Source organism: Vanellus vanellus, assembly GCF_965231255.1.
Source record: "Vanellus vanellus genome assembly, chromosome: 1".
Classification (NCBI taxonomy): domain Eukaryota; kingdom Metazoa; phylum Chordata; class Aves; order Charadriiformes; family Charadriidae; genus Vanellus; species Vanellus vanellus.
The window spans coordinates 169,760,014-170,048,371 of record NC_138905.1 but is presented as its reverse complement, the minus strand read 5'-3'; the positions used below and the strand labels follow the sequence as shown (position 1 = coordinate 170,048,371).

General features: G+C 36.9%; 1 protein-coding gene across 1 annotated transcript; it reads right to left on the bottom strand.

The window, feature by feature from the left end:
* Nucleotides 1-199,108: 199,108 nt before the first annotated feature.
* Nucleotides 199,109-201,631, bottom strand: SLITRK6 (SLIT and NTRK like family member 6; the record flags this gene model as incomplete). Its single annotated transcript, XM_082496470.1, has 1 exon — nt 199,109-201,631. The coding sequence occupies one exon, from the start codon at nt 201,629-201,631 to the stop codon at nt 199,109-199,111; it is 2,523 nt and encodes an 840-aa protein (XP_082352596.1).
* Between the last annotated feature and the right edge of the window lie 86,727 nt (nt 201,632-288,358).

Sequence of the window (288,358 nt, the reverse complement as noted above, 5' to 3'; positions counted from 1 at the left end):
GAAAGGTTGAATTTTGCAGGCAGTCAGTGCCATCTAAATAAGATTGCATAAGAGTAAGTGAAATGAGAAATACACAATGAAGATATTAGATGGCTTAATCACTAGTCCAGCAGTTTTGTCACCTGAGTACTATCAAGATAAAAAGCATGTGCCTCAGTGTCATTACTAACCTACAGGTTACTCCTCCCTCCATACATGTTCTTTGTGCTGTGTCTGCACCAAGAAAGCATAATTTCACTGGCATTATACCTACTTTTTAATGAAGTTCTGACTAATAACAATTACCTGTCTATAGAAGCATAAAAGCAATGCTTACAATTAGGTTTTCCTAGTATTTTTCATCATTAAAAATACTTGCCACCAAATACCATGGACAATAGAAGCTTAAGGGAGGAGTTTATCAGAAGGAAATCTATTAAAGAGCATTCATTACAAAATCACCACCTCTGTGAACGGCAAATTGTTGAAAGGCAAGTAAGTATTCAAGCAAAGAAAGTACCGCTGTATTTTTTACTCATTATTAAATTCTTTCCTTGATATCTGTCTTGGCCACTGTAGGAGGTAAGATAATAGACCTTCTTCCTAACCCAGTAGCATTGCTATTTTTATGTCTTGTCTTTATTTTAAGGGTAGTTTTTGCATATGTGCACACTTGCTTTTGCAGGAGGGAGGGATAGAGTCAGCATCTGTTGTGTTTATAGCAAGACTCTAAAGCTTTGTATCCCCTGGGGTAAAGAAGTACTTTTTTCTTTGCCACCTGTGAGTATAATGAGGCTTAGCTGTGTAAGATGCTATTTATTTTTTTTTTCTTCTCTTTTATTGCTTATATCAATCTTTTGGTTTAATTTCCATAAAATAAAGTTATCCAATAGTAGTCTGAAACAATGAAAAGCTAGGGGATTACAGATGTACAACTTGTGTAACCTTAATTTGGCTGCATTGTACCGTGATCATCTTTGTCTTTAGTTATACGATAACATATAATTTCTTTCCCACATTCTTTTTTGTCAAGTAATACAAAGACTAGTCTTCTAGTCAGTTGCAGATGTGCCATTTCTAGTGCCTTAGTACCTGAATAGCTATGTATATAAACATAATTTGGGTGATTTGCAGTATTGTAGGTGGTAGGCTAGCTGTCACAAGCTTCCCTCAGTGAACAGTGGAGAGACAGGCTCCTCCAGGATGCCTTGCTAGGTCAGACTCTGGCACGTATGCTAAAAGTAACCTAGGAGGACTTATTTGACTCACTCCATTTAGACATGTGACCAAGACACCTAAGTTAATTGCCATGACTTCGTTGGTTCCCTTTGTAGTCAGTGACTATACAGTAGTAAAGTCTTCTCACTAAAGTCCTTAAAATTACGTAAAATGTGTCTGAATTTGTATTTGCACTTGGGCACATACTGATAAATTAGCTAATGTAAATCCTTCTTCCCAGTCCTTACTTGACTGTATAGTAAAAACACAGCATATCATCCCCTATTGTTTTTCCCTGTACTGAAATTACAGGTCAAAATAATTCATGACGTTAATGATGGTAAAAATAACATGTCTGGTACGATGTCTTAGAAGTATGTGAAGATTTAGATGTGTGAATAAGAGACTGAGACTAACAGAAACAACCGCTTTGCACCTGGAAATGAGTATCATTGCTAGATCAACAGGTAAAGACAGGAAACCTAAATGCTAGTAAGAGTAGTCTTTCATTGAAATTGTGTGGGTTCCTTAATACTTACACGGTACATGCATTTATAAATACAGATATTTTGACTGGAGCCAACCAGTGACAGATACTTACTTTAGTGTCTGGAGAATGAAAACGTAAGAGTCAGACAGTCAGAATTCAGATTATAACATTTGCTTAAGTGCAGTGGAGATGAAGGAGCGGCTAGACCTTTTCATGCTCCTCATCAGGAAAGACAGACTTTGTTACAGGTATGACACGTTCCTATCCCCCTGCACATTTATTAGCATTTGCAGACACATTCGCAGCACAATGGTACAATAACATACAGAGTGATGATTCATGCTTCTCCCTTCATATTCCTGTGATTTTCCCCTGTCAGGTTCTCTGTTTAGCCACAGTAATCTCCTGCATGACAAGTTGGGTCGGATGGGGTGGTGACATTGTTCCACTAGCTTTAACTAACGTCCTTTCCAAATTGCTCAGTTGGTTCTTGATAGGAAACAGTTTCCAAATACACTTTATCTAGATGTACATTTTTTAATTACTCCTTAGATATTAGCTTTTACTTCAGGAAAATATAATAGTATGGAATTATGCTACATGATAATATGTAAAAAATAAATGAATTAAAATATCAGATATTTCAGAAGAAGGAGCTCAGTAGTATGAATGCATATGAGACCATTGGATTTTAGTCCACAGAATCACAGAATGGTTGATGTTGGAAGGGGCCTCTGAGATCATCTGGTTCAAACCCCCTTCTCAAACAGAGCCATCTAGAGCCAGTTGCCCAGGACCATGTCCAGACAGCTTTTGCTTATCTCCAAGGATGGAAACTTCACAGCCTTCTTGGGCAACTTGTTGCAGTGCTCAGTCACCTTCAGAGTAAAAAATGATTTCTTAATGTTCAGAGGGAGCAGCCCAGAACGAGGCACAGAACTTCAAGTATGGCCTCACCAGTGCTCAGTAGATAAGACGGATCACCTCCCTCAACCTGCTAGTGAGATTCCTTCTAATGCAGCACGGATATCATTAGCCTTCTTTGCCAGAAGGGTCCATTGTTGGCTCATGGTCAACTTGCCAGTCAACCCAGAGCATATCCTGATGCAACTTTTGTTAAATTTTAGTTGCTAAAAATGAATACATATCTTCTGAAACAGTTGTTTACAGAAATTTCTTCAGTGCTATTATACATTAACTTTCAAAATCCTTTTGAAACACAGGCAATTGCAAGACACAACTAACTTAGTAGAGGCACTATCATGATAAATACCATCGAGAAATTAAATATCCCCCTTAAACTTGCAAGTAAACTTTTATACAATGTTTTGGTGTTTTGTGTTTCTATATATGAGGTACTATGCAGACAAAAGCAAATTAATTTCAATACTTAATATCTGTAGATCTTACTATGTGGAATCTTTCATGCATTATTCTAAGACAGCAATGTTACAAGCAGTTGAAACACTTTGTCTACTGAAGGTGTGTCCCTCGCTGGAGGATGATCCTTTATATACTTTTAAAAGGATTGGTTTATATCTTAAATCTTGTCAGGTTTGGGGGGGCTTTGATCCTTTCATTGACTTTTTCTTTTTTCTTTCATTATTATTAGTCATTATTATTAGTGTTCAGAATGCATACGCTGAATTTGTTAACTAGTCCTGACTAGCAAACCTAGCTTTTACTGATCCTGGCTTCTGCACTTTGCTCAACGTGAGCATTTTTCTTTTGTGAATCTAGAGAATGGAATTCCAATCTAATTATCTAGACTCTCTTTACAGTGGAGAAACAAAGAGATTTCTATGGTGTGATTTACAATGTGTCTATGTTGGTGAAAACTTGTCAAGAACTGAAGCTTGGTCAGTCTACAGTTGTCAAAAAGTTAGAGAAAAGATTCTATGAAATGCAGTATTAAGAAATTGCTAAAATAATTCTAAATAACATACTGGAGAAGAGAAAAAAAAAATAATCACTTGTTTCATTAAAAGAGCCCACTGATGTGAAGTAACAGTTTCCCTACTGAAGCAGAATTGGTTTTTCCTGATCTTCTCTCGCACTCAGGTGCTGTATTTTCAGATACTCTGATTAGACTGCTGACATGGCACTTGAAAGCCTTCCTCCATCCCTTAGTTCTAGGCCTGTTGCTGTGCCCACCAGCTGTGCAGCAAAGAACATAGATTAAAACACAGAAGTCCTCATAATAGCAGAGAACAGGCTGTTCTTCCCTCCAGGAGCAGCTTGGCTGTACAGATGAATATATTTTTTCTAGAAGCGAAAGAATTATATTCTATGCCAGTCTGTCCTTTCCCTTGAACAGGAGCCAGTAACTATAGTCTTAAAAGCTTTGTGCAAGGATGATAACCATGTACCACAAGCTCCATACAGCAGTCAGTTAATGAGAATACTTTAGCGAAAGTGGGAGACGATGGGTCTGGACTAGGATGAGCTTGACTGCTTCGTTATTATTTACATGACTGCCCACACAGCTGATAAATAACACATATATGAATAAAACATGAATGAAATAGGTAGAATTCTGGCCTCCAACTCTCAATGCCTTTTCTGCATTGTGAGGTGAAATGAGAGCTCTCAGAGCAGATGGATTTTGTCACAATAGACAGGGATGGTAGGAGGATATTGAATTCGCATAGATATATAGCAACCTGATCAGGAGAGACAACTAGTACAGTCTTCTTGTCCCTGAGAGAAGGAATATGTATGTGGAACACATTTGCTCCCTGATCCACTTAGCGGAATTTAGTGTCAACTCAGTTGGGCTGAAAACCTGGAACCCTGTAAGGTCTCTCTCTTTAATGACAGTAATGACATTGTTTGCTTTGGGCCAATTATTTTTCTATGTTTGAACTGCAACTTTGCAATCAATTAGAAGAATGCAAGTTAGGTTTGGTATTTTTTTTTTTTTCTCTTCTGTTTTGTTATTTTTTTTTCAAACAATGATAGAAATATGTAGGGATTTCCATGTTACAGATTTTTTCTTCAAGCAAAACACCTGGGGCTATCTTCCAAAGAAAATGTTCTGCAAAATCACATTTTTGTGTGCTTGGTACTAGAGGCTTACACATTCTGATTGTGTTAACCACATTTTATCCCTGAGGTACGTTCATGTGCCAGCATAATTCTGCATATAAGCCCCTGGTATTTTTCAGCTCAGGGTTTCAGAGTTTTAGTCAGGAATTCACTTTCTCGTGCTCCTTTTTTATTTTTTCTTTATTTTCTTCCCTTCATTCCCAGACTTCATGACATAAACAAGTGGAATTTCCAAGTGTCATGTATTTCCCTGGGTTTTCTTCCATGAAAATGAATGGTTTATTTTAAAATTCTTGGGAAAAAAAACAAACTTTCCAATACCATTTGTTTTTTTTTAATATTTGATTTAGGAGAAGCTGTCTCTAGATGTGCAAATATTTTGAAAATGAACGTTCTTAATAAATTAATTATATATACATATATGAATGTAAAACAAAACAAAACATCCACACCTTATTTCGCCCCTCTACCTGCCATGGTGTCTCAGTATAGTTCTTGACATGGAAGTTATTTTGATGGTTTTTGCACTAGCCTGCTGCTGTGGATTCCTCATAGTCCTGTTCCAGTATGAGCCACTGGGGTCTCATTTAAAGCTGGACAGAACATTTACATGTTCAAACGAAATCTGTTGGAGATGTACCTATGCTTGAGGCAAGCATCTCAAGCCCCAAGGTAAACATTAATTTCAACACTATAATGTTGGCCTCCTTTTCTTGCTTCAAAATGCTCATGGAAGAAATTTTCAGAACATACATAGCCAGTGAAATAGCTGGAGATTTACCAGGTTAAAATTAAAGAGCACAGCTGTTTCAGAGTAACAATAAATGAAGCGAGTGGGAAAATAAGTGTACTTTCATTCATCACAAGTAATAATGACAACAGTTGTAACATTATGTTTAAATGAAGAAATTGCCTGGTGGATCCTTTGACAGGGTTACTTGTCAGTTTGTTAGGGACACGAATTTTCTCTGTACTTAGCCTCAGGTTTACTGCTCACTGGGCTAACATAAACAGGAGGCATTGCAAGGTGACCTTTTCAGTCTCTTGCAATTTACATCATTCTTGAGCAATTTAGTGAAGAAGCAGCATTAGCATTGGCCTCAGGAGAGATGAAGCAGTTCTACTTCTCCTCCCAGGTGAAGAGGATGTGGCTCTTTTTATGCCTAATAGCAGTATGATGGAATGAACTCAACAACAGCCTTATGTATGAGATACCGTTTCCTGCCACCTTATGCACCTTATGTTCCTGATAGGAGATCAGAAACCTTGAAAGGAATCTGGCTGTGGCTGTGAAGGGCTTGTAGGTTCCCCCTGAATGAGGATGTCTTAAGCTAACTCACCATTGATTAGCTTCCTAAAGATAGCTGCAGGACTCCCAGAAGGAGAAAAGAAAGACTTCAAATGCCCATACAGGAGGCTAATAGGAGTTCCAATCTTATTTGAGAAAAATCTGGCAATGAAAGTTAATGGAAATAATCCTTGGACAGATTTTATAGGAAAGTAAGCAGATAAGTTATGTGCCAGCTCAGTGTAAATAGAGGAGCATAATGGTGACATGAATTAATGATATGTAATGAAGTGCTAAGCACTGCCATTATCGCTTCTTCCCAGCATGTCTTAAACAGATGCAGCTGCTGCTGAAACAACTTGCAATAGGGATTTTTTGAAGAGTTTAGTAGAAATTGCACAGAATTTTACAATAAGCTGACAGTTTATAAATTCTATTTCAATTCCCCCGTTATACAATATACACACTTCATTTTACTGTTTGACAGTACTTGTTCACTGAACTAAATCACATAGGATAATTCACCCTCTGTGTTCTCGTTTCATAGCTCTGTATCAAGGGATAAATCACTGTGCTTTGAGGCCCTGTTGAATGAATAGGTAGTACCTGTCTGAAAACTATTTGCACACCAAAAATAAGCCCAGAGCTCCCAGAGATTCTAGATTGATATAGCCTCATTTATGTGCAAATGATGGGAGATGACAATATCCCACTGATAATACTGGTGTGATGCATCATTTAAAAAAAAAAAAAAAAGAAAAAAGGAAAAGATGAGGTATCAGAATGTTACACGGTGTGGTAGAAGAAAGGGTTCATTCCCTGAAATGAGCTACTGGATCTGACCTTACATGGAAAGAGAAACCAATCCTGTATTGCTACCCACAGCATGTAGGAATGGGCAGTTATTTTTTTTCCAATGAGTTGATGCTTAAGCAGAATTAATACACTTTTCACATGCTTAGAAGCAATTAAAAAAAAAAAAGAGTGAAAAATAGTCATTATTGTTAAGGGTAATGTAGGTCATTTTTAATAACTGGGTATCAATTATGTAGTTGAAATTGAGATAGTATCATTCTCTATAAACATTTCCAAACATCTGAACATTTTAATTAGCTAATGGTTAATGTGATTAGACCAAAATAGCATGGGAGAATGAAGATTTGGCATAATAGATCTGGAAATTAATAAATCAGAAAATTATACTTGTACAAAGACAAAAGGCTTGTACTTTGTATCAGGAAAAATTATTCAGAGTATATACTTACCCATTTCTGTAACTTGTTTTCTGATTTACACAATTATAACACCACAGCAGCTACAGGCCAACAAATCTGAATAAAGTTGCTGATCTTCCAAAACGATATTATATTTCTCTATATTTGAAGTTTTATGCTTCAATGCAATCCCATAAATTATTCATTCTTAATGACTTCTAACTTTATAGTCAAAGACACTGAAGATAACCAGGTAAAAAGTTCTCGGTTTCTAAAATATGTATTGTGGTTTATATTAAACTTCTTTGGTTCCACTTCACAGTAAAAATCTAAACTTTATAAGTATGAATTAAAAAAAAAACCAAACTATTTTTTTTGTTCAATTTAATAATACAATAATATGTTTCTGTTCTTGCTAAAAATTGTTTAAAAAATAATTTCGATGAAAACAAAAATAATTACTAAGTGAAAATTAATTGGGTTTTTTGGTTGATTTTTTTTTTTTTTTTTTTTGCACAGAGAGAAATAATGTTTCCCATAAACAAGTTATTATTTTGATGAAAATCTTTATTCACCTGTAAGGAAATACCCCCGTATATCAAGGAGGTGCTTGCAGGTTTTGGTAATCAGACCTCTTCAGACTAACAATTGATACCAAATGCTGGTATACTGAAATTTGTGTGCTGATGATACTAAGGTAGCCCATCAACTTTACGCAGAATAGTTTTAACTACAGTGTAAGTCTTCCTGTACTCTACCTCTGTTTTGGGTTTATATAACATTGAATTGTGGAAACAGTGTGATGAAATCTGCCTTATATGGACAAGGACAACTATTGTTTACTAGTTGCTGAATGTGAAAGGTTAAGATACCATGCCTTAGGATGTTTTTGAAAGCCTACTTCTTAATACACACAGGGCTTTCAACTTTTCTAAGTAATGTTGGAAATCTCAGGCAAAGATTTCGTGGAAAACTTTTTAGGCAGTATCACCTCCTTGCACAGGAAAAATCTATGCACAGAGGTCTTGAAAAAGTACTTTGTATTTCTGTAAGCAGAGTTCTTAGATTCAGTATCTAATGAAAAGCTCAGTCAGCAACACAGTTGTATTGTATCATACGCTTTTAGACACTTTAATATGTCAGGTTCACAGATGAAAGAACTATATAGATCCTCAGAATATAATCTTTTAAAACCTGTCTTTCTGTAATACATATATTTTGTCCCTGTTCATACATTTTTCATCTCAAACAAAATTGATTTTCAATAGGTGTGTGAACAGGGAAGTAGTCTGGTGGTTATGAATTCACATGTCCTTTTTCATCATCTGAGTAAAACAACCTTTCTGCTTTTCTGATAGTAAATGCAGGACGAATATGGACTACCTTACTCTACAGTTAGATACAGAGGTGGTATATGTTCCCCAGAACAACCACGTTGAGACTCCAGCTTGTGCACTATAACCACAATACCATCACGGGACTGCCAGCAACAAGAGCTTTCCCTCCCTCCCTTTCCATCCTTCACTTCATTCCTGGCATTCATGCCTGCTATAATGGTACTGCTTGCATCCTGTGTGCAGCACTAAAGTCTTGTAAAACGCAGGAAATGCTTATTTATTCATAATTACATTTCCCTTACAACAGACTATCCTAGATTAAATGACGAAGATGGGGAGAAGACAGCTGATGGCTCTCATTTTCTGTGCTGCACTGTTTAGTGTAGTCAGCTGGATGCTGTAGTTTAATAGATATTCTTTCAACATACCTATCACTGGAGTGTGTGAGTACATCCCAGAAATGTGATTGACATCTGTCACATATTGTACGTTTTCATACTTTGTAGTAAGGGAGAAGCAGGTGAGCAGAGTTCTTCGTTTTGTTCTGAGTCTTTGTTGATATTTGTCTGGAGTTTCTTTGTTCATGAGTGTTCAACGGTCACGTTGCTGTTACGTTATATCACAGGCTGCAAAGCCTTTAGAAATGTACTGTGTACTTGAAGGGGAAGGTAGTAGTATCTAGTTTATTCAAGAGTATTTTTCACAAGCTTAGGTCACTGTGTGAAAGGAACTGTCCTCTGCAAAGAAGCATTGCTCTGACAAGCATTGCCCTCGTGTCAGGGGGACTGACTGAGGTTCTGTGCTCCTAAAAGAGTGTAGCAAGAGAGAAAGTTCTCCAATCTGCTTTCCTCAGGCAGAATCCCATCTGCAGCATTACACCTCCATGCTTCACCAATGTGGCAAGCCTAAGCCTGCCATTCAAACCAGCTCTTCCTGCCAGTCCTTCCGATCACGGCACAGCCTCAGCACTTGCTCCTGGTTCAGAGCAATCCCCCATTCCTGATCCCTGCCTCATTATCCAGTAAGATTTCAACTATAGTTAGAGCAAGGAAAAAACTTCCCTCAATTATTTTCCTTCAGGAAATGGAATTTCATCAAAAAACAAGTGCTGGAGAGGCCTTGACAAGCTTTTGCTGTGAGACAGCCAGTCCTTTACTCAGTGCTGAAGTGTCTCTTCTGGTAGACTAGACATGACCCTGTCCCAAAAATATGTAACAGGTCTACAACAAGAAGGAAAAAAAACACAATACATCTTCTGTTTCTCATTCCATTTCAGGGTGATGTTTCATTTCACATGCTTTTTTTTCCTTTTTTTTCTTTTTTTACTTCAAACAAAGACCTTTAAAAATCACTTTTTCTAAGACTTCAAAATTCAGTTTACCTGGAATTCCTATTTTTAACCTGTTTGACTCCTTAACTCCTTTTTTTTTTTTAAGTTTGGAACCACATCTTTTTTTATCGGTTAGAAAAATACAGGAATAAAAAATTTACAAATAGTAAGATTGAGTGTTTTTCATCACTATGTACTTACAAATTTCTTGGGTTTGGTTCCAACTTCTATCAGAGAGAATCAAGAATTAAGCACTGAAGAACAGAAAAGTAAAGAACCACCTATACTTTCTGTGAATTTCTGACACTTTCCATATTCAGTAAAATTCAGAACTAGCCTGGGAATCTCCTGATTCAATTAAATTCTCAGAAAAAATGCAGTTTTAATGTAGAGAACAGGAATATCCGTATTCAGAAAATGTTTTGAGGGAGGAAACAGAAAGGCCAGTATGGATTATGGATTTAACTTTCCTTCTTTCTTTGTGAAATCTTTTCCTTTAACTGTAATTTCAGATAACTCTGGTGTAACTACAAAGATTGAGATCTGAGCTTGTCCTAACCACACCCTGTATGTTGAGAATGAGCAACAATGCCCAGGAATATGCAAATTAATTTTCTGTGAAAAATGAGTTACATAAAAATGCAAAAAGGAATTAAGACCCTGAATAATTAAGGTCTTTTCACTCTAGAGAATGGGGCAAATTGGTGTGTTTTTTTTTTTTTCATATTTTACCTGTAATATATTTTGACTTATTTTGAGAATCGCATACAAGAGGGGGAGAACACATTGAAGAGATATTAATCAGGTTCTATTTTAATATTGATAAATTCAATTAAATTTAAAATTTAACTAGGACTCAATAAAATGGAATTAGCTTGAGGAATTCTCACATGGACTCACCTATAAGTTTTTGTGCCTATTTGAGGTATAAAACTACTGTCCTGCCCAGTGTAGCATATTTGTATTAATTTGTACTGTGAAAGGTTTTGTAGATGACAGGAAGGGAAATGTATTCAACTGCATATGCATCAGCTAAACACATCAGATGACACGGTTTTACATTGTTGTATTTATTGTGAAATTGCACTATAGTTCTTTTTTACCCTTAAAGCTTATCTTGTATGCAGTTATACTGAGGCATACATGCATTTAAAAATCAATTCATTGAAAGATTGGCTGAATTAGGGTTTCAGCGACTCAGTATCTTGGTACTGGGTTTTTTGTATACGTAGATATGACAAATGTGACTTCTAGGTCTCCTTTCTTAAGTGTCTAATCCATTTATTTTTGTCTAAGACACAGCATCCCTAACTAGCATTTTGAGAGCTCACTTGATGCCAAATACTTTCGAAGGTGAAATGTCCAAGGAGAGAAAAATGTATTTCTTCTACACAAAGACTACCTGTTAAAAAATTCAAATCAAAGATAAACTGGTTTTGATATATGGAATTAGACTTAATGTGTAACTGTCACAAGGATTCTGTCAAAAAGTCCCATAAATATTATTCCTATGAACACATAAAAAATAAGTCTTTGACTAATATGTGAATACTCTAAATAATTTCCAGACTTTTCCAAACACCACAGGAAGCAAATTAACAGACTTTTGAGATATACTCCCTCTTAACAATGCTGGAGAAAAGGCTGAGGGGAGACCTTATTGCTCTCTACAACCACCAAGAGGAAACGGCCTCAAGTTACACCAGGGTAGGTTTATATTGGATATTAGGAAAAAGTTCTTAACAGAAAAGGTTGTTAAGCATTGGAACAGGCTGCCCAGAGAAGTGGTGGAATTGCCATCCCTGGAGGTATTTAAGACATTTGTAGATATGGTACTTAGGGACATGGTTTAGTGGTGGGTTTGGCAGGATTAAGTTAATGGTTGGACTTGATGTTCTTAAAGGTCCCTTCCAAACTAGACAATTCTATTATTCTATGATTCTGTGTCTTTTGGTTCTCCTTCCTGTATTTTAAGAGCATTAAGTGCTTTCTTATTAGAAGAAATTTACTGATTTCTATGCAAGTTATCAGCATGCAGAGAAGCCTTCCCACCTCATCTTTCATCTTTTGTTTATATCTGATGTGAAAACAGCCCTTTTCTTCAGTAGGTTTTTCTGATTCTACCTGCTAGTATAATTTTGACAGTTCCAGTCTTTAACTGGTGTATTCAGTATACGTTTTAAAACAAAACTCATAAGAGGCTTTTTTTTTTTTTTTTTTTTTGAGTGCAGTGACAATGTGAGCAGAGTTAAGCCAAGGCTCAGTATTTCTGAGCGTACCATTTTTGGTAAAAATGTTCTATATAATACCTTGCCTCTATCAGTGTCCAGTACCAGATGCTACCGGGTACAGGGGAACAGATTGAGCTATTAAGTCCCTCAGGGTTTTTCTGAGCTAGATCTTTTTATTTTCACCAATTATATTATTATTATTATTATTATTATTATTATTATTATTATTATTATTATTATTATTATTTTTATTTTTATTTTTATTTTTATTTTTATTTTTACTTTTATTTTTATTTTTATTTTTATTATTATTACATGAAATTGTTTACCACTTTCAGAAACGTACTACAACTGCTGCAGGTTATGACATGCAGCGTGACTTAATACCCGGATCTCCCCCTTTATTCCAGCACCTGAATTCATAACTCCTGTGCTATAGATGCAGCATTTTGCACTAGGGAATAGGAGAGAAAAGAGGTATTGTGAGATATCTAAAACTGCAATTTGTTTAGAGGCTCCCTTCTGTTCACTGTCATTAACTTTTAAAATCCTACAAGAAATAACCATTGAACAATTGACATCAAAGTCTCCAGGTGCAATAGCAACTTATCTTGCTATAGCAGCTCTTAGATTTTTTTCATCATTTTCACTGTGAGCAACACAGCAGGTATCTTTTTTCATTCTCTGAGACACACATGAATGCCTACCCACTGGCAGACAAAAGGAACTAAAATCATAACTAACACATTTGTGTTCATTTTAAAGAAAAACAAATGATTGGTCCCAGATTTTTTTATAGAAACCTGGAGAAATAAAAGCTCAAAATGGCAATTCAGAGGAAATGCTGGGGATGTTTTAGTACAGCAAGATGGGTAGTGTACCTTAATTGAATCTATCCAGAATAAGATCAGATCATGAGAAACAGAAAACTTTCTCTGGCTTTCCATGCATGTGTCAGAATTTTCTGGAGAACCTAAACCTGTGACTGCTACTGCCAGTCAGACAACATTTGGAAGTCACAAAAAATCTGGTTTTAATTATGCTTCCCAGTAATGACTATAAATGGCTTTACAATGCATTATTGAAAGGTTCAATCTAGGCACATTTTACACTGCTCATCTGTGAAACTGTTTTCTTGGATATTCTTTTTCCTCTCATGGTATAGGAATACCAATGTATTATTATTCAAGTCTTCACAACAACTATGACTATCCTACCGGACCCAAAATTACTTATGAGTTTCTCAGTCTGGTTGTTAGATTTCCATATTCTCATCCAACATGCAGTCGAAGCATAGCTTTGGACTACACTTTTTTTTTCCCTACCTGGGCTTCTGCAGATGCTTCCTCCAGTTCTGCAAATGTATTTCACCTATTTCCTGTTAGTGTTGACACTTCTTATTTGTCAGTTCATTCTGTCCGATAAAATAAATGTTTTAAGGGCTTAATTCTTCTTTGTCTTTAAATCCACGTTCCTTTCCAAAGCTTGTTCACATGCTTATAACCAAAGTGGATCATAAAATATGATTTGCAAGGGATTTAGGTCTGAATTCTGTTATTTTCACTCATCAAAAAAAGTGTGTTGTCAGGTACTAAGCTGCTCATTTAACACAATGAGTAGATGTAATATTTTTATTAGAAAATAAAGCTCACTAAAGTTATTACAGATCAGATTTTAAAATCTACTGGTCTTCCTTTGAAGCTTCCCCATTACCAAGTCATTCCTAATGTGTTGCCTATGACCAAGTTTTAGTAATTGTCAGTAGTGTACATACATTGCTAGTATATGCACAGCGTATATTATTTAGATTGTTTTGCCAATGTGCAACCCTCTGTCACTCTTAAGATGTTAATGTTATAAAGTATGGGCTTCCTGGCCCATAACAAGCAGTAATATCCTTCTGGTTGTATCCTGCTTCTTGTTGCATTACCACAGGGTTGCATTTCTAGTTTGGTTGTGAACAATTTATCTGTGTATTCTTGAGCCCGTGTCTTAGACTGAAATATTCATTTCTTGAGAAAAGAACTTGTAGCATTCTCACATACTTTATAAACAACATTCAACCAGTGGTTTGCATTCATGTCTCCCTAATTACTGTGTATGAAAAAAACACACTATATAAACTCAGTAGCTACAGAGGTCCTGGTGACAATTTTGCAATTGAAGCAGACCCAGGTAGCCTTCAGTGAGAAGCAGACAGAAGGACCAAGCTGGTATACAGGAAGGAAAAGAAATGTTTCTGGTTTTGCTGGCTGCTTTGTTTGCATATTTGATGTTTTCTAATGACAGATCACCTTGGTTTTAGGGCATGACTCCAGGTGCTTGCACAAGCAATATGTTATAATGAAAACATGTGATCCTGAACAGTGTGGCCAGAATTTTCACTGGAAGAAAGACCATGAGTGGTGGGTGGAGCTTGCTTTCGCACTTGGACCATCAAGATTACAACCAATATCTAGAAGCGTATTCCTACTAATTTTTAGAAATTTTTAATCCCAGACCGCAACAGATTTCCTATCATTAGTTTGAGACTGAAAATCTATTATTGCAGAGGTAGTTACTCGGATTTTCAAAGGAATTAAAAAGGCACTGTATTTTTCTTGGTATATTGAAACAAAAAAATATTAATAATGTAATTTCAGAATTTGGATTGATAAATTTTCCAAATTGCTATAGCATTTTAAATTGCCACAGTTACACTGTTGTCTGCCAGTCACTCAGTAGATAACAGCTTTCTTGGTGCTGCACATAAATAACATGGTATGACCGCAGGAATGAATGACTGTATTATCAAAGGGGAAAAAGGGATTGAGCATGACACTAAAGTAAAACTTTACTAAAGACTGGATACTAAGCAATTGTCATCACTTGCTTTGCATACAAGATAAATTTCCAGTAATTTTGATCTTTCTTGGAATTTCTGGTCTTCAAGTTCATTTATAGAGTAAGCCTCCCCATTTATCTCAAAAAGAAGAGGGAAAAAATATCCTTCAGCATAATTGTAGATAGTATTTCATTGACTAGATTTCTTAAATGAAAAATCCCTCTGTATCTATAGTTATGTTGAATGGACTAATAAGGGAGTAATTTGAAATTATGAGCTGAGGATTCTAGTTATCTGTGTAGATTTAAGGATCCTTCAATGGAAGTTCTAAGTCACATTGGCTTCATTTTTATTAAAGCAGCAAAGATACAGTACTTTTAAGGATTAAATATTCTTGTATAAATCGCAAAAGGTATAGCAATTAGGTTCATTTTTGCTGAACTGAATTAAGAAACCTTTCTGAACAGCATGAATTCCTCTCTCATCTTAAGTCTTCATTTAACAAAGCCACCTACAGATAAATTCACTGAACTATTCAGTAAAGTATTCAGGGTCAGAACATTAAAGTATAGGCCAGAATGATTTCATAACCTGAATAGATCATAATTTTTAAAATAATAATTTTAGAAAAATATTATTTCAGTTGCCTTTTTTAAGTATTGAAACTGTAGGAAAGGCCAAACTAAAATGTTGTCTTGCTTGTTTATGTCTATGTGAGACTTAAACCTGTTGTTATACTAGTGACTGGATAGATAGTTTTATGAATAGTTCTCTCAACATAGCTACAGAGATAGCCACATAACTGGTGAAACAGACTAAGTCAGTAAAAGTGGGAAATCCTGCTTCTTTAGTTATCATATCAGCTCATTGAGCTGTAGGGTTTGTGAGCAGAACTTAATAGCCTACAGAAATATTGGCTCTCATATATCCATGGCCAGATAACTGTGGGGAATTTTGTTGTTGTAATGTGGTGAACTGACAGAGGTTGGAGTGTGTGATAACTGTCCACCTTTATTGGTGTTGCGATGATGGTATTTAGACTTTGGTGTGGGGAATTATTGATGTTAAGTGAAGTTTGTGAAACAATGTGTACTATGAAGGATATTCCTGTCACCATGATGTGAAATGTTTTGGTTCCCAGAGATGCAAGCGAAGGCTGAATTTGACCTATTTGCACATAAGTTCTCATAGTAGAGTCTTATGTTGGCAAACAACCTTCTTAATTCTTTAGTCATATTATGGCTTTGGAGGTGGGTGACACACTAAATGGAAAATAAGGTACAGTACAGTCTATACAGGCACTGTCTGTGCCTGGTAATATACTTAGAGGTGTTTTCCAGTTGAAACAAAATTTTCAGGTAACTTAAGCTTCTAGATTTTTTCTTTCTTTCCTTCCCCCTGCAAAGTTGTACATTACTCATAATACATCTGTCTGTTTGTAACAAGGCAGTCAGTTTACTACAGAAAACTTGGAAGCAATGCTGTTGCCTTCTTCAGTACCTTTCTTGTTTCCTTTCCAGACTGAGGAATTGAGGTTCATTTTCATTATGATTTAATTCTTTCTTGTGGACCACTTTAGTCTACTGAGAATGTTGAGAGGAGTTCATTCTCTAAATGTTGTGGCATGTAATTGAATGAAATTGCAGGTGGTTCACACATACAGACTGTAAAGAACGAAACCAACCAACCAAAAAATAACAATAAAAATACACAGGCAGTTTCTCAAATTCCACTAAAACACAGTGAAAGAGTGGTGGAAACACTTCATCTGAATCAGTTTGCCTCAATGCCTGTATTCTGTTAACAAGTGGAAAGCTCAGACTGATATGTGCATTGTGTTACAGATTTGTCATGGCTTAGTTTCCTGTGATGTGTGTTCCTGTGTGTATGATTTAATTAATTTCAACCATGTTATCTAAAAGGTTGCTGACTGCAGGAAGAAAAATCATATTTCTCTTGTAAAACTGTGAATAGAATTGGAAATGCTTTTATCCTTTATTAAGTGATAGCATGCCTTGTAAGAGAATTAAAATTCTAGTGATTATACCTTACTAGGTTTATGTATACCTCTTTGATTGCAGAAGATCATTTTTAAAGAAGAAAAAAAGGCTGGTTCTCTGAACCCGGAAAAAAATGCAAACCAAATAAAAAAAAAAAAAAAACACACCCCTCCCAAACAAAAATTAATGTCTTGCACAATAGAAACTATGTGTGAGATAATTCAGTTTAGAGATTATATTATCTGTATTATATGTATCTTTCCAAGCATCATCATGTTCTCCAGTCAATGGGATTTTTTTAGGTGAAAGTTTCTTCCCATTGTGACATGAAAAAAGAACACTTAGTTGGTATCTGTACACTGAGAAATCCTCTAATAGAAGAAAGAACTAAAATTATGTCAAAGCTGTAGTCCTGTAGTGGACCTACACTTAGCCTCAAGAACATTCAGAAAGCAAGAGGAAAAGAACCACAGAATCACAGAAACATAGAATGGTAGGGGTTAGAAGGGACCTCTAGTCCAGTCCCCCTGCCAAAGAAGATTCACCTAGAGCAGGTTGGACAGGGATGCACCCAGGAGGGTTTTGAATATCTCCAGAGAAGGAGACTCCACAACCTCTCTGGGCAGCCTGTTCCAGTGCTCTGTCAGGAATTTCCTGTATTCCAATTTGTGCCCATTGCCCCTTGTCCTGTTGCAGGGCACCACTGAAATGAGTCTGTCCTCATCTTCTTGACGCCTGCCCTTTAGATATTTATAAGCATTGATGAGATCCCCTCTCAGTCTTTTGTTCTCCAGGCTTAACAGACACAGGTTTCTCGTTCTTTCCTCATAAGAAAACTGCTCCATTCCAGTGATCATCTTTGTAGCCCTCTGCTGGCCTCTCCAGTGGTTCATTGTCTTTCTTGAACTGGGGAGCCACATGTGGCCTCACCACGGCTGAGTAGAGGGGAAGGATGACCTCCCTTGACCTGCTGGACACACTTTTTTTAATGCACTCCAAGATAACATTGGCCTTCTTGGCCACATGGGCACATTGCTGGCTCATGGTCAACTTGTTTCACACCAGGACTCCCAGGTCCCTTTCCACAGAGCTGCTCTCTAGCAGGTCAGCCCCTAACCTGTATGGATGCACGGGGTTATTCCTCCCCTGATGCAGTACCCTACACTTGCCCTTGTTGAATTTCATAAGATTTCTTTCTGCCCAATTCTCCAGCCTGTCCAGATCATGCTAAATGGTGGCACAGCCTTTCAGCATGTCAGCCACCCCTCTCAGTTTTGTGTCATCTGCAAACTTGCTGATGGTACACTCTATCCCTTCATCCAGGTCATTGATGAATATATTGAACAGGACTGGACCCAGTACTGACCCCTGAGGGACACCACTCATTACTGACCTCCAACTAGACTCTGCACCACTAACCACAACCCTCTGAGTTTTATCTGTCAGCTACTGTTCAATCCATCCCACTGTCCATTCATCTAACCCACACTTCCTAAGCTTGCCTGTGAGGATGATGTGGGAGACAGTGTCAAAAGCCTTGCTGAAGTCAAGGTAGACAACATCCAATGCCCTCCTCTCATCCACCCATCCAGTCACACCATCATAGTAAGCTATCAGTTTAGCCAGACATGGCTTCTCCTTGGTGAATCCTTATTGACTACTCTGATAACCTTCTTTTCTTCCAGATGCTTGGAGATGACACCCAGAACGAGCGTTCTGTCATCTTTCCAGGGATGGAGGTGAGGCTGACTGGCCTGTAGTTTCCTGGGCCATCCTTTTTGCCCTTTTTGAAGACTGGAGTGACACTGGCTTTCCTCCAGTCCTCAGGCACCTCACCTGTTCTCCAGGACCTTTCAAAGATGATGAAGAGTGGCCCAGCAATGACTGCCCCCAGCTCCCTCAGCGCTCGTGGGTGCATCCCATCAGGACCCATGGACTTGTGGGTACCCAGTTTACTTAATTGATCTCTAGCTTGTTCTTCTTCAACCAAAGGAAAGTCTTCCTTCCTCCAGACTTTCTCTGATCACCGATCACCTCCTTATTTTACCATGTGCCTTGGCATACCTTCTAGGAGGACCTGCTCCACGATCTTGCCAGGCACAGAGGTGAGACTGACTGGTGTGTAGTTCCCCAGGTCTTCATTTTTATCCTTTTTAAAAATGGGGGTTATTTTTCCCTTTTTCCAGTCAGCAGGAAATTTACTGGACTGCCACAACTTCTCAGATATGATGGGTAGGCGCTTGGCAACTTCATCCACCGGTTCCCTCAGGACCTGTGGATGTAGCTGATCAGGTCCCACAGACTAGTGCACCTTCAGGTTCCTTAGATGGTCTCAAACCTGGTCTTCTAATACACTGGGCGGTTCCTCATTCTTCCAGTCCTGGCCTTTGCCGTCTGGGATTTGGGCTGTGTGGCTAGAGCATTTGCTAGTGAAGACCAAGGCAAAAAAAGTTGTTGAGCACCTCAGCCTTGTCCATGTCTCAAGTAACCTGGCCTCCCATTTCCTTCCGGAGAGGGCCCACGTTTTCCCTAGTCTTCCTTTTATCACCAACATACCTATAGAAGCTTTTCTTGTTTCCCTTGCCAGATTTAACTCTATCTAGGCTTTAGCTTGCCTAACCTGATCCCTGGCTGCTTGGACAATTTCTCTGTATTCCTCCCAGCTCCCTGTCCTTTCTTCTACCCTCTGTAAGCTTTCTTTTTCTGTTAGAGATTGCCCTCATTCATCCATGAGGCCTCCTGGTGTTTTTGCCTGAATTCCTCTTTGTTGGGGTGCATCAGTCCTGAGCTTGGAGAAGATCATCCTTGAATAGTAACCAGCTTTCTTGGGCCCCTTTTCCCTCCAGGGCTTTATCCCTCAGTACTCTACCAAGAAGATCCATGAAGAGGTCAAAGTCTGCTCTCCTGAAGTCCAGGGTAGAGAGCTTACTGTGCAACCTCCTCACCACCCTAAGAATCTTGAACTCCACCATCTCATGGTCAATGCAGCCAAGGCTGCCCTTGAGCTTCACATTCCCCACCAGTCCCTCCTTGTTGGTGAGAACAAGGTCTAGCATGACACATCTCCTTGTTAGCTCTTCTATCACTTGGAGAAGGAAGTTATCATGGATGCATTGCAAGAACCCCCTGGATTGTTTATGCCCTGTTGTGTTGTCCTTCCAACAGATATCAGGGTGGCTGAAGTCCCCTGTGAGGACCAGGGCTTGTGAATGTGAGGCTGCTCCAATCTGTCTATAGAGGCCCTCATCCACTTGGTCTTCCTAGTTGGGTGGGCTGTAGCAGACCCCCACTGTTATATTAGCTGTCCCCACCCTTCCTTTAGTCCCAACCCACAAACTCTCGGTCAGCTCCTCATCCATGCCCAGCCAGAGCTCCATGCACTCCAGCTGGCCATTGACATAGAGGGCAACACCCCCTCCTTGTCTCCCCTGCTGGTCTTTCCTGAACAGCCTGTGTTCTTCCATTCCAACGCTCCAGTCATAGAACCATCCCACCACGTCTCTGTGGTGCCAATAAGATCATGGCCCTGCAGGTGTGCACGTCTCTAACTCTTCTTGTTTATTCTGCATGGTATGTTCATTTGCATAGAGGGAGTTGGGTTCCCAATGTAGCTAACTTACTGGCTAGAGTGGCTGGTATTACTTTGTGTTGCACTCCAGGTGTTCTCTTGCTGACCGGTGACCCTTCTCCAGGTTCTGAGCATCAGTTACTGGTATTGGCACCATAGCGGTAGGAGTGGGATGGATTGAGCCCACTCAATTCCCCTTCCCTGGAAACTCAATTTTAAAGCCCTTTTCACAAGCTTGGTAAGTTTTTGACAAAAAAATGCTCTTCCCCTTTTCTGACAGGTGGACCCCATCAGTCCCCAGTAGACCAGGTTTCTCAAAGCGAGTCCCATGTTCTAAGAATCCAAACTCCTGGCAGTGGCACCAGTCCTGTTGCCATTTGTTGATTTGCCAGATTTGACTGGCCCTATCAAGCCCCTTCCCTTTGACTGGGAGGATTGATGAAGACACTACCTGTGCCCCAGAGTCCCTGGCTGCCACTCCCAGGGCTCTATAATGTTTCTTAATACTGTTTAGGCTGCTTCTGGCAGTATCACTAGTGCCCATGTAAAACAACAGCATTGGATAATAGTCAGAGGACTGTACTAGGCTTGGTGGTCTCTCTGTGACATGCCTGATATGAGCCCTCAGTAAGCAGCAAACCTTTCTAGTGTGTCAGGTTGGCAAATGGGTGCCTCTGTACCTCTCAGAAGAGAATCGCCTACACCTATCACCCATTGCCTTTTCTTAGTTGAGCTGGTGGTTATACAGGGAGGAGATCGGGTTGCCTTCCTCAGTTCCAGCACCTTTCCTGGTTCAGTGGGTCTTTCTTCTTCACTCTGCAGAGCTATGAAGTGTTTCTGAAAGGACACCTCAGGTTTCAGGGTAAGTCTCTTCCTCCTGTTGGTCCTTGCCATCACAAGCTTCCATTGTTCCGTGTTACTGCCCTCTCCTCCCTTCTGTGTGTGCCGGTGTGGGAGTTTCTGGCTTTTTGGCTGTGGGCTGTGGGTCAACTGCAGACTGTACTTGGAACCAGCTATCTATCTCCTTCTCAGCCTCCCTGACGCTACACAGGCTCCTCACCACTTCCTGCAGCTCAGCCACCTGCTGCAGGAGATCCTCCTCCTAAGCACACCTTTTGCAGGCAGGTGTGTTGCCTATTCCTGCCCCAGGAGAAAGGTCTAGGCACTTCCTGCAGTCTGATGTCTGTACTGCAGCCTCTCCTTTCAGCAGCTCTGTCTGGGTGGAAGCATTGACCACCGCTTGGATTTTCCCCCCAGTGAAACCAAGCCCTTGACTTTGCATTAAACCAGAGGAATCTGTAAGTATTCTAGGCCAAATCAGAATTTTCATCTGTCACCTTCTGTCACTATTGAAATTGTCATTACTGGAATTGTTACTATTGTCACTGCACCACTATTGAAATCACTACTGAAAAGACTTTCTTCCATAGCCAACATCTTTTGCTGCACACACACAAATACCCTCACTTTTTCTCTCACATTGTATTATAGTTGCATAATGCATCGAAAACTTGCTAGAACCTCTATTTAAGCAGAAGGTTTATCACCATGTTACTGAAACGGTGTGAGCTGTACTTTTATGTTGATATTTTATCTGCTAAGGCTCTGGTGAGCTTTCCTAACAAATGTTTCCAAGATCACCTAAGTGTTTTCAGAACCGTTGTGGACACCTATTGAAAAGTTTTGTAAATCTTGTCAATAGGCCAGGTAGTGACTAAATTATAGAAAGGAACATGGAGTATTTTGCAATGATCTTAAAAAATTCTGCATAACTTTAATGTGAGCCCTAGGCATTAGAAGGGGTTTAATGTAAAATGATGTCTCATGTCATAGAAGGAACTATATTGATCAATATGCACCTCAGATGCATCTTAAATTTAGCGGTATCATCTCACCTGGGAGATCAGGCTGCAAAATGCATGGAAAACAGACATCAGAATTAACAACGACAAAAAACTCTCACATACTGTCTCCCCAAGCACTGATGCTACAAATGATACAGATGGTACTCCTGTACTTCTGTCTGAAGCTGCAGTTCTATCATGTTTATGTGACATTTAGAGAAAGACTCTGTTAGCAATAGAGTGGGACACATACTGATGCTCCGATATGACAAACAAGGCTGGCAAACTGGTAACAATGGACGAGGAGACGGCTGAGGTACTCAACAATTTTTTTGCCTCAGTCTTCACTGGCCACCTCTCTTCCCACACCTCTCAAGTAGATGGACTGCAAGATGGGGACTAAGGGGTGCAAAGTGCCTCCTGCTGTAAGAGAGGATCATGTTTGTGAGCACCTGAGGAACCTGGACATACATAAGTCTATGGGACCTGATGAGATGCATCCCAAAGACCTGAGGGAATTGGCTGAGGTAATTGCCAAGCCACTCTCCATCATATTTGAAAAGTCATGGCAGCCAGGTGGAGTCTTTTGTGACTGGAAAAAGGGAAACATTGCACCCATTTTTAAAAAGGGCAGAAAGGAGGACCCTGGCAACTACTGACCTGTCAGCCTTACCTCTGTGCATGGGAAGATTGTGGAACAGATCCTCCTATAAGCTATGCTAAGGCACATGGAGGACCAGGAAGTGATTAGCAACAGCCAGCATGGCTTCACCAAGGACAAGTCCTGCCTGACCAACCTAGTGGCCTTCTAGGATGGAGTGACTACATCAGACAATGAGGGAGAAGCTACGGATATCATCTATCTGGACTTCCATAAGGCCTTTGACACATCCCCACAACATCCTTCTCTCTAAATTGCAGAGGTATGGATTTGATGGGTGGAGTGTTTGGTGGGTGAGGAATTGGTTGGATGGTCTCATTCAGAGGGTAGGGATCAAGGGATCAATGTCCAGATGGAGGTTGGTGACAAGCGGTGTGCCTCAGGACTCTGTATTGGGACAAGTACTGTTTGATATCTTCATCAATGACATAGTGGGATCAAGTGCACCCACAGCAAGTTTGCAGACGTCACCCAGTTGAGTGGTGTGGTTGACATGCCCAAGGGACCTGGACAAGCTTGAGAAGTGGGCCCACGTGAACCTCATGAAATTCAACAAGGCCAAGTGCAAGATAGTGGACGTGAGTCAGGGGAACCCCCGGTATCAATACAGGCCAGGGGATGAAGGGATTGAGAGCAGCCCTACCAAGGAGGACTTGGGGGTATTGGTGAATGAAAAGCTGGACATGATTTGGCAATATGCGCTTGCAGCCCAGAAGACCAAATGTTTCCTGGGCTACATCAGAAGAAACATGGCCATGAGGTCAAGGGAGATGATTCTGCCCCTCTACTCTGCTCTGGTGAGACCCCACCTGGAGTACTGCATCCAGCTCTGGATCACTGTACACAGGTGAGACATGGATCTGATGGATCAGGTCCAGAAGAGGGCCACAAAAATAATCAGAGGGATGAAACACCTCTCCTGTAATGACAGGCTGAGAGAGTTGGGGTTGTTGAACCTGGAGAAGAGAAGGCTCTGGGGCTACCTTCTTTTAGCCTTTCCGTACTTAAAGGGGGCTTATAGGAAAGATGGGGACAAACTTTTTAGCATGCCCTATTGCAATATGACACGGAGTAATGGTTTTAAAGAAAAAAAAAGGTAGATTCAGACTAGATCTAAGGAAGAATGTTTTTACAATGAGGGTGGTGAAACACTGGAACAGGTTGCCCAGATGCCCCATGCCTGGAAACATTCAAGGTCAGGTTGGACGGGGCTCCAAGCAACTTAATCTAGTTGAAGATATCCCTGCTCATTGCAGGGAGGTTAGAATAGATGATCTTTAAATGTCCCTTCCAAACCAAACTATTCTGTGATTCTATGATTCTATGATATATTGTCTTGCCTGCTTTATGCTATGTTTCCTAAATTCTGAAGAGAAAAATATCTTAGAGAATGGCATACTAGCTGATTTTTTTTTGTTTCTGTTGCTGTAACAATGGTCTAGATTTACCGAAGTTTTACAGATCCATAGATCCTCTTAGGACATCCTCAAACTGAAGATGCGTCAGATCATGATAAGTAAAGCTATTTGTGAAAAACAGATATAAAGAATCAGTTCCATTCCTTGAGTCACAGCACCATTCATATGAGATTATTTCTTATTTCTTGTAGACTTACAATTTTGAATTTCTATGCAGGATCTCTCTAGATTAATTATAGGACCTCAACTTCACCTAAGGCCACAAGTGAAAAATATCCTCCAGAGAACACAGGTATCTTAACAATTGGCCTTAATTAGGTGCTCTCAGCCCTTAGCCACTTACAAACTCCTTTGCTAGCAAAAACATGAAATATAAAGGACTTGTAAATTAAAAAAGGAAAAAGACTTACAGAGTTACAAAGTTGTGAATTAGCAATATCCATGGAAATATCTTCAAAATAGATCCTAGTGATGACAGATACTGTATATTATTATTTTGAAGCCAATGAGTAAAACTATACTTGGAACTTAATACTGCATAGTAATGACGTAAGGAGGTCACATCATTCTTCTGACATCTCTAGTGTGCTTCTGAAAATAGAACAAACAAATCATATTACATTGATGTAAAGTCAAAAGGGTTTGTTGTTTTCTTATTACATGTTTGGCTGGTAGATCATGAAATATTTAACAGAATGTCAGAATATTTCATATACGGAATTTTATAAAAAATCTCCATCTACCATATTTAGTTATCATTCCAGAGTGATCTCATAAATTTTTTTATGAAATACTTAAACGAGATTATCTCCAGCAATGTGCTTAATACACAAGTTCTTTGTAAGCATTCAGATCACTATACCAGATCAGAGGTAGTGTAAAGTAAAATCCCTGAAATGAGGAAAATGAGGATTCCATATCTTCAGCAGGTATTTTCATTGTACAAATCCTCCCCTCTTGGTCCAGATTACTTGCTAAAGTATGGGTAGACAAGAAGAGCTCAGGACATCTAGTAGACAAGTAAGCAACTTTATCATAAGGAGTCTCTGTAGCTCTCAGAGGTATTTTTACAGAGATATCCACTAACTAAGAGAAGAAATGTATCTTCATCTTGCTGTTAGTGTCTTTGCTGATGCCATTTCTTACAGAGACGTCAAAAAAAAAAAATTAAAGGTTAAAGGTCAAATTAGGATAAAATATTGGTTATACAGTTAAGTTCCCATGTATTTTCAAAAATATCTTCACATTTCTGAAGTGTTGCTGCAAATCCATTTCTTTCTTTTTTATTCAAAGCAGATATTATTATGAAGCCATTCTTAGCACCAGTTTTTGATCTTTTTTTCTGAAAGCATTTGTTGGTTTGTTTTTGGTTTTGTTTTTGTTTTCTATATTCTTACCATAAACACGCGCAAAATCTGAGAGGAGAGTCTGAATCTTTGAAAACTGTTTAAACTTGTCTGCAGGCTTTATCCATTTCTATAAGTGAATGTAACTTCATAAAGGGAACAGACACCTTTACTGGATGAAGAGGAACAAAAAGGGACAAGATTTCAGGCTCACAAGTCCTTTTTTAGGTGAGAAATCGAAGTAACCCACTTCTGATTAAGTACAGGTTGATGTACCAGAATGATTCTCAGGTATTTTATGGTTTTATGGTTTTTTGTTTTGTTTTGGTTTGGGTTTTTTTTGTGTTTTTTTGTTTGTTTGTTTGTTTGTTTGGGTTTTTGTTTGGTTGTTTGGTTGGTTGGTTGGTTGGTTGGTTGGTTTTGTTTTATGAGGGAAAAGCCTTGTCTGTGAAACAAAAAGATTTGTTTCACAGGTCTAAATGGTAAGTGATTAGCTTTTGTGGATTAAAAAAAGAAAGAAGTCTTTTGCAATCTGAAGTGGTTTGTATTTTTTAGCTCTGAAAAGAGTATGCAATAGGCATACTCAGTGTATTAGACATTCCCTGGGTAATAAAGTGTGAAAAAAAGAAAGAGAGAGACTTCTGCTCTCCTGATATCAATATTATTATGTGACTAACTGGATTACATGAGTGCAAGGGAGAAAGCGGCAGGGCTGCTAGTGAGAACTGGGAGAAATCATTAGTTCTTTGATGCATAATGTATACACCAACCTTAAAAAAAAAAATTCTATGATTGCATGGAGTGTGTAATGTAGATAATTCTCAAATGTTCATTTTGGTAGATCTGGGATTTCCTGCATTCTTCAGTAACAGAAGTTGCTCTTCCCATTGATGTCAACTTTAAGAGTAACTGTCTAGACCAGTGCTACAGTATGCATTTTCCAAATGGCAGCTGATTGTCAGTGGCAAAGTAGCAAATGATTGCATAATAAAATTTCAAAACAAAGATGTCAGTTAACTGCTCCTCTCTGAAAAATGTGACAATATTTATGTCCCTTGTAACACTGAAGAATTTTATTTTTTTTTCAAATAGAAATTTATTACTGAAAGTGAGAGACACTGCAGCTACTTTCAATCATCTAGGCCACTGTTAAATGATTTTCCAGCTCTTATCCTTCTGTTTTCAAAGGTCAGAATATGCTGCTTCTTTGTTATTCCAGTAGTGTTATGCGGTGTTGTATTACTTAAGTAGCATTATGGTTGATCACTCTGCTATATTGGACAGGCATTTCTTATGTTACACGTTAAACTGTGATTCTTTTCACAGAGGAGGCAAAACTGGGGCACTGTAGGCATAAATACTATGAACTGCTGCATTCCAGGGCACTTATGTTGATATATACTCCATCAATTGAATGGGTGTAATAACAGGAGTAGATAATATCTCTATCTTGGTATAATTAAAAGATTGGGATTTGGAAGTTTCATCATTGATAATGTTACCCTTTTATTGGTTGTAATGGAGTTACAGTAAAACAAATACTGGACATTTAATTTTCATGCTGGTTTGAACTTCAGTATTTCTTAATTGCGTTCTTTGCAAGATGTTTGGGATGTTAGTTCTAATACAGGGGAATCTGAAAAACTTGCTTTTATGTTCAGTCAGATAAATTCCTGAAAAAGTTTATTACTGTGAAGTCAGCAGAGATCTTCTGCACAGAAACATGTACATTTTTTTTAAAAGAGGGTCTTACCTGATTCAATTCCTAGTATGTATAACATAAAAGAATATGAAAATAAATATATTTAAGGTCTAAGTTTTATGTGTCACTTTTTACTACCAGTAAAGCTGGTGGATTTTCAGGCTAGAAAATAACAGCTGGGCTAAACATTGACATCAACTTTTTATGTTATGTGTTTGAATGTTCTGTTTGATTTTGAAGAGAACATCTACATAGACTGTTAGTGTCAATACCCACAGAAACTCTACAGTTCTTTAAAATGTTTGAGAATTGTAGCCAGTGTGAGACAGAGTGTTTGGGGTGGGTAATTTTTTAAACAAAAAAGAAAGAGTTCTGTAATTAGTTCTTCACATATTGAAGATAAAAGCTCTATTCCACTCTTAGATCATTGACATGCTGCCTGCGTTCAGTCTTGTAGACATGTCTATTCTTATTTCATATTTTTTTTTCATGCCTTTTTAAAGTCTTTCAATTATGGTTGGACTTTGTCACCCTTCAAGCTAAAGAATATTTTTCCTCATGAGTAATCCCATTTCATTCAAATGAAATATAGTGGAATCGTAGATGATATAATGGTATTGGAGACCCACTTATTGTTTCTATAATACTCTGTACTGAACTGCATTAACTAACAGAAAAGAAGTGAAAAAAATGTGAATGACTATGTGAAAAGACTTACTGAGCCCTTCCCTAAGGGCTCAGCAAACTGAACCCTCCCATAAATTACATTCTGCTCCTGTTACTTTCTGACTCTTGCCATTGCTACTCACTTCTATAGTACTTCAATTCTGTAATTTTCAGACTAATGATGTCTTTAAAAACGTGAGGAGTTTTCCATGGTATTCTGTTTCCACTGGGGTTCAAATTAAAATAATAAAAAAAATATTTTTATTTGTAGCCTAGGCTGATTTGGATCAAGCTCTTGAAAATAAAATTTTCTAATTTTATTTGTGATTTATGAGTTATGATCTATGATTCATGCCTTCATGATTTTATTTTGCAATAACTTATAAGCAAAAATCACTTCACTTGACAAATTAGGCTATTTTATAACATTTTAAATTTATTTAAAGCTGTTACCTTCAACAGCAGAGAACATACAGGAGATATACTTTTTGTTGTTGTTTTCAATAGCAAAAAGTATTGGGTTTTGAGAGGTACATGGCAACTTCTCTTATGGTTTTCTTGTCATCATGACACTTGAACAAAATTCTGGTTTATATTATGTGTTGATTTTCCTAGTGATTTTTTCTTAATTATGCATCCGGTTATTAGGATGAAATTCTGCCTCCCCTGTCCACCTGTGACAGTAGTTTCTCACCCTGAAGTTGTAACCAGAAAAAAATTAACATAATTGAAATTATTTACAGTTAGGTGTTACACAACATAAGTGTCACGATCAAGCTCCAAAAATGCATTTGCAATGTCACCAATTAAAATTTGTTTAACCTTTCTAAGAACACCTGCAAAACAGGACCTTCATTCTCAAATGTTTAGAAATAATGTTTATAAAGAACTCTTTCTGACCAGACTTCAGGAAAAGTACACTTTGCAACATGGAAAATTACAAACACAGTAGAGGGGGGAAAAGAGAGGGGAGAGAAGAGGGTTATTTGGTATTTTTCCAAAGCCATTGACCTTTCAACTACATTGCAAAACATAAAGACAAGAAGTACAATAAAAAAAAAAAATCACTCTTCAACAGTAAGTATAAACCTATCCTCATTTCCTGTTTGCAAAAACTTATTTTCTCTACCACTTTATACTACATTTTATTTCATATATGTCTGTTTTCCTTCCAATCCTCAAAGTGTTATAATCAACAATTGCAAGTGCCCTTCCAAAAAGGAGAGGAGGGTGAAAACCTACCACTGCCATCCAAAATGCCTATTTTTATTTCCTTTAAGTCAGTACTAAAACTGCTGCTGCTGTTGTTATTGACTCTATTTAATTTATTCATCTGCAGCTTCAAGCATCCTTTAGCTAGGAACCTGAAGACTACTTTTTATCAGTTCTTATGCTCTAAAAATTAAGAGCAATGATGTGCACTTGATATATCAGTCAAGCCTCCCCTTAATGTTTTCTTCCATTGTAAATACTGATATTTCAAAGCAGACTACTAGAAAAAATTCAATTTGTAACATAATGAAGAACTCAAAAGGTTGTTAACTTTCATGTCCAGCTCGGAATTCTCAATAACACTGTGTTGATGTTACCCCAATGAGCGTATTTTATGTTCTCCAGTATTAGGTCCGATTAAAATTGCCTTAATCATTAGTGAGATGAAAAGCTAAAAATAACTTCCTCTGTATTGATTACACTTTTCTCTTCTGATATCAAATTCTCTCAAAAAGGTAAGACAAATCTTACCTAACTTAGATATATTTAAGGCAGAGTACTTAACTATTGTAGCAACCATTCTAGTCCATTCAGAGATGGGCTTTTGGGTGGTTCATCTCTTTGATGTATTTCAGATATTTACTCTGAAATTATGTGGGAGAGATACCTATTTTCCTCATTAATGGGGGAGGAGGGATAGGTTAGCTAGTTTTATATGTAGATATCTATGTCATTACTGAAGCTTCATCTAGAGTCATTAGTGTGATGTTCAAGCTTCTTCAGAACATGTTGGGAACAATCTTGTTGTAGATGGGGAGCGTGGGATCCTGTGTACTTTTCTAAAAAATCATGTCTAATGTAGGACTCCAGCTAAAGAGATTTACTTTGTGCTTGGTAGCTTATCAGGTTCCCCAAGACTGTTGATTGAGTGCATTGAGCAGTAGGACTTATTACTCAATGTATGCTTTCCCTGTTTCTCAAGCATGGCTGCAGCTCTGGCTTGCAAAGAAGGTAAGTTAACCACCTGCTGACAATGCATGTTTTACAATGCACAGATCTGTCCTCTTGACTACAGGTCTTTAGGTGTCTATTTTTGCGTAGTTCTTTCTTTTCCTTAGGAATTATTTAATTTCACAAACAAATTTATTTTCCAGAATACCATAAATAAAATGTTGCTCTGCACCATGGAGGAAGTAATTTTTCTAAGGCATCTCTGAGTAGGCCACACAAGCCACTAATGAATTCAATGTACCATCCTTCAGTTTCACTTAACTCACAGTCATGGCACTTCTAATCTCTATTCCTAAATCTGCATTTACAAAATATACTGAGTTAATGTAAAGAAAGGTTTATTATAGTCCTGGCTGCAGTTAATGCAGTCAATTAACATTTTGCCAGTAGGAGGATAGGAGGGCTCTGCATTTATTAAACTATACATGAACTACTCTGCTTATTTGAAAAACAGAACAACAAAAAACTCTAGCATTTCAGTCAAGCATAGCGCCAGTTCTCAAGTTGTTTAACTTAAATCATGCACCCTCAGTAAATGTTGCTGTGTTGTGAGACTTCACAGATTTTTTTTAAATGCTTTGTGAAATGAAAAACAATCAGCCTTTGGGGAACTGGGTATTGCACAGATTCTGCTCTGACTTTTCTACTCAGATGTGGGGATGCCAAAGCTGCTCCTTAAGAGGTCCAGCTCTCACACTGAGTGTTAGTAATAACCTCTGAGTTCTTGTACAACATCACAATACATACCTCAAATGGAGAAATAACCCTTAGAAACGAGAGAAAAAAATAATTGCTATTTGAAACTTCAGTTTTATCATGGCCACCTATAAAACACAGAGCAACTTACTATTTTTGGAAAGTGGACAGAAATAGAAGGTACCTTGTAAACACCAGGTTATTTACAGTATCCATAAGAAGGAATTGTGATGTTAGGGTTGAATAATCACTGTAAATCTGTAGTGTGGGTATTTTCCCTACAGAACTGAGTCAGCTTCAGTGACCAGAGTACTTCTGGGGAAAAAGTGAAGATATTTTTGAGGGATCCACCTTATTTATCTTTATAAGCTGAAAATGCAAATGTCTACATTTGAGCCAGTCCTATTTTTCTTATACAAAATGAAAGATCTGTTCTGCCCTAGAATTTTTCAATGAGATTAATTTCTGATCCATTTCTGTGGCCGGGAAGGAATGCAGTAGCAGATACATACGAAATTCTGGTAAATGGATTTACCTTAGAGAATATTTTGTTATTTATATCACTATCTGTGAACACAGAAGTTTACTTTTCGATTCCACATCCATTTTTGTAATGAAAGCAACCTGCAAAATTTTAAGACTACACAAATACCATGAATTTAGGATGTGGAGAATTTAAAATGCAGGGAATATAAGATTTTAAGGAGCTTAAAGTATAAATTATATAACAATCAAACAATTTGCATTTATTATTCATTTTAGTATATTCTGCATTTATTTATTACTCATTTTAATATATTTAGTATTTATTGCTTCTTTCCATATAAACATGTCAAACACTCCAATAATGTAGAGTCTCAATTTATTAACCTTTTTTTTTTTTCCAAGTCACTGGAATCCTTCAAAATTCTTAAACTCAAGCTTACATTCTCCTTCTTTTATTTGATAGTTACAATCTAAATATCTGAATTATAAGGTATGGCATTTGAAGGCTATAGGAGACCATTAAGGTGTCTCAGTAGGAAACCAGTAGTCAAGATGTCTCAAAAGTTGCTTACCACAAGCAGACCAGCCACATCCTGTTTGCAACAGGGGCAAGGGGCATCTGAAATTTGCCGAACTAAGCTGCAAGATGTGCCAAAGTTGTCCACTGATGTAGTGTATGTGACCACCAAGGGGTACATCAGGAGCAACCGTCTTCCAAGATACCTGTTATGACACATGACCAACTGCCAAAGATTGGCCAAGCAAAAGTGGCCTCTATATTGATTGGTCAAGTATCGAGCAGACTTTGACTATAAATTAGTGCCATGTCCCTCCACAATTGGGACTCCAGAACCCCTGCCATTGTTGTGATGGGAGGATCGTGACTCAACAGGATGCTGCTGACACTAGAGGACTGTCGGGACGCCACAGGCCTTTGGTGGTCACTATACTCTTGCTGTGCTCTGTAATACTGCTTCTCTCTTCTGCCTTTCCTCTACTTCCTCCTTTATTCTATCGTTCGTTTCATTAACCACTGCTGGGAGATAACAACAAAGCTTTAGCAGATGGTATTTGACCTCGTTTGTGTTTTAATGTCATGCGTGGGATTTTTACAGGTCTTCCTAGATCCTTACGTCCCAGACTGGGATGTGACAAAGGCACAAATAATTTATATATTAAAGGTTAAAGGACTTACAATTTGTCTCTGTTTTACTTCTGTTTATCAGACTGATGCTTGCTCTGGCAGCTGAAGTCTTTACATTAATTTCAGTGGAGTGTGCCACTAAAAGCTCATAGTTTTATATGTGCCTTAATCATCAGTGCACTTTCTGTCACAATCAAGAATGGATGATGAAATAAAATGCCTTGTATAAGCTAAATCTGTTTTACTTTATATACACACATGTATACATATAGACAGGAGTTATTAAAGAGGTTTTATTTGAAAAAAAGACAGAATTTCAAAATTAGAATAAAGAGACCTGGACAGTAAATTTCCACATTTATTTGCATTTAAAGAATTCATACCAAAGCAAGTCACCTGAGAGAACAAATATGCCATTATTTAGGCATACTTTTTTCTATGTTGCTAACGTACATGTGTTAACAGAACTAAAAGTTGCTTAATTCTGAAAGTAACCGATGTAATATATAATAGAACACTATCCTCGGGGCAAAATAGAGAGTACCACTTCTATCCACCATGAAAGCTCTGATATTAATGGGATTTAAGTGCTTCCATAGGTCCCATGTCGAGGAGAAAGAGACAGAAAGCTGATGGGGACAACTATTATAACCAAATAAATCTAATTCCTCATTTTCCTCAGAGATACTTGGAAAGATTTCTATGACAACGTTAATGGATTAAGTACAAATAAAATCCCAAGCTTTTGCTGAATATTGTGAGTGTATTCTTACTAAATACATCAAATTGTAGTGGACTGTTTGATGATAAACATTCAAATATTGTAGGATTAAGACTGGTTAATTCTTAATCCTACTGTGATGTGGCAGCATACCAGTGATTGTGCTGAAAAGGTTGTGCATATTTACAATATTTATTATAAATAATTATTTAACCCTCTTTATTTCAAAGTATTTCAGGCACATAAATCTAACCATGCTGGCATAAATTAGATGAAGAAATAATATACCACATTTTGAGAAAAAGTTGTTAGAGCAAGAACGAACAGATTCTTATTCAGTTAAACCTTTGATATTTGATAAAACTCTATGGACTTCAGTGGTACATAAGCACAGACTGCAATTAAACACCCAATTTTGTTACTGAAATGGGATCTACAAAGCAAACAATATATAGTGCATACCCAATAAAGAAAGGGTAACATCAATGTAAGTGAGCATATTACAGAATCATTTAGATTAGAAGATGATTATGCCTTTGTAGGCAGAAGCTATAGGGGCAGTAACCACTGAACAAAACTGGTATTAGGTCTTAAAGAAAACTGTTCACTATGACAAGATTGTTTAAATTATGCCTGATTTATACATCTGAGACATGTTAACCTTGAATATACTCTGTGATAATATGAATCCCACCTTCTTCCTCAACATAGTTCATTAAAAACTTAATTTCAGATGAACTTTTCTTTTAATATCAAATAGATGTTTCCTACTGCTTTCCCTAATCTTTTTTTTTTTTTTTTTTTTTTTTGTTCTTGCTAACAAAAGTAAATAATGTATTGTCAAATTCATAGTTCTCCTTTATGGATTTTTGGCAAGACTGTACGTCTCCTTTCCTCAGAATTAGTAGAGTAATTGTTCATAACCATTATTCCTAGGGTGTAGCTTTCTTCAAGCCTTTTATTAACTTTCTTATTTTCTTTTCTTAACTCCCTGCGGGTTTTCATTCGTTGTTTCTGTTTTTTTAATTCTTTTTTTTTTTTTTTCAGATATATGTCACTGTATTTTCCACAGTTGTTTTATTCCTTACTGCAACGTCTTACCAACTGTTTCATTTCCCATGTAATATACATCTCTCTTTGATTTTCCTCTCATTCCTTTGTAAATTAGAAGAGAATTGATATTACATCATGACTAGCTATGGCAGTGTCCAAATCAAGTGGATGGTGCAGTAAAGGCTCAAACCGGTTACCACACTTTTCCTACTGTCATATCTTCTTCTTGACAAATCATCTTTCCCAACTCTCTACTCCCTGCTGCAGTCTTTCTTTATCCACCTACTTGTGGACATCATGATCATTTAACTGTGTGTCTGCGAGGCACACTTTACAAATGCTTGGGCAGGCTAAGAAGTACTTCTGCCTCTCCATTATTAACAAGTCAAATAATTTTCTTGTCCAGTAGTTTAGGCTCTTTGAGCATATGCTGCATGAGGTTTTTTAGATAATATTTCACTCTGAGTTAGCTTGTCTACCCGGAGATGCACAAGGAGGTTAGCTCATGATGTTGAAGGTGCAATTTGAAGTATTGAAACAAAATTAAATACTTAAGTAGGTACATTGATTTCAAAGTGAATGAAATGGAACCATTTTAATACTATTTTAATTCTAAATAAGCATCCATATAAAGATTCAGGTTAATTAATCCATTTCAAGAGATAAACTGTACTAATCTTGCCTTTGTAGTTAATCTCTCTTTACAAAGGTGGCAGTATAATGCTCAGAATCCACAGAGTAATTTTATTTCACTGGGCTTTAATTTGCTTGTAATTTATGGAGGAAACAATAATAAAGAAGCAGATGGCTACAGATTAATTAAGTGCTACGCCTGCTTTAATAACATCAGTCACTTATTGTTTTCTGTATGCTGCTTCTTGTATTTTTCCTTCAAAAGCTTTGTTCATTTGACTCTTGGTTGAGGACTTCTAAAGGTTTCTGAGGCACTCTTAGAACTCAGCTTGAGCAGCTCTACCACTTTATTTGAAACACAGAAGGAAATCTGCTTAGAAACACATGGAAAGAACTAAGGATATTCAATGTACTATAAAAGCTAAGTTAAAGAAGCATGTGGCTTAAAATAGCTGTGTTTATAAAAAGCTAGGTTTCACACTTTTAATGCTATCTGAATTCCTTCTACTTCATTGATATATTACAGTATAGGCAATAACAGAGATATTTTGGCAGGGTATCACTTAGGTTTTCAGGATAACATTCAGCTCCCTGAATACTTATTTTACTCACAGGTTTCATATCACTCAAGTTAGCCATCCAAAACTTAGTCAAAAGAAGAAGATAAGCATCTCCATTTATATACTTCTAATTATAATAGATCACCTCATAACAATTCCTAGTTTTCTCTACTGAATACAGAAGAGATCTAAAATAGATAGAACACCAAGAAAAGCCTTCATGAATCACTGAAAGCTATGATTTCAAGAGAAATTATCAGTTTGTTTATTCTAAAAGCAAATGTCTTCTGGACTTTGTCTGACCTTGAAAAGTGTGCAGGTATCTGCACATATTCTAAACATAAAAAGAAAACAAGTGTCACAGTCCTGTAGAATACTAAAATTCCATCCCGAATCTCTTTTGCTATTTACCTTCATTAATTATAGGCAAAATTATTTGTGAAAGCGGCATGAAAAACTGATGGAAACAAACCTGAAATAATTTCATCTATATTAGCTTTTTGGGAGGCAATCATGCAGTCATCTATTCCCAGAACCATGCCTGAGCTTGATTTGGGAAGGAGCTGCAGTAGAGCAAATGAGAGTCCAGGAGAGACACGAGGTCAGGGATTCATCATGTTTGGTTTTTATTTAGCAAGATAAACAAAGCTTTATATAGATATTAGATATAAATTGCAATGCATATAGATAATAAAATAAACCTATTATAGTTAAAAGTCCATTATTTTTAAGAAAAAAAAAGAAGGAGCAATGTAGAACTACTTCAGAGACTCCTAGAAGTATTTTACCACCTGGAGAAAATGATTTCATGATACACTTAGAAGAACTTAAACAAAATTCTCTGAAATTTTCAGCTAACTTAGTCAACAGCCTCTTGAAAGAATAATTTTCTGAATGCGTCAAGGTAAAAAAAAAAAAGAACAACACATCATTTTCCTTTGTTGGGGAAGACATATGAAAAGTGAAATTCAAAGATAACTTGTGGGATTCATGAGGTAGCAGAATTGTTGCCAGGAAAGTTAATATTGTGTGTCTAAAAAGTTTAAACTACATTTAGAAAAAAAAAAAAAAAAGAAAAGATACAGATAATAACTGAGAATAAACAACCCTTTGGGGTGAACTATCACAGAATAATATTTTTTCATTAAATTATGTTCTAAGGGAAATTTCTTAGTAACAAGTTCTTGTAAATCTGGAGGATATGTTATAGTCTAGCATAAACCTGTTCTAGTTTGGTAGAGATTACTTGTTATGGTTTAAGAGACCCATAACTATTCGTTGTCATTTAGATAATCATTCTATCACCCAGTGACCCCTCCCCACCTGGGAAAGGGCAATCGGGAAAAACACGGAAACCCGGGAGCTGAAGTATAAACAGATTTAATAGAATAAGATTAGATAATTAACATTAACAGCACTAAAGAACTGATATTGATCCCGACACCAATACAGAACATGCAAAGATTATACTCAGCCAATTCTATCAGTAGGAAGCTGTGCACTCCCAGCAGTGGACAGCAAATGTCGGACACTGCGAGTGCTACAGCTTCAGGAGGAAGGGAAGGCCTCAGGGCTCCGGCACCAGGGCACAAAGTTCTCAGGATGGCAGCCATCAAGGGGGAGAGAGAACTTCACAGCAAACATTCTAATTTATAATGAGTGTGACGTTGATGGTATGAAATAATCCTGTTGGCCAGCTTGGGCCAAGTGCCCGGGTGCCCGGGAGATGTGGGATGAAAGACCCACACACCATAGCTGGCTGTAAAGTAAATATTTTCACAAATTCAGACACTGGAGTCTTCTAAAAGTGCTGTTTTCCCAAGTATTAGAAGATAAATTAGTCCCGTGTCTCTCAAACCAGGACACTACTAACATCTGCCAAAGAAAGATACTAGACTTGGTCTGTAGCAGCTGTGACTCAACTTTTTTGCAAGATCAGTAATGCCTTGTTAAGGACAAACCAAAAAATTCCCAGTATATACATTTTTGCCATCTCTCATCTCTAATCTAATACGGAAATGATATTATTAAATGTCCATAATGCTGTTCATAACATTTTAAAGCCTGTGAAAATAGAAAGTATTAATCTATGAAACACCCTAGAGGAGAGGAAGGGTGGATTAATTTTGTGTTGTTCAAATCACTTGTTTATTTAGTTCAATGCAATGATATTGAAAAAGTGACACAATATGCATTTAGAATAAGAAAAAAAAAAGTTAAATTTCAAATACTGTCCAAGTGTTTAATATGAATAACTTTACAGGAATTCGAATTGTATCTTTGTATTGCTTACATCTAGCTGTACTTTATACATCTGGAGACTACTATGTTTAGAGAATCTTCTTCCAGCAATAACCATTCCTTTTCTCTTATATCTTAGTACCCTGTTTAATCAGGGCAAAACAGATATTTTGCAAAATTGTAAAAATATCTTTTTGCCATTGCCTAGAAACTTGAATGAGAAGACAATGAATTATGGCAGCACCTCATAGGTATTGATACACTGAGAACTCTGAAATCCACCTAATTATGACAAAGCAAGATTAGGTTTTGGATCAGCTTCAAAGATTTTGTGATGAAAGTATGTTGCCTTTATTATAGAGTAGTAATAAAAGAACTATAGCTTTTCTTTTTCTGTCATCAATATTATTGTACAGCTGAATGCTATTGAATTGGCTTAAAATCTCCACTGAGAAAGATTGTTTCTGTATATTATCATGAATGAGTAAATGGACTCAATACACCAGAATAGAATGTGGTGAAATATGCTGACACTGATGTTATTCTTCATTGTGGTGTTAATAAATCTAAACCAGGAGGTTTTACAAGACTCTAATATGAGATATTCAGTTTATTGGGCATCTTATTTGTTACCAAGATTGTTATTTTTCAAGGTATTTAAATAGATTTAGGGATTTCTCCCAAGTACTTAATGTGAATGGTAAATTCTTGGTTACTTCTGGATATTCTGGACCAAATTAATAATTTTTAATGCATTTGTTATCAACCAATCTGCAAACTTGCTGTGGATGCACTTGATCCCATTGTCTATGAAGTCGTTAATGAAGATATTCAATAGTACTTGTCCCAATACAGAGTCCTGAGGCACACCACTTGTCACCAATCTCCATCTGGACATTGATTCTTACCCCCCCAGCCTCCAACAAGGTCTAGGTTCTTAACATAGTGGCTGTTGGCACTTTCACACCTTTACTTTCACGCCACTGGTGATGCACCGTGACAAGTGCACCCTGGTTGGATGCAGACCAGCTCTTTCTTGCTCTTATCTTCACACCACCAGCAGTGCACCATGGCTGTTGCACATATGCACCCTAGTCAGGTGAAGACCAGCATGCACTGTCCTCCCCAGTGGCAGGAAAAGGGAGGTGGGACCCTTCGTCAACAGGCAGTGTCTCAGCCAAAGGTGTGCCTCAGCATGGGTGAGTCTCAGGCCCATGACCAATAGATGACCACAGTCCAGTTCCAACTAGGTTTTAAAACAGGGCGCTAGCTGGACACCCTCTCTTATGGGGAGTCCTGTGATATTCCAGGGAGGTTAAAAGAAGGTTACATCTCAAGGGACAGAAAGTGTTCATGCATAGGCAATGGGTGGGTATTCCATATCTCCAATTAATACCATGGAAGCTTGAACTCATCACTTACATATAGACCCTTTCATGCAGCTACTTAAGTTTAAATGACTAAATCTAAACTGGAATTCCACCCATGATTTCTATTCGTATTTAAATAACATCAATTTATTCTTATGAAATTCCTTCTTCATAATAAAATTACATTTCTGGCAGAGAACTTCAACTTTATGTAGTTTGCTGGCAGTAAATCCAATATCTGACCACGACTAGCTTTCAAATGCTTCAAACGTGGTATGGAAGAGGCAGAATAGTAATCCTTGTTTATTTCCTCTATCCCATTGAATATTATGTATTCTTCATACTATGCTTTTACGACCTCTCTTCCTTCTTTTTCGAAGGAAAGTAATTTAATTCCTTCTAGCTTTTTGGATGTGAAAATACTCCCTATTCCCATTAGTGAATGTCTTAATTGGTTCTCTATCATCTTTTTTAACCTCTCGGTAGGTTGTTTCACATAGCTTTCAAGGTCTGAACATTAATTTGGCTTGGGAGTTTTCATTTTCTCTTTTCCCATCTCAACTTTAAATCATTCTTCAGTCTTCTGCCAACAGATAAGCACTGAACATAATCTTCAATGAGTTATCTGCAGCTCCTCTTTCCTAAGTTGATACAGTAGAAATAGAACACATTAAGATACATGAGTACTGAAGTTTTTCCTTCATGATTGAAGTTTACTAGAGGAAATGCCAGAACTGTAGAAAGTTCCTCTGATCAACTGTAGATAATTTATTTATGTGCAAAATATTGTCACGGTTTCGGCTGGGATGGAGTTAACTTTCTTGCTATCAGCTGATGTAGTGCTACATTTTGGATTTGGGATGAGAAACAGTGTTGATGGCACACTGGTATATTTGATTGCTGCTAAGTATTCAAGGCCTTTTCTGCTCCTCACACCACCCTGTCTGCAAGTAGGCTGGGGATATACTAAAAGTTGGGAGGAGACACATCCGGGACAGCTGACCCCAACTGATCAAAGGGATATTCCATGCCATGTGACATCCTGCTCAGGATAGAAAGCCAGGGCAAGAAGAAGGAAGAGGGGACATTTGGAGTTATGGTGGTTATCTTCCCAAGTAACCGTTACATGTGATGGAGCCCTGCTTCCATGGAGATGGCTGAACACCTGCCTGCCAATGGGAACCGGTGAAAGAAGTCCTTGTTTTTCTTTGCTTGCATGTGCGGCTTTTGCTTTACTTATTAAACTGTCTTAACCTCAACCCACAACTTTTCTCACTTTTACTATTCTGATTCTCTTCCCCATCCCAACTGTGGAAGTGAGCAAGCAGCTGTGTGGTCCTAGTTGCCATCTGGGGTTGAACCACGACAAATACATACATATTATTTATGAGGGTTGCAATTAATTTTCAGACAGTTGCAACTGGCAACAAAGGTTAGCAATATTTCAGGGAAAATACAGCTTCTCCTGTAGTGCTTTGAGTTTAAACTTGATTCCTAGTCTACCTTTACTCCCTTGAAACATGAGCAGTATGTCACTAGTTACTTGTGGAACTGCACACTGTGGTGTATGTTAGAATTAGACAGTTAAAGCAGACTACCTAACAGCATGAACTAGTATAATTCTAAATACTAAAATGTTAAATACTAAAATTATTCTCCTTTCCCTTCAATCAAACAACATAATGGTGTAAAAGCTACAACAGCATAAGGAATAGCAAAATGCTGGAAGAGGAATAGCAAAATGCTGGAAGAGGGAGAAATAGTTATAGAAGATATATTCCTGCATATAATTTTTAAAATGTCCTGATAAGTAACTTGTAAGGAAAGGAACAGTTAATGGAAAGCAAAGCTTAAACTTGGCAAGTGGAACTGCCATCAATAACTGTACTGTTAAAATCACTTAATGAAATTAAGTATAACAGATATATATGTTCTATATAACAGAATAGATGAAGAGAAAAAGTAGGAGCAGAGATTTGTGATAATGAATAAAAGTTTAGGTTAAGAGCTTAGTTTGGAAAAAGTCTGGGACAAAAGACTTCTGGAAAGCTGGGGCACAGGAAAGAATCAATCATGAATGAGGAAAAGATAAAAAAGTAGAAGACAACAGCAGAGCAGATTGGAGCTGGATTTGCAGGAAAACCTGGAAAACTAGGAAAGCCAAATATTCAGAAGATAAGAAATTATGTTCATCTAATGCAGTTCAGCTGTCTGTAATGAAGACATCAACAGTTGAGCTACATGGACTACATTTCCCTTACAGATAAGGGAAAAGAAATCTCTTCCATTTAAGGGATTCTAGATGCCTGCATTAGAACTGGGCACCTAACTATTACAGTCAAGACTGACAGAAGTATCAGCTGAAGGAGGCAGGATAGGAAAAAAACACAACTAAAACCAACCAAACAAAAAACACCTGAAGCTACCTCCAAGGCTTTTTTTCTTAAACAGGAAGAACCTAGGTTAAGGGAAAACACTGCCTACTAAATTGTAGAAGGAAATCTAGAATTCAAAGTACTATTCCTCAGCCTCTGAAGTCTTTTCCCTGCGGACAAAAAAGATGTCCTTTTTTGTGTTTGTTGGTTCCCACCTCTTACCAGGTATAAATCTGAATCACCCCATAGCGATGGGGTGATCAGTAGAGCACACAGGAGAACTGGGCAGAAAGAGGGGGGAGAATTAGTTTCCATTTTTTTCAGTCTTAAGCAGTTTATATTCATTCACACACACAGGCAAAACACTCTAGTGCAATAACCTTATTACTGTTGTAGATTCAAGAATTCTATAGTTCAGAAATACCCAAGGAAAGATTTTCTGTGTAACCACAATTAATTAACTCCCTTATACTTAAACATTCGCAGCTAGTTTGTAATTATATTGCTGAAATTTATTGAAAATAGTAGTTGCCTGGCTTTTTTTTTTTTTTTTAAATAAAAATCTGTATAATGTGGTTTCAGTCATCTGGAAGCTATTTATGAATTTGAATCAGATTAAAAGAGAACGTGGTCTCTTATGTTTCGGGTTTTTTCGGGGGGTGAGGGGTGGGGTGGGGGACATTTTCATTTTGGTTTGTTTTTTTTCTCTCTTTTGGAAGAAACAACCAAAACTTAATTGAGGTAGAATTCAGAAGACTTCCAGAGGCTAAGTAGTGACATGAAGGAGTGGTGAACTAACAACAACTATGACAGTATGCTTTTTGCACAGTAGCTTAATGGATAAAGTTGACAGGCAAGTTGAGGAAAAAATGAGGAAAAACATGCACATACATACACACAAATATATATATTTGTAAAAGTGCTTTGTAAGCTGAAAACTGTTTGAATAATTTCTGAATTTATAGAGCTACTTGATTTGGCAAACTCACTTCAAACATTTACTTAAATGTTGTAAATATTTACCATGGGGAGATATGTTACTGTATAGTATAAACATTTTCATAGTTGAAAAAAACCTGTTCAATGTAAATTAAAAATCTGACTTTGTGTAAGGGAACCATATTTCATTAATATCATGCCCTTATTTGTAAAGTAAGTGACATGTAGTACTGTTACATGTCTTTGAGCTATGAGAAACAGTGGAACAGAGTGTGGTGTGCAAAAGCAGATGAGAGTATGGATTTTAATCTTAAAAGTGACAAAAGGAGCAAGACAGAATTAGAAATTTTCCTACTGGAGAAAATTATAGGCAGGGGTTTTTTTATTCCTTTGTCTTTGAAATTTCAAATAGAAATTGAGAGTTAAACTTTGATGACGAGGTGATCAAGCATATGGTTTTTGTTGTTTTACATTAAACAACATGAATTAAAGTATTGTAAAAAGTAAAGTGGAGGAAGCTTCATTTCAGGTAGTATGTGTTCACTGTGAGTCTTGGATTTTTATTGATGTGATTGACCTATGTTGAACTCTGCACTGGCATGCTTCAGTGGTATGTTTTGTGTACATTTCATAGTTAGACTAAATTTAGGTTGTGTATTTGTCCCCATGTTGCAAAGGAGAGACAACCTTAAAATACAAAGCAGATGAATTATCAGCTTAATTAGCAAGGTTGTCAATGTTTCATTTTCAGTGGAACTCACCAAAGAACAACTAATATGGATTCAATACTTTCCTCTGCTGTTTTGCCTTACTTGTAAAGTTATTTTAAAGGGCTTCACCAGCTAAAGTCCAGCAGTGCATGAAGAATAGAAAAAGCCACTAGTGTTTTATTTTTACTTTGAAATTCTTGAAAAAAGCCTAACACTGTCATAGTCCCACATAACAGCTGTTTCATATTGTAGACTTAAGTGCTAAAAATGATGTCTCATTGTTTTTTTCTTTTCTTTTTTAATGTCCAGTTCAAACAGCAGCATACTGGGTTGGGAAATGGTGGGTGCATTTCTTAAATTCATACTGGGAAAGGAATCTTATGTAACATTGGTTGCAATGTTTCAAGTAAAAAGTTAGAAGTCTGTGTTCGATTAATGCATATCTGATTTTATAGCGCAAAACTGGAAATCTCCATGTGGGTAAATCATGAAGGTTTAAATGTATTTAATGAAATTTAGTCCTGGGGAGAGGCCTGGTTGAAAACCTATCTTGACCCTTTTGGAATGAATACTTTAGATCTGTAGTAGATAAAGTCTGGGATTAATTGGTAGCTGTAGTCATGTAATGAACATGTAGGATATGTTTCATTTCCCATATGGACAAACATTTTAGGTGTTTTTGTGATCTGTGTGGCTAATTGTAATCAATTTCCTTTTCTAGATTGGAATGAGCTTTGGGCAATCTATTTGGAGAACATATTTGGAAAAAGGACTTTCAAAAGAGCAATTCTATAATAGCTGACATGATAGATGGTTAGAGTTCTGTTTTAGGTCTCCCTGAACCTTATCCTTAAAATGAGCTTCCCAAAGAAAAGAAAAAGGGTCTTTCTGAACTAAAAAAAGCCATATTTTATTAGAAAATGAACTAGGATATGTATATATTTTGAAACAGAGGACACTCAAAGTGATTAGTTAAGACAGAATAGAGATAAAAGGGACATATAAGGAAATATCTCCGTGTAGACTGTGATTTTCCAGACTGGAACTTGCATTCACATATAGTTTTTGTCAGCTCAGTAGCTCCCTAGGTTACTACATACTCTGCCATCACAAACATCAGTTGTGCTGTAAGCACCCTGACCTTCCCTAAAATCTGGAAACTGTTTTTTCCTGAGCTTGCTCATTCACTGCCAAAGGCAGATGCAATCTCATGTTCTCTCCAGTAGTCCCACCATGTTCAGTAATTGTGTTTTTAAGTGAAAATAGCAAATAAAATGAGAGCAAACAGATAAAACACATTATATTCATCACAGATGCTAAAACTTTACTTTTTACAAAAGACAATGTTGAATGGAGAGGTTTATATCATCACTCCAGGCAGCCCAAAGGAAAACAAGAAATGAAACCTAAGATAAAAATGTTAAGAGTTGACATTACAGAAAATTAGAGGACTTTAAGTTGCAAAGAACCTCTGGAGATCATGAACACAAGACTAAGTTCAGAAGTACATTGGGCTGAAGGCCCTGAAGGGCCTTGACCATTAATATTTTCCAAGGATGAAAATTTTACCACCACTCTGGGCCTAACCACTGACATTAAAAATTTTTCTTCTCCTTGTAGTTAATCAGAATTTTTGCTGCATCCATTGTTTCTTGCCCTTTTTTTGTGTGTGTACCTGTGAGAAAAGGCTGGCTCCATCTTTTAATATCCCTTCATGTTCTGGAAGGCAACAATAAATCCCCTCCCTGTGTGGTCTAAAGGCTAAACAAACCTGTCTCCCTCAACCTCTGCTTGTGTGTCTTGTGCTCCAGGCCCTCTAAGTGACACTCTTACAGACTCTTCTAGTCTGTTAGCACTGGCCTGGTCTGGGGGTCCAAAATCTGAGCATACATGACCACTGGAATCTCCCAGGGAGGATAATCACTATCCCCAGCCTGTTCTTGCTGAGGCCACTCTTTACATCTGGAGGCACAGTCCTACCATGTTCACCTTGTGGTTGAAACTCCTCCACCACCTCCAGGTCTTTTTCTGCAGACCTAGAAAGGCTTCCCCTGCAGTTAAAACTAAGCGCCTGTAGACATGTTGCTCCCTTGTGACCATATTACCTGGTCTACTTAGATTTAGCATTTATTCCCCCTCTTCGGGGTTAGCGTGAAATAAATTACTAGAATATGTTCACTAAATTTTACTAGGAAACCTGGGTGAACAGCTTGCACAAATGAAAAGGAACAACATCTGCCTCTAGCTCTGATATAAAAATATAAACACTTTTCTTAACAGAATAGAGCTGCCACCAAAGCACTGAAAATGAACTCCCTGTAAATTTATTTTGAGAAATTTCTTAAATACAGATGTGTAAGCACATATTTAATCATTCTCTACTTAGTGATTAATCACCCTGGGCACAGGGTCTGATTGACTCCTTTCTTTTCTGTCAATGCCTTAAATACGTTAAGAAGACAAAAATAATTTTTCAGTTTCCTAACCTCAGATGAAATCAATCTGTGACAGAACTTTTATCATTCTAAACGACGCTTGTATGGATAATTCAGAAAATTGTGCATTCAGGTGTATAATACATAGGAAGTTTCGGGGAACATTTACTGAAATTTTGCCTTTCAACCAAACAACAGATACAGTAGAATTATGATTGTTTTAACACATGTTGGGTGGTAGAAATTTTTATTTATATTTTATAAAAGAACAAGGTAAGATAAAAACATTTTTTGATCAAAATAATATTTATGAAGTGTGGGTAATGATGGCATGCTGAAACTACTAAGAAAATTCTCAGTTTCATTATGTAATAGCACCAAGAAAGTCAGTATATTGGCTGCATGAATGCTGTCAACTGGTCACTGAAGCTGAGAAATTCTATTATCAGCTTCTGTTGGAAAGGTTTTCCTGTGAAAGGTTATACTCCTAAAGCAGCAGATGAAGGTCCTCTTCAGAAAGGACACTTGTCCTCTAAAGGAGGTCAATCCTTTATTGACACACCATCTTTGGAAATGATTCAGCTGTTTTATACTAACTACCCCATGCTACAGAACTAGTGCTGTTGAAATTAATAAATTTACTTTCAGAGAAAGTGATAAGTGAAAGAACTGATGTACTCTAGCTTTTCTGCATGCTAGACTTCTATCACCTACCTACTACAAAGTCAGACACTAAAATCTTAATGACAGGTTTTTTTCTCCCCTTGATTAGCACCTTGATTTGCTCACTGACTTTTGACTATGAGCTATGAAGTCATTCCATATTTCTCAAATCAAATGTTCCTCAGCTTAACTCTGTATAGAAACAATACTGAAATTTGTCAATTTTCCTCCCCCCCCCCCCCCCCCATAAAATCGAGTTCCTAGGGAAAGGAAATCCATTAACAGACAGTCCAGAGTGTACAGCATTATTCTCCAACAGATAAATATAGAAATATCCTTGGGGAGAAAAAAAAAAAAAAAAAAGGTTTCACTATTCTCTTGTAAAGATTTTTTTAAAGAAAACCCATGAATGTGGCTCATTATTGTTAAAAATTTAAATTCCGGGGAGTGTGTGTTACAACAATTTTCCAATGTTTTAGTATTTTGTATTTTTACAGTATTTTTAGATTCTGTTATGGCTGGAAATATTGTTAAATAGCTATTAGGCTCAAAAAACTACATATTTTTTCCCATAAAAAAAAAAAAATAGTATGGGCATAAATGTATTCCTTTTAAAGTTTTCTTCATGAATTGCTCAAAAGACACTAAAATATACTTAATTCTCTTAGAAATTATGACATTTATTAGAAATATGCAGACATTTCAGTGTCTGATGCCTTTGTTTCTTTGTCTGCCTCCTGGCATGTCTTATGTGGAAATAGCTTTCCAAAAATCTAGATTATATCCCTATATCCACTGTAACATAAAACAGGAAAGCAAACACGGCTGTAAATTGATTAACACTGCAAAATATAAGAAGAGATCTATAGAACTCCTTGAGTACTGCTTTAAAGTGATATAAGACTGGATTTTGCAACCTTTTGAAGAGGAAACAAATCAAAAATATTCTAAAACAACAGGGGGCTAAAGTTATGTGGAGCTGGGTTTTTTTCTTTCTGTATAGCAGCATGAGCACAGTGTAAGAAAGGAGAACACCCCACCACAGCTACGCCAGCAAAGATATTTTGGTCAGAGGCTCAACACTGCTACATGAGCACAGGAGCGGTGAGGAGAACAACATGTGTGTCAGATATGACTGGCATGACAAAAGCACAGTGTTCTGCACACAGTTTGTAACCAGATTTTTCTTGTCATGTTGGAAATGAGTAATGTGAGCAAGATCGCTATTAATGTTCTTTGGCGTCCTTACAGGTGACAGATGTCTTCTATTCCAGTCCCGGGAAATATGCATTTATATATTTTTCACAAAAAGAGGGAAGAGAAGGGAAATGTGTATTAGGCCAAGCAATTGGAATGCTATTAAGTTAGTTTTCAGTTATTTTCTTATTGTTGCTAAATTGAATTCTAAATAAATTTAAGCAGAATAAAAAAAGAAATGCAAAGTTAAGAAACACTGTTTTCTCACATTTAACAACTAGCAAGGTTTCTTTTATAGCCCAATAAGTTCTAAGTTGTAACTTATTCTAAAAGATCTTCCATGATAAACAATTTTACAGATCAACAAACAAAACAGCCATCTATATTGCCGGTCCCAGTATGTTTTTTGATGATCTATGTATGGATGTAGATCTCGTTTAAAGACTCTTTATGCTCTCTATAAAAGGGTACATATTCATGCCCAAATTCCAGGACAGGGCGATTTGTAATGCCCTTTTCAGTTTTGTATTCATGGAATGCCTTTAATGAGCTTGCTGCATCCATTGAGGAAAGTGTGAATGAGGTCATCATGCTACATTTTTTTAATGTTTGTCTTGTAAGTTGAAAACAAAACACATATACATCTTCAGGAATCTTGAAAAGCATAGGTTAACTCAAGGGAAAAAATATTCTGCATGCGTAGAAGTTGAGAGATCTTTTAGTATATTGTTTAACAACAAGAAATAAGTTGAATACTAAAGAATTATTATTTTATCTGAAGCAGTCAACATTTATAAATTCATAATTCATAATTCAATCTAAATATATTTTTTAAAGCTTAGATTGAATCTACAGAATTTTTCATCCTCCTGATTTCTTTCATTATATGTTTCTATGAGCAACCTGCATCTGCAGTGGAACAAATCCTTGACCAGGTCTATGTGATTTTAACTAGTTCTATATAGAAGGGTAGTGTGTGGTTTTCTTTCTGCTAATATATAAAAATGTATGTGTATGGGCATGGGAGGGGAAGAAGTGACAGTGAAAATAATAACTTAGGCCATTTGAGAAGAAATAATTTATTATCTTTTTCCTTATTTTTAAAAAATATATTATTCACATCATTTTCAGTTCTTCTTCAGAGCTTAAACAATAACGTTTGTGTTCCTGTCTCTGAGAAAACAACAAAAAAAGGAAGCAGCTATTTTCTGATTTTAATTTAGTGTCTTTTGTTGCTGTATATTAGCATTGCTTAACAGTATTTACAAGCTTGTAGTAACTTTACAAGTGACAGAAAAGCTAGTACACTTGAGAAAAACATGTTATTATGTACAGGCTATTCACAATAGCAAGTTTTTTGAAATGCAAAATAAAACATAGAATTCATTCTTACAATGTGACAACAGTAATTTTAATGAAATGAAACTGGAGAAGAATTTGATTCCAAGAATTGGACAAGAACTGGTATTTGCTTTCAGTGGCAACATTCAAACTAGTCATATATTTCTTTAAATTGAAATCAGCATGTCCAAATCTTGTGGCCACAGCCTTTAGCCTGGCTTTAATGGACACAAGCTTCTGTTCTCATCAGGGCTAGCAGGACTAGCTAGCAAGCTAAGATTAGTAGTTTGCATCCATACTGAAGAACTCAAATGCCACCTGGCTCTCAGAGATGTTGAAAATGTAACAACTTCTTCTGGAGATTATTCTGTTCTCCAGTGTGTTTTTTTCCATGTTTTGCAAAGTTGTGTTTAATTGTTTTCCTCCTATTAGCTGCTGTATCCTGATTTAAGCATCTGTTTTGCTCTCTCAGTAGCGTAAGGGCACCAGGCAGCTGAAGAAACTTGCCTTCTACTACCAACACTTGGTAATTAAACTGTCAGAGCAGCAAGATTTCTGAAGCAGTTATAATGTCATAGGGATGTATTTCTTTCTAGTTACAGAATAACATGTTACAATATATGTAGGTATTTCCATATATATATACACACATTTATATTTATAAGTAGATATATGAGAAAGAGAAAAAGAGAGGGGTTATATATGTCTATAGTTTTCTATATATGTTTGCATACATATAACCATGCATATTGTATATCATATTATTTGTATATAAGCAATGTATTTTGTACAATTTTAATAACTACACTATCACATCTTTCAAATATAGGTATCAGTTGTCTTTTGTAAAACAGTATTACCACAGGGTGAAACTTAGTCATTCAGATAAAATAAGTCTGTCCAGCTTTAACTGATGAGATGATTCTGACATGTGCCAGGAAAAGAAAGAAAAAAACAGGTAATTATCACAAGGGTGCTATCTGTTAGCACTGTTGTTTTTTGTTTTTTGTTTTTTTTTCTGTACTGTTTTTCAGGCCAGAAGGTGATAGTAAACCAGATAACAAATCCTAATTGACTTTAAATACGGAGAAAGTCAGAGAGGTTGGCCTAGGTGGACATGACCAAGGAGGCAATTGGCAGCTTATGGCGACTATTTAAATTAGAAAGCAGTAAATAGTGACAACAATAGGCACTGAGGTGGGGGAAACACATCCAGGGATGTTCAACACCATACAAAAGGGGGGTAAAAGCCAAGCTGCCTGCCAGGACTAGGACATGCAGGTTGTTCCTCAGACAGTATAGTGCCCATCACAGCCAGGCAGGGGTTTAATTGCTGTGAGTGTATATCCTGTGCAAAATCTTGGATCCTCTGGGTTCTGTAGAACAGAACCTTAGAAAACATCCCTATCCATCTGCTATACCCATCCCATCTAATAAATATCTTTTATGCCACTGACTGGTGTGATTCTGTTTTTTCAGCTACCCCACCCTAAGTTCTCCCATGGCAATAATTCATAGACCTTATTAGCCTGTCTTCTTTTATGATAACTAAACTAGTTCTGATGCAGTTGAAATGCAATCATCCTCTTGTAAATCAGCTTGCTTTTTTATTCTCCGCAAAATAGCAAGCTGCAACATTCAGACACACACACACGTAAATGAATTCTACACTATGAAATGGAATCTAGGCCTTGTGTGTTTTTTTGAAAAGTTTTCCTTCTGCAAACTGGGAATGTTCACTCTTATTCATCTGAAAAACAATTTCTGTTATGATATATGGGGTAATCTTGTTAAAGAAGTTGTGATGTATTGTTATTGCAAGCAATAACATGACTCAAGTGAAAAACTTACGGAAAATATAAGGGTCAGACCTTGCAGTAATGTACACTTTATCTGGCATTTTCACCCATCATTCTACTGATATCAAAGTAATTAACATCAACATATGTGTTTGTCTATACTTTGCAGAATCAGAGCTTGAAAAAGTCACAGTGGTCATCCTTCCTTCTATGCAGACTGAAACACGATTGTAATGGGCATCTCCAAAACACTTTAATAGATGTTGATGCTGAGGACAGTTGTTATTCTTCAGAAATTATTACAAGACAGTACTTTGAAAGAAAAACAAATTACAGGTATAAATTGAGATTTGTGTTAGGAAAGGATGAATGATTCCCATTTCTGTTAAATCATATGTAATTTCTTCCAGTACCACAGAATTTAAATTTTCTTGTAGGAGAATGATCCTAGTGATAAAATAATTGTAGGGTTGGGGTATTTTTTTTCCTTTTTCCTTTCTCTTTTGCCTTTTCTTTTTTCTTTTTCTTTTTTCATTTTTCTTTTTTCTTCTAGGTTTAGAGATCCTTCATGCTTAAAGGGTCTTTTACAGGCTCAGAAAAATCTGTATCATAGAAAAAGATGCAAACACGCAAACAAACATACTTATTTTAAAATACAGAGGATGAAAAACATGAAATAATCTTAGAGTGTTTATAAACAAAACTCAAAAATATGTTCTTAAATTAGTATGGTTATCCTCCAGATTTCATGAAATGCAAACGCAAACCTAGACACTTAAATACATCGATTTTCAGTTGTAGAATTAACATATTTATTATGAAATATGTTAAAGTTTTAATCTAAAGAGGTTAAAAAAAAAATAATCCCAAACAATGGAGTTGTGCGAAAGTATGATGTAATGAAAAATACGTGGTATGCCACATGCATTTTTCAGATGAGTGCAGTCTCATTTGATGAGTAAAAGAGCAATAATGAAGGGCTTTGTCAAACCTTATGAGATGATGGAAATATTTTCAGTCACATAAGTAGGACTGTCTTTTATTTCCATTGCTGTATTCCATACAGTTGTTTCAGTAAGATGATGAGGAATATCAAGAGAAATGTAGTGTTTTCTAAAGATTATAAGCAGAAACTTTAATATTTAAACACAATTTTAGGAAATAAACATTAATTTAAGTGGGGTTTGAGAAAATAATTTAAGTAGGTTTTGGATGAAGTTACTATTTATGGGGCAGGTCTTCTTAGTACTGTTTGAAAACTGTACTCTTTTGCTTCTTGTTTCCTACAATGTTTCTGAACTTTCCAGTTACTCTGTTACACTATTCATGTGATGACAATATACTTGCCATTTTCTAGACAGAAGGATCTAATTTTTCCAGTGCTTACTGACGAGTACAATTTATTTTTGAATTCTTAGCCAGCAAGGTATCAAATGCATTTCTATGTTTATTAAATATGTCAACCTTAGGTACTGAAGTATTAGAATTAATGTTTACAAAGCCAAATATAATGCTCTTAAAGAGACTGTTTTCAACCTAGGATATGTTTATATGATCTACAAAGTCTTCCACTTCAAAGGCTAAATGAGTTCTTTGTAAATGGAATATTAAGGCAGGCAAATCATTTCATTATCTGGCTATTACATCAACACATCAGGATTCCTTCTGAATGCAGCCTGTTGATATTCCCCTGTCTTTTTTCCAGCTGGCAGTTTCTGGCACTCCACTGAATTTTACAGTTCATAGTAACCTCAACAGTAGAGTCCATTCATAATCTTACACTTTGAAAGTCTTTCATATAGTGTAGGCCTAAATGCCATACATACAAACAATTCTCTCAGACTAGGGTTCCAATAATATTTTTGGCTATTCATTAAGGGAATTTTAAAATGTCATATATTTTGCAATGCCTATCGTACGTTCAATTTTTTTGTTTCTTATTTACAGTATATAAATCCAACCGTACATTCTATTTAAAATTATTTTCTAAAAAGTAGCACTGTGCATAAATGTGTGGTGTAAAACCTTCTTGCCTGATCCCACATACATTTCTGAGCATGCCTAGTTTCTTACCATTTTTCTTTCTTTCCTTTGTTCACAAGACAAAATGTGTGTTCTGTTATCTTCCAAACTTCACAATGTGGTATTTGGCTTGTGGCTGTTCAAGTTCTATCTGAGCTAGGATATATGTTCTGCTTTGTGGTGACACTTGGCAAAACATGTAAAATTAAAGCCTGACCTGGCCATACCCCTCTTTTACTGACAGATTCCCAGAGGCAGGACATCTCTGAGCAGCAACTTCCTTTTAAGCCAGGTTTCTCATTTGCTCTGGGTGCCAAGGTTAAGTTCTTGAAGAAGATTCATCCAAACAACTCTCTTGAATGTCTTCCCTGAAGGGTGTCTGCTGTAGCATCAGTTTTTAAGAGGCAGGGTTGATGAACTCCGCGTTTTGAAAGGGAATTTTGTCATTATTTATAACAGAAACAAAGGAATGAGATGTCACAAGTGGTGATTTGGGGGGTTGGTTTGTGTATTTTTCCAATTATTAAAACAATCTTTTAGCAAATGGATCTTGCTTTCAATGAGTATTGTTCATAGTGCAATATCTGACAATAAGATCATGAGTTTTAAAAGAATAAAGAAATTACTGGAAAACATTCAATAGATTTTTGGGTTAGGTGTTTACTGGATAAGTACAGCTCTGAAGTATCTGTGGTTTTATTTGCTGTTCATTTTAATATTTTACCATTCAGAGTTAGAAATTTGAAGACTGACAAAAGCATTAAAAAGATAGAAGAGAGGAGGAATTTGTACCCTATAATAATGAGGTTAGAGTTTTAAAACACAAGACTTACTAAGAGAAAAAATACTTAGTGTGACTCTTAAATACAGATGTGTAAAACTCGAAAAGCACAGCATGAAAATAAGAGGAAATGGCTATGACCGCAGTCCCATAATCTTAGCTTTTAGTGAAATTGTTGTGTTGTTAGCTTCTGCTTTTTATGCCAGCCTGTGAATTGCTCCCTGAAAAATATTTTTGCCAAGATTCATTCCTCTCTTCCTTAGCATTCTGCTATATGATTTAGAAAATGTTTTCTAGGAAGGGAAATCTTTAAAATCGTAGTTATTATCTTCAGAAAAGAGCAGCTCTTAAATCTTTTGAATAACCCACTGTATGGAACTAAGAAAATGTTTTGCTTCAAACTCCCTAATTTCTAGAGATTCACAGAATCACAGAATGGTTGAGTTTGGAAGGGACCTGCTCAAGCAGGACCACCTAGAGCCAGTTGCACAGGACCATGTCCAGACAGATTTTGAGTATCTCCTACTTCATGGAGACTTCACAAGCTCCCTGGACAACCTGTTCCAGTGCTCAGTCACCCTTCCAGTAAAAAAGTTTCCTGATGCTCAGATGGACCCTCCTGTGTTTCAGTTTGTGCCCATTGCCTCTAGTCCTGTCACTGGGCGCCAATGGAAAGAGCCTGGCTCTATCCTCTTTACGCCCTCCCTCCAGATATTTGTATACAGCGATAAGATCCCTTGAGATTTCTCTTCTCCAGGCTAAACAATCCCAGCCTTTTCTAATAAGAGAGATGCTCCATTCCCTTAATCATCTTGGTGGGTCTTCATTAAACTCTCTCCAATATGTCCCTGTCTCTTTTATACTGAGGAGACCAGAACTGGATGCAGGACTTGTGGTGTGTCCTCACCAGTGCTGAGTAAAGGGGAAGGATCACCTCCCTCAAAATGCTGGCAATACTTTATCTAATGAAGCAAAGGGTACCATTAGTTTTTTTTTTTTTTTTTTGCAGCAGCAAGGGTACATTGACGGCTGATGTTCAACTTGGTGTTTAACAGGACCCCCAGGTCCTTTTCTGCAAATCTACTTTCCAGATGGATGGCCCCCAGCATATGTTAGTGCATGGGGTTGTTCCTCCCCAGGTGCAGGATTCCACACTTCCCCTTGTTGAACTTCATGAGGTTCCTGTAAGCCCATTTCTTCAGCCTGTCTAGGTCCCTCTGGACAGCAGCATTCTGGCATATCAGCTGCTCCTCCCAGTTTGGTGTCATCTGCAAACTTACTGAGGGTACACTCTGCCCCATCATCCAGATGATGAGCCCTCTGGGACCAGCCATTCAGCCAATTTTCAATCCACCTCACTTTCTGCTCATTCAGCCCATACCTCAACAGCTTGTCTGTGAAGATCTTGCAGGAGATAGTGTCAAAGACCATACTGAAGTCCAGGCAGACAATATCCATAGTTCTCCCCTCATGTACCAGGCCAGTCATTTAATCATAGAAGTTTGTCAAGTTTTTCAAGCATGCCTTCTCCTTGGTGAAGCCATGCAGACTACTCTGGATGATTTCCTTGTCATTCATGGGCCTGGAAATGGTTTCCAGAATGAGCTGCTCCTTCACCCCTTCATGATCTGCATAAGCTGTTTCTCTTCTTCTATCCCTGTTCTGTCAAACAGGGCTGAGAGGTCTTCCCTGTTATGCTAATACAAAATGACAATAAGAAAAATTTAAAAAGTCAGTTATGAGTCATTCACATAACTCCAGAAAGGCATACTATGTTGGGAAAGAGACAGCATGCAATGTAAAATGGTGTAGACGTACCTGAGGTTAAGTCCCAAGCTAACATAGGAACCTTGGGACTTGTAGTTGTATCAATTTGGTACTTCATGTGAATTAATTATCCCTAGTATATCTGATACAGTTGTGTGCTGTTCTGCTTCTGGAATTACAGAGGGGTTTTATGGTGATATAGTATAATGTATAGACATACCAATTGATTTGATGTTGCACTGGGCTGAGAGCATCTTCTAATGCAGACTAGCCATGCCCACATTAGGCAGAACTTGTCCCTACATCTTCTATGAACTTTTCATGGTGCCCCTTCAGTATAAGATCTCATAATTTTGTATTCTTTTTGTGGCTTCTTTTTATTATACATTTGCTTATGTATTTTGTGTTTATATGGCAAAGGCATATGTGTTGGATGACAAAGGTAATAAGAAAAGCTTTTATAAATAAATAGGTGACAAAAGGAAGACTAGGGAAAATGTGGACCCATTGCTCAATGAGACAGGAACCTGGTTACACAGAACATGGAAAACGCTGAAGTACTGAATGTATTCTTTGCTTCAGTCTTTACTAGCAAGGCTAACCTTCAGAAATCTCAGATCCCAAAGACGAGGGAACAAGGAAGCAAGGAAGATCTACCCTTGGTGAAAGAGAATCAAATAAGGCGATATTTAAGCACACTGAACATACGTAAGTCTCTGAGACCTGATGGGATTCACCCATGAGAGCTGAGTGAGCTGACAGGTGTCATTGTGAGGCCACTGTCAATAATCTTTGAATAATCATAGTAATTGGAAGAAGTACCCAAAAACTGGAGGAAAGCAAATGTCACCCACATCCTCAAGGGCAAGAAGGAGGACCTAGGAAACTACGTGCTGGCCAGCCTTAGCTTTATCTCTGGAAAGTTTTTCAACCAATCCAGGCAACGATTTCCAAGCATATGAATGACAAGAAAATCATTAGGAGTAGTGATCATGTCTTCACCAAGGGGAAGTCATGCTTGACAAATTTAATACATTTTTATGATGAAGACTCTGGTTACTGTGCCTTTATTTTTTATGATGCTTCACAAGATCCAGAAAAGCTTAAAGTGGGTAAATACTGCCTAATTCTTCATCCATCTGTATCTCATCTAACCATGTATGTTTGACCCAAGTAAAGCATATTAAAATGTATTTGTAAATGTTACTAAACAAATATGGGAATGTTGTTTCAATTTCTTACAAAGAACAGGAATGGAATGTGTTTGTAGATAACCAAGCCTTTGCTTATTTTGATGTTGATTTTGATCAGTAGCTGATTACTCCTTTTAAAAACATAAAGATTGCTTTTCTTTTTGATTTACATGTAAGTCTCCAATGTAAATACCTGTTTTATATACTTGCATGCTACAGTGACCAAAATATACAGAAAGACAGGAGCATAGACTCTTACCTGATATCTTGTGTGTCTAGTTTAGATCACGGCATAAGAGCAAAGGTAATTGATTTCTTGTCCATGGGTTTCCAGTGTTCAAACTGCATAACACAATCACCAAAATGTTTCTGATGTTTTCTTCTCTTCAGATTCTCAAAAAATTGTTACTTTGATATATTAGTACTCTTCAAGTAGCTCACTAAATTGCGAAAAATTACGTCTAAGTTATTTGAAATATGATATATATTATACAAAGAAAAGAAGTTTTGTAAGAAAACACAATCACAAGCAAGCAAAGAATAAAATCCACAAAAATAGACAAGAATGTAATTTTTTGAGGCAAAAAATATTCTTAAAATGTGTCAAACAGTCAGACTGAAATATAGTTCTGCTGTCATTTATCAGTACCATATGTAAATGCTAAGACTTAAACTAGTTAGTTCTGTCACTAATGAGCATTTGAGAAAAAGTACAACCCAAATACAATCATGCATTGTTTCTTGTGTTTTGCAAAACTATTATTTGGGATGGAAAAAAATAAAGATGACCAATAAGAGGACCGAGGGTTTCAAAACATTCTTTATTCATATGAAACAATACTTTGAGACAAGTTACAAATGTAGAAGAAAGCATGAGATGCAGCATTTCTCCAAAAGGATCTACAACTCTCAATTTCTACAGTTTACTAGACAAAGCTGTATCTGTCATCTGTAGAGAAGTACTGCAGTCTTCAGTTTCCCTTTCCTTAATGTGCAATCTATTTTCACTCTATCAGACTCTGGTATGGCCAATATAAGGAATTAGAGGAAGGAAGAAACTCAATAAAATAAAGCTGTAAGAATAAAAGAATCTATACCTTGTGGAACACTAACAGCTTTCTGGAGTTAGGGTAAAGGGGTGTATGTGATATATATTAACCTTTACATATTGTATAGAATAGGAACCCTGGAATATGTTTTCCCCTTTAGCTATCCCAGTGCTATGCCCATGTCATTGCAACAAGCTTTGTAATAAAAATGCAGCTACATATAATAGCAGCAAGAAGCAAACCACATCACAAAAATATTTCTGCATCCAGTCATACATTACAAACAAGCAACACTTAATGACAAGCAGTTCCAGCTGAATTATTGCTGCAACAAAAGCAATCCTGATTCTGGGAATTTATTAAATTTATTTAATAAAATAAAATTAAATTAAAATGAATTAAATTTATGGCCAATTAACAATGACTTCTGATCATTGATTCCAGTATGGGGGGGGGGGGGGGGAGGGACCCACAGTATAACCAAACAAATACTTAAGTAAATAGCTTTCCTCCTCCTTCTCAAAATTCAACTTAAGGCAAGCACATTTTCTCATTCGTTGTCTCTACTTCCTGTGTTATCAATGAAGGTTGCGCTCAGTCTGTCCCATTTTCTCCAATGAGGTGACAGGTAGCACTGGGGATTGGGGGGGTGAGGTCTTGTACATTAGTGATTTCTTACTAACACTTCTTCACTTCTTACTCATCTTCCTATGCTGCTTTTTGCCTATCAATGTCCCTGTCTTGGCATGGGTTGCTGATGGGCCTCAGTCCCTCAGGCATCACCCTGCCTCAGCATGGGCCACCCATGGACCACAGTCCTTCAGCAGTGTCCCTCCTTTGGTATGGAGTGCATCCTTTCATGACTGCTTCTCCAACTGTCCCCTCAGCAGCCTCTCCCTCCTCCTGCCCCTCTTTCTTGAGTATGTCTGGCCAGGGGCACCAAAGATTCCACTTGAGAGATATTATTAAACCAAATTTTGAAATGCAAATGAGCAAAGTTAGGTCACAATATCCGTTAGTAGGATCCTCAGTTGCATTGCTCTGATTCTCATAGTTACTGAGCTCTTTACAAATCCTGAAGTTCACAAATACCAGAAATATAAGACATCCACATGAATATTTTACTTTTTTAAATGGTATCCAAAAGGATTTTTTCATTAATAAAAGAGAGTAAATTCACCAATGCAACATTTTTCCTCTACTGTTTCCACAAATGTAAAGAACTCGCTAGTGTTATCAACACCAAAATTTCCTTCTATGTTAGGAAAAAAAGACTATAATTGCAAGTAGTATGGATCAAAGACCTAAAAACCAAAATGTTTGGTGTTGGGGACCTCATAGTTACTTTGCTTTAGACAAGCTATAGCCTAGCCCCATGGACTCAGTGGCCTTTTGCAGCTGGACTGCTTCAGGTATCAACCTGACTTTATCTTCCAGTTCAGCAGCATCTAGAAATAAACCAGTTCATGCACAACATATTGTGAAACAAAGCATAGTAAGTGTATGCAAACAGGAGATTTGATTAATAAATGCACCCCGATCTGAAATAAAATGCTTATGTTCAAAAAGTCCCAAAAGACAATGAATATACACATAAGTCACATATGCCAATAACAGTTTCTAGCATGTTCTACATTGCAGAAAGTCTGAGAGCACTATTCTTTCATATCACCCCAAAATACATCTTTCTTTTGTCCAAATACCTTGTCCCAGAGGATTCTGACTAGCTTTACTCTTCCTTGTATGTATGCATCCTGCAGACTACAGTGAAATCGCATGTTTGGGAACTTCACAATTATAGCACATGCAAATCAATAGCAAGGTGCACACAGTCCACCCAAAACGTGCTGTACAGGAATCCAGAAAGGAAGTTCATCAGCTGTAATCATACTGCTTTACAAATGAAGGCCAGCTCCTAATGTAGTGTCAGCTGCACAGACTGCCGGATGTCAGGACAGACAAAAAGAAACAAAAGAGAAAAGGTGAGTGGCTTCTTCAAAATGAGGTTTCCAATATAACTTACTTTGCATGAAGAATTGAGGAGGCCAGGCCACTTTCACAAAATGTATGTTGAAACGCTTAATCCAAACTGCATATGCAATGAAATAACAGTCTTGGCTATAAAAGAATGTTATGATCAGACATGGAGCTGGTGTAAAGATACATGCAACAACTAGCTGAAATTCCTTTAATGTTCTGTAAATATGACGCTTTCTCTTAAATTTATTAGTTGGAAACATAACTCATATAACCTCATAAGTCAGGCTATAAGATTGGTATGATTTATATTTTCTCATTGCCTCATTGGGCTAGCCAAATAAAAGCCAGTGTCCTTCAAGAGGAAGTATGAGTAGTCTAAAAAGTGGTTCAGTGTCAGATACAATTTGCTTTTTATTTGTCTATCAGTTTATTGCATTTTTCTTCATTTTCATTATTGCTTTTTCCTGATGCGGACAAAATAGCTTGCAGCTATATAATTTTTTCTCTCTTTTTTTTTTTTTTTTTTAACACATGCAAGCAGAAATAAAGTGGCAAGAGGAAGTAGTGTTGTGGATGCATGCATCTGTGTGACAGATAAAATGTTGATGGCCATGTTAACTGGTTTGCAAACTGTCACAGTTTATTTGTTATACATCAGTAATGTCAAGAAACTTTCTTTATGAAAGGTACTGTTTTTGAAATAACCTTTAATGGCCTTGTTTTAAACATGCATTGTGTACAATTTTCCAATGAAAATTATCAGCATTTTTAAGCATTTTCTGTGTTATTGTTATGAATCATCTTTCTTTTTTTAAGATCAATCCTTATATTCCTTTTTAATCACATAGATAAATGAAAAGTATTACCTTTAAAGAAAAAAGAATTCAAGAAGCTTTACAGATTTGTCAAAAATACAGCTATATTGCAGCTGACTGTGCTTTATGACTAAATGGAAAGATCACAGTCACATACCAGATCACAGCTCTTAATGCCTAAAGGTGCTAAATGAAAGTTGTGCTCTTACTATCATATATTTTTTTTCTATAATAAGTTTTATTTCCAAAATATAAAGAAGCAGCTTCTTCTAAGGGAAGTTCATGGCTTAGAGCAAGAGTCTGAACATTTTTAATCTCAGCGTGAGGTCCATGTCCAATGTAAGGCCACATTTTAATGAGCATTTTTTTTTCACAGACCTCTCCTTTTCTGTGCCTAGTCTCTCAATAGAAAAGAAAGATCAAATGCACATTTTCTTTAGCAACAGATTTTTCTGTTAGTTTTTAAGTATACTATGTGAGAGAGATTTTTCTCTAGTCAACAACTCATCACTGACCCGCAGAAAATATATTCTAACTTTCAGATTCTGTCCTGATTAACTCCAAGAGAAAGCTAGAACCAGAAGAATAGAAAATAAGGGGAAGGGGGGACAGGGACTGGGACAGAAGACCTACAAACACCCCCCCTCCCCCCAACATTTGTGAAAGTATAGTGATTAAAAGATATCAATAACTCAGTTTTTCATGTTATAAAGGGTATATGGGCAAGCAGAGTTGAGCAACTGTCAGAAGATAGCAGATTAGGAAAGAGTTTCATCTGCAAATAGGAAAAAGGTTACTCTAATTTGGATGTTGTTGCAATTATGCAACAATTCTGCTTTCTGTATGAACACTTCTGTGTAAAAATAGCTTTCTGTTGTTTCCTTTCTCATCCACCCTATTATTCAACCTAATGATAGAAGTGTGATATACAGAAATTAGACTTCTGACTGCTCACTAACCATGCAATCCTCTCTTTTTACAATCATTCTTCTTATTCAAACTCTGTGCTACAGATTACTTTGTTATTGCCAGTCTCACCTCTGATATTATCTGTCCTCTTAAACATAAACCCAAAATAACACATAAAAGGATTAATACTACTGCCTGACACTCTAAGTTGTCAGCTCCTTCCAAATAAAAGTGAGAGCAGTGACAAATATTCAATGTATTTTTTGTAATGATCTTTTCTCACATTCTTACATGGATATTGTATTGGAGTAAATGTGCAATGTTTTATTTTATTAAAACAATTAGATGCTCAAGTATTACTCAACTATTTCCCCCACTTACTTGATACTGGAAAACAATCTCATATCAAAGGAGATGTAATATGAAGAAGGGATTCATGATTTCATTTTAAATTAATGTATTAAAAATAATTTGAAATTATGGTTATATCACCTAATAAAGATACAGTTTAACTAATTGATCCGGAAAACTACAAATTGTATCCATGCTCTCACGATCTTATACTTAGGTCACTAAAATGTCAGTTTCTTTAGTCATGAAAAATGGGCTCTTACCCTACTTATCCATAATTCTGTTGCAAAGATTATTTTCTTGATCCTTTGCTTTGACTCTGAGACAAATTTAAATAGCGTAATCAAGTGCTGGGGCAGGGGTGGGGGGAAGAGAAGAAAAGGAAGAAAGGAAGGAAAGAAGGAAGGATAAAAAGAAGGAAGGAAGGAAGGAACGAACGAACGAATGAAGGAAAGAAGGAAGGAGAGAAGGAAGGAAGGAAGAAAGGAAGGAAGGAAGGAGAAAAGGAAGGAAGGAAGTGCAGTGAATTAATAGAATAGCATTGGACCTAAGTTACTTTTTATCTGGGACTGCTGGATCTTGATTCACTCTGAAGTCATTGAAGAAGCAGGCAGACAACCTATAGAAGTTCAGTCATCATGATGGTACAGAGAGGCAGAGTCCTGAGCCCTCAGCCCAGTCAGAGCTGGCCACTGATGTCTAAGACTCTAAGGTGACTAAGATAAGTGTCACTGGTACATGGTCTGAATACATCCCATAATATTGTCTTCACTCTATGACTTCAACTATAAAGTTACTTTCAAAGGCCTTCGTATCTAAGATCACGTATATTTTGCGTCCTTCAAAACTAAGAGGCAAACATCCCCTTTCTAATGGTTCTGCCTCCCGTCTAACTAAATAGATTTTCACATAATTGTGTTCCCATTTTCTCCGCACATTTCAAGCTCTAGCAGAGACAAGGTCTTTAGGTCATATAGCAATGAAAGTGAAAAAGAAAGAATATGAGACACAGTTACTATGTGACTAATGAGGTACAGATCCACCACATTCTAGGACTCTAGCTTTTGGAGGACAAACTCAAACTAAGTGTCCAAGTTCCCTAGATTTCAATGGAAAAGAAATCCAGCAATGCATAGACAACAAAGTTTTCTCCTAATGGAAAAGCAGACCACTTCTGTTATACGTGTACTTGCCTTATCTTCCTGTACAACATACAATGTTACCCAGCAAATGGGAGACCCTAATGATAAACACTCCTAAACCTCACAGTGTTAGTAAGACTTGCCTAAAATAAACCCTTAGCAAAATTCAACACTATTTTTTTGAGTCAGCTCTGCTGACTTCTCTTTGTTTTCCTCCTTCATTACTGACTGCAACATAGTCCAGCTGCAAAAAGGGAATCAGATGAGGTTCAGTTTTCTTCAGCTTTGAAATGGTCATATTCTGTATCTTTGACATCCTTAAGATTTAAATTATCTATTTTAAAATAATAAATAAGTATAAAATATAGAAATATATGGATGATACAGCAGTTAGTTGAGGTGAATGAGGATGCATGAGTATGTATCACATGCTGGGGGTAAGAGTGCCAACAATCTTGTCTTTGAGCTTCTGATTCCACGATAAAAGTGCTAGTAACATATTTGTGGAGATATTTCCATTGGTTTGACATCTGAATTAATAGTCTTTGTATCTTACCTTTTGTTATATCTTCCATATAGGGAAGGGCTACTATAAGGAGTAATTTAATTCTTGAGGACAAACTGGTAGTCTGAATTTCTCCTTGGAGATGTCTATTTGTTTGCATTGTCTAGGGAACACAGTAACTTAGAGATCCACATCAGAATTCATTCCTTAACCCACAAGAAACAGAAGTAGTACTTTTCACCCCTTCCAATTCACAAAATACCTTTGTGCTCTGGAGGAGATTAATCATGGGTACATGGAGGCTTTGATGTGAACATCCAGGCCTTATACTTCAGGGAGGCCCTGCATATACGTTATGGACTTTTCCTTTCTGTGAATCACATTTTAGTTCTATTTTGAAGCTGATGTAAACAAAAATATTCCATCTTCACTAAAGCCAACATTAATAAAACAGGAATCCTTCCTCCATTCCTCCCTTTCTTCAAGCAATGGCTTATAGTAGAGAGGTCGTATGTTCCTACATTTTTCCTTTTGAGGGAAATAAATACACTTTTTTTTTTCTTTTGGTAGAAATGAAAGTTATTTCACACTAAAGTAAATGCTCTTAAAATTCATAGATTGTTTAAATCTATTTTATATTCATACTAAGAAGATAAACAGAAGGGTTTGTGTTGCGTTTACCTTTAAAGAAAAGTATTGATCTTTCATGTTTCAGCAACTTTGGTGGGATATGTAGGTCTGTAATTGGTATTTGTATAAATTTGATGACGTAGAATGAATAACTGTGCCTGACAGTCCACGATCTGTAATGATTTATCCACCATATTGTTGCTGATTTCAAGATATGCAAATAGTGTTTATCAGCAGTGATTTAGCCCAGAAATTATTTATCTAATTTTTTTTAAATTATAGTTTATATGATTTTTTTAAGTGGAATTCTAAAAAAAAAATCTAAGGAAAAAAAAGTTACTCTGAAAAGATTATGGCAACAAATACCACCAGTGGCACATTTGCCTTTGACTTGACTATTTAGACTAATGACATAAAAAAAAAAAAAAAAAAAAAAAATTCCTAAAAGAGCAAGAAAAGCCAGAAGGAATGACCAGAACTGGACAGTCTTTGCAAACGCACTGGATTGAAATGAAGGCTAGTAAATATACAGTAGTTATACTTTCATGAGAAGCTAGAGCTTATAATGATAGAATCATAGAATCATCTAGGTTGGGAGGGACTTTTAAGATCATCAAGTCCAACCACCACTAAACCATGTCCCTTAGCACCACATCTGGTGCTTGTTCCAATGCTTAACAACCCTTTCTGTGAGGAAATTTTTCTTAATATCCAATCTAGACGTCCCCTGGCACAACCTGAAGCCATTTCCTCTGTCCTATCGTTTGTTACTTTGGAGAAGTGATTGATCCCCACCTCTCTACAACCTCCTTTCAGGTAGCTGTAAAGAGCGATAAGGTCTCCCCTCAGCCTCCTTTTCTCCAGGCTAAACAACCTCCATTCCTTCAGCTACTACCTATAAGACGTATTCTCCAGACCCCTCACTGGCTTTGTTGACTTTCTCTGGACACACTCCAGCACCTCTATGTCTTTCTTGTAGTGAGGGGCCCAAAACTGAACTCAGTACTCGAGGTGGGGTCTTACTGGTGCTGAGTACAGGGGGGCAATCACTTCCCTAGTCCTGCTCACCACACTATTCCTGATACAAGCCAGGATGCCATTGGACTTCTAGACCACATGGGCACACTGCTGGCTCCTATTCATCCGGCTGACAACTAACCCCCCCAGGTCCTTTTCTGCCGAGCAGCTTTCCACCCACTGGTCTCAATCCTGTAGCACTGCATGGGGTTGTTGTGATGCAAGTGCAGGACCCGGCACTTGTCCTTGTTGAACCTCATACCATGGGTCTCAACCCATTAGTCCAGCCTGTCCAGATCCCTCTGTAGGGCCATTCTACCCTCAAGCAGATCGACACTCCCAGCTAACTTAGTGTCATCTGCAAATTTACTGAGGGTGCAGTCAAACCCCTCATCCAGATCACTGATAAAGATATTAAAGAGAACTGGCTCCCATATTGAGCCCTGGGGAACACCACTTGTGAATGGATTCCAACTGAATTTAACTCCATTTACCACAACACTCTGGGCTCAGCCATCCAGCCAGTTTTTTACCCAGTGACAAGTACACCTATCCGAGTCATGAGCAGCCAGTTTCTCCAGGAGAATGCTGTGGGAAACGGTGTCAAAGGCTTTACTGAAGTCCAGATAAACAACATCCACAGCTTTTCCCTCATCTACTAAGTGGGTCACCTTGTCATAGAAGGAGATCGGTTTTGTCAATCAGGACCTACTTTTCATGAACTGATGCCAACTGTGCCTGATAACCTGGTTGTCCTGCCTGTGCTGCATAATGACACTCAGGATGATCTGTTCCAATAACCTTTCCCAACACCAATGTCAGACTGACAGGCCTGTAGTTGCCCTGATACTCCTTCCAGCCCTTCTTGTGGATGGGAGTCATGTTCACTAACCTCCAGTCAACAGGGACCTCCCTGGTTAGCCAGGACTGCTGATAAATGATGGAAAGTGGCTTGGAAAGCACTTTCATAAGCTAGTCTTATGTGTAGGCTAAAAGGAGCAAACATCAAGGAGGAAGCCACGGCATATAAACCAGCTATGCTCAGGAAACTAATTAAGATTGGGATTACAAAGTATATAAGATTTATTTTGGGGACAGCTGAACTCATTTCTTAGATATATTGTAGTTACTTTTTAAAATGTATTATTATTTTGTACTGAGGAACATTTCTGATATATATTTTAAAATTAAAACATTCAATTTTTCCATTCCAGGAAGATAAAAAATAGCTTCTATTTAAGTTGAAAACTTAAAGAAAAAGCTTTATGATTTTACTCAATAATATATTTTCATGAAATATATTTTTTCATAAAAACTCTTTGGAAAAATATCTGGTGTCTTGCTTCAGGTATATTTCAAAATAGATTTTTAAATATAATAGATTTGTCAGGTACCTTAGGTTTTCATCCACTTTTAGAAAAACGGATCAGGTGTCTGATTCCCACTGGTTGACCCAAATAAGATAAGTTGAAGTCTGTAATTAATACAGAATCTTAGTGGCTGGTTAAGGCAAGGCTTGAAAGGCTATTGCCATACAATTATCTGAATTAAGGTTGAATTTTTGAGTTAATCTGATTAACTAATAAGGAAGGCAACTCATACTATAAAGCCAGGTCAAATAAATTTAATGAAGTCTACATAAAAGAATATCTGAAATAAAAAACTTGTACCATTTTAGAATTCTAAAAAAGAAAGAGAAGAAAAACTGTGATTTGAGGACAAACTGTGAGGAAATTGGTGAAACTTGTCACATTTAACTTCATTGGTGAGTAGCAAGTTGAAAGATAATCTATTCTGAAGCATCAGTCCAGAAACTACATTAGACTTACAATGACACAATACTGCCAAAGATATTCATACTTACTCTATAAATAAAAAGCATAGATAATGTATATTATTATATTATCAGTACACATGAGCACAGTATGACTACGTACAAAATAAAACTTAAGTTTCAGTCGGTTTGGGTACTGGTTTGCCTTCTCCTGCAGCAAATTCTCTTCAGTGTGGATAAATCTCATCCATGCCATGGGAGAGGGAATCTGGGGAAGGGATGGGAAGGAATGGGCTGGACCTCAATAGGGATTAATGATTACTGAAAAAACTACCATTTTCTTCTTCAGATACCCAAAACATTACTTTCTTCTTTATTACTCCGTCATAAAGATTTTACTCAAACAATAATAAAAACCTGAAAGAAGTCTGTCTCAAAATCAAGAAAACATTTTATTTCACTACTCTGAAGTATTGGATGAGCTGACATCAGAAATATATTACAACTACTTTACCTTTACCAAATTCTATTGTGAAGATTTTCAAGAATAACATAGTTTTGTAAATCATCCCCTCTTGGACTGAAATCTTTTAGGTTCTCTTTCCAGAATCTGAAATTACTTCTGTTATGAAGCTTTTCACCAGAAACATATTTTCTTTTTTTTTTTTTTTTCCAATGGAAATTCATAATAACATCAAAAATTTCTAATAAAAATTCTCTCCACTATGCTAAACAATCTTTGGTTTGAAACCGCCAATTTGGCATCTTCCTGAAGTTTTATATGTCACTTTCCAGCAGAACATCAAAGTAACTCACTTCATTAGGAAGAAACAATGACAGACTGTCTCCATTCCATTTCACTTTATACCTTTGTGTTAATAACTAAAAAGAACTTACTGAGGGAAAACAAAACTCAAAGTGAGCTGCATGTTTTACTCAGAACATGATGATGCTTGAGGACTTTCTCATCAGATTAGTGAATTCCTTAATCTTGTTTCTGTTCTTTTTAGATATCTGTCCTCTTTTCTTAGAAGTCTGATGAGGCATAGCTGTCAGGTGGACTGAAGACTAAAAAAAAAAAAAAAAGTAAAAAACCTCCAGTTAACTAATTTATCAGTCTTACAAAGGGCTTTGAAGCACAGACAGAAATATTGAATAGATCTGAACATTTAATGTGAAAGCACTAGAAAGTGATTAAGGCCCTGGAGACCTGAGTTTCTCTGAAAACAAGCTTCTAAAATGTGTGCAACTTTGAGGGGGAGTTTTTGGTGTTTTGCTTTTCTAGTACATTGTTTTATTTTTAGAAGAGAGAAAAATAAGCCTGGAAATCACAAATGGGCAAATTATCAGAGCTCACATTGAGTCTTAATAGATGGACAAATCTTCCAGTCATTCATAGATCATATGAGACTGATGATGAGGCTTGATGGCTGCCTCACCACTGGATCCACTTAAACCTCAATTGCTGCAGGAGAACATCTAATTTAAGTGTTCTCCTTTCTCCACTACTACGAGTTTCTCTTCATGCATGATCTACTTCAGTGACATTCTCTAAACAATGTATTGAAAAAGTTGTGAAGCTACAATAAATTTCAGATTCAGCAGCATTCCAGATAGTGAGCTTGAAAGACACTCTCAAAAATGGCTGTAGTATGTATGCTGTTCAGAGTATGCAATACTCTGTTTAGCTGTGTTCACTTGCTACTTTACTATAGACAATCCCTCAGATGGAAACCCAGGGTAATTCAGACCATGCTGTGGTTAGGTCCTCTCTGAAGCAGCTATGAAAATAGTGTAGACGTAGTCAGTTAAGGGATGAACAAGATGATATGTTGTGGTTAACGTTTGTCTACAAGAAGATGAGGAGCTAAGCATCACTGTTTTCATGTAGATGACATTTCATAACTCCTATGCCAGTGATAACTAGCAATATGGCTTGGAATTAAAGTGTTATTGAAAGCATAAAACAACTTGCTTACCCATAACGTCATTTAATTATTTAATTATCTTTCAAGGGTAGAGGTCTTACATTTTAAGTCACTTAAATTTGAATTACAGTTGAATCTCATGATCTCCAACTACTTAAAGCAAAGTCTTACACATAGATTTATATAACTAATATATATATATATAAACACTAGGAAGAGAGGTCTGTTGGTAACAAAAGCAGCTGAAAGGTCTCTAGCTGTCAACACATCTAATTCAGTTGGATAGTTTGAAAAATGTGTCATTACAGTGTTTATCAGTGATATTACAGAAGGTTCCTTTTGTTTTTCCAGTCTGAGGAGCCAGGATATGCTGTCTCATAAGACATTCCAGTACTCTATTTCTTTTTTCCACAAAGGGGAAAAATACAGCCACTAGCAGCTTAACTGATTTGTAATTTTGCCTTTTATTAAAGCCAATTAAACTAAAGACTTCAAAAAAACTTTAGTTCTTTAAAATAATTCTGAAAATATGTTTATCTATGGAAATTAAAGACCGATTACAGCATTTCTGTTTGCTCCAACTTATTTTCATTGTATTATCTCAAACAGGAATTAACTAATGGTAGTATTTTCTAAACATAAAAAAGTATTGGACATATGCAGGGATGGCTTTAATGTATATCCCCATAAACAAGCATAATAGAACTAGAACAAATTTCACTTTCCCCTAGAGATAGCCTCCTGACTTGCTCAAGGATTACAATTACTGAAAGTGATACAATTGTTTTAAGTGTGACCTGAATGAATATAAAGCCAACAAGTAATTAATTTAAATTCATTACATTTCACATAAATGCTTCAGGATGTGAAAAATAACAATGGCTAATGGATTACCACTGCTATCTTCATTTGGAAGTTGACAACTATTGGGACAAAAAAAAAAAAAAAAAAAAGGTTTCAGGAATTAGTATATAGATAAACAGTCTGGGTTTTGATTTATAGCATTTTGGTCAAAGAAAAGTATGAATTATATTTATATCACTGCCTTTCCTGTTTACAAAATGTCCTTCTTTATTGCTGTTTCCAAATGTTCATTGTTTTAAACACTGAAGCAGATGTTACTTTCTATTTTCAGGGAGATCAGCTTGTCACTGTAGATGTCTACATTTGGACCCAGAAGTTTAAAGGTTTTTTCTGGACCTTTTTAAAAATAATAATCTCTGCGTAGCCTTTCATCTGTTTTCCCCCCGTTTTTTAATACTAAGGTAAAATGTACCATGAAAGAAACTTCTTAGTAGCTTGGAAATCTCCATGTAAGCAAAAGACGCAGTACAAGTACCATGTGCTTTTAAACATAATTCTTTGTTACTATTTCATCCTGCTTTTTTTCATAAACATAGTGACTCAGAATATCTATTGAAGACATTTGTTTGACATTTTGATATTTTAGCAATAATTTTACTTTGATTTATAGTTCTGCCTAGCTCCAGCTTTCTGGTTAATGCATCAGTTAGAAGATAGGGGAACTAGGGTTTCCAGAAATGTTCTTTTTCTTTGTTTTAATCCAACAACACTTACATGCAGTTGCTATCCAAAAGACGAGCATCTCTCGAACCATTTTCTGCTTTATGAGGAATGCAGATATTAAGATGAAGACAGAAAACATTATTTGCTACCAAATAAAACACCAGCGTCCTGACAACTGTCTTTAGTTTTACTCTTTCCATCTCAATAACTTTGTGATGGAGGTAGAGGAGGTATAGAGAAGGACAGCTATACAATGGTGATCAAGATGTAGTAGCTGCTTTAAGAGGAGGGCTTAAAAAAGATGGAACTCCTGGAGAAGAACAGTCTGAGAAGGAATATACTTTAGATTTACAAAATCATGAAAGCAGTAGTTAAGTTTAACATGAACAGTTATTCACTAAGGGGCACTCAGTGAAACTTGAAGGATATCCGTTTCAGATATATAAAGGAGGTGCTTTTTTATGCATCAGTTAGGGAACATCAAAAGCGCAATGCAGAGAAAAGTGTGAAGATAGAAAAGGGCTGTGAAAAAGATACATACAAAAAAGGATTAGACAGCTTCCTGGAGGACAGCCCCAAAACCAAGTTCTAGGCAGATTGTATTGGACTTACATGGCAAGGTTTTGCTAGCAGGAGGGCTGCAAGGGTGGTGTCTGTGAGAAGAGATCAGGAGCTGTCCCCATGTCTAACAAAGACAGTTCCAGCTGACTCCAAGATGGACACACTGCTGGCCAAAGACGAGCCAATCAGCAACCCTGGTGGGACCCCTGTGATAATATATTTAAGAAAAGGTGAAAAGTACTGGGCTGCAGCTGTGTGAGAGAGGAGTGAGAAAAATGAGGAGAGACAAAAAACCCTGCAGACACCAAAGTCAGTGAAGAAGGAGTGGGAGGAGGTGCTCCAGGCACCAGAGCAGAGATTCCCCTGCAGCCCATGGAGGACACCATGGTGAAGCAGGTTGTCCCCCTGCAGCCTGTGGAGAGGACCACAGCAAAGCAGATATCCATCCTGCAGCCCATGGAGATCCTCATGAAGCAGAAGGTGGGCATGCCCTGAAGGAAACTGCAGCCCATGGAAAGCCCACACAGAAATGTGTTTTCTGGCAGGATCTATAACCCGTAAGAGCAGTTTTGAAGGACTTTATCCCATGGGAGTGAATCCACGCTGGAGCAGAGGAACAGCATGAGGAGAAAGAAGCAGCAGAGACGAAGCATTATGAATTGAGCACAACCCCACTCCCCATTCCCCTGCACTGCTCAGGAATGGTGAGGAGGTAGAAGGTTCAGGAATGAAGTTGATCCTGGGAAGACGGGAGGGGTGGGGAAGAAGTTGTTTATAGTTTTGTTCTTGTTTGTCACTATCTTACTCTCTATTTAATTGGTAATAAATTAAATAAATCCTCCCTAAGTTGCTTCCTGTTTTCCCATGACTGTAATTGGTGAGTGATCTCCCTGTCTTTATTTTGACTCATGAGCTCTTTTACCTTCTCTTCCTGTCTTGCTGAGGAGGGAGAGTGAGAGAGCAGCTTGATGGACACTTTGAAATCAGCCAAGGTTAACCTACCACAAGGGCTATGCAGAGATATACTGTGTAATGTCCCTATTACAAGAATTCTGGATAGTGGAGAAATACAAAGGGGATGGACCAAGCAATTTTCTTGGCTCATATTCTTTTCCTTAAAACTATCTCTCATAGTCACTGTCTGACATACCATATTTAGCTAGATAGACTGACCCAGACTGTCTGACCCAGTAGGGCATTTCCTATGTTCTGATATATTTATGTGGAACTGAGGAAGTAATGGTAGAAGCACGGGATTTTTTCTGGTGTTTTTATTTCCTTTAAAAAATCACTGGTTATAAAATAAAGATATTTTGTACATGTATAAGGCCAGAAAGACACAGATACTGACAAAGATTAGTTGTTGATATAGATAGATAGAAAAAAAAAACAACAAAAACAACAACAAAAAAAAACCCACATAGCCAGAACTTACTCTTCTGGGAGTATTTTCAGTATGATAAATATAAAAACTTGCAAACCTGTGCATTTAATTAACAATTCCTGGCAGCAGATGTCAAGAGGTACAATCAGTCATCATTTCAAACACTACCTTATCTGAACAAAGTGGCAAAAACCCTTGCTGTGTTTGAATTGGAATTAAACGAAGTAAGACTCACAGGGAGAAGTAATATATTTCATTTAACTTAGAAAAATAGCTAAACTTTTGAACAGCAAATGATTTCTATGGCTCTACGAGAGAATTTAAGCGAACTGTATTGTCTCCTCTTTTCATACTATCACCTACTTCACCACAGGATCTCATGTCAAGAGATATAATCTCAGGAACCACAGCTCTATCTCTCTGTTTATAAAAGGGGTACATTTATTTCTAAGTGCCACAGTAGTATTCCAACATGTTCTATGACATAACCAGAACAGAAGGGAAATTAACACATTCATTTCACCTTTTTTCCTCCTTAATGTTAGAGTATGATGTTGGTAGGAAATTAGTGCTATGAATAATTTAATTCTTTTTATATATATATATATATATCTTTAATGGCTTCAAGATTAAGGACGATAGTTCAGAATGTTTGCAAGTCATGAGAAAGTTCAAACCTGAATTTTGCATCATAATCAAAGGGAAATTAGAAATTCCCTTCTGGGTCTTGTAATAATGTCCTATCTCAGAGCAATGAATTATACTGGTGAAGAAAGTATAGTCAGAATATTAAGATTTTTAAAACAAAGTTTGAAGGCATGCTTTATCTTTCCAAACCAAACGTGAAGAATATATCACACGATTTTATTACAAAAATCAGTAACAAATCAGTTGATCTCAAATTTATTACCAGGTTGCTCTTGCCTCATAGATTCACCAGTTACCACCAATAGCAATTCACTAGCTCCTCGATGCCTTTGTAAATACAGCTATGAGACTGAGAGAAACAAGTACTGAATGTTTTACTGTGAAGATATTCTTTCATAGCGTAAATGTTCTTCTGTAAAAGAGAGCAGAGTTGAACACCTAGTCATCCAGGTATGGCTTATCAACAAAACAAGCAAACAAACAAACATGTAAAATACATGCTGAGATAATAAAATCCATCTGAAGTTTTAAAATGTTTGGCTGCTCAAATTTCTTGTGTAATCTAAAGAGTGTTTCTTGTATATCAGCCTCAAGTTAAAAGCCACACTGTAATTTTGGTGTGTCATCAGGAAGTGCTTAGTTATTTTCCTAGGAGAAAAAAACAAAACAACAACAAAAAAAACAAAATAACAACCAAAACCCAACGAACCTGCCCCCTCCCCAAACCCCCTAACAGTCATCAAATTAAGACAAATAAGGAAATCATGATCTACGGCTATCACAAAAAAAAAAAAAAAAAAAAAAAAGATAAATGAGTTCTTCATAGGAGAATACAGTACTCACAGGTTTGGTCCAGTTAGATTTATCACTGTTTATGCAAAAGAAAGGTACTGTAAGTCAGATTGATGTGTGTGAGAAAGAAAAATGGCTGCAACCTTGACAAGGGTGGGAAGGAAATTGAGCACTGAGATCATGCCGTATGAGACAGAGTTCTGTCACTGTGTCAGATGTGACTATGGAAGTATGGCCCCATGAAATCCTTTCAGGTCTCTTACGGCTACACTTGGGAAGAATCATACAATACATTTGTTACCTTCTATATAGTACTTACAGGTGATTGACAGACTAATTAGTTTCATCTAGTTCATAGGACCGAGAATCCAGGGAAAACTGCAGTGCTGCAGGGCCCACCAGTACCATGGCAGGGAGTTGGAAAATGGAAGCTCACAGAGCGAGCAAATTCCTTGTAAGTCTCAACCAGAACAGCATGTATGCATGTATGGAAGAATCTAGTTCCTCTTGATATTTGTTTTATAAATCAGATCTGGGTCCTCATCTGCACATCATTTGTCCTTTAAAGCATACTAAGTTTGCATAGTATTAAAGAAAAAAAATCTGTAGTAAATACAGACTTAAATGAAAGTATTGAAGAACACTGCACTCATTGTTTTCCTTCTATTTTTCTTTATTTTGTAGAGTTTAGTGTGACTTTATGATCCCAGAGCACAGAATAAAGGAAAAAAAGCATCTGCTTCATAGTCTAATTTGCATAGTACATGGTATAATGGATATTTTAGAAACACAAAATTTCTCAGGAGGGCTTCACAAGAAAGCTTTACAACATCTCCACAATGCTGAAAATAATGCAAACCCATTTATATTAAAGCCTTTAAAGGATGAAATATGTTTGTAAGTTTGGTTCAGCTATGCATAGAAAAATTGATATGTTTTTTTAAAATGTATCTAAATTTAATAACTTCTTAATTTATGCATTAAGCTGTAAAAAAAAAAAAAGGTCTCTCTTAAGACTTGCAGTTCCAACTGCAGTTTAAGCACACTTGGTAGTTTGACAGTGCTTGCTTTCCCTCTCATATGTAACAGTTTCTGTTCTGAATGATGAACAAATGCAGACAGTGTTGATAAACACATATGGGGGGGGGGGGGAGCGGGAAGTAAAAAAGAAAAAAAAAATAGCACAACACCCTAAAAATATTTACTGAGCTACTCAAATTTCATAAACAGGTCACCTGAAGATTAAAGAGAGTTCTCATTTCCCTTTAAGTACATAGAAATATTTTACATAAAAAAAATTTTAAAATGTCTAAATTGCCAGACTAACTTAAAGAGTAAGTAGAGAACAAAGAAGTTAGAAGACAGTAGGCATTTTTAAGCCCCTTGACATGTAAAATGTTCCAAGGTGTTAGACAAATCCCAAAGGAACCCTGAAGTGGTGGAATCAGGTATCTATGGTCCTGAGAAAATCCACATAATATGACCTTTGCTTTGTCTACTTTCTTCTCTTTTCACTTTCTAGTTTCCATAAGGAGCACAACAGTTTTCTTTGGTTGTATTGGTAGAAGACAATTCCTTTTCATCAAAGTGTCATTTACTTGCCTGTCACCAACAAATTACAAGGTTTGAACACGTTTAGGGATTGCTCTCTTAATCATTTTTTATGTTCCAGCTAAACTTACTGGGGTCTAATGGAGACACAAGTGCCAAATTTTATATGGCATGGACATAGCTAATATGATTTTGAGGGTAACAGTATATCTACAAGCCTATCTTCCTTCTTTCCTTCCTTCATTCCTTCCTTCCTTCCTCCGTCCCTCCCCTCCAAATAATTTAATTTGACATCCTTTAGTTCTTGCTGAGGGAGAAAAGTGATGTCCACTCATGTACATGATTTTGCTGAATATCCCAAGACTGAACCAGCAAAATAATAAACATTCACTAGTATACTTGTATGTCAGTCCTATATTGCAATTAATTTCCGGGGATTGCACTGAAGAAAACCTTTAAGTAACCTTAATGAAGACACAGAATTTTAATGAAAATTTCTTCCTTACAGCATCGTTCCAATTCTTTATTTTCTAAAGGCACTGACAAGAAGTTATTATATATTGTTTCTTTTACAATTTATTCAGGGAAAGAAAAGTCTGAAAGAAAGGCCAGAATGGGGAACTCTCAGAAAAAAAAAAAAAAAAAATCAGAAATGTTTAATATCAAGGGCTTCTACAGCACCTGAGATATTTATAGTGATTATTTTCAATCCATATACTTCAAGCTTCATTTCACAAAGTCCTAGACTCATTGATTCTACTATAATACATGATTTAATGAAGTGTAAGTGGAAAATAGTCAATCCATAAGAAAATCCAAAATGTTAAGAAACTTTATAATAGAAATATTTTTCAAGAAATAGAATAAATAAGCAGTGAGTAACAACAGAGTCCAGAGATGAATTAAAAAAATTAATATACTGGAGAAAAGATATGTTATTCCAGGAGAAAGGTTTATAGTACTTTTCATTTCTTTTTAAAACAAATAAAAAAAAAAAAAAACTAAACAATTAAAATTTTGTTTGTCTGTATAATATATTTTAACTTAATATTTCATAGTGAAGAAAGAAAAAGAGAAATAGTCTTATGTACATAGTCAGACTGTATTCTATTCTGACTAGACCCTCCAATACTCTGACTTCTTTGGTACCAAACCAAAAACAATAATAATGAAAAACCTAATATTTTCAGCTCAAGGAAATTTCTGGCATAAGAATCTGAGAGAAACTATTCACAAACATTAAGTTTTTGGTTTTTTGTTTGTTTGTTTGTTTGTTTTTTTCTAATTGTCCTGCTTCTATATAGCAGAGAAAAATCCTATATCTTGCTGACTTATATTTAATTTGGAAATTATACTTTTTTTTTTTTTTACATATATATTTTTAATATAAATTCACAAGATTTATAATCCTGAGAAATTAGGGAAATAAAATTCAGAAAGTTTGGATTAGTTGGATTTGAAAGGTTCCTATAAATACATTAGCAATTAAGGAACTAAGGATTACCTCCATCCTTTATTAGTCAGGGGTAGAAACATAGTGACAAAGGATGAGGAAAAGTCTGAGGTACTTAATGCCTTCTTTGCCTCAGTCTTTAACAGTAAGACCAGTTGCTCCCTGAGTACTCCTGAGCTAGTATACAGGGGCGGGAAGCAGAATGAAGCCCCCATAATCTGATGGGAAATGGTGAGTGACCTGCTACAGCACTTAGACACGCACAGGTCTATGGGACTGGATGGGATCCAGACAAGGGTACTGAGGGAGCTGGCAGAAGTGATCACCAAGCCACTTTACATCATTTATCAGCGATAAGAATTCTTAACTTAGGTTGATGGTTGGACTCAATGATCTTCCAATCTAGAGGATTCTATGATTTAGTAAGTAAATTTCCTTGAGCTAACACAAGGAATCTAATGTTTATCTAATCAGATGCAGATATTTGCACCAAACAGTTCATGCTGATCTCCTTTTAAAGATAATGAAAAGAAACATTTTTAGAGTGCAATTCATGTAACACTTAGGTGGACTTCCGTATTTTATCAAATTAATTATACCCTAAAAATGCTCGTTTCTCCTCCACTGTCTATAAAGGCAGACTAGGGTATCTACTTCAGCCATAAATATCTATACTGGAGACCTTTAAGAAGTATGATTCCTATCAGGAAGTCCTCCCTAGACTGATTAGTTATGTAGTCATTACGCTTAATGTACCCAGTGTATGCCAACTAAATCTATACTTTCAAGGCTTGTGGTAAATCCATATGATCTATCAAACATTCAGATTTAGTCTAAATGACACTGCATTAATAATAAAAGAAGTGTGCGGTATCACTAGTTTAAGTATAGGTCTACCATCAGATCACGGATATATTTTGTCTCTTTATTTCATGCAGACAATCAGAAACTATAAATTTGAACAGAGTTACACTTGGCTGAAGAATATAGATAGTATAAGTTTAATGTTTTACCATAAATGTAGGGAATATGTTGGCCAGGTAAACATATTCTGCATTCCTGTTTGAAATGTCAACACCTAACTGTGATTGCAATGCTCTGATGTATACAAAATTCAGTAAGTTCAGTGAATTATACAAATTTGGCCCTGTTTTAATTGATTTTATTAAATTACTCTTTTCATATTTGTTGACATACCGTTCTTCTTTTTTCCCCCCCAAAAAAACTCTTGTAAATTACTATGTCTTCACTTTCACCATTTGATATTTTTTTTCGCCTGGAATGGTCTGCTTTATCAGAGATTTGCTATGTATACTCCTTTAGAAAGTCAATCCAAAAATATAATATTTAAGAAGAAATAAAAGTAATCATCTCAACCTTTTCCATCAGCAAATGGTAGTAATTCATGTTCATCTTTGAAATGAGCCAGGTCTTCAGCTTGTATAATTTAGAGTTACACTTCGAGGTACATCAATTAACACCATTTGAAAGTCTGTTTCATTGTTTTTAATGCAGGAGTGAACAAAATATACATGAAATTTCTGAAGGTTTTCAAATGCCAAAGGGAGTGCACAGAACTTGCATTTCCTCTAGAACCATTTATTGTGGGTGCACTCCTACATCATCAACATCAGTCTTGTTATGTGTAAAGACACAAGAAGATTCAATGCAAGCAAACTGTAAAAAAAATAAATTTCTTGACCAAGTGAAAATTCTTTCTCTAATTTGCCCCTGTCGGCACTTTCAGAATAAAGCATAAATTAATACTTATTTAAAGGTGATTTCAGAAGATGATGTAGTATGTAAGAAATTCTTGTGTTTAAATCATTTCTAAGAAGATTTATTTGACTTTTCTGGCCTTTGGATAGCTGATTTTTTTTTCCTTTTTTGCTAATATAATAGATAAACAACACAACCCTGAGTACAGCTATCAAGGAATATGTTTCTACAACAGCTATGTAGATAAGGCATAGGGCCTTACTCCTAAAATCTGAAGAAAAATGCTAGAAATTTTGACATCCTCTGTACAAGTTTGTGATGCAGTTATGTTTAGTATAAACTTCCATATCTGTGTACTTTTGTACTATGATGAGAACTAAGTTTCTTAAGTGTCGTATACTTTTTAAAACATTCATTAATAAATGAACTCCAGGGCTGTTAAGGTGAAATTTTTCTAAATAGAATCTTCCTCAATCCATCCTTCTTTACAAAGTATAAAATCCTCACATGTGATATCTTAGTCTTCTGGGAAAAGGCAAAATAGATGACATAGCAGGCTGTGCTGATGACCTAATTCAGCATCGCTTTCAAGGAATTACTTCTTCAGTACCATTGTTAAAGGATTTCTCTAAAAATGGTGTTCCTTCCAGAATTATCTTTTGAACAGAATAAAAACCAATCACCTCTCTGGCACTAATATGTATAACATATTGAATTATCTCCATGAAGAAAATTCTCAGCCATGCATTATATTAAATTCAAATGTGTTCATTAATACTGAATGATCTGCTGAAGCTTTTTTTGCTCTACATTTAGACAATAAGACCAGGAACTTTCATCTATTTATGTAGTCAGTCTTAGGTGATAATAATAGTTCTTGAAGAAATAATAACATATACTTGAGAGCAGAAATGAAGATATATTTCATTCTCATACTGATAATACAACTGAGGAATAACTGGCTTTCGTGCAAAAAACATTAAGTTAATTAACAAGCCTTTTTGCATTATTTGGTTAATTCCTATTTTTATTTTATACGCTTAAACCAACAGTTAATTTTGTAAAAAAACTTTTTCTTATAGTTAAGTTTTGGCTGATCATTAGGGATTATGTAAGGAACAGCAGGAAAAAGAAGTTGTAAAAAAAGATTACATGCACATAATTCTATTCTTACTGTTCTTACAGGTAAGTAAGTACAGGGTACTGCCATGAATAGCTAGAAGTGCTAAGCTTCCCAAGATAAGTTAAAGTGTATATTTAAATATGGAGAGAAAGTATAGAAATGAACTGATGCTTACCTCCTGAGCAATGGACAAGCGGACTGGCAATGAAGTATTTTTTCTTCTGAACTTTCATGTGATTAAAATAACTCTTAACCCTAAGAATATATGTATTTCCGTCTGCTTTATTATTAGATGTGCAATAAATAACTTTACAAACCTGCACCCTGGTATAGCAGTACTACAAGTATCCATATTCCTTCTTATTTACTTAAATGATTTCTACAGTTCGCCAAATTAAGAATGTCCAGCATAATTCTGACTTGATTTCTATGGGTGAACAAAGGGAAAATACAACTTAAGGATCTGAAACATAATAACCAAAACTGATTACGAATATTGATGATATAAGGATTAGAAAAGAGAAATTATGTAGTAATTAGTGACTTCTGCAAGTGTTTAGAATAATTAGCATTTTTAATTATATTGCTTTTAGAGGCCCAAACTGAAAGTATAGACTGAACAGGAGCAATCAGAGCAAGTGTTCAGGAATCCAGGACTACGTTCTACAGTTAAATATCTTTGAATTTCAGAAGAATTTAGGTGAAGGTAGGAATTCTTTGCTGTAAGGCACATTAGTATCTGTATCTCCCTACAGCATACCCCCAAGCATAATTGCTTCCTTTAGTCTCTTCTCTGGCATCCAGACAAGTTATTTGATTCTCCTCAGTCATTTGAACTCAACTAACACGAAAATTAGTTTTCTTGTAGTATGAAGCTTGTCAGCCTTCCCTGTGGATCTCTGAGCATTTTCCTAGAATTCTTGGGCCAGTTCTTCACCAATGTTCATCCGACTCATGCGTCAGTCAGAAGTTTCCTGAAAACCATTCCATTGTAAGTGAAAGAAGGAGCACTTTCTGTGGGACATTAATTGAGACATCAAATGCAATGTAAAACGGCCAGATTTTTTTTATTATTATTATTTTGGACAACACTGAGTAGGATTTAAATGGCCGATTATCAGAAAGAAGAAAGGGAACCTAACTCCTGATGTACTTTGTTCAACTTCTTTACCTCAAAAAGATTCCAGAAGTTAATTTGACTGAAATAATTTTTTTTCACAGAGGAAGTGGTGTTAGATAAACCTGAAAAGGTCCATTTCAAGAATTTTAAATTATGGCACTTGAACTTCATTTTTAAGATGAAAAACTCATGTAAAACTTAGGAAACAAAAAACCAAAAAACCCTCATCCTGGGAATCAGCTTTCAGTCAGGTTTCAAGTCTTTTATAAAACTTTATTTAGCCTTGGTTATCTAGTATAATGCAGCTCGAGATGGTAATCTGATCCACTAATTTTCCTTTGGGGTACAGCTACTTTCTAAACTGGAAATTACAGACCACGTTGGCAGCTTAGTTGGATCTGATACTTTTCTACATTATTGAAGGGGATAAAGAAAGTAGGTCATCCATAATAGTTTACAGTGAGAAAGCACAGGAAAGAAAGCATTAATTGTCCAGGTGTCTCGGTAGCAACACTACATCCTGTTATCTTGCAGAAGGGCCAGGTTTGAGTGTTCCCTCTATTGGCTGACAAACAGAACTACATTATTGTCAAGCTCAGCCGTCAACAGCTCCACTCACTTTAAAGGAGGAGAGCAAGATGGGAAGAAAACAGGAAAGAAAAGCATGATCTTTCAAATAAAAAGTAATTTTATACTGTATCTCAGAAGAATAAGAAGCTGTAATGCTTCTGAAATTTGGCATATTTCAGTGCCACATTTTGTACAATAAATACGACTGTTTTTTGAAACTAGACAAGTTTCATTATTCAAAACATATGACAATATATTTCCAAAGTCATGCTGTACAAATATGCCATATTTTAAATGTATTATGCATTTAACACAACTTTAAACGTATTTGGTTTTTTAGCATGGATTGCAACATGAAAGAAAGTTGTGAACAGATGGAAATGTAACATCACACTACTTTATCAGTCTGTAACACACAAGAAATTGGTAGCAATGTAGCTGACAAACACAATTTGCTTTACAAACAGAATTTTGAATCTTAGTGAAGATTTAGCATGTCATTTAGACACAGCCCAAAGGAAGAAGTGTTGCAAAACTTCACTTGCATGGGTCAGTATCCCGCAGGTTTCTGCCTCGAAGGGAGAATTGTTTTCCAGAGTCCCAAAGTGTACAGCTGGTCAGTAAGCAGAGAGGTCAGAATTGTAGTTATCTTTTTCTTTCTTCATATGTCAATTTGCATTCAGGAGTATAGTGTATAGTATAATAAGGAGCTGAATTCATCTGAATTCATCTCCCTAAATATAGGCATCTGTAAACATTTGAGATGCCCTTGGGTATTCTACATGACTCACAGCTGCGTCTCCATAAGGACATGGGATCTCTCTAAATCTTATATTGTATCTGGCCCTCTAATACAGATGTGTCAGATATCTCAGTCATAATAACACCTATATTCAGGCTACTGAATGTAGCCCTAATGTTTTAAGAGTGATCTGTATGGCTCTCTAATCTCCTTAAACTGTACTGAAAAGCTTGTCACTGGATATGAGTATCTTAGACACCTCACTGACACATAGACATCTGTCTATCTGCCTGTCTGTCTATCTATCTATCATCTATATTTTTTTCTGGGATTGAATACTTCCTGTAAATTCAAGTGTCTGAATCCGTGATTTCAATCCTATCCAGTGACATGGGATTTTTGTTTGTGCTTTCTTGCTATGTTGTCGTTGTACTGAACTAAAGACTCAATTCAGATGTCCTCAAGCCAACATCTCTTGACATTTAAGATAGCTTAAGGCATTTCACATGGCCTCCACATGAACTTGAATAGGTTAGAGACCCTGTGTTGTATCTGTAAGGTGTTTCAATTGGTTTTATGCACTTCAGTGTGGACAACTGACTTGAGCTTATAACTACGAATAAAAATTTGTTAGACATTTATGTGACCTGCAACATCCTGTAGTATGAACAGAAGCTACCTGTTAATCTAAAGACTATTGCAAATATAGGGGAAAAGCTTTGCTTCTTGAACATACGGAACAAATCCACATGAAATGTTCTATAATTCATGCACAGCTATGTTGTTATTAAAAGATTCACACAGCTTTACATAAAAAAAAAACATGGATACCTTTTAGTTAATATTTATAATGGAAAGTATACCTGGATAGAAGTATTAGAGCATGTATAATATATATTCTTTAAAAAAAATATGACATGCATTGTTTTTTCTAACATTTATTTTTTTAAATTTTCACATGCAACTGCATGTTTGACCAAGCAGACTTCTTACAGTTCCAACTTATATATATCTCTTGATTTTTTTTATTCATAAAGTTTTGTAAGGTCGTATACAACAAAAAGTTATTGTTTGTGACTTCTTCAATTTAATTCCTATTCAGGTGTCTGGATTGTTTTTCAGAAGCTTACAGAATGTCCTAGTCTGAGGTAAATCAGGACCAATTTTCAGTAATTTTACTTTTCAGTTAAGCCTCTTCTAACTCTGAAATTAACGGCATATTCTTCGGACAGTGTCTGCTTCCACAGTGATAACACCTGATGTTTATAATTAATACTAAGGAATGGTATACAAAGAGGTTCTTCCTTATAGTTATTGTTATAACAACTGAGGTCAGCTAACTTTGTTATGTGCACATTGGAAGGTCAGAAGAAGAAAAGCGTAGAGGGGTTGCACCAGTGGGAAGGACCAGACAGGACAGTTGACCCAAAAGTTACCAACAGGGTATTCCATCCCAGCGGCATCATGCTCAGTATAAAAGCTGAGGGATCAAAGGGTCATCCCTCTACTTTCAATGGCCAGTGTCCAAGGAGGACTCTGTCTGTTCGTCTACCTTTGACCCTGATCTGTGCATTCTTGAATCCAGAGCCAGAATCCAGTTCCCATCCATCGCTGAGTCCAGGCTGGGACTTTCTCAGTGTCTGCCACTGATGTGATCATCATCCTGAGAGCTTGACACTAGTTTTGTATATATTGTATATATTTCATTATTTTCTCATTATTATGTTATTAATATTTCATTAAAGTATTTTAATTTCTTCTAAATTTATAAGTCTCTTTCTCTCTCTTCCTCCTCTCCCAAAAAGGAAGGGAGAGTATCAGAGTGACAAGCAGTAACACTGACCAAAAGAACAAAAGAATCCTGAGAGCTTGTTACTGATTTTGTATACATTTAATATATTTCAGTATATTATTATTATTATTATTATTATTATTATTATTATTATTATTATTATTTAATTAAAGTCGTTTTAGTTTTCTTTTCAACCCATAAGGCTCTCCCTTATTTTCTGTCCCTCTCTTGGGAAGGGAAAGAGAGGTTAAAGAGAGCATCTGTCATTCATTTTAATGGCCAGCCCAGCCCATACTACGACACAGCAGCAGGGAGTTCCTTCTAACTCACTGGCAGAAGCCACTAGGCAGAAAATTATATAATTAAGTTTGGCATCTGGAACTGATTTCACCTGAATCAGAGCACAATCAGAAAACATTATTGAATAAAACTCATCTCTGGTTGTTTTTTACCTCTATACAGCATGATGGGAAATGCTAAATCTGATTTTGAACACTGCTACTCATGGAATGGGAAAAGGAACACAAGAGTTTAACCAAAATTCTAGGTGGGTGGAAGACCTTCATTTATATGTGCAGGCTGAGTTATATGGGTTCTGAGTTAAACAGAAACAAAACAAAACAAAACAAAACAAAACAAAACAAAACAAAACAAAACTTTTCTGGAATCCAAAGAGGTCACCCAGTGCAAATACCTGGAAAAATTTAAGCCAGTTAAAAAAAAAAAAATATGGGCTCCATTCAACTGCCATAATATGCATGCCCAGTGCCTTTGGAGATATTTTGTGTTAACCAGGTTCCCTCTATAGGGCTGATACAATATTCAGCTGACAGGCTGATAAGGTTGATAAGATATTCTGTATCTTATATAGAATTCAGAGAGACCTGTCCTCTTTTAGATTGGCAGCTGAAGGCCAAGAGGGAGTTCCAGTTGGAATCCAAGTAATTAATACTTGAATTTTTCACACTCTGTAGAATACAGAGAGAAAAACAAAACAAAACAAAACAAACCCAACGCTCTTTACTGATTTCAACTTAAATGATTAGTAAATGAGAAAAGGGACCCACAAAACTAGACACACTCCATTTCAATATTGCATATAGCCAGGGGATATCATGCTAAAACTCAGCAAAATGCTATTAGAAGTTTATCTTCTAAGCTGTTAGGTAACCTTAGGTGACATGAAATACACTCCATTTCTATGTAGGATTTACTGTTTGTGAAATTGAGCACAAAACCTCCAAGCTGCTGCTTATAATGCAACAGTTGGAGGAAAATAGGCTTTATACACTTGTCTCTGGAAAACAGGCAGTCATATGAGTCATTCTGTTAGTGAACAACCTAACAGCCATATTTCTTAATATATCCACAGAAAAATTGACCAGTTTGAGTGACTAAAAAAGTACTCTACACCTTGGATTAAGTCCTAGCTCCTTTCCTATGAATAGGAATTTTCCATTGATTTCCCTTGGAGTCAACAGTATATCCTTAGACTCAATGGTCTTAAAGGTCCCTTCCAACCTAGACAATTCTATATATTACTAAATTCTGTCCAAAATTACTCTAACTACCTATTTCTAACTATTTTTAACTAGCTTGGATGGGGCTTTGAGTAACCTGGTCCAGTGGTAGGTGTCCCTGCCCATGGCAGGAGAATTGGAACTAGAAGACCTTTAAGGTCCTTTCCAACCCAAACCATTCTATGATTCTATATAAAATTTCATTGGCTATAACTTCTTCCACAGAAATTGAATATTGACAACATTTTAATGTTGGTTTTTTTTTTACCTTTTTAACCATAGCAAAACAAAGAGGAAGAAAGTAACAAAAATATTTGAGAATTAAAAAATAAAGTAGTCATAAGAATTTTAAAGCATCATTATAAGGTTTGTGGAGTTATTTCAAAGACCATAAAGGCAGAGAAATTTCCCAGAGCAAAACTGAAAAGCAGTTCTGAAAGTTTAGATAAGCTGTTCTCTGATGAAGGAAAAAAAAACAAGGAAGTATAAGTGCAAAAGTAAGGGGATAAATAGATTAGGACAGGAGATAAAATAGGCAATGTTTTATTGCTGAATAAAAGAGGATCAAAGTAATTTATAGTTCCTTGATCACCCATATTTCACAGAATCACAGAATGGTCAGGGTTGGAAGGGACCTTTGGAGATCATCTAGTCCAACCCCCCTGCCAGAGCAGGGTCACCTACAGCAGGTTGCATAGGGTGGTGTCCAGGAGGGGTTTGAATATCTCCAGAGTAGGAGACTCCACCACCTCTCTGGGCAGCCTGTTCCAGTGTTCCTCCACGCTCTAAGTAAAGAAGTCCCTCCTCATGTTTAGATGGAACTTCCCATGTCCGAGTTTATGCCCGTTACCTTCTTGTCTTATTACTGGGCACCACTGAAGAAAGAATGTTCCATCCCCCTGACACCCTCTCTTTAAGCATTTACAAGTATTGATAAGATCGCCCCACAGTCTTCTCTTCTCTAGACTAAAAAGACCCAAGTCCCTCAGCCTTTCCTCATAAGAAAGATGCTTCATTCCCCTAATCATCTTTGTAGCCCTTTGCTGGACCCTCTCCAGCACTTCCCTGTCCTTGAACTGGAGAGCCCAGAACTGGACACAATACTTCAGATGTGGCCTCACCAGGGCAGAGTAGAGGGGAAGGATGACCTCGCTCGACGTGCTGGCCACACTTTTCTTTATGCACCCCAGGATGCCATTGGCCTTCTTGGCCACCAAGGCACACTGCTTGCTCATGGTCATCCTGTTATCCACCAGAACTCCCAGGTCCCTTTCCACAGAGCTGCTCTCCAGGAGGTCAGCCCCCAACCTGTACTGATGCATGGGGTTATTCCTCCCCAGGTGCAGTACCCTACACTTGCCCTTGTTGAATTTCATAAAATTTCTCTCTGCCCAATTCTCCAGCCTGTCCAGGTCAGGCTGAATGGCAGCACAGCCTTCTGGCGTGTCAGCCACCCCTCCCAGTTTTGTGTCATCAGCAAACTTGATGATGGTACATTCTATCCCTTCATCCAGGTCATTGATGAACAGTAGTTCTCAATTCATCTTTGTACTAGAAAGATCTGTTGTAGAGGTAAAGTAGACATAAATCAAGTGAAGTCAAAAGTTCCCATATCACTTGGTTAGTTTCAACATTTGTTTTTGCAAGTGCTTTACAGTATTTGGGCTTTATATGGGGCTACATACCTGCAGAGTTCAGGAAAAAAACAAAACAAAACAAAACAAAACAAAACAAAACAAAACAAAACAAAACAACCAACCAACCAACCAAAAAAAAAAATGGAAAAATTGTTTTATGCTGGGGAGAAATCTTTGAAATGACAGAATTGTTGTCTAGCAAAATGCTTATAGGAATGCAAAGCTGTAATGTCTCCTGCTTTATCTGTTCATTACAAGGTCTTATTGGCATTACAGTTAATAAAACATTATGCTCAACAATCTTGGTTTACTTTTTCTGAACCAATGGAAGTCTTCATTCTTTCAATGACTGAGAAGTATGGGGAAACTGGAAAAAAAAGAGGAGAATGAATTGTGAATGGCTTAATGTCCAGCTGGAGACTGGTGACAAGTAGTGTCCATGAGGGTTCCGTATTGGAACAAGTGCTGTTTAATTTCTTCATCAATGACATAGTGGGATCAAGTGCACCCACAGCAAGTTTGCTGATGGCACAAAGCTGAGTAGTGTGGCTGGCAAGCCCAAGGGACTGGTTGACTTCCAGAGGGACCTGGACAAGCTCGAGAAGTGGGCCCATGTGAACCTTATAAAGTTCAACAAGGATAAGTGCAGGGTCCTGCATCTGGGTCAGGGCAACCCCCGGTATCACTGGAGGCTGGGGGATGAAGGGATTGAGAGCAGCCCTGCTGAGAAGGACTTGGGGGTACTAATGGATAAAAAGCTGGACATGAGCCAGAAATGTGTGATCACAGCCCAGAAAGTTGATCATATTCCAGCTGCATCAAAAGAAGCGTGGCTAGCAGGTGATTCTGCCCCTCTACTCTGCTCTGGTGAGACCCCACCTGGAGTACTGCATCCAGCTCTAGAGTCCTCAGCACAGGAAAGACATGGACTTGTTGGAATGGGTCCAGAAGAGGGCCACAAAAATGATCAAAGGGATGGAGCACCTCTCCTGTAATGACAGGCTGAGAGAGTTGGGGTTGTTAAGCCTGGAGAAGAAAAGGCTCCAGGGAGACCTTATAGCACAAACTTTTTACCAGGGCCTGTTGTAATAGGACAAGAGCTAATGGCTTTAAAGTAAGAAAGGGTAGATTTAGACTACTTAGATATAAGGAAGAAATTTTTTACAATGAGGCTGGTGAAACACTGAAAATACGTTGCCGAGAGAGATGGTAGATGTTCCATCCCTGGAAACGTTCAAGATCAGGCTGGATAGGGCTTTGAGCAACCTGATCTAGTGAAAGATGTCCCTGTCCATTGCAGGGGGTTTGTGCTGGATGACCTTTAAAGGTCTGTTCAAACTCAAACTGTTCTATGTCTTATTCTATGATTCTATGATTCTGTGAATCTTTAAGGTATTTGGGAATCGTGCATTTATTTCTTTGAAATTGTGGATGATACTAAAGATCCTTCAATTTTTTTACTGTCTTAGATGTCAGAAGTGTCATAAATATCAAATTAAGGGGGGAAAAGTATGAATTAACAGTATATATCCATTTAAAGGGGGCTTGAGGGAACAACACTGATTTTGACAGAAGCTAAGTAAGACTGAAGCTGCCTGGGGCTCTTTGCTTATCTTCTATCAGATTCCTTGAAGCAAGCTAACCACAGAGTCATACATATTCTATGCACTTAACTTTGTGCTTGATTTGCCATGGTTGGGCTGTATTCAAGAGGAAAAAAATACATTCCAAAAGTGGCTTGCACTTGCTTTCTGAACAGAATTTGAACACCTTCTGCTAGTTGTGGCAGACTATTTAAAGATTCCTATTTTTTCCCCAGATTTTCGTATTCCTTTATCTATTTCTTTCCACAAGGTTTGAAAAATGTCAGTGATTTATACATGACTGAATATTTATTGAACTTCTTGCATGATTCCTCCCTTAGGAGCTCCTGTCTCATGACCCTTTAAAGGGAAGTAAAATGATTCTACATGATCATCTACTCCTACTCACTGACTATGTGAGGAAACAAGTATTAAACTCATAGAAACCTGTAGCATTTTCTGCTGGTTTATCATGTAAGCATTGCAAAGGTATCTTTTGTTCTGTTAATTTGTAGCTACATCTAAAACAGTAAAATAAGTCAGGATCAGAAACTTTCCTCTGTATTGTTTAGTTTATCACTATAGCTGTTGAGTGCAATATATTCTAAAGAAAAGGTCATCTTATTTTTGGCCTATCCTTGCTTTTGATTCTTTATGATAATTTTAGGTGTCTGACTGTTCTCTGTTCTCATTGCAGGGAATTGTTTTATTATTGTTATTTTCTGGATAAAAGGACACTTAGTGTCTTAGTGTTACTGAAATACATCATACATCACATTGATATTAGGTGAAGTCCTGGTTAAAAGATCAGTAATCAGTAAATATATTCACTTTTTGCTAATTTTGCTTTGCTGTAAAGACATACGCAGACCCCCAGCTTCAATATTTTGTGACTGTTTAATCAGATTATGCCTGCAACATTAAATTCAAAGTCAATTTTGGGGAGAGTGGGTGAAAATAAACTCATAGTCATTGAAGTGGTATGATTAAGATCTATATTGTAGATACTTACATACTGTTGAATAGATGTGACTAATTTAGCACTATTTGAGATGTCACATGACTTCTGAGGCATCTACACAGAGCTGACAAGTATGACCCATGGTAGGTCTATGCTCTTGCAGAACACCAACTGTAGGCATTATGTCTTTGGGCATCTAAATTAACATCACATGCCATATGTAAACATCTGCATCAAGCTCTACATTGACTATGTTGGCTAGGGCAAGATTCAGTTGCTCATCAATAAATTTCTAGTACAATTTTAAATACCCTTAGACATCCTATCTACTGGACCTGGCAGTTTACAAGTCTCTGTCATATCTGCCAGCTCCATGTTACTGTTTTGAATAACCTATTGATTACCTCAGATAACAATATTTTGCATCTCAAATGGCAAAAAAAAAAAAAAAAAAGAATGTCTAGACAATTTAATTAACTATACAATCTGGAGATGCTTTCCACTCACTCTAAAATGACAAAAAGAAGTCTAGCATCTTCTTTATGGGATCTGTCTAAACCTTAAAAATTAAGTGTTTTGTTTGGTTTTTTTTTTTAACTCTTTAGAATGTAGCTTAAACAATATGGTACAATATAGCTCATTTCTGCATTTTTGTTAAGGGATGCAGTGTCATACAGGGTTTTGTACACTACCTATGCAGGAGAGAAAAAATACTTTGTTGAATCCTGTGAATTTCATAAGGCTTTTTATGACATGAGAAGCTGCTTTTTTTTTTTTTTTTCATCTGCATCACACTCTATTGCCTGCATTAAAGAGAGTTTGAAAACTTTCAATGTCTCTTCATATTAAATGCAGTTCCACTTCCAAATTCGTATGTATCTGAAAATATCCTCCTGAAAAAAAGTTCCTACTGTTGGTTAAAGGAAAAGCTAATTTTAAATACTTAAATCTAGCATTTTAAGAATCTTTTTTCTTATCCATGAAGAAGGCATAACTTAACCATGATCTTTACATATAATATTATCATGCAAATTCTTACTAAAGAAATATCTCTATCAAAATGTTTGAATTTCTGTAGTGCTCAGAGACTATATTTTCTAGTAGGTAATTGGTTTCATAAGACCATTTTCCCCCTTTCAGTTAAATATTTGTTACCATAATACTTATCCTAATCACACGGTGAAGTTGTTTCATTGTTAAGATTCATATTTTTCTAGTAAAGAGAATTTCTATTCTTTGTATTCTTACTTTTTCATTAGTTTCATATCAGGAAAAAGAAAAAAAAAAACAAAAAACACTTATGTGTTTTACACATCAGAATTACTTGGGCATATGGTAACCATAACTGCTGGAAATAGTGTGGTATTCTCCAGATGAAGCTTATCTATCTTTGAGACTACGGGATTTCTACTACTTTTTATATTTATATTGAGGCTATTTTTGTGTAATTTCTGTGTTAATAGGTGGCTCTGTTGTTACTTGTCATATCTGTTTGGTGTTCACTGACTAGCACACCACCATATTACTTGGAGTTTTTCCCAGGTTAAAGTGAAAATAATTTGGAAACTGTATGTAAAAGCCTGTATTTCTGTCTATTCTATCACTATAAGGTTTTTGCATATTCTAAAACATGCCTTAACGTTTTTTACCTTTTTTACTTTTTTTACTTTTTTTCTTTTTAGTTCAGGGTGTGGTTTGAATGAACATTTAATACAATTGATATTTTTTAACAACTCTTTTTTTTTTTTCTTGGATACTGAGGCATTTCTAGGTAATAATTATATCTTTATAAACACATTTTTGCATGTACTTATGGTTGAGTGAATGTAGTCTGAATGACAAGGCATAGTAACGCCTGATTTTCTAACTCAAAAGGCTGAACTAATGTAATAAATGCCATCTGAATGTAATGATTAAAAACACCTGTAAGAAAAAAAAAAACAAAAAGAAATGCCAAACCACCACATACACACACACACATTAAAAAAAAAAAAAAAAAACAATAAAAATCAAGATCACTGTATTGTTTCAAGCTCAAAGGCCCAATCTAGCTATTTCCAAGCCCAGAAGGAAGTTCCCTCCTTTAACGCACACAAAATTGCACACACGTATAGGTGGCTATGTAGGAAACATATAGGTGGCTATGTAGGTCACACATATATGCCCCTGTGTAAAGTGCAATTTACTGCTAGATCCTAAAAGCGCTCAGGGATATTCTTGCACAGCTTTTTGCAGATGGGCCTGAAACTCTTCTGTTTATGTTCCAAATGTTCTGCTTGTGGACTATGTTACAAGCTGTAATCACTTATCTTTCAAACTGGGTAACTCAGGCCCAGTTATTTCTACATGAGATATCAACAGCAGATGGGACCCGACAAAGATGTTACTGATGTTTTAATGCCTATTCCTCAAAGTGGAATACAAACCTAATGTTTGATATTCTTAGTGCTTGGGAAAGTTTTACTGTCTGAGATGGTCAAAAAGCTGTCTAAAGTTAGTTTTCAAAAGACATGGTCTCCAGAGAGTGAAACCCCATCTCTTTCTGCAGATCTAGCACCTGAATCAGATTTGTAAGGCAGTATCTTCACCTCTTTAATATCAAGAATGCAGAATATTCTTTTGTACTGCAACCTTTTTTTTTGAAACAACTGATTACAAGATGTTGCTCTCTATCTTTGATATAATAGCTCGGAAATTAGAAACCTTGACCAAAAGCTTGAGAACTGGATTGCAGAATGTCTTAAGCTTGTCTTAATCAAGAATTATAACAGGCACCTGTCTGGTGAACGCGTTAATCCCCATATTGAAAATAGAGATTCATTCTGTGCTTGTGAATTATGTTTTATTATTTGGTGGGGCTTTTTTTTTGTTGTTTTGTTTTGTTTTGTTTTGTTTTGTTTTGTTTTTCTGTGGTGGTGGAGGGAAGCTATAGGGCATTTTAAGACAGTTATTCCTTAATGTAGTATGCATATATGGTCCTGGAAACAGAAATAAGAAGCCAGGACATGCCCTTCAGATCAGTCTAGTAATAATTGCTGTACAGACTCATGATCTTTCTCTGGCCCTCTGTATTCTGAACTATTTGCTACTAAGGGGCTCAAAGGGTAAAGTGGCCAGCTTTTTCCATCTCCTTATCCCACACTTTCTCCCAAAATATTTTCCCCAGAAATGATACTTTTCTGTCTGAGTTTTGTCAGGCTAAAAATCAAAATTCATCTAATCAGCTGTAGAAGTGCTTTAGCAAGTTTATATATATGATACTGGCAATATCATTATAAGTACACATTACAGAAGTTTTATAATTAGATTAAAGTTTCTTTAAAGAGATTCTTGTAAAACTTTGTCATATACCTACTTGTGTCAGGGCTGATGTTACTAATGTCCTGGCTTGCTCAGTGGGAAAGAGGAGGACAACACAGTGAAAAGCTTACCAGGCTGAAATTTTATTTTCTGCTTCCCTGTGGTTTCAGAACTGTGTTTTTTGAACCACTTTCATATTTTCAGATGCAGAGTGGCATTCATCTCACCTATTGTTAACTATTGCATAGACTTCTGCACAAGATCTGGTTGGCCGAACTTCCTTTATAATGAATAGAAAAATAAGGCGCTTCTTGCATTTAATCAAATTATTTTACAAATCTGTTTTAAGGTGAGATGAATCACTTAGATACGCACATCTACATATATGCTACCCTTGTTTACTCATGTTTTGAGTTCTTCTAAGTACTTACTCTTTTTTCTACATGTCAGAAACTCAATGGCTTAACTCATCACAACCTAAGACAAGCCGAGATACGAATCAGATTTCTGTATCCTTTTCTGACAACTTCACAGGGGCTTCAGATGCATGGCCAGCAGTCCTGGCACCATCTGGTCTGACTATTTCCACTGCTAATCTGAAATGATGGCTGTCTGGCTGGTGTCTATGACAGCATTGGTGGTGTCAGAAACAAATAGTAGCTAATACTTGACTCTTTCTGGTAGATAAAATTTCTTGCTTTAAAACATATATTTGCCACTAAAATTGTTTTGCTGAATTGCATACAAGTTCAACAGTTCCTCTGTGAAGTCTGGCACCCTTATAGCTGTTATTGTGACTGTAGAGTTGGCTGCTACCAGGGGCTTTTGCTTCCTGCAGTCAGTCTTAATACATTGCACAGTTTATGGGGAAAGGATAAGAATATGCAGTATGTGATCAGAGCAGTAAATGGGTAAAATATTTCTTGGTCCCAGAGGCTTGGATGTTAGATACCTTGAGTGGGCAATTGGTAGGAAAATAAAATGAATATTAGAAACAGCAGAAGTATTTTACTGCTATCTACTCTTGTGACCTAGGAGTACCAAGCTTTGAACGCAGAGGTCTCACCCACTGGTCACTGATGTCAATGTATCTTTTGTGTTCAGAGGCATATAAATACATTGCAGATTATGATTAATGAATTATCTTTTATTTGTATTCATGACACTTTTCTTTCTGAGATCAAAAAAAACTCATGGTAACCTTTAATATAATTATGGGTTACCATAAATAAGTCCTTATGGTGTTCTTCAGTTTCTCCAAATACCTGCTAACATGCAGGTTAGGTTTTGGTTCCTTCCGTTTATTTGAATACAGTAATGTGACACTTCAGTCCGTTGCTATTTTAGACTACACGAGAAGTTTCATGCCAAAAGCGGCAGTTCCAATGTGAAAAAACATTTTCTTCTACAAGCAATTGTACTGATTTCTGGTGACAGTTCTATACCCACGTGGACTTGGAAGTCGCTCAAAAGACTTGATTACAAATAAGAGGTAATGTCAAGAGATACATCACTTGGCAGAACACTGTGACAGCAATATTCAGGATAATGGCAAAACCTGATTGTACTTGTGAAAGTGGTATTTGCCTAGCAATAACTTTTCATTCAGACTTTTGTGTAACAGTACTGCTAATACTGCATTTATCAAGTCTATTATTGATTATATTTTTAGACAGGGATTTATATTTGTCTATCATCTATTATAAAATCAGCTGTTTTTTTTTGTGTCTCCACAAACATAGCTAGTCTATTTCCTGAAGCATAATTACTGATCAAGGTACCCTTTTTTATCCTGTACTTCTGCAGTCCCTTGTAAATGCAAACAAAAACACCATCATCCATGTTCATTTTAATGTATATCTGAGGAGTTGGACTAGATGATCTCTAGAGGTCCCTTCCAACTCTGAAAATTCCGTGATTCCATGATTTACCCATTACTGAAAACTATAAATAAAATGTCAAGATACCTGGAACAGGGAGAAGAACCTCATGTGCCTGTATGGGTGGGAATGCTAAATCATCTGAGGAGCACAGAGATAGACTGAGAGAACAGTTACATGTGCAAGGTCAGCAGAATATTCCAACAGACTGTGATAACCAAAATCATGTTAATCTTATCTTGATAGCATTTCTTTACTGCTTGTAGGATATCCACGGTAGGATAGACTCAAAGACGATTTCTGATTTAAAGGGTTCTAATTTTCCAGACTGTTGGGACCTAACAATTATTGTTCAAGAGTGTTACTCTGAGTTCACTCCATTATTCTGCTCTTTCCTGGGCATTTGCTGCTGGATGCTGCCAGAGGCAGACCCTGGTGCAATTTTGTCTAAACTAGTATGTCTGTTCTTATTTGTAATTCATACGGACCAGATTCCTGAAGATGTCAATACTACAGCAGTAATATGCTACAGTATGCCCATCAGGACAAACACCAGTTCCATCACTCTTTCCTCCACAGTACAACCAACAATATCTAATTTCTGAGAGGAATCAATGTCCAAAAAACCGAGCAATGATTCACAGAATTGTTCCTGATGTTTTTCACCTAGTTTTTGAGTATCCTGTTCCTTATACAAAGAAACACAGAGTCTGCCAGATGGCAAAACAAAATAAAAAACAACGACAACAATGAACCCAGCATACACTAATTATATCTGTATCAATTTTAAAATCAGGTCATCCATCCAAATTGCAAAGGCATGCTCAGCAGCTTGTATCAGCAGTTACAATGTCTTGGCACTGCTATACTAAAATTAAAGCTGAAAAAGACTGAACTTAACACAGAAAACAGCAAAGAAACCAACATGAAAATGAATGAAAACAACAGCATGGGTGAGAAATTGCAGTTCAAACTGAGGAACAGATTTCAGTCCCTGTTGGAAGTGGAAGGAGGTGAGACATAGTGTGGACTTGAAGGAAAGACGGTGATTGCTAACTGGTACTGTGAGTCAACCTGTATCTTTCACAGTTGGATACTGACATGGATTAAGAACTGGAGAAGCCAACTAATGAGGTAGTGAGAAAAAAAAAAAAAAAAAGAAAAGAAAACCAAAACCAACCACTGAAAGGAGAATCCCTAAATTCTGAGTCCAGCAAAACTGTAGGAAATAAATTCATAAGGAGAAACAGCAAAACAAAATATAAGTATCAAATTAGAGAAATCATTAAAAAGGAAAAATAAAAGGAGGCTTATTATTGACAAAGCAAAACTAACTTTTATATTAGAAGCAAAACTAACTTTTATATTAGAAATAGCCAAAATGTATCAGGCTATGAAAGATCTTTGTGGAAATTTGTAAAAATAAAATAGGCTGGACAAAGGACTTCTGGTAAAAAGACTACAACTGTGTTAGAACAGATGGGCAGAGGTCTTCAGACAACCTCAACATGCCTTACCTCGTACCAGCACTGAATTTAAGTGAAACGTGAACTAGAAAAATCTCACATTAACAAGGATGCCATAAAGATATCTAAAAAGCAATCTACTGTCAAACACAACAAAGTCACCAAGTAATCATGAGCATCCTGAAAGCATCTTCTGCTTTTTGCCACTCCAAATGACAAATGAAAAAGGGCTAGAATAACAAGCCTAGACACACTGAGCTGTGACCCTCTAACTCAGTAAATATCGTACTCTTAGTGCTAGTAACAGGACACAGTCTTTATACTAACGCAGCGAGGCCTCATGACCAAGCCTGGGTAAGATTTCTGTGTTTGGGTTTACTTTGGTGTTTACTTTGTTTTAGCTTGTTTGCCTGCAACAGCAATTGCCTAAAAAACAGGTGATTATTACCAAACTTGTTTTAGTATATCTTTGTGTGTGTGATGATGTCCCATTGCTACAACTTTTTTTATGGGTCTATAACTAACATACAGTAACATAAGAGGTTATTCTGTGTAAAATAAACTCTCTACAACACCAAAATTAAAAGGCAACTTACAGAAATACAGATTTGGGATGACAGCAAAGGCCTTGAAAGTGTGGGCATGATAACAGAGGTTCCAGGACTATAAACAAGCCACTAACAGCCAATTGTTTGTCATTAAAGAAATGTAACCTTGGAAGCCAAGTAAAGCCCCTTTTTCAGCAGCATCCTGGTTTGAGGTGAAAACCAACCGATTTTCTGTTCAGTAGTTTTACTTTGCACCTAAGCCTCTTCTAACTAATTGAACTCTCCGAAATTAGCAGCATATTGTCCAGACACTGTTCACTCTCGGAATAAGATCTGATTGTTTCTAATTTATGCTGAGGAATGGTATGCAGAGAGGCCCCTGCTTATACTTATTGATATCAAGGTCAGCTAACTTTGCTATTTGCCCAGATGGGCAGTTGGAAGCGGAAGAGTGTAGTGGGGTCACACCTGCCGGGAGGAGCGGACAGGACAGGTGACCCAAAACTGACCAACAGGGTATTCCATCCCATCTGCCTCATGCTCAGTATAAAAGCTGAGGGATCAAAAGGCCAGAGCTCTTTCTTCAATGGCTGGCATCCCAGGAGGACTCTGTCTGTTCTGCCTTCTATCCTGATCCATGCATTCCTAAATGCAGATCCAGAATCCAGTTCCCATACACCGATAAGTCCAGGCTGGGACTTTCCCAAGTGTCTGCCAGTGCTGTGATTGTCATCCTGTTTTTGTGTATATTGTATATATTTCATTATTTTCTCATTATTATTTTATTAATATTTCATTAAAGTAGTTTAGTTTCTTCTAAATTTATAAGCCTCTTTCTCTCCCTCCTCTCCCAGAATGGAAGGGAGAGTATCAGTGACAAGCAGTAACAGTGAAGAAAAGAACAAGAATCAAAAGTAAGTAAAAAACAATGTGTAGTAAATACCTAAACAGTGAGGAATTGTGTAGCAGTGAAGAAAAATCAAGGTACAGGGAGTGTTAGAATATGTCCAAACGGATTAATGGGCAAGAAGTTCTCCCCCGTAACATCATGCTCTTCTGGGAAAGGACTCTGAATGCTGACAACTCCATGTAACACACTCGCACACTGATTGAGAACATCGGCCTTAGATTTACAGAGACAGTCAGTGAGAATAACAGCAGAAAGAAAGGGTAGATACTAGAAATATGAGCACAGAAATTCTAACCAAATTGTCAGTGACAAAGGTTTTTGTTTGGTTTTGGATGGTTTTGTGTTTGGGTTTTTTTCAATTTTATTTTCATTACTTAATTTTCTCTAATAATTATATCTGGATTAAAGACAATTAAACTATTGAGATTTCAGTTAGATTAACCATTAATTCTTGGCTTTGCATATAAAATATATTTTTTGGGTCCACATAAATTTGATAAATTACAGCGCAATTAATTGATGGAGAATGAATGCAGCCAAAGCTGCAATTCAGATGCAATATGTCAAAAACATAAACACAATAGTATCAGATGGGAAATGTTAAAATTACTGAGGCTTTCCTGATTAGATTATACTACAAAACTAAGCCTTTGGACATTCCTTCAGTAGTAGACACTGATGGTATTAATTCTGATAAACACATTACAACATTTACACTTTAGCGTAAAAAAAAGCAGCAACATAAAACATCTGAGTAGGCAAGAAAATCTTACAGAAGAGAGTTGAAACAGGTCAGCTGCATCATGAGTAGGTACTGAAGACACTGAATTAATGCCTAACAGAAAGACCCCTCTCCCTGCTACCTTTCTGACCTGTTCTGTGAGTGGTGCAGAAAAACAGTTTCTATTTGTACTGGTTTTCTCTCCAGATTTTTTTTCCCTCTATTGTTTTCGGGGAGAGAGAAAACAGAACCTTTGGGAAAATATTTCTCTTTCAGTATCCAGTTAGCTACCAGAAATGAAAAATTAGTACTAGGACTGTACTTTACTGGTTTTGGCTCTTACAGAGTTAATTTTCTTCATAGTAGCTTGTATCTTTTTGATCTGTGACCGAGACAGTGTTTTAGCTATTGCTGAGCAGTGCTTACACAGTGCCAAGGCCTTTTCTGCTTCTCACCCCACCCCACCAGCAAGTAGGCTGGAGGTTCACAAGAAGTTGGGAGGGATAGCTGACCCCAACTGACCAAAGGGATATCCCATACCATATGACTTCATGCTCAGCAATAAAAGCTGGGGAAAAAAGAGGAGGAAAGGGGACTGTTCAAGTGTTTGTTTTCCCAAGTAACTGTTACTTGTGATGGAGCCCTGCTTTCCTGGAGATGGAGAAATACCTGTCCGCTGATGGGAAGTAGTGAATGAATTCCTTATTTTGCTTTTCTTGCATGTGCAGCTTTTTCTTTACCTATTAAACTGTCTTTATGTTAGCCCATGAGTTTATGCACTTTTGCCCCTCCGATTGTCTCCCCCATCCCACTGTGGGGGAGTGAACAAACAGCTGTGTGGGGTTAAGCTGCCGGCTGGTGTTAAACCACAACAGTTCAATGCTTGAGGGCAACATGCATTGCTTGTGGGCTACAAGCTTTAATTTTTCTTGTGATAGCTACGTACCATTCCTCTCCACTGTGAGCTGAAAAGTAAATGTTAAACTGTACTGAATTCCACATAGATCATTTTACAGTATTCAACTGCTTACTTTTACCAACACCACCCACACACACCCACACACGCCCATTAGCTTTGAACTGGTCACCTGAAAGAAAAAAAAAAATCAAAAAATACTCATGTTGCCATTTGGTCTCCCTTTAGTTATCTTTCTCAATAACACTAGGTACTGTGAGATAGAAACACTGGAATTGTGTTAAGCTTCAATCCATTTCATACATAAGAAGGACACAAATCTTTCATGAGAGCTAAGCTCTTTTAGCCACTTGTGCATTTTCTTCCTGCTTATCTCTGAGAATTTAAAGCATTATAGTATCATGTTCAGACGGAAGTTTGGAAGAAATTGTGATGTTATTTAAGTAGAAAGAGTCAATAGACTCCTTCTCCTCTCATTATATTACAAACGTCTTTTGTACAATACACCTGGTCTTGTGAATTATTAGCCACTGAGGAATCCAAATAATTTTTGTTAGGTAAATATTTGCTATGTGAATATGAATAGTATCAGCATAAATTCACCTGGCAATAACAGTGCATTACAAAATATACTTTTACCAAGTTTGTATTTGCTAACTTACCTCTTTTCAGTTGTGACAAAGGGTGAGGAGGAACTTTAAGTGTTGAAAGTAGAGAATGGAATCTAAAGTCCCTCTCCAGGTTCTTTACTTCTATTGCTCATGAAAAAAGCTAGGTGCTTCAAAAAGAAGCAGCTCACTGAAGAACAACTAAGAGATTGTGAACAGAATACACCAGCTTATAACTAAACTATAAAATGCAAGAGACTAAAACTAACTGACATGGTATAGCTCACATCAATCAAATTCCTTCTCTTCATTTCTCAAAACTGTATGGCCTTATCCATACCAACTGTTGAGAAGAACCCTTGGGCCATATTATGTACCCAATGTCATGATGTTGTCTAACAGAGTATACACAGGCCAAGACTATACAAAAGGATATGCTAAATTTAAGCAACATGGAAGATTTATTTCATGGTGATGCTCAAGTCCGGCTGAACAACTATTCCTTTTTAACTCACACAGCTTGGGAAGCTGGAATAAATTCCAGAGATTGTATTAGCTAAGGTTTTTTTTAACTGTAGCCTACCCACAACTGCCTCGTACCATTTAAGTTGCCTCAGGGTACAGTGACTGTCATCCAGGTGCCACATGAATGAGGTCTCCAACAGGCTCTATGTCAGATTTCCAACCATCATATCTGTTAGATGTCTCAACTATCTCTGTGGTTAGGTAGATGAATTAACCTTCTCATCTCTATTGACTATGGTGGGGATTTAAACAACTCATTCATTGTTGTAGTTTAACACCTGCTGGCAACTAGAACCATGCAGCCGCTCTCTCACACCTCCCCTCCTTTCTCCCCACCCCAAGAAGGATGGGGAGAAAGAGGGAAAAAAGAAAAGGAGGGAAAAGCGAGGGAAAAAAAAAACAAACAACTCATGGGTTGAGATAAAGACAGTTTAATAGAGACAGTAACAGAAAAGGAAAAATAACAAAAATAATAACAATAATAATAATAATGACACGGGTCAATCTCATTGCCTGGTGAATTGGCACCATCCTGAGCAGTGATCGCGTATTCCTGCCCCCTGGCTAATCCCGATTTATATACTGACCATGATGTCTATGGTATGGAATATTCCTTTGGCCATTCTATCATTCTGTCTATGCTTCTAGGGGAAGCTGAAAAAAAGTACTTGAATAGTGTAAACACCCCTTAGCAACAACTAAAACCATAGGTATTATTGACATTCCTTTCACAGCGATTACTAGAAGGAAAATTAACTCTTTCCCAGCTGAAACCAGGATACCCATGAATAAAGAGTAACATGTAGGCATTTACTTACATTTAGATGTCTAACCACAAACTGAATTCCAACCATAGTTTTAATTCCTTTTCAGCCAAGTCATTCGAACCCCTATGTCTTGTGAAACTTCTCCTCCCATCAGATACTAACCTTGATATTTTTATAGTTTGTCAGTCATTTGGAACCTACAGTATTGACAGAATTGTTTGTGCATGTGCAATTTATTAATTTTGTAATATAGAATTTAATGACTTGTTTATACTTTTCTGTTGCTATTTACTTGGAAAACAGATGGTGATTTAATGAACACCTTTGACTACAGACTGTTACTCTACTCACTGTTAAATTTGAAATCTCACAATTTATTCAGTGGACACTATATGAACACGGCTATGAAAAGACAATTATGCCCTAATGCACCAGTGCATTGTCTACAAGTATTAACTAGTTTATATTCACAACACCAGCATAAGAAAAATAATGCCATCCCCTTTTTATAAATGAAGAACTGTAGCACCAATATTTAAGGTCAAACTATCTGCTGGTTTTGAATAACCAATTAAAAATTACATGCTTTGATGGTTTCTGGAGCACATAGCGTTATACCTTAACTCTGTGTAGAACCTCATTTCTTCAAATCTTAGCTTCCATTGATTTTTCAGTTACAACTATAAGTATTCAACAGTTATGTAGCTCATACCAGTAAGTCAACCGACAGATCCAGGAAATGAGAAAGACCATTATTAACAGGTTCTCAGATCTCTTTTAAATAAATGAATTGCTATCAAATAGTAAGCAAAGCACAGGCACAAAGCACTTGAAGTGGGACAGAGGTGGAATATAGCTATTCAAATCACCAAAACATCTCAGACCACCCATTGTACAAGGTTTTGCAACCTTCTAAGAAACTAATAATGATAAGGAACTCAAAGATCAGATTAAAAGTCTTAGAAATGCCTAAAGGTAAACACTGTGTTTATTCATTGAAAATTTAGAGTTGCAGTGTCTTTTTTTTTTGTTTGCTTGGGTTTTGTTGTGTTTTATTTTTTTCTTTGTTTTTTCAAAATAGTTTAGAAATTCATACAACTTTTTTGTGAGGCACATAAACCCAGAAGTCCTTTTCCTGAGTCCGTAGCTCTTAATTTTTGTTACAGTGCCCTAATTACCTAGTCTATGAATTTGGATAGAATCTAGGTGCCTCCTCACTGAAATACAGCAGTGGAGTCACTCTCTCCACAACTAGGAGTTTCTGAGAGTTCATGAGTTCATTTACATTTTGCTTGCACATTACTTGATATGGGTTTCACAACTGCATATTACAAATCCTCTATTTTGTCTCTCAGGCATCACTTTTTCGCATCTGTAGGCATAGAAAGAATATAAAGTTAAATAATTACTATGACTATGATATGGCAGGTGTCTAGAACAAGAAGCAGAAAGACTAAAATGATATAGAAATAACAGTTCCAATGATATAATTTAAGAAATATTCCATTCCAATATTTTGAAGATTGACTTATATGTGTATTCACAAAAATTATATATTCTACCAGTTTGACATGTGGTACAAACGTACTCTGAAAAAGGAAGTCAAGGTCTGCTCTTCCATGTAGTTCTACAAGGCTCACCAAATCAAGAGGAAGCATAATTTAGTTGTTTTCTTTAAAGGTTTAGTTATGAGGGCCTCCCTAACCACAGAAACATTGGTTAATTGCCATGTCAGTAAAGGAATGAGGCAGAAAAGGAAAATCTCTGAAAGAAAAGTGTAAATAAATAAATCAATTAGAAATTGGATAATCTTTCTACAGTTTCACCAAGGCTGCTGTACAGTAAGCCTCCACTTTCTGTGACTGATATATATGATAGACCTTACTAATTGAACAACAAAAGCAACTGTACACGATTAAACACTGTGATGTTGTTTCAGAAGTGACATACACCTTTACCCTTAATAAGATATTATTTTTTATTTTTATTTTTAGGAAACAAAATTTTCTTTCTTTCACTTGATTGGTAAAGTATACTAAGGGGTGATAACAGAGTTGATTCTCAAAATGCTGGAGGCTGATTTGCTGCCTTGTGGGATTAAAGTGTGGGCTCCTTTGCAGCAAGGTCTTAAACTCTAAAATATTTTTTCATGCAGAAAACCTGGAAGTTCTTTAAAATTAATTCTGTTGGCATAAATAGCTCTTAATGGTGTTTTATATCTGTTAGAATTTATTTTAAGTAGTGAGAAGGAGGGTTTATTAATTCTGCAGATAACAGGTAAACGTAGACAGGTTTGGGACTAAAGTAAAGGATGACCATTTAGGTCTTTTGAAGACATCAGGAACTTTTATACTTTGAAACACTAACATCAGACTTCTGGAAGATAACTTTGGGGTATTATAAAATAATATCACAAAAGTATGGTGGTTTTACTTAGATCCCTAGGTTCTAAAAAAGATATTACCACTTTTGCTTCAGGTAGTCACTGAGACTTGTCTACATATTGCACATACATAAAATTTTAAACAGAAAATCAGTTTTCTATACAATGTGATCATTGAAAAAACATGAGTCTAGAAAAAAAGACTTCGCATTGTGATTTAACATCATAAATTTGCATAAGGCTTAGTAAGAATTCCTTTACCAGTATTATTAACCAGAACATAGGTTCCTTTAATAATTAGTTTCTGATTCCCTAGAAAGAGGTTGGAATTTCTTACTCATCTCATGACGGCATGTATAAATTCATTTCTTAGTGTTTATAGCTCATTCTGAGGATGAAAACCCCAATAAAGGAAGAATCATATTAGTTATAAGCTGTAGCTGCATACACATCCATTTTTTCCACTTACTTTCTGGCCTCAGGTTCCAACTAAGGCTTTTCCTATGGCTTATAAACTCTGATCTGCTGACTCGGGTGTTAGCATTAACAAATCCTATCAATATAAAGACAGTACAGAAGCAAGTTAATACATGTAGGACAGTCTATTTATTGAGGTCTTTTTATTGAAAATAATAAAATTATATATAAATATATTACATTAAAATTAAAAATAACTGTGGTACTATTCTGATAATTACTATTTCATTAAAATAGTTCAGAATATATAACAATATTTTCTTTCAGAATTTCTTTTTCTGTGTTGTTTACAAGAAGTTGCTGGGGGTACTGAGTATGAAAGGATCCAAATATGTTCCTGCATAAATCTATCTAGTATCTATATAACTAACTGCAAACATATAGATCTGATTTTTATATTTTTTGATGGATTGAGTAAATTAGTAGAACTTTTTTTTTCTATTGTTCTTCAAATGTGTTTTATAAGTAATATTAGTAAAACAAATAATGGACTTGATTCTGATTCTTATTTCAGAGGAACTAGTTGAGGAGTTTACCCATTCAGAGAGGAGAGGAAAAAAAAGAGTACTATGGAGAATTACACTGAGAGTGTGCATATATCTGTTTAGGTTTGTTAAAGTTTTGAGACATATAAAATGAAATACAGTCATATAGAAAAACAAAACCAAAAACAAACAAAAAAAAAAAACCAAACCAACACAGAGAACAAAAACCCAATGAAAAAAAAGAAAGAACAAGTTTTTTTTTTCCTGCAACTCATGGGAGCATGACATTATTCGTGATAGAAGGAACAGATCCTATGGCTCAGGAAAGCAGAAACTTTTTGTTACAGCTGACCTAAATTTCACTACAGATACTCTGATGGAGAGAGAAAGGATATGTTAGAGTCACATTGATATGTCAATTGGACAAAAGACACATAAGGTGCTTCAAGTGGGAAGCTGAATTATGACTAGCCTAATAATAAGTTTCATAAAATATTTATTTTCTCAACTTTGCAACAGAAAAAAAGATAAGCAAATTATTAGAAAAGAAACAATTTGGGGTTTGACACTTGAAAAGTTTAATCACCACAGGAATCCAAATCCATTGCAAATTTATTTGACTTGGAATTGTAGCATTTCAGAGATTTCTGGGGTGTCAATATCTGGAGAGTGTTGCTCACAAATAAAACTGAAGAGTGATTTCTGTTCACTTTGATTGAGATTATTATAGAATACATAATTCAACTTTTCAAGAATTCTTCAGATGAGAAAGGGCTTATGATTTTTATTCAAAGTTATGGCAGAATAGTCAGCAGATATTTTGCTGTGATACCACTTTCCTTCCTTCCTTCCTTCCTTCCTTCCTTCCTTCCTTCCTTCCTTCCTTCCTTCCTTCCTTCCTTCCTTCCTTCCTTCCTTCCTTCCTTCTTTCTCCCCCCTCCGCCCTTTTTTTTTTGTATTAGCGACACCAAGGATAAACTTCCATCTGTTTGGTTCATATGTTGTTTTTGACAAATTTAAAGGAATTTTGCATCTCAGATGGACAGTACAGGTAAACTATGAGAGTCCTCTCCTTGTTTTGGGTGGGAGGATCTCTTAAGAAAAAAAAAATATGAAGGCAGGAGTAAGGTGGTAGACAAGTTGTATGTTCCTGTTCTCAGCTCAAAACTTAAAGGAGGATTTCAGTTGCCTGAAACGCAATCCTTTTTGAAAGCTGCCACAGGCAGGTTCTGCATGTACCATAACTGAGGATATACTTAAATAGAACTGTTTATCTTTTAGTAATTTCACAGAATTTTCTTGCCCTTGGAGTTTTGTGTCACTTTCTTAAATTTATGCTTGTGCACATCTTCAAGATTAAGATTTTTGTTAAGGTATAGCTCTGTGGTGGTTTTTTTTTGTTGTTGTTGTTTTGTTTTGGTTTTTTGTTTTTTTTTTTTTTTATAATTTTAAAGTTGAAACTGCTTTGGGTTTCACTTTTTAGTGAGGAAAAGTGATAGTTTTCTGAAGGAAAAAAGGTATCTAAACTTTCTAAAACAGAATTTTATCACTAGCTTACTAAATTTTTATTGTCATGTGCAGCTTCAGTCATAGCTCAAAAAATCTTTAGTATTAAAAGTGTAAAAAAAACCACAATCTGAATCTTTAAGATGTAAAACTTCCATGATAATGGGAAAAAAAAAAAAAAAAAAAAAAAAAACCACAACGAAAAAATTCCTGAGTCCATGAACTACAGAATAGGTAATTTCTACATTGACACATCAGTGTTCTTGAAGGTGCAGTATTGTTTCATTGACATATTGTTCCTGGAAGCTACTTCTTATCAATCCATCTTATATTGTTCTTATGATATAGCATACATGTATGGTTCGAAATGACTTCTACATTGGACATTTTGCAGTCTAAATAGAAAAATATGAAAGATGGAAGAGGAAAAAAAAGAAAAAAAAATATTTATTTATCACTCAGGGAGTTGAAACAGACTAAATGACTGGCAAAGCTTCCAGAGAAAAGTGTTGATGTCTAGAAATAAACTCTCTTCTCCTGAATGTCAGTTCAGTACTTCTCAACAAGATCGTTAAGTATGAAGAGTATGAATGCAATCCAAAGAAAGACAAGTGATTTAAAGCTGAAAAAAATGGTGTAATGGTGAAATAATTGGGAAGATATATCATAACAGCAATCCTGTTACTGAATCTTCAAAGAAAGCATGTTATACCACTAGAAATGTAATTCATTCATTCACAAGAGAAGGGGAGAGATGAGTAGCATCAGGGTAAAGGGTGGGATAGCAACCTCTTAGTATAAAAAGTAGTTCAACATTAAAGTTATCTCAGCAGCTATAACATTTGGTAAACTGTTCTTTTAACTACATAAGGTGGCCTAGAATTTTTTTAATTACTATTTTTATAATGCTGATCTAAGCCTATGTTGTGTCCATCAAGTTCAACATTAATACAACAGATAACAGTACCCTGCCTTAAAATATTTAAGAGGTGGCATTTAAGTAATATATTTCAGAAAATAATATTGTAGGAATGATTAGCGTAGTTGTACACAATAAATCTTAAAGAGCTAAATTTCATTTAAGTGTTATAACCCTTTGGTCTTTTCATTAAATTAAGATTAATCAATATTGTCTCCAAGTATATAAAGAAGAAATTGAATCATCAGGTATAATAAAGAGTGAAACATTTTAATGGACCCATAACAAAAGAACTGTACTGTCATGACATATTATGTTATTATTCAAAGAAAGAAAACACTAGTAACTGCAGAATTAAAAAATATATCTGTAGTATCTAATGCCTCATCATTAGAAATAACACAAATCCTTAACTATTCCATAAAGCCAATAGAAAGATATCAAAAATAAATCTATTCAGGCACAACAACAAGGCAAAACCAAATTAACTGTCATTTTTCAGGAAATCCTAGCTGTGCATACATTTTTCTTTCTGTATCTCCGAATAAAATGCATATTATTGTGATGATGCTACAGAGATACAGCTAGCCCTTATTTTCCTTTCTTTCTCTCACTTCCTATACACAGCAACTGTGAAAGCAGTTTCAACTCTGAAATGATGCTGAAAAGAAAAGAGCAGGTGCAGGGTACCCACGTCTGATCACGTAGCCTTTATTTCCTTCTCCAAGATAGGACTGTGAGCAAGAGCAGTCAGCTTGCCATATGGCACTTTGTCCCAGAGGAGCAGGAGAGAATTTAGGTCCTGACTCACTGGCCTCTGAAATGACTGGTAGTCGTTTCACTGATCTTGGTAGGTACAGGACTGAATCTTTTAACTATGGCCCATCAGTCAGAGAGGAAAATGAAAAGGATAGGATATTTGTCTTGGCTAATGGCCAAAGTGGGCTGTCAGCAATATAAAAGCCTAGGCACCTGCTCTCATAGACTATTTTTTAATTTACTATGCCCTGCCTTGGATTACCACTGTAGGCACCCAATTAAAAACCTCAGTTAAAGGGTTAGAGGCCTTATTTTGGATGGCAGTATAACACTTTGGTCATAAAATTTCAGTAGCATAAACTCCGTGGCTGAGGATGGAGGGCTGAAATAGGGTAATAGGTAAAAACACTGGAAGGCAGGAACATGTTTATAGTAGCATGCAAATCTTTAAAAGTGCAAATAGATGAAGCTCTGTTTTCCTGTGGAACTATGCTTCTGTATGCCATGTACATGCCTGAATGCAGATCTCCAGCTACCTACTGCTTAACATATGTTTAAATTTAGGTTTAGGAAGACTTATCTTTCCAAATGTATTGTGTTCTTTTCCTAGATATATCTCCTAATAAGAAATGTGTATCTACCCTGATGAGCACAAAAGGCAGGCAATCACAAGTACTTCAGTTATTTGCTTTAAGAATTCAGTTTCTTATGATATTTCATATATTCATTACACAAATTATTTAGAAATAAACTTTTAGTTATCCTTGATAAAAATGCATTTCTAGAATATGTATGACACTCGTTTTGCCGGACAAGAAATTTCACGCTGCAGTGCTTGATTCAGCCTCACTGGAAGGAACAGACAAGAATAACCCAAAGCCATGAAATTCAGCTGAGCACGCTTTGCCTGGACTCATAACCTTCCTTTTGTCTATAAAATACCGGTACTGGTAAGGCCGTGCTGTCACTGCCCACTGCCAACAACATTCTGTGCATAGGGAAAATAATACTTATTGTATGCACTGTGTATGTCTCCCTTTGTTTTTGGTGATCAAATCTTTTATTTTGTCAACGATTTTAATAGATAACAGTTCTTGTCCCTCAGGGAATCTCTGTCTCATTGACACAGTCTGTTTTCTTTCTAAATAGAAAATCTGTCACATATGTCCCAAACACTAAGTGGGATGGCATTTAGTGTTGTTACAGTCTCTTGATGAGAGTAACCTTCTCGTTAGGATGAAACAGCAAATGAAGAGGAAATGACACAGCTCTTTTATCTGAGCATGCATTTATATCTTTTAGTGAATTAGTCAGCCTTTTGACAAATCTTTTTGTGTGTAGATGGAACTGCGAAAGCGATATTTATGGCAGTCAACAATGAATAGTAACACCACTAGCAATGTTTTTCCTGAAGTTTTGCCAATATGTTGTATCTTTTGAGTTGAATGCGTGCTACTCACCATTTGTATTGACATCTTTTTAGCTGTGTATGGATTTCAGTAACTATTGTTTTCATGAAAGCTTAGTTTCATCATGGATTTTTTCAGAGGTGCTCTGATAAATCTCATCATGTGTATTTATGTGATTTTTCTTCTGGCATATTTTTTACTATAAGTTGCAGTGCTCATTTACAAATATTTAAAACCTTCAAATTACTATCATATTCTTTTCCCAGGGAATATAACTTTATGAGAAATAGAATAAATCACTAAACTTCAATTTTATTAACTTTTTTTTTTCAAAAATTAATTTAGGATCTTGTGTCCCTTTCAAAGTTAACAGAACTTAACTTAGAAGGATTTTTTTTCCCAAAAAAATTAAATTTCAAATTTACTCTGGGTACATAAGTGCTTTTAAAACATGTTAACCCTATTTCTTTTTAATTAATGGATCTTCTACAAACTAATAACAAAAGTATATGCAACCTTTTGTCAAAGTCAATCTTTCAGTTACACATCAATTAAAATTTGGTGTAGCCTGAATTTTCAAATTTCAAATTTGGATAGTTTGAATAACAATTGCTTAAAGTGAAATATTGCATAGTCTGAAATAACCTTATTCAAATGGCTCAAAGGATTACCAGTCACAAAGAAAATATTAAAAAAAAAAATAAAATAGGGTGATTATATCTTGACTATTATGCTTAATTTTAACTGTTTACTCTATTTCCTCATAGATATATTTTGATCATTGGAAAGGTCTCTGAATGTATTTTGGATACAAGAAAATGGAATCCAATTCATGAGATGACAGATCTTAAAATATTAGAAATCATTCTGTGGAAGTGGCTGTTTCTCCATTAAGAGGAGGCCAGAGAACAGGTTTTCCTAGATTTTTATCGGAGGCAATCCTGGCTAAAAAGGTAAGATTACTCTTGATTATGTATTAAAAATGACTAGCAGCAAATAGCAAACCCAAAATCGGTATATAGCGTATACAACGTCACAAGGAAGTGTTTATACACACACACACACACACACACATATGTTTTTTTACATGGAAGGGTTTGTGGTTTTATTTGGTGTGGCTCAGTGCATGGAGCCAACATATCTATTAGAATGTTCTGCAGTGCAATAGTAGTGAATCTACAAAGAGAAATGCTTGTTGTCAAAGACCTAGTGTCAATGCTGTACAGGTTCTGAGGGCTTATTTATGATAAGTTCTAACCTGGTTATGTGGACTGGATCACATGACTGGATCTGAACTAAAACTTGAATGTAGGCACTTGTAGAGCACACTAGATGATAGCCTCACATCTACTACTGATGTTCTTTGTGACCTTATCCTAGTTATTTTATGTCCTTATGCTTCGTTTTTTCTCTCTAAAATAGGGGTAAGAATACATGGGAGGTGGGTATTACAAGCATTACAAGAGCTCTGACAGTAATCATAGCTGAAGAGTGGAATGGTAGTATTATCCATGTGTAGGAGAAAAAACTGTGACCCAGCAACAGATTTTTTCCTCACCTCTAGTTTATTTTTTCAGTGGCAACACAGGTGGAAGTACATTAGTTATGAATCTCTCAAGCTTAGCATTTGTTGAAAGCTGTTCCATGTGGGAGAAGAGTGTCTTAATCATTGTCCCTATCCTTGCTATTCATCCTTACAAGAGCAAGCTTTTCACTATTTAATACAGAGGAAAAAAAAAAAAAAAAAAAAAGACAGATGAAGAGCAGGACTACAAACTTTATCAGAAAAAAGTACTTCTTGGATCCCTTGACCAGGCAACTGGTTCTCCCCTCTTCTGCTTGAGAAAGAAGGATCTTCCTCTCTATATAATCTTATTCAAATTAGTGGATTCAAATTAGTGGCAAAACTCATGGCTCTGTTCCATGATAATTAGGGTTACAGAATCACAAGCTTTGGAAGATCGGAATCTTTTCGTCTCGAATGCTTCGGTTCCTCCACAGTGCTGCCATAGAGCTCATGTGTCGTGATAGAAGGAACAAGTAGCAGTAGGATGCCAGTGAGCAACTCTTCCTGATAATACTGCTTTTTGGTGTCATACAGCCAGTTGTGAGTGACCCTATGACAATACCAAGCAGGATGTAAAGGCCAGGTCCCTTCCGCGACTTACAGTTTAAATTAAGTAATAGTCAAAACAACCACAGCAGGTTCTTGTTTAGAAAAGAAGTCAGCTCTAATTCTGCTTCAGTTTTTGCTTTTTTTTGGAGCTGTGCCTATGCAGGCATACACCATGCCTGCTGCTTTTTTCCTTCTGTAACTTGCTGAACAGTGGTGTGGATAATCTACTTCGGCCTATTTAACTTCAAAATCATGGTAACAATCAGCTATCTTTTTGTATCACAGTGACAAAACCACTGATTTTCAGTTTATTGGCCTTCTGCATGTTTATGGGAAATACATAAACACGACAATTTCCTTTTCCTTTTGTTTGCACAAGCAAACCAGGTAAAACAATCACTTGAGAGAAGCTTTGGGAAAATTTTGCACTGAGGAAATAGGCTAAGTACTTTAGAAACATAAGCAATCATCAGAAATCCCTTCCTGGAGGCTAAAACTTTTTTTCTTTTTTTTTTTCTGATTTCAAGTGCATCACATCTCCAGAAACTTGAGAAACTTATTAAGTTTTATATTGAGTGACAACAGGACCCGTGCAAAATAGTTTGCTGTACAATCAAAGAATGTCAAGTGGTTGGCCGTTTTTGACTCTACAACCAGTTTGCAAATTTTATGCAAAAAACCCAAAGCGTTCTTGCCGGGGGTAGCAGAGAATTTGCCTGGTAAGCCTGCTTTGCACATATTAAATTTGAATATTTTGGAAATCCTATTAAAAGCCTTGAAAACATTGTGTTCAAGCTTTTAGCTGTTCACTTACCTCCAGGGAATAGTATCTACCCTTATTCACAGAGAAAAAAAAACAAAAACAAAACCAAAAAGGTATAATTAAAAAAAAACACAGAGACACTTCATATCTTTTGCATAAGGCTATTAGCTAAATTTCTAGATCTGAAGCCTGCCAGTGTACGTTTCTGACAATGTAAACATTCTGCAAGATGTGTCACGATTAACTTGAAGTACAGGCTAATTATAGTTGAAAAGAAAATTATTCTCTAATTATCTTTGTAATCTGGTTATGAAATGTCTGCATATATTTTAATCAACCAAAATAATAACAGACTTTAAATTCTATGTTTGAACATTTGTGTCTGTGTTTGTAAGAAGGTAATGCAGCCTATATATAAATGTTTGCTAATACATACAGAAACAGTGTAGAATGACCATAAAACAAGAATTGAAACCCTGTCAGATGCTTATGTAGTAAAGCTCTTATGTGTTTGCCAGTTACAAAAACTTTAAACAAAAAGCAAATTCAAATCACTGTGCTCCTGTGTTTTTATCTAGAAGAGGATTATATTTCATTTAGTGAAATTCACATCTGTGCATAGCTCAACCCAACAAACACAAATCTTTGCTTCAACAGTATCAGAAGTCCTTACACAGGATTTGTTTCAGATTTTTTTATAGTCCAAATTCAAATGGGATAGAGAAAATTTGCCCCATATTTGGTCTCCTGACCAAGATGTAAGAGATCAAAGTGCATAATTTTTGATGCTATAATTAAATATAGAAACTTGTTTAGAGGTCATTAAAGTAGAATTCATCGTTCCTTGGTAAGTCCAAGAGATACTATTACACCCGATTTCTCTCCTTAGATGTAAAGAACAGAGAAATTAAGCTCAACATCATCAAAGAGTTGTGGCCAGCCAACCTGAAACTATTTTGATAAGGTAATAGAACTGTATATAGGTATTTGCAATCATTAGTCTTCAGCGTTTTCCAGTCCTATGCCTCCAGACTGACCATGCAGCACATGATCTTGTACTGATGTCCATTTGACTCTTTGAATTCTGATGACCCGCAAGTTTCTGAAGCAAGTGTCCCACCTTACTATACTTTCTGTGTGTTAGGTCATTTTGCAGCAGTCTCAGGCAACATGAACTGGATCCCTCTTGATTACCCTGAATTGGAAGATGTGCCATAACAGTGCCACCATGGTGCTTCAGCTGCAGAAGTTTTCAGTATCTGGGACCGGATTGCACCAACTATGAAGTAGTACTCCTGAACCACACACAGAATACATGTTGTGTCACCAGCACCAAATATCTGCCAGGCCCTTAGGCATGTTTCTTATAATACACAGTTCCCGTACTGGCAGCAGCAATGAGCCCTGCAGTAATATAAGCAGTGGAATCTAGAGAGCTGATCAAACAGAAGTGTTTATATGAATGTGGGAGGAATAGCTTTTCTCTATTGTACACATTTTGATTCCTGGAATTTATTCAATATCAAGCAGGACTGCTAATCCACTTATCAAAAACAAAGCTGTAAGCACTTTTTCCTCTTCTTTCAGTCCCGTATCATATTTGTTACTCAAATTCCTACTTATTCAATAAGTAAGACAGGAGCCCTACTTACAAATAATTTCTTCCCTATAAAATTGTGATTTCTTTTCAGAACACTGTCTTGTTCTGTGAAGGAATCAAGATATTCTGAGGGAAAAAATAAAGGGAGAAAAAAAAAAAACAAACAAAAAAAGCAGAATTAAAAGCTTTGTCTCATCTAGCTTTAGCTGTGTAAAAATTGAACATCTAGTCCAGTCTAATTATTTAAAGAGAGGTAAGTATCTCATAAAGGCAAATAATTCTTTTACTGTCAATAACATTCTGGAGTTGTATATCTTTTTGAAGTGACTATAGAGAGAACCTACACATCTAGCTTAGACTAGAAACCTAACTTTCAGATGGCTGAATTTATAAGAAATATATTCCAGTCCATGTTATTCTGCTATTAAAAAACTAGTTAGAAATGCACAAAGTAAAGAATTAATTATTCATGGTAAGCCTTGATTCTAGTGTTCAAATTACTGAATATTTTATTTTCTTATATTAATATATTCTTAATTATGAAAAAATAATACTGCAAAAATTATTATATATTATACTAATGTGAACATTTAGATGTTCAAACAGATATGCCAGTCCTTCTTTAAATCTGAATTTTAATAAATATGCCAAAGAAGTTTGCTTGCTTTAGGAGGGATTTTACTTTTTCCCCCTCTAGACTGTGAATGTGAAATATTAAGCTCAACAGTTAAACTTTCATAAAAGATGCCAGGATTTTTTATATCCTTACAAACAACTGTCAAACATAAAAAGTGACTAAACAATTTTGATTTGTAGATCTGTAAATGCTATTGTCGATGCATAATAGCTGTTGTGTATGAAATGTCAAAAAATAGGGACCAGCTAAATCAAAGGATTTTCCATCTCAACAGTCTTCATCCCAGATCCTGAAACTTGCTTTCAAAACCAAATGTAAAAGTATTCTAATCTATGTTGTCAGATAGGTTGTCCCACCTTTCAAAAAACAGAGAAATCCTGTTAACATGGACTACATCTCCAGGTGTGCTAAAATGCACTTTGAAGACAAACCAATATAAAAGGGGCAGGCCACCAAAGGTACTTTAGCTTCTTTTGCTCACTTTAAAAAAAAAAAAAAAAAGGTGAGCGGTCCAATTATTGACCACCTAAAGCATTCTTCAGAAGGAAATATTCTAACATAGTAATCAAGCCTTCCATGTTACTAAGTTAATCACAGATTCATGCTAGTTAAAAAGAAAGTTGTTTCACAAATCTCTTCCTTGGGACTATAAACATAGTCTGTATTTTATTAATACATACAGATACCTATTTGTATACACTGTAACTAGTCATATAAACTTCCCAGCCTTTTTTCTTAGGCTTAATGCTCTTATGCATACATACAAAGGAACTGGCTATCTGGTATCTGTCCTGGAAAAGTACATGTTCAACACATAAACCAAAGACTAACACAGCCAGATGTATGGTCCTTCTGAACACCTGCATATGGTACCCCCAATGAGGATTATATATGAGAGGCATTTCCAATAAATTGCAACGACTCGTTTACATCTTGTAAGCATATTGCATGGTTTTGAATTGAGAATTGTATTTTCAAAAGCAGAAAGCACAGTACAGTACACAGCAATGTCAAATTAGATGTAGGCAATGGGATAATTTGCCAAGTAATTTGTCCACACCAATCCATAGAGACTGAAAGTTAAAAACATAAAAGAACAATCATTCATTGCTTGTTTATGGGGAAACAAAAAAAAAAGAGCAATTCTATATGAAATAAATCACTACAAATCTAGGAAGAAATTAGTATGCTCAGTCAGGAATTCCCTTCTGGCATTTAGCTGACTTCTGGCATATATGCAGAGCTGAGATTTGCCAGCTTACCAATACCCTTCAGTTAAAGTTGATGTATTCATTGATTTCCTAAAAACATTTATTTTCTTTGGTTCTTAGTTATTCCACTTATGGACCACTCTCTGCAAAGTAGTATTTCTTAAAACTCATTCTTCCATTTAAAACAATGTACTTTAACTAAAAATAATGTCCTTTTTCTGGTACCATAGGATACAACTAATTCAATATTCTACTAACATTGTGTAAAATGAATATTTCCAATCTTCAACTCCACTTGGTATGTAAAAAAAAACCAACATTGGTTTTGTGGCATCTTTTGAGAAAAGTCAGTTTCTGTGGATTGGAACTTGAAGGTTATGTCAGGAACTGTTCATTCTTTGAAGAAAGATACAACTAATTTGGAGACAGTAAAGATAAAACAGAACAATCACTTGAATTCTGTTTCTATAGCTACATCTATATGAGTAAATGCCTGGCACTGAGTCCAGCTGGCATGGCACAGCTTGTGCCTAGGCAAGCAATCTCCTCTGCCTTAAAATGCTGTGCTCACATCCCCACTTCAAGCTACATGGCACAGGCCCCAACATGGAATGTATCCTGCGGGCACTTCTATGCATCCACCCATATGACTCGGCAGCACGTTATGCAATACACCCCTCCTCTCTGTCTCACATCGCACATACAGCACACCAAAGGGATTTAAAGGGGCCCGGTGACCACATTCTCAGGTAAGGAGTTTCTGTTGAGTGGTCCCTCACCCTACTTGTGGCATGAAGGAACACCAGACACATGATTATGGATGTTGTCTTCCTTCTCCATCTCCCTCCATAGTCCTATAGCCCTATATCCCTTGACAGCAGACACTGAAAACAAGGTTAATGCCCACCAGACCTCTCCCAGGGTCTGACTTCTTTATCCAATCTGATTGCGGTGGAATCATGGAAGCAAGCTCTTGTGGCAAAGCAAGCCAAAGCCTCCTGGCCTGCATTAGGAAAAGCATTTTCAGCAAGTTAAGGGAGGTGATTGTTCCTATCCTGGGAGGGAAAGGGGTGATCATTCCTCCTGGTGAGGCCATGTCTGGAGTGCTGGCTACCTAGGTCCAGGCTCCCGAGCTCAAGAGGCGTGGACATCCTAAAGTGGGATGTCTCATCTTAAGATGATTGAGGGCTTGGACCAATAGCCGAGTAAGAAGAGGCTGAGAGCTGCGAGTATTCATCTTTGAAAAGAGGAGGCTCAGGGTGCAAAAACACCTGATGAGGGGCAGTAAAGAAGTTGTAACCAGACTATTCTGACAGGTGACAGGACAAGGGGTAACAGAGACAAATTGAAATAGATGAAATTACATTTAAACATAAGAACATTTTTACAGTGAGGGTGACCAAAGAGTGAAATGTGGTGCCCCAAGAGGTTGTTGAGTCTCCATCCTTTGAAACTCTACAGGACAGGTCCTTGAGCAATCTGCAGTAGCCAACCCTGCTCTGAGTAGAGGTGGTTGGACTAGACAATTTGCAGAAGTCCCTTCCCACCTAAAGCGATTCTGTGATACTGCAATTCCAAGCACAGAAATTACTCTGTAGGGCACTCCCTGGTGTCTTCATCCTGCAGTCAGCTCTTCAGAAAGATTTCTCTGGGGATTGGCAAGCCTGTGATGATCCCAAAGGGGAAATCTGGAATCCCTAAACCCAGGTGATAAGCAATGAGGGACACAGGACGAAAGAGCCAGTACAGGCAGACATAAAAACAAACATGCTGAGCTGCATAATCATGTTGACAGTGATAACTAGTTAAAATGCATATCATTTTTACTTAAGAAAAAATAAATATCTCTCTCTCTGAAGTAATTTTGAGGGCTTTTTTTCCCCTGCCATGTCATTGTGTAATGGTAATGTGATAAACCTAGCCAAAGCAAAATCTGCACCCCCAGCACACTCCTGGCCAATATCCCCGAGGGCTAAAGTGAGGGTGACCATCAAACATGAGCACAGCAAACAGAAGCAGCTCACAGATGCAATAGTTTGCACAGCAGTTTGCGCAGAAGGGCATGTGGAAGAGAGCCAGCAGCTATTGAGGACAGCATGGGACTGCTTAACATGTGATGATGTGCCACAGGGCACAATACCCAAGCCCCAACAAAAGCAAGTACCCCAGCACATCAGAGACTTCCTCTCAGACAAAGCTTGGGCTGCAGGCAGTCTAGGGGTCTCCCACTGAGTTTGAAACAAGTGAAGATGGTGTCTAGGCTTGCAGCTCTGCTCTGGCTGAGAAGCTGTGTCACCTAGCAAAGAAGCTGCAGGAGGAGGTGAGCAGACTGTGCAGCATCAGGGAAAATGAAAAAGAGATTGACAGGTTCCTCACAGAGACCCTGCAGAGACAAAAGTCCAAGATCTCAGCTGCACAGAAGGAGGAACAGTCAGAGACTGTGCTCATTCAGGTGGCAAATGGAGACTTCTGCAATGGTGAAAGCTGGGACTGTGTGACTTCTGGCAGCAGGAAGATGGCTCCTTTTCCAGCAAACCTGCAACTGCAGAACAGGTTTAGTTCCTTGGTATCATGCATAGAGGATAAAACTCGTGTGGATAGGCACTGTAGTGGGCTAAGCGTAAATTACACATCTGCATCAGGAGGAAGCAGTGGGTGGTAGTTACAGGAGATCCGTGACTATGGCAAACGGAAGTCCCCATCTGCCAGCCTGGGACTACTAAAAAGAGATGGAGTGTGCCTGACTAAATACAGCAAAATCATCTCTGCCAACGGGTTGGTGAAGCAGGTGAGGAGAGCTTTAAAATGGGAATAATGAAGGAGGGAGATAAAAACACACATTTAAGTGAGGAAATGGTTACAAAGGTGGAAAGCAGCATGCATAAAGACAGTTACAAGAGACCTCAGGAAAAGCAAACTGGAGCAAAAGGACACCAATCTCAAATGTACACGCCCAAACACCCACCACCTGAGAAACAAACCAGAGTAACCGGAGTAACTCATGCAGTCACATACTATAATGATGTTGGAATAGCTAAGACATGGTGGAACAGCTCACATGGCTGGAGTGCTACAATGGATGAATATAGGCTCTTCAGGAAAGACAGGCAGGGAAGATGAGGGTCAGGAGGTTGCCCTCTATCAGAAGAAGGTCAAATGCACAGAGTTGTTTCATGGGTTGGATGACAGGCAGGTTGAAAGCTTTCTGGTCAGGATCAGACAAGAGGCGGATAGGGGTGATAGCATGGTGGGAGTTTGTTACAATTTGTTCCAGAGGGGTTGTTGTGTAAGGAGCAATTAGATTTCTTTCACTCAGACTATTTTTTAAAGTAATATCTTTCAGCCACAAGGAGAAACATGGCAATACAAGTTACTTCTACTTCCAGATACTTCAGCTGTGCCTAAATCGAAGCTAACCTATGCTCCTCTTCACCTTTCAGCCCTCAGCTCCAGTTCATTCAGAAATGGAAACCTGTTTTGAGCACTCCAATTCCCCATCTGCCAGAGTAGTTGGGTTTCCATCCTGTAGAAATCAAAGATAATTCAATTGATGTGCACCTGGAACCGGGAAGTGTTCCAGTCTGCATACGTGGCTGTGGTGAACCAACATTTCCATTCATCACTTAATTTGAGACATAATAAAGATCAAGACATTTAAATTTAGGGATCTACATACCGCTGGTAACATGTAAGGCAGGAATCTGACCTCCTATTACCATGGATGGTGATCAGTAAGTGAAACCTAAAGAGCACCTCAGCTGGTGAGGTACTTTCACTCAGAGGAGTAAGACTCAGTTACTTATGCCAGAACATAAAATGTTTCCACATCTATGGTATACCGTCAGTTTCTGCCTCAGAAGAGCATGCAATTTCTTTACGACCTGTAGCATATGTGCCAGGTCAGCGTAGATGTCTCAGGTGCTTTAGGATCTGACAATTGGAACTACATGTGTACAGCTGGCAGCTGAACTGAGGCTTAGATTTCCACTAATTATAATGTGAGCTTTAATATCTATATATAGACACACAGACTTAGGGATCTTAATTTGGAGTTGATTCTCATCCTACCTATCAGGCTTCAATGCAGTTGCCTGCCCATAAGCTACCGGTATTTGAAATGCCACACAGTACTCAGTGTCACCTCCAGCTAGCCCTCTAGAATGGGATTAAGTACCTGTGTAGGAGCAATTGTGTTTAGCCCTTATAATATAGATATCTACATCTCAAAGAATCAGCTTCCATGGATTAATTTTGCTAAAACTTATTTTTTTAAAAAATAATTTATTGTTACTTCAGTTGTCCTAGAATGCCAAGACATCTGCATAAGACTGCAGATAGGACACAAGACATGGGAGGTATACACTCATCTGGAGTCGAGGAGCTGGACACCAGGCAGGATGTTCCACCAAATCTAGAATGATTCTAGACAATGAAGTTCAGGCAACCGAATCATACCTCCATGTTTACTAAGAGTCAAAAAGAAAAACAGTCACTTCACCTAACGTATTCTATATTTCAGTTTTAAAATAAGATACATTTTGCTGCAGACCTTCCAATTTCCACCCACTAGCTATAAAAGGAAATATAATAGTTAGTTCAGGTATAGCTTTGGGGGTTTTTATTTGTTTGTTTGTTTTCTTTTTTCTGATCTTTTTCACCCTAAATGTCTAAGATCTCTGTGTCATCAGGAGAGGAACAGTTTTCCATGCTTTTCAGAGAGCCTGCCTCCATAGGTTTGGGAACCCTAGATAGACAGGTTTATTATGTGCCAGACACAGAAGTGTTCATCCTATGCAACTTATTATACAGGGAGCTTAGTTTAGGAGAATTAGTTTACTTTTTACTAGATACCGAAAATAGCGGTGCAAATTAGGTTTTGTAGTGAGGCAGACTGCAGACTACCATGGCTCCTGAAGTGGATCATATTATCTGTAGATTAAAAATGTGTTTTGTCAAAGGCAGAAATTAATCTGATTCCATGTTTTTCAGTGGAAGTAAGTCCTAGTCAAATATTAAAGGTGAAAAGGAATGAAATATACTGTTTTGGATTGCAAAGTATCTCTTACTCTTTGTTGCACGATTTATAATATTTATTTTTCTTCTTGATTCTATTACTCCTATCTTAGGATTTGACCTGTTCGTTTTAATAAAGTGATTATATCACTGTTTTCAGATTCCCTAGACATAGTCATAATTTTTTAAGAGTTTTTTTTATTGTGCTTCTGGTTGAGATATTTAAAATATTGATATAGTACATCAACTGGTTTTGGTTTTTGTCATGATTGTGGGTAGTATCTTTAACAATTGTTGTCAATAGAATATAACTCAAAGTATCCTAAATTCAGATGTAGATGTTATCAGTGACTGATTTTTACTGCAAACTGCTGAACACTTGAACAAAATTACTAAAGGAATGTCATTAATATCTAGATTTCAGTATGAGGTTTTTTATGAAGTGCATGGCTATTTGCAAACACTGCAGATTATGAAATAGCTTTTTAAGTGTAACAAAAGTATGTATCCCTCCAGAAAATGAACTAAATGGATAGCTTTTGGAACAGTTTATGACAAATGTGAATATGCCTTTGGCATTATTATGCAAGACAAAGAAATTAACGCACAAGTTAATCATAATAAAACAGTGTTTTCCAAGGAACAAAAGTACAGATTCACAGCAAGAATGTTAGCATAAACCAAATGCCTCATAGCAATGAAACTGAAGCTACTTCTCTAGGCTGTAGCTTTTAATGAAGTCTAGATTAAATTTTGTTTCCATAATCCTAATATTCACTTTGTCTTCCCGATCAAAACCTTCACTTAATATAATTCGAGTGGTTGACATATTAGGAAAGTAGAAGAATATTCTTGGGCTGAACCAATTCCCTCTATTAATTAGAGGGGTAATTACCTTTATTAATAGTAGAGAAAGCACAGACAGCGAGCATAGACAGTTTAAGTTGCAAAGGGATATGATTGCAGAGGGATCTGATTGCAAATGTAAATATTGAAAAAATGCTTATAAATTTTTAACAAATAATACTTTAAACAATATTTTCTATTATAAGACACAGTTCAATCACATTTCAAAGTTCTTCTGAACCATTATTCAAATGCAATATTATATGTTATTGTTACTCCTGTTTAATTTTTTTTTTTTTTAGAAAATAAGGAACTATTTATGCATTTTCCATTTGTATTGCAAGCCTCAGGAGTTTGGCAGTGTGTGAAACAGGAAGGTAACTGACAGAACTTCAGATTCAAGAACTTAATGTACCACAGAATTGAAAACAGGCAATATTGGTAAAGACAGAGGAAAACAAATAGCTACAGTGAAGACAAAATTGCAATCAGAAAACGTAATTTCTGCTCTAATTAGTTTATTATTTCTACTTAATTAAAAATAAATGTTTAATTTACTTTTAGAATTACATGAAAATTCTGTGATTAAACTTAAAAGGGCTTGTCTGTTTTAAAGAGTAGGTATGTGTAATAAGTAGGGTTAATATCAAATGAAAGGCTTTCCAGAGTTTCTAAAACTTCTAAATGAGCCTGGTCAGAAATTTGGGTGAGCTTGCATCAATGTTGGGGGGATTGGACTAGATGATCTCCAGAGGTCCCTTCCAACCCTGACCATGCTGTGATTCTGTAATGTGTAGTCTCCAAGTAAAATGAAGAGGTTGTGGTACATCTCAAAGCAACATATGTCTTTTTACTTTAACTGAGTTTTTGAACTGAGTAGAAAGCACACTTCTGAAAATTCATGAAGTGAAAAGAAATAAAAAGGGAATCAGTTCCAGTAACATATTAAGTGATACTCTTGGATATTCTCTGATGCCTTATAACTGTGACATGCTAAAAGTGCTGCTTAACAGACAGTGAGTAAGCTGACCCATGCTGCTCTTATATCTGCTGCATTGGCTATGTGATACAGACACCAAACTGGTGTATGGATTTCTTTCTAAATTATTGTGTTCTTAGTACTGGGCATAGCTACAAACACTTTCAAATTTGTTGTCTAGGGTACCAAAAGCAGTTAGAATTTCTTTCACTCAGGCTATTTCGTATCTCGGTGCCAGCCTTATTAATATTATCAGGTATATCATTAGAAGCCCTATAGAGTTTTACAGCCTTTCAAATGCTGCAGGACTTCCATCTGTCCAATGGACTTCTCTATTTACATTCTTGGATAAATGAAAGAGTCTAGCCTATTTTCTTTAACAAAGGCCAGGAATCATTTGCTGTATAATTGTCAGGCTCAACGAAATTGTAACTAAAGCTTCTCTTCAAAGATCTCTCACCACATGTTCTCTACATATCATTCCCTGTATTATTTACTATTTTGTAGGTTTAATTGAGGCATTTCTTACACCCAGATGGCTTGTTAGCCCAGTATGAAGTACCTTTGTAAAAGACTAAACTTGGAATTTCAACGCTAAGGTGATGTATTAAATACTTCTCCGCTTGCTTGGTATTTTGGCATATACATACATCATGTTGATATTTCAAAACATCTCTCATCATATCCAGCAATTTCTAAAACAAAGGTGGAATTGCATGTATGTGAGTGGCGATATAAATTCGGCTTCTTCTGAAACAAAATATACAGAAGTCTTCTGAGCTAAATATACACAAATGTATGTATGCTTGAATACAATTTCCTCTTCTGTAAATTCCAAGAATAGGAAATATGTAATTTGATGATGCTTGGTTTTTATTCCTTTTCTTTATTTCTTTATGTTTCTAGCAATACGGTAGCATAGCAGAATGGTAACAGAGCATGGTATTTATCTGCAAGTGTTTTGTCACTAAATAATTATTGTTTGAAACTTATTGTACACTCACAATATATAATATGATTCACAGAAAAACAGATCTGTTAACTAAATATCTATGAAATACTATCACGTCTTGGCAAGCAAAACAAAAGCCCAACTAATTGTTGTTCATGGTTTCTTAATATTCTCATTTGAAGATAATTTCTCCCTATATTTTCACTTCAGCCATGTAATTAATGAACAAGAGAATACTGGTTAAAGTATAAAAAGTGTTATTTGGACCATAAAACATATACTTCATTTTTAGACTCTTCAGTGCAATTAGAAGAGGTACAGGAGATTCTGGTATGCACTTTTCTATCTCAAGAAGCAATAACATTTCTCAAAAGGCAGTTTTATATTTAGGAAACCAAAAATAGTGTTTTAATGACCACAGATTAAAAAAAAAAAAGGAGAAAAAGGATCAAGTCTTTTATTATTGTACTGGGTCTGGCTGTGATGGAGTTAATTTCCTTCATAGCAGTCAGTACGGCTGTGTTTTAGATTTGTGACCAAAAGAGTGTTGATAGCACACTGAAGTTTTAGCTATTGCTGAACAGTTACCCAGAGTTAACACCTCACTCTGCCCCCCAGCAAGTAGGCTGGGAGGGTACACAGCTGGGACAGCTGACCCCAACTGACCAAAGAGGTATCCCACAACATATGACATCATGCCCAGCAGTAAAACTAAGCAGAGTAAGCAAACGACTGGGTGAGGATTTACCTGCCAGCTGTGGTCAAGCCACCGCAATTATCATTTAGGCAAAATAAAAATTTCATCAATATTCATATATACACTCTTTTAATAAAAAAGTGTGAGACTCATTTATGCTAACTCTAGGGTCTGTTCACATCCTTGATTTACAGTACTCATATTTGACTTGCATTGAATTGCATTAGTCTCTGGAAAGTTCATGATTTTATTTGTAATGGTGTCTTATCTATTATTTTGTAGAATTTACATTTTCTTAGATGTCACATTAAAATACGCTCCCTTTACTGAATTACCTTTTATATAACTGTACTGCCTAGGGGCCCCTGTCACAGCCTAGGACTCCCTTGGGCAGTACAAACATTGAACAAAAAGATGAATTTATCCCAGACATTTCACAAGCTAAGTATAAAAGAAGATACTACAGACTAACACAAGAAGTCTCATTTGAAATACAAAGCAGCTGTGAGATGGCATTGGTCAGGATCTTAGGTATTTGTTGAGGTGAACAAGTTCTTTTTTTAAGAACAATATAATTGTTAAGAACAAAAGCACAAGATAATGATACTGCTTTTCAGACATTTGTGAGGGGGGAGAATAAAAAGGATAAAAGACGTAAAAGACATTCGTTAGTTATTTGGTACAGGTTATAAAGGCTCTGTTGTGGCACACTTCTAAATAGGTGCAGAAAAAATTAAAAATAAACCAATTGATGTGTCTAACTCACTGATTTTGAGCTTTTCAAAACAATAAGTCATTTTATAGATAGGGACCAGGACAAAAGGACAATGGCCACACACACCCCAACAAATTCTTTAAAACTAATGCAGTCTAAAATAAATGTGATGAAATATTATCTCAAAAAGATGGATAAAATTTTTTATATAAAAATAATAATTTTATTAAAATGCTGCCTAAAAATATCAGACAGGCCAGGTACTGTACAAACAACAATATAATCAGATTTTTGTGTGTGCTCGTGACAAGGATACAGTTTATTTGATTTGTACTTGTGACTCCATGATAGCTCTAATCTTTTATGTGCACAGGCTTTAAGAAATGGATTGTTTTACTGCATTCATGAGCTAACAATAGAAATCTACATTTGCAAGTGTCAAAAGGCAAATGCATGTGAATTAGCTAAACTGTGGAATACAGAATATGTTATTGATTAAACAAGTAACTCTATCACATTGTTCACAATGGCCAGACACTTCACAATGAAAAAATACATGAAGTCAGTATCATGATTGAAAGGAAGCTGGGAACATTTATTATCTAACTCTTCCACCAGGATATGTCACATCACAAGCATTGCCATCACACTTTCCAAATGTGTTCTGAAGGGGCAAAAAATAAGAGACAACAAATATCAGCTTCAATCTTATCTAGTTTTGACCCTTACACGAACATTTTTCACACAGTATGAAACAGTATGACTTGATAAAAGATCAATAAAAAAGTTGAATGTCACTAGAAATTACATCTTTCTTTACTGTTAAATCTGGTAAGGCTTTATATTTCTATACTGACAAACTGGAGAAGGATAATGAAGCAGTATAAAAATTTTATATAGTTTTTCCTTGGAATCAGAATCTTTCTAATGGATTCAAAAGACTTTTCTAACATTAAAAAAAAATAATAAATCAAAATAATAATAGGAGGAGGAGTCAGTAGTGTGAAAATTCAAAAAGAGGAAGAAATACAAGTAACTGGCAAAGTGCTAGTTACAAAAAAAAAAAGGAAAACAGAATTAAAAAAAGATCTTCCATTTGTGAATTAATTATTTCCTCTTACATCAAAATTGTACTCTTCTTGTTAGGTGATTTAGCCTTTTTGGCCAAAAGTGAAAGTTAAGCAAACTTTTCCTGTGAATCCATGTATGCCCACAAACACATGCATTGTGATGCTCAATTTGTTTGTTGTACTTGCTGTTTCTTAAAGCATTCTGTATGTTTTTCCAATTCATTGGAATTAGATAAGGTCCATTTTCAATTCTATAATTTAAATAAATTAATGATGATTTTATAATATTTTTTTTTGTACTTGAATATAACACCAATGGTAAGTTCAAATGGCAAAAAGAATAACACACTATCCACTTGCTAATTGCTAACATAGCAAAAAAGGTTTTTCAGATAGCATTCCTGAACATGTACATGCATACACATACACATGAACACACACAAACTCACATAGTGCTGTGTGGTTTTGTTTATTGTACTTACACTTGAATAAAATCTAAGGGGTTTTAGTACTGTAGATTGTTTTTTTTCAAGGTCTTAGCCTAAAAGGTACACTGAAAAGTTTCAGAAAACTTCACTGAAAAAAAAGTTATGCCCAGAAAAAACTCTTTGGAAAACCATTCCCATAGCGTGTGAATTTAATGGTAAAAATCTATTTTCATATCACAGTGTGCTCATAATGAATATTAGTTTGCGTAATTTAGAGAAGCATGAGTTTGCAACTGTGTCATTTCAAGTATGAGAGCACATCAAACAATTAGAAATTATGAAAAGTCAGAAAAACAACACTGTTCCTTTGCTTAATCTAAAAAAAAAAAAAAAAACAACAAAAAAAACCACCAAACCCAAAATTACACTTCTACACTATGTTTTTACCTCTGTAAGTAAAATCATACAAAACAGATTTATTCTTGAGGCTAATTTTTTGGGGTGGTGAATGTACCCAGAACAGGTAATGCATCCTTTTTTCTTTTCTTTTTTCTTTTTTTTTTTTTTTTTTTCCTTTCCCCAGTATCACAATGGCTGGGAAAATATTGGAAGCTAATACAATGTGTCACATCCCTCTCATCTAGCATAGACAGCATAAGCTTGTGGCAGATGGATTACAGCACGCACCCATTGTGAATGTTACTAATGTTCTCAGTTCTTCATGCAGCTGAGACAAGAGGTAGAACTGCTCTGTTTACTATTATTACTAATAAATGAGACAGATTAGTAGAGGTTACACAAGTCTGGTTGTATTATAGAAAGAGTGGATGTGCTCCATGAATTTGCATATTTTAAAGGATAACACATAATTTAATATTTTGAAAATTATTAATTAACAGTAGCAATAGGAAAATAATGTCATGAGAAAAAGATATTGTAGCTGCTGCCAGACTGACTTGTAATTTTAAAACAATAAAGACAAAAGGGTTTTTTGGCAGGTAGGAAAAAATGCTTTTGCTACAGCACAGAACAAATGGTTGGGATAACAAAACCCATTACAGTGTACAGGAACAATATTCTGGATTTTTTTTTCAAAGCTTTCTGATTATTCAGATGGAAATTAATTTGTTACATGGTGCATTTTTTGATTAATTCTTGCTGCAGTCTGTGTAGTTGGAAATGGAGTATGAATTTTGTTATTACCTATTTTTATAAGGCAGTTTGTTCAGTGCTTAGAATTAGCTTTTCAGAGCACTACTGAGGATGGGGTTTACAAAAAATTCATTTCCTCCAAGGTTCCCAAATAGAGACACAGTCTAAAGTTCTTAGCATCTAAGTGTTTCTGCCGTGACGTCACCTGAACGATTTCAAAATAAAAGTAAAAATAAAAATAAAAATAAAATAAAAATAACCTTGTAAGCCTCAGCACTGATCCTGTTGAACTACTGATGCAGTGCATGTTTGTTCTACTTGTGAAATATTTAAAAAATCAGATCAGGAAAAAGACAACACTGAAAGTGCTGTTGAAGTACCAGTGAAATATGACTTAGGTAGTGTAGTAGTTAGTATTTAGAGACAAAATAAAAATAAGTCTTTGAAATAAGTAGTGCAGTTGAATACCAAAAATAAGGTTGTTCATCCTATGAATAGAAAAGAAAGACCTGCATTTCAAGTTACTCTTTAAAGATCACATAACTTTTTAACATTTGCATTGATTGCACTTTCCTCCTGAGTGTAAGTTTTCATTACCTTCAAATACATAATTAAATTACCAGAAGCTTTATTGTTATGCTGAAATGATACTTACTTATCAGTAGTTTTTATATACTTCAGTTTAACATCTTTGGTGTTTTAATTATTTGATACAACTTTTCCCATATCCAAATTTAGATAACCATAATTTGAAAATCAGGTTTCTATTCTATTTGTACAAAGAAAACATCATTTCTGCTGCTTAGAAGGATGCTGATAATCCATTCTTCAAATGCATAGATGCTAAGGAATCTAGGATTTGTAGCTAGAACATTTAATCTATTTCAAAGACAAGCTCCTGAATCACAGGAGACGTTGAAGAAACCTTAGGCGGTACTCGAGGGTTGGAAGCTATCTAAAGCATAGACACGCACTGCACAGAGGTATCACTGGTTTTCAGGACAGGAAAATCAAGCAGTTGTAGTTCTATTAAAAAAAATAAAAATATGAATTCAAGAGTAAAAGCAAATCTGTAGCACTCAATTCAATCTCTTTTCACTTTCACTGTGCTTAACAGTGGTATGTTTACACATGAGTTTTCCTATTACCCCATGAAGTATACATGTTTGTGTTTCAAATCATAGCTGCAGTAAGACCATTGGATGGACAGGCAGGAGGAATGACAAAGCTGAAGACCTCTTTGCTCCACACCATCATCTACACACATCTCTGTTAGAACTCTCTGTCAACTTATGAATTCAAATTATTATAATTTCTAATCTGATTCTACACTCTTTCTTCATAAGATTTTCGACATCCTTTTGGACAGGGTGCTTTCCATGAAAGAAGGTTAGACCAGATGATCTTTCAAGGTCCTTTCCAAACTGGGCTGTTCTGTACTTCTATGGTTCTATATACAATTGGTTCATCTGTTTTTTATGTTTTCCACAACAGATGAAGTATGCTGAAAATGAGGGTTTGTTTGTCTGAGCACTGTATCATGATACTCCTTAGTCAGAGAGTTACTGATATTGACACAGAGAGTGGGAAAGATTAATCTCAGCTAGCTGGGACCATCTGGAAATTAGATGTTTAAATTTGACGTACCTATCTTCAAAATCAGGTAGAAATAGACACTTTAAAAGTGCAGTCTAGGACAAAAAGAAAGATATCTGGGGCAACTGTACTTTTAGGTTAGACATCTCAGTTAAACCACAACACACTGCTCTTCATAAACACCTTAGGTTAGTGTATTTTCAAATTCATCTTTCTAAATAAATTAAATAAAATTTATTACCTTTCCAATGTTTCTTTTGCTTTTTCTAGGAAATGGAAGTACTAAAAATGACTAAGATTTTTCAGTTTGTCTTTAGCTGCTTTGCTGAAACCTCCCTTCCTCACATGTTTATGGGTATAAACAAAATTCTTACATCTGTAACTGTTAACAAGATCTTGCCATTTGGTATCTAGTAATATTTTTGTGTTTATGCCTTCTAATTAATAGATATATAATGTGAACATTACTATTGTGTTACATAAAGACAATAAGCATATATTGCATTGGATAGTCTGATTTATGGACTAGCCCTTACATAAAAGTATTAGCAGGTGTGAATGATTGTGATTGAAACAAAAAGCCTAATTTAGGTTTCTGGTAATCAACCACAAAAACCCAAGCCCTACTTCTGTGCCCTAAGATTTCTGTAATGGAGTGGTAGCTCTGTATTACATGACTGGTTGTCTTTTAAAAAGCAATTTAATTCTTACGAAAGCTCTAGGAATCACAATACTGGAAAATTAATCTTTTTATCAACAGAATAGATACTGCAGGGGTGGTGATGGAGTACAGTCTTCAACATGTGGTCCAAGTCACTTTATATCCTCCTAACAAATTCAAGGGCAAGTTTTAAGCTGTTGTTAATCTTAAATAAACGGCAGTGCAGAGAAGTGTAACTGCTAAAGTAATACTGTTTTCTTGCACTAATAAACTCTGATTTTGTGAACTTCCCAAATGCTCTTAGTAAATTATAAAACACAAACGCACAGATCAATATTCTCATGTCTGCTTGTGTAGTGTGAAAACAAATAAGCAAAAAAAAACCCAACCCCAGCCTCTGAAGTTGGTTATAAAAACATAATGGTGTAATTTACCAAGGAAATAGTTTCATACTAAAAATGCTACGTCTCAATAAAACTAAGTGTTAAGGGAAAATAAAAAGAAGCAGAATGTAACAGAAGTTTAGAAACACGTAGTATCTTTATCTTTTTTTGTGACCTTCTCTTGCACCTGGTAGACTAAAAAAGAATAAGAAATGTGAGAAGGTAAATCATGTCCCCTTGTACTTTAACATCCTGTCATTGGGAAAAGTACAATACAGAGATTTACAACATCCAACATTTTTCTGGTCTTTTCTGACATATTAAAATGAGAGAGGATATTTTGTCTGAAGGAGCAGTCAGTGTTTAGAGCAAAAGGTAACAAACAAGCAAACTCTAAGTATATTAAAACTCATTTTGGATTTAAAAGTTTAGATGTCATTTCAACAGCTAGGAGCTCATAATCTTTAAAAACTGAGCAGTCCTTTCATTGCTGTTAGCATTTCACCGTCCTTAATAGAAATGGATTATATATGGAACTGTGAAACCTTAGGGAAAAAAAGCTGAAACACACATCCTGCCAAAAAAAAAAAAAAAAAAAGGGGAAAGACAGAAAAGACAGAATAAAGTTTGCCAAGTTGAGCCTGGGGACAGTTTAATTCAAATCAATGAGACCTTTAAAAGTGGGAAAAAAAGGATCAAGTAATAAATTAATAACAAAAACGCTGCATTTTCAAACCAGCTTAGAAGGACCTGAAAGTATTTGATGTCATTTCTGAAAGAAATGAAGGATTGGATTTGCTAACAATGGCATTCATATCACATAGGAATCACTCTAAACATAAATAGAAGAACATCCATCAAAGAATCTCCAACATTGTTTATGCGTAAAATGGGCTTCACCATTTGGGGACTTGCTCTGTAAACTTATCTGCAAATATTTATTAATTTTAGATACTGAAGTCAGTGTCACTAACACTCTCTTACATTTAAGGGTGCCTGCACTTCTTTCCTCAGTTGAATGTCTGCTAATTGCTCCTGCTAAAAATAACAAACAGTCCTATCATGTTATTTCTTGTTCCTTTTATTTTTTTTTTTATCATTGCTTAAACACTAGACACACAAACTTAAATTACACAGCAAAATGCATAAATTCTACTGTTTGTTTCTTCACCTGCAAGCCAAGTGGCAGTAGCTTTCTTCTGGAGGGGACAGGCCACATCCATGTTACAAAACATTTGACACTGGGTCCCCATCCAAGCCCCACGTGGTGTGCTATGCCTCTAAGATGTGATTATAATGTTTTATGTGTTTCTTTCACCATAAAATGACTGAAATAATAGTAATGAGCAAATCCAAGTCTTGTTTTTATAGTAGAAAACTATAGCTTGTATGACAAAGAGTGTTGTATAAGGGCGCTGGGATTACTAGAATGGCTCTGGAAGATTGTGCAGATTGAAAGAGTATAAGCATGATACAGTCCCAGCCTTAAGAACCATATTGAAGTTGTTTTCTTTTCTTCTGGAAACCCGTTCTTTAACTTAAAAATGTAGTCTGGAAATAAACTAACACTCATACAGTATGAATGACAGGGTGATCTGGGTATGGAGAGCTAAGTTCTTTGGCAGCACAAGTAGATCTTTCAATACTGAGTTCCTTGCGATAAATATATATATTTGCTTCATTAGTTAGGAGTGAATCCTTTCAAAAAATAGTTCCTAAACGTGAAAAAGCAACAGGCAATATATGTCACCATCTAAGCAACCTCAGACACCACTATATACAGAAATTTGAATGTTCGCCTACTCTGAATATAAGCCGAAGAAGAACGCCTCTTATTTAATTTTCAATTTGTAATGAATTAAGGCTTCCCATAAGCCAGTAAAATGTCCTTTTAAGTTTGGAGTGCAAAATACTCTGGTGTTGTGGCCTTGGATCTGCTCCAGTTATTTAATTAAATTTTCAGTACACTGGAAAGAACCGTGCAAGAGCACCAATTCTGTAGCTGTTTGTTACAGCCCTCACTCACATGCTGGGAAACAGGTTCATGACTTTGTCCAGCTGGTACTCAGCTGGTCATAAACTGTAGCACACTTTCAACAAGAATTCATATAAAGAGAGACCTGTCTTAGAAAACAGATGAGTCTGTTCCTAGACAATATATTCTCACAGCATGTGTGAAGGTGGGTTCAACTTCGTATTCTAAACCAGGACCGATACAGAGGTAAACCTGACAGTGTGGTTGCTTACCACTCACCTATAATAAAATAAACATGTTCCTTAAATGCCTTTTCTGTTTCCATAAAAAACTACCTTAGTCGGTGAAAACAGAAGAGATTACAAAGAGAGGGATTTTACTGTAAAGAGACACCTCTTTTCCAGGATCAACTGTTTTGTGTTTAACTGTTCTTCCTTGCGAGTCGGGGCAATGTACACAGAAACTATGTCTCCCGAAGTCAAATAACTTTCCTCAAATAATATTGGCCCTTTTTTCATTATGGTCTGTGCCACAAAAAGTCTAGCATAGAGTTTTTCATAAAGGAATAAGATTTTATTGACTTGCACAAGGGAAAGCAGACTACATGCTCTGTCAACATTCATTGTCTACAGAACAAAATTATTTGTATTCCCTTGCATTGTTTAAATTTTACTGTCTTTCAACTTCCCCTTGAGTTTCTTTTCTTTCACATTAATTAGATTTCTCTCATTTTCTTTTCATCTAGTCTTGACTTTAATATTAATAAATAAAAACATCAGATGCAAATTCTGCTGAAAGCAAGCTGAAAATATCTGCAAAAATGGGCATCTGGACATTAAAATTGGATAGGTGATTGTCCAGACACATGAGGAAGAAAACAAGCTTTCAAGGACTGGTATAAAAAATAAGTCTACATCGATTTTGTTATAGACAAGTAAATATGATTTCTGCCATTACTAGTAAAAAGCCGTGAGGTTTGTACTGGCCTGGCAGTACAGGCACTCAAGGCCTCCCCGAGTTTGCCTTGGCCTGATCTGGCTTTAGTGCACAATAGCAGGCCAGAGGGGTTGATATTACCACTTATAATAATATAAAGGTATCATTAATGTGACTTTTCTATGTTAATTAGGAATATGAATCACAGAATCACGGAGTTATCAGAGTTGGAAGGGACCTCTAGAGATCATCTAGTCCAACTCTCCTGCCAAAGCAGGATTGCCCAGAGCACATTACTCAGGACTGCATCCAGGCGGGTCTTGAAAATCTCCAGGGAAGGGGACTCCACAACCTCCCTGGGCAGCCTGTGCCAGTGCTCTGTCACTCTCACCGTAAAGAAGTATTTCCGTGTATTTGAACGGAACTTCCTGTGTTCTAACTTGTGCCCATTGCCCTTCGTCCTGTTACTGGGAACCATTGAAAAGAGCCTGGCTCCATCCTCCTTCAACCCACCCTTTACATACTTGTATGCCATAATAAGGTCTCCCCTCAGCCTGCTCTTCTCCAGGCTAAAGAGTCCCAGCTCTCGCAGCCTTTCCTCATAAGGCAGATGCTCCAAGCCCTTAATCATCTTAGTTGCCCTTTGCTGGACTTGCTCCAGCAGTTCCCTGTCCCTCTTGAACTGGGGAGCCCAGAACTGGACACAGTATTCCAGTTGTGGCCTCACCAGTGCAGAGTAGAGGGGGAGAATGACCTCCCTCGACCTACTGGCCACACTTTTCCCTATGCAGCCCAGGATTCCATTGGCCTTTTTGGCAACAAGGGCACATTGCTGGGCCATGGATAATTTACTGTCTACCACAATCCCCAGATCCTTCTCCTCCGAGCTACTTCCCAGCAGGTCCGCCCCTAACCTGTACTGGTGTCTAGCATTCTTCCTCCCCAGGTGCAGGACCTTGCACTTGCTTTTGTTGAACCTCATTAGGTTCTTCTCTGCCCAGCTCTCCAGCCTGTCCAGGTCACGCTGGATGGCAGCACGGCCCTCTGGGGTGTCAGCCACCCCACCCAGTTTGGTATCATCAGCAAACTTGCTGAGGATACACTCTGTCCCCTCATCCAGGTCATTAATGAATATATTAAACAAGATTGGACCGAGTATTGACCCCTGGGGGACACCACTGGTTACAGGCCTCCAACTAGACTCTGTGCCGCTGATCACAACCCTCTGAGTTCTGTCCCGCAGCCAACTCTCAATCCACCTCACTGTCACCTCATCTAGCCCATACTTCCTCAGCTTCCTAATGAGGATGTCATGGGAGACAGTGTCAAAAGCCTTGCTAAAGTCAAGGTAGATGACATCCACGACTTTCCCCTCATCCAGCCAACCAGTTATAACATCACAGAAAGGTATCAGATTGGTCAAGCAGGATTTACCCTTGGTAAATCCATGTTGACCACTTCCAATAACTTCCTGTTCCTCAGCGTGTTTGGAGATGACATCCAGAATGATAGCACTATTGTAACAGGATTAATAATAATTGCTGTATTTTGACTATGCTGTTAAAATATTAATTGGGCTGTCAATAAATACTCAGCTCCATATAAACGGCGTGTTCTTTTTCATGCACAAATAGATTTTGAGGAAACTTTGCAGTGAATGTTTGTAGGCTCTCTTAAAAAATGTCACTTTTAATGGACGTACATTCAGGTGGGCATTCAAACAGCACTTAAGTTCAGCCATGATACTGTGCTTGGAGGGTTTCTTCACAATGTATTGCAGCTTCTCATCTGGAATTGACATTACACCTCATTTAACATCATTCATCAGTGTCTGAACTTTACTGCACCCCTTCTTAAAAAAAAAAGAATAAAAATGCCACTAGCCCTTCAACAGCCATAAATCTTTAGATCTTCTTAGATTTCAAGTACATGATATATTCCATCTAAATTTCTAATGTTGCTGTATTCTATATCAGAAAAGCACCTTATCAGCTATTTTAATATGAATGTACTGAATGACCTAGAAACTGAAGATGTGCTATTATTTCTCTTTTACAAATTGGAAACCAATGTGCAGAAATGCTAGGTGGACTGACAGGGTCAAGTGTCTGAAATAAGAGACAGACCTCTGGACAAGTCTCTGCCTTCCATTGCCCTATCAGCGGGTCATCAGACATATATGCAGAAATCAGAAATACATACTTATTAAAACTAAACCACATTGATATCAGGCATGGTAATACTTCAGTAAATTAATTTGGATTCTGAGTAGATTTAAAAGAACTTGCAAAAAAAGGAAGGCTTGTTTGATGTTTAGATTATTTCATGCAAGTGTTGTTTTGTTTACAAAGCAATGTTAGAAATACTCATTTTTTATATTTATTCTAAGGTATAGTATGCTTGGAAATGTAGGCTAAGTGTCACCCCTTCAAATTAGAAGATTGTTTGTAGATGAACCTTGTGTCCAAATCTTAGATTGGTTACTTTGCTTGCAGTGTTACAAGCTATACAGCAGTTCATCATACAAGAAAGTGTATGAATTCACGGTTAGATCTGTGAAACCCAATACATTCCATCTTTCTCTCTCAACACTTATTTCACAGGAATATGCAAAGGATCCTTGTAGAGTCTTTATTAAAAACAACAGACTGATTTTGTTCCATCATGGTGTCCTCTCTATTTACTGAGAGGGAGACTGGATTTTTCTGTAAGCACTAGTAATCATAATATAATGAAAATAATATTAAGTAATGGAATACAACATTTTTTTTTTTTTTTATTCAATAGATACACTGATTCTCTATTCAGCAAAAAATAAACATGGGTACCCCTAGAGTAACTGTAGTTGACAATCCTGGAGAATGGTACATAGGATTAGAGCCCACTATAGGTATGGTATAGTCTAGGAGTGTAGGCTGCTCATGAACAACAGGCAGGGAAGAAGTGGAGAGGAAATTTTCCTCTCTATTTGAGACTTCTCTCACTGAATCCAAAATGAAAATGAGGATACGTCTGTTGAGCCTATCTTGTCAAGCTGTATTCTGCACGTCATGGAGGAGTTCCATTACAGACAGCCTGACCAAGAGGAGATAGTGGATAAGGCCTTATAAAAAACAAGTAAAATAAGTCTGACAGTTGCTTGGAGAGCAACATAATGTTGGTATCTAGGAGGTTTCTAAACCTTGCTAGGAGCAATATCCTCGTTTGTTTGCTACAGGGACGAACCAGTGGTAATGCCTGCTTGATCTGCTGTTCACAGGCAGAAGTGGTGGTGAATGAAGCACGAAGGATAACACGAAAGCAATCATGAAATGATTGCATCCATGATCCAAAGGGTGGTTGGAAAGGCAAGTAGTTGATTGGTGGTTGTTTTTGAAGCATGTTTTTTGAAAGCTCAATATAAAATCATCCTGTTGTAAAGGCAAACTAACAAGTTTTGCAAAGTTTCTCTTAGGTAAGCAGGGAACTTGATCAATTAAAAGACAAAAACAGCACATAGAAGAGTTGGTAAGAAGGACAGGTAATCAAAAAAAAAAAAAAAAAACATTTCTCATGTACTTAAGGACAAAATTTAGAAGGCCTAATCTCAGCTTGGTTTAAAAATAGCTAGGGAGAGTAACGTTAACAAAAAGGATTTCAGTAAGACTGCCAATTACAAAAGCAAGTTTAGGGAAAAAAAAAGTCCTTTTTAGTGGATGGTGAGACAAATGAGTAACAGACAATGCAGAGAAGGTCAAAGCACTCTATGTTGTTTTTTTTTAGATTGATCTTCATAGTCAAAGCATAGTTCCAGTCTTGTTTGTATCAACAAAACTAGGGAAGTGAGGCACATCGTTTAGTGGTGGTTTTGGCAGTGTTAGGTTGATGGTTGGACTTGATGATCTTAAAGGTCCCTTCCAACCTCAGCAATTCTATGATGATTTTAAGTAGAGAGAGACTTAACAGTGGGGGAATAAGAAAACAGAGACTACATGAAGGAGCTTGATGTGTTCAGACCCACAAAGCTGGATGTACTTCATTCATAAGCGCTTAAAGAGCTGGCTGACAGGATTGCAAAACTGCTGTAGGGATGTCCCTGACAAATGGTTTAAGGTAAATGTTATGTTTAGCTTTAGGAAAGGCAGGAAGGAGAATGTGGGGAGCTATAAGACAATCAGATTCACCTGTAAAGTCACAAAGTATGTTCTCTAGGAATCCATTTCCAAGCACATAAAAGAAGGTAAGCAGGATTTACAAAGGGCAAACCATTCTTGACCAAGCTGATTAATGATTGACTATGTGGATGTCAGAATCAGTCTACATTGTGTAGTAAAGCTTCCACATTGGCATTTAAGCTGCAAAAGTATGAGCTAGATGAATGGACACTTAAGTAGGCTGATACACCAAAATCAGTCACTTAATGATCATCTGAGTACAGTAAAAGTCAGAATAAACCTTTTGGAAATTTGAAAATGTATGCTAAATTAAGTTTGGAATGGGAAAAAGATGGGTTTACGTGCTTGCACTGATCTTGCCTGGGACAGAGTTAATTTTCTTTGCAGTAACTTGTATGGTTCTATGTTTCAGATATGTGATGAAAACAGTGTTGATAACACACCCATGTTTTTGCTGTTGCTGAACAGCCTCAAGGCCTTGTTTGTTTCTCACGCTACCCTGCCAGGGAGTAAGCTAGGGGCGCATAAGAAGTTGGGAGGGGACAAAGCTGGGACAGCTGACCCTAACTGACCAAAGGGATATTCCATATCATATGATGTAATACTTTGCAATAAAAGCTGTGGAAGGAAGGAGGAATGGAAGGGAGTTATGGCATTTGTCTTCTCAAGTAACTGCTATGCTTAATGAAGCCCTGCTTTCCTGGAGATGGCTAAACACCTGCCTGTCAACGGGAAGTAGTAAGTGAATTCCTTATTTTGCTTAGCTTATGCATGCAGTTTTGCTTTACCTATTAAACGGCCTTTATCTCAGCACATGAGCTGAGTGCTTTCTCCTTTCCAATTCTCTCCCCCATCCTGCTGTGGGGGAGTGAGTAAGCAGCTGTGTGGTGTTTGGCTGCCTGCCAGGGTTAACCCACAATGGTCCTTTTTGGAGCCCAACGTGGGCTTTGAAGAGTTCAAGAAAATGACAGATTTGATTGGAGCATGCTAGATGGAATTTATAGATGTTATAGCTGTTTAGTTCCTAATTGGCAGACTCTTGTGCTTGCCACGGGGCTTTCTTTCCTTAACGTATATTAGAGTCTAGTGCTTGTTAGCGGCTGCTTTTTGCTTTTCCTGCTTTCTGTACTGCCTATTACCTTACTATGCCTGCGAACATTTTAAAAATAGCAATAGCCAGGCACCTGGGCTGGCAGATTACCAAGACATTTCTGCTGTTCCTGTGCTGTTATGATGGAACAGTGTGAACATAGGTCAAAAGGACTGTGACCTGTGGATAAGTCCACATGGGAGCAGGTACACCCTGAAGAGTCTATGGACATGGATAAGTCTATGCCACAGCAGGTACACCTCAAAACATCAGTGACTGTGGATAAGTCTGTGATACAAGCAGGTGCACCCATGAAGGGACTGTGGCTCATGGATAAATCTGTGCTTGAGCAGGGGTAAGGGGAGGAGTTCAATGAAATGTTAAACCCTATAACTCGGTCCAGAGGGACCAAGGGTGAAGATTATAATGGATATACCTTTAAAGTGTTGTAACCCATGGTTTGAGTCACATAATATAGGAAGTACTGTATCAGGAACCACCAGAACCAATGGAGGACAAACCGCACGAGAAGCAGTGAAAGTGCAGCAATGAAGAACTTCAGTGGATTAAATCCAGAAGGACTTTGATGAACTTGAGGACTAAGCCACCAGAAACCCCATGAAGTTCAGTAAGGACAAGTGTAAGGCCATACACAATAGCAGATTTATTCATTTGTTATTATGCATCTCTACAGGATAAAAAGTGACTGGCTGAATAACAGTTCTGCTAGACAGAACCAAGGATTACATTGAATGCCACCGTTATAAAGCAGCAAAGCATTCTAACTGAAAAACTACAGCTTGGACTCCATTTTGATGGATATCATCCAGGGGCCTTGAATACATGACATATGAAGCAGATGTGAGACAGTGGAACCATTTTCAACAGTTGAACTGGAGGCTCAGGATAATCTAATAGTTTCCTACCACTATTTGAAAAAGCTACAAAGATAATGTCAAGAAACTCATCTTTGTAGTAGCAAATGATATAACAAAGGATAATATGCACAGATTCCAGCTTGGGACGTTTGGCAGAAACTTTTGCATTAGGAGATTTGATGAAATCTGAAGATGTTGCCCAAAGGGGTTGCGTAATATTCATCCTTGAAGCTTTTCAGGAGTCAAATAGACAAAGTAAAAGTTGATTTGGGTCACAGTAGTCCCAATATGGGTGGCAGATTGGACTAGATTACCAACATTTTGACGATTTTTAAAGAACAAAAAGAAATAGAGGCTCAGACTTCAACACGTTTTCGTTATTTCAGTGAGAGATGCTAGAGAACTGTTAACAATGTTAACAAAGTCCTAACACTTTTGTGAAAGGGGAACATGTTTATTATTTCATTGTTCATAGAAGAACAAGATTAGCTATTGAATTATTAAGCATAGAGACATGGATGGAACTGGGCATCTAAACTGTTCCACTTCTTTTAGTCAAAAGTTTTCCAAAGGCTTAAGTTGGTACATGCACAAAAGAAAGTTATTTGGATGAAACCAATTATTTTTAATGGAAAAACAATTATGCCATAATTTAGTGTTTAGGACTGTCGATTTGATTAATGATTACTTTATTTAAGAGATTTTCCTTTTTTTTTTTTTTTATTTCCCTAGATGCTGTGTAGTATGCGTGGACGAGGTATGCAAAGGAGCAATAAACTCAAAATGGAAATATTTCAGATACCCAGGCATTTCAGGAGACTTATAATTGAAGGAGGACAGTTTTACCTTTCTGACAGGATCACTGGCTTTACTAACTAAAAATTTACATTAGGCCACTCGGTCAGTCCCCAAATCATGAAACAAGATACACAATTCTTTATTTTACTTGGAGAAAAAGAGCTACAAATTTCAAAATCCGGCAGAGTTAACACTTTGAATATCAGCCTACCAGTTCTGATCTCATTAAAAAACTATCAGTGTGAGCAACGAGATTGTATTGAAAGTCTTGAGGAAAATATTGTGTTTGAGGAGTTAGTGAACTTCAGCAAGGCAGGTCTGCTCTGTTGGTGCTTGTACTTAGGGCTTGAAAAACCTGTGTGGTAATGAATGACCATAGTGCAACACACTATATATAAGAATGTAAGGGAACATGCTGGGATACCTTGGAGCACTGCAGTTCCTGGGTACAGTTCCTAGATATATGTAGCTAGAAACGCTCTGATGGACATTATGAAAGAGATAGGATTCCTGCCTGTCAAGACAAGATGTATAATTTTTATTTGTTACATCAGATGTAAGAACCCATGGTAAAGGGGCGAGGGCACGCTATAGGTATGCATATGGGTGTCCCATATGCACATTGTGCTATGGGAGGATTCATTTGGGGGGTCATCTGATGCTGCACAAATGCAAGTTCCCAGTATCTGAAGGGAGGTAAAATTTACTTGTTATCTATATTTTTCGTCCTATTTCTATCTTATTATTAAAGCCATTTTACTCTGCTATTTGCTCTTGTAGCTTTCTTATTGAGATCCAGAAAGAATCCTGCACCTCCTCCAGTACAGAATAGGCATGAACTAATATATACCTCCTGAAACACATTTTGAGGCCCATATCTGAAAAAAACAGGCCTACATCTATTATACAGCAGAAAATAGGGTCTCAATATAACACAGTCAAACTACCCTAGTGTTTGTATAAATACAAAGTTTGAAGATCTGTTCTTTTGTCTGCTTTTCAGACTTCTCTTTCTGTTTCAGACAGCTTTCAGAGTAATAATAGACATACACAAGCTGGAGGTCTGGATGTTTTACTTCCATGGAGAAACAATCCCTGGTCACTTATTACTGTTGGCAGCAGCAACAGGAGGAACAGTGTAGCTGGCTATTAAGATCATTAGAATTACAGTTTAAACTTTAAAAATAACAAATCATTTAACTCCTTTATCAGTATTTTTTTTATTTAAAGTTTTACTGGTATATTTTTGGACTTTTTCCCTATCTTGGGCTTTTCTTTAAAGTTTGTCAACTGTAATGGGTTAAATTTCCTATGGAGCAAGTTTGAATTTTATAATTATTTGCTCCTAATTAAAAAAACTATTTTTATGCATCATTCTGATTTCCACAGTTTATTACAACCCCCTGTAAAGGGATTGATCAAGGTGAAGGTATTTAAACACGTTTACCTACAGCCTGATGTACATGTATTTTATGTTTTAATTTCCACTGGCCAGAAATGAAAAGTTTCTTTTTTATTCCAATGCTATATGTGGCTCTAAAAACTGCATTGGAAATAAATAAAAACAACAAAAAAAAGAGTTTGTGGCATCTGAGGAGAATGTGGCCTAACACGTTATAATTTTACCAACCTTAGCAGAAAAGCCACAATCAGCACTATGACAAAGAGCTAAAAGACTAAAAAAAATGAGGGCCACATTTTTGTATTGCTCATTGGCTGACAGATGTGTTGAAATTGACACATTACATTTTTTCCCGGGTACTGCCATTTTTATTACTTGCCATTGCAAGATATAGCCCAGTGTGTATCAGGCTATGTGAAAGCAAAGTTGTATACATCACCACGATCTTACTTCCAGAAGTCATAGTTCTTAGAATTCTTATATGTAAATGACATCACTAATGTGTATTGATGGTGGGTGTTGTAATGAGATATGAATTCAGTTTCACTCACGGCAAGAAAAATGCATTATGAATTTTTCATCCATAAAAGAAGAGATTCTGTTTTCTGTAGTTAATTATGAGAAGGGGAAATAATTTTCTGTTCATTTTCCAAAAGAAAGAACTTTCTGAAATTGTACATTGCTGCTTTTGTTCTTGAAAAATACCTTTTGACTTTTCCAGGCATCATTCATCTTTCTGAATTTTTTTTCCTTTTCTTTGATAGACCATATAGAATGACACTTACAGTGCTAGTTTTCCCCTTCCCAAGTTGCCCCTTTCTCTTTGTTAATAAAATTTTGTTTATTTTTTCTTGTGCCAGACAATCTCTGTTTAGATCACATTAGTAAGGTAGTCTTACAAGACAATTTTATTCCTAAAAGTACAAAACAAAGTTACTTAAGAGTAGAATAATGCAATCTTATGCTTTTGACTCAGTTATATTATGCTGGATGAGATACAAAAGATGTTTTATAACTAGATCTTTATTTAATGCATCTGGGAATTGATAATATTTACCGGCCAACTAAATTCTGTACCAAAAAATAGGTACCCAGAAAAAATAGTTCTCTGTAACTATCATTAGTTAGTTACATCTGACTAACTAACTACATCTTCACAGCATCCTAGCTAGACTCATAAGTTAATTTCAAACCCAATAGATATATTACATTATGAAAGTTAAAGGCCAGGGAAAAATGTTGTTTTCTTGCCACAACAAAGACTATATTCCATTCCTCGGTTTCTTTAGGACACACATTCTGCTAAGTCTGCTTTCAACTCCAGCTCTTTGGAGAACACTTTCCATATGGCATGAAAACTGTGCTGGAAACCATCATGTGTCAGGAGATCATCCAGTTTGTGTGGTTGCCTCTTCTCCAGCAGCTGGCATTTCCTACAGTTAATAATGCTCTTTTTAAGACATTGCTTGTCAGTCATATCACTAAATAATTACAACATCTTCAAGCTTGCAATCTGTCATCTGAAACCGTATTTAAAAAAACAAAAAAAAAAAACCCAAAACAGCTTTCTGCTACTTAATATGCTTCAGCATTTCAGAATATTCAAGTGGTCTAGCATCCCTCTATCCCTTGCCATTTAAATCACCTCCCTCGTTAAATCCTCTGTAATGTTCATTAAGTTGTATCATAATCACCTTGGCTGTCTTCTTCCTTGCTTTCCTTTTTTTTTTTTTTCTATATTAGACTTGCCGCACCACTGGAACTCATTCCAGATTTAAAAATTATAATTAGTACAGTGACTGGAAATCCAAATATCAGTTTTTGGGACTCATTCACTAACTCACTCTTTCCTTCTTCTTAGGCTGGTTTCTAGGAAAAAAAAAAGTTTCAAAAGAATACGACCCAAATTCCACTTCCAGTTGCAAACACCTACACCATAATATAAGAAACCAGACAGTAATAAAACTAATTTTGCATTAATGCCTAGTTCCTGAAGGAAGCTTCCAGGAGGCCCTAATGAGACAGCAATATACCAAATGTGAAATACAATGTCTACATTTTTAGTGTCCACTTCCAGTGTCTACATTTTAGTGTCCAGTTGAGTTTACTAATTTGATGGAGGAAATTCCATCATCTGTACCTTTTTACAGTATGATGACTCAATTCTATACTATCTTTTTGATACTTTGAATGGTATGATACCTGATCGCAGAATTTTCTTTACATAAGCGAAATTTTTCATTCCTCCTGATAAGGGCCATCTTTTTAAGACATTGTTTAGGAGTTTAAAATCTTTGAGGAGTTTCCTCTCTTTAGGATAACTCTGGGTATTTTTGCCCTTAAATAGAAGTGAGCAATATAAGTGATAGTTGATTTACTCCACCGCAAACTGATGGAAAACAAAGTCACAAAGGTCTAGCTGTGTCCAAATATATTAATCAATGGGTCTTAGCATCAGCTATCACATTCTGCTATTTTATATCATGAATGACTTCAAGAAATGTCAGCTACTTCTATGGACAACTGCCAGCTTTGAACTATAGAGCTACTACTAGATTTCAGTCTAGAAAGCAGTCGTTGTTACACTCAGATAAAAAGTTTGTTGCCTCATTTATTCAACAGATATTTATTTTCAAAAAACAGAAAACTTGCAAATATTTTAACTATTCCTGAAATTAGATAAATTTCTTAAAACTTTAGACTTGGAAAATTCTCAAAACAACAGAGAGGATTTTTTGGGGGAGTTTTTTTGTTGTTTCTTTTGGGGATGTTTCCTTTTTATTGTTGGACTAATTTAGTCTAATTTTTCATTTAATTTATTTCTTTGACAAGGTGGATGAACCAAAAAAATCAGTTATTCACTCGGCTTTAATCACAGACATGAAGAAACTCCTCCAGTGAAAAATCTTTAGAAACTCAAACTCAGTGTCTCAGGAACAGATGTAATTTAATATTCAGATTGTGGTTTGCCCTCTGTTCTTTCTTTCATTCTGGTATTTATAGGTTTATTAGAGAACAAAATACGTCTAATATTTACCAGATAATAAATTGGATCTTTCAAGTTTAAAGAGTCATTTTATTATGAAATTTTAAAAAGAATTCCAAAGTACTTCAGTTCTGGTGTGAAAATAAAGGATGTCTAAGTTGGCAGTTCATCACTTTACTTCCTTGGGGCTTTTGTTCTCCTAACAATACCATTATTACAAACTTCAATGCTCATGTTTTCCTAACAGTGAATAGATGGTGAATTTTCAGTACAAGGTACCTACTCAAAGCAAGATATTCAGAACTGCAAATAAGACTGTTAGCTGTCTTGCTCAGCATCTTTTTTCTCATTCCTCTTAAGAAAAAAAAAAAAAGATTCAAACAATGTCTTTATCTAGGAGTCATCTGATTTAAATGTCTGAGTGTCTAAGTTGCTTATGCACAGGCCCCATTCAGATGTCTAGCTTACATTCAGACACTGCTGTGATGCAGCCAGGTGTCTAAATATTTCCATCACTGTCTGCAAAATCATGAATTCTAACTGAGACCAGACCACTCAAGCCTATATAAAGGTTAAAGACAAAACTTCTGAGCTGGCAGTGAAGTTTGGTCATGAATACAAGAGCACGTGCTTTACATATATAGTGAGTCTGCAGACAGCACATACAAGGAGACAGAAGAAAAAGCCTGCAAGGAGCTTCTGGCTTTGTCTTATCATGCGGTTTTGTCTTATTTGTTTCTCTGAAACTTCAGTTTACATCAGTATAGAGAAGGTGTCAGTATACGCAGGTTAGGGAGTGGAAGAAGGTAGTCATAAGTATAATTCAGAAGGAAGAAATAAAGTTAGAGATGTTAAAGGCTGCATCTGCTCTGTGATACACTTGTATCCTGACGTAACTTGAGTTCAGTGTGAACTATATGACTTAAGAAGTGGGATGAATAGTGAAAGGGATTTGGAGGAGTTGGGGTCTTTTACACAGAATTGCTGACACAATACAATTGTGAAAGTCCTGTGTAAACCTGGAATTGTGGCAATATGATGTAAAACATCTGCTATTGAACAAGAGAGATGACAACACACTTTTCTCTTTTCTTATCAATTGTAGTATTTGCCAAAAGACAGGACATTCTTTTCCCATGGTTAAAACATCATTTTCTGCTGTAATTGTAACTTGCTAAGGGCTAAGCAGCTTGAAAAATTTGAGACCACAAATCCTTGTATTTCTTATAGAACACGGCATTATTCATGTGGTCAGGAGTAGTTCTCAGGAGGACTTCTGTTACAATTCTTGGCTTTTTCTTATACCAATAACAATAGTAATTTTTATGTTAAGAAAATAATTTCTAAGATGTCTGCATTAGAGTCTAAAAATCATCACTTAGCGTTGTAATCCTTGCTGCACATCTAACTTGTTTTCTTTAGAAATAAGGTTATGATTAAAAGGTATGGCATTCTGTTTTTCTACCTTTACGTGCTTTAAAATTTCTCATCTGAGAGTAAGTTTTAATACTTTAATTTCTTAAAAGAAAACTCTCTGCAAGTCCCTTTTGTGTTATTGCTCAATCTGAAATCATTAGACTGTGTTTAAACACAGCAGAGAAGCCCTGCTACAAGCTTTGGTCTTGCTCATCCTAATGACTATACTTTCCACAAAAGAAATAACCAAAAAGCAAGAACTGGGTTTTTGGTAAGAAACACACCACTGTTTTTGTTGCCGGTTATTTGTATTTATGTAATATTCATTTTCTTATCTGTTTTCTGTCTTCTGTATGAAGAACAAAAACTCAACTTACTTACTGCTACTTACTATGTACACATACAGCCCTTATTCCTTACTGAGATATAAATAAATAACTTATTTCTCCCCAAATATTTTAGTTTTCACTTTCAAAAGCACAAATAATGGCGTGTTACAAAGAATAGTGGTTTAATTTCCTCAACTTCTTGAATGACTAAATATTTCATTACAAGCAGAAGTTAGGTAGCATCAGTAGTTACTGTAACAGATAATTTTTGGAACTACAGTACAGCAGATGCATTGTACATTAAGGATATGAGTCAGCTAATTGGCTTTTTAATGGAATTCACTCAGCTGCAATCCTAAGCAGGTTCAATACATAACCTGTTTGTTATTTCAATAGTGCCTTGGAATTATACAAAGTGGGTTGCACAATGTGGGTGTGGTAATGAAAATACTTCTTTTATCTTTGTCTGAGACCTTCAGTGTATAGAAAAAGGAGTTTGCCTAGCTATGCATTTTCTAGTATTGGCTGTATCAGTAAGGAGGAGTATCACAGTTCTGTCATACATCACAAGGACATAGAGATCTGTGAAAACTGGGATTAATTCCATAGGAATATGTATTTTTTCTTTATGTCCGAAACAAGAAATAAGAACTTCTGAAATAGAAGACCCCAGATGTAAGTGACTCTGAACTTTACTGTGGCAAAACAGACCAGACAGAGTCTAGAGAATACATTATTTTCTCTGTTCCTAACTTTACAGTTTTGTGCCACCTTTTCATGTAGAATTTCGCACTCTGCTATCTTCTGACAAAAGCCTAGCAATTGTAACCCGAGAGTATATCAGATATAAATACTTCCATTCCAACTCCTAATATTATCAATGTCAATCACAAACTGGCTTTTTTGTTTCTTTTTTTTTTTTTTTTTTTTTTGTCTCCTTCATGATTACAGTTTCTGTCAGCTATATTATGGTGAATTAACACAAAGCAGTAAAGATATACCTTCCAGTCACAATCTCACACAGATTTCTAAAGCAAGCAGGTTTAAACACCAATAATAATTTTACTGCAAAATGAAGACATTTGAATTGTTCTGCAAAAAGTACAGCTCAAGAAGACTGTTATCTGAACTGATAAAATTCTAAGTGATTTGAATTCAGTGAACTTTCATGTTTTTTTTTTTTTTTTTTTTAATTTAATTATCAGTAATTATTTAATCACAGTGATAGCTTTTGGATACATCTATCTGGTGTAATTTTTATATTTCTGATTATTTCATCCATTATCTGTAGAGAAATACTAATAATTGAACACTAATAATTTTCGGTACAGAGCTGAATTTCATTCAAGCTATCTTTTGGTCTGAACTTGATATAATTTGAGTTTTTTATGTTGCAAAGAATGTATGTATATATAGTTGTTATAGTTGCTGTATAGATTAAGCCTTCACCCACAAGATCAATATTTGTCATTTTGGAAGTAAGTTTATAAACTTATATCCTCTCTAGCCCTTATTGTTATAATATGCTGAACCAAACTTCTAACTTCAAACCCTTAACTTCAGCCTATTTATTTTAGGAATTACTTTTTCTCTATTAAATCTTTCTTTTGCAAAACTTTTTTTTTTTTTCTTTCCCCTTACACACCTTTTAAACAGGTGAAAATTCCTTAAAATAGGGAAAAAACAAACTTTGCTTGTTTATGTCATGGGAAACCACTGAGTTGGTTATGACCATAGAAGAGGCTTATAAACATTGTGTAATCAGTCTGGTTTATGTTTTAAGTGACACATAAAATAGATTAATTAGCTTGAATAATTCAAGTAGTATAAAAAAAGACATTTTTTCTCATCCAGTTTCTCCCAGAGTGTGGAATAAGCATGGACATAATATAGAAATCTCTTAGCCACTTAGGAATCTTATGAATCATAATTCAAGATATGCAACATCTATTAGGAAACTGTGACAAGAGCTGTGACATGAACTGACTGCTGAGCAGTCACTATATCCATGTTTGTTCATATGACTGTAGTATGAGGCTTCAAGAAGAGTGACAGTGTCATTTGTAGTTATTTGGGATACTGAGTTGACTGAAGCTAGTGGAAAAAAGTTTGCTTCAAATTTCTAGAAAGCTATACCAGTTCAAAAACTTTCCAAACAGAGAATGACATAACTAAAGTATTGATTCCAGTCTTTGACCTTGGGGTAAGTTAAGAAAGCATTTTAAAGGCAAAAATAAGGAAGGGAGAGCTGATGCTTCCAATTTTCACCTTCACACTAACTTAATGTGAAAAAAGATCAATAATAAAAGTAATTCCATGTGCTGTAGGAGAACATTCTTTGAATTGCTTTGGAGATAGCAGCAGATTTTTGAAGGACTTGAAGAAGGGAGATCAACATATTCTATAATTTTGTTCAGTTCAGTGTATTTTTATATTAAATTAAAAGCACTGTGTTTAGTAACCTGTCAAACGGTTGGTTGCAAAAGCTGGCATTACCTTATGCTCCTGAAAAAAATATATCTGAAAAATAAGACCATGAACATAGTTTCAGTTCTGAAATAGAGTAGTTGAAGAAGAACTTCCTGAGGTCCAGTATTTTAGATGGTAGAGCTGCCATACAGAAGTATGTATCTTTGCCATGTATGTCTAGGGGTGAAACTCCATGACCTGAGAGAAACCTCCCCAATACTCCTAGATTGCAATGCTGTTGTCTAAGCAGAGGAGGGACAGATTTATTGCATTGGCAAAAAAGATCTTAAGGAAGATAGTTCAAGGGAACATCTGTGAGGGGAAGGCTTGTGTCCTGTAGGACAGCATGTTTGATTATAGCTCTGCCTTGAGAACCATGACAGCGCCCTTTCAAGAAACTACAGGATGACAGACATACAGTGAATTTGATGCCAGGTTTGTCTTCAACCACAGAATGTTCTCTCATGGTGTTCCTGGATCTGTAGGTGCACACTCCTGCCTGGACAGATGTATCTGATGTGACTGCTTGTCTTGCAATTCTGTGGGGATATGTTATTTTATGCATCACCTGCTACTCAATAATTGTTCTACCCTAACATGACTTCCTCTGTCATACGGGTTTAGTCAACTGTGGAGCTGTATCTTAAAGCTCCTCAAAATTAAAAATAACTACTTCAGTCTGTTGATTATTTTTTCTCTATAAGATCCCTGTAACTACCAGTACAACTAATGGAGTAATGCAGTGAACTAAGTCTGCATAGATCAGCACTGCTGTCAGAACTGTTTATCACATTGTATGTTATCTAATGTCTTTAAACACTAACCTGCTTTTACTCTAGACCTGCTTTGATACAGAGCATACATAAGGCACCAGCAATACTTACATGATCCTTCCTCCACATATAGAGAATAAGTCAGCATTTTCAGCTTCATACATATTTCAGACATATTTCATCCAGCAGTTTTTTATGGCATCTCACAGTAGAGAAAATCCAGATATTAGTGAACCATAAATACAAGTCTCCTCTGGAGTTCATATCTGGAGAACTTAGTGAAAATTCAGAATTATTTTGTGTTTCTTAAAAATACCTTATGGCAAACCAGCCTAACTTCAGTAAGAAATCAGATGAAAAAGACACAAATTTTGAGGGAAGTAGGATCCAATAGAATCTCTGTTATCTGAATTACAGCTTGCAAACTTTCCTTCTAATCAATGTAAAGAAAGGATGGTGTGATTTATCTTACCATAAAGTAGATTATAATAAATCAGTGAAAGCTCAGCCTAATATGGCCATTTTTCTTTATGGATTTTGAAGGAGACCTAAGATTACCTACTTGGATGTAGACTTGTACATTGTATATATGGGAAATTAGCCATTGGAGATAAATCACATATCAAGGCTCTGCTCTTTACTGTTGGTAGTAATTGACTCAAATAATTATACAGTTACCAAAAACCAGCAGTGAAGGTTTAACCTTGCCTGCGGGCAAAAATCCCTACACAGCCACTCGGTCACTCCCCTTCTTCAGTGGGACAGGAGGAGAATATGGGATGAGAAAGCTCATGGCCTGACATAAAAATAGCAAGATCTCTTAACAGTCTCAACTTGGTGAAGTTAGTTTAATTTATTGCCAGTTAAGATAGCCTTGGGTAGTGAGAAACAAAGACAAACATTAAAAAAATTACCTTTCCTCTCCCCTCTCCCAGGCTCAATTTCACTCTGTCACTTCCAAATCCTGTCCCCATCCCGAGCAGCACAGCAGTTTCTCTACACTGCTCTCCTGCTCTGGTACGGGATCTCCTCACGGGATGCAGTTTCCCAGGAGAAAAATCTGCTCCAGTCTCTCCATGGGTCACATTTCCTTTGGGAAATATGCTTCTTCTCTTGTGTGGAGTCCTCTACAGGCTGAAATGATTATCTTCTCCACTGTGGGCTTTTCCAAGGGAATACCTCTCTACCACAGTTTTCTTCACAGGGTGTAGGGAATTACCTCCTCCATCATGGTCCTCTCCACAGACTGCAGGGAAATACTAGTTCCATTGTGATTTCTCTCCATGGGCAGCAGGGGAATCTCTACTCCAGTGCCTGGACCACCTCCTCCCCCTCCTTCTTCTCTGACCTTGGTGTTCACAAGGCTGTTTCTTACTCTTATTTTCCCTCCTCCTCTATCTGTAAGGCATTTTCTGTGCTTTCTTAAATATATTGTCCCCAAGGTGCCACCATCTTGGCTGAGGGATTCATCTGTGCCTTGTGGTGGGTGTACTGGAGCCATCTGGAACTGCCTGTGTCCTGCATGGGACAGCCCCTAACCTCTTCCCAAAGACGCTACCCCCACAGCCTCCCCCCAGCCTTGCCATGTAAACCCAACACAGTAGTGTTTCTAATACAGCTCAAAATAAAATTCACATTAAATGCATATGGAACAACAATTCTGGTAGTTAATGTTCCCTGGAAGGTCAGATATGTGGGTCTTCCTACAAATAATACAGCAATAATTCAAGTAATACTACACTTTTAAAGAAATGTGTCCCACATTTTACAAAAGGCAATAAAAATCTGACTGTAGAATGATAACTATCTACTTTTGGCTGTCATGAAAGGGTCACCCCTTAAGATTTGGGACTGTTCTTTAAAACACAGACACTTCCAGAAAAGCAAATCTGTTCAAAGAGTCTTACAGAAAGTTAATTATATCAGCAGTCTAAGTCTTCACATTTAGAGAAGCACTCAGGTATCAAATTGTTCAGTGGTTTTCAAATAAATGGCAGTAAAAATGACATTGGTATGATGGAGAGTCTTAAAGAAATTTCACCTACGGTGATGGCCCAAGGTGTAACGAAGAGCTGAGATGCACAGATCAGTGGGGCTGAAGATAAAGCAGGATACCCAACAGTGAATTCATATTAAAAATCACAGGGTTTGGCATATTGCCAGTTTTTTTTCAGAGAGATTTAACTAATCTAATTATGAGACAGAAGTGAGAGGAAAATTCTATGACTGGCTGTCAGCAGTGAAAACAAGGAATATTGAGTAGTAAAATGGCTGTAAATGAATACACTCAAGTCAAGACCTAAAATGATAACCAAATTGTACATACTCTTTGCTACACTACCAGTACTGAGATTGGCTTTCTTTTTCATATGAATTCACCATAAATCAGTCAATAATCCTGAGATTTTGCAACAAATTTAATGAAAGTGTATTTTACACTAAATATACAAAGCAAAGATGAGACAGTACAAGCAGATGAGAAAAATAAAAGCGGTTGATCGTAACTGCTTCTAAATAAACTCAGTGATGTTATTTTCATACACTTGCTCCAAAAATTAAATATTTTTTCTCTTAGGTATGGAATGAGGTCAGGGTTAACTCTAAATTCATCATCCCCTTTGAAACAGAAATAGCTCTGTTAATACAGAGCTCGGTGGTTAAGGAACTGGCCGGACGGTCGCACTCAAAGTCTTGCAGTCAACGGCTCAATGTCCAAGTGGAGACCAGTGATGAGTGGTGTTCCTCAGGGGTCGGTACTGGGACCTGTACTGTTCAACATCTTTGTAGGCGACGTGGACAGTGGGGTCGAGTGCACCCTCAGCAAGTCTGCTGATGATACCAAGCTGTTTGGTGAGGTAGACACGCTGGAGGGGAGGGATGCCATCCAGAGGGACCTGGAGAGGCTGCAGAGGTGGGCCCATGTCAACCTCATGCAGTTCAACAAGGCCAAGTGCAAGGTCTTACATCTGGGTCGGGGCAATCCCAAGCACAAATACCAGTTGGGCAGGGAATGGCTGGAGAGCAGCCCTGAGGAGAAAGCCCTGGGTGTGCTGATTTACGAGAAGCTCAACATGAGCCAGCAATGTGCGATCGCAGTCCAGAAGGCCAGCCGTATCCTGGGCTGCATCAGAAGAAGTGTGGCCAGCAGGTCAAAGGAAGTGATTCTGCCCCTCTACTCCACTCTCGTGAGACCCCACCTGGAGTACTGCATCCAGCTCTCTTCAACCTAAGAAGGACATGGAAATGCTGGAGCGTGTCCAGAGGAGAGCCATGAGGATGATCCGAGGGCTGGAGCACCTCTCCTATGAGGAGAGGCTGAAAGAGTTGGGGCTGTTCAGCCTGGAGAAGAGAAGGCTCCAGGGAGATCTTCTTGCTGCCTTCCAGTACCTAAAGGGAGCCTACAGGAGAGCTGGGGAAGGACTTTTTACTAGGGCATGTAGCGATAGGACAAGGGGGAATGGCTTTAAACTGGAAGAGGGCAGGTTTAGATTGAACATTAGGAAGAAGTTTTTCACTTTGAGGGTGGTAAGGCACTGGAACAGGTTGCCCAGAGAGGTTGTTGAGGCCCCATCCCTGGAGGTGTTTAAGGCCAGGCTGGATGTGGCCTTGGGCAACCTGGTCTAGTGGGAGGTGTCCCTGCCTATGGCAGGGGGGTTGGAACTCGATGATCTTTAAGGTCCTTTCCAACCTAAACCATCCTATGATTCTATGATTCTATGTGAAACCACTGGTACTTTTTGAAAACAACTTGTTGTCTCTGGTCTCATTTGTGTCACAGAAAACCAATGCTGAATTCATCTTACTGGTAATGGGAATTCACATGCACATTTGCTGTCTTCATAGAAGTGCGATAGCTGCACATTTAGAAAGTTTTCATAAGTCTAGCACACTTTCCTCTTGCTTAAGATGGGCTATTGAGACTAATTAATTTTAAATTACCTGATTAAGAAGAGAACATTCAAAAGTAAGCAGGGTGTTTTGGGAAAGGGGACTGGAGGAGATGGATGGCAGAGGGGTTGGAACTCAATGGTCTTCAAGGTCCCTTCCAACCTAAACCATTCTATGATACTATGATACTTTCTGATGATTTCCTGAATAAGGTAGTAGAAAGCACTATCCTAAGGGATCAGAATAGAGCCTATAACGAAGAGAAGGTGAAATAATGTTTTATCGACTCATGCATTAGAGGATGTGCAAGGCTAACTTTTGGCTAGTTGATGACCACTAGCGTATAATGAATTCTCAATTACATAGTGCATATATGTATCCAGTTACAAAATATTATGGGTATTCTTTTGGGGTTTATTCATACTTCTGTTTGTTTGGAGCTTATGCCAAAAATCATACTGCATATAAAAAGAACTTTGCCTTACATGCTGGGAAAAAGCTGTAAGTGATTTTTGCACATCTCAACACTTCAGAAACAGTCAGCTTCTCTAGTCTTATTCTTTCTACTTCTGATATATATAAAGTGGACAGCTGTTGTGGTGGCAGAATTAGGAAGGCAACACTTCTGCTTTAGCTGGAAAACTTAGCTAATTTATTTCTCTGTGGTTGGTGCACATCTGTGGCCATTAAAATCAATGGCAAAATTCTTATTTTCTTCAATAATGTAAGATCAAGTGAAAGTGTTTAAAGACTGAGATATTCCCACCCCCAAAACTAAGTATCTTTGTGACGGCTGGATGATATGGAGGAGGAAAGAATCTATGCTGAAGGTCTGTTTTCTGTCATTGATCCGCAGAGTTAACTTTTGTCAGAAATAGTAATAAAAGTTCCATATGGATCTTTGCTTTTTAAGTACACGTTTAGCATTTTCTTAACATACATTCTAGCCGTAATATCAATTATTTTGGTTAATGCTGTGTTACACATATCTTAATAGGCAATGCTTTCTTCGTTCTCACCCATCTTAAGAGCCAAAGTAAAAATTGATAACGTTCACTGGGTGCCAGATGGCACAGAATATCTTTGTAGTGATAAGACTAAATCCTCTAAGAAATCTTAGGTTTTCACCAAAGTATCAAGGGAAATAAAATGAACACGAAAAAAATAAAGAACTCTAAACAGGTGTGGTGTCAAAGATTAGAACCAGAGACTGGAGAAGCCTTGATACTGGGCAGGATGTCAATTTGTCATCTCTGCTCAAATGTGTAAATTGTAAGAAAGAAATTACAGCTTTTACCATATATCACAAATACAGCCTTAAAAAAAAAAAAAACAAAACAAAAAAAAAAAACCAAAAAAACCCAAAACACAACAGGGTGACTAGGGTGGGTAGTGAAAATTTGTACAATTCCATCAACTTTTAGGTAACTTGTGCCATCTTTATCATCTTTGAGATCTTTACTGCTTTCTCAAATGTGGTTGAAATTTCATGGGGAGTTGAAATGTTTGCTGGTGAGGGGAGTGATCACAAACACATACTGACAAACGGGGAGATGTCATAAACTCTGATTATTTAGGAATCAGATTACTAAAAAAAGACCCCAAATCCTGCTTTTAATACATGAAATGGAGAATAGCTGTGATTGCAGCAACCTATCTATGAATTTGCCACATCTGCTAGGAAGTGAGCAATAAACAAGAACAGGCTCAACTCAGAGGAATGAAACTTGTGAAGACTCCTTACAGAAAGAGTCTGACTACTCTTGATTCCAGACAGATTACATTTTCTAGTTTAGTTCTTTTAGACCTTGGTGTTCACTGGTGGAAGAGATGTTCATGGAACTATCTACTTTTATTGCTTTCTCACAATGAAAATCATTGTCCATATAATCTTTATATAGGCAAAAAATTAGCATTCCTTGTACATGGAGAAAATTTATTGTTTTCTCAGGTAACGTTTTAAAAAATGCAATAGAGTTATAACAATTATCAGTAGTCCAATTTCAATAATACTAAGATTTACAGTCCAACTTAATACAGAAAATTAATATTCTAGAAGAAAGCATTACTCTGGAATAGAGTAAAACTAATATTTATCCTTTTCTTTGGTGGTATACTCACTCCTCTAATGTTCCCAGGGGTCCTAAGCATGATGCCACCAGTGTTCCTCAGTTAGAGAGGTGGTGTGTTGCCACAAAATATTAATATCCCCAGTTCTTCAGTGCAGGAAGTATGATATTTGTGATGGTCTGACTGTTCACTCAGCTCCTGCTTAGATTTTGGCTAAACCAGTTTATGCTGAGGCCTGATGTACACCTGGAGCAGCACAATTAGGTCAAAGCTAGAGCACCAGGTAGGCAGGACAGGTGGCCAGGAAGAGCTGAAAGGCCATTATGCAGCTATGGTCACCTGCAAATTGCTGCCTCTGGCAGCCATTATCTTTGGCAATTTCCTCACGTTCCACTAACTTATGGAAATAGTATAGACCAAACCTCCAAGCTGGAGAGTATAAAAGATCATCTTACCTGAAAAGCTTTTGAAGTGGATCCAACAGCAGCTGGACTGCTGAGGCTTTAATGCCGTGATGGAGGAGGGAGGATGAGCACTCTCCCTGTCAGCTAGGAAACGAATTCTTTTGTTTTGCTCATAGGTGCACAATATTAAGTTACAGGTTATAAGTTATGAAATCTTATTACTTAGGTGGTGAATAAGTGAATTAAAGTGATAGACTAGTCTGGGCAAAAGGGCATTGAGCCTCTGTTTGTTGTGTTTGTTTATTATATTTCCTAATAAGTTAATGAAATAAAATTTAAATCACAGACTACATTGTCCTGTAAACTTGACAGATCCAAATGGACATTGACAGGTGGCGGTCTTTTTCTTCTCTGTCTTTGGGTCGGTTTGGAGCTATCTTTCTACTTCTTATTACAACCTGATTCCTTGCCATTTGTTTCCAGCTACAAGTTGAAACTTGCACAATAGCTTCTTCCAATCTCAATGGACACAAAGTCATTGTATGTTTTTTACTCAGTAACTGTATATGTTAGTCAGACATATACCTATTGGAAAAAAAACAAAACAAAACAAAACAACAACTTTGTTCTCATTTTGGCACCTTGTCCAGGCAATGCTTCAAAAAGGGTTGGAACTGAATTATTTTTCCTTTTCTTCTCTCTCTCTTTTTCTTTTCTTTCTCTCTTTTTCTTTTCTTCCTGACTTTGTCATCTTTATCTTCATCTTTACCTTTGTCTTATCTTGCACTACATTAATACCTTGAAGTTCTATTTAGTGAAGCCTTCTGTTCCCCAGATAAAGTGGAAAAATCAGATTTGGAAGTCTGTATACAGATTTTAATTCACAGAGCTCAAAACAGTACAGTTACAGGTATATTACCACATCTTGGTGCATGACTAGGTTTTGGTCTGTTTTATTATTGTTTTCTAACAATTATAAAGTAAGGTTGTAATACTAATAACTTGTATCAGTATAAACATCTAAAAATGTAGGTATATACTTTATGTTTGACAGTTCTCTGTGGGAACTGTATGCATATATAAATACAAAACATGTACAACTTTTGAGACCATTTGCTAATTCAACGGAGTCTTTCTGTGGGGTGGGGAGGAAGTGAAAGAAACATCAATAATACGGTAAAATGTGGTTCCTGGTCAGCCCTAAATGATTTGTGCTACAGTGTCATCATAGTTCAGCTGTGCTAGCACATTGCTCTTGTCTGGAAATTTGCAAACGAGAGGCATCTTAAAGATATTTTTAGCTCCTTTAACCTGTCTAAACAGGTTAAAGTTAAAAAAAAGTTAAAAACCTGTCTTCCAGTTGACTGAAAACTGACTGTCAGAACTAGTCACCTGCAGGAAAAACTAACTGGTAGTTTTTTGTATGACTTGCTTTGGTGGTTTAATCTTGCTTGTTTTGTCTTGCTGTAACAGAGACTTAATGAGCTGACACAATTAATTATTAGATTGTTACCATGACCAGAAGCTGGTAAACAGTAACTTTCTAAACTATACAGTTGTTGATAGTAACTCCAAACTGAGACAGGGGGCTTATGGATGGGTTTAGTACCTATGAAAATGCTAAAAAAAATTTACACTTTTCAAGCTTACACCTCATTCTTGAGCCTGAGATTAGGACTGAAAACTGAGTAGTGTATTCATGTAAACATAGCTTTAAGCTTAATGGTTTGTCCATAAAAACCACACAATGTACGGGCCAGGTGAGCACACTGACCAGCCAGTTGTTTATGCAGGACCGGCCCTTTTTACCACCTTATCCTTCTGTTTTCCCACATTTGTTCCTCCTGAAATGATCTGTGTCCTTCCCTTTCCCCACATTTTGTTCCTCCCCTAAATATCCCATAGTAAGTCTTGTGCAATCCTAAAATGCTGTTCCCCTACATACCATAATATGTCCCATAACCTTAGGCATTGAATGCCCTCAGACCCAAACGTGCTCTGGAGGGCTGCTTACCTTCTTGACTGGTTTCAAGCTTGGACATTGCAGTGGATGGTAACCTGGGACAGCCCTGGGAAGGGCCTGAACGTGGAGTCCATTCCTCTGAGTCTTTAATTTGGGTTCCTGCCTACTTGTGTGGCCTGTGCTCCTTTGGGCTTGTGGAGATGGACCTTTGATGGGATAATGGATCCTGTGATGGGCTTGGAAGTATCCTTGTGGGGTATTGTTTGGGCTCCTCCACCTGTCATTGTCTCTGCTACTTTGTGTCATGCAGAAAAGCTTTTCTCACATAACCTAACACTCTTCAGATAGAAAACAATCTTCAGATAAATGTGCCACGCTCTCCAAACTAATTACATACAACTGAGTAATGAACCTGGAGGCGCTTTTGCATTGTCTTAATTATTTCTTAGGATCTACTCAGTGAGAGAACAGTAGAGAATCTAGCATTTCTATATAAATTAAATAATAAATTTTAAGGTGAACAGATACATTTCTATCTAGACAAATGACATACCAGGACCAAAACTCACAAATTTTCATAGGCTTTGTGTAGAGGAAGTGATGTTTACACTACATGTTTAATGACTTGTTGAATAAGATGACACTTCTTAATCAAGTCTGTCATACTTTTTGCATTGTTACAGCCTGAATTTTTATTCTAGAGGCAGGATTTTCATCAAAGATAACTTAAAATAGGTACATTTATGTCAAGAAGTGAGAAGAGTGTCTTTATACCAGCATAAATATAATCAGTTTCTTAGAAATTATTAAAAAAAAATATTGTGTGTTTAGATCTGTTAAAGCATTGTTTTAGTGTTTAAAAATGTATTTGAAGATAACCTTTCTATTGGATAAGACTTTTTTTAGAGATACTTTGTCTTTTTTTTTGTTTTTATTTTAAGTTCCGCTTTAACAAATTTAAAACGTGTAGCTTACATTGAACAGTTATTTTAAGTTTTCCATCAAACTTCTAGTAACCTTTCTTACCCCACTGTAATTTTGGAAGCCTTTCCTTCTGTCAGCCACTGGTAGAGTCCTGACCTTTCTTGTGAAATTTCCTGTGTCAGACAGGAAAAGTGGGATCTGTGATGGTGTCATGCTCCTTTTCCTCTTAATTATCATAACTTGAAATCTGCATACTGAATGTTACAGTTAATTAAACCTCTTACTAAGATCTCCCTCTAGATTTCTTTTTTAATTCTTGCATTGTTGGGATGTGATTAATCAGTCTTGCTTTTCATTTCTAATTGTGAAGAGGTTTATGTATCAAGGATTTTTAAGATTGAGGAATACACCTGTTGCAACATCTCTGCAGGACAGTTAAACTGCTGTACTGCTGAAACCGCACAGTAAAATTACTCTAATAGTATCTGTGACTCTGATAATAGTCTACAAAGCTTTATTGTTACTTTCCTCCAAGCAGAATAATCCTGTCAAGTTTTTTTTTTATACACCTGAGACCAAATTCAGAGGCTAAGGATTTCAAGGTCAAAAAAAAACCCAAAAAACAAAGCGCTACTTATTGGTGCATTGTAAATTCTCTGGACTATTGTGTATCACCCATTCACCCGTTCTGGACATATTTTGACAGTGAGCACACGTTTTTACACTCGTTTGTGTTTGGCTTTCATACAGTATGCTACTCTCCCTCTAAAAGAAGACACCACCCTAGAATCAGAAAGCCCATGCTTTTACTTTTGTTAAATGATGATATCTCTACTACAGGGATTCTAGATATTTTGTCACTTGATGAGAGAACAGATGTGTTTGTGATCAAACATTGTTTGTTTCTCAAGCATGGTATTGAGTGACAGCATCTAATTTCAAAAGCCAATTTCTTTTCAAGTTTATGTTTATTTTCTCAAGAAAATACTGCTACTAAACAGATTCATATTGAGAGGACTAAATCTAAGACTCCTGACTGTCCCTTTATTTGCTGGCATGCAATTATATTTTAGACAATAGCATTTAAAGAAACTGTAGAATTTGTAAACATTTGGTTCTTCAGTTTTATTACATCTTTTAGATGTAATATTTCTGAAGTGACCTCTGTTTTACATATTTCTTGCCCTTCCATTATTCCCATCCTGACTGGTCTAACATCCATAAGGATATACTTGTTGTTTCATTATTCCAAAAAATAATGCAAATAGACATGACCATCATGTTATATACCACTTTCTCCATACAAATGAGCAACACCATGTATACAGACTTAACACAAATGCAGCTTCATGAGTTGTAGCTCAAGTATGCAGATTGCCCTCATGAATTAAAATTCAGAGGTAGCGCGTATGATGTAGTCCAAAACATATATGGTGTAGCTCATTTAGATGCTTTAGAACCTTACAGGTCTAACATACAAGGAAAAATGTCATTTCATTTTCTGCTGAGAAAGCTATAAATTGTTCTGTTGTTAAAGTATTCCTCTATGTGAACATGCCTCCCATCTACATGAATGAGCAAGAACCGATGCAGGAACCATAATCTTTTGCACAACAGTTGAGAGAAACTTTTAACTTTATAGTCTATTAAAGACCTCCTTATGAGTCACTAAAGGTTTCCCTTAACAGTTGGCAATTATAACTTCTAAATCATGTAGTAAAATAATGCAGAAAATATTTCTGGAGAAAGAAGATACATAATCAACTTTTGGTGAAGAAAAACTAATTTAAAATCAGATTTTCAGTCTGGAAAAAATAAGATAACTGGATGAAGACTTAGACTATATTTAGATTTTGATAAATATTCTAAACATTGATCTTATTGTATCCTAAAACACATTTCGCTGATTTGAATATCAATATTATTGTGAAGAACATTATCCTGCATTAAAGGGCTGTGAAGTAAATAGGATGTCCAGTAATGGTTTACTGTCAGAATCCCAGTTTAGACAGAATTTGTTTTAATGGGTCCAGTACTGTTATATGTCTCAGAATTTTTGCCTGCTCCCTACTTCCTTCTGAGATGCTTACATATACATGTTTGTCTTCTTTTAAAGGAACAGAACTAAGAAAATTACAACACTCAAAATTAGAAAGAAGAAAAAAAAAAAAAAAAACCATTCTGATAAAAGAGATACAGTGTCCTTCAGAAGAAAACATTGTTAATTGTTGATTATTGGCTTCTATAGAGACTATGGTTCCATCATTTCCTGCAAAGACAGAACTATGTCCAGAGTTCCTACGTGAAATTCACAAACTGGATGTTCCCTTGTCTGAATTAACTGAATTCTTGGATGTGATAGCTACACATATCAATAATTTCAAATTTGGCAGAAAAAGCAACAGTCATGATATCATGACACTTAAGTTGTCCATCCATACAAAGCAGCCTGAATACTACCCCACCCTAAATTTTCTCCTTTGTTCTGTATCTGGCCTTCTAATAGAAACAGTGAAAAGCCATATTATTTTTAATATAAACATGAATTCCAAATCTGTATTAATCTGATTTGTACTGTAGCCCATCATAAGGCACAGGTATAATAATTGCTTTTTATATGTTCTGACACATAAATATATGAAATACTGTTCTTATTACTATCCAAAGAATATAAATAATACCGACAAGAGAATAAAAAAATAAATATTTAACTTGCTGGAAGGACCATCTTATGAAGACTTTAAGAATTAAATACACATATCTTGACTAAAATAGAAATTAATGGAAATATGACAGGATAGAACAATCATAAACAGTTCAAAAGTTCAAAACTATACAGGAAATATTTTGCATGGACAAATTATTTTTATAACAATCGTTAGAAATTAGGTTACAGAAATTCTAGGAGGAATGTAGAAATAAATAAATTCAGCAAGAGGTAGGTCAAGGAAACAAATTACCTTTCTGATTTTTTATTTATTTGTTTTTATGATGATTATGATGGCATAGAACAGGGCTGGCTTCATAAGTTTTTCTTGCATAGTGATTTGGGTCACTGACCTTTATTTCAAGAAATTATTGAAAAGAGATGAGGTTGTTTCTTTTTTTTTTTTTTTTTCTTGTTGCTGCTTTAGTGCTGCATTTAGTACTCTAAAATATTGAGTATGTGATCTATTTCCTAGAAACCTTGGGAGAAAAATCAATCTCTCAGGTCATATTTGTCAATTTATGAGACTGTTTTACAGGGTTATCTATGAATATTTGTTATCAGTACAATATTACATTGTTTAACACATTCCCTAGGTGCTCAATATTACATGGTACCTTGTAACTTGGATTTCCCACATACACTGAAAAGAAAATAAAAAAGGTAGTTCATTCAATAGATTTGGTTATTTGAAAACAGAAACAAAATGCCTTTTAAGATGAGGGAATAAACTTCTATCTTTTTCAATTACTCAATTTTTTCTTTTATAACAAGCTGTACATCTGGAAAAAGCCCGGAAATATACTTAATTGTATTTCCCCCTTGTGCAAATAATGACCAATATTTTATGTTGCATTGAAGTTTGTATGGAAACATTCCTATAAGTTGGAGAGAAGAAATAACAGTCAGATGTCTGTGCTTTGTGTCCTTTAGGCTTCCTTATAGACCTAACCAAACACATTTTACAGTATGAACAATGATTGTCTACTTTTTGAGATCTTTAGAGCTAAAAGGATTATGAATGGGATTGTGAAATTATGTTAGTAGTATAACTAAGAGACAACTTCATAGTTCACTGCTAACTTGTCATTCACTGACATCAGTGACAGCAACACGTGGATATCAAAAATTTCTCATAGTCCTCCTCTTACTCCTTTAGGACTACTTTTTGGACTGAAATGTGTCTGATGTTCATCAAAGTGACACTGGGGGGATACAGCAGGGAAGAACAGTCTTGGAAATGTGGAAGATGTCTCCTTTTGTCTCAAAGAGGGTCTATGTGCTACTGTACTGTTTTTGGCTGGGGCATAATTATTTTTCTTCCTAGAAGCTTGTATGGTGCTATTTTTTTCATTTGTGACCAAAACAAAGATGATGACACAGGGATGTTTTGGCGGTTCCTGGACAGTGTTTACACAGCCTCAAGGCCTTCTTTGTTTCTGTTTTACATGCATCTTTTGCTTTACCTGTTAAACTGTCTTTATGTCAACCCATGGATATTCGCACTTTTGCCCCTCCAATTCTCTCCCCCATCCTGCTGTGGAGGAGGGAGCCAGCAGCTGTATGGGGTTGAGCTGCTTCCATACAAAATGGAAGGGTATCTCTTGTGACAGATTATTTTCCATTTAATTGCTTTTTACTTCAGATGGCTCTTTCTTAATTTACTCTTCATAACTAATTCACCCTTAAACCATCTTGTTTCTCTCTGCCTTTGTAGCTCAACAACGATTTTTCGACAAATCTGGTCATAGTCTAATAATATTCCCACTAGTTGCTAAGAGCTTAGTCCTGGGTGCTCACTTTAAATGCCCTTATTAGTAGCACTTGAAAATGCAGCTTGGCTTTTTCTTTTTTCTTTCCCTTTTTCTTTTTTTTTTTTTCCTCTCCCTTTCTTGAATTCTGTGTATACACAGATTTGGAATGTTTATGTAGGGGAGAGATATATAAAACAGATACTATAACTCTGTCTCTTTTCCTGTGTAAACAGTTCCAGACAATCTTACATTCCCAGTTTAGATGTTTTCATTAGCACTTCCACTTGTCACAAGACAACTGTTTTATGTTTTATAAATTTAGATTAAGAGTGTTAATACTTGTCTCGTCATCTAGTTGAAGTTAAAAGTGAAAAATTGTTAAGACATGCTATATTGAATTTACTGGACATCTACAAAAGGCCAATGCTTTGTGCCTAAACTGTAGTTTCTGAAAGAGTGAAACACTGACACTGATTTTTTTTTTTTTTTCCTTTCTCTGCTGACAAAGAGAACATTTTCTGGATCTGATGGATAAGACAATTCATAACTACTGGAATCTCAATTCCCACTGCTACTGAGGAGAAGTAGTCTTTGCATTCACTGTCTACTACCACAAAAGCCTTCACGCAGTCTGTCATGAATTAGTAGTCCTGTGTAGTACTGAAACTCTATCTTCCCTTCTGTGCCACCCATTGCTGGGAGTTTGAGAGTCATATTATCTGTACTGTGCTGTAATGTGTTTCCACCTCATCTCAGATGAAGGTAGGAAGTAACTGATTGTTAAAAAACACCTATAATTCCTTTGTGTTGCAGAATCTCTATAGGGATCAAATTTTCTTTACATAATTTTGCATAGGATGTGGCACAAAACAGGGAATGAAAATAAGGCAGGAGCAAAGATATAGGGTTGTTGGACTGAGGCTGAAAATAACAAAATAAGATCAGAGGCAGTAAATTTTGTAATTTTTAAACAAGAAGACTGATGTATACTCTGGTGATTAAGGCTTCACTGCTTTAGTGTCTACACTTACTACCTTTGGCCTAGAAATGTGTCTTTCTTCCAGTGCCTGCCTTCCTTCTTTAAGTACTGTGAAATAACAAATTCTTTGGTCTACGTCTTCAGTAGTAAATAAAGCATAGCCAGGAAACAAGGCGAAGCACTGAATGTCTGATCATCTTCACTGCTTAGCTGATTACCTATTTGCTGCTTATGTTCTGGGCTGCTTCAACTAGCTTTTTACAAGTCAGATATATCTACAAGACATACTGCCTAGGCTACCTCTAAGCAATATAGATGTGAGATAGTTGGTGTCATTTGGCCTTGGACCAGAGATAGTTCCCTTGCTGGTTTAAGGCAGTAGATTAGACATATCGCTATCTTTGTACACATTATAGAATTAAACTTTCAAAAAGTCAAGGCCCAGGTCAAAGTCAGGAAATTAATGACATTCACCATTCGTTCCTGCAATGTGGCTCTTTTTATAGATGTAAATAACTATTTTTATGTATAATATTATTTTATATGACATGTCCTTAAAATTTATAGTTAAGCAGCATTAACCATAATTCTCATATAATTCATCCATTTCAAAAAGCACAGGGTTTAAAATACTTATTCTAATTAGGATCTGACAGCTAATATGTGTTTGCATGGTCACGACAGAGTATCATAGAATTTGAGCATATTCATACCTCTGGCAAAAGGGAGAATTTGGGCATATTCATACCTCTGGCAAAAGGGAGAAACTGCATGAAAATATGTTGTCCTGAAAAAATGATTAAAAGAATTTAATTTAGTAACTCACTTATGAACTTGTTTAGTCATCTTTGCAGGAAGTGCAGTAAGAACAGATGAACACAAAGAATGACCACCACTGCCCTAAATCAGTGATCCATCCAGCTCAGCATCGTGATTCGTATTACTGCAGTACAATAGGCTACAGAAAAGAGCATTACTTCTGCAGTCCTTTCCTCATCCTCGCTCCTGCAGTTTTAGACTGAGGAAGTTAAAGCATACACCACTGCCCGTTCCCTCTAGCTTTTATTTATGGCCGGTGTTATCCACTCTATAATTAAGACTTAAATACCGTGAACGCAGCAAATTGGAAGTTAGAAGGACTATTCTTTGTAACATTTGATGCAGCGTAACACCATAAGGACTGCCTTCTGTCACATTTTGCTACAGATTCTCTCATCTTCTAAAAATTACACACGCACATATATAAAAAACATATGGTATAATATAGTGTATATACATATGTAGTATACTATATAGTAAATACACCTTGCATATAGTTTATATATAGAATAGAGTATTTTTAGTTGGAAGGGACCTACAATGATCCTCTAGTCCAATTGCCTGACCAATTCAGGGCTGACCAAAAAGTTTAAGCGTATTATTAAGGGCATTATTCCAATGTCTCTTAAACACTGACAGGCATAGTGTATCAGCCACCTCACCAGGAAGCCTCTTCCAGTGTTTGACCACCCTCTCAGTAAAGAAATGCTTCCTAATGTCAAGTCTAAGGCCCCTCCTGGTGCAGCTTTGAACCATTCCTAAGCATCTTACCACTGGATACCAAAGAGGAGTGATCAGCCCTTCTCTCTCACTTCCCCTCCTCAGGAAGCTGTAGAGAGCAATGAGGTCACCCCTCAGCCTCCTTTTCTCCAAACTAGACAAACACAGAGTACTTAGCCACTCCTCAGAGGACATACCTTCCAGCCCTTTCAACAGCTTTGTTGCTCTCCTCTGGATGTATTCCAGCACCTTAACATCCCTCTTAAATTGCGGGGCCCACAACTGCACACAGTACTCAGGGAGAGGCTGCACCAACACTGAATACAGCAGGATAATCACCCCTTTTGAGTGGCTCATTATACTGTGTTTGAAGCACCCCAGGACGCAGTTTGCCTCCTTGGCTGCTGTGTGTGCCAGGGCGCACTGCTGACTCATATTGAGCCTGCTGTTGAGCAGCACCCCCAGATCCCTTTCTGTGGGGATGCTCTCCAGCCACTCGTCTGTCAATTTATACTTGTACCTGGCGTTACTCCACCCTAGACGCAGAATGCAGCATTTTAACTTGTTAAATTCCATCCCATTAATCATAGCCCAATGCTCCAATCTATCTAGATTGGCCTTTGCAAGGCCTCTTGTCCCTCGAGGAAGTGAAGAGCTCCTCTTATTTTGGTATCATCAGCAAACTTGCTAATGATGCATTCAACTCCTGCATCCAGATCATTGATAAATATGTTGAACAGAACTGGCCCTAGAATTGACCCCTGCGGGAAACCACTGGTGACCGATCACCAGCCAGAAGCAGCCCCATTCACTACAATCTTTTGAGCTCTGCCCTTCAGTCAGTTCTTCACACAGTACACTGAGAACCTTTCTTATTAGAAATTGGTCTCAAATAGGGACCACAGTTCGCATAAATCATTTGTAGTGTTGTAACATGGAAAAGGACTGGGAGAATTCTAATACTTTCAGCATTCTAAGAGTTAAAATGAGTTAAAGATGAAACCTGAATTCTTCAAGCTATGAAAAGACAGATGTTAACCTCTCCTGAGTCCTCTTCCAACCACCTGCCAGTCTCAGTACAAAAACCAACACAAAATGTAACACACTTTCATATCCATAGAAAGCCTTTATAAAGATTAAAGCTTTGCATTATCTTTTCTTCATGAAAAAAAATCTTTTTCCCTCAGTGAGATCTCCTTTTATAACAGATTTCTATTGTGTGTTAGATTTTTTCTTTAATGGCAATGATTCAGCTTATGGTTTCTTCCAACACTTCTCCCCCCCACCCCCAAATAAGAAGCAAAACTTGTTAAAATTAAATAGAGGTGGCTACAAGCTGACATCTGTGTCAATGTGAAGAACAAGGACAAACTTTCTGTGGCTCTCTTTTAAGAACAGAAGGGTCTTTTTTCCCTGGAATTCTGAAAGCACTCTAAAGGATTATAAATGAAAGATGAAAGTGCTGCAGCAAAAAGAATCAATATGTCCTGTAAAAGAATAAATAAATAAATAAGTTCTTATTTGGGAAAATATCCATGACAAAAGGTAGAGCCATATACATACCCTCTAAGATGCAGTGTTCTATAGTATACTTCATATTTCTGTTTTTATACATGTATTGCTTACTTTTAAGTAGACATTTTGTCAGAAATTAAATACCTTTGTGCATAGGTGCTGAGAGCATAAATGCTACCTAAAAATAGAAACTATTCTTTGTCATCTGAATAGAAAACTGAAGGTTAGATGCAAGCTGACAAGTGTAACCTTCTGTATGAGTAACCCATGAGTATGATCAAATCTCATTTTTCAGAATAGGCACTATGCAAATTGCAACAGGTGAAGCTATGATTACAAAAAGCTATTTTTTCAATAACACCATATCACAGACATTTAAAAGACAAAACCTTTTTTTGACTGTAGGATATTAGAAAATAATATTTTAGATAAGCTGTATTTTGCTGAATTTTTGAAGTTTAAATTTGTAATAAAGATAATTTAATCTAAAGCCACAAGTAAATACATGCAGTCACATCTGCTGCGAGATAGAATATATCATGTTTCAAATCCTAGGTGTATTAATATTTTCTTAAGTGAAAACAATGTATCTGCAGTGCTTTTTTTCTATATCATCTTTCATTCAGAAGCTGATGTTTAAGAGTATGAAAATGAGTATGAAAACTCCAAACACATTAAAGATGAAAGACAGCTGCTCTTTGACGGTATATAACATCAGCACATCATCATTTCTAACAGGTATGACAGAAGAATATTGAACTATTTATCAAATAGTATTTTAGAAATAATTTTTGTTTCCTTTAAATGAAAAATTCTTGAGAAAAAAAATATTTTTCTGTAGAAGCTCCGTTTTTTTTAATTAAAATAAAAGCTCAATATTAATCATTAGCTTTTCTCATTAGGCTGTATTGGCTTGCAATCTGTAACTTTTATTTTGTATAGATTCCCTAGATAGGAACTTTTCTCAATAGATACCACTTCCATGTGACATTCATGATGAATTTCCTCCATTTCCCTTAAGAAGAATCACTGAAATATTTCATGAACTTAGGCTATAACTCTATATAAGAGGAAGAAAGAGTTTGGTTGGCAAAATCATTGCTGCTTCATGGTAAAAGTTCAAAACTTAAGTGTAAGGAACCTTCCTCTGCATCAAAAACACAAATGTTTTTACTGACATTTACATTTATTTATTAATTTTCATTATTTATACAAGGAAAGTAGCATTTGGAGAAATATATTTTCTTTGAGCACTTATAGACTGATTTTGCCATGCAGTTAAATCTTTTCTTTGTATGCAGGTATTATGATTATTTTAACTGGAGGGCAAAATACTAAATCATTGATTTTCTTTGGCCATTAGTTTGAAATTATTTTGAACTCATATTTGACACCTTAAAGTTTGACACTAAATCTAGTCAAGTGATCTCTGGGTTTCATTACATTCATGTAAGTCAGAGTGCAATCATTTTGGTAATATTAGACACCTTTTTTTTTCAGGACTGGAAAAGTTACCATCCAAATGTGCCTTTCTTTTTTCATTGTTTGCAAAGGAAGCCTGTGGGAATCAACTTAGAATCAGAATTCAGCTTTCAGTTTTCTAAAATTAGGGTAAATGAAATCTGCCCTAAGCACCCTTCTGAGGTCATCCTACTAGATACTGAATAGATTTAGTCCTGCCTGGATTAGAAAGTCAGATAGCATCACACCCTCAGGAGTTTAGAGTCTTGCACAGTACATCAAATGTAATTTCTGGATTTTACTACATGTTTGTATTTGCTTTAGATACACTATTATTTTTCATTCAAGCTTTTACTTTGTGTGTTTAATGAGAAAAAAATAATTGGACAGCCAATGAACAGTGATATTTTCTGTTTTTAAAAAATGAAATTTATAGTACTAAGTAAAAAAAAAAAAAAGAAAAATCACCTAACCAAAAGGAATTATTTTTATTATTGTTTTAGACTATGTCTGATTAGACAGGCATTTTTTAACATTTTCAAATACAAGTCTCGTTCAGTGAAGAACCCTATGGTATACGTGAGACGTTTCTTTTAACAAAGTTTCTAGACAAGTATCTCTTAAGACATTTTTTTTTTTTTAAATAAGAATTTATTTTCTAGTAGCAACCTCAAATCAACATGTTATCTAAGTAAATGGAAAATTGTATGTATTACAAGGTATCTTGGTGAATTGGTGTCTAACAATAGTAATTATTAACATATTTACCCTTATCGCTCCAGTACATGGGCATCATGTCAGTTATTTTTATGTACTACAAGGCCCTCCTTCTGCAAATTGAAAAGCACTCTAAAAAGCACTTATTCATGTCCGTAATCTCACTATCCTCAGTTAGTCATTACCGGATACAGTAGACTTGACATAAATCACATGTAAAAACACAAAAATAGTTAACAGCTTCAAAATATACCCCTCAAGAATATGTGCCATAATCAGGTTGGAATTCTTATTGTTTAATGCAGTTGCATTAACAAGCCACTCTTCCTTATATGCATTCTTGGAGGAGATAAACTAGATATCTATTTTAATGTGATTGTAGCAGAATAGACAGAAACATAAGTCTGTTCTAGACTTCTGGGACAGGAAGAGACAATCTAATATCTTGCACTTAAGCTCAAATCCAGTCTCTTTCAATAATAATGAAAATGTTATTCAAACTGGACAAAAGTAACAGCATAGATAGAATATATCTTATTTGTAACTTCATAGATTATACAGTTTAAATCACCTCGGGCAAAAGAAAGATTTCAGTAAAAGTCTTACGGCATCAAAATATGCACTCTGACCATTAAGCTAGAAAGCATTGGAGAAGGAGGCTAAGTATATCGCAACTTCTCAGAGATTTTTGTGTGTGTATGCTAAAGGTCCTTAACATCAGGAGATGGATCATGAATCCTAAATGGAGAGAGCTTTTTTCCAGACCAGAATAAAGTGCCTCTCTTTAAGAAATGAGGCGTAAGACCTGCAGCTCTCCTCAGCATTTTCTGCTAGCAAATTTACTCTGCTTAGTTCAGCAGCTTGACTTCATGGATTACTTTAGGTCTGTAACTCTCTCAAACACTGTGAAGGGTGTTTGGGCACTGAAAATAGGGTATATATTCTACTATGTGGTGACATATATGAAAGAACAATAAATTGCCACATCAGGCATTTCAAGACTTATCTCCAGTCTCAAACGTTTTTCATCTAATGGAAAATAATGATGATCTGGTGTCTTGGTCCAAGAGTTTCTTATAAATTCTGTGTAACATGCTTGTTACCAAATTAGAAAATCCTTCTCTGCCTGACTGCTCTTCTTTCCAGTATTTTAAATATACATCTAGGTGATGAATCTAAGATTATTTTTTTTTTTATTATTAGAAGGAAACCAAGAACTTAGAAAGATAATATTCTTGCAAAACTGCATAATCAATAGTATTTTTTCCTGTGCACTCTGGAGTGGTGAATCCTGATAGAATGGAATAAAAGTGAATTCAAATTTTGAATCTGGTAAAAGTGGCATTGCCTGTATTTTAAACATGAAATGCCTTCATTTGGAGCAGATGCAGTTTTTATTTTGGTAAGAATAAAATCTTATCCCTATAAGACCACTGTGCGATTTTATATTTGTCTGTTTTTAAATTGAGTGCTGTATTGGCCCCCCCTGGAAAACACGGTTCTTCACTCAACAGTTAAACATACGGAAGTCATTTTATTTCCAGTGCTGCAGATTGAAACTAGCACTTGTGTAACACTCTTACACACTTGTATAACACTTGTGTAACACTTAGATTTTTTGTGTTAAGCCATGGTCTATATGGTGGGTTGACCTTGGTGGGCTACCAGACCTCTACTCAGTCACTCACTCACTCTTATTCTTCAACAGGACAGGGGGAGAAAATAAGATGAAAAAGTTTGTGGGTCAAGATAAAGACTGGAGCGTGAGCATTGTAGGGGTATGGGGAATGGGGGTTGTAGTCGGTCCATAACAGTTCTCTGCTGTTCCTTCCTCCTCCTGAAGTTGGGAAGTCCAGTAACTGCATGAAAGCTGTAATAAATTATTTTTCATTAAATAATGTTAATATCATGGCCTTGGCCCAAAATGTGATTTTTTTTTTTTCTGTCTCCAGATAGGTATGTTAAATCTGTGTCATTTTATGAGAATTTTAAAATCCATCTGGAAAAGAAAAAGTGCTACGAGCTTGGATCTTCAGTCATTATTTTCAGTGGGTACACAACAATGACTCATTTTTCCATCATATCACTGCAGTTTTCTTAAAAAGAGTTTATGAAATTAGCTATGAAAAACAAGCTAGGTAAACTCTCAATAAGTTTTGGATGTAGCTGGTAATCTGTACAGTATTCAGGACTTCTAAAATAGCTTTTTCAGGGTGTCTGATTTGTTTATATGAATTTAATTTAGTCACCTGCATTAATGACTTCTCATTAAACTTTCTGTAACAAAAGATTTCAACTCTTCAATTCAAGAACAACAAATAAGAGTACTTTGAGCAGAATATGCTCATCGTGAAAAGAAAGAAAGAGCTATATTCCAAGATCAGATTGTATTTTGCTGTACTTTTCAAGCTTTAACCACTCAGGGCAAGACTGTCGACATTAATTAAACTTTTCAAAGGTAAGGAACAGATCTGTTTAGATTTAACATGTTCACAGTCTGATTTATTTTGTCGAATACATCAGAGACAATTCAAGAAGGATTTGCACCTAACTTTAAGCAGGAGCATTTAATTTTAAGCATTTCATGATTAGATGTGACATATTCCTTTTGCTAAATGCTTCGCATTTTCCATTGCATTTCCATGTGTTTCTTATTTTTACTTTTTTAGTCAATATTTTTTTATTAAGCATATCTATTTTTGTACAGAACAAGAAATTTTATGTGTATGCTGACTATAATTGCATAATTTATTTTTTGCATAATTTCTTTTTTTTGCCTTTATTTTTTGGATCTGTTGTTGTTATCAGCCGTAAGTTTCTGCACATACAGTATTGTCTGTACAAAGGAATATCTTTTGAAACAGATACAGCTACTGACACTGGTCAGATCAAGACTGAATCATAACAGCTCGGCCAAAGCCAAATGCAGTCTGGTTTTTAGACATATCTTGACTTCAGTAGGCTTTGTATCAGGCTCAAATGCCTGTGTTTTTCCATCTCCATTTTCCTCAGGCAAGCAAGTCCTTGCTTGCAGGAAACTCATCTGGTTCTGCGGTGTAGGAGCTGGCCGTAGGAGGTCAGAGCATGAGGAGCTCAAGCCGGTGCAGAAATGTCTTCTGAGTTCCAGGAAGCCCTGAGGCGGAACTGCACAGCTCTACCAGTCTCTCATGCGAAGAACTTAAAGCAGCTCAAGGCGGTAGCTGAGCAGTGGTTAGAAAGAAGTACAATTGCATCTTCCAAGATTCTTATGGATCAGAAAAAGAGATGTTCATTTAAAATGTGTGCAGAAGAATGTGATGAATGCTATTTTAATGTACTTATGTTGAAACTATATTTGCATGTTTTGCAGGTACATTTAAAGTGCCTTTTTTTTTAAAAGTGTATACCTCTAATGCTGACAAAATTTATAATTATTAATTATAATTATTAGGGAGTTTATCAGTAGCTAATGTATGAATATAACAGAAAGATGACTGCAAACATTTTTATTGTTTTGTAGTCACTAAATGCACTATTAAATTGTCAAAACAAAATCATACAGGACTTGCTGTTTCCAAATCTCGTTAACAAACTGAATCAGGTTCAATCAAAGGTCTCTAAAGCTTTGAAGAGAACTTTAGTGCTCTTTTAGGGAAAGCTTTGTGTTTAAACATGTATTTTGAAATCACAAAAAATAAAGAATATACTAAATCACTTAAAATATATATACAAAATTAATAACTAAATAATAAGCTAAAAGACATAAAAAGATAGAGTCACAGATATTTAATGCAGGAAAATCTTCCAGATAGTCACCCAGTGAGACAGAACTATGGTGATTATGAACAAGATTAATATTACTCATATTATGGTAGCATCTAGGTCTACAGCAGATCTGTGATCATTTGTCCCTTTAATAAATTCTGTACAAACTCATGCTACCCAAAGGAGATAAAACAATGTCTTGGTTTGAGTGACACATTTTTCTTCTAATACTTGGGAAAACTGCACTTTTAGAAGACCCTAATGTCTGAATTTGTGAAAATATTTACTTTGTAGCCAGCTATGGTGTGTGGATTTCAAGGTCTCAGTGTTTTCGAGCTAGCCAGGTACAGGCATGAGGAGGATCGAGACCCGGGCACTTGACCCAAGCTGGCCAACAGGATTATTTCATAACATCAACATCACATTCACTATAAATTAGAAAGTTTGCTACAAAGTTCTCTCTCTCCCTTGATGACTGCCATCCTGAGAACTTTGTGTCCAGGTGCCGGACTCCTGAGGCCTTCCTTTCCTCCTGAAGCCACAGCACTCACAGTGTCTGACATTTGCTGTCCACTGCTGGACAATTCCTACTGATAGAATTGTGTGAATATAGTCTTTGCATATTCTGTATTGGTATCGGGATCAATATTGTTTCTTTAGTGCTATTAATGTATATTATCTAATCTTACTCTATTAAACCTCTTTATACTTCAGCTCCTGTGTTTCCTTGTTTTCTCTCGATTCCCTTCCCCGGGTGGGGAGGGGTCATTGGGTGATAGAATGATTGTCTAAACGACAACAAATTGTTATGAGTTTCTCAAACAACAACAAATAATAATCGGGAAGAGGAAGCAGGAAGAGGAGCAGGAAAGGGGAAGTAGAAGGGGAAGGAAAGGAAGCTCAAGTGTCTAATAATATCTTCATTTGCCAAATAGGAGTTAAAAGTGTAATAATATTAAGTAATTGATCAAGGTGACACATATGTGGGAAGGTATTTTAAATCTCCTAAGTACTAGCTCCATGAATTATCTAGAACTGATATTCATATGTATTGGAACACTTCCCAGTTAATTGTCACCCTTGATTTTCTTTTCTCACAGTAGCTTTCTTCTCTCTTTCTACATGTTGACTTTCAGGAAAACTGACCAGGAAAACTGGTCTCCTCTCAGCCTCCTTTTCTTCAGGCTAAACAACTCCAATTCCCTCAATTGCTCCTCATAAGACTTGTTCTTTAGACCCTTCACGAGCCTCATTGCCCTTCAACTTTGATTGCAATCAACCTTTTAAAATATCGTACACTATCAAAACAAAACAAAATCAAGACCTTGTTCACTTCTTCCTGAGGCAAGTGGAAGAGCAAATGTAATTAATTTTTTTATGTGAGTTGCATTTACTTTTCTGGTGAATGCTATTTTCAAAAACAAAACCACCTTGGTGTGAAGTAGTAAAATTATGAAGACTTATAAACCCACGAGTTCTCTTTACTCTTGGGGATAAGTCTCTCTTTCTTTGGAAATGGAAGAAAAGCCATATGATAAAGAAGATTTAAACAGAAAGTAGGTATCTAAATCCAAAATTGTAATACCTATTCATCTGTCACTGAATTGAAAGGAGATTATACTAAATCAGGCCCTACGGTTACTATTACTATTTTTTTCCAAGTTAGAAATCTTGAACGACTTAGCATCTGCCCAATTCCTACTAAGAAACTCAACTTAAGAAGTAATATAATACACAAAATGTAGTTGGGGCAGCTGTATACTTCTAAAATGCTTTTGATGAAAGATTGTGAAATGCCTTTAAACAAACCTGACAGGTTGAAATATCTATTCGTACAATGAAAACTTGAACTTCAGTTTCCCTCCGTGCATGAAAGGTTGCAAATGTACATTTCTAATCCTGATGACAGTCACTTAAGAACTAAACTGGAGGCTGTCAGTTGGGTAGAAGGAAGGGAAGTAACACTTTCCTTCTCTCTAAAGAACCTGTTGTATTAGCAGAATATGGCAAGATTTACTGGGCCAGGAAAAGAAAGGAAATGTGAACGTGTCTTTTTACCTTAGAGTTATGACACCTAAGAAGAAAGAAGAAACCTTGATTTCCCATCCTTGTTCCAATAGTTTATTAAATTAGTTTAATTTTCTAATGAATTTTAATATAAGCAACTGTCAACAAGACTGTGAACAAAGAAATAAAACCCAACCATCTCCTCCAGTCCCCTTTCCAAAACACTCTGCTGACTTTTGAATGTTCTCTTCTTAATCAGGTAATTTAAAATTATTTACTCTTAATAGCCTTTCCTAAGCAGGAGGAGAGTAAAGTATGCTAGACTTATAAAAACTTTCTAAATGTGCAGCTATGGCACTTCTATAAAGATAGCAAATGTGCATGTGAATTCCCATAGCAAGTAAGATGAATTCAGCATTGGTTTTCTGTGACACAAAGGAGACCAGAGCTAACAAGTTGTTTTCAAAAAATACCAGTGGTTTCACATATATATTTTCACTCTAGAATTAGCAATGTTCAACGTGACATCAGATATAAGAGACATTCTGCTGCTTAGCACTTGACTACTGGCTACATCAATGTGCTGGTAACTTTGGATGTCATTTTCAGGCCTCCTCCTCTCCATGTGCGCTGCATAGAGAGCCTTGGTCCTCAGTACCCTTCCAAAGACACTACCAAGCACAGAGGCACCAATACTCCTTTTTTAAAACTAACTCATGGTTACATGTACTATACAAATACATATAATTGCCACAGCATATGCTAGAGAGAGTTGGATACAGCTGAGTGATGGATCAAAAAAGGTAAGGCTCATTTTACTATGTGTAAGCCTTCAAAAGCCAGTCATTATTATGTAGGCATAATTCATTCCACTATTAAAGAATGTGCTAGAGGGCTTAGTGCTCTCCGCTGACTTTGGAAAATATCCAGGAAAGTTTATGTAGGTTAAATAGCTAACTTTTAGAGAGTTAATCCATTTCAAATTATGGGTCTATGTCCACAAGATGGTTAAGCCTTTCCTCTTAATTATGTCAGCACTGCAAAGAAAATACTCAACCTTCTCATGGTTTAGCCTGTTTACTTTTTAAAGCTGAGTCCAGAGCAGAAATTTTCTGAATAAATTAATTCCAAATGTACTACACAACTTCAGTCCATAATTAGACTTTTTTTTCTGTTTCATTCAGTCATCTGGTGATTGTAGAAACAAAATGGCTCCTGGCTTTTTGAGGCCCCTTAGGCAAATCACATTATGCAGCTATAAAATAAAACCGGTGTAATCATGCCTACCACTAAAGAGATATTTGATATAATGTGTTATGCATTTTGTTCAAGTGCAACAATGAAAGGTACAATATGAAAGCTTCGAAAATATTAGAATGAGACACCTGTAGGGGAATCTTGCTACATGGTGCATACAACAAAAAGATACAATCTTGCAGGGAAAATTAAGTGCAGATATTGACCATTATTTTAGCAACCAAAAATAATCCATATACATTTTACCTTTGCTCGTCCATGTGAATGCAAAGTCAGATTATTGTACAGATTCAGAACTTTAGTTTTATGCTTAGATGGCTTTTTATTTGAAATATGTTTTACTTAAGTGCAGTCAGTGTGAAAACCTTACAGAAAATATACTTTCTCATGTAATTTCCTTTTGCTCTATTCTATTTTCAATTTCAACTTTAACAGTAATTAAAACAGATTTTTTTATTAGTAATTTTGCTAAGTAGTCCAGAACATCAAATATTTGTGAAGTTTATATCATTTAAAAGATGCATTTATCTAAATGTAGTGTAATTCATATGAATTCAATGTTATGTTATACATATTTATGTAAAAGTTAGACTTATAAGATCATTGTATTGTGGTGCAACATTTGTTAATGCTCCTAATGTCTATAGCAAAACTACTGTCATTATTGTGTCTGTATATTCAATAATGAATAAATCCTTTCCATGACTAAAAGGCAGTATTTATTTTTAAACAAGAATGACAATTGCAGTAGTCCTTGGGAGAAAAATGCATTGCTTTCCATATAATAAGGTGGGAGATGTGATTAAATTATTTTGTATATTCTGCAGAATAAGAAGGGCATTTACTTCTTAATATGAGCATCTATGTCAGCACAGATAACTTTGTTGATGTTGACAGTGGTTCTGTAGGTTCAGAAAATCTTAGGCATGCATTTGACAGCAAAAACTTATGCAAAATTATGTAAATGAGATAAAAAACTATTTAGTAATACTAATTTATCTGAAATAATTGAAAAACAGTTTATGTAATTCAAGAGACAGATTGTGTCTGTACAGATAGAACAGCACATGTATGGCAAGTGTCGTAGTTTGGGCTGGACAGGCCACTGAAACAAATGACACACGCTCTCCCCAACTTCTCTCTCCCGGGAAAGGAGGGAGAGAGAGAAAAGAGACTTATGAATTAGAAACAAACAAACAAACAAACAAACAAACAAACAAACAAAAAACCAAAACACTAAACTAATGAAATAGTAATAATAAAATAAAAAGAAAATCATGAAATATATACAATATAAACAAAACCAGTAGTAAGCTTCCAGGATGACAATCATGTCACTGGCAGACACTGGGAAAGTCCCAGATGGACTCAGTAACTGGATTCCAGATCAGGATTCAGGAATGCACTGATTGGGTTAAAAGGCACATGAACAGAGTCCTCCTCAGACACCATCCACTGAAGAAAGAGAGCTGAAATTTTGATCCCTCAGCTTTTAAACTGAGCATGATGCAGATGGAATGGAATACCCTGTTGGTCAGTTTTGGGTCACCTGCCCTGTCTGCTCCTCCCCGCAGGTGTGACCCTTCTACATTCTTCTGCTTCTGACCCTCCAAGAGGGCAAATAACAAAGTTAGCTGGCCTTGCTTGTTATCGCAATGAGTATGACTGGAGCCTCTCTGCATACCATTCTTTGGCATAAATTATAGGATCACAGGGTCACAGAATCATAGAATAGCAGAATCACAGAATGGTAGGTGTTGGAAGGGACCTGTGGACATCATCTAGTCCAACCTCCCTGCTAAAGCAGGTTCACCTACAGCAGGTTGAACAGGAATGCATCCAGGTGAGTTTTGAATGTCTCCAGAGAAGGAGGTTCCACAACCTCTCTGGGCAGCCTGTGCCAGTGCTTTTAGAATACACTGTGGCAACAATCTCAGGTAGAGTTTTCTGCATTTCTACACTCTTTACATTATAGAAAACTGAAGTACAAAGTATATACATGTAATTACTGAAGATTCAATATACAACCAATTACAGGGATTAATTACAATATTTCCTTTGTTAGTAGAATCAGCCCCACGTGAATATACCATAAATACCACTCCATATGCGTGACCCTGTGTGTTTGCCTAGTGTGAATGTATGTCCACAGACTGGAGTATCTTACATGCTATTAGTAGGTTAACTATTCGGTGGGACTATATGCACCATTACTGTGAAATTTTGTACTTGCTCTTTCTTAGTGCATGCGTTCTTTCAAAGGCCAGGAAAATAGTTTTAAGTTAGTTCCACTCTCATTATGTTACAACCTATTCAGAATTAAGTATATTTGGAAATTATCTCTTCCAGATGAGGAATTTGTCAGTTTCATCAATTGACACACACAGAATTATTGTGGAGATAAAACTTTAAACACTGGGGTTTTTTTGGTCAAATTTCCATGTTGTTAGTAATAGATTTACCTAGTGCATGCCTATAGAGGTTTTTTTTTACATTTCTTATCTGCACATATTATTGTTTATCAGTATTCTCCCTTGTTCTGACTGTCATCTAATCTGCATTAAAAAATAAAAAAAAAATATGCCTTAATATGATTAATTCATTTGTATAAAAAAGATTATTTTGTTTCTATAAGGTGTAAAGTCTTGCATCTGGTAAAGTCTGGAGGAAGAAACTTGGAATCTTGATAGGTATGAGAGAAGCAAAAACAATAAAGGATTTCATGGTTGAAAGCCTATAGATTAAATAGAATTACATAACATTGTAAAATATCTCAAATTGCTTTTCAAAGTTACACATGCCCTGCCTACTGAAGCATAGACAACATTATGAGGTGCGGAGTGAATGTCCATGTACCATGCCCTGCAGCCCACCTTCAGCCACTGAAGCGTTAGTAACTTTGCTGTTCTTGGCTCACAGCCCCTAGTCTTTCCTCTGTGTGAAACTTTCTCCTCTAAGTGAATCTTAGAGAAGTTCATACAATTTACTAGAAATGTATAAAGCTTCAGGTGTCAATTACTTTGCAATGATTTGCCTATGGATCGGTCACAACTCTGAGAGCAGGTATGTATGTCATTTGGTATAGTTTTTTTCCTTCCAGCTTTGGCTGGCTCACTTTTCCTCACCTGCCTTTAGCCAGAGAACTGTTCTGAAGAGTAAGAGATGTGCTCCTACACAAAGAGGGGAAAACAGATTCTTTACACACTTTTCCTCTCCATTTGGCCTCATCTTATTTCTGTGTGTGATTTTGCTTTTTGATCTTGCCTGAATTAGTCAAAGAGGTTACAGCACTGTAAATATAAATGTATAATTTGCCCTGTTATGCAAATATGATAGTTTGTGTTAACTGCATAGGTAGATGGGATAAAAATATGCCAAAAGGAGAAAATAGTACACCATTTCTAATAAATACATATATTCTAATAATTTGTTATTTATATTCTCCTGGTATGGATGATTAATTTAAATATATGGTTCCAGGCCTTTTTAGTAGCATTGCTACTGTTATCCTGTTTGTGTCACAAGCTTTTTCTTGCCATAATAATTTTTTTTTAGAAAGGTCTATATTTTCTATTTGCCATTTTTTTTTAATGCTTCAACTAGAATCTATTATGTTCCTTCTTGTACATATACATATATTCCTTCTCTCTAAAGCTGTAGTCAGTTTGGGATGAAGACATTAAGACACTTAAAGCTTTAAGATAAAGTATTGGGTTTCATTATTCTTAACAAAAGAGTCTCATGATTTAAGAGAAGCTCAATAATTTAGCTGAGCTATATACATTGAGCCAGCCTTAACTGTTTAACTCCAATTATAATTATGAAGTAATATATGCTATATTGTATTCACAAAAGGTATTTTGCCTGTATTTATTTTGTAAAAGTTGTAAAATGAGGAGATTGAGAGCACTCTCGGTAAGTTTGCAGATGACACCAAGCTAGGTGGGAGTGTTGATCTGCTTGAGGGTAGGAGGGGTCTTTAGAGGGACCTGGATAGGCTGCATTGATGGGCTGAGGCCAATAGTATGAGCTTCAACAAGGCCAAGTGCCGAGCCCTGCACTTGGGCCACAACAACCCCATGCAATGCTATAGGCTTGGGGAGGAGTGGCTGCAAAGCTGCCCGGTGGAAAAGGACCTGGGGGTGTTGACTGACAGCTGGCTGAATAGGAGCCAGGACTGTGCCCAGGTGGCCAAGAAGGCCAACAGCATCCTGGGCTGCATCAGGAATAGTGTAGCCAGCAGGACCAGAGGAGCGATTGTCCCACTGTACTTGGCACTGGTGAGGACGCACATTGAGTACTGTGTTCAGTTTTGGGCGCTGCAATGTAAGAAGGACATTGAGGTGCTGTAACATGTCCAGAGAAGGGCAACGAAGCTGGTGAAGGGTTTTGAGAATAAGTCTTATGAGCAGTGGCTGAGGGACTTGGGGTTGTTTAGTCTGAAGAAAAGACTACCTGAAAGGATGCTGTAGAGAGGTGGGCATTGGTCTCTTCTCACAAGTTACAACTGACAGGACAGGAGGAAATGGTGTCAAGTTGCATCAGGTGAGGTTTAGTTTAGACATTAGGGAAAACTTCTACACTGAAAGGGTTATCAAATACTAGAACAGGCTGCCCAGGGAAGTAGTGGAATCGTCATCCTTGGATGTATTGAAAAGCCGTCTAGATATGGTCCTCTGGGACATGGTTTAGAAGTGGGCCTAGTAGAGTTAGACAACGGTTCAACTTGATGATCTTAAAGGTCTTTTACAGCCATAATGATTCTACAACATATTATATTCAATATTTAAAAGTTTTGGTTTAACACATGAAGTCTGTATTTAGAAAGAAAAACAAATCCCCAGTAATACAAAAAGTCAGTCTTCCAAAATGCTTTATATTTGGGAAAGGAATCTCATAAACATCACAGTCCTGATTCTTTGTTTTCTAGGTCATTGTGCAGCCATGCAAATTGGATGATGGATATTTGTTTAAAATTATTTTGTACTCTGTGTACATACACAAAAGTAATTATACTTGATGAAAAGCTGTACAGAATTAAGCCAAAGAAACACTTGGATTTTGATAAATAACTTATTTTCCTCTGTCTGCACTAAAATGATGAGAGGCAAATGCAGACTTAATAGAGATATTCCCATTCAGTATTTTACAATTATAGTTTATAAACATGCTAAATGGAAATGGTTTGAACAACTACTAAATTTTGTAGATAATTAGTATAGAAAGGAAAATTTAGTATGGCAAATAAGGAGAGGGAAGTCTAGAAACTCCGATTCATTACTAGGAAACAAAAAAAAATCAAAATAAATTTGAAGAGTTTTATTCAGGGTTATTTTTAAGTTTAATACTTTCTATTTATTTTTCCTTTAAATATAAATAACAATAAAATACACTTGATCAATTAATCAGGAAGCCAGTGACTTAATGACTAATCAGAGGTATGAATAATTACATGGAGGAAACGAATAAATTTAAGTGACCATAAAACCATAGAAGGCCTTTTTACCTCCCAGCAATACACTCTCAGTCTTTCCCCTCCAAATTCTATAAATTCTATATTTATAGACTATCAGAACAATTCTTTTTGTCAGGAAAATATTACTACAAATGAGACCTGAGGGACCTGTACTGAATTCCCTTTGTAAGACATCTTCTATGAACTTGGAAAAGTCCTAACAGCTCTCTGGGAGGGTTACGTCACATACAGCTTTAGGCAGCTATGATAAAGGAGTCTACATCACCTGGTGACCCATTATAATCAATAGAGAAAAACTTTTTTTAGAGCAGGTTCATGTGATTTACTTTAAATGTCTACATTTTGAAAAGACAACGTGTCTCCCTCACGACCACAAAAAGAGCCTGGGGTGAATACCATTTTACATCTCATTCTTTTGGGAATTGTAAAATGAGGAATGTAGTCCTGCCTTTCTCCTCACAAATATCATGAGATTTAAATCTGAAGCACTATGAGTTGCACGGGGATTATAGATAATTATTAACCTCTGGGCACTGAAATAGAATTTATGGATCCAGTTATCAACAAATAATTCTGATATAACTACCCGGTAATGAATTACACAGAGTCAAGGGGAACAGCTCTCCAGACCACCTCTGGGACTGAGTGCATTCACTGTGTAGAGGTATGAGACACACTATGGGATGCATTTTGGGGTTGCAGCACTTGTTATGGGATGTTTAGGGGAAGAACCTAAGGTGGGGAAAGGGAGGGATGCAAGTGATTTGAAGTGACAACAACTGAAGTGGGACTTCAGGTCATGAGGGCCTGTGTATTTGTGCCGCCAGGGACTAGAACGAGTGTAGGTGGGCAAACAAATGTGTTAGCACTAGTGAAGATCAAGGTGGTCTAGCCAGCGAGCAGGTGAAGTGGCCAGGGAGACAGGGGTGTATGCATGTCTCTAAGGCTGAGCTGGCTGTTGGAGGGACATGGGGTGTCCCATCCAGCTGCTGGAGAGACTCTGGGGTCTTGGGGGTCAACTGGGAAACATGCTTTGTCTGTGTGTATGTGTGTGTTTGTAGCGGTGAGGCACCCGGGGAGGATCCAGGATGAGGTGTAGGATCGACTGAGTGTCCATGGCCAGCTCCTGGGGAATCTGGCATGTGTGTGGTTCTGCACCAGTGGTGGCCTCAGGGTCTTGCATGTCCAGGTGCCAGAAAATGGGGAGTAAGTGATGCAGGGTCAGTTACTAAGCAGACCATGTGTCTGAGCCCAGCTGCTGGAGGGTTTCACATTGCACATATGTATGCACGCATATACATATTTCCCACTAAGAGATCTTCACCCTCATCAGATAGACAAGGAAACAGGATGAGGCCATTGGCGCTGTTTTTATTTGTTTGGGTGCTGAGTGTGCCTGTCTATGTTGGCTCTGTGTGTGTGTATACACATGTGTATGTGTTGTATGTGTGGTTTTGTGTGTGCGTGTGTCTATTAGGGATACATGCTCAGCCTTACCACTTGTTGACCCGCGGACATGGAGCTGTGGCAACCTCACCTCTGCTGGGCTGACAAATTCTTGCCCCATTCACTAAGCCCCAACAGCCCTAATAGCATTTACACAGGTTTCCATCCATTTCTTTCTTCTCTCCTGTCAGGAGATGATAGTAATGGTAATGACAATAATCTGAAGCTAGCAACTTTTCTTTAAACAATTACCTCTAAATTTTGCCTGGGAAATAAAACATAACAACTAATGGAGTACAGACTAATGTTATTTACAGAACATTGCATTGTGTAACAATGTAAAGTATCTGGGAGAGCTGGTAGATGGGAGCAATCAATTTCCTATCCCTTATTTTGTAAGGTTTCCTAGACCACGTGGCTGGGTCTTGAAAGTGAGAAAGAAACAGAGAGAGGAAGAGCCTTGTCTGTCCAGTGGCCTGTATGTTAACTGACTTCCTTCAAAGTATAAATGTTTAAATCCACAAAAAAATGGGATGCTTACTCATCACAAATAAAAGTGACAGGCTTAAAATCTTTTCAAGGCATAATGGTAAATAGGCTTTCAGACATGACCTGAAAGAGAATGGAGGTGGGGACTGTGGTATAGACGTGGTGTGCTTAAAAAGGTATCAGGGACAAAACAGTGTATGGATGTATATATGAATGCTAGTGCATATTTACATATTTTACACACACACATACAAATTGCTTTAATGTACTGTTCACTCATTTCCATTCAGAGAGAAAGTTGCTTGCAAGCACTTGGTTTGAAGGAGAAAGGCATGTCTGTCTATTTGATATGTTAGATAATTTCTAAGCTAAAGAGGTAACTTACGGTATTAAATGTTATCTTCTTAACCGTATTGCTGTTCTGTAATCATTAAAAAGAAATTGTAGTGTGGAACAATACACAGAGAACATCTGCAAAAAAAAAAGATACATTTTAAATGGTTTTGTGAATACATGCCCTGCGGTTAGATATAACTGTAGAATTGTGTTTGAATGAAACGTGAGGTGACAGTTGAGGGAGCACACTAATTTAATAACAGTTGATGAATTAAGAAACTGTATTACTTTTTAAAATCACTTAGGAAGTTTCCTCTCAATCCCCTTGGTTGCCTGGTTGATTCTTCTAGACAGAATGTCAAAAAGATTTGGAAATACGCAGTCTGTACAAACTGCTGTGTCTGGTTTAGCCTCTTTTTCACTTTCTAAAGAGACTTACATCAAAGCTTTATGTTTCCATTCCAATAAATATGCTCTATATGAAAGTTTTCCTTTTGGGACAAAATTTAGCATCCATCACAAAATTTAGCATCCTTTAGCATCCATCACTTCTAAATATGTTTCCTTTCAAAGAAGAAGAGTATGTTAAAGACATGAAGTCCAAGCATCCTTAATGAATCCTTAATAAACCACTTCTTTATATTTATGCATAACAGAAAATGAAACCATTTACAAAAAGGTACCTTTCCAGGAAAAAAACTCAATATGACGGCACAAGTATCTAATGATTAAAGCCAAATACCACAAACATTACAAACTCAGTGCCAGCAAAACGAGTATGGAAGAACTATTTGAGCTTGACAGTTGTGGTTTCTAAAATGTTTTCAAAGCAATCAGGGAATGATTATGATTGAGGTAAAAAATCTTACATACCCAAAAGAAAATTCCCACCACTCACAAAAACCTCAAACAAAGTAATTTCCGTTACTTTTTATGGATATAGACCTTCTCAGAGTTACCCTTGATATTTCAATTTCTAGAATAGGTTATTTCAATGAATTCTTCATGAAGCACAAATTAACATGTTTCCTGATCTGATAAGAAATCAGTGCTCCTCTGAGTAGTCGTAGATAAAGGGAATGTCGTTATATATAAAAAGACAGAACTTCTGAAATGTGTTTTTTAATTAAAGAAGAGACAGTAATTATAGCACAAACAAATATGTTTCTATGCAGCACAAGTTCTAGCTCTGACTTCTCATTTGTCAGGGGACACTCCGAGACTTAAAAAAAAAACTAGCACTGAACACTATAAACAATACTCTAGTTTAACAACTCTGTGAAAACAACATTGAATGGAGCACAATATACCTGCTAATTAGTTTTCTTGCTTTGGAAATGATTCAAAGAGTCAATAATGCCCTAAGTCGTGGATTAAAAGTCTTCTCCCATGAGAAAGACATGAACTCTCTGCTCCTGTAATAGCGGTAATAACCTACTATGCATATATAGATATATATAAATAAAGACGAACCCAATGTAAGTTTATTACCCCTTTGTTTTTCCTATTCAGTTCTCCAAAGACAAGAGGAGCAAGCACCAAAGACAAATAATTTTTTTTTTCTTTTCTCTCCCACATTCATGTGGACACAGTCACTGTACAGAGCTGAGGGAAAACACAAGACTCATGCTCTCATTTCAGGGATATTTTTATGCCATATACATTAAACAATCAATTTTACATAAAGGATTCTTTGATAAAATATTTATTAGAGAGATATCCAGTCTCTACAATGTCTTTGTTAGTATGAAAAAATAAGAATATGACTAGTGTTACTGTAAAATGTTAATAATCATGGAAATTTACTAAATTTACTACTTAAACTCTCAATGATTGATTTCAGGAATAGCAAATCTTTAATACTTCCTTTAATACTTCCTTTAATATATTAAAATGGCAGGCCTTAGTCCTACACTTGCTCAAGTTCTGTCCCCTATGGGTTTTTCAGATCAGCATGGTGCATATATATACTGATATATAGCACTATGCACTAATATGTAATATTCTATACTAACTACAGAGCATTCATAGGTTTCTGGGTGCTTTACAGGCATTTAAGAGGGCAGGGAAGAAGGGTGTAATGTCTAATACAACAATCACATGGAAGTAAAAAGCAATAGTATTAAAAAGTCCTGTTCATAGATTATGAGGTTCAGCTGTTTCTCATTAGTGCTGCAATTTTTTGATTTTTGTTAAAACTTACCCTGTTTAGAAGCTTAAATTTCCAGAAGAGAAAGCCCTTAGGTTTTTTTCCTTTCGTGTGATTTAACCCTTGCACAGAAGGATTATCTTTGTTTCCATTATACCTCAACATATATGAGGTACTCCACTGTACATATGAATAGAAGTATTTTATTTGAACAAAAAAAAAGTACAGTCTTGCCATTGTTTGGAAAATAAGGTTCTATGAGTCAATGTAGATGAGTAGTATAAGCTATGGGGAAATAGAGTCTTTATATCTTAAAAATCATCTTGATAAATTAAAAAGCAAGATGTATAATGGCAAAAGGATTCTTGCTCTGGAAAAAAAAATGGAAACGATTAAACATTAATTAAAGAAAAAAATACCACTGTAGCAAATCCAATTTTTTTAATAAATAAAGCAATAACTAAAAATAAATAAAAATGCAAATGTGAAAAGCTGTATGCCTTATGGCCTAATGTTCATGAAGAAAGATTATTGTAAATTGTGCTCTTTGAATGAAAACGATGGTGCTGATTATAACATTTTCAACTCTCACTCAGTTTTGCTGATGAGAGATCGTTTTAAGGTATAGTATAAAAGCCAGTCTGCCTAAATGCTATCTCAGTGCTTAAACCTTACTTTTTGTTTTGGTATTATATGTATTACTAAGTTCTATCGATGTCTTCCTGGCTGTCTACTTCACCAGAAAGTTTTCTTAGTGTCTACTCCAATTTTATTATAGGCAAAAGGTAACACATCATAATCATGGAGCTGAGAATTTATTGTTATTCCAATTACTGTTTTAAATGTCCAAAGGTCTAAATGATCTGATACAGAAAATCCTCACTAATAACAGAATTAGGTTTATTATCAAAGCAAGTAGTGCTGGGATTTCATCTTTGATTGATAATACACCTAACATGCATTACCAAATATGAAGAAAATATTTGATAACTGTCACACATTTCTTTTATACAAACAAAGCAACCTGTTTACCAAAGATGGAATTCCTTATTGAACTTCCTGAATTTGAAGCTTAACCTGTTGATGGGCCAGACAACTTGTGTATTCCAGTGCATGTTTGCTTGGAATGATTGACAAACACATGTAATGGTTGCTGGAGTAGAAAAACTAATCCATCACTATACCCACAGCTTAAGAAAGATTGATAGGCAAATAGGTAGAGAAACACACATACGTCTGCAGCAGATAGATGCTAGCAGAGCAGCTTTTTTATTCCCCCTCGGATTTTTTTCCTGTTTTCTTGCTGGTAGCAGGAAAAAATAAATGTCTCACAGGTAAAGCTGAAGACTTGGTCAGAGGATGATGTTCAAATGGAAATGAAGAAACAATTGCAAAACATTAATACAAGGAACAGCTTCCTCTTTTGTGCTTCACAGCAGTTGCTCTTAAGAAAATAGACAATACAAATGTCGCTATGTTCGTTCAGTGCTTTTAATCTGTAATTCTCCATTCTCTTTTCTAAGTGGTATAGAAAGTACTAGTATTCTCTACTTGAGACAAGTACTAAAGTACAAAGTGTTTCTTCAGATTACGAAATCATTTCTGCTCAGGTCATTGAAATATCCACTTGAACACCCATTTTTACATGATTTTAAATCCCTTTGTAATTGGATTACTGACAGTATACCAGTGACGGGGTGTTTCTACTGTAATGATGTTTCTGTGGTGCAATACGCAAATCGAGTAGAAAAGAACTAAAATCAGTGTCTTTGTACAAAAAGCCAATAACAAATTACAGAAAAATCACTGTGTTGTCATGATATTTATCATTCCTTCATATCAAGGAAAATTACATAGTTTTTATGACTTGGACACTGAGAAGGGAAAAGAAAGAAGGGAAAAGAAAAAAAAAAAAAAGAAAACCTGAACAAATCCAAAACCACTAAAAACTGAAGAAAAGTAACAAGCTCTTACACAGAAGCTGACTTTTTATTTTCCTAATAAAAAGAAAAAAAAATAGACTTTCTCAGTAGTTATCATCTCACTTTTTCTTATGCCCATGAAATTCTCTCTAAACTGGTGAGAAGTGAATTGCAGTGGAAGATTTTGATCCACCACTAGAAGCTGTTCCAGGCTGTGGGAATTGATGGTATAGCTCTTTCATCTATCACATGAACATTAAGGACATACAGCAAGTCATCTCCTTCATGACCCCCTTTAGTAGGTTGGAACAATCACCTGCTACCAATCCAAAAGCAGCCACTGCAGAGGCTCACAGGCCTGGCGGTCAATTGATATGGGTGATCTTAGTCAGGTGTGCATTTTAAGAGTCTGGCATCCAAACCTAGTAATTTGTATTCTTATACTAGGTTCATGAGAACTGATAATCTTACTATACTACACAAATGATTTGTTGTGTTTCACACGCGGTTGTTCAAAAAGAAAAGTTTGAACTTCAGCTTTGCTTAAGCTTGTACCAAAACAGAAAGTAAATAGCAAAATATTTATGAAAAGCTGTTCATAAATACGTTCAACTTAAAAAAAAAAAAAAAAAAAGGGGGGGGGGGGATAGTATATCATTCCTAAAGGGAAACATTCCATTTAATTTTGTGTGACCCAATTTTCTCTGCTACAGCTGCTGAAACTTGTATCAGAACTGCCATAATAGTCTGACATCTTGCAGTCTGTATTTCCCACATTCCTATTATTTTTGTGTGGCCAGGCCTTCCAGCAATCAATCTAGATGTAAAATTGTAAAGTTATAATGGAAAGTGTTGCTCAATGAATTAACTGTTTCAACAGAAAAAAAAAAAAAAAAACAAAACCATAATCTCACCTCTTACAATTTTCATAGGTTTTTATGAAAGATTAGAGGTGGGTAATGTCAAAACAAAACAGTGTGAAAAACTGAAATATTTAATTATTGACAACTGTGTTCAACTGAAAGAATTAGGTGTTATTTTTGGCAAGAAAGTCTTCCTTTGTTAAACACTGGGGGTTTCGAAAGCACATTTTTTCCATCAAGCTGTACTTTGATGGAAAATTCCCGGCCAGCTTGAGCTGCAATTCCTTTATTTTTTTCCCCTCCTGTATAAATATTACTTTACTTGTTTGTATTGTGATGCTTTTACCCCAAAAGAGAAAAGAGCCCAAGTAATGAGTTATACACTAGTAAGTTTATTAGGACCTTAGATAGCTATTTTGGTTTAAAAACCAAGTATAGAGACTGTGCCATTTCCAGTGGTGAGGAACAAACACCTAGAAAGATGTTACCTAAAAGTCCCACAACTTAAATTTATTTGGGCTGCAAACTTATGCATGGATTGAAAAAAAAAAAAAAAGTGAAAAAAAAAAAGAGTAAAATAGAAGAAAAAAGAAGCAAAACATGTTGAAGAGAAATACATGATAGGCTACGCAGAGAGCAATGGATCAATACTTTAAATGCTTTTATCGTCTGTCTTTAACCTTTTTTTTCTTCTTCTTCTTCTTAATGAGTTATTTCTCTGTGTGTTTTGGGGTTTTTTTTTACAGTTGTTTTGAGTAAAACACTGGTCATGTTTTTCAGTCCTCTCTTGGATCTTCCTATTAGAATTGAGACCAAGGAGTCACTGCGGTACTAACAGAATACTATGTATACCTGTGCATTAAATCTGTTATTTTCCATACCCTGTTTAGGTGTTTCTTGTCTAAAAAAAAAATTTATATGGGAAGAAAATTTTCAAATCTTTGTGGGAATGCACTGTCATATGTAAGTAGAAACCAATCACATATTTTATTGACATTAATATAAAAAAATTACATTACTTTTGTCTAATTTTCTACTTTTAAATTGTAGGAGTAAGGAGCATTTTTGTGTCAATATCCGAAAAACTTTTGAACTCTTATGTCTGTGCTTAAGATCAAAGTAGCAGATGTTTCATTAAATTTTTATGGATGATTCTTTGTGATTATTTTAATCATTTGAATCTTTCACTTCCTCCTCAGGTGGCTAAATAATTGCTCTGGTAGAAACACAGCCAGGTTTGTACTACCTTTCAAAAGCCTAGCTTGCAAGATTAATATAATACAAAACTACCACAAGAATGGAAATTATTAGGTAATTCTATTAAAAAGGATTCCATAAAAAAAAGACAAGAAACCACTTCTTGTTATGTTTATGTCTGAGAAAATTGGTTTCCACAGTGATCCTACACAAGAACTTATACAAACTTGCTAACAGCCATCCTAGGTCAAATCAAAGATCCATTTAGTATCCAGTCTCCAAGAATGACTAAAGTACCTACCTAGAGAAGTGTATAAGAAAAAGGAAAATATCATTGTATGTATTTTTGCTCTAAATCTGTATGGAAGTATCTGATTTCAAGTAATAGATTACATACCGTAGAAGGACTGTGAAAAAGACTGATTACTAATTAACACTAGCATGAAGCACTGCATTTAGACCAAAGAAAGGTCTGATATTCTTTCCACTGCTCAGCATTAATATTCCTGATAACTTCTTTTCCTTAACAACACACTGTAAGAAAACATAGGATTTGAAAGTTGAAGAAAAGTCTGACCTACTTTCTGAGATAATTCTAAGTCCAACTAAAAACAGAGGTTTCCATCTGAGAAAATATATGTGGATAAATAAATATTTTTTATGTATCTCACTGAATACTTTCATTACATGTAAAGGAATTAATATGTTTTCTAATATTCATCTTTCTTAAAGAGTTGTCATTTATAGATTTTTGATGGGGAAAAGAAAGTGACACAGTATTATCTGCAGTGGTTCATGATCCAAAAGAAGATGGTAACACCTGAGACAATTAACCGATGTGATGATAATCAATGTGCAATCAATTATCAATAAACACATCTGTGATAATGGGTTTATTGGAAAAAAGTATGCTTATGTCAATCATCAAAGCCTAGAAATTTCATATTTTTAAAAATTCTAGTGATACAGTTGCAAATCTGATCCTAGCTAAGTGGCAAATTAGCTGAGGAAACAATAAAAGATGAGCATACATCCAATACCACCCAGGGAATACAGGAAACAAACTGATAATCTTTTTCGGATAATTTGTTAAGTATAGTGATTCTAAATGCTACTTAACTATACTAGGTACCTTGTATCTTAGGAGTATTAAACGTTCTCTGTGAAGTTACTGTTGCTAGAAGCATCATAAGCAAATAAAAAATCCCTGGCTGTAGGGCTATATGATTTTTAACAATCATATGATTGTCATATGATTTTTAACAATCAAAATCTACTTATATCAAATAGATCCTGATTTGACTAAATCTATTACATTCAGAGAAGCACCTCACTCCAACTGCTGGTTCATAATCCAAAAGATTCAAAGTAGCATTTTATGTAAAAAATATTTTTAATTTAAAATGTACATTAATCATATACTGCATAATAATTTGGATGTCTGACAAATAAGATATATAAAGTAAAAATTGTTAAATCCTGGAAGATCCTTTGAAAAAGGAAGATTATCATTACCTCTGTAATGTGTGAAGAATTACAACACCAGTATGTCAAGAAAACAAGTCACATTAATTCAACTAGTACAGAAAGGGATCACTCTTCCAAGAGTTTCAGATAGTTTCAGCATTTTATTTGGAAATTTGAAATCACCTGTCATGTAAAAAAAAAAAAAATATCTTTAACAATAAACTTAGTTGACCACAGTTCACATGCATTCTGACCAACATCAGAGAAGTACTGTTTAATTTGATGCAGCATCAATATTACCGCTTCTCTGTATCTTACAGAACTTAGTTGAAAAGCTTTACTTCCATGACAGTATTTTGTGAGTATTGCCTTTTTCCTTAACTGCATATTCAGGACGCCTATGTATAGAAGGGAAAGCCTCTTCTACTTTGACCTCAAAAATCTTTTGCAGAATCATATTAGAACCACAGATATTTTGCCTGGAAGGGACCTCTGAAGGCTGTCTAGTCCAACCTCCTGCTTCGAGCAGGATTACGGCTTCCTCTTAGACCAGCTGTGACTTTGTACAGCAAAGTCCTGAAAATCTCCTGGGGTCTAAGGTTCCACGGATATTTTGAGTAACATATTTCAGTGCTACACTACCACTCCTAGTGAAGAAGGTTTTCTCGTTATCCAAATATCTTTCAGGTGTTTACTATTGGTATTGACCCTTGTAATCTATGTTGTGATCTTCTTTACTTATTTATCTGTTAGAAAAAAAAAGAGGGGAAAAAATGGTCACATACCTTTCAGTTTTTCAGGGGACAGTGTCATGGGAATATTCAGAATAATTTTTGTGAAGATAACATATGGTTGGGCCTTATAGTTAAGAGCAGTCACTGAACTCGTCTACTTCCAATTCATTCTGGCTGCAAAAAGACTTGGTGCAGCAATACCCCTAAGTTTTTGCACACCTTTTTTTCCTGTATACTTCTGTGCAGACAAAACCATAGACTTCTAAGATCATGATGCATAACTCCAGATCCAAAAGACATAATTCCTTAGATTTAATGGCCCTTGGATCAAGACATGAATCAAAAATTCAGAATGCATAAGTTTCTTTACCAAATTCCTTTCGTATACGAAAACTATTATAAAGTTTCTGTTTATTCTGTGGTCATTTTTATGTATAAAACTAATAATGGTGGAATCTGAGCCTGAGAGAAGTCCAGTTGACTTCAGATGACACTTCAGTGCTCAGAACAGTGATAGATTTCAGCCTATAATAAAAAATTTCTTTAGAATCTATAGAACATAATTCAACCTTCATAATATCACCTATGGCAGCATGAAGATAGCTATCCTCAGCACATCACTTCACTTCAGGAAATCTGAATGCATGAGTGGTCGATAAATGGCAGTGCCACCTCTGCCTCATCTCTCCTGAAGTTATATATTACTTAAAGACACTTATGTAACACATGAGGCAGATAAATTCCCCGTATCTTAATCTTTGCTTCATGATACCTCATGGAATCTTTTACCTTTTGTGAACATTGGCATTTAAATGCTACATTTTGGATTTATTAAACATTCATCCTTAAATCACATGGTACAAGGCTGTGGAATACTGAACAACTTGGGCCAGATGAATAGAGCAATCTAAATCTTTAACTGTCGCTCAAAACCTCTTCCTCTATGTCCTTAGTTACCCAAAGATCCAGGGTGTCTGGATGCCCATAAACTAGCCCAGAATTGGCAGCCTGGAATTTTGTGTTTTATCAAGTTTCATAAAGATTTAAGAGATCTTTGGGGTCTGATCCAGCAGATATATTTCAAGGATATTTGACACACAGGGTTTTTTTAAAAAATGAAGTTGCAATAACCTTTTATTTACAAAAAACTATGATTGCATAGACTATTAGTTTGGTCAATCCCTTCTGTTAAGAATATCATGTGTTTAATTGTTTTACGTCTGAACTTCTTAGATAATTACATCTCATATGAACTGTGTGAACATACTGCATCACAGGGATGGGAATCCATAATATTCCACTCCTCAAAAAGTGCATATAACAATGTTACAAAAGAATTCATCTTCTTGCTTTGTGCCCTTGCCCAGGAAATGAGCATTTTTGTTTTGCACAGCACACTACAGAGTTTCAGCAGGGAAAGATAGGGGATATAATATCAGATTATACTTGACAGTATTTTCTTTTAATATGCCATAGTATGGAACCATTTAATATGTATTTACCCCAAATCATTATAAAAAAGGTTTTAGAGTTCTTTCTGTTTGAATAATTAATTACATAGTCTTTTATAGTTTATTTGGTAATTAATTACAACTGGAAGATTTAAAAATTTCTTAACTTCTAAAACAATTTATCTCAAAATGAAATAATCTGGATGAATTGATCTACAAAGGCAAACAGCTGAAGTTAGAACAAATAACATTTCCCCTTGATATACAAATCAAAGTTGTTTCTTCTTTTCTGTTTTCCATCGTTCCATTGCATGAACCAAAAGTAATAGTAGGAGTAGTCCTTGCAGTAGTAATAGGAGAAACATACTGTGAATATTTTGAAGTTAATGTCCTAAAACACAAAACTCTGGTAAATGTTTTATGAAATGTGCTGTGCACATGTACTTGTGCTCCATCTTGATAAAGCTGAATTAAAAAAAAAAAAAAAAAGGTTTTTCATTGCATCTTGCTTTCATAGAGCTGAACAGCATCTGGCATTTTACTTTCTTTCTCAAGCTTAGCTGTTTTGCATTAGACTGTGGCTCTTAAGAATTTGTTCTGCTGTGTAAAAAGCCAAAGCTGACTGTTAGGAGATGTGCAGGAAAGAAAATGCCATGCTATATCTTTTCAGTATGGAGATTAACTTCCCCACATTGGTTCCAGCTATGGTTCAGTTCTGTTTCAAGGAAAAAAAGGATTTGATATCAACTCCTCAAACAAGGTCAAGAATATCATAAACTTCAGAAAATCAAAAAGGGACAAATCTTTTGACTTATCATAGAAGATCAGTAATAGATCCATCTTCCCTGTCTCAAATCCAACAGGGTGCACCAAACATAAAGTCCCAGAGAAACCAACCACTGAAGACAATGCGCACGCTGCAAAACTTCTCCAAGGAGTAGGTTTGAATTGTGACAGTAGATTGTTCTGCCAGAGGGCTGTCTATGGCTAAGCAGGGTTTGTCTGAGATGGAAATTCACTAGTGGTTATAAAGGTATTCTGTGTTGGGGAGCACAAGAGAAGAGAAACGTGCCCAAATCTTTAGCAAGTTTCTCAGCTGATCTTTTGAATTAAGTGCTTGCCTGTTTTTTGTTGTTTTGTTTTGTTTTTTTTTCCTTATGATAATTTCAGTGCATCTTTGTGAAACTTGCAGTTTGTGTTGGTGTGGCTGATAAAGTATAATGCTGTAGAGAATGGCATCCTCAGAATGGTAATCCAGAGTCACTTCTGATGATGACTTTTGAGATTCAGTATTTTTCCCTTGCCACTATCACTTTATCCTGTGACATAATGTTTTATTTGTGGCAAATACCCTTTTTTATTAACACACCAGAAATTTATTTTATAAGACGGTTTGCCATCCCAGTCAAACTTCTCTCTTCTGTTTAACATACTCTACAATTAATAATCTCTATGTAGGTAAGTAAGTGGCACATTGTAAACATCTGCTATTTGGAGTCATACTGGGGGCTTCTTTCTCATGCAAAGAGGGGCCAAAACTTGATCCTTAGATTCCAATCAGAGAAGCAATAACGGCAGGTGAAAAAGGCTTGGATTCAAATCTGGTAGGTTTGACACATCAGTATAAACTAATTTTCCATCTGGAATTTGTTTACAGAAAGGTTGATCTGTCATTCTAATGGAGAAGAATGTGTGAAAATATTGAGCCATTTCTGAATAGGCAAATATGCTAATTTATGTGTAAGTTTACATGTTTTGTTGGAAGGGTTTTTTGGGGTGGGGGACTGTTTTTTTTTTTCTGCTCAGAAGCTTGGAAAGGCATCACTTCAGGTAATATATTTGAGTATCAATACTAAAAGCCTGTGTGAAAAATACCTGTAGCAGGAAGAAAAAGAAAAAGAAATGCATTTGACTTTTATGAAGTTGAAAAGACAAAACCAGTTTAAAATAAAAATGTGCAGTAAATTCATTTAATATCTTTTTATTTAGGGAACAGGCCTATAGTGTTATTTAATATATTTTCTTCACTCAAATTTGAGGGGAAAAAAGGTAGTGTTGGGTACCCTGATGTACGGTAACAACAATGACATAGCTGCCACGTACACCAGTGTGCTTGATGAAGCACTCTTCTTGCACTCAATTAAACTATCATGCTGACAGAAGAAAAATGGATCCACTTTGTTGCAGACTGTCAAACATGCTTTGCCTTCCAGCCTCCACTATTCTAGCTAAGTGAAACATATAAAACCACTTAACTGTGCCTGTCACTGGGAAAAAAAAAAATATATATATATAAAAATACCAGAACACAGTTTTAACAAAAAAAAATTCTGAATACCCCTCCCAACTTTCTGCAAACACCAATAACATTAAAGACACATTTCTAATTGTTTTAACAAAAATGTCCTAAGGAAATTTTAGGAACAGATATTGCATCCTTCTTTCTTTGTATGTGATACCTTCCCTATGTCATGATTTTATTTTTATCAGCAGCTATTGATATTCTTTAGCTGAAGAATAACCCTACAAGGCCAAATTCTTATCCCTTTTTGTTATGGCAAAATAAAGTTTCCTCTTAGCTGGAAAATCACTGTCTGAGAATGTTATGAAGAGATAAGTCTATAGGTAGACCCCCCTCCCTTCATCATACAAACTTTCACTACATGGCAGTCCAGTACGGACAAGTGATAAGAAAGTGGATGATATATGCCACATTCTAGTGAATCCTGGATACTGCAAAACAACTTGCAGTGTTACAGACTACCACAGAGTATAGTTGCCCTTGTATAAATGATTTATGTGAATCTCCCTACTCAGGGAAAGCTAAAAGCTGAAACTCTCTTTAATTCAGCTGAGTGATGCTCTGATATAGCTGTGTAACTGAGTTGCTTTGACATGAATTTAGCTTACACTTTTTTTCTGGTGCTTTGAGACTGCAATGAAGAAGAATGTTTTGCCACACAGTTGTCCTCAACATTCTGCCAAGTAACTGTTAGCAGCTAAGCAAAGTGACATCTGTGCATGTGGCAATTGTCTTCAGTACTTCTCTTAAATCTAAGCCTGAGGGCCTGAATCATCATTTGCCTGCATCTTACCAATTGTAGGGTATTATTTTTACTGCCATTTGTTACTAATGGAAATAACTACTGAAATGAAAGACATTAAAATACTAAAATCTGTAATCAAGTACTATGTACATTTTTGTTCTGTTATTCTTTTGTCTTTCTCTACACTAATTTGAGATCTCTGAGAATTCAAAAAACAACAATATTAGCAGGTGTGATTCATTATTCAAAGCTTTCTAGTGTAACTTCCATTCACTGAAATCAATTTTTCATTGGATCTTAATTATTTCAAATAAAAAAGTTACTTTTCTTTTTTTCTGCATGAAACTAAATTGTTTAAATGTAGACATCTAGTATCATTTTGATGCTTTAAGCGATCCCACCCAGGCCCCAGTTGCTCCTCCAGATCAGGGCATGGGTTTCCATGGGTTCTATGGCATGTCCATGAAGCCCATTCCCATGTCTCGAATATGCAAGGACAGCTAAAATAACACTAGATACCCGAGTTAATGTAAAGTTAATGTAGCTGCATTTTCCCTTTTGTCTCACCCTTACATGTGCAAGTAAAACTTATCATTATCTTTACTTGTCCAGAATAAAGGTAGCGATGAAACAAATACGTTGTCACCAGATTTACTCTTCCTAGTCCTCCTAAATACATAGGTTTGCTGAACTGAATTATCCTCAGTCACAGAAAGAGGAAATGATACTCATTCTCTAGTAACTGTCATTTTGATTTCAGGTAGCCAACAAGTTTGACTTCCATAGCAAAGTGATGACACCTCACAAATATTAATAAGGAAGTTGATTTGTTAAGAGACAACTTGTGGTCAGATCCTCAAATTACAGAAATTAGGATAGCACCTTCAAAGTCATTATCTCTATGCAAATTTGAAAGAACTGAGAATCTGACTTTTGTATGTAGTGTATGAAAATTTTCTGTCAGAATCTTATGTACAAAGAATATGAAGAACTCACATTTGTATATACAAATAGGTAAGACATCAACAGTAAACTGAACTAAAGAATATAACTTTTTACTCTGAATTTATCAAGACTTCAATGCTAGGTTTAGCATACATACGTAGACATGTAGTAATTAAGCTGATCTTTTGCTATACAAATAGAAATCAGAAAAAAAAAAAGTCATGCATAGTTAGTTTACAAAAGATTTGCTTAGAGGAAGATAAATGCAGGTCAGAATTTGTGTTTTGGCACCATCAGCCATGCACAGAAATTGAATAGCCTTACTGCACTCTGAAGAAGATGCTTCTGTCCACATGACAAGAGTGAGAAATGTTGTGTTTAATTCCCAAACAGTTCTAAAGTTGTGCATGCAGAAATTGCTGCCTTCTTTAAAAAGTGACCTTTAAGAAAAAGACATTTAAAAACCTCTTTATTTCTTTTTCATTAATAGAGAGCTGTTCCGTGATTTGTTTGAAAGGCAGCCAGGAATAAGCTTTTTTCTTTTCTTGTGAGTTGAAAAAAAATACAAAATTATACAGAATAAATAGTAAATATAAATCTAGCTAGAATTCATTGCAAAAATAAACCTGCAGTATTCTACTTTTGTTTTTACCTATTTTCCCACAACACTTTGATTTCTTCTAATCTCAGAAAATATAACATATTTTTGTACAAACAACTAAATACTATTATTGTTCCTCATGTGTGTGATTTGTTGCAGTTATTCTGTCTGGGAGTTGCTTATGAACTGGGTGGAAAAGGACCTGTATTTGCACTTGGAAGTTCCTAGTCACAGCAAACTCATTTCCTCCAAGAATATTTAAAGCCAGCACAGAAGTTATTTTTATATATATATATATATATAAAAAACCCAAACTTATTAAACACAGTAACATATTTACAGCGATTCTCAGTAGCTTTTCAAATTGCCCAGGATTATGAGTTGAAACACCAGTGATGCACAATATTTTATAGCAGCAGCTCAAGAAAAGATTGTCCAAACTTAGGTAAAGCTATCAGGGAAAGTAGCAAAAGTCTTGCTTTCTTCTTATTATTGAAGATTTTGGGTAAACATAGTTACATGTTTTTCCTTCCAGATACTGATACAGAATGCACAGGATGAAGTTCTGTGTAAAATACTTCAATATTGGCAGGCTTCGGGTGCATACACAAAAAAAAAAATCTTTTTTTTTTTTTTTTAACTGACATTTAGTATGACAAAATTTCAACTCCTTTCATATTTATTATAAGGGTATATTAGGTGTGGTTGTAGACAATGGTCATGTATGCAGTGCATGTACTAACCTAACAAATAGACTCTAACCTTATAACTACAAACACAGATGTTTTTTTTAAAAAGGAACCTAATTAAACTGAGGAACAAATGAAAGAGTAAAGGTAACAAATATTTTCCATAGGTTGGGTACAGAATGGAGAGTGCCATACACACCTTTTTAAAATGCTGAGTAATATTGCAACAAGCAATCTTCCTCCCACAGTTCAATCACACAAAGTTCATGTTTAACTTGGGGTGAGACATATTGCCTGCACACAACCTCATGGCTTCCCACAGTGATCCCTGAGGTTTTTTTTGCTAGGATTACTGCTGTGCTTAAGTTCTGACTGTTGACATGTAATTATAAGGCACTTTTATTTACAATGGTTCCAACTTAAAATAGGATTACAGAAATTCGGCCCCAGCCCAGCATATTATCACTTCATGTTTGCTGCTCCAGGACTTCCAGGTAGTCAGGCTCAGCATGTAAATTAGCTTTGAGTTCAAAATACTCATTTTTAGTTTGTTCTAGAAAAACCTTTCTTGGCCTGGAGTACATGAGTGTCTCCATTAGCTTTAGCTCCTCATGTGTTCCAGGATAATGAACTTCCATGTCAGGCTGGAGCTGGACAATATTTTTTCTCAGGTACTCCGTGATTCCTAGTTGCTGCAGTTCTCTCTCTTTTTCAAGAAAGTTTCTATACAAGCAGCTGGCATCCTGAAAAGACAGAAATTCAGCAGATTGATCTGTAGCCTTATATTTCACATTTGAACCTGTAAGAGGTGAACTGTTCTCTCTTTCCAGGAGACTTCGGCGGAGATGTTTGGAATCATTAGCTTCTTTCTCGCTTGCCTCCTCCTGTTGCTCAGTATGCTTGGGGCTGAAGGATGGGCTGCGGTAGACCTGAACCATGGGAGTAACCATACGTTGCTCATAGAGAGTTGCAGCTGGGCGCTCCGTTGTGTGGTGTGTTGTCTTATGCCCATACATGCTGTACTGAAGGTGAACAGGGCTGCTATCCCTCATTTGTTCATCTGCTTGTTTCTTTTTGCATCTTCGTCGCCGATGCAGAACAAGAACAACTATTCCTGCTGCACAAAACACAATAGTTATAAACACAATTAGAAGTCCTAGTATTAGAACAGAAAGTGGGACGGCATCTGTGAGAGACCGCAGGATGGTGTCTGCAGTGTTGGTAGTAGTAGAAGAAGTTGTCACAACTACAAAACTGGCATGAGTTGGTAGGACAGGGCTGTTTATTAAGCCTGGACACAAGACTTCACTGTTCAGGGACTTCAGTTCTTTTTTTGCTAGGTGTCCTGGAGATTTACAAAAAATATCGCCCATCATTGTGTTCTTACTCAGTTTTTGTATCCATTTTTGTAGCCCAACTGAATCACAGGTACAGTCCCAGGGGTTGTCTTCAAGTTCAATTTGTACCAGCATATCCAATTCATCCAAGACATTGCTTACAGGCAAATGAGCAAATTGGTTTGTTTTCAGATTTAATCTGGCGAGTGGAACACCTGAAAAGATATGGGGTGGCAAAGTCTGTAGAAGGTTGTTATTTAAGTAGAGGACCTTAAGTTTTGGCATTGCACTAAATGTCCCTGGCAAAACTTGTTTGATGGCATTATATTCAAGGTACAAGTATTCAAGGTGCTGAAGGCCAAGGAAGAGATTCTGACTTAGTTTTGTAAGATGATTGCCATTGAGATATAATTTCTGCAGCTTAGTCAGATTCAAAAAGGATCCTTCCTCAAGCATTTCAATGCGATTGTTCCCCAGATGAAGCATTTCCAGGCTGGCATAGTCCACAAGATCTGATTTTAGTAATGTCTGAATAATATTTCCAGCTAGAATAAGCTTTTTAGGATTTGGAGGAGGTGGTCCTAAGTCAGACAAGCTTTCAATATTTCGCTCCTGGCAGTGCATGAGAACTCCTGAGAGCATATGGCTGGTGCAGTGACAGGGGACAGGACAATTGATTCCCGGAAAATGAGAAGTAGGCTTTGAAGTATGAAGCATTAAACTTGGTTCTTTAGTAGGAGCTTTCAGGATAGGAATCACCTTAGTTGACAAGTGACTATCACTGATAGAGGTGGTTACAACCAAGGGCAGTGACCCTGAAGGATCTTCAAGTTCATTGACAGGATGAGTGGGACAAAGTGATTCTTTTTTCAACCGGCTCAATATGCTGCCTTTGATAACTGGAGGACTATTGCATACAACGTCACCTATTATTGACTGAGGAGGCATGTTTTCTAGCCATATCTTCAGCTGCAGCAAATCACAGTTACAGGCCCATTTATTATCTTCCAACTGAAGGTCTAGTATTCTACCAATGTGTTCCAAAAACCCAACATAGGGCAGTGTCTGTAACTGGTTTCCACGAAGATCTAAATGGGTCAATGGCACAAACCGAAATACGTTTGGAGGAAGATACTCGATGGCATTATCATTCAAAATAAGCACTTTAAGCCTGTTGAGCTTGCTGAAGGCACTTGCTTCAATCACTGTGATGAAATTGTTGTCTGCTTGAAGAAACTCCAAATTTTCCAATCCATTAAACGTATCTTCTTTAAGTGTTTCTAAAGAATTGTGATTGATATGAAGTTGTTTAAGAAGGCTGAGACCATTGAAAGCCCCAGGCTCAATATCGGCAATATTATTAAATCCAAGATGTAGAGAGATAGCATTAACAAGACCAGCAAAATCATTCACGTGTAACATAGTCAGACCATTGTTTAACAGATTAAGATGGAAAGGCCGTGATGGTGGGACATTTATTTCTGATACCATCTTGATGCCTCTTTCTTCGCAGTTTATAATCATGGTATCATCCTTTTCTTCACAGGAACACAAACTCTGACAAGATCCTCTAGCTGAAGAAAAAGAAGGTTGTGACTGGAAAGGATCAGATGCAACCACAACGGAATATAGAATAAAAATCCAGAGTGTCATCTTGCCCAGTAGACTCTATAAAAAAAAAAAAAAAAGAAAAAAAGGAAAAACTAATAGTAATAGAGTCATGATTTCACAGTTGTTTTTTGTTTTTTGTTTTTTTTTTTTTTCCCCGGAGCAGGGGAGAGCAATAGCCATTCCTAGTACCTATCATCAGCTGCCTCACCTTTCAAATAACATTATATGGTGTAAAAAATTTAAATGATTTTCTAATCAGAGAAAAATGTATTTAGTTTAATGTACTGAAACAATAAACACAGTCATAAGAGAAGTGTTTCAGTACTTTCACACTGATACACCAAAGTAGGAGATAATCAGGAATGTGTTGTCTATATTTATATATCATATAGACTGTTTTGCCATTAAACAACAGGAATAAGTTACTACCCTGAGCAAATTATATCAAAGCTAATATAATATTTTGGATTGTTGCTTTGTGTCACCATATAGCACTGCAAATTTTAGGAGTACCTCACTAAACTTGTCCAGGTGCTGAAGAGAAGAAATAAGATTTGGTTTGGTTCAACAATGTGTTGTGAGCAAAAGCCCATTCAGTCAGGATGCAGGGAATCTCTCCTTTGGTTCTGCATTATGTATGCAAATCAAAAGGCATTTCCTCTGCAAGTCTTGTACCCTAAACTGAAAAGGAAGTAATTTTTTTTTTTTTTTCTTTACTTAAATTTTAATGCTTATGTTATAGTTTGTGGATTTTTAGTGAAAGTGGGAAGGCAGCACATAGTAGTGTAATATGTTTTAATATAATATACACATAAAATAATTGTGCACATAATTAAAATAAAAGAGAAGAGAGAGCTGACAACACAGTCCGTGTCAGAAGAAACAGGTAGGCAATGGGCAAACATTTTTTTTAAGATTAATTATTAGACTGCTTCCAATTATTATAAACATTAATTACCACAAAATTTTTCAGATGTAGATGGAACTAACTGAGTTTTAGGAGTTAAAAATGATCACCGGTATCATCCATATGTTATATAACTTAAATTATCACCTGTCAAGCTGGTCTTGAACTTTGCAATACCTGATAAATGCATCGTTACAGTAGAAATATAGACTCATAAGCAAAATTTACATGTTGAAATCAAGCATTTGTTGTCATTTGTTTGAATTAACGTATGCCACACTCTTAACTTGAAAATTCTCTGTTTCTTTCTGTCAAGGCTGTCTAATTAGCAAGAAAAATTACTTTTTTTAATATATGAGATGGAATGAAATCTCTATTTATAATCTTTAATAAAATATTTCCACATTTCCTAAAAAAAAATGTTACAATGGAATGGATGATTTAAAACACAAGAACTTTTTTTTGGGTGCACTATTTCTTCCAGGACTGAACTAAGCAGGTTTCTTAAGTAATCCATCTAATAAAGGTCACTTGATCTTTCAAAGTAAGCTATTGAAACATGGACTACAGAATGTTGCTACATAATTAACCAGCTGATGTGTTAATTTCTGAAAGATTAGAAATCTTTAGAAGAACCTATTCAATTACATGCATGAACATTCTTACAGTGTGGCCATATGATTTGGCATCTTATCAATACGTGTTTTAATTATCATATACCTTTATTACTAGCAACACAATTTCTCAAGACTTCCCTTAAAACAGATTACAAAGATTTATACATGCAGGCACTTAAGTGTTGTGTTACAAGTATTATATACACACAAAAGGAACAACAGCAAATGTGTGCAGTGAATTATGTTTTTCTCCATTAGTAGTTCCTGATAAGTGGGAATAGATGTATGAGGTTAGAATTAGTAAGTGCAATTCGCAGTGTGAGAAAAAGTGTCCCTAAAAATATGAACTTTTATCTTTCTTTCAATAGAACAAATAATTTTGTTGTCTCATATAACACTTCTTGAAGTCCAGATGCCTATGTGTAATATATGTCTTTAAATTTGTTTCCCTAAGAAGTATTGGATAAGACACAACATGTCAACAAGATGTTATTTTGAAGTATGCAGAATAATTCTAAGATCACATTATGCTAGAGATTCATGCTTTACATACATCAATATCCTTTCCAGTGACCCAAGGTAAAAAATGCAGGCTTGTGACACAGATGCCAGCTTCAAACCTACTGTATGACTAATTAGACTTCATTTCTGTACACTTTTTCTCTGTAGGAATTCCAGCTTCAATCCGCATCAAATTCAAACTGCACATATAAAGTCCCTGAGATATTTAAATGAAAAAAACACATAAATCTGAAAAGCATTTGCATTATAGTGTATATTGAGAAATTAGGTTAGAAAAATGAAAGCTCTCTTCTCAGAGATGAAAGTAGTAACATTTGTAACCAATTGGAAAACATTCTCATTTTAATCATTATCATATTTCTGTGGGCAACACTGCCAGAACTCTCACACACAACAAAAATTAAAAGGAGACTTGTATTCTTTTTTCCTTATTCCATTTTTCTTGGTCTGAACACTCAGGAATATGTAATGAAGCTCTCAGTGGTCTACTATAGTAAAATTAAAACTGCTTTCAAGTAACAGATGATCAATATTTAACTGAAATAATTCACAATAAAATAAAATTTAATTTAAAAGACTTGACAAAGCTGACCTTTTTCTGTTTCATGTGGTGAGGATTTTCAGCAAATTCTACATGGTAACTTCTTTGTTGGCTTTATCTGCTTTCTAACTAACTGCATAATGTAACTAAGTTTTTTGCAATATGAATTGTAAAAGACTAAAAAATGTCACAGTCCTTTCTACCAGGCAAAGTTGAATACTTTCAGAAGTAGTCACCTTATAGCAAAGGCATCACATGCTTGACAAGTCATAACCAACAACATGTTTTTAAAACATTGAAATAGCTTGTTTCATTTTACTTGGGGTTTTGTTTGTTTGTTTTAAATTAGCTATTTAAAAAAATGCATGTTGAAGACTTTCAAAGCCGCAAGCGAAGAATTGATAATTTCTAAAAGCCTTCAGGATTGCTTGATAAATTCTGATGGGAATCATAGTCAGACGATGCATTTAAGACCACTCTTGCACGTCAGAAAATAAAAACAAACACCCATTTCTCCCCCTCAAGGGATCTCAAATCAGCGTCTCCGTAATACACACCACACATTCTATGCAATTGGCAGTTTGAATAAATGCACCTGGCAGAGCGTTTGAAATACGGTATAAACTGCCATCATTTAACATAAAAGTTATACAAAGTCATGCAGAAAAATAAATTCAACTGGTACTGAGAAATTAATATACTAACCTAATTAACTAACTGGAATCTTTCTTACCTGTACAGCAGTAACACTCGCTGAAACGCTCAGCATTGCACAGTTGGAGCAGATGTTTCAATGCGATGTAATTTCTCCCTGTGAAAAATGCACACTTTCCTCTGAGTTTCACTCTGCCGCCAGCTTTGGTAATGCTACAGCTCCATAAAGTTAAAATCCTGTTCAGAGGACAAAGTACAAAGCATTCAGTTGAAAAAATCTTCCAGACAGCGTGCACATTAGACCATCCTGTAAGCAGTTGTCCTTTTTCCTCAATTAAAATTCACAGCATACTTCACAGCTATGCTGGCTTTTCTGCATATAGTTAACTGTTTGCAAGCATTTGGATGCAGTAAACAAACAAGATGTTCAGCAGAGCTTGACTTGATCACTTGGTTTGTCAGATTTTTAGATCCAAGCTGCTTCTATGTTCTCTCTGCTCTTTCTAGTCTTTCTTGTTAGCTCAGTTTGTTATTAGTCAGATTGCCAGGGGCTGGGAGGTAGGCGTAAATAAAGAGACTTCTTGGCTTTTGACTCAGCCTTTAAGCCCTTCCCCACCAGAGAGCTTTAATCTGCCAGTGTCATTTAATACAAGATACAGCTCCACCTTGAGACAGATCAGCTCCTCCTCCTGCAATTTCTCTCACCTCCTTTTTCCCTTGTCTAAGGGAGACGCGGAAAGTAAAATCAAGCTAAATATCTTCTGGATTGCTTAAGATCTGTTAATGGCTGATTTTGCAGAACAGTAAACAGCCACTGCAGCTCTTGCAGCTTGTTCTCTTGGGCAGATCTTGCATTTAGTTTATATACGAAAATGTTTGCTTTAGAAACTGAAAGCATTCCAGCCCAAATACACTCCACAAAACACACCACAAGGGAAACCTTGTCCTCTGGAAAATATGCTTATCACAATAAAGTGCAGGATTATTCAAATATATGTGACAGTACAGCTCTCAGGCCAGTCCACCCAATGTGACTGGGGTAGGGATGAGTGAGTATGTGCAGTTGCACATACTTTATTTCTGAAAAAAAAAAAAAAAAAAAAAAAAAAATTAGTGCTTATGGTTGCACAATGATTGCCATCAGTCCTTTTTAAAACTGCCGATCTTGTTCTGTAGGAAGAAAACTGGATTGATTGTATTAGTCTGTTTTACAGATATTATCATAGTGTGTTGGTATCTATCCGTGTAAGATTGTAGAGTATTTGCATGAAACGTTGCTTTGATAAAAAACGGTCTGTTGTGAGCGGTTGAGGGGAATGTACTCTTAAAGGCATGCATCATGCTTAAGGTATCATTTTCTTCATGCTCATAAGCAAGTAATTAGCAGATACAGTAAGGCTACAGAAAAATGTTTATTGCATGCAAGGAACATTTTCCTCATCCCTCCTGCACTGCATGAGATGGTTTTATATGCTGCAAACGCTACTTCCTTGTTCATCCCACTGCCACAGAGCTGCAAAAACCTTTTGGTGAGCAACAATAGATCTGGTGCTTCAGTGTATTTACCATGTAGAGCATACCATTTCTGTTTTCTTCTTAATTGTGTCTGGGATTACTTTACAGATTGTTTATTACAGCCTCAATACCAGTCAGTTTACAGTAATGTTTTTTGTGTTGATAGCTCTCTACGTGGCCTCATTGGCCTTTGAAGGGATATTGTGACATACCGTTCCATCTGATGAAGGCTATCAAGATCTTTGCTCTATGTATATGCATATGTATATCTATATATGCCCCTGCTTATTAGAATGAGTCCTTTAGTACCTAATTTTCTACAGATAAAGTATGTAATTTAGAAAAATACTAAAAAAAAAAAAAAATATTCCTAAGAAACAACAACAATTTGATTACCTTTCGTTTCAATGCATAACTTATTTGACTACATTTTGCTACTTTTAAGGAATCTTGCCACTCTATCTTGACTTGCAGACATTTTACTGTTAAGGCTCAAAGATACTCAGCTATCTGTGCCTGGCCAAATAAAGCATTATATTCTTTATTCATTTTGAATTTCTGAGTTGTAAGTCCGATTCTGTCTAATTTTAACTGAACATTTTGCAGGTGCTCACACTTCACTTATGGTGGATTGTTTGAGATTGGGAATATCTGTACATACAGATACTCATATTAGAAGGGAAAACAACATAGTTCTTTGCTCTTCAGTTAACATCCACAAGAGTAAAACCCGATCACAAAAATATTTCCAGAAATCACCTACTTAAAATAGGAGATAATTTCCTAACCATACACAATTAAAAAACAGCAAGAATGGTTATCAATAATGTTTGTCATTACACAAACTGTATATTTACTAGGTTTATAAAAATATGGCTAATGATTGTTTTTCTACCACAATTTTATGAATCATTAAGCAGGTTATTATAAAGAATGTAATTCTGCAAGTGCATCTGCATGAATAGCGTTGAACTGACACAGAGGTTTTATTTTACACTTTAAACATTCACCTTTATCAATTGTTCTGACAATTTTAAAATTTCTGAAGCTGCATAAATAAAATCTAAATCTGTCAGTCTCACTTACTTCCAAAAAGGCCCTAAGCTTTTATGTCATTCCTCTTTACCTCTTCACAAAGTACATCTCCATAGATCAGAAATGAGACCATACCCCTCTAACTATACACATATTGCGCATAATTCTCCCCCAGCTAGTGAGTTTTCTTTCTCATCAATATATAAATGTAGAGATAGAAGTTTTAATGCTATTAAGTATGTAGGTCTTGTAGAAAATCCTTAAAAGAGGATGTTCTAATATTGTGTACCATATTTTACTTAATTTTGTGTTATACGGTAAGCTGTGCAGGTCTCTTTAGCTGTATAAATTACAGAGGAAACACCTGAGTCTGAATTACTTAATTTTTAAATTTTGATATGACCAGAAAATACCCAGGAAGGCTCTTATGGAATCCTATTTTTTTCTTCTTAGCAATACATTCCCTCCATTCAGGAAAATCCTGAAGACTACAGGGATGTCTGTATGAAGCAGAGGAAAACTTTCTCACACCCTTTCAGTCAGAACTTACTGGTACCACTTCTAGATTGCTTTGAAGAGTGTTTTCCATATAAAGAATATGAATTTCAAATGTAGAAATTAGGCTTACAATTTACAGATTCATCTTCACAATGTGAATTTTCATGGTACCCTACTTATTTATTTGTAAATTCAGTGTTTAAAAATAAAAGGAGGAATAAGGATCTGCATTTGCTATTTCAGTGAAAGGTAAAGCTCTTCCCTCCTCCCCACAACTCATTGCCACTTCTCTGTATGCACATAAGGAGCCATTGATTCCACACAAGATATATGAGCCAAATAATGTTTCCTGCCCTGCCTGCAAGAAGCTGCCAGTCCGCATCAGCAACTCTTTCCCTATCTTTCTTGCAACACCAACTCTTTGAATTCTGTGTAAGTACTGGTCTGAGAGCTTAAGATACTATACTGAGAGAAAATCTTCTGGAACAATTAAGTAGCATCTGAACATTCATACCTGAGAGACCAGATTCCTCTCCTCTCCTCTCCTCTCCTCTCCTCTCCTCTCCTCTCCTCTCCTCTCCTCTCCTCTCCTCTCCTCTTCCTCTCCTCTCCTCTCCTCTCCTCTCCTCTCCTCTCCTCTCCTCTCCTCTCCTCTCCTCTCCTCTCCTCTCCTCTCCTCTCCTCTCCTCTCCTCTCCTCTCCTCTCCTCTCCTCTCCTCCTGAACTCAGCAATATTTGAATGTCAATTCAAAATATGCCTAGAGGTGACTGGTCTGTAGAGACCTGAGTACTTGCAGTCTTCAGTCATGATGAATCAGATGCTTTTTTTTTTTTTTTTTAAAGTACTCTTCTTGCCAATGACCCAAATATCAAAAAAAAAAAATAAAAAATACTGAGTCATCGTTTTGGCATTGTACAGCATGCTAGCAGTCTAAAACCCTCTCTATTAATCTACCTGTGCTCCCTTTCATAATAAATTTTGCAACCCAAGAAGCATTATTGTCATAATAAACTTAAATTGCCATAGTTTTATAGTGATCCTCTCCACTACCACATAGCCAGCTGAAACTTTTTTAAAGTCAAATGGAGTAAACTGCTTTTTGTCCGTACAGAAGAGAAAAGCCAGTGTGAAATCAACAGAATTTCCCTTGACTTCTTTGGGCTTTGACTTTATTTATGATTTCTCTGGACTTCCAGTCAATATCCTTTAAGATATATTTGAATAAAATATAAATTTAAAACATCCTTCTAAGTTTATATATGCTATTTAAGTTCTACTTACTTTTTTTTTTCACAATATGATACAGTCAGCCGATTAGTTACCAACTGCACCTCTAAGTAGTCAGCCTCACATTGTAGTTACAAATACTCCAATTGAAGTACAGTCACATTTTGAGTTTCATGTCTGACAGTAGCTGAATGTCTAGCTGTCCTGGTTTGAGGTAAAACAGAACCAATTTTGTTCACTAACTTGGCTTTTTAGCTGGGCCTCTTCTAACTACTGAAATTAACTGCATATTGTGCAGACAGTGTTCACTCTCTCAGAGTGATAAGACCAATTGTCTATAGCTGATGCCCAGGCATGGTGTGCAGAGAGGCTCCTGCTTATACTTATTGCTATCACAGCCAAGGCCAACCAACTTTGTTATTTGCCCCATTGGAGGGTCGGAAGAGGAAAAGCATAGTGGGGTCCCACCTGCAGGGAGGAGCGGACAGGACAGGTGACCCAAAACTGACCAACAGGGTATTCCATCCCATCTGCCTCTGCCTCTCTTTGAAGGGGGGTAGAGGGGAGCATCTGTCGGTCCCGTCTGGGGTCCCCTCAGGTCCCCAGTAGTGGATTTTGGCCTAAACCACGACACTAGCTGTCATAAAAACCTTGAAAAAAAAGTCAGTTCAACACTTACAGTTGGTGCAACCCATAGGTACAGGAATTGTGTAAAGCTTTTGAAATAAGTAATGAAATATTTCTGTCTTCTGTATCACATTCTTTTAAAAACAAAATTGCTTCATCTTCTGTTCCGAAGATGGAGAGTAGAGAAATACACACATAGACAAGCTGTATGAGTTTGCAATGTACTTATGATGTTCTTTTTTAAATTACAACCTAAAATGTTCGCAGTTCCAGATGAACTGCTAACTTTAGATTCATCTGTCAATAGTTTAAAAAGTTTACTGCCAGCACGCAAAAGTGCAGATATGCTAATATGTCATAAACCCTTTAAAGAAAAAGGAAAAGAAAGAAAAAATAATCACTGGATGTTCAGTAATCAATGATCAAAACAAAGGATATGATGTAATTTACAAATGCTTTCATTTATTAGTTCAGTGCTAAAAAAATTGCTATGCTTAGTCTTTTTCAATAAGTCTGAATAGGAAAACATGAAATATTGAAACTGCTGTGTAAAACGATTTGCTTTCCTTTTGGCTATGAATAATGCATTGATATTTAACATTAGTATCCTGTTAAACACAAATGAGTTTCTACATGCTGACTATGCCTAAGTCTATTCATGATAACGTATGGCTGTGCCTAACCTAATTGTACATTACATGCTACCATGTTACAGAAATCCAGCTAATGTAGATTATATCAGACATCTTGGAAAACATCCGAAGAGTAAACTCTGCAGTAGTCAATCAAGTCTAAAATACTAGTAGATTGCAAATAGTCATAGCGTGCAATTATTTTCACTTAGTGATACTATATACATACTCAGTAAAATTCACAGAACCAGCACAAGTCTAATGCACTAATGAATTAATTTTTAAACTCTGCTTTGAAGATGATTTCTTCTTCTTTCTGATAATGCATATCCTTTACAGAGTCACTGACCTGTGTTCTGAACTCCAGCTTTGAATATGTCATATAGGAACTGAAGCAACAGAGCACACAGGTCAAAAAACATTCTTTGGATCTGTAAAGCCATAGGTAATGTTCAAGAGAGTAGTAGATCTCAAAAGCTGGAAGCAGGCCCCTCACCCTCACTATGAATTCCCAATACAGGATTGTTATGAATTAATTTTCAGTCCAGAAATTTGTTAAGTCCAAGTTCATCGACCTATTGTCCATTTTTTTACCACACGGAAAAATCAAGGATAATCTGTCTTGTATACCTTAAGATGCTAGTCTTTGGAATGCATTACTCTGGAAGTCCCTGTAATTCACTGAGATGCCTAGAGCTTAGCTTAAACTTGGACAAGTAGTTTTTAGGCATCTGCAATGGCTGAGATATATGCTACCCTAAATAGTTTTCTGAGGTTGGCAGCTAGCAATGTATAGCAGGTCTGGCTGGGATGGAATTGGTTTTCTTCAAAGCAGCCTGTATGGTGCTATGTTTTTGATTTGTGACTAAAACAGTGTTGATAACACACCAGTGTTTTGACTATTGCTGAGTGGTACTTGTACAGGCTTCCTATTTTTCCAACTCTTCCTCACCGTGGGTAGGTTGGAGGTGGGCAAGAAGTTGGGAAGGGACATAACCATGACAGCTGACCCAAAGTGACCAAAGGGATATTCCATGTCATATCATGTCATGCTCAGCAATAAATACTGAGAGAAGAGCCATTTTTTGGAAAGTAGATGTTGCTTGGAGACAGGATGGACATTGGTCTACCTGCACAAGGTGGTGAGTCATTGCCTTTGCATAATTTATTTTTTGGTTTTCACTTTTTTTCCTCTTTCCTTTGTTTATTGAACTATCCGTGTCTTGACCCATGAGTTTTCTTGGTTTTGCTCTTTTGAATCTCTCCCCCATCCCACCGGGGTTAGGGAGTGAGCAAACTGCTACATGGTGCTTAGCTGCCTACAGGGTTAACCCACAACACAGAGGTACAATAAAGCTCCCTGTTTCTTAATTCACAGAGGTCATGCTCCTCTTTTGCACAATGTCTGAGTAGTCAGGCTTTTCAAAAAGTGGTAGAACTGGAAAAATATTCTCCTTATTTTGGCTCTTCTCTACTTCTGAAAAGTCTGTAGGAAAAGTTACACTTCTCTGTTGCAGTTGCTGTACAGAAGAGTAAAGACTGCAAGAGAACTGGGCTCTAATAAGAAGCACACAAGCTATGAAAAGTCTGAATATAACCGACTACAGATACAACTCAGGAAAGGTACGACAGATCTGTGCTCTGTTGTCCACATTGGAATACATTTATTTGGTTAAAAATGCACAAAAAGAAAAATAATAGATCAAGTAGGCCAGCATCATTCAGTTAATCTCTGCATGTAGATCCTCAGTCACTCTTACGAACAGCTACCTCCTTGAATATGTTTTCTTAGCTTTGCATTCTGCCATGTAGCCATACTCCTTGTTTCTGTCCACACTATTATCACAGAGCAAATAAAGGCCATTAAAGAAATTAAATCTGCCAGATTGAGAACCCACTTCAGCCTTTCTGTCAAAGTGGGAAGAACACACAAGTCCACATCTGCCAACGATTTAATTTTTGGCTTCTATTCTCAAATAGCCATTTATTTTTAGAAAACAGCTTTTAAAAATGTGAGGATAATGTTAGTCACTATAGAAATAAACACATCAGGTAGAAGAAAAATGCAATGGACAGAGTAAAAAGTAAACAGTTTCCTGAATTAAAAAAATATTTTAAAAGTTTCCAAGGGATTTCTTTCTGTTGAAGAAAGTACATAGCTATATTTAAGCCCATTTTTGCAGGAGGAATGTTAGACTTCTGTTTAAAAAAGTCATAGAATAGTAGAATCATAGAATCATCTAGGTTGGAAAAGACCTTTAACGTCATTGAGTCCAACCATTAAGCTAACACTGCCAAAACCACCAATAAACCGTGTCCCTAAGCACCACATCTACCCATCTTTTAAATACCTCAAGGGATAGTGATTCCACCACTTCCCTGGGCAGCCTGTTGCAATGCTTGATAACCCTTTCAGTGAAGAAATTTTTCCTAATATTCATCCTAAACCTTCCCTGGTGCAACTTGATCCCATTTCCTCTTGTCCTATCGCTTGGTTATTTGGGACAAGAGATAAACGCCCACCTCTCTACAGCCTCCTTTCAGGTAGTTGTGGAGAGCAATAAGATCTCCCCTCAGCCTCCTTTTCTCCGAGCTAAAAACCCCAGTTTTTTCAGACATTACTCATAAGACTTGTTGTCCAGACCCCTCACCAGCTTTGTTGCCCTTCTCTGAACATGCTTCAGCACCTCAATGTCTTTCTTGTAGTGAGGGGTCCAAAACTGAACACAATACTCTGTAGCCTTACCAGTGCCAAGTACTGGGAGACAATCACTTCCCTAGTCCTGTTCATCACACTATTCCTGATACAAGCCAGGGTGCTGTTTGCCTTCTTGGCCACCTGGACACACTGTTGGCTCATGTTCAGCCAGCTGTCAGCCAACACCCCCAGGTCCTTTTCTGCCAGGCAGCTCTCCAGTACTCTTCTCCAAGCCTGTAGTGCTGCATGGGGTTGTTGTGACCCAAGTGCAGGATCCAGCACTTGACTTTGTTGAACCTCATACCATTGGCCTCAGCCCATCAATGCAGTGTGTCCAGATCCCTCTGTAGTTCTTTCCTACCCTCAGCAGACTGACACTCCTGCCTAACTCGGTGTCATCTGCAAAGTTACTGAGGGTGCACTCAATCTCCTCATCCAGATCATTGATAAAGATATTAAAAATAACCATCTCTAATACTGAGCACTGGAGAGCACCACTTGTGACTGGCTCCCAACTGGATTCAACTCCGTTTACAATGACTCTTTGGTCCCAGCCATCCAGCCAGTCTTTTACCCAGCAAAGAATACACCTGTCTAAGCCATGAACAGCCAAATGTGTGCCTCAAGTGCATAAAAGTTGTTGAAAAGCACTGAAAGGTATTTTTTAATCAGTTCAGCATGCTTTATCAATAGCCCAGCTGTAATTTTGGTGGTGCAACTTCAGCTCTAACATCAGACTCATGAGGCTAAATTCAGTTTTCTTTACAGAATAGGAATGGGCTTATATTATTTTGTGCTTTTTATTTAGGCAGATGTGGACTCCTGCTTTGTTTTTACACGGTCAGGTAGTGCAAACCAAATGGACCTTCAAATTCACCTTTGAGGTGAGAGTAAGAATTTTTATTCATATATAACAAACTGCTTCATATCTTGAAATGTCCTTTGTGGTTCAGATCTTGTGAATCTGGATTTCTTACATGGACTAGGAATAACATTAGTACAGGAAAATCAGACATTTTCCTTTTGTAAAAGGGAAGAAAATCCTCTTTAGGATGAAGAAAGAAAAAAATTCAATTTAGTGTCCTCAGGGGAGAGCGATAAGGACAGGAGTGGGAATATTTCCAGTAAAGAAAAAGAACAGAAAGTAGGTCAGGAAGAGTGAACTTTCTGTTCTTTCTGCTATTGAAGAAGATGAGAATAGGGTAAAGTAGTGACTTTATTGAGAGAGTTCATCTCATCAGCTGTGGTGACATTGTTGCACACCCTTACCTTTCCTCAGTGATGCTGACAAATGCAGGAGGGAGGAATATATACATTATTTCTGCTGCCAAAAAATTTAGTGCCCTACACACTACCTGCTGTGTACCTTGCCTTTATATAAAGTCTTTTATGAACAATTAACCTTTGCAATTAAATTAGCCTTGTTTTCACATGAGATTTTACAGATAAAGCAGCTTTGTTTAGAACCCATAGTAAGGGTAGCTTCTGAATTAATTTTCTGACTTTGTTTTTCCTAAATCTTTATCTGACTTAAAGATCTAACTACAACTGACCGTCTACTGGCAACTGTGCAAAGCCATATGGATTTCACTGAGTCACAGACCATGAGCAGGTGTGAGCTGCACTGTAGGACAGCTACTGAGTCAGTATTAGGGCCTGGCATTCTGCATGATATCAGGAATGGATTTTTTCATCTAAATCACCTACAGCATGGTAGTAACCATCTCAGTCCAATTAATAACAAACAACATGGACGGTGAATTACTACAAAGTGCTGTGCAATGTGCAGTGTAACCTGACTGAAAAAAAATAGCAATTATTTCTCCCTCTCTGTTTTCAGGCTGTAGGTGTTTTTTTTTGAAACAATAAGATAAAGATACTCAGAAAGAAAAATACTTTTGTAAGTTTAGGGTGCCTTTATTGCATATTATCCATCTTAATTCAACAGTTAAATATCCAGATTTAGTACTGAAAATAATTTTCTTTTTGGGAGGCTTATTTGTGTAAATGATGACCACATGATTGCCAAAACTGAACTTAGTTTTTCCATTGATATTTTAAATCTTTCTGAAGTCTACCATGCACATAACTGATGTTCATTCTACATGTAATAAATGAGTGGCAACAAACATGCAGAACTGAAAAAAAAAGTGTAAGAAAAAGCAGCAGGTGATAGTAGTAGGCAACTCTATTCTGAAAGCTATGTAGGCACCCATTTGCCAACCTGACACAAATTTTAAGGTGGTGTGCTGCTTACTGGGGGCTCATATCAGGGATGTCACTGAGAGACTACCAAGCCTCGTACAGTCCACTGACTGTTATCAAGTGCAGTTGTTTCATATGGACACCAATGATACAGTCAGGAGCAGCCTGAGGAGTAACAAGAAGGATTACAGAGCCCTGGGAGAAGCAGTCAGGGATTCTGTGGCACAAGTAGTTTTTTCATCAATCCTCCCGGTCTAAGGGAAGGGGGTTGAAAGGGCCATTCGATTCTGGTGAATGAATAAGTGGTTACAGGACTGGGGTCACAGCCAGGAGTTTGGCTGCTTAGCCCATGGGACTCACTTTGAGAAGCCTAGTTTACTGGGGTAGAGTCTGCCAGAGAAGGGAAAGAGCATTCTCAGTCATAGGTTTGCCAAGCTGGTAAAGAGGGCTTTAACCTAAAGTTGCCAGGGGAGGGGAACCTCTGTCCATCCCACTCCTGCCAGGATGATGTCAATATTAGCAATAGATGCCCAGAGCCTGAAGAAAGATCACAGGTCAGCAGGAGAGCACCTGGACTGTAACACAAAAGAATTATAGCCAGTCCAGCCAGTAAGTCATCTTCATCAGCAGCCCAACTTAAATGTCTCTATACAAACGCACATAGCATGGGGAATAACCAAGAGGAGTTAGTGTTGTTTGCACACCTGCAAGGCTATGATATTATTGACATCACTGAGATGTGGTGGGATGGCTCCAATGACTGGAGTGTTGGCATGGAAGGATACAGGCACTTCAGGAAAGACAAGCAGGGGGGATGAGGAGGGAGTGTCTCCCACTATGTCAATGACCATCTGGAGTGCACGAAGCTCTGCCTGGGGATGGATGAGGAGCCAACTGAGACCTTATGGGTCAGAGTTAAAGGGAGGGCATGAAAAGGTGATATTACAGAGGGGGTCTGTTACAGGCCACTGGACCAGGAAGACTGAGCAGATAAGACCCTCTATAGAGAGACAGGAGCAGCCTCACGTTCACAAGCCCTGGTCTTCATGGGGGACTTCAACCACCCTGATATCTGCTGGAGGGACAACACAGCACAGCATAAGCAATCCAGGTAGTTCCTGGAATGTGTTGGTGATAACTTCCTTCTCCAAGTGATACACGAGCCAACGAGGAGAGGTGCCATGCTGGAGCTTGTTCTCACCAACAAGGAGGGGCTGGTGTGGAATGTCATGCTCAAGAGCAGCCTTGGCTGCAGTGATCATGAAATGGTGGAGTTCAAGATCCTTAGGACAGTGAAAAGGGCACAAAGCAAGCTCACTACCCTGAACTTCAGGAGAGCAGACTCTGGCCCCTTCAGGGATCTTCTTGGTAGTGTACTGTGGGATAAAGCCCTGGAGGGAAGAGGGGCCCAAGAAAGCTGGTTACTATTCAAGGCTCACCTCCTCCAAGCTCAGGAGTAATGCATCCCAACAAAGAGCAAGTCAGGCAAAAACACCAGGAGGCCTTCATGGATGAACAAGGACTAACTCAACACAGAAAGGAGCCTACAGAACTTGGAAGCAAAGACAGGTAGGCTGGGAAGAATACAGAGAAATTGTCCAAGCAGCCAGGGATCAGGTTAGGAAATCTAAACCTTTGATGGAGTTAAATCTGGCCAAGGATATCAAGGGCAACAAGAAAAGCTGCTATAGGTATACTGGTGACAAAAGGAAGACTAGGGAAAATGTGGGCCCTCTCCAGAAGGAAATGAGAGACCTGGTTACCTGGTATATGGAGAAAGCTGAGGTACTCAATGGCTTTTTTTGCCTCAGTCTTCACCAGCAAATGCTCTAAGCAAACTGCTTAAGTCACAGAAGGCAAGGGCGGGGACTGGGACAATGAGGAACCGCCCACTGTATGAGAAGACCAGGTTTGAGACCGTCTCAGGAACCTGAAGGTGGCAAATCCATGGGACCCGATGAGTTGTATCTGTGGGTCCTGAGGGAACTAGCAGATGAAATTGTTAAGCCACTACCTGTCATATTTGAGAAGTCGTGGCAGTCTGGTGAAGTTCTTGCTGACTGGAAAAGAGGAAACATAACCTCCATTTTTAAAAAGGGAAAAAAAAAGAAAGACATGGGGAACTGCAGGCCAGTCAGTCTCAGCTCTCTGCCGAGCAAGATCATGGTTAGTATATATATATATATATATATATGTAGTTTCCTCCTGGAAACTATTCTAAAAGACGTGGAAAATAAGGAGGTGATCAGTGACAGCCAGCATAGCTTCACTAAAGGCAAATTGTGCCTGACAAACTTGGTGGCCTTCCATGATGGCGTTACAGCATTGGTGGATAAGGGAAGAGCAACTGATACCATCTACCTGGACTTGTGCAAAGCAATTGACGCTGCCCCCGACAGAAGAAGGATATGGATCTGTTGGAATAAGTCCAGAGGAGGGCCATGAAGATGATCAGAGGGCTGGAGCACCTCTGCTATGAAGGCTTGCTGAGAGAGTTGGGGTTGTTCAGCCTGGAGAAGAGAGGGCTCCGGGGACACCTTATAGCAGCCTTCTAGTAACCTAAAGGGGGCCTACAGAAAAGATGGGGAGGGACTTTTTATGAGGGAGTGTAGTGATAGGACAAGGGGTAACAGTTTTCAACTGAAAGAGAGTAGATTTAGATTAGATATTAGGAAGAAATTCTTTACTCGGAGGGTGGTGAGACAATAGAATAGGTTGCCCAGAGAAGTTTGGATGTCTCCTCCGTGGAAGTGTTCAAGGCCAGGTTGGATGGGGATTTGAATATCCTGGTCTAGTGAAAGGTGTCCTTCCACTAGAAGGTAGGGGGTTTGGAACTAAATGATCTTTAGGGTCCTTTCCAACCCAAACCATTCTATAAGTCTATGATTCTATGAGATGCTTTTCAGTTTTCTATAGCACTAATTTCTTCTCCATACTTTAAGAAAGACCTATAGAACATTTTAAAGTTACATGGAAAACAAAAAATTGAATCTATTAAGGTTTTGATAAGTTCCTTAATATATCATTAATAAGAATGCAAAATTGTACTTCGCACTGTGATCTTCTGTAGACTTTATATCCTGAAAGAAGTAGCAAAAGAGCAAATGTGTGAAATATTTTCCAAACATGTATTTAGATATAATTAATAATGTGTAGTTCCCTTTCTTCTGCTGCTGTCAAAGCAAAGATAGATTCAGTATGTAGCTCTTATGTTGAAATTATTGTTATTTTGAAGTGAAAAATATTCTTGTCTTCTGAATGAAGGTTTTTAGGTATCAGGTATTTTAGGTATTTAGGTTTCTATAAGAGAGCAAAAATATATCTCAATTATCTCCATCAGAGAAAATGAAAGGGTTGTATACAAAATTATGGCTTCCCTGCCTTAATGTCCATGCAAGTGTTTCATAAGAAATAGTTTCTGTTAAGATCAGGGTGAAGATATAAACCATGCAGAGTAAAGTCAGAGAGACAATTGTGTGGACAATGTCTGCAGCTGCAGTCTAAAACTAGCTGGTTTATGAGAAAAGTTCTCTATCAGAGCTACATTAATTTCATGAGCCACAATAGCCTCCTTCTCCTTCTCATAGACAATGTTGTCAATCTCACAACTTAGTATAGGAAATAGTCTTATTTCAAGAGAGAAAGTTGTCTTCTTCAACTCTGACATATGATGAACTCAATCGTTATCACTATCTAAGCCTATAATTTTTTCCAGTTGAATTTGTGTGATGTTTGAATTCACACCTACAGAGAATACCTTTTAATTTGTCATTGCATTCAGTAGTAATATTGAAGAAAAATCCTTAGTCTATTTCTTTCAAAATTTCTCTGGTTTGTGGTTAATGAATATTATAGTGTTAAAAGTATTCTTTCTCCTTAGAAAAGACAACCTATTTTATCTTACCAGTTATACAAACATGAGAAAATGTATTTTACTTTTAAGACCGAAAATTATTACAGTCAGCTAAGAAACAAAGAAAGAAAGAAAACAAAAAAGTGATCGTGATTTTGTTAGAACTAAAATTCTCAGTCTATCATCAGTTGATTAGATAAATTCACAAAATATTTTTTGATGGTTCAATCACTGAAATGACAGTCATCAAACAATGGAGCAGGTTGCCCAGAGAGATTTTATAGTCTCTGTCTTTAAAGATATACAAACCCCAACTAAACATGTTTGTGGGCAAACTTCTATAGCTGACCCTGCCTGAGCCAGGCAGGGTGAACTAGGCAATCTAAGCAGATCCCTTCCAACTCCAATGATTTTGGGATTCTGTGTGATTCCGTGAATTGCATTGAGAATGCAACACCTGTTAGGTTTGGAAATTTAAGACTCATCACTTTAAAATAATCCTTAGAACTGCATTATTCTATCTCATAACATAATAATTAGCATGTAATTAGTCTTACACAAGGTCGGGTACTGTCATATGGTTTCTCTACCACAGAGAGAAATGGAAATAATACTTTAATTATCTGAAAACATAGTGTATCTCTCTAAAATGCCATGTTAACGTGATATAGTTCATAGTAAACAAGCCACGTGTAGAGAAATTCCTATAAATTAAGAAGCACGTTTAATACCAAATATCATAACTAAATGTTCAATTAAAAAATACTAAGAATTTTCAAACTTACAGGCCCTGGACTCATCTTTGATTCATTGCTAATATTTATGGATGGTCTGGGGTGACATAGACAGTGATCTCACAATTAAAAATAGTAACCTAATCTAGTTTTGAAAGTTATCCTTTTAAGAAAAAATGTATGCCATGAATACGACTTTACTTCATATTTCTTGTTTTAGTCTACAAAAAAAGATAATCAAAGCTGTTACTGTATTGTTTCATGCTCGTTAAAAAAAAAACTGCTTACACTTCTGTGACATTTAGTATGTCATTTTGGAAATACTCTTTATTATTAAAGCTATTTTAAAGAAAAGATTTCTCATATCGATGGGTGTCAGTTTAGAAGTATTGGACACTTTCAGTGAACTGCTAGCTTAAATATGGAACAAAGCATAAATCCATACAGAACCTAACTTTAAGATCACAGGTCTTCTGCCTAAAATTTATCAAATTGATTCAGTTGTCAATTTAATTATCATTCTAAAAGACTGAAGCAAAATTATATTGTTTAGAGTGTTTTAAACATGAAACAAGCAAGCATTGAAGATCGAGGGGCTGATACCAATACAATGTTTGTCAAAATATTGATCATCTTTCACAGCCATTCAGTGTGAACACACATTCCTTAAGTAATCACTGATCTCAGGCTTCAACAGATATGCTTTCTTTAAAATGCATTATATGTGCTTATTAAAACACCACAATTAGACTTGATTAATCTCTATTGTCTTGGTGGATGCAAGTAGGAAAAAATACAGTGTATTTTTCCATCCTTGCAATGCTGCCACATTTTGTTTTAAAACTTTTACATTAACTGTTAATACAATTCAGTTAACTTTTTTTTTTCTGTTATCTCTGTCAACATTATGCTAATTTTTTTTCATTTTCTCTAAATATGAATCACATTTCAAAGCTGGTGTTTGACTGCATGTCTTTTTTTGATTGTGGAAGTATCAACTGTGCAAGAGCTTGAACATTAATGCATTCATTTTTTATTTATATAGATAGTAAATGAATCAGAGTAAACAACTGTAATGTCTGAATTAGAACTTTAAGCAGCAGAGCAAAATAATGCATTGTGGGTAATTAAAACCCAGCTCTCTATATAGACTACTGTATATATAGGTATGTCCATCTGATTATAAAGATAAGTAGTGTACTGGCCATGTGTTATCTTGTTGTCCAGTTGTGTGTCATTTTTTCCCAGATGATGTCAATTAAGATCCAACTGCTGAAAGCTCAGTAAGACTAACACTGAGGTAAATCCATTTATCAGGACTTTTTAAATAGTTAGTATTATATAAACAAGTAATCGACCAATTAGTGTTAGCTATTATGCTACCATTAAACATGCTTACATTTTTCCCAGTACTAACTTGAAGTTTTAATTTCATTTTCATCTTCAATTCTGTAAAATTTGACCTACCAAGGAAGAAAAAAAAAATCATAAAACACTAAAACACTGATATCCAATGTTCTGAACCATATTAAGAGATACTCAGAGTATGTAAAACTTCATTCAGTGTAATGCATTTCTACTCATTACCTTGCATCATAAAGATTATAAATGGAGGAGCAGTTTTTAACCACAGATCACTGAGATACAAATGTAAATTCTGCAAAAATTTGTTTGTTCATTAGTAAAGAGAACACTGATCAGTCTGTACAAGGCTGCTGGCAAATCCTCAGCATGAAGTTGCTGGAGCTAAAGTACAGTGTGGTTGACCTGAGATTCAGGTGGTGACACAGAGTGAAGATGTCTTGTGGCTATGACCATAATTTCATATTGCAGACTACTGCATTACCAAGTAAAGAATGGGGGGGTAATAAGAACTACAGTAATACTGCTTTCTTATTTCCCAGTTTGTGTGAAAGAGCTATTATAATTAATTTTGCATCACATTTTACACACAACCGTAGCAAATATCATCACTTGTCCCTCATAATCTGTAATTCCTTTGTAACTTTATAAGAATTTACATTAGGGAAATGATTCAACAGGAAAAGAAAAAAAAAAAAAGATTGTAATAAGAATTTTAATGACTTTTTAAACTGTGGTGTTAATTATACGTCCTCTTGTTTAACACGCATATATGTTGATAATATACAATCATATTATTATGACTCATTTACAAATGTTTGCCTTTGGGGTTGGAAGAGTCAGAATTCAACAGTGATATTTTTCCTTCTGTTAGGTCTGAAAATTTACATAGAGTATATCTGAAAACCTTAGAAAGCTCAGTGAACTACGAATTTGTCAAAATAGAAAGTTTTGTACTCTTTCTTGTGCAAAATAATGTATATAGAGTCATGTCAAGACAACTTAGAGTGAAGGCAGATGAGATTGCTTTAGATTTATAGTTCAACATCACCCTCTCCTGGCAGTATGCCTGAACTAAAATATCATCAATGGACAGTTTTGAAAATTTTATGAGAACTTTTGTATTGTTTCTAAGATATGAACATCATTTTTACTAATTCAAACAATATGCTTAAATTACTGGAGAAGAAAATTAAAATAATCTTTGTTTTTTTCTTGTGACAGCTGTAATCCACCAAAGTTAAACCTCCTAGTATATATTCACCATGAATTTAAATGATTCTATTTTAAATTCGTTTAAAGGTCTGTACAAACTTGACCAGCCTTCGGACAGTTCCCAATCCATGTTTAGTTAACACTGTTATATTTTAACCACTTACAAAAAATCATTATTTGTTCCCTCTGTTAATTAATCCAGGATACCAAAATGTTAGGTAAAATCTATCACCAAAGAAAAGGTCAGAAATTTATTTCAGTTTCACTATAATGTGGAAAAGTGAAGAAGATACCACTGGAAATACTGGGGAGAGTAATAAGTAATGTATTTAGCTTACCAACTACATTTATACATTGCTGAGGAACAGCAGCTTTTCCTTCTTCCTATTTACCTTGTAAGCTCTTTGGAACTGCTTCTTGTGCACTTACATGTTTCCTATCACAATCAGTTTCCATTACTGACTGTGTCTTTGGCAAAATTTCAATAGCTATCTGAAGAAATATACTGCTACAGTAAAAGCAGTAAAATCTATCCAGTCATGACAAGCCTAAGAGAAGAGACGTGGTAAAGGTCATCTGGAATCGATTCCTGTTAACATCTTAATTTTTAGTGATTCCAAAAATAATAAGCATGTGAATGTGAAAATTGAAAATAGATGACCCCTGTCATGAACAGCAAGGCTAAATTTGTTTTCAGGGCTCAACATCTTTTTCACAGCAGCCAAATGACAAGCCTTTGGCTGAATTGGAGCTTCATACTAACATCAGAAATTACTGTCACTCTCTCTACAATTTTAAGTAATAATCATATTTCATGTAATAACATATCTGTTGAAATAAATGCACATATCTGTATGAAACTATCTAGCACAGTTTAGAATGTTTTCCCATTTTGCTCTATTGAAATAATCGGAAATTTTGCCATTCACTTCACTGAAACAGCAGTTTCATTTGGCAAATATAAATATGCATGTTTCTGCTTATCTCTTCCATATCTGAGTTTTGGTGATCTTATTCATGCTCATGATATTTTGATTTTTTTTTTTTTTAAGAATTACAGTAATACAATGAAGTAGTAGTCTGGCAATGTTTGGTAGAAATACTCCACCCAGTTACCAGGTGTTCATATTTTTTATTTTCTTTTTGGCTCACATTTCTGCAGATTAAATAACAAAACTGAAATCTTACAAAAACAGCCACCTAGGAATGAGCACGAAAATGATGAAAATTAGATTGATTAAAATAAAAGCAATCTGTGATTATTCTCTGTATTTATTTTTACACAAAGCAACAAAAGTATGGAAGTGTGTTTCTGTTTTGTGTGTCAATAGTGGAGTGGGAAAAATGAGGTCAGATGTTATCGATAGTTAATTATACCTGTGGTTGCAAAAGATGACCACCCAAAGAGAGAAATGATAATTTATAAATAACAAGATCATTTAATTAATCTAAAAAAACAGCAATACAACAAGACCATGAATGTCTTTTATGTATTCTTTGTAGCCTTAGAATGAAACCTTCCCTCCAAATGTTGTTAAACCTATGTTTACAGTTTTCCTGGTAATGGACAGTAACATCTATTTTGCTTGAATTCATGGAAGAGAACAAGGTTTTGTGTACCTAATCTAGAAAGTTCTTTCCTTGCTTCTTTTAGGTTTGTTGTCTTATTAGGGAGTAAGATTATCTGCAAGGCAGTAGTTCCTTCAATGAAAAGTGCTCTATCCAGATGGATTAGGATATTAGGTTTCAAAAGGAGGGAGTTACTCATAGTCAACATTTAGTAACACCATATACAATTACTTTTTTCTTCGTCTTTGATTTTAAAACAGCACTTAAGTTTTAAAGAAAAGTTTGCATTTGGGTTTGCATTTTTCTATCCCTAGTGATACACCTATGTATCTTTAGCATTATTTTTTCCACTGAGCTACAAATTCTTGCAATACAAAGAAGGTTTCCAGTGTTGAGGAAAAGGATATCTAAAGCAATCCACTGATTAGATAGTGAGTTCAAGATTTTTATGAGGAACAGCAGAATAGGAGATAAAGAAAGAAAATCAGGCACCTTTTCTGGCTCTGTAGTTTTTAACAAGGACCTTTTCGTAGATAAGAAACCCATGAAACTTTTAATGAAATTTCTACATACTTAGCTGAAAAAAAAAAAAGCTTTGGTTGATTTACAAGTTCAACCTACTGGAACAATGTGAAATGTATGTCTTTAAAGGCTGCTTCAGCCTCAACCTTGATTAAGATGTCCTACAAATTAATAGATTTCATTTCATACTTCCAATATAGGAATAATCAATGAAACATGGTAAACCACTGGTTACAGAAAAACCTCAAAGCCAGATAAAAAATCATTATGTACTTTGGAATACCTATGAACTCTTGAATCATTTGGTCAATGACATGATGTAATATTAGAACACCATAAATGATAAAATATTACTTGACTGCTGAAATATAAAGCCAAGAGTTATAACCTTTCAAATGCATTTTGTCTACCCTCCAGTAAAAAAGACATTGTGAAATACAAACTTGTCTTAAGTTGTTCACTATCACTGATTTAACCTTTTCCAAAATGTTCTTATTTCCTTATATTGTAAATGTTGACATTTCAGAAAAGTTTCTTCAGTTATTAGCCCTTGATGAGCTGTTAGCTCTTCTCTTTCTAATAATAAATGACAACAGTAACAAGTAAATACAACAGTAGATTAACACTAGTTTAAGTGTTACTGCTTTATTTTAAGTATCCTGTTCCACCCACTGCTGCTGAATAGAATCATATAATCACAGAATCATAGAATCATGGAATCATAGAATCATAGAATCATAGAATCATTTAGGTTGGAAAGGACCTTAAAGATCATCGAGTTCCATCCCCCCTGCCATAGGCAGGGACACCTCCCACTAGACCAGGTTGCCCAAGGCCACATCCAGCCTGGCCTTAAACACCTCCAGGGATGGGGCCTCAACAACCTCTCTGGGCAACCTGTTCCAGTGCCTGACTACTCTCAGTGAAAAACTTCTTCCTAATGTTCATTCTGAACCTGCCCTCTTCCAGTTTAAAGCCATTCCCCCTCGTCCTATCGCTACGTGCCCTAGTAAAAAGTCCTTCCCCAGCTCTCCTGTAGGCCCCCTTTAGGTACTGGAAGGCCGCAAGAAGATCTCCCCGGAGCCTTCTCTTCTCCAGGCTGAACAGCCCCAACTCTTTCAGCCTCTCCTCATAGGAGAGGTGCTCCAGCCCTCGGACCATCCTCGTGGCTCTCCTCTGGACACGCTCCAGCAGTTCCATGTCCTTCTTAGGTTGGGGAGAGCTGGATGCAGTACTCCAGGTGGGGTCTCACGAGAGTGGAGTAGAAGGGCAGAATCACCTCCCTTGACCTGCTGGCCACACTTCTGATGCAGCCAAGGATACTTGATCTTCACCTACAGTGGGAGGTTCTCCATTTTCCCAATCCTCGCCTTTGCATTCTGTGTTATTAAATATCTAATGTGCTTGATTACTTTCTAGCAAGTATAAAAAGTACACCAGACAGCTAAAAATAGAAAAAGGAAGGAATACTCTTGGTGAACTACCCTGATTATTCAGGGAGGCCTATAGGGAGTGGAAACAGGGGTGGGTAGCCTGGGACTGCGCCCCATCAGTAAGGGTAGGGCCTGCACTGGGGTCATCTTGGCTCCATATTCATCTTTGGGAACAGGCCCGTTCTTTTTGTTCCCTGACAGATGTTGCCAGGTCATATAGTCATGGAACTACTGAAGTGGGAAGGGAGTTTAACCTCCTGTTCTGATCCAAAACAGGGTCAACTCAGGTCAGATGAGGATGCTCAGGCTTTATCCAGTCAAGATTTGAAAACCTTCAATTTTAGAGACTGTGCAGTCTCTCTGGGAAAGCTGCTACAATGTTTAATTATCCTCACAGCGATCAACTTTCTTCTTTATATCCAGTGAAAACCTCACTTGTTTAAATTTATTCCTGTTGTCTTTCAACCTCCCACCATCTGCTTCTAGTAAAAGCCTGGCTCTGTCTCCTTGCTGACCTCTGGGAGGGGAGCACAGGCTGCTGTTTGGTCCCACCACAGCCATCTCTTCTCCAGGCTGAACAAACCTTATTCCAACAGTGTCTCCTCACAAGGCAAGTGTTCCAGCCCCAGCCATTCTGATGGTCCTCAGCTAGACTCCTTCCAGGTGATCAAAGCCTTTTTTTGTACTGTGGGCCCCAAACTGGACACAGTATTATATATGCGGTCTAGTCATCTTCAAGTAAAAGTGCACAATTGTTTCTCCTGATCTACCGGCTATGCTTCTGTTGAAAAAGCCCAGTAAGCAGCTAGACATCATCATTACCAAAGCATGTTGATGACTCCAGTTAGCCCCCTTTTCTCCAGGTCTTTTTTCAACAGTTTTGCTCCCAACAGCTACTCAGTTGCCAGCTTTACTCTTGCAAGGCATTAGTCCAATCCAGATGAAGGACCTTGTGGTTTTTTTGCTGAGTGACATGAGGCTGCTGTCTGCCCATTCCCCCAGCCTGTCAAGTACCCTGAGAATGGCAGCCCTTTCTGCAACTCTATTGTCTGGTCCTTCCCAGTTCGGTGCCCACAAACTTGATGAGGATGCATCACTGTCATGGTTTAACCCCAGTCAGCAGATAGGACCACACAACCATTTCCGCAGTTCTCCCCTTTCCCCCAGAAGGGCAGAGAGAAGAGGGAGAAAAGGGGGAAAGGGAAAAGGAAAAACTTGTGTGTTGAGTTAAAGGCAGTTTAATAGAAAAATATCAGAAAAAATAACAGTAACAACAACATCAACAATAATAATAATAATGGTATAATAATATACAAGACACAAGTCACTCTCACCACCCAGTAAATTGGTCAATAGGCACTGTCCCGAGCAGTGATTGTGAGTATCCCCATCTCCCGGCTAACCCCATTTATATACTGAGCATGATGTCTATGGTATGGAATATTCCATTTGGCATTCCATCATTCTATCTGTGCTCCTTACCAGCTTCTATGGGAAGCTGAAAAAAGACCTTGAAAAATATAAACATCACCTGGCAACAACGAAAACAATATGCATTGTCGACATTCCTTTCATACCAAACCTGAAACACAGCGACCACTAGAAAAAAAGAAAAAACAAACCAAACCCAACAACTCTTTCCCAGCTGAGACCAGGACAATTACATAATGTCTCACAGGTAATTGATAAAGATATTACAGATTACAAGCCCCACAACAGACCTGGAATATATTGCAATATTAACCTCCTTTTTCTGTTTGCCATGCTTCTAATGTAGCTCAGTATGTTTGCATTACTGGCAATTAGACAACCCTCTTGGCTTATTCAGTCTGCTGCTGAATCCCACATCATTTTTGTCGGGGTTGCTACTTGCTCTGTTGTTTCACAAACTCTGCCAAGGCTGAGCTAAGCTCCTGGTTACTCCTTCCCAGGTGCAGACATTTGGACTTTTTCTTTTCAAACTTTTGGAGGTTTTTCTTGCTCAGGTCCCTCTGGATTTAACCCTTGTTAACCCATGTTTAACCCATGTTTAACCCTTCTGCAGCCCTACCTTTATTATTAGTCTGCAAATATGCTGAAGGCCCATTCTTTCTCACCATACAGGTTGCTGATACTATTAAACAATACAGAACCCAGCAGACATTTCTGGGACATTCTGTTTGTAACCAGTCAATACGTGGACCTCAACACCCTGAACACTGCCCTTTGCCCTTAGTATACAGGTAGTTTTATACTCATTTATCCAGTCCACAATTCCTCAGCTTACAAATGGGAATGTTGAAGAAGGTAGTGTCACAGACCTTAACAAAGTCAAGTATATCCATCGCTGTCCCATCATTCATATAGTCAGTCATTTCATCATAGAAGTCAATGGTGTTGGTCAAACAAATATTATCGTTAGTCTAGTTATAAAAAGACTGATTAATATTTGTTTGACCAACCTCGTTGCCTTCTATGATGAAATGACAGCTATATGTATTATGAAACAGTGATGAGTGCAAACATTAAAAGTTTTATTGTAACTGGGCTAGCAGTCATAGATGAAATTATCCAATTATTACAGAAGAAGCCTAATTAATATTACAGTTTAAATGAGTTACTGAAAAACTAACCAGTTTCTTTTCCTTTTTTTCTGCTCTTAAGCTCGTTCTTCCAGCATTTCTTTTTTCCTTAAGGTCCTTGGCTTCATTCTTGCTCAGGAAAGGTTAAGATGCATCATTGGTGTCCTGAATTCTTCACTGGGAAGAGGTGAGGTTGATGGTAAGGGTGTCTTCCTCCTGACTTGTCTCTGCTTGGGGTTATTTTTTTGGGGGTTATTTTTTATGTTTTCTTAACACGAAAAGTACTTGCTCTGTTTACTTGCTAAAGCCAGTGGTTGCTCTGTGAAGTTTGAACATCTTCAACTGCTACCTATTAGTTAAAGTTACACAATAGTTTCCCCAGGCACAATTAAGATAAAGGGATAATATTGTTATTCAGTGACCATATATATATATAGATAGATATATTTTACTGTATAATACAGTATTCATCAAGCTAATATAGAACTAGTTAGACAACAGTCCACAGTCCACTGACTGCTACACAATTGCTGTCACTGCTAAAACAAACTAAAACCAGATCAGGCTAAGACAAGCTCAGATAAATCCTGAGACCCTGCAGTGTCAAGTAAATACAGCCTTTTAGTAGAAATGGCAAAATCATATTTACTTAGCATATTTGGAAATGGATTCCAAGAGGTTTTTCTCCATAACATTTGCACAGACTGAGGTGCAGCTGACTGATTTACAGTTCCCCAGGTACTCCTTCTCACCTTTGTTAAAGATAAACATAACATTTGCTTTTTTTACCCAGTCAGAAATCTTCCCCCAGTCACCACAGTTTTCCATATTTCATATTTTTGCAATCACATCAGCTTACTCTTTCAGTACCCATAGATGAACCCCACCCAGCTTCACAGATTTGAACACACCCAGCTAATCTATGTTCCAGCCCAGGAAATAGTATTTTTGTTGCAGCTAGCAGAAATCCATAGACTTTCTAAGTAATTGACAGTGTACAGTATCAGAATTTGTCTGGTTTGCCTTGACTTGAGATTGTTTAGATTGTCCTTAAAATTGCCTAATGGAAAAGTTTGCCAGGGAAAACGTGGGCCCCTTTAATAAATGAGGGAGGCAACCAAGTGATGGAGTCACTTAGGGTAGACCTAAGTGCTCAGTGCTCTTTTTCATCATTCTTCACAGCCTAAGCCTGTGTACACCTGAACAGTTTGGGTAAAATGGGAAAGTCAACAGTGGGGGAAGTGTGATTCTGTTTTGGTGGACAACCCAGTCTCAATATCCTTGTGGTAGAGGGGACAGCCAACAATGGGGGTCAATAAGAAAATGGCTACTTCGTTGCACTCAAATCTTGTTAGCTTCTTGGGGTTGTTTTCCTTTTCTGTTTCCTTGTCGTCATCTCCAGTGGAAATGTGAAAGACTGAGGTTCCCTCAGTCTCATTTAATGTAAGGGTTATTGTTTGTTACATCATGACTACCTAGGTTTGTCAGACCTGTGCTGTATATAGTATACTCAGAGCCTAAGCTAAAATAGATCTCGATCGTTGATGGATGACATGGGTTAATTTACCATTAGACAACTGTTAGGAGAAGCTTAACGTCCTGTAAAATGCTTGCAAAGAAGCAAATAAATTAAATATTTCTACTGCCTGTCCATTTGCTGTTATAGCAATTTAGGTAGAAAAAGACCCATGCTATCAAACTAGTACACATGTGATAAATAATGGAAGAGTTCCTGTAACTAGAGCGATATATTTGGTGCAAGGAGAAAATAGTCATAAAATTTTTAGCTCACCTATTTTTCTCTAGTAAACTGATCTAATTATAGTAATCTAGTAAACTGATCTAATTATAATTAATGTAATAATAATATAATGTAAAGAAGGTGTACACATTCCACTAATTACACTGGGAAATATTTTAACTCTTCTACAATTTTTTCCTTGGAAATGAAATGAGATACACATTGTTCTCACACAGATTGATCTGATTATAATTTTTCATATTAGTTCTCAAAACGAAAGTTGGGTGTAAAAAAAAAAAGAAAAAACAACAAACCAACCTTCTTTAAGTAATAGAAAGAGTCCTGAGCTATTCTCATTAAAGTTTGATTATATGATGGAATACATGCATGTTGAATATCATCAAGCTGAAGCTCTTGTGTGGAATGAAACTGAAATAAAGTAGAATATATACAGTTGGATAAATGCATAAAATGTATTTTTGTTATGCATCTCTTTTGGTTCTTCTCATGTAATCACAACAGGCATGCAATGATCAGAGACAATGTAATGATTTTTATAAAGTATTGTTGACCATTTTGGACCTTGCCATATATCGTAGAATATAGACCTGTAACTACAATGACCATTTAAAAATCCCCAGCATTAATTTAATGTAATTTTTTTTTTTTACTTTCAACCCTGAAAATTCCTTTGACAGGACCTGCTTTGAAAAGCTAGCTGTTCTCTTTCAACTTTTGTGTTTGTAGAAAATTAGGCACATATTGATTCAGATTTTCTGGGTGATGTGTGGTAATACAATGTGTCATTCTATATCAAGATTCCTTGTTACAAAGGGGTTGGTAATTTGAATTCATTCATCCATCACAACAAGCTCATTTGATCATCATTTTGGGTCAGTAGATCTGTCCATTAAACAGATGATGTAGACTAGCATTTGATTAGCTATAGCAATTCCGCTTTAAAGTATGACCCACTGACCTCAGAAATATTACAGAGGTGCATAATGAAACCACAGCCTGAAAAAAGGACAAAATCACTAAATAAAATACCGATTACCATGTGTTGATCAAAACATCACTATTTGCAGGCATACATCTCTAGATGACTTGGAAAACTCAAGAGGTTGAATTTAGTGTGTTATATTCCTGGTACAGGTTGAATTTTTGATGATGAAGACTGTAAACCACAAGGAATTAATAACAGTCCCACTTTTTGTAACAATTTGCTTCTCCAGAGAAACTGAAGCACACAGAGGAGTAAAACAATGTCTCTAGATAATCTAATGAAAGTTAGGAGTGTAGAACAACACTCAGTGGAGACCTAGGCAGGAGGGCCTAGGATATAAATAGGCTGGGATGTAAATCTGTATTGGTAGTATAATATATATGTCACAATATACTCCCACTTAAATTAGATGCTTCAGGGTGAGGATGAGTTTGTTCCCGAACCTGCTTTTCCATTTAAACAGGGGTGTCTTGATCCTTTTGTATGTCTGCTGGCAACAGATGGGGAATGCCTATCTCAAAGGGGGAAAAGGATCCTGAGGCAAGAGCTAGCAGGGCTCATTGAAAGTTCTTTAAACTAGACTCAAAGGAGGATGGGGATAAAACTGGGGGCTTGCTAGCGAGGAGCCTGGGAGCAGCATGCCGGTACCTGTGACAGTGTGGTAGTAAGCTCTTATAGTCGGCCATCTCAGGAGAGGCGGGGAAAGATGATCCATGCAAAGACACAAAAGTTTATAGGCTGATAACTATGGAAGCATCTGAGACAGATCTGGTGGGAATTAGGGCTTCTGCCTCCAAGAAGGCAGCAGGATCATTAACCAGCTGAACTGCATCTATACCGATGCATGCAGCATGGGCAACAAGCAGGAGGAACTGGAGGCCATTGTGCAGTGAGAAAACTATGATATAGTTGCTGTCATGGAAACGTGATGGGATGACTCGCACGACTGGAGTGCTGCAATTGATGTCTACCAACTTTTCAGAAGGGACAGGTGAGGAAGGAGAGGCAGCAGAGTGGCCCTCTGTGTCAGGGAGAGGTATAAATGTCTAATACTTAATGACAATTATGATAAGGTCGAATGTTTGTGGGTAAGAATCAAGGGGAAAGCCAACAATGCAGATATCATGGTGGCAGTTTGTTACAGACTGCCCAATCAGGAAGACGAGGTTGATGAAATACTCTATAAGCAGATGGGAGAGGTTTCACGATTGCTACCTCTTGTTCTCATGGGGGACTTGAACTTCCCAGATGTGTGCTGGGAATACAATACAGCAGAGAGGGAACAGTCCCAGAGGTTCTTGGAGAGTGCAGAAGATAAATTCCTGACACAGCTGGTCAGTGAGCCAACTAGAAAGGGTGCCCTCTTGGACCTGCTGCTTGTTAGAAGGACTTGTAGGAGATGTAATGGTTGGAGGCCGTCTTGGGAGTAGTGATCATGAAATAATGGAGTTTTCAATTCTCAGTGAAGTAAGGAGAGGGGTTAGCAGAACTGCCACCTTGGACTTCCATAGGAAAGACTTTGGCCTGTTCAGGAGACTGATTGGCAGGGTCCCTTGGGAGGCTGTCCTGCAGGGCAAAGGAGTCCAGGAAGGTTGGGCACTCCTCGAGAAGGGAGTCTTAAAGGCACAGGAACAGGCCATCCCCAGGTTCCAAAAGCCAGGCTGGCAGGATAGAATACTGTCCTGTCTGAATGGAGAGTTTGGCTGGAACTCAGGAACAAAAGGAGAGTTTATGGCCTTTGGAAAAAGGGGTGGGCCACTCAGGAGGACTACAAAGATGCCGTGAATCTATGCAGGGAGAAAATTAGAAGGGCCAAAGCCCACCTAAAACTAAATCTGGCTATTGCTGTAAAAGACAATAAAAAATGTTTCTATAAATACATTAACAGCAAAAGGAGGACTAGGGAGAATTTTCCTCCTTTATTGGATGCAGAGGGAAACACAGTGACTAAGGATGAGGAAAAGGCTGAGGTGCTTAATGTCTTCTTTGCTTCAGTCTTTAATAGCAGGACTAGTTGTTTGCTGGGTACCCAGGCCCTTGAGCTGGAAGACAAGGCTGGGGAAAGAATGAGAACTCCATAGTCCGAGAGGAAATGGTCAGTGACCTGCTGCACCACCTAGACATACACAAGTCTATGGGGCCGGATGGGTTACATCCAAGAGTGCTGAAGGACTTGGCGAATGTGTTCATCAGAATACTCTTCATTACTTCAGCAGTCCTGACTAACTGGGGAGGTCCCAACAGACTGGAGATTAGCAGATGTGACGCCCATCTACAAGAAGGGCCGGAAGGAGGATGCAGGGAACTACAGACCTGTCAGTCTGACCTAGGTGCCAGGGGAGCTTATGGAGCAGATCATCTCGAGTGTCATTGCATACTATTTACAGGACAACCAGACCATCAGGCCCAGTCAACACAGGTACAGGAAGGGCAGGTACTGCTCAATGAATCTGATCTTCTTCTATGACAAGATCACCTGCTTGGTAGATGAGGGAAAGGCTGTGGATGTTATTTACCTGGACTTCAGTAGAGCCTTCGATACTGTTCCCCACAGCATTCTCATGAAAAAACCTGGCTTCCCAAGGCTTGGACACGTATACACTCTGCTGGATTAAACACTGGCTGTATGGCTGGGCCCAGAGAAAGTCCAGCAAAGGGCAACAAAGATGATTGAGGGATTAAAGCATCTGCCTTATGAGGAAAGGCTGAGAGAGCTGGGACTCTTTAGCCTGGAGAAGAGAAGGCTGAGGGGAGACCTTATTATGGCGTCCAAGTATGTAAAGGGTGGGTTGAAGGAGGATGGAGCCAGGCTCTTTTCAATGGCTCCCAGTGACAGGACGAGGGGCAATGGGCACAAGTTAGAACACAGGAAGTTCCGTTCAAATACACGGAAAAACTTCTTTACGGTGAGGGTGACAGAGCACTGGCACAGGCTGCCCAGGGAGGTTGTGGAGTCCCCTTCTCTGGAGATTTTCAAGACGCGCCTGGATGCAGTCCTGAGTAATGTGCTCTAGGCAATCCTGCTTTAGCAGGGGAGTTGGACTAGATGATCTCTAGAGGTCCCTTCCAACTCTGAAAACTCCGTGACTCTGTGAGAGTGGTGGTGAATGGACTTAAATCCAGTTGGCGGCCAGTCACAAGTGGTGTTCCACAGGGCTCAGTGTTGGTGCCACTCCTGTTTAATATCTTTATTAATGATCTCGACAAGGGGATTTAGAGCACCCTCAGTAAGTTTGCAGACAACACCAAGTTTTCATAGACATTTTATAAAAGACATCAGTGAGCTAACAGAAGATAACTAAGTGCATTTTAAAATATAATTAAAAGGTTACATTCTTCCCAGTCTAGCACCTGAGAAAATTTAACAAAACAAACAAGACACAATGGCAAACACAAAGGCATTTGGGAGTTAATAGGAGTAGAAGGTGCAAACCCTGTATGATAGGTTCTTAAAAATGTCAATACTCATTGTATTACCTTGGAAAAGTTTAAATGAACTGAACGTCATTTTCTCTATATTTAGCTTTGTGTGAGATTAATTGTATTAATACACAGTAAAATAATCTTAAGCTATTTGGAAGGATATGCTACATAGATGCAATTAGTATGGATAAGTCCTGTTAACAAGCTATGAAATACGTCATACAAAACATTCAATTTAAAACACTGTATTTTATTTCAGTAAGTATAGCAATCTGAAGCAATGCCTTTATTTTACTTATGCCTCCCCCCCGCGCCCCAGGACATCAGGAAATATTACTTTCCCATTTTCCCAATTAGTATTACTTTTTCCTTTCACAATTAATTTATCATGTTCATATTTTTCTCTTCCCACCATCTTGTTCCGCTACTGATTGCATGGCTCAACAATAATATTACAATTAGTTTAAATTATGGTCTAAGTAATTATTTTAAATTGTTTTGACTCACATACCTTAATTAACAGTATTCAAATGAATGTTTGAACTTGAATCTGTCTTTTGTAGTCTGTAGCTAGCTCAGGAGTTCATTACCAGTCCAAAATGACTAATTTATCTCAAAAAAAAAAATTAAAAAATTACTTATAGTAGGAATTAGTCATAATGTATTTAAAAAGCTGTCCAGCTCTGCCCTCTAGTGGTCATATCTTTTCTCATTCACCTCTTAAGAGGTAAAAGAAAATACAAACTCCACGAGAAATAAAATCTTCATTAATTTTAGCTTATTTTATCTTAGATTACAAAATTCAGGAACAGTTTTTGTGCAGCATGTCCTTAGACTCATGCTTACAAAATCAAAAAAGTACTTTATAAACATCCAAATAATGTTATTTTCTATGTCCAGTATGATACACAGTAAGTTTCAATTACGTTGAAATACAGTTTCACTGAATCTTTTTAAGGGATTGTCAGTTTTGAGCCACTGCAGCGTGGGAGATCATGCCCCAAGTTATTCAGAGTAATTTGCTTGAAATGCTGATATTGTTTTTTTTACTTAAAAAAAAAAACCTCTAGAAAAAAGAAAAAATAAAAAGGGAAAAGAAGAAAAAAACAAACATAACCCCAAAACATTTTATTATAGTAATTATTTTATTATAACAAATATAATAACATTGTATTATAAATTAAACCTGTGTAATTTGTTCTTTAAAAGAAACCAATTCCAAGCAACTAGCTTAACGTTAGTGACACTTTTCCCTCACTGCAGTGTCCTTTCCAGTAGGTTCTTTCTTCTAGGCTTGATGTCAATGAAAAGAGCCACTTCCCGGCTGGCAGCCAACTCTGAAAATCATCTTTTGCCCTAGGAGTTTTCCTTTCCCACACCACTGAGGCCTGTCTGACAGTTCATTAATCTTCTCAGCTTCTCTGTTTGGTATGCAGGTGGCAGCCTCATCTGCTGTATGTCTGTTAATTCTGTCTGCTCCAAATTGTTGACTCTTCTTGTACCTTCTCGTCAAGCCCAATTGCTCCCAAGAGAAAGGGGCAGCCTCTCCCATTCCTCAAGGCTCACCTGAATCTCCCATTTGCTCTTTAAAGGAGCACAGAGTCATAAAATAATTCCAGTTGGAAGGGAGCTCTAGAGACCATCAGTCCAAATCTTGGTAAAAGCAGGGCCTATTTAAAATCTGGATGTTGTTTTTAGGGACTTGTCTTGTCTACCTTTTAACATCTCCAGGGATGAAGGCTTCACATCTTCTCCAGGCAGCCCATTCCAGTGTTTGATCACCCTCATTGCTTTTTGCTAGTATCTCTGTGTTTCAGTTTGTGCTTGTCCCTCTTGTCCTGTCCTCTTGTCCAAAATGAATATTTTGGAAGAGTTTGTTTCCATTTGCTTTTTATCCTCTCACCACTTAGCTAGTAGCAGCAATATAATCCTCCTCTGAGCCATGTCTGCTCTGGCTGAGGTCGAGGGAGGTGGTTCTCCCCTCCTCTTCTGCTCTGGTGAGACCACACCCGGAGTACTGCGTTCAGCTCTGGAGCCCATAGACCTGTTGGAGCAGGTGGAGATGAGGACCACAAAAATAATGAGAGGGATGGAACACCTCTCCTATGAGGACAGGCTGAGACAGTTGGAATTATTCAGCTTAAAAGAAGCCTTCAGGAAAGACGGAGACAAACTTTTTAGCAGGGCCTGTTGCAATAGGACAAGGGGTATGGTCTTAAAGTAAAAGAGGGTAAATTTAGACAAGATAGAAGGAAGACATTTTTTACAATGAGCATGGTGAGACACTGGACCAGGTTGCCCAGAGAGGTGGTAGATGCTCCATCTCTGGAAACATTCAAGGTCAGGCTGGATGGGGCTTTGAGCAACCTGATCTAGTTGAAGATGTCTCTGCTCATTGCAAGGAAGGTTGGAGTAGATGACCTTTAAAAGTCCCTTCCAACCCAAACTATTCTATGATTCTATTGTATGATTCAAATTGACCTCCATCAGCGTCTCCTCATAGGTTATATGTTTCAGCCCCCTGCACATCTTGGTGGCCCTCTGCTGGACCGACTCCAATATTTCAATATCTTTCTTCTGTGGATCCCAAAACTGGACAGTGTTCCAGACATTTCTCACATGTGCAGAAGAACGGGGAATGATGTCTTCCTTTAACCTGCCAGTTACACTCTCAGTAATACAGCTCAGGATGTTATTGGCCTTCACTGTTACGAGAGCATACCCCTGACTTGTGTAAACCCTGGCTTCTCCTACAAAACTGTTTTCCATTCATTCTTCAGCGCTTTCCAAAAATCTCCTGCATTGTTTGTACCCAGCCACATTGCTGCTCAGAAAGTACTGGTGTCTTTAAAGTCATCCATCTGAACTTGGCCTTGTAATCTTGACATTTTTCCATGTTGGCTTCATCCCTTCTTGATCTCCCTTCTTATTCTCACCCCAAAAGCTCTTAGCTAGTCAACCAACCATTCCCAAGCACAGGTCTATGTATCTGAGCCTCTCCTGAGTTCAGAATGCAACTCCTATCCTCCCTTTCCTGAGCTGTCCTTTCTGAAGGACCTGGACCCTTCACAGTTCTGCAGTCATGCAATGCTACCACATCTCTGTAATCTCAGTGGGGTCATACTTTAACATCACCCAAGGACTCTTAAATTCCTCCTGTCTGTTTCTCACAGTGCCTGTGTTTGTGTACAGTCGCTCAAAGCAGGTTCCCAGTCACACTGCTTTCTCAATGGAAGTGAGAGAGCCTCCCCTAGCATACCGCCTCACTGGTCTCTAGACTGTGTACAACTTCCCTCTACAAACTTAGTTTGAAGCCCTCCATAATTGGTTGGGCAAAGATATCCACTTTCAAAACAGATCCTGCGTTCCCCCAGCTGTTCTTATTCCTCAAAGAGGTTCTGGGGCTAAAAAGACTGGCACGTGACACCAACTGTCCAACCAGATGTTGACTGGCAGACTGCAGCTGCACCTACTTGAATCTTTTCCATTGTCTGGAAGAAGCAAGAACACGACCACATGAGCTACTATGTCTTCCTTCCTTACACCCAGTGCCTTGTGGTCATCCTTGGTATGTTCAAAGTTCACTTTGGTGATATCATTGGTGCTCACACAGCTGAGCAAGAGGTTCTCATCCAAGACCTCAGAAGTTTCTCCACACATCCTGTATACAAAACTCTGAGAAACAGCAAAACTTGTTAGACAGTCCAGCTGGTGAGCACATGGTGCCTTACCCCACCCTCACCCTGCCAGAAGGAAGTTTCTAAGCAATAGCAGACTGCTCCGTCTTTGTGTCAGTGCATGGAACATACTTGGCTGCCTGAGATGCCTTTCCTGGTGGGATTTTTTCCTTCTCATCTGTTACCAGGGCTCAGTTCATCTTCTGTAAAAGAACATCTGTAAGCAGAGAAAAACCTTCTTCGCACTGCTAGAAGAGAGAGGCTTTCAGCCTACCCCAGCCTTGTAGTCTCTCAGTTTTACTGATACAAGCACAGCTTTAGCTTTCCTTCCCTAGCAAAGCAGAGCTGAGTCTACTGCACCTTCAGGGTGTCTATGAAGAACTCATCACTATTCTCTCTGTTCAGCCCCACTCTGATGTTTTGCAGACTATTCAGCCCTTCCTGCAGCCCCTTCACTGAGTGACTCAGTGCCTAGCTGGAGTTTACCTGCATGGGGGTGAGGTCCACAACCATCCCAGCCCAGTCCCAGGTTGCATTCCCTGCAACCGAGTACTGGGAATCCATGTCGTCTCACAGGATTCAGTAGATTGAAGCTTTCTGATCTGCCCACGCAGGTCATTCTGGTCAATGCTGCCCGGGACTGTGTCCTGTGGTGCGTCACCACTATGGTTGTACCAACCTTGGCAATCCTATTACATCTCAAGCACTACCTTCAGGCCCCCTGCCCTGACAAGTTGACTGTCTTTTTGCTGCCCATGGTTGCTGTCACTCCTAGCAACGGTTAAATAAACACTCCATGGTTGCATGGGAGTTCCCCATGCAGAGAGGGCTTGAAGGTGTAGGTCCTCCTTAATCAGGAAAGAGCAAACATATAGAAGTCTGTCTTTGTTGGGAACAAATAGCTGCTGTGCTAACTCCAAAGTTCCTGTCTGCCAGACTGTTTTGCTGCCATTCTCAATATAATGTAACTGGTGGGGGGCGGGGAGGGGAACATTCTGTTGAGCAACCTTAATTTTTGAAGTTTCAGGTGGTTTATTTGTATGACACTGTATATATTATATTGCTCTAAAAAGGCAACAGACAAGAAATGTCCCATCTGTGCAGCACAGCAAAGATTTAAATGCTGTTGCAAATAAAGGTCAAAGCATGAGAAAGAAAGAATTCCTAGGAACCAGAACAGACTACCTAAAACCCAACACAGGAAAAAGAAACTGAGTTGCCAGGCTGAAATCAAGCTGGCAGCAAAAGATCAACCTGCAAGTATGAGAAGCAAAGGATCTTTGTCCTTTTTGGTTTATTCTTGTCTTCTCTGAGCTTCCTCTACTTTTTAAAGTTACTTGTTCTACCATGAACCAAAAAACAACCTTTTTTAAAGCAGTTTTTATCTTTTGAGAGTGCCTACCAAAACAACAACAAAAAAATTTTGACAGATAACTTTTAAAAGTCTGATCAGGTTAAGTTAAGGTTAGGTTAACTCTCTTAATATTTTGAACTTGTTTCAATAGCAGGAGTAATGAGCATTGTGTTTCAAACATGCCCTTATAAATTCTGTACTTCAGGTATGTAGGTTAGCTCTTTCTCAACCGTTGTCAGCAAAAAGCTTCCCATTGGTGAAGACAGGCTACTCACTGTCACTACAGCTGTTCACTATAATCTAATTAAAACTTGTTCAGTGAAAAGTTTAATCTATACTTCTCAATCGGTTTCTGTCACTTGTCTACACATTAGGAGACCTTCCCTGAGGGGATCCAGACATTCCTATGTGGTGTCACTATTCATTTTATCTGTAAACTTTAGCATCTGCTCAATATTTTGACAGAATTTTTGATGTTCTGCACTGCTTTTCAGCACTTTAATTTTTGTCATCTAACGGCATACTGAATTTTTTTTTAGACAATGTCAGATGACTTTCAGACTGTTTTTTCTCATGGCTGCCTGATCTGCATTCCTGGTACGTGGTTCTTAGATTTGCAGCTTGGCACACTTTTTCCTGTTTGGCTCACGCACACTTTGTTAATACCATGTTTTCTCACTCTAAATGGTAACAGAAGGGCAATTCTAACACCACCATGCCTTGTTCTGTCACTAATACAGAGAAGGGATGGTTGAACAGTGATGTAGCAGAAGACTACTGCACCACTACTGGAACAGTATCAGCAGTTACTTACCGCTGATTTATATAATATAAAATTTAACTATCTTTTCTTCTTCACATTTTTATTACCATTACAGGAATGCAGTAAAGCATTAAGTTTTGTATGCACTCCAGATCTTATCACTTACTCTCTTCCTTACTTTTCCTCAGCTGACTGAATGAACCAAGGTCCCTCTCAGGAATTTGATGCAAGAGATATATACGGGATAATGGAAATGGGGTTTCAATATGGGTTGGTTTGAGGTTTTGGTTTGGTTTGGGGGTTTTTGGAAAGACTTCAGTTCCTATAAACTTTATCTCAAACTCCTTTCCATATGTCTTTGAACCAGAGAGGAGTATGGATGTTAAAACACATTTAGTCGCCTTGACTATTTACTCTTGCTCTTTTGCAACACTCAAAGCTTGAAGAACTTTCCCTAAAGGCTTCTTTGCATCTAGCCTGTATAAGGTAAGATTCTTGATGAAATTATATGCTTTTCTGTTCTTCTAAGAACAGTACCCTCATGTTCTTCATGGCACCCTCATGTTCCTCAGTAGCTGTGAAATGGGACTTCACAAGCTACACTTGGAGTGACAGGGGACTTTCCTCTCTTATAGGACCTCTCTTCATTTTGGCAAGTATTGCAGATTGGTTTGCTTCTACACTGCTAGATTGGTTTCTCTGGGATGGACTGTGGCCGCTCTAAATAGCACTTGGCATAGGTCTTCTCTGGGTCCCATGTGGTGTGTCTGTGGAATCTATAATAATGTATTATTACACTTGGTTTGGGGATGAGTGGTAGTGCAAAAAATGTAAACGGTATGAAAGCAGTGTCCCAGCCCTGAGAATTAGTACTTAAATAGCATTAACTCTAAGGGTCTATGTTAGAGATAGACAACCGTGACAGCTTTTCTGGGTTAAGCTCCTAGGGAGCAGTTCCTGAAATAATACTTGGAGAGTACTAGTTAATTTGCTTCAAAGGGGAGCCCCTGAAGAACCACAATGGATGTTGTGGGGATCTTCAGGAGCCCACAACCCCAGGATGACCTGTAAAGTTAAGTTAATTAGGTAGATTGTTGCACCAACACAGTCTTTAAAATAATACAGTACAACAGTAACATAAATATCCATATATGAAGATGGAGAAGGCACATATAAGTGTCTCCTACAGTAAGTGGAGGATATAATGGGTGTCATTCTGTAGGAAGGTAATGGTAACAGGAAGAGGCAGTCTGGGCACTTGTTATGCACAAAATCAGCTCTGGTTTAGATAATCTGAAACATAGAATTTTAGTATACCTTACTTTGGTAATTAGTACTGCTAAAAAAGTGAAGCTGACTGAATGCAATTTGTGTATTTGTTTTGCCTTTTACTTGAAAAAGGTTGCAAGAATAATTCTTTTGTCAGGAGTAAGATACGAGCTCTAAATAATTTGGTTTTAACCCACCAGATGGCATTGTTGAGAGGCTTAATTAAATTCTGACAGCATAACGTCTTGTTAAATTATGGTGACAATTAAAAAGGGAATGAGGGAAAGTGAGAAAGACAAAACTCATTGTTATTACTATGAATTAGTAAAGCTGATCAATAAATAACCTTACTATAGTATAGAAGTTAGACTCCTGGAAGAACTCTTTTTTTTGTTTAAGTGAAATGTAAATTATAGTTTCTCAGTCCTTGTGCACTAGCAGAAATACTTCTTTCCCGTCTCTATGCCTACCTTACACTGTGAAACAAGAAAAAGAACAAATACTTATGTGAAAAGTCTGTTTAAATGTATGTTTTGCATTACTTGATGAAAACTTTTATCATTGTATGCAAAAAGCTAATATGAAGTAATTTTTTGCTATGCAGTGTACAAGCTTGGGGAGATTTCAGCAACTTATAAGTAAATAGTTTTTGAAAATATTTTTTTCTTTGAAATATGCAGATGCTGCAAATGTATTACACGAAAAGATTGGATTTTAATAGAAGATTTTACAAAATATCTTGAAGTACAACTCTGGCATGTATTGTGAAACCTGTTCCCACCCTTGAAAATGATACATGAAAATGATACGACAAGCCATATGGTCCAGACAACTTTAGATAAGCAAAATAATTTGTTCTCAATTATCCAGTTATTGTAACTTTAGTCCAGTGTATGTACTTTCCTAAAAATTTGAATGAAGTTGGCAGATTTTTTTCAGTTAAACACACATAACTTGTTTCCATCAATGAAGTGTAGAACTTGTTGGTTGTTAAACACACGAAAGATTAGTAATTGCCCAAACGCTTAATTAGTAATCTATTTTTTCCTGTTAAAGTTAATATTATTTATTTATTTACTGTTGTTTATTATGATAGGTCTTAATGTCATCTCAGAGGACCAATAAGGAATGGTTGAAATGAAATACTAGGAAGTAGTGTAAATCTCCAAGAGTTTGCCAGCTGTAGTAAAGAAATATACACATGGTAGATAAGAGCAGGTGGATGAAATAGGGACATGAACACAGTGTGAACAATATCCTTATTGACTGGAAGACATTATATTCTCAGCCTGTGCCTACATTAACGATTAACTTTGTAAAACAGAAGCAGAACACAGAAGTTTGATATAAGTTCCCTGCATCTACAGTGTGCATAGCTACAGTTTTTACTTTGGGTTAGATTTTGTCTGCTCTCTGGTCTGAATATTTGGTTCAAAACTGTCCAAAGAACAAATCACTGGATCTGCCATGATGCCCTGATTCAGGCTGGAGCAGAGTTCACGCTTCACTGTATCTGAAAGGAACTTGGCTTACATGCACTAATGAATGTGATTTGCAGCAATACACAATAGGAGAGGATGATTAGGGGACCCACAAAATTACAGTTCTCTGAAATAAAATGTTGACACATTCCCAGCTTCAGCTTGTACAGATTAACAAAAGTGCTTCATCTCTGTGTATTCTTAAAGAAACCACCCAACCAGATCTAGTCATTGGTATCTCTTGCTACCATGTGCTTAAACATTGTCAGAAGTCATTCATGGTCTTACAGGAAAAAGTACCCCACTGACAAAATAAGACAATAAAAAAAATAAGACAATAAAAAAAGAGAACTATCTGTTACTTTTTGCAGGTTTAGATGTAATATATATGTTAATATTGCATTAAAATTCTATTGCACTACTTTAAAAATACCATATTATTAATTTGCCGTAAACTGTTTCTTTTCAGGATTTTTCAGAATGATTACTTCCCTTTTCGTTTGCTTCTGACTATCAGAGGTTTTCAATAAAATTTCCCAAACAGTCCTGATCCAAGAATAAGGTGATTGTGGTAAACAAGGATAATTCATCTGTTTCAATTTTGTGCATATGCTGCAACTTTTAAATTTTGCTCATGTATATGTAATCAGTAGCATTCCACAGGATACTTTTTTTTTAAACTTGATCTTGAACTATAATTGACCTTTTCAGTTTGAAGGACTTGCCTATGAGCCAAGACAAAGTGTAGTGAGCGCAATTACAAATAGTAATGAATTTGTATTCAAGTTACTGTGGGTAGTTTCAAAGATTTTATTATCTATAATGAGGAAAAGCATTCAATTAATATTGCTATCTATCTGTTTTTCATCTGCTTTGCAATCCAATGACTTTTGAGGTCTGAAGAACTACAACCTTTTGATATACTTCCAAACTTTTTGGGTTGTAGCATTTACTAAAGCAAAAAACATTGTGATACTTAAAAACATGGTTTTGGTATTTACTTTTACCTTTTGCTGGCATTTATTTTACCTGGATAGTAAAACAGTTAAATTGTCTCAACAGATGTTTTCTTGGGACTGTCAATTCTGAAGATTAGGATGAAAGCAGAAGAGACCACAATTAGGTGTGTGGAAAGAATCCCAGTGGCAAATAAAGGAATCATTGATGGATGTGGACAGTCCAAAGAACTGATGATAAAGATTTAGAAAAGACAAATATTAGATGAATGCATAGAGAAATGGTAGAGGAGAAGAGTATAACCAACAAACAAGGGACTTTTTTTAAGATAAGTTTTTGTTTGTTTTTTTTAAGAGTGATTGCCTCACACAAATTTTTAGTATTCATTTATATTTAAAAAAAAAAAATAATGAAAGGAACAGGTGAGTTTAAGATACAGAAATATGCTAAGCTACTCAGCAGTTTTCAAGAAACGGGAAGTTGAAAGAAATATGAGCTTATAGAAAATTGAATTTTGTGTTTGTTTTGTGATGCAAAAAAGCACACATGCTTAGAGTTCCAACTTTCTATCTCAGAAGCAAACAAAATGTACCTTATGTAAATTTTATTTCCCTTGACAAGAAGTAAAAATGTATTTACTCAGATCAATAAATTGTGTGATAATATTTTCTGAAATTGTGTTCCAATCAGTGAGGACAGCTATAAGAAAATATATGTTGGTTAAATAACACAAACCAAGAGATTAGAAGGTTGCCTGTTTGTTTTTGGTTGGTTTGTTTTTGTTTTTTTTTTTTTAATATAAGAGGATAATCAAAATGCAAATTATAATTTCATCCATAGTAAGTACATATTTCAGGAGTCATAAACATTAACTGTGCCTCAGGCACAGTCAATATGTTTTATTTTTTTATTCAGGGAAAGTCAGCATATAAGAGTGTATGTGCACAGAATTACTGTATAATAGAGTCAACTTTGAGTCAACTTTGCAGCATGACTGTAGTGCCACTACATTAAAGAAAGGTTAGCAAAGAGTGTAACTTAGTGATTTTTTTTATTATATAAACTAGGCCTTAGATCCTTTTAATACATAAAATACTATGAAAAATGCACTAAGTTCTTTTCAATAGCACAAGATCAACACTAGTGCAAGTTAGATGGCTCCTCTTGAAATTTTTACAATATTATGGCATATAAATAATTTGTGGTAATAAGTATGAAACCTAATCTTATTCATATGTAAATTATCGCAAACTTTAAAGAACTGCATAAGAAAGATTGCAAGCAGGTGAAAGAATCAACCTTATATTTTCTGTCCATGCCAGTAATACACAAGCCACTTAATGTATCGTTATTATTAGCTTTAGAATTATTCAGTTTGAGATTATAGAAGGTGATGTAGGGATTCATCCTATCTAACTGTGACCACCCAGATACAGGCATCTAGAATTGTATGATTGTATGGTAGGTAGGAAAAAGGTGATATACCTTCTATCTTGAATACCAATCTGGAATATGAGACTTTAGTGGGAGGTTAATTCAAAACAAAAAAAGTACTTCATCATTATAATCATCATTATTATCGCGATACAAGCCAGTAGGTCTGTAGAAAGAATATTGTAAATGCAAGAAAATTGCATAGGTTTGAAAAGAAATTTGACAGACAAGAAACTTGGAAGGACTTGGAAGCAAGATCATTGTCTTGCTAACAAACAGACAAATGCATCCACAGAAAACCTGTGCTGAAAGTAGTCAGAAACTGAGAAAGTATTAATGCAAGTACTCTCTATATCTGCCTTGTGTTTGCTTTTTGGTGTCTTTTTGCAGTCACAGTTGAAGACACTACTGAGCTAGATGGACCATTGGTCTGTAGCATTATGGATTTTCATATATTCTTAATGACTTTTTTTTAATAGTTTTTTGTGAAGGACATTTTCTAGATAATTTTCAGTTAAAACATATTCCTAAATACCCATACAAAAATATTTAGTACAAATAAAGGCATAACTGTAGACATGTTTCTTAGCTTTCATGTCTTCTGCAGATGGATTAAAGTTTTACTGTTGCATTTTGTTCTCATAGTTTGTTTTTTTTTGGGTTTTTTTTTGTTTGTTTTGTTTTTTTAGTTGGGTTTTCATTTGAGATAAAAATACACAATGAAATCTGAACAACACAATAGTTCAGACTGAGGTAAATACCTGATAAGGTTGATGATATAGGATTCCTCCTATTAAGCTCCTAAGTCTTCAGTATAGTTGGTAAGACAGAACACAATATATTTGTATGCTGTGAAATGTGAATTGTTGAATTATGGCCTTGTTTTCTTAGCATTTCCATTTAAGTAGACCAATAAAGAAGAAAGAGAGGGGAAGTAAACTCACACAGAGTGCCTTCAAGCAACAACATAAATCTAGTTTAAAATTCCTCAACCACTTATACCAAGAGTGAAATCTCCAATTATATTAATCAGCTCTTCAGAAACAGTTCAAAAGTGTTTTTTCACCCAAAAAGTCATGAATCACACAAAATATTTGCCAGCCTGTCAAGCGGGAAAAGATTAATGTTTTGTCCTAAATAGCTATCAAGCTAAGGTCAAACCTGTTTGGAAGGGGAGGTAGAGAATGGAATGGACTACGTTGTTGTTGCTTTTTTATTGTTTGATGGTATTTTCTTCACTCTGCCTTTGCACACTTGATGACAATGTCTGTAGGTTTAGAGGAATATGAATCAATAGATGACCGCAGTGATTTGTGAAGAAATTGCAGAACTTGCTAATACAAGAAAAAAGCATCTGCAGACAACAGGATAGGAGTGAATTGTAGTTGTTACTTAGTGCCTGTTGCAGGTGCGTTTGACATCTCTGACTTACTCCTTTTGGCAGAATGATGTTCCTGTACTCAAATGGGTCTTGTGAAAGCTCATTTTTCTACAAAGAATAGGAAAAGAAAGTGGGTGATAAATACCAGGACTAGCATACTCCACTTGCTTAAGAGCTTCTATAATGAGAGTAAGCATAATGATAGTGACTAAAAACAAATTTCGCAATGGAAGTAGTGATAAGTTATAGCTTCACTTCCAGAGCTTAGATGACTACAAAACCCCCATGTGGATGTTCTGACAATATCCTAAATCAATATCTGAGAGAAACTTCAGAGCACACCAGATCTCTCATCTTCTTTTATAGAAAAGGATTTCAGGAATGAAGTCAATCAGGAGTCCTCAGTGCTAAGATTAAGTGCTCGGTCTGGAAATTTGGAGAATCGGGCCTCTAGGCCATGCAGTGTTACAGTAGGTAAGTGCAACCTGGACAGAAAAAAAGGACATTGAAAGTAATGCACACATTTTATTGATACTTGCACATGACATTTTTTCCTAGATTCTTCCCTCAGCTCTTTAAATAATACAAAATTGTTTTAAATGTTGAGTTTCATAAGGTTCTGTGAATTAAAGTACTCATATGTAACTAAATGTAAATCATAAGCATTAGTAATAATTATTAATTAGTTATTCATCAGCTGTTTGCAATTAAAGATGTGTTTTCTATGTAATATAAAAAAGTAATCTCAAAAAAGTTAGAGAGGACTTTTTTCCTTCAAAGGAAAAAGTATAGGTTTTTTTGCTTGCTTTCAGTTATAGCTTAAAGAGTATTTTGTGAACTTGAAAGTCTGACTTTTTTCACTATTTATGTTACATGCAGAAAGAATTCAGAGTTCTCTTTTGTAGTTGGCAGCAAAATGTCTTTATTTTGCTATAAACAATATTAATGTGTTGAGAATTTTGAACTGGACAAAAAGTCATAAAATAACCTGTCCTAATTATATTAAAGAAATAACTCTAGTACTAAACCTCCAATTGCATGTGATGAAAGTGTTTTGATGAGAACATAGAGAGCACAGTTAGAGACATTCTTCCTATCATGATCTGTTCACCTTGAGTAAAAGCCTGAGAAAGTAAGTCTTCTAATGAATGGTATGGTCTCAATCCAATTGTTATTGAAATTAATCGAAAAATTCCCCTCATTTTGACAAGAGACGAATCATGCTTCGAAGTCATAAAATAGTAGAATTTGTGATGTCAAGTTTGCGTGCAAATATGAAAAGAGTTTAGGTATCCTAAATTAGCCACAGGTTAAACATAAGTGCCTAACTCCAGGAGTGCAATTTGGAAAATTGCTTAATTGTGACTAGTGGAAGATTCTTGCAGCTATTCCCTGAGGTTTCAATGGAAGGAATTCCTTCCTAAAAGTTGACATGACACAAACACAGAATCTTTGTGTAAAACACAGACTCTGACCTGACTCTCACTGTAAAAAGCAGTTTTCACCTACATTCTGTGAGCACCCCCCTGTTTGTAAACCTCTCCTCATGCTATTTTGCAGAAGTAATTCCCCAAATTCACTGATTTTATTGTGATTCCTTCTCAGTCTAACACTAGACAGACTGAGTAATAAAACAAAGGAAGATCTATTTATTGAGTCCCAAGCTTAAACACTGAAGTTGTTTGAAGCTAAAAGCAGAATTTTATTTCCCTGGTTTTGGCTTCTTGCTTATTAAGAACACAGGCACGCAGTAGAAGTCTCCAGCTTCATTTTCTTACTGTATTTTCAGTTTGCCAGCGCTGGCTTGAAAAGCCTGGTAGACTCTCATGAAATCCTGAGAATATGAAGTTAAACATTGTTTTTCTACTCTACTACATTAGAGAAAGTACCCACATTCATTTTACTCACATTCTATAAAGCTAAAAATGTCTTGTGTGTTATTGATCTGATAGAAAGCACATGTCATACTTCTGGCACATCAGCATAAACAGGGGACCTGAAATACAGAATTTTGCCCAGACAGCTGTATATAGGTATATATATTTTGGCTATATACTATCAGACAGAAATGTTTCTGGATCGTGCCTGAGTACCTATGTCAAAGTTCCTTAGCTGCCAAAAAACTATAAAATTGTTCCATTGTTGAATGTGCTGTTTTTCAGTGCATGGAAAGGTATTATACTATTTAAACCAACTCAATGCCTAAACCAGCTAAGGATTCACAAGCTATGGTTCCCTGCATCTGACTCTACTATGCAGCCTAATCTGTAAGGCGTGCATTTAGAATATCTAACACACTCTGATGGAGAATGCAAAACAGAGAAAGCAGGACAAAAAAGAGGCATAATTTCCCTGTTTATACAATAAGGTCATGATTAGACATGTCTCTCTAAATTCTGGATTTAATTATTTAGCCTTAGGTGGTTGAAAACCACTTCTACTGTTTTCTAGGAGAGTGGTCACTCTAACAGGATTTGCAAGCAAAGATTGAGATATTCTCTCATATTTTCTAATTTTAGAAGTGTGCCATGTAAACTGAATGATTAAGACAAACACTAACTCTGCGAGCTAATGAAGACAGTTCTAGTAACAGCAAAAAGTTGATTTCCAGTCTATATTCCTCATATGATATAAGTAGCTTATTCAATGGCTCTTTAAGGCAAAATCCTAATTTATTCTGGACAGAGACCAGACCCTCAACTTTTCTCTTTTCCTTATTTTTCATTCCCTAATTCTTTGTAATTTTCTGAGTTAGGCCTATGAGTCTGAGTTTCCTTTCTGTGGAATTGATTCAATTTCAACAGGAGATTCTGGGATAATCAGCATATCACCCCTCCCTCATCCAAAGAACCTGTCTCTCAGACAGTTAAGATGCCCTGCTTGGAGAACAGAGAGTGTGGGCTTATACTCTGAAAATTAGGAAGACATGTAATACAGATCTCCCACTCCATGTCCAAAATGCCTAGGAATATACAGCTTCAGTTTTTTCCAACAATGATATTAAATTAAAGTGGCTGTGACTGCTGTGTTTTATGCTGAATGTGATGCTGTCAGTTTGTGTTAAGTGAATTAGTTGCAAACATGCTGGCTTGATTGGGCCCCTTTGGAAACAAACCCTGAATTTCAAATGACATGACGCAAAGGATAGGGTTGTGAGATCATAGAATCACAGAATCATAGAATTAGTGAGGTTGGAAGGGACCTTCAAGATCATCAAGTCCCACCGCTAACCTACCCTGATAAAAACACCACCGCTTCTAAACCATGTCCCTAAGCACCTCATCTACCCTTTTCTTAAACACCTCCAGGGATGGTGAATCCACCACCTCTCTGGGCAGCTTATTCCAATGTTTAATAACCCTTTCATTGAAAAAATGCTTCCTAATATCCAATCTAAACCTGCCCTGACATAACTTGAACCCGTTTCCTCTTGTCCTATCACTTGTCACCAGGGAGAAGAGGTCAGCTCCCATCTCTCTAAAACCTCCTTTCAGGTAGTTGTAGAGGGTGATAAGGTCTCCCCTCAGCCTCCTCTTCTCCAGGCTAAACAACCCCAGATCCCTCAGTCGTTCCTCATAAGGTTTGTCCTCCAGACCCTTCACCAGCTTTGTAGCCCTTCTCTGGACACGCTCCAACACCTCAATGTCCTTCTTGTAGGGAGGGGCCCAAAACTGAACACAGTACTCGAGGTGAGGCCTCACCAGTGCCGAGTACAGGGGGATGATTACTTCCCTAGTCCGGCTCACCACACTATTCTTGATGCAGGCCAGGACGGTGTTGGCCTTCTTGGCTGCCTGGGCACACTGCTGGCTCATGCTCAGCCGGCTGTCCACCAACACCCCCAGGTCCTTTTCTGCCGGGCAGCTTTCGAGCCACTCCGCCCCCAGTCTGTAGCGCTGCATGGGGTTGTTGTGACCCAAGTGCAGGACCTGACACTTGGCCTTGTTGAACCTCATACCATTGGCCTCAGCCCGTCTGTCCAGCTTGTCCAGATCCCTCTGCAGAGCCAATCTACCCTCAAGCAGATCAACACGCCCCCCTGGTTTAGTGTCGTCTGCGAATTTACTGAGGGTGCATTCGATCCCCTCATCCAGGTCATTGATAAATATATTAAAGAGAACAGGCCCCAGCACCGATCCCTGAGGGACACCACTCGTGACTGGACACCAACTGGATTTAACTCCATTTACCACCACTCTCTGGGCACGGCCATCCAGCCAGTTTTTTACCCAGCGAAGAGTATACCTGTCCAGGCCATGAGCAGCCAGTTTCTCCAGGAGAATGCTATGGGAAACAGTGTCAAAAGCCTTGCAAAAATCCAGGTAGATAACATCCACAGCTTTTCCCTTGTCCACGGTTTGTCAGGCATGACCTGCCTTTCACAAACCCATGCTGACTGGGCCTGATCACCCTGTTCTCTTGCATGTGCCGATGCTCAGCTTTGCCCACATAGTGGTACCTCTCAGCACAGCTGCATTGTGCACTGACATTAGCGTTATGGTTCAGATTACATTATTTATTTATTTATTCATTTTTTAAGGAAATTACTTAATTGTCCTGACTTACCCTGCTGAGGTGCATGCCATGGAGTGGTCTCAGGGTGTAGACAATGGACGTCTTTCAGATTATACTTTACCACAAGAAGTAACTCTAACAGCTAAGGTATTTCATCTGCTGATGGACTTTCAGTACACAGAATCAGGCTACAACTAGGTCAGGGTAAACCATTGCAAAATGCATGTAATGTGGATGCCGGGTCCTCCACAATAATTGTTTTGCTGTACTCTTCACTGAGTTACATTTACTCCTAATATAGGTAGAACGCTACAGTTGCAGAAATTTTGGAGTGTAGGAAACTTTACCAATTCAGGTGAAGTTATCTGGGCAATCTGTTGTCTGAGCCAGTGAGAGGTGTTGGGTTTTGGGGTGTTTGTCTTTTTTTAATGTTTTGCATTGGGTTTGGTTTTGGTTGTTTTTTGTTGTTGTTGTTGTTGTTGTTGTTTTTTTTTTTGTTTGTTTTAATGATTTAGGTCCCTAAATTCTATTTTGTACAACTTTAAATGTTTATAAGAATGTTTATGTCTAAAAAGAGATGATTCAGCTAATAAGATTATGCTCAAATTGTCACTTTCAAGAGAGATAGCCTTAAGTCTTTTTTCTGAAATGGGGTTTAGCTTTCCTTGAAAATAACAGATGCGTTGAGGAAGAATTATAAAAACCTTCAGAGTCTGTTAGTTGTTAAGAATCCTCCAGTAGATGGAGATAGAGAATAGGACTTCTTAGATGATGGGTCAAAATAATTTTTCTCAATGGTAGTGTTCATACATTTTCTGTCAATCTTCCTAGGATGTTTATCATTACTGTTAATAAGTTGCACACTGACAGTGTGCTCAAGAGAGCACAGGCAACAACGCCCAGATAATACAAACAATCTCCACATATAAAATGTGAGTGGAACTAGTTAGCAAATGCATTAAGAATCAATTTCCTGCTTTCCTATACACCATTTCAGTATCCTCCTTAAAAGGAAACATACCTTTATTGGGTGTTTCCTGTATAGATAAGTATTTGTAAATGTAATTTCAGATTAGTAGACAGATTATATTATTCTTATCTTGAAATAGTTTACTTTAACATGCAAACTTTCATCTGCATGATTTGAGTCTTCTCCATACTAGTATTTTGTTTTGTTTTGTTTTGTTTTGTTTTGTTTTGTTTTGTTTTGTTTTGTTTATATATGTATTTTATTATGCTAGACACATAATAAATACTGTCATAATTTCCTTCATCTTTTAATTCTTTTATGAAAAAATGAGATTGGGATGCTTTATTGGCAGGCTACTTTTTCCTGCGGTCTCTACAGAAACAGGAACCTGAATACATTAAAATTAGAGGGAAGACTATGGCAATATAGAGAGTGAAATAAATAAAAAAATTGTCCATGTAGCCATAGCAGGAAGATCCTACTGGTGGAACGCAAAATACAAGGTCATACCTAATCACGTATTTTGCTCAGATATACAACCACTCGAAAATATCAGTGGATGGCTTTCTAAGAGGTGGTATATTTTCTCTGGTTGGCTCCCTTAGAACATCCACCTGAAGACAGAGACTTAGCCTTGGCATAAAGTATTGTCTCTACTGTTATGCAGTGGAAGTAGGTACTAACTCTCCTTGGAAAGCATCTTGCTTCTGAAATAAGGAGTCACTTACATGAAAACATCTTGATATTATTTTTTCCATCAAACTATCTACTACAGATATTTATGGATCTTTTATCACCATGGCAGATAGACACTTTGCTTAATTCAAAAGGATGGCTGCACTGTGTCTTTCTGAGAGGCAACTCGCAATGCGTGTTGATTTCATGTTAAAAATATATGGAAACCTTCAAAAAACTAAATGTTCTTGGAAAGTGGTGAGGATGAGTGGTCATTGCTGTGGAAGTCAATTCACCACCCATGGGCCGTGATATGACAAAGTTTCTGTATAAACCTAATGCTTATTCTTGTGAGTGGTACTTCAGCAGTTACTGGTGATCATGGTCACATGCAAAAAAAAAAAAAAAAACTGTGTCTACGTTAACTTGATGATAAAGAAAAAAGAAAGCTATGAGACTTTTCCAGAGAGCCTTACAGATATTCTTCTTTTATCGGGCATCTTATATTAATACCATGGATATTTTCCAAAAGCCAGCTTTATGTAGGAATCGGTATTTTCTCATTGAGAGCTTGATCACATTCCTGAGATGTCTATTTGTAGAAGACACTAATTTTTCTCTCACTGTGTAAGAGTAAAGATTCAGTTTCCCTTTTTTTCGATATAATAAGAAGCAATCTTGAGATTTCTGAGGATTTATGGAAAGAATTAGTAGAACTGAAAGAATAGTTAGACTCAAAGGACAGATTGCCTTGAAATCATTCTGAAGAACAGGGCAAAGCTGTGGTGCAGGCCTGCAATCTCTTCATCAAAAATGCAGTCGTCTCAGGAGCTCCATAGTGGATGCGTGAAAGGTCTCTCTCATTTAGAAAGAGATATGGAAAGACTGATCTTGCTTCTGAAGAAGCAAGTGTTAGAAGAAAATTTCCTTGGAGTACCCCAGAAGAATACTTTATCTTCTTTATCTCAAAAACCAGGTTTCTCTTACCGAAGTTTATTGCAGCATTTTTTTTCCTTCTTTGTCCAAAGACTCTGTCTTACTACCATTTCTTTTAAAAAAATTGCAGAGGTTTATTTTCTTCTTTAAAAAAAAGCAAAACAAAACAAAACTCCTTGCATAATGAAGTAATGCTTTCTGTCACTAATAAATGAGGAGTTGTCTACAGTGACATAAGTAATTGTCAGAGAGTTTAGTATGTATGTATATATACACAAAGACAAGGGAAATGTCTTCAAAGTTATATAGCTTGCCCTCAGCTTTTTTCACAAAACATAATAGCCTGTTTTTCTGTCAGTTATTGAGACGTGAACTATTTTGGCAACAGTGAGAATTGTCATGAATTGATGCATTCTCATGTTAGCAAGAGTTCACCTAGCCAGAACATTAGGGATTTGGAATATGTCAAGGACAGTAAATACAGAACGTTTGTTTTTCCCTGTGTCTTGCTGCTCTAAAGGTCAATCAATCTCCCTCTTCTACCAACCTGTACCGGGATTCTGGCACAGTTTTACAAGCATAACAAGTGATCTGAATTTGCTGTTCTCCTTTGTGTTAGAAACCCCTGAAGTCATCGATCAGAGAGAAACATTTGTAGCTTTATTTACGAAGTGAGCATTCAAAATGATTTTCAATACTTTCTGCTGTTCTCTATTCCCTTTGTTGTTTCAGGCATAGTGGCACTGTCTGACTTTTTCATCAGCTTTCCTGAGCCAAGGCAAAAGTGTACTCCTGACAAAAGGTCTTTTCGATGACAGAAGGAGATGTAGGAGAGATTTATCAGTACAACAGAGGCCTTCTATGGTCTGAATGGTTTCTGTTTTGTTTGCCTTGTCTATGGAGCTTGGATGAGTGAATGACCTCTTCCTTTAGAACTAAGAAGCCCAGGTCAAATATAAAGCAAAATAAATGGTGTGGAGGGGGCAGAAGCTAAAATCAATTGTAGACTTTGAAATCATAGACCTTTAACAATTCTCATGGCTGCAATCTAGCCTTTTTTAGGACCATATGTTCTAGTTACATTAGTAAAACCGCTCAACCCACTTCAAAGTAATGTACTCCAGGTCTTACCAATTACATAGTGAAAGGACTGGCATTTCCTCTGACCTCAGAGTTCCTCCTTACAATGTAACTGTTGCACTGTTCTGTACTGCAGATGATAGAGTCTCTTGTTTCCACCTTCCACCTTGCCAGACTGTCTGCATTTTGTATCAATTGTTAGCTGCTTTGGAAGTACTTTTAGTGTCAGCAGCATTGACTTTGACACAAAGAACTCGTAATTCCCAAGTTATTTTAAAGGGGCAACCATACTGTTTGCTTGGGAGATCAGTGAGTACTCCCTCTCCAGATTTTACGGTATCTCAAGAAATAGCATAATCCTCTCACCTTATCCTAAGTAGATCTGCTATTTATATCTTGTTCTACAGTATCAGATTACCTTTGCCAGCAAGTTTCTCCCATGTCCAAAAAAATGTTACTGCTCCTTGTCCTCTTCCTCTTACTTTCAGTGTCTAAACACAGATGCCCTAATCATACAACTCTATGATTATCTTCTGCAGAGACTGGTTTGTGCTATTTTTCTTTAAAGTAAATAGCACTACTAAAGTTCATAAATACAAATTTCCTGTTCTACAGTTATCTATGCAGAAACAACTGGAAAGGAGAGGAACATTTACTTGTATCATGCCGGATATACATCCTTGGTGTGTTTTCTTTTTTTTCTGAGAATGTCAGAATAAAACAGTTTCACATTTCATTAGTATAGCTGTGTGCCATGATAAACAGTAATCTCTTTAAAAGAAATAAAATAAAAGATTTTATGAAGGCTTTTATAAGTTTTCTAGCAGAATGTCATTCTCACTTACAGTAACATAAAACAAAATATCTATTTTGGACCCTTCCTTCTTGTTCTGGCTCTGCAGGATTTTTATTCAGCTCCTTTATGCTTTTATTTTTATTTTTTTTTTATTGACTATAAATGCTTCTTTTAGTGTTTCTGTATGCCTTAGTAACTTCATGAGCTGCAATAAAATCAACCTTGGAGGTATTAAGTTCTCTTACAAAGTAATTTAACTAATACCCTTGCCTTTATAATTTCACTAACACAGAGTACAGAATATCACAGAGAAATGTCAGCTGTGTATTTTAACCAGCTTTGGCCTTTCTTCTACGCATCTTGAAATCTTTAATGCCAATACTACTGAATTTTGTGAACTAGAGATGAGAACATATACATACATTTATTATCCGGCATTATTTGCTTTTCACTTCACCTTTCTATTGTTTGCTTTATGGCGATAAAAAGAAAAAGTCTTGGATGCAGTGCTAAAGTAATGTCTTTTATGTTTGTTTTCATTAAATACATCAAGCACCTGTGGAAGAAAGAGTACATTCACCCAGCTGTCTTCAGGAGACATGCATTAAGCAAGAAAGTAATAATCAAAATATCAGGTAATGTTTTTTTTTTCGTCTTTAACTGCTATCTTAAACCAAACACAGAAGTGTTGTTGTGTAATCTTTGATTACTAAATATTATATCATAAGGAACTGCATTGAATGGCAGATTTGCATGTTATTGATAGGTAAATTCTGATAGATTTCGACCAAACTTTTGTAACTTATATTTACATAAAGCTATACATACTGATCTTCCAAATACTCTAAGTACTACCAAAATGAAAACAAAACAAAACAACACAAAAAAAAACCCAAAAACATATTATTACAAGAATGCAGTACTTTCTACAATGATGTTAGGTAAACAGGGATCTAGAAAAGAAAACTCTTCTCATGCCATGGTTTTAATCTCTATGAAACAAAACAACATATTTGATTTCCCACATGTTTTATGCTGTATCTGTTAGCATTTGGGGATAGGATATATCACAGAAGGCTGTATGAACCTGTCTACATACTAAAATCTATGTACACTTTTAGTCACTCTCTGCACACTCTGCTGCCAATAAAAGAAAACCAAGCACACCAGTGGTGTGATTTACTACACCCAAAGGTAGGACCAGCTAGGCACAAATGAACAACCTTCAATTCCTCTTTCTCTATATTGACTATAAACAGAATATACAATGAACAGCTTCAATTCAGACTTCCACAGCATAAGGTGTCTAAAATGTAAATGAAAAATTCTGCATTAAACAAACTTATTAAGCATGCGTTTGTTAGAAGTAGGACATATAGCCAAAGCTAGCTTTTCAGATTCAATCCACAGTGAGTAGAGAAAGAAAGCTACAAATGACAAGTACTTCTCTGCTGCCCCTTCTACATCACAAGGCTCTCTCCTGTTTCACATTTCCACAGAAAGGAAATTTTGCATGGAGGCTGGAAGGGAGTTGCTGTATGCTTCACTCAGGTTTGCAACAACAGCTAGAGACTATGACTGTGGGAGACGGCATTGAACATACCTACTTATAATGCAGATGTAGTCAAATGCATCTATAGAGTTAATTCATAAAACCTATTTTTCTTCTTCTATTTGAAATTAATTATTCTGTTCTTCTAGAAGTATCTGTTCTTAGACCCAAGACAATTGCTTTAGATTAAATGCCCAATTGTAGATGGCTAGTATTAGGTAAAATAATCCTGCAGTGACTACACAGCATTGTACTTTTAGAGTCTTTCATTGCCTGATTTTGGCAGGGTTTCTTTAAACTTAGAAGGGCTCATACTGAAATGTGAATTTCATGTATTTTATACCTGGAACCTAGTAGATAGACGTGGCAATGAATTGGTGTTATTATCCTGGATCAGATATAAATTCCTCTCCTCACAGTTTTTGTACACTAGTTCCACTATCACAGGTCACAGTCTGCTGTACTTTTAAAGATTATGTAAATTCTTGTACATGAAAGAAAGTAATGCACTACTTACTAAGCAGAATAAATCCCTGAAAGCTGAAAGTTCTGGCAACTGGCACCTCGTTTATATGCTTACTTTGTGAGAGAGGTGGAATGACTTGGAGGTTGATATTGATATAATTATGTATATTACTAACTAAAAATTTGGAAAAAGTATGTCATAGCTCTTACTTTCTCAGACAAAAATAACTTATATTAGGGTTTATTCTGGGTAAGCCCAGAGGGTCTCTGCTGTATTTTGTGCTGAACAAAAGCTTGTTGACAACACTAGTGACATATTAATCCCTAGCCAAGACAAGATACCTTGCCAATGTAATAGGGACATATTGCAAGGAAAAAAAAAAAAAACACAACAATAATCTCAGCTTCATTATATTATTCCACTTTTTCATAATCTTCATCCTCACAAACTGAATTGTTACTTGAATATGTAAACTTTCAGCAAAAAAGCAATTATGTTCTTTCTGTTCTTTCCACATTTTCTGAATATCATTTAAGATCGCATGCAATATTTCACTGATGACGCTTGTAGAGTTTCTTAACTCTCACAGCTACTATAGCAGATTTTTAAAAATACTACTACTCCAACAATTTATTAAATTATGTTAAACATATGTATCACTAATGCACTATTACTGTCATTCACAATATACAAGGTGTGATTATGGAAGTCACTTTGTAAAAACAGCAAATCATCATTATTTATATTTATATTGTTTGAATATTGATTTTTTGGGTCACACCCTTATGCTTTCATTTTTGAGGTCAGCCCAACTTATGGAAATCAATTTTCCTTTTCAAGTTCATAAACCTTGAATTTCAGTAACTTACTAACTAAATAAACACAAAAGGCCAAAATTAAAAAAAAATGTATTTTTCTTCAAGAATCTTTGGGAGTTTCAGCATATAATTAAAATTTCTAAAATTAATAGTGAACAGTCAATGAAGTTCTTCATTTCTTCAAGTCATCAAAAAAGTCATAATAAAGAAAAAAGTACAAGAAAAAAGTACGCATTTGCAATCAATTTTTTTTTATCCTAGAACTGACTTTTTCAACAGCTAAATCACTGGAGTTCCCTCTCCCATCCAAAGCTGAAAGATATTAAGTTCCGTGATCCCCCTGTGGGTTGTAAAGTAAACCAAGATTATCTTCATCAGTACTAGGGTTAATCTTCCTTCATTTTACCTCTAGCTCTTTAACAGAGTAACACTGACTGTTACTCTAGGAAGTATTATGAAAAGAGAGATGGAGTCATCATCTCTCATCAGCTTAATTGCTTAACTACCAACTATTTTTTTAGTTTATTTTTGGTTTGCATAGCATGGAAGGAATAATATGTAACTCCCACTTTTTTCTGTATGGCTCCACATGCAGCTATGCAGTGATGAGATTGTCTGGCCCAAGTCACACATTTCCCCTGATTTTATTGGGATTCTGACTTAGAGGTTGTTCTCAGGGACTTCACTGATACCAGCTTTGGTGTATTTCCACAGCTACAGATCTTCAGATACATTTGCAGCATCACTGCTATGTTGCCTACACTCAATTAATAAAAAGCTGTCTTTGATAAGACTGTGACATCAAACATGTGAAATGCACTGGAGCTTTGATAAATGAGAGGAATAGTTAATGACAGTGCTTGAGAATGAGAAGGTAGAAAACCCTGTACGAACATAACTAATAGAAGTGACAAAACACCCACATGTAATATTCCCAGGGGCTTCATCAGTCTAAATTTTTGGGCAAATATACACTATAGGAGTCATCACCCTCTTAAAAATCTCTGACAGTAATAAACTCACTTTTCTGAAAGATTTGGGACAAAACATGATTTTCTAATATAGGGTCTTCAGGAAATCACATTGGCAGGAGTTCAAGAGCATCACTCTCTAAAGAGTTCCACAGAATTTAGAATAAAAAATTATCCACATACGCCGTACTGAAAAAAGACCTGTAGGACATCAATCTAGTTAAGTCCAAGGACGTGTGTCTGTAGAATTCCTTAGGGTGTCAGAGGAAAGAGAATCTCTGCACATCATTGCAGATTCTTCATAATTACTACAGGGATATTACCAGGAGAACTGCTGCAGGGAACAAAATGCCTTTGGGTCACATATCTTGTATTATTCACCTGACTATGTCAGTGTGACACTGTTGTACAGACCATCGTGGTGTAAGTTGTCTGTGGAAAAAATGAAGTGCTACGGAAATGAACATTTGAATATGTGGAATGATTTTCAAATGTAGTATAATATGGATCTGAGGGAGCGGTTTACATAATAAGTCTCAGAAATCATGATTCCCATTGCTCTTTATCCACAGGAGCTGTAAGGCACACACTAGGCCATGTTGTTGAAATGCAAACAAACATGCATTCAAACACCATATCAAGAATACATTAAATTAACCAAAAGATAGATTGTGGCTGATCCCACTGGGAGTATGGGTGTTCACAGGGAAAACACTGCCCCTCATCCTTCAGCTGCTCAGGTGTGGAAATTAATATTCATTGTCATTTTTCAGATTGAAAAATGATTTCTAACTGCTTCATGCAGCAGTGAATATCTGCTTTTTCTTTAGTTAAAATCATCGAATAGCAAGGACAAGAGTTGTGCACTGGGCTGAGTTTGTTCTGATTTCTAAATGTTTGCTTTATTTTCAAGTCCAAAGAAAACAAGGATAATGGGGTACAAAATCTGTCTGTAACAACTATTGGCTTGAAGACACTGCCTGAGGTTGAGAAATTTACGTCAGTAAGTATAAATTCACACCTCAGGGTGTAAGATTATGTGATAAAAGCTCCTCTACACATCTACAAAGGAGCACAGGGACGCAAAGGTAGGTGGGAACACAAATGAAGGGATACCCAGTCCAGGCACTTTCCAGGGCTGTCCCAGGAGACCCGCAGCCCCTGGGCATGGTGTGAAACCCATCAAGAAGATTCAAGGGGAGCAGATCTCCAGAGCACCTTTGGGACTGAGGGATGTTGCTGCCTAGAGGTATGGGACACACATTGGGATGCAGGGGAAGAGCATTTTGGGATTGCACAAGACTTGCTATGGGATGCTTAGAGGAGGAAACAAAGATGGGGAAAGGGAGGGAAGTAAGGAAAAAAGGAAAATAGAGTGACAAGGGGATAAAAATGGCTGGTAGGTATGTTTGTCTGGCAATGTTTTGCTTCACTTCTGATCAGGGCAGTCTGTACTACCTTATGAAAAGCCATTGCTAACTCCTTTCCTCATGGATGTACTCTTGGTTCAGTGTTGGGGGAGAGAAGGAGGGGCACAGTCTGAGTGCCAGCCACTGGAGTCAGACCACAGGTCAGCAGGCCCTGGAGTCATGGCACCAGGAACTGGAGAGACCAGAGCGAGTGGAATTATGTGCCAACAACTAGAATGGCACCTTAGGTCAAAGGAGCCTGTGTGTTCATGCTGCCAGGAACTGGACCAAGTGCAGGTGTATAAATGAGTGTATGATCACTAACAAAGATCAAGCCAGACTAGCCAGAAAGTAGATGAAATGGCCTAGGAGCCAGGGTTGCGTGTACATCTCTAAGGGTGAGACCATGGAGGAATTGGTTATCAGGTAGACCGGCTATGTCCTGGCCATATCCAGGTGTGCAAGTGGCCATGTGCATCTGTATGTCTGTATGTGTGTGCGCACACATGCATAAGTGAGGCAGTCTGTACCGGCAGGGACTGCAGCCATGGGGTGTCCTATGTCTATATCCCAGCAACTGGGGAGACTGGGATCCGGGGCCAGCTAGTGGACAGACTAAGTGTTTGAGCCCAGCTGCTGGAGGGATCCAGCTTGTACTTATATCTTCGTATACATTCTCCCTGGTGGAGCTTTCTCTTGCTCAGCCGGAGAAGGGATCAGGATGAGGCCACTGATGCTGCCTGTGTTCCTGTGAGTGCTGAGTGTGTCTGTCTGTGATCTCTGTGCCCAGCTGTGTTTAAGCATATATGTGTTGTGTATACATGTATTCTTTGTGTGTGTGTGCCTATTGGGAATGCATCCTCAACCTCTCTATTGGTTGCACCTGGGGGTGTGGAGTTGTGGCAGTTCTGCTTCGGGCTGCAGGTTCTGCAACCTCTAATACAAAGTATAACTGAGATACACACAACTTACAGAACAAAGGATTCAGCTTAATAGTTATGAGAAAGACAGCAGAGGTTTGTTAATTTCTTATTGTATTCATGGTTGCAAGTATATAGCGGTGTCTCAAAGACTGATCTAAAGCCATTAAAATCAACAAATTTGAGATGAATAAAAAAGTTTGGAAACATAATAGAACAAATAACGTTAAGCTCTAAAACCAAATAAAAAATCATCAGTCATATTGGAGTTGAACATTTTAGAAACTTCTACTCCATTTATAAACGCCTGTCATGAAGAAACAGTTAAATGCCCACTGAAGTGATCAACCTTGCAAAGCACCTTGAATATCATTAGTTTAGGATTTTATTGGGTTTTTTTAGAATAGACAAGAAGCAAGGGTTACAAAACTGATGATCTTTTACCAAAACAACAACAAAAAAATCTCTAGCAGGTAACTATATATTTAAATGTGCACATTCTTATTTTCTCATCTGTATCTTTCTAACATGATTACTTTTCAAAGATACAGACTGTCTCAGCCCTTATCTCCTTTTTATCTTCCTCACCCCAAATGAAAAAGCAGCCTGATTCCTAACAGGACATTTTCTTCCAAAATATCTTTAATATTTGGAATAAACTTCTAGCACCTATGCTTTCGAGGGTGCTGCGAGACTTTCTGTTTTTAAAAAGAAATTGTTAAGTTTGGTTAATGTTATGTTTAGATAACACCGTTGGATCTTAGCTTTTTTTTTCCTTGAATTATGTGTTTCTTAGAGGCATCTGGAATGACTTTAAAATCAATATACATAAACCCAGGATAAAATTATTTATTTAAGAGACAGTAAGGCCAAGTCTTGGAATATTTAGCAGATCTCGAATAAGGAGCACAGTGTGACTGAAGCACTCAGAAGTATATTCAAGACTTAGCCTCTTTTTGATTCAGAGTACTGAGGGCAAATTGAGACCAGAGTGATGAGAATGAAATCCAGAGACTGTGCTGGAGTTCATTGCTTTCTTAAAGTCAAGTGTTAATAAAAGTTAAATTATGCATAGTAAAATATGCTTTGTTCTCTCTTTGTGTTTGTTCAGAATGAGTTCATTCAGAGGGCATTATATTTAACTGTCAGATTTATCTGAGTCAACTAACTGTTGTAACCTAACATATCTGCTAAAAAAATTAAAATGTGGAAATGTTTCATTATTATTTTTAATAATATCTTTCAGTAACTATTGTTATTTTGTAGTTAATACTAGATAGGTGTAAACTAATTTTGCATCTAATTCCAGAATTCAGTAGTGCTTGAAAAGTCTTATGTAATCTTCACTATACTTCTGTCTTTAGGAAGAACCTAAGAATCTGCTGTACTGGTTTATTCAGACAGACAACCCTTCCTTTGTAAAGGTGTGATCACCATATGACCCTGAGACATTCACTTTACTGCAGGAATTAACTCATATGTATGATCACATATTTTTCTGTCTGCTAGTTCTGACTTATTTTGTCAGCTTTGTACATTTCCATTTACTATATAATGGTTGCCAACAGATGGACCAAAGTCAGAACTTTAAGAAGTCTACACTAACTTCAGTGGAAACGTTTGTCTTAATTGGTGGTGATGTGTTCAAGTATTTGTGTCTATAAACATACAAACATGTATGACACATTTGTTGAAAAAGCTGAGTTCATACTAGAAACCTTCATACAGCAGAACATTTTGATGCCTGGTTTCATCAATTCATACTTATCTATGGTTTACAAACAACAAGTTTTGTTCAAACTTTCCATGGAGACATAAAGGATGAAATGAGTAGGTAGATTTTAAGCAGTGCTCAACATAACCTCATTTAACCTAATTTCTGAAAATCCAGATTTTTTTTTTTGTATGGGTAATAGAAGACAGACTATGATAAACCACTGGAAATCCTGGATTCCCCCTGCCCACCAAAGGAAGGTGGCTTTGAACTGCCATTAATATTTTTGTTTGTGAACTCTTTATGTTGATATAGGTAGAAGGATATATACAGTGTACATTACATAATGGATGTTCCCAATGTATCTATCTGAACTTTAATCGAGTCAAATTATTTCTGTGATATTTTCTATTTCATCATATACAACATACATTTTCTTTGTTTGCTTTCCATCACATGGTGTTACCAAGGGAAAACATTCAGATCTATAAGATCCATAATTTCTCCTAAAAGATAACTCGTTACATTAGCTTTCTTATGTTTCCAATATTGCTGATACCTAAATAGTGACTTCTTTTTTAATCTAGATCCTGTGAAACCAGTGAAGGAGCGAGGGACTGCCTGTATGTATCCAAATTATGAATGTTTCGGTATCATGGAATCGCAGAATCACGGAATTTTCAGAGTTGGAAGGGACCTCTAGAGATCATCTAGTCCAACTCCCCTGCTAAAGCAGGATTGCCTAGAGCACATTACTCAGGACTGCATCCAGGAGCGTCTTGAAAATCTCCAGAGAAGGGGACTCCACAACCTCCCTGGGCAGCCTGTGCCAGTGCTCTGTCACCCTCACCGTAAAGAAGTTTTTCCGTGTATTTGAACGGAACTTCCTGTGTTCTAACTTGTGCCCATTGCCCCTCGTCCTGCCACTGGGAACCATTGAAAAGAGCCTGGCTCCATCCTCCTTCAACCCACCCTTTACATACTTGTATGCCATAATAAGGTCTCCCCTCAGCCTTCTCTTCTCCAGGCTAAAGAGTCCCAGCTCTCTCAGCCTTTCCTCATAAGGCAGATGCTCCAAGCCCTTAATCATCTTAGTTGCCCTTCGCTGGACTCGCTCCAGCAGTTCCCTGTCCCTCTTGAACTGGGGAGCCCAAAACTGGGCACAGTATTCCAGTTGTGGCCTCACCAGTGCACAGTAGAGGGGGAGAATGACCTCCCTCGACCTACTGGCCACACTCTTCCCTATGCAGCCCAGGATTCCATTGGCCGTTTTGGCAACAAGGGCATATTGCTGGGCCATGGATAATTTACTGTCTACTAGGACCCGCAGATCCTTCTCCTCCGAGCTACTTCCCAGCAGGTCTGCCCCTAACCTATACTGGTGCCTAGCATTCTTCCTCCCCAGGTGCAGGACCTTGCACTTGGTTTTGTTGAACCTCATTAGGTTCTTCTCTGCCCAGCTCTCCAGCCTGTCCAGGTCACGCTGGATGGCAGCACGGCCCTCTGGGGGGGGCCGTGTATCCTCAAACTTGCTGAGGATACACTCTGTCCCCTCATCCAGGTCATTAATGAATATATTGAACAAGATTGGACCGAGTATTGACCCCTGGAGGACACCACTGGTTACAGGCCTCCAACTAGACTGTGCCGCTGATCACAACCCTCTGAGTTCTGTCCCGCAGCCAACTCTCAATCCACCTCACTGTCACCTCATCTAGCCCATACTTCCTCAGCTTCCTAATGAGGATGTCATGGGAGACAGTGTCAAAAGCCTTGCTAAAGTCGAGGTAGATGACATCTACGACTCTCCCCTCATCCAGCCAACCAGTTATAACATCACAGAAAGGTATCAGATTGGTCAAGCACGATTTACCCTTGGTAAATCCATGTTGACCACTTCCAATAACTTCTTGTTCCTCAACGTGTTTGGAGATGACATCCAGAAATATAAAGAAACTTCCTTAGCAAATTACAAACCATAAAGAAAACTGTTATTGGAGTGTTACCAAGCACAATTATTCAGCAGCACACTCAAGTACCATGTAGTGAAGGGTTGTCATTGACTCCTACCTGAACGAAATTTCTTCCTCAAAAGCGTTATTGCATCAGCGTGAAATTAAATGAAGAAAGTGAAATGTAATTATATATACTGGCTGTCAGATAGAGCTCAGAGGGTTGCGATTGGTGGCACAGAGTCTAGTTGGAGGTCTGTAACAAGTGGTGTTCCTCAGAGGTCACTACTGGGTCCAGTCCTATTCAATACATTCATCAGTGACCTGGATGAAGGGATAGAGAGCACCATCAGCAAGTTTGCTGATGTCACAAAACTGGGAGGGGTGGCTGACACACCGGAAGGCTCTGCTGCCATTCAGCGTGACCTGGACAGGCTGGAGAGTTGGGCAGAGTGAAACCTAATGAAGTTCAACAAGGGCAAGTGTAGGGTACTGCACCTGGGGAGGAATAACCCCATGCATTGGTACAGGTTAGGGGCTGATCTGCTGGACAGCAGCTCTGTGGAAAGGGACCTGGGAGTCCTGGTGGACAACAAGATGACCATGAGCCAGCTATGTACCCTGGTGGCTAAGACGGTCAATGGCATCCTGGGGTGCATCAAGAAGAGTTTGGCCCGTATGTCGAGAGAGGTCATCCTCCCCTTCTACTCTGCCCTAGTGAGGCTGCATCTGAAGTACTGTGTCCAGTTCTGGGCTCCTTGATTCAAGGACAGGGAACTGCTGGAGAGGGTCCAGCAAAGGGCTGCAAAGATGAGTAGGGGACTGGAGCATCTTTCTTATGAGGAAGGGCTGAGGGACTTGGGTCTTTTTAGTCTAGAGAAAAGAAGATTGAGGGGGGATCTTATCAATGCTTATAAATACTTAAAGGGAGGGTGCCAGGTGGATGGGAACATTCTTTTTTCAGTGGTGCCCCGTGATAGGACAAGAGGTAACAGGCACAAACTTGAACATAGGAAGTTCCGTCTAAACAAGAGGAGGAACTTCCTTCCTTTGAGGGTGGCAGAGCACTGGAATAGGCTGCCCAGAAAGGTTGTGGAGTCTCCCAGTCTGGAGACATTCAAAACCCACCTGGATACCATCCTGTGCAACTTGCTGTAAGTGAACCTGCTCTGGCAGGGGAGTTGGACTAGATGATCTCCAGAGGTCACTTCCAACCCCTATCATTCTGTGATTCTGTGATAACAATATGCCTTGTAATTAGTTTGTTGTTTTTTTTTTTTTACTACAACAATAATGTTCTTATATATACATAGCAGGACATATTGGCTGAATTTAATATAACTGCAAGCAATGGAGGCAATTAATACTGGAAATCTGAATATCCAATGAAATTGAACAATGTTTTCAGATTTAGAAGTACTAAGTGCTTCAATCCAGACCATCTCAGAGGAGAATTCTGCGGGCAATTATGAAATAGACAGGCTATTCTCCTACTATGTTGATTATTGTACATCTGAGGGCTGATCAATACATGAGTAACACCCTCGACTGATTCGCAAGAGTATTGTTGACTTTTTATTTTAATTCCTTGGTGAAGTTGTATTAAGACAATATGTAAGCATGTCACTAAGAATTGGTAAATGTCTTCATTCAGAGCTGAATGTGGTCAAGAGACTTCATTAGAGCAGGTGGAGGTCCCCAAACAGGGAATACCTACAGTGCTAGGAATTGTAATATCAAAGTCAGAGGTAAGAATATAGTGTGAATGCTGTTTCATAACTCTCAGACCTGCAAGACATTTAGAGCATAAAGTGGGGGGAAAATGAAAGTTGATTAGGAGCCAATAGGAAGCAACAGATGCATTTATGCTTCTGAAATGTTCACAACTTTTTATCTTAGAGCACCACTATAAACAATTTTACTGTTCAGTTTGTAGTTTTCATCTTTTGTTCTGCACAGTATTAAGCTCATAAGGAAGATGTTATAAAGACTAGGGAATACAGGGCCTTTTTGAATTGCAGGTAGATAAGTGTTACTCTGAACCTCAAAGTGTCAAAAACAGGAAAAAGGGAAATGACATGTTTCAATGATGATAGTAGCTCAGCTGAAACCATTTAAAATAATCAACTTGTGAAACATAGTGAAAACTTCTGGTTCTCAGGCCTTTCCTTTGTTGAAGTGAAAAGAATTACCTCTGAAAATGCCATTTCAGCTCTCAGGTGATGTCAAAGAATGAATATATTTAATTCCTCTACTGAGGTGGGACCCTATTTTTTTTTTTTTTTCCATGTTGGATCAGTATACCATAGCTTTAAGGAAAAGTCTTCTTTGTTTTGTTAACTTTTGGCTTTGTTAACGTTGGACAAATGCAGTTAGTTTCCTCCTAAGTTCAAAGCTATGATAAATTGCAATGACAAGAGGGGTTCCATGCTCAGAATATTTTTGTCAGAAAAAAGAGCACAAGCTATAAGTGAAACCAAGACTGTTTGGTATTTGTCTAACAAAAAAAATGTTAGCAGTGTATCCAAAATACAGCAACTATTATTACTAGTTCAGTTACAATAATACTAACACTCACAATCAAAATTATCTATTTAATAAAAGACAAGTCTCATTATCAGTATCAAAAATAATTGGACAAAAAAAAAAAGCCCTTTTAGTATCTGCCCCTTTTTTTCTGCTATTGTATTCTTCCTTTCATTTCCAGTCAATGGCACCAGGTTTTCTTGAACGGACAGCAAGGGGGATGCCTAACCCTGATGCCAACCTTAGTCCTAACCCTAACCACTATCAATATTATTAAAAATAGGGGCTACAACCAAAAATATTTAATATAGAAATTATTTCTAATTACACCATGCTAAGTAAAGCTAAAGCAACCTAGATAGTAGACACATTGTCATTTCATAATTCCTGTATCAAATACAGCTAAAACAAACCTATAAGCAAGACTAATCTATACAAAGCAAGCCTGACAGCCCCAAACCTGATGTCTTGAAGAGACAGTGCAAAGCTTGTGACCTGTTGCTAGCCATGCCAGTACTATATTTACTGGGCTACAGGACTGTAAGGGCAAGCTTTGGTACAGGCAAATGCTTGGCAGGCAGGGTACAACCAGCTGAAATAGCTATTACATACTCAGGTGAAATTATTATTACTTTGCAAGAGGATTATATATATTATATAGGTCTGAGTTGAGTCACATCCAGGGACTATGCTTATAATTGACAATAACATTGAAACATTTGAAAAATTTGATGGGAAGCACCTATCTGGGTTGATGAGGCCAAATAAATACATGAATTGTCAAGCTTAGGGAAGATCCGAAGATCCATAATTGCTTGTGAAAAATACCTTTAGGGAGGTTAAAGCTTGTTTTTTTTTCGTTTGCAAACATCAAATTTTAGCTGTATTATCTGTATTATTTTATCTGTATTAATCTTAAGAAACCTAATCTTTAGAAAATTTGTAAATTCCTTTATAGCCTCTATTTACAATTCTGTATTCCTCCTCTATTTACTTCCCTTTCTAAAAAGAAAACCAGAAGTACTAGGGTACTGGCCTGAGAATAAGGTAATTTGAAACTTTTTGCCTTTTTTTCATTATCACTTTGCTGGATACTTTTTTCAGGAAAAATCCAACTGCATAGGGAAAGAAATCCAAAAAGCTCTTGTCAATTGTAGGGTTTTATCAGGAAGTTTTCTCACCAAATAATTTAGTTTATTGATTTTATGGAAATGAACTCTTCTTCATTTTCTGTTCTTTTTCTTTACACAACATCAAAAGATAACCTAAAGCTAAGTCACCATATTCTGTGACCTCATTTCTCTAGATAACATTTCTTTTTTTCAACTATTATTTGAGCAGTTCTGACTTCTTCAGAAGACTTTACACTCATAGTCTATATGTAGTTTTATTGTTCAGGTAATCTATGCTCAGCTACAGTATTTATAAAGACTGTATAACACGTATGTGTAACCATCATCACCCCAGTCAAAACTTAAACTCCTTTTCCTCCTTTGCCCCCTGTAGTTAATGCTCTGTGTAGTTGTGCCAATGAGAAAGACAAGGATGTGTTTGTTTCTCCTGTGGTGATGACTCAATTCCCTTGACAAAATGCAGAAGCAAAAATTCATCTCCATTCTTTTCCTGATTGTTTGCTTCACAGTTATAGTAGGACCAAGCATGAAAACAACTCTTCTATGGGAAGATGTGTATTCATTGTCCCTTTATCTAGTTACATGGAAACAAGGCTGAAGTCCTTACTCTGTCTACACAGAGGAGGCAAGAAGTTAGGTTTTCAAAAGGCTGAGTAACTTAGGACTTTAAGATTTGTTATTTCCCTCTGAGATTCAGGCTCCTAAGCACATAAATCATGTTTAAAATGTTATGCTAAGTTATATGCTGGGTCTCTAAGATAAGACAGGTAAGATAAATGCAAAAAACTAAACTTCATTTTAACCACCTAAAGAAACCAAAAGGAAACAGTAGGATGTTTTTTTCTGTGACTCAGATGCATTAAATACCAGTGCTTCTAGCTGTGACTTGTATAACATTTCTGTAATAAAACAGTGGAGGATTTCTTGGTAGTATCTCAGCTTTCGCAAAAACTAGGAACTTACTAGTCATACTTTGCATCATTACCATATATATTGCATTCTTTAACGACATGTTGACATAAAAAAAATAGTTTGGTGGCTTTATCAGTACAATTATGAATAGTGATTGACAAAAAAAACCCACAAACAAACAAAAAAAATGCTTCACACTTAGACTAAGGTGTATCTGGGAAGATACTGTAGCTAATAAAGCATAAAATGTTCAAAACATCTGTTTCATGAGATTTTATTTTGCTTTTATGAGGTAAGCTGATCCATGGAGAGCGTGTGCCCTCTGAGGTAGAAATGCAAGTGCAAAACTAAATAATTGGTTTACTCAAGGACCTAGAGTGATAAAAGGTGTAAAAAGACCTCATTCACCAGTGTAGCATTTCATCCTCAAACTAGAGTATATGTGCTGAGGTTTTGTATCAAACTCTGACCCTAGCTTTTGAAAAAACAATAGGTATAGGACTAAGAATCTTTCCTGAGCCTGTTCTTCTGTCTATTTAGGTTGATACCAAGCCTGATATTATCCCTGCACTTTACTTACAACCAAAGCCTCAGTGCAATCTGGAATTTCATCTGGATAAGGCTATAATTCAAGTTTAAGCTGCATTTTTTGTTATATTATCTATTCATATTTAACAATTACTTCACATAAACACAGAAGCTAAAATAGGAAAAAGTATCCCATAACAGACAAAGACCATGTATTCATCAGGAACATGGGCTAAGATATTTATTTTTCAAAAAAGGGAATTCAAATATTGAACTACTTAAATACATGCATTAAATGTGAGGATTTATATATTTGCTATTAAAAATACTCTTTGGAATCAGTAGCCTTATTTATATGAATTGTTTGCATTTGTCCATTGAAGAATATCCATTTTGAATATTTTTAAAATAGATACACTGTGTCCAAGTGGAAAGAAAACAGACAGAAGTCAGGACATGTAGCTCTGTGATGATTCACTGTGGTTGTTTTCAGTTTTATTTTAAATGGTGTGACTTCATAAATCCAAAGTGTTAGCCTCTGAGTTCGTCTTTCATTTTCTTGGTAACCAGAGCATCATAGATGAATACTTGGCTCTGACTTAGAGCGGAGTCATAAGCAGTTTCTCTATCTGGCAATGAGAGCCCAGGATCTCTCCTGAGAGAGTATGCTAGCGAGGTCCTTCAGTCTGTCATCCCAGTGGTGGTAAGGGATGGAATGTCATGTGATAGCAAAGACAAGAGGGTTATTGATAGGCTGGAAATCATGGAAGTGCCTGGGAATGATCAGGTAGGAAATAAGGCTTCTCCCCTGTCCTAGTTTGAGGTAAAACACGCAATTTTCTGTTCAATAATTTTACTTTGCAGCTAAGTCTCTTTTAACTAACTGAACTCTCTGAAACTCTGAAATTAACAGCATATTGTGGAGACACTGTTCACTCTCAGAACAATAAGACATGATTGGCTGTAATTTATCCTAAGGAATGGTATGCAGAGATGTTTCTAGCCTATGGAAGTTTCTAGCCTATGGAAGAAGGGGCAGGCCACTCAGGAAGACTACAAAGATGTGAGTCTATGCAGGGAGAAAATTAGAAGGGCCAAAGCCCAACTAGAATTTAATCTGGCTACGGCTGCAAAAGACAATTAAAAATGTTTCTAAAAATCCATTAGCAACAAAAGGAGGACTACAGAGAATCTTCATCCTTTATTGAGTGTAGGGGGAAACATAGTGACCAAGGATGAAAAAAAGGATGAGGTACTTAGTGCCTTCTTTTCCTCAGTCTTTAACATTAAGACCAGTTGTTCCCTGAGTATCCAGTCCCCTGTGCTAGTAGACAGGGGTGGGGAGCAGAATTAACCTCCCATTAATCCCCCATGCTCAAAGACTTACATAGAAAAGCCAGGAGCTCCTGGACCAACAGGGGCCAATGAGGAGGCACTGTTAATACACGGCATAGGAATGCCACCTGGAGAACAGCGCAAAGTAATTACAACTGCTCCAGCCAAGTCAGCCTCAATGAAGACATGGCTGAAGTGCCTCTATGCAAACACACATAGCATGGGGAACAAACAGGAGGAGCTAGAGATATAAGCACACCTCCAAGGCTACTATCTCACTGGCATTGTAAAAATTTGGTGGGATGACTCCTATGACTGGAGTGTTGCCATGGAGAGCTACAGGCTCTTCAGGAGAGACAGGCAAGGGAAACGAGGAGGCGGTGTTGCCTTATATGTGAAGGAGCAGCTGGAATGCATGGAACTCAGCCTAGGGATTGATAAAGAGCCAACTGAGAGCCTATGGGTCAGGATTAAAGGGAAATCGGAAGCAGGGGACATTACAGTGGGAATCTGCTACAGGCCACCCGAGCAAGAAGACCGAGTGGTTGAAGCCCTCTATAGACAGATAGGGGCAGCATCACGCTCACAGACCCTGGTTCTCATGGGTGACTTCAACCACCCTGACATCTGTTGGAAGGGTAACACAGCCAGGTATAGGCAATCCAGGAGGTTCTTGGATTGCATTGAGGACAACTTCCTTCTCCAAGTGGTTGAGGAGCCAAAAAGAAGAGGAGCTATGCTGGACCTTGTTCTTACCAACAAGTAGGGGCTGGTAGATAGTGTCAAAGTCAAGGGTAGCCTGGGCTGTAGTGACCATGAAACAGTCACGTTTGAGATCCTCAAGGCAGCGAGGAAGATACGCAACAGGCTGACCACCCTGGACTTTGGGAGAGCTGACTTTGGCCTCTTGAAGAATCTGCTTGGTGTGGTGCCATGGGATGAAGCGCTGGAGGGAAGGGGGGCCCAAGAAAGTTGGTTAATATTCAAGGACCACCTCCTCCAAGCTCAGGAGCGATGCATCCCTACAAAGAGGAAGGCAGGCAGAAAAGCCAGGAGGCCTGCATGGATGAACAAGGAGCTCCTGGACATGACCAAAAGGAAAAAGGAGGCCTATAGGGAGTGGAAACTGGGGCGGATAGGCTGGGATGTATACAGAGGAATAGTTTGAGCAGCCAGGGATTGGGTTAGATAAGCTAAAACCCGGATAGAACTAAATCTAGCCAGGGACATTAAGACAAACAAAAAATCCTTCTTTAAGTACGTCAGCGAGAAAAGAAAGACTAGGGAAACTGTGGGCCCTCTCTGGAAGGAAACGCAAGAGCTGGTTACCCAGGACAGAGGCAGAGCTGAGGTACTCAATGACTTTTTTGCCTCAGTCTTCACTGGCAAGGACTGCAGCCACACTACCCTTGACGCAGAATGCAAAGGCAAGGATTGGGAAAATGGAGAACCGCCCACTGTAGGTGAAGATCAAGTACAAGACCATCTGAGGAATCTGAAGGTGCACAGGTCCATGAGACCTGATGAGATACATCCGCGGGTCCTGAGGGAGCTAGTAGATGAGGTCGCTAAGCCACTTCGCCAAGTCATGGCAGTCTGGCGAGGTTCCTGCCGACTGGAAAAGGGGAAACATAACCCCTATTTTCAAAAAGGGAAATAAGGAAGACCCAGGGAACTACAGGCCAGTCAGTCTCACCTCTGTGCCTGGCAAGATCATGGAGCAGCTCCTCCTGGAAACTCTGCTGAGGCACATAGAAAACAAGGAAGTGATTGGTGACAGTCAGCATGGCTTCACCAAGGGCAAGTCATGCCTGACAAATTTGGTGGCCTTCTATGAAGGGGTTACAGTGGCAGTGGACAAGGGAAGACCAACTGATGTCATCTACTTGGATTTGTGCAAAGCATTTGACACTGTCCCACATGATATCCTGGTCTCTAAATTAAAGAGACATGGATTTGACAAATGGACCACTCAGTGGATAAAGAACTGGCTGGATGGTCGCACTCAAAGAGCTGTGGTCAATGGCTCGATGTCCAAGTGGAGAGCAGTGATGAGTGGCGTTCCTCAGGGGTCGGTACTGGGACCTGGACTGTTCAATGTCTTGGTTGGCAACGTGTACAGTGGCGTCGAGTGCACCCTCAGCAAGTTTGCTGATGATACCAAGCTGTTTGATGAGGTAGACACGCTGGAGGGGAGGGGTGTCATCCAGAGGGACCTGGAGAGGCTGGAGAGGTGGGCCCAAGCCAACCTCATGCAGTTCAACAAGGCCAAGTGCAAGGTCCTACATCTGGGTTGGGGCAATCCCAAGCACAAATACAGGCTAAGCTGGGAATGGTTGGAGAGCAGCTCTGATGAGAAGGCCCTGGGTGTGCTGATTGACGGGAAGCCATGACTGAACATGAGGCAGCAGTGTGCGAACGCAGCCCAGAAGGCCAACCATATCCTGGGCTGCATCAAAAGAAGTGTGGCCAGCAGGTCAAAGGAAGTGATTCTGCCCCTCTACTCCACTCTTGTGAGACCCCACCTGGAGTCCTGCATCCAGCTCTGGAGTCCCCAACATATGAAGGACATGGAACTGCTGGAGCATGTCCAGAGGAGAGCCATGAGGATGATCCAAGGGCTGGAGCACCTCTCTTATGGGGAGAGGCTGAAAGAGTTGGGGCTGTTCAGCCTGGAGAAGAGAAGACTCCGGGGAGATCTTCTTGCGGGCTTCCAGTACCTAAAAGGGGCCTACAGGAGACCTGGGAAAGGACTTTTTACTAGGGCATGTAGCGATAGGACGAGGGGGAATGGCTTTAAACTGGAAGAGGGCAGGTTCAGATCGAACATTAGGAAGAAGTTTTTCACTTTGAGGGTGGTAAGGCACTGGAACAGGTTGCCCAGAGAGGTTGTTGAGGCCCCATCCCTGGAGGTGTTTAAGGCCAGGCTGGACATGGCCTTGGGCAACCAGGTCTAGTGGGAGGTGTCCCTGACTATGGCAGGGGTGTTGGAACTCGATGATCTTTAAGGTCTTTTCCAACCTAAACCTATGAGTCTATGATTGTATGATAATCCAAAAGAAAAAGTTGAGTGGCCTGTTACAGCACTTAGACACACACAGGTCTATGGGGTTGCATGGTACCGAAGGGTACTGAAGGAGATGGCAGAAATGCTTACTAAGCCACTTTACATCACTTATCAACTGTCCTGAATAACTGGGGAGGCCCCAGTTGACTGGAATTTAGTAAATGTGGCACCCATCCACAAGAAGGGCCACAAGGAGGATCAGGGTAACCACACACATGTCTGTCTGACCTCAGTGCTGGGGAAGGTTATGGAAGAGATCATCCTGAGTGCAATCACACAGCACATACAGGACAACCAGCTGATCAGGCACAGTCAGCATGAGTTTATGAGCAGGTCCTGCTTGACAAACCTGATCTCCTTCTATGACAAGATGACCCGTTTAGTGGATGAGGGAAAGGCTGTGGATGCTGTTTACCTGGATTTTAGTAAAGCCTGTGACACCATTTCCCACAGCATTCTCCTGGAGAAACTTGCTGCTCATGACTTGAACAGGCATACTCTTCACTGGGTTAAAAGCTGGCTAGATGGCCAAGCCCAAAGAGTTGTGGTGCACGGAGTTAAATCCATCTGGCGGCCTGTCACAAGTGGTATTCCCCAGGGCTCAGTGTTGGTGCCACTTCTGTTTATCTTCTTTATTAATGATCTCGACAAGGGATTGAGTGCACCCTCAGTAAATTTGCAGACAACACCAAGTTGGGTGGGAGTATTGACGTGTTGAGGGCAGGAAGGCTCTACAGAGGGATCTGGATAGGCTGGATCAATGGGCCAAGGTCAATGGTATGAGATTCAACAAGGCCAAGTGCCGGGTCCTGCACTTGGGTCACAACAACCCCCATGCAGCACTACAGGCTTCGGGAAGAGTGGCTAGAAAGCTGCCAGAGAGAAAAGGACCTGGGGGTTTTGGTTGACAGATAGCTGAATATGAGCTGTCAGTGTGCCCAGGTGGCCAAGAAGGCCTACAGCATGCTGGGTTGTATCAGAAACAGTGTGTCCAGCAGGATTAGGGAAGCGATTGTCCCCCTGTACTCAGCACTGGTGAGGCTGAATCTCGAATACTCTGTTCACTACAAGAAAGACATGGAGGTGCTGGTGAATGTTTAGAGAAAGGCAATGAAACTGGTGAGGGAGTCTAGAGCACAATTTTTATGAGGAGTATCTGAGGGAACTGGTGTTGTTTAGCCTGGAGAAGAGGAGGCTGAGGGCAGACCTTGTTGCTCTCCACAGCTATCTGAAAGGAGATTGTAGAGTGGTGGGTGTTGGTCTCTTTTCCCATGTAACAAGCAATAGGACAAAAGGAATGGCCTCAAGTTACACCAGGGGAGGTTTAGACTGGATATTAGGAAAAATTTCTTCACTGAAAGCGTTTTCAAACCCTGAAACAGGGAAGTGGTTGAGTCACCATCCCTGGAGGTATTTAAAAGACCTGTAGATCTAGTGCAGAGGGACTTGGTTTAGTGGTAATTTGGTAATGCTAGGTTAACTGTTGGATTTGGTGATACTGCCTCTTCCTACCAAAATAATTCTATGATTCTATAATTTGTACTTTTCCCTTGTGTTTGCAGACACTTACTTAGGGACTAGGAAGGCTCATTTGAGTTTATGGTTATGCTGTGGCACATACTAGCTGCTACTTCTAGATGCAGTGGATTGTTCTCCCTCAATGAAAGAGACAGAAACCTGTCTCCTATCTTAAGCATTTTAATAGTGCCCAACTAGCTAGCTAAGTGGGTGACATAAATACCTTTGCATTTTATTTTTCTTCATCTGCAAAATGAAACTGATGTACTTTTTCATAATATATATAGTACAAATATAATTTGGCTGTTTACATGCAAAACCAGGATGAAAACTAATAGATGGTTAGCATTAATCATGACATTATGTTAGATTCCCAGGCAGCAGAATGCTATATATACACTTTAGCTTTTTTCATTTATCCTCAGCACTCAAAAAAACAGTAACAGATTTTTTTTTTTTTTGCACTGAAATATTTTACATATGAAAAAGTTTTTAAATATATTTATGTACAAAATTATTTCAGTATTATGAAAAAAGTTTTGTTGCTATCATAGTTATTGTGAATAAGCAACTCACTATTCATTACTGGTATGAGGCATTTTAAATTGCATGCTCAATTTCAACAGTATTTGAAAAAAAGAATGTCCTTGTGAATTAAGTTTGGATTCAGTGATCCATCTTGCTGTTCTTTTGTTCAGAACATTCATAGAAAAAAGAGCAGACCAGACCTTTTTGTTTGTTTGTTTATTGCCTACATAGGTTTAGAGCAAATTTATTATGGGATGTCTGAAGTTCCTTAGTGCATCTCAAGGTAATCTCATCTCTAATGCATTTATACAGTACCTATTTAATCTTCTTTATGGAGAGGACAGAATGACCTTATTCTTTACTTTTCCTAATAAAACTTCTTATGGTTCAGAATTTCAATTAGGGGAAAAATGAATTTTGCCTTACTGAAAAACAAAAGCATGGAAATGTCTCTGAAGTAGGAAGAACATATTCCTCCTAAGCGTTAACTAAAAAATAAAAAGTAATTTTGTTTTAATGATTAATCTCTTGCCATTCTAGAGTTATTTTCTGGCAATGATTTTCATGTAATGCAGAGAATTATGTTTATCTATTCCGGTTGATTAATTCAGAGGTCTTAAAAATAAAGGTATGTATAGTAAGGCTGCAATGTAAAAATATGTCCTAAAGTCCATTTCATCAAATAATCTATTTTATTCACTGAGTTTAACTGCTTAGCATTGTGTCTAGTTTGGCTTTTAAAATGACAGATACTGTCAACATTTGTATTGAATTCCTTTCCGTGAACAGACAAAAAGGGTCTATTTTGACAGGGTCTCAAAAATACAGAGTGATTTCAAGAAAAATCCCTACAGACAGAAAAATGTATTTTAGGTGAATCACTGCTAGTGTTTTTGCCAGATAAAGACCCCACCTCTGGTTACTGCTTCAGCAATAGTAGCATTAATGCATATATTAATCTGCAAAACGTTCCAGAGGATGCCAGAATTTTAAGCATCATGTTATTTACCCTAACTTACAGCATGTTTAGAGTAGAAATACTTGTGTATCTTTATATATAGCTGTCACTATCCAAACAAATTGTTTTAATCAGCATCAGTCCGGTTGATTTGTTTGGAACTATGATAATTTAGTCATAGCAAATGTGCCTCCCCATATTTGTGTATTGTGTGTTTGTGTGTATACATACCTACTTCTGTGGGTGCAGGATACACACAGGAGAAGTTAATAGAAGTAACGATAATAGAAGTCATTATCTTCTTTTGTAAAAGGCAGACATATCTGCACAGGAAGAATCAAGTACCCTTCCCTCATTCTGTTCAATCTTTAATTTCAAAAAGCTTTTCTATTTTGCTTGCTGTGATATCCAAAACTGAGGGGAATATGTCATTATTTGGATAAACAGTACGTTACGCAAGTAAATGATAAACTTACCCTCCAATATTTCAACAACACCCACAACAACCCTTATTCTTCAAAATCTGATTTTATTTGCTTTTACCAATTATCTTGTAAAACAGGTAAGAGAGGTTTTTTGAGGTTTTGTGAAATACTGTCCTTTAACTCCTTGGTGGCACATTTCTGTTTTATGTCTCCTCCACTGTACTTCCACAAGGAACACATGGCAAATCTGTTCAGTACATCTACAAAATCATAGATCTGCTTAGTCTGTAGTGGAAAAATATACACAGATAGGCTGAGATCAGTGGTATTTCCAAATCCTGAATTAAAGATGGCAATGTTAAAACTAGAACTAAAACACATAGAAACATTCCAGTTGATGACATTCATCATTCTTTCAGAAGCACAACATAAGACTTCAGCTTAAAAAGGGCTAAGTTACTTCTGAAATTATCTTTATCTCAAAGTCTCACAGAGATATTAAAATGTTATTTTAATCAATATTAAGAGGCGATTATGTTAGTACGGACAAAATTAACCAGAACACCATTAATTCAACAACTCAACGTATTCAGCAACTGAATGTGCTTATTCATCTACCACCTTCATCTCATCATTTCCTGTTATGACCTGCTTTGTTGGAAATGATGGTTGGAGGCATCTCCAATTCTTGAACTGGGAAAAATTACTCTTGTGAAGACAATTATTCTTAAAACCTTTTTATGCAACTAGAGTTTTTTACCTAATGGACAGAAAGAAGAGCGATTCTAAGAACCGTAGACACAATCTTTCATAGAATTTGGAGGATTTTAACCCTAGTTGGCATAAAAGTAGATATAAATTTTTATTTATATGGTGAGTGAAAACACATAACATGCAGGAAACATAAATGATGGAAGTTTCTCATTTTGAGAATCGTATTTCATCATCACGTAAATCCTATTTGTGCTGCATTGAAGCAACAATCTTCAGATCAATGATCAGACAGCTGTTTATAATGATAAATATGAATAAAAAACCCTTTGTGGGTTTTTATCTGCATATATTTGGTTTCTTAACAATTTCTTTGCCATCTGAATTTTTTCAGAATCGATTAAGCATACCAAACCACTGATAATGAGACTTCACAAACACACTGTATTGAGTTTGGATCAAGGGAATTTATCCCTTGACATGAATTAACTTTACTAGAATGTGTAAATGAGTAGCAAGTGGAAAGTCTTATCTCTGTAGTTGTTCTAATTAAGCAGTGACATTCAATATTACAAGAATGTGAGATACTGGAAAAGACAAATCATTGAATTTATGTTACTGTGCTTGCTAAACATGAATATTAACATGTTTGTTGACATATTTCAGAGTGATTCTAAGCAAGGTTTTCTCTAGTGATTTGAAATGTAAGTATTAATAATATTGTAGCTGGACTAGTGTTAAGTGTTTGTGTATGTTTGTTAACTTGTTAAGATTATAATTAGGCCAACAATAAATCCTTGGATATTCAGTTACATAAGGTCGGTTCCTTTTTGCCCATAATCAGATTCTGAGTTAACATTTAAAAACATCTAACAACAAGGTCAGCAGCAGTTTGTATATTTTCATGTTGAATTGTATTTAAATGAATACAAAAATATATAAACACAGTCATTAATTGGTCGGGGGAGTGTTGGAAAGTGAAGTGAATAAAAGTACTCCTGAGTCCTTGACATTAATTAGGGTCACTTCATTCACTTCTGTGACTTGAAAATTTACCAGTGATTTGGTAAACTACCAGACATTTGCACAATCAACCTTGTCATTTTGACAAGGCTTGAGTGGGGCTTCACATATACAAAAATAATTTTTCACCTTATTTTGCAAGGGGATAGAAGAGGTGTTTTGTTGTTGGTTTTTTTCCCCCACTCAGATGACACATAACAATACAAATGATATCAAAAGAGATTTAAGGAAGATGAAACAGGAGACAGTTGTTAAAGAATGTTCTGTTGAGATCTACAGAGGCAGGCAGTGTCTTAGCCTTCTGTTGATCAAAGAAGGAGAAGGAAAAAACTAAAATCAAACACAAGTATACGAAGAGGAGACAAAAGAGGAAAAGAGTGGACCTACAGATCCCACTTATTCAATCCAAAAGAATCCATTTTTTGTACAACAAAAGATGAAGGATACCCAAGGAAGTCCAAGGATCTAACACTGTTAAAAAAAATAACTAAAATATTAAAAAAAAAAAAAAAGAAAAGGTATAAACCACTGAAATTAAATATGGGCCCATACCATCATGTAGTGCTATGCTTATACTGCTAAATAAAAGGTCAGATATCAACCCTTGCCCTGTTACTAACCTGCTTCAGCATTTTAGTTATCACGCTGCTTGGCGTCAGCTTTTTCCACAGGGAAAGTCATCTTTGAGGGAGTTAGTTACCCATGAGAAATCCAGGGAATGAGTTAGCAGTTAAACCATGGATCAGGGTTTCGGTGCTAAATTCATTCCATGGTGCTTTTATTTCACTGTAGAGACATATCGCAAATTGCTTGCTAAATCATTAAGAAAAAAAATAATCATGCCGTTAGGTACGTAAGATCAGGTTGTAATACCCTGAGCAAAAAGTAGCTATGGCATTTTGAATTGTTACATACGTGTCCTAAGGTACTTGTCACCATGAATAGGAATTCCAGAAATTCACCTGTGAACAAATACTCCTTAAAAAGAGAAATACTTTAAGATATGTCACAATTTTTTTCAAATAAAGAATCAAATAAATATCAAAGGACACTTTCTTTATATAACTTATTCTTTATGAAAGGAAGAAGATTCAGAAAGCTTGACAGTTTGACTCAGCATGTATGCTTTGTATTACCCAGATTTCTCTGGGTAGAGATTAACCTGATCACATGAGATTTTTTTCTAAGCTTTTCAGTATTTTCAAATTTAGACCAGAAATATACAAAGTATTAGAAAGCAAAATATTTCCAAGAATAATATGTTGACATTTTCTGATAAAGACGGTTTTTATATCACAACTATAAGTTTCTTGGATGTAAGTGTGGCTATTCTGAGAGGTGTATTTTTTTCTGTTTTTTACGTACTGCTATGAACTTAACATTTCTTCATTCTCCTTTATTGCTCCAACGTTTTAAAGTAGTTCAAAATAGTGAATTAAATGGCTAAAAGTTCCTTTTCCTTAACAAGTTATGATTATTTGAAATGATGCTTTTTCCAGAACGGCAGATCTTCAATAACTACATGCAGACTTGAATCTGTCATTTGGCTGTACTAAATTCACTGTATTTTTTCAATTAATTTTGATGTATTTTAAAAACAATTTAGATTCTGAGAATTTTTTTCTTTTCACCAATCTATCGATATTTACTATCAAGCATTTTCTTATTCTTTGCAGTATTTGGCTTTTGATTACAATATATGAAGAGAGTTAGGTGGAGAGTCATGCTAAAATTAGTCTAGTTCACCAATAGTTAAGAAAATCCAAATTATCCAAAGAGGTCAATAGGAATTTTATATAAAAAGGACTTAAAGCTATATGAGATGATTGCACTTGTCTCCCAAGAGACACTATTACCGTAGTGGAGTAAGTCTTACATAGAAAATGTGTATATGATATACAGATAGATGTCTACCCCAGTCTAATTGACCAGATTCCCACCATAATAAATAGAGAGAGAGGGTTATGCTTAACTTTTAGAGACCCGATGTTAAATTGTGTAAGCCCTACCTAATGTCTCTGAGCAGCTGTTCATGGAAAATACTTTTTTTTTTTAGGGTTTTTCTACTTAAAATACATTTTTTTTTCTTTTTTCTTTTATTAATAACATGCCTCATTGCACACCAGATGATCACAATCATAAGAAATAACTCTATTAATGTAGATATAGATACATTAGAGTTATATGGGGGGGCTCATAAGTTCAATGGTGTATGAGCATTTTCATCGCCAAAACAAGAGGCCTTAGTCTTTTATCAGAGATTCCACAACACAATGCACAAATTTGGGATTTCTAAGAATGATGGCAAAACCCCATAGCCACCAAAGAAAGACACAGTGATAAAATTAGAAGATTTGAAGAAAAAGAGGGTGGAGAATTTTTTTTAATTTAATATGATATAATATGATATGATTAATATAATATAATATAATATAATATAATATAATATAAGTATAATATAATATAATATGACATTCTTATTCTTTGTAACCTTATACTGATAATCCCAAATCAGCTTTCTTTTGTTCTTTCTAGTAAAACTTTTTAATATGTCTGTTATAAATTGAGTTTATATATTTGGAGAGTACTGAAACTGAAACATGCTTTACCTTCTTTGCTTGCATAAACCCCAAAGTAAAATAATTATACTGAAACAAACAAACTAACAAAGCAAAACAACAACAAAAAAACACTTCTGTGTTCTTTTTCACAGCAGTCCCTTCAACTCCCAGTTCTTAAAAAGACAACATTACATGTTTCACTTAAATTTTTCAGCTTTTTACTGACAATGTTATAATGCTCTGAATTTGGCTAAACAAAGATACACACAATAAATTAGTCTGGTAAAATATACTTTTATTAACTGCTTATCTCTTCGAAAGCAAGCAGCAACCTTGGCCTTGGCAGCTTCTCCATGTAGTAGTGAAACATTATAAACAGAAGATAAAGCCTTTTGCAGTCAAAACATCACTTTTAGTGATTTGTAGATTTAGCTGAGAGGTATGTGTTTGTGTTATGGAGTCTGCCATCATAATATTGAGATACAGCAGAGGTAACCTTCAGATGTATTTTCGTAAGATCTTTTATAGCTATCCAAACTTAGAAATTTTTAATACAGATGGATAGATATTATTGCTTACAACATAATTTCAGTAGGGAGAGGGGAAAGTACTTAGAAAAAGACTTCTTATTCATAACCTTTATTCTTTTAGGCACTAACAATTCATTTTCTGTCATGTTGCTATGAAATTGTGTTCCTTATCTTCAGTTGCTTACCTTGTCATTTATTTTGGAGGAGACTAATGTGTTGAAGTAACAGAATTCTTATGTTTATTTCCAATCCATTTTGATTTTATCCTAATCTAAGTGGGCCAATATTTGTTCAGAATTGTGAAAAATGCATCAAATTCATATGCACATAATCCATGTCTGGTTTCATACATTCCAGTCTTATTGGGGCATGTGCTTCAAATTTCTTGTTTGGAAACTCTTTTTAGTCCATATTTGATTGCTTAACTGCTAAAAGTAATTCCTCAGTGATAGTGATTTCACTCATCACTAATATTTATAGGACAGATATTTTTTTCTTCATAAATAATTGGATTCTCATATCTCTTAAAAAATCGCAATTAACTCACTAGTATTTAAATATTACAATCTGCTTGCATTTGCATTATTATGTCTTTAAAACCAGAATGAGTAAGCCCACAGTTTATGACACAAGTTTATGTCACAAGTATAAACCAAAAAGCATGGCTGTGTTTTTCTTGAAGTGCTTGTGTGAAATTAATTATTATATTTAATTACATATGTTGTCCACGATAAGGTTACCATGACCAAGAAAAAAAAAATAAATACAGAAATCCTGTCTCTGTGTCATCTCAGTTAAACAACCATCTTTCAAGATCTCTCTTTTGATGAACATATTGCTATCTAAATCAATGGTATTTAAGTCTCTGTTTTTCAAAGGCCTTTAATGTTTCTACTACGTGGAACAGAGATTATAGTTGTTATTCTTAAAACACAATAATACTTGTTAATGTGACACGATGCTCTATTTGCAGTTGTTTGATTTTTATTTCTCTTTTACTGTTTCATCTTAAACCGTCCCTGTCACCTCTGAACTTTAATTGTATATTACCTTTCATTTTACAGTCTTGATTGTAGAAAAAGTTTCTCAGATGAAAATTAGAGTCTGAAGTCATGAACTGGCCAAACTTAATTATTTCTTTGTCTATTGCCTAAGGACAGATGTATTGTGCAGTATCAAGCCAGCTACGAAACTTATTTAATGTTTAAGTGAATAAATGCCACTGAATATTAAAGGAATCGTCATAATCGTAATGTCTATGGAGTTCTGGAAACAAATTACAGTAAACTCCAAATGGAGTTTACTAAGTTCATGACGGGCAAGAAACAAAAACTGGTGCTTCAAGGCATCTCTATAATCTTGTGTTCCTATGTCTCCAATAAAAACAATGGAGGATATTAAATATCTGTTTCTTCTGTAAAAAAAATACTTCCCTCCAAATACTCAAGAAATGAATATGCTTCTTAATAATCACTCTCTTTTTTTTTTTTTTTTCCTACTCAAGGGTTTTTTTGAAAACTAAGATCCCTCCAAATTTTTAAAAGCTGAAGCTATCAGACTTATTAGCTGCTATTGAAAATTTGAGCATTGGTACTTTTCCTGAATTCATACTCTATCCTTTTTTGGGGATCCAAATAGTTGTATTAATTCATACCTTCAAGTATTATGTTATTAATGTGCACTGCCTATTTTATTTTTTTTTTCTCCAGTCTAAGGGTATTGCTAAGCTGCAGTATTACTCTTGCAGGTGAAACTAGTGGAATTTTAATGGAGTTACTTTGAGACACTATATACCTATTTTTTAACAAATAATATAATTTGAGATCAAATGAATGAGCTTTAAGATAATCCTGCTTGGAAATAGTTATCACCTTTCTTTACTGTCTTGTATTGTGGTAGACATGCATATGGTACCTCATTATGTTATTTTATATTAATAAGAAATAGATGATTATAGATACAATCTGTCTCATTAAGAAATAATAAAGAAAAAAACCTCTCTATATAAATGCATTTTAAAGCGGAAAAATACATCAACTATGAGGTATTTTTTCATATGGAAAGCATGAGCTAAATTTTGATAGTACTAGTCAGAATTCTGTAGGGTTAAGATCAGAAATAGAGGCACCATGTTGCATGCTGGAGCAGAGTACTCTAGTGTCACCATTTCCAGTGTGAGACTGCTTTGCAGAGCTGACCTAGGGACATTTCTCAGAAAGCACTGAAGCTTTGCAAAATACAGTTGCCTTATGCTCTAGATACATATATCATCTTTCTGGTGAGATGATAGGTTTTCTTCTATTTGGCTATGTTATCTGGTGGCTTTCAGTAAAAGAATTGGAAAAAAAAAAAAAAAAAAAAGTGGTCCCCTAGCAGGACAGATTAAAGAAGGAATCAGAAGTTTTGCAGGAGATCATCTATTTTGTGTAAGATCAGAAGGACTCATGTTTCAGTGAGAGTGGTAGCAGACAGCTCAAGAGATGCAAATAAATAGAGATTTCCCTGTTCCACTTTACAATGTTTTCAAAGTGCAGGTTGGAAATTCCTAACTCAGAAATTTGGTATTCATCTTGGATAAACCTGGATTCAGAATACGTGCATGTACACTTACATTTTCGTTCTTTGTGTGAAAGACAGATAAAACTTAGATATTCTTTCTATGCTGCAACAGAAGCTAGCACAATAGGAAATGAACCTTCATGGGAACTAGGATTCGAGAGAGTTTTATGATGATCATCAAAGAATGAATAACAACAACTCTGGCTGTGAATAACATGGGTCCCTATATTCCATGTAGAATTTCCAGTTAATTTGAATCCTATGCACCTTCATTTTTATATAGGAAATACAGATCCACCAATCCAAACTCACTACTTCCATATAAGTATGGAGAAAAAAATAACAGTCTGGAGCCTGTAGATTTAGAAATTTGAAAATTTGTTTTTATTCAACTTTCTTTTTTTTTTTTCTCTTTTTTTTTTTTTTCCTTTATTGAGCTTTTAGGCATTAGAGCACTTGAACCCCTGAAGAAGAGATTAGAAGTGTACACTTCTGTACACGGGCATAAACAAAAGCCAAATGCAAAGCAATTGAGAACCAATTCCAAGCATGAAGCGCAGCTTTCTTGTAGAGATAGTGGTAGAATAGCCATGTATACTCACAAAATCCAGTCCTGAGTCTGTCTTGATTACCTTCTATATTCTCCTGGGCTGTTATCTGTCCAAGTACAGACCTCTGCACTATTGAGATAAAAGACTTCTCCTTTCACTCTATGGAATATGTATCTAAGTGTCTGTGTGTATGAAGTTTTTAATTTTCAATTTCAGGAAAGTATAAGGATGATATTTGGTTACCTGACCTGAAATTTTCTCTGGATAACATAAACCCAAAAATTTAATTTTCTGCCTTACCTACAATAGTATGGATTTAAAGTGACTTTGATACTGTTACTATTATTGCATGGTAGCATTACCAAGTGCGTAACTTAAAGACAGGTAAAAGTTGAATTTTATTTTACACCAAAATGGACTAGATAGTCAGTAAAAGCCAGGACACTGTTTTTTTCTCTTTCTTTAGTTAGATTATTTCTCCTTTTGAAGATTATTTTGCCACAGAAAACCTAATTTTATTCTAAACCACACCTCTACTTTAAAATACCTGTAAAGCATTCATGCTGCTACAGCACCCAAGATTTATGATTCTGTTTTAATATGGACATATTTCTAGTCCACAACCAGATTTGCAAAATCTTTACTAATCCTTACTAATATGTCAACCATTTTGGAATATATATAACTCATTTTATGTAATCCATAGACCTTGAAGTTACAGCAGATTTTCCATGTATGTTCATCCATGACCTGAGCTTGCACTTTGTATCTGAAAGTACATGGTGCCTGGAACTCCAATATACCTAACCCATTCAGATGTTGTCATTGAAAAACATCAACTTCCTGTACAGATCATAGAATTGTAGAATACCTGGTTGGAAGGGACCTCGAGGATCATCTGGTCAAACCTTCTCGGCAAAAGCGTGGTCTAGACAAATGGCCTAGCACCATGTCCAGTAATCTTAAAAGTGTCCACTGTTGGAGAATCCACCATTTCCCTGGTGAGATTATTCCAATGATTGATTGACCTCATTGTGATTTTTTTTTTTTCTCTTGTGTCCAATAAGAATCTCCACAGGCTGGGCAATGAGTAACTTGTACCCATTACCCCTTCATCTTCTCCATGTAACTCCTTGTAAAAAGGAGTCTCCACCTTCTCTGTAGCCACTTTTTAAATAAAGGTGGAAAGTGATGATAAGGTCTCCCCTAAGCTTTCTTTTCTCAAGGCTGAACAAACACATTTCCTCAGCCTTTCCTCATGTCAGGCTTCCCAGTCTTTTGATCATCTTGGCCCTCCTCTGGACCGCCTCCAGCCTGTCCACATCTTTTTTTGTATGGCAGGGACCAAAACTGAAAACAGTATTCCAGGTATGGCCTGACAAGCACTGAGAAGAGTGGGACATTGACTTCTTTATCTCTGCTGGTGATGCCCTTGTTTATGCAGCCCAGCATCCGGTTGGCTTTCTTTGCTGCTGCAGCACACTTCACTCATATTTGGCTTGTTGTCCAACCAGGACCCCCAGATCCCTTTCCACCGAGCTGCTTCCCAGCCAAGCAGATCCCAGTCTATGCTGCACTCCTTGATTATGTATGGTGCAAGACCTTACAGTTTTCCTTGTTGAACTTCGTAAGGTTCTTGTTAGCCCAGTCTTCCAGCTTGTCCAGATCTTCCTGCAGGCTGGGTCTCCCTTACAAAGTGTCCGCTTCCCAACTTGG